General features: G+C 41.8%; 2 protein-coding genes across 2 annotated transcripts; one reads left to right on the top strand and one right to left on the bottom strand.

Moving 5' to 3' along the window:
- Positions 1-54,994: 54,994 nt before the first annotated feature.
- LOC134341088 (male-specific lethal 1 homolog) lies at positions 54,995-81,992 on the top strand. Its single transcript, XM_063038840.1, has 8 exons — positions 54,995-55,423; positions 57,913-58,127; positions 65,837-66,207; positions 67,567-67,631; positions 77,984-78,051; positions 79,876-80,000; positions 81,300-81,372; positions 81,902-81,992. The coding sequence occupies exons 1-8, from the start codon at positions 54,995-54,997 to the stop codon at positions 81,990-81,992; spliced, it is 1,437 nt and encodes a 478-aa protein (XP_062894910.1).
- Positions 81,993-96,796: 14,804 nt separating this feature from the next.
- Positions 96,797-210,495, bottom strand: LOC134341064 (proliferation-associated protein 2G4-like). The gene is made up of 13 exons (XM_063038814.1): positions 210,411-210,495; positions 203,818-203,946; positions 190,574-190,679; positions 153,788-153,857; positions 145,228-145,320; positions 143,230-143,293; positions 135,962-136,040; positions 130,447-130,525; positions 121,628-121,761; positions 121,425-121,519; positions 116,182-116,309; positions 101,444-101,497; positions 96,797-96,862 (listed from the first exon to the last, which is right to left on the bottom strand). The coding sequence occupies exons 1-13, from the start codon at positions 210,493-210,495 to the stop codon at positions 96,797-96,799; spliced, it is 1,182 nt and encodes a 393-aa protein (XP_062894884.1).
- Between the last annotated feature and the right edge of the window lie 26,932 nt (positions 210,496-237,427).

Genomic DNA, 237,427 nt, shown 5'->3' with positions numbered 1-237,427 from the left:
GAAAATCCCGGGAGTCTACCTACAGTGACGGAATGGTGGAAGTCGGAACACAAATGGCGATGGACATGGACCCAAGTTTAGAACGGAGTCAGCATTTCAGTCGTTCCCTGCTGTCAACCCTTCTTCCCTACAAGCAAATTTAAAACAAAATGTTGCGAAGCAAACAACCCTCACCACTTTATTCGAATTGGTAACACCTGCTGGCAGTTCTAAGGGTTCTGTGAGCCTTCCTTCACCCCTCGCTGTGCTTGATATGATCCTGGCGACCACAACCATCCACCTTATCCGTGTAAAGCTGCCCGACACCATAACAACCCGGAGCGAACGCACCTGCCACTGTTGGTGAGTACTGTACACCCCAGGATGTTAACTTTCTATAATTTATTACATTGAATATTACCTTAAATTGATTAAATATAATACAAATGTTGTCTTATAGTACTTCTTTTTGTGTCGTATTGGTATGAAAATGTGAATAAATTACAGATAAAACATACTTAGGAAGCCCTCTGGAACGCATCCCTATTTTCTCCATTTAAATAATTATTCATATTATGTGATTTCACATTATGCGTCGACTATGAGGAACGTATCCCCCGCATATAACGAGGAGAGGGTGTATAAACCTGATTATGATTCTGAATTCATAGTTCCATCAATGATGGCAAGCCGTTCTGGTCCCGAGGCAGCAAAGCAAGTCCAAACGATGACATTGCCACTACACTTTACAGGTGAATGAGAACAAGTTTCCCAGATGGTATGTTGCCTCCTGTATGTCAGAATGTGGGACATCTCAGATGCAGTATTCAGCATGTTAACCGGGAGGGTGAACAGCCAGGGGTCATTGTCCATATAGGTACCAATGATATGAGTAGGATTCTGGAAAGTTAGTTAGGCACTAAGTGAAAGCACTACCTGAACCACATGTTAATGGGTCCAGAAATAGAAATATCATGCAGTGTAATACATGGCTAAGGTGTTGGTGTAGGAATGAGGACATAAGATATTGAGATCATTGGCTCTCTTCAAGGGAAGGCAGGACCTGTACAGAAGAGAAAATTTACACCTAAACTGGGGGGGCATGGTGGGGGGTGGGGGGAGTGGGGTGGGTGAGTATATCCTAGCAGAAAGGAAGAAACCAACAGTACCAGAACAGAGATTTCAGACATTGTACAGAAATGACTTTAGACCTCAAAGTCAGGAATCAAAACGTTGAGCATGCTGCTACTGAACTGTGTATTTTTCAATATAAGAAGTATTTAGGAAAGGCATATGAGTTCAGGACATGGATGAACATATGGAATTATGATATCGTAACCTATAGTGCAAGAGTTGCAGGAGGAGCAGGACTGCAACTCAATATTCAGGGGCTCCTTGGTTTTAGACATAACAGAATAAGAGGGATTAAAGGCAGACAGTGGCATTAAATGTCACGGAAAATGGTCAGTGCAGTGCTCGATCGGGACACACTGAAGAACTTGGGCTAGTGGGTTTCTTTGTGAGGAACTGGGAAATACAAAAGGTATAAGACAAGAGAGAATAGGAGCAATCAAATGTGACAGTGGAAAAGTGTCTATGGAACCAGAGGAGATGGCAGAGGTACTTAATGAATACTCTGCTTCACTAATCCACTACGGAAAAGGATATTGGCGACTGTGGGAATGATTTATAGCGGACTAAAAAACTTGAGCATGTACAGTCTAAAGAAGTGGATGTGCTGGAGCTTTTGTAAAGCATCAAGTTAGATAAGTCACCAGGACCAGATGAGACCAGGCTACTGTGGGAGGCGAGGGACGAGATTGCTGTGCCTCTGTCAATGATCATTAAATCATCAATGGGGATGGGAGAGGTTCCAAAAGATTGGTGAGTTGCGGATATTGGTTCCCTTATTCAAGAAAGGGAGTAGAGACAGCCCAGGAAATTATAGACCAGTGAGACTTACTTCAGTGGTTGGTAACTTCACGGAGAAGATCCTGAGGGGCAGGATTTATGAACATTTGGAGAGGTATAATATGATTAGGAATAGTCAGCATTCCTTGTCAAAGGCAGGTATTCCCTAACGAGCCTGATTGAATTTTTTGAGGATGTGACTAAACACATTGATGAAGATAGAGCAATAGATGCAGTGTATATGGATTTCAGCAAGGCATTTGATAAGGTACCCATGCAAGGCTTATTGAGAAAGTAAGGAAGCATGGGATCCAAGGGGACGTCGCTTTGAGGATCCAGAATTGGATTGCCCACAGAAGGCAAAGAGTGGTTGTAGACAGATCATGTTCTGCATGATGGTTGGTGACCAGTGGTGTTCCTCAGGGATCTGTTCTTGGACCCCTACTCTTTGTGATTTTTATAAATGAGCTGGATGAGGAAGTGGTGGAATGGGTTAATAAATTTGCTGATGACACAAAGGTTAGGGATGTTGTGGATGGTGTGGAGGGCTGTCAGACGTTACAGCGGGACATTGATTGGAGAAGTGGCAGATGGAGTTCAACTCAGGTAAGTATAAAGTGGTTCATTTTGGTAGGTCAAATATGATGGCAGAATATGATATTAATGGTAAGCCTCTTGGCAGTGTAGAGGATCAGAGGTATCTTGGGGTCCAGGTCCATAGGATACTTGAAGCTGCTATGCAATTTTTTTTTAGATTATGAGAACGCTCAGTCCTCTTTTATTGTCATCTAGAAATGCATACATGCATTAAGGAATGATACAATGTTTCTCCTGAGTGATATCACAGAAAACAGGACAAACCAAAGACAAACACTGACGGAACCACATAATTATAACATATAGTTACAGCAGTGCAAAGCGATACTTGTAATTTGATGAAGAACAAACCATGGGCACAGTAAATAAAATCTCAGAAGTTCCCAAGTCGATCGACTCCCAAGTCCCTGATAGCAGGCGGCAAAAGGGAGAAACTCCCTGCCATAAACCTCCAGCCACCGTCAAGCTTGGAAGCAGCCGACACTGAGTCTACCAGTCCGAAAACCTCGAGCCCCCAACCAGCCTCTCCGATACAGCCTCCCGAGCGCCATCCTCTGCCGAGCGCCTTCAACCTGGCCCCAGCTGCTGAAACACGCAAAGCCGAGGATTCAGGGCCTTCTCCTCCGGAGATTCCGGTTATCACACAGTAGCAGCGGCAGAAAAGCAGGCATTTCAGAAGTTTTCCAGATGTTTCTCCGCAATCTCCCATCTGTCTCCATCAAATCAGGATTGTGCATGGTCCCGTACTTGACAGATAACAGATATTCATCACCGAAGTGGCCACTCGCGCTGCCATCGCACTGCCATCTTCTCATCCTTCTCTGTGGTTAAGAGGGCATACGGTGCATTGGCATTCATCAATCGTGGGATTGAGTTTAGGAGCCAAGAGGAAATGTTACAGCTATATAGGACACTGGTCAGACCCCACTTGGAGCACTGTGCTCAGTTCTAGTCACCTCACTAAGGGAAGGACGTGGAAACCATAGAAAATGTGCAGAAGAGATTTACAAGGATGTTGCCTGGGGAGATAGGTTAAGTGAACTTGGCTTTTTCTGCTTGGAGCGACGGAGGATGAGAGGTGACCTGATAGAGGTGTATAAGATGATGAGAGGCACTGATCATGTGGATAGTCAGAGGCTTTTCCCCAGGGCTGAAATGGCTAACACGAGAGGGCACAGTTTTAAGGTGCTTGGATATAGGTACAGAGAAGATATTGTGAGTGTGTGAAATGGGCTGCCAGTGACAGTGGTGGAGACAGGTACGATAGTGTCTTTTAAGAGACTCCTGGATAGATACACGGAGCTTAGAAAAACAAGAGGCCTATGGGTATTCCCAGGAAATTTCTAAGGTAAGCACATGTTTGGCACAGCTTTGTGGGTCAAAGGGCCTGTATTGTGCTGTAGGTTTTTGATGTTTCTATGTATGACCATGTTAATGGGGCTATATTACAGACCACCCAATACTCCTAAGTATTTAGGGGAACAAATATGTAAAGAGATCACAGGCTGTTGTAGGAAACATAAGGTTGTTATAATAGGTGATACTAAAATTCCACATATTGTCTGGGACTCCTAGACTGTAAAAGGAGAAGATGAGATAGAGTTTATCAAACATGTTCAAGAAATTTTCCATATTCATTACATAGAAGTCCCACCAATACTGTGCAGTATTTGATCTGCTATTAGGGAAGTATGGTCCTGGGTATGACTCTAAACCGCAACTGGTGACGGGGTTCTGATTGGGGACTTTCAGAGCTTTGGGGAAGGTGCAGTTAGTCATTCATTGCTCCCAGGGCCACCCTGATCCGGAACGATAGCACCTGCGAGGGTTCCTGCTCAGGATACCAGCCAAGGCGAACGGCAGATCCGGCAGGTTCAGTTACTGAACTTACGACGGAGAAGGCGGATGAACATTTGGGAAGAGAAATGACAATTTCTTTAGTTCGCCCAAAGGAGGCAATAGCAAACCAACGTTGCTAGATACTAGGTTTCCGAGAATCTATTTGCTAAGAAAACCATGGTCAAACTCACAAAATGTATCACACAACAACAGCGTCAAGAGGATCTTCAAGGCAATTCTGAATATGCTTCGCTCAGTAGGGTTGATTCTGGCCAGCAGGGGATCCCTGACAGTCATCAATCTACTGCTCATAAAATTCAAGTATCACAAGAGAAAATTATTGCCAGTTGGAATGCAAGAACCCTTTATCAAGCAGGAAGATTGGACAATGTGATAAATGAAATAGAAAGACTAAAGATTAACATCACGGGAATTAGTGAAGTTCGTTGGATAGCTACTGCAACATGTGAGATTAGAAATAAAACACTAGTTTATTCTTGTGGAACATCCCATACTAATGGAGTAGGAATTCTTAAGGATGAAAACATGGCAAGAAGTGTTTTAGGACATTGGGCAATATCAGAAAGAGTGTTCCTTGTTAGATTAAAAGGACAACTATTTGATTTAGCAATTATACAGGTATATGCACCAACAACAGATGGAACAAATGGGGATATAGATGAACTTTATGAAGAGCTTGAACAAGAATGGATGCAAATAACCGTATAACCATGTAACAATTACAGCATGGAATCAGGCCATATCGGCCCTTCTACTCCGTGCCGAACTCTTACACTCACCTAGTCCCACCGACCTGCACTCAGCCCATAACCCTCTATTCCTTTCCTGTCCACATATCTATCCAATTTAACTTTAAAAGACAACATCGAACCTGCCTCAACCACTTCCGCTGGAAGCTCGTACCACACAGCTACCACTCTCTGAGTAAAGAAGATCCCCCTCATGTTACCCCTAAACCTTTGCCCTTTAACTCTCAACTCATGTCCTCTTGTTTGAATCTCCCCCATTCTCAATGGAAAAAGCCTATCCACGTCAACTCTATCAATCTCCCTCATAATTTTAAACACCTCTATCAAGTCCCCCCTCAACCTTCTACGCTCCAAAGAATAAAGACCCAACTTGTTCAACCTTTCTCTGTAACTTAGGAGATGAAACCCAGGCAACATTTTAGTAAACCTCCTCTGTACTCTCTCAATTTTATTGACATCTTTCCTACAATTCGGTTACCAGAACTGTACACAATACTCCAAACTTAGCCTTACCAATGCCTTATACAATTTCAACATTAAATCCCAACTCCTATAGTCAATGTTCTGACTAATAAAGGCCAGCATACCAAAAGCTTTCTTCACCACCCTATCCACATGAGATTCCACCTTCAGGGAACTATGCACCAGTATTCCTAGATCTCTCTGTTCTACAGCATTCTTCAATGCCCTACCATTTACCATGTATGTCCTATTTTGATTAGTACCACCAAAATATAGCAACTCACATTTATCAGCATTAAACTACACCTGCCATCTTTCAGCCCACTCTTCTAACTGTCCTAAATCTATCTGCAAGCATTGAAAACCTACTTCATTATCCACAACTCCACCTATCTTAGTATCATCTGCATACTTACTAATCCAATTTACCACCCCATCTTCTAGATCATTAATATATATGACAAACAACATTGGACCCGGTACAGATCCCTGAGGCACACCGCTACACACCGTCCTCCAATCTGACACACAGTTATCCACCACTACTCTCTGGCATCTCCCATCCAGCCACTGCTGAATCCATTTTACTACTTCGATATTAATGCCTAACTATTGAACCTTCCTAACTAACCTTCCATGTGGAACCGTGTCAAAGGCCTTACTGAAGTCCATATAGACAACATCGACCGCTTTACCCTCGTCAACTTTCCTAATAACCTCATCAAAAAATTCAATAAGATTTGTCAAACATGACCTTCCATGCACAAATCCATGATGACTGCTCCTAATCAGACCCTGTCTATCCAGATAATTATATATACCATCTCTAAGAATAGTTTCCATCAATTTACCCACCACTGACGTCAAACTCACAGGCCAATAATTGCTAGGTTTACTCTTAGAACCCTTTTTAAATCTCAAGATATTGTTATTGTCACGGGAGATCTAAATGCTAAAGCAGGACAAGGTGCTGATGAAATACCATAGGATAATTTGGACTAGGGGAAAGAAATGAAAGAAGTGAGAAATGGTACAAGATGAATAATCAGATCATTATGAATACCTACTTTAAAAACCATCCTGGAAGCTTATGGACCTGGATAACACTAGAAATCAAATTGACTTTATTACTATAAACCAAAGATTTAGAAACTCAGTGACTCAAGGCAAAACATATCCAGGTGCAGACTGTAATAGTGACCATAACCCAGTAGTATGTCATGTAAAAGTAAAACTTAAAAAACCAAACAAGCAAAAACCTGAACAATACCTTGACTACTTGCAATTAATTGAAGAAGAAAACTTAAAACAAAAATTTACAATTGAAGTAAGGAATAGATTTCAAAGTCTAGAAATAGAATCTGTTGAAGATGACAGCAATCATGTAGAAATGAAATTTAACTCTCTAAAGGATGCTTTGGTAGAATCAGCAAAATCAGTAATTCCTAAAAAAGAAAAAAGCACCAAGAATAAATGGATGACAGATGAAATCAAAAATCTAATGGAAGAAAGGAGACAGAAGAAAGTAAATCCTGTAGAATATAAGTCCTTAGATAAAAAAGTTAAAAGCTTATGTCAAAAAGCCAAAGAAGAATGGTTAAACCAGAAATGTGAGCAAATAGAAAGAATCCCTATTACTGATCCAAAAAAGGTTACATCAACAAATCAAGAATATCACTGGTAAAAAGCTCCTCTGTTCTTCAGGTGGATGTTTGAAAGCAAAGGGCGGTACCATTATCATGGAAAAAGTTGACATTATCAACAGATGCACTGAGTATATTCAGGAATTATTTGAAGACCATTGAGGCAAAAAACCAGAAATTAAGAAAAACATTGAAGGTCCAAGTATTTTAAAATCTGTAGTTCGTAATGCAATAAGATGAAGAAAGGAAAGGTAACAGGTCCTGATGAATTAGTAATAGAACCAATTATCGCCCTTGAAGATTATGGAAAACTTACTGATTTAATTAATGACATTTCTGAGACTGGAATAATACCAGATGAGATGAAAACATCAGTATTTATCACTCTTCCTAAGAAACCTGGAGCAATAGAATGTGAATTACATAGGTCCATAAGTTTAATGAGTTATATCACCAAGATACTTCTAAGAATTTTGATGACAGGAGCTAAAAGTGAGATACAAGCTGAAATAGGTAAAGAGCAATGTGGTTTTGTGAAAGAAACACAATATTGAAATTAAGGATACTATCAGAACGAGCGATTCAAGTGCAAAAAGATTTGTTTGTTTTATTGACTACACAAAAGCATTTGATAAAGTGAAGCACAGTAACTTATTTGAAATATTACAGAAAGCTCTAGATCTAGATTCGAAAGACCTCCACCTAATCAGAAATCTATACTGAGAACTGCCACTGTAAGAATAGTTGGAGAAGTGAGTCAGTTTTAGACAAGGGTGTGTTTTCTCCCCTGATTTATTTAATGTGTACAGTGAAACAACATTACAAAAAATAAGACATCTTGGGAATCAAATTTGGCAGTGAAAACATTAATAATTTCAGATATACAGATGACACTGTGTTAATTGCAAGTACGGAGGAAGAACTAAAAAAATTAACTGATATAGCTCTTGAAGAAAGTGCAAAAATGAGTCTATCTATCAATCACAAAAAGACAGAATGTATGGTGATATCAAAAAGAAGGAGAATCCTATCTCCGGGCTTGAGAGTAAACGGGGGAGACATAAAACAAGTACAGAACTTTTGCTACTTAGGAAGCTGGGTGACATCAGATGGCAGGTGCGACATGGACATCAAAAGAAGAATAGGGATGGCAAAAGACACCTTCACGAGAATGAAGAGTATACTGACCAATACTAAACTAGGCATGACAACCCACCTCAGAGTACTGAAATGTTATGTTTATCCAGTTATGCTATATGGCTCAGAATGTTCCACTATATCTAGTAACATGAGGAAATGAATTGTAGCAGCAAAGATGCGGTTTTTGAGGAGGATGCAAAGAATGTCACGGATGAAACAAATATCTAATGAGGATGTCATGAACAGAGCAAACACAAAAAGAGAAATAAAGTATGAGATCATGAAAAGGCGACGTAACTTCATTGGACATGTGATTAGGAAAGAGGGGTTAGAGTGCACGGTAATTATGGGAAAGATTGAAGGGAAGAAAGCAAGAGGAAGACAAAGACAAATGATGATGGAGACAACAGCCAGAGAACTGGAAATGAATACCAATGAATTGATCCATTTGACCCGAAACAGGAGTGTGTGGGCCACGGCAGTCAAAGCTCAGACTGGGCGCGGCACCTGATGATGATGATGATGATAATGATGATGATCAGGGAAAGAAACAGGGCAGATGACAGAAGTTTGTGTAGGGAAACACTTTGCATCTAGTCATCATAACGTCCATTTTTTCAAAGTACACATGAAAAAAGATAGTTCAGGTATGCCAGATGAGATTGGAAAAAGGGCCTATTTTGATGGTATCAGAAACAATCTGGTAAGTATAGATTGGGACAAGATGGTTTCCAGAAAAGGTGTGCTTGGTAAGTGGGAGACCTTCAAAAGTGAAATTTTGAGAGCGCAAAGCTTATATGTGCCTGTCAGAATAAAAGATAAAAAGTTTAGGGAACCTTGATTTTCAAAAAAAAATTGAGGTCCTGGTTAATAAACAAAAGAGGTGCATATCAGTTATAGATAACTAAGAACAAATAAGGTACTTGAGGAGTACAATATTTTTGCAAGAGAACACTTAAGACTAGAATCATGAGGGCTAAAAGAAGACACAAGTTGTTCTATAAGACAAGCTGAAGGAGAATACTAAGGGATTCTATAGATACGTTATGTGTAAAAAGATTGCAAGTGGCACCCAAAAGAGATGGGGGAAGAACTTAAATCGAATGTTTGCATCTGTATTTTTTGTTTGATGGACACAGAGTCCATGGAAGTGAAGCAAAGTAGCAGCAAAGACCTATACAGATTACAGATAACACACATCAAAGTTGCTGGTGAACGCAGCAGGCCAGGCAACATCTCTAGGAAGAGGTACAGTCGACATTTTGGGCCGAGACTCTTTGTCAGGACTAACTGAAGGAAGAGATAGTAAGAGATTTGAAAGTGGGAGGGGGAGGGGGAGATCCAAAATGATAGGAGAAGACAGGAGGGGGAGGGATGGAGCCAAGAGCTGGACAGGTGATTGGCAAAAGAGATATGAGAGGATCATGGGACAGGAGGTCTGGGGAGAAGGGAAAGTGGGGGGGGAACCCAGCGGATGGGCAAGGGGTATAGTCAGAGGGACAAAGGGAGAAAAAGGAGAGAGAGAAAAAGGATGTGTGTATATAAATAAATGACGGATGGGGTACAAAGGGGAGGTGGGGCATTAGCGGAAGTTAGAGAAGTCGATGTTCATGCCATCAGGTTGGAGGCTACCCAGACGGATATAAGGTGTTGTTCCTCCAACCTGAGTGTGGCTTCATCTTTACAGTAGAGGAGGCCATGGATAGACCTGTCAGAATGGGAATGTGATGTGGAATTAAAATGTGTGGCCACTGGAAGATCCTGATTTCTCTGGCGGACAGAGCGTAGGTGTTCAGCAAAACGATCTCCCAGTTTACGTTGGGTCTTGCCAATATGTAGGTCACATCGGGAGCACCGGACACAATATATCACCCCAGCCGACTCACAGGTGGGGAGGGATGGGGGGACAAATGGACAAGGGAGAGATCCCTGTGGAAAGCAAGGGGGGGAGGGAAAGATGTGCTTGGTGGTCGGATCCTGTTGGAAGTTACGGAGAATAATATGTTGGACCCAGAGGCTGGGGGGTGGTAGGTGAAAACAAGGGGAACTCTATTCCTAGTGGGGTGGCGGGAGGATGGAGTGAGAGCAGATGTGTGTGAAATGGGGGACACGCGTTTGAAAGCAGAGTTGTTGATGCAGGAAGATTACAGATAAGCTGTTTGCATTCTTCAGGAAATTCATAGTGGACAAATCCCCAGCCCTGACAAAGGTGTTCCCTCAGAGCAAGAGCTGAAATTGCAGGAGTCCTAGCAGAGATATTTAAATCTTCCTTAGCGACAGTTGAGGTACCAGAGCATTGGAGCATAGATAATGTTGTTATGCTGTTTATGAAAGAATCTAAAAAAAAAACTAGGAAATCATAGGCCGGTGAGTCTGACTTCATTCGTGGGAAGAAATTTATTGGAAAGTATTCTAAGGGACCAGGTAAAAAAAATTTTGATAGACATTGACTGATTAAAGATAATGAGTAAGACTTCATACATGACAGGTCTGATCTAACCGATGTTACAGTTTTTGAGGAAGTTATCAGGAAAATTGATGAAGGAAAAGTAGTGGATGTTGTCTACATGGACTTTAGCATGCTTCTGACAAGGTAGAGCATGGAAAGTTGGTCAGGTAGGTTCAGTTGCTCAGAATTCAGGATGAGGTAGTAAACTGGATTAGACATTGGCTTTGCAGAAGCCAGAGAGTTGTAGTAGAGGGCTGCCTCTCTGACTGGAGGCTTATGACTAATGCAGTGCTGCTGGGATCGGTGCTGGGTCTGTTGTTGTCTGTCATCTATATCAATGATCTGGACAAAAATATGAAAAACTGCATAAGCAAATTTGCAGAATGTCACAGAGATTGGGGATGTAGTGGGCAGTAAGGAAGACTCTGAAGAGTTTGCTGTGAATCTGGACCAGCAGGAAAAATGGCACATGGAATTCAAACCAGACAAGAAAGAGCTGTTGCACTTCAGTCATACTAGCCAGGGTAGGTCTTATAAAGTGAATGGTGAAATGACTAGTTCAGTAAACAAAGGCACCAGGGAATACAGGTCTGTAATTTATTGAAAGTGATAGCACAGGCAGATAGTGTCATAAAGAAAGCTTTTAGCACACTGGCTTCATAAATTAAAATGTTGAGTACGGGAGATTGAAGGTTATGTTGGAGTATCATGTACAGTTTTGATCACTTACCTACAGGAAAGATGTAAATTAGATTGAAAAAATACATAGAAATATAGAAGGATGTTCTAAAATTTGAGTTATAAGGAAAGCCTAAATGGATTAGGATTTCATTCCTTAGAACGTAGAAGATTGAAGGGAAATGTGATAGAGATATGCAAAATTATGAGGGGTATAGAAAGGGTAAATTTAAGCGCTTGGGTGGGATAATAACTACAATTCATGGGTTAAAAGTGAAAGTGAACGATTGAAGGGGAACATGAGGGCAAACTTCTTCACTCAGGGGTTCGTGGGAGTTGCCAACATGTGTCCCACGCAAGCTTGATTTCAAAATCTAAGAGAAATTTTTGATAAGTGCGTGGGTGGCAGTGGTATGACTGATGCTCTGGTCCCGGTGCAGATGAATAGCCTGTTTTAAATGGTTCGGCGCCCACTATAAGGGCTGAAAAACCTGTTTCTATGTGTAATTTACAACGTCTATATGACTTCCCTAGAAGGGGCACAAATCAGGATCAGTTCCATACTTTGCATGATTTTTCAGGCAAGCACAAAAAGCTTTAAAACGCACAGGCCGCATAAAAACGGTTCAAATAACAACCGTTATTAATCAGTTCGCTGGGTTGCAGCGGAAGTGGGCCAGTAATAGTGAAGGAAGTGGTGAATTCAATATTTGTAATGTGAGGCCTAGCAGAGACTGAGCCCCGATTCGATTTCGTCAGCCAAAAGCGCTTTGAAAAAGAAAAAAAAAGACTATCTTCCTTACCATCTTCGCGATGTCCGTGGGCTATTTTCGGTCGTGAAAATATTAGTCTTATCCGCAACAAAAAAAGCTAACGGTCGTAAACACTCCGGCTCGAGACCACGCAGCAGAATTGAACAGCGTTACCGAACTCCCAGAATACAACAGCGGATGCCACGTCTCCAACCGGAAGCGCAAGTCGCGGAAGCGCAAGTCGGCCAGCAATGTGAAGGCGAGTGAAAGGGGTAGTAGAGGGACAAGCTTATGGGATTTTGTAGTTTTATTTTTTTTAATTGTGCGTTTTCCCAATATAAACAAAGTTTTTTAATAAATACTTTAATAGGAGTTTGCGAAGAGTCAGCGTTTCATCTAAAACTTCAACAAACTTGTATAGATGAGCACTGGAGAGTATAGTGACTGGTAGTATCATAACCCGATATAACAACACCTTACCATTGAAAGGAAAATCCTACGAAAGTAGTGGATACGGCCCAGTACTTACAACGAAAGCCTTCCCCACATTCAGCACATGTGCACGAGCGTTCTTACGGGAAAGCAACATCCGGCATCAGAGGCTCCCACCACCCAGACATGCTCTTTTCTTGCTGCCGCCGTCAGGAAAAAGTACAGAATCACCAGGAACACATCAGCAGTTTCAGCAACAGTAATTATCCTCAACAATCAAACTCTTGAACCAGTATGGATAACTTTATTGAGCTTCACACACCCAGAACTGAACTATTCTCTCATGAACTCACGTTCAAGGAATCTACGACTAATTTTCCTGGTATGTATTCCTTACTGATGTATTATTGTTCTCTCGTTTTGTACTCACACACAGTTTCCTCGTATGTTCAATGTGCTATTTTCATTGACAATTTCAGTTCGCTAAAAACACTGGTTACTTTTCTTTCAAAATAGCTGGAGTTGTTGCTGTGATTGTAATTATTTGAAATCATGAACTCTTTCTGTTAAATCTAGGATGGTATGATTTTGACTATCCGTCCTCCTTCCCTTTATCTTGTGGTCCACTCTGTTCTTTCTGATTACTTAAACTCCTGCCCTGTACCTTTCCCTCCCACTTGGCTTCACCTTTCACCTTCTATCTTCTAGCTTTCCTCCCTCCCATCCTTTCTATTTTGCTGTCTTCCCCCTTCCAAACCCATCTTCCGTTCTCAGACTCACTTTACACTGTAGGCTGTCGGAGCAGTGCTGCCAGGATAATCAAGGCCATGACCCACCCAGCTAACACACTTTTCGTCACTCTTCCCTGCAGGGGAAGACTCAGGAGCTTGAAGACTCATACAGCTAGATTTGGGAACAGTTTCTTTCCAGCTGTGATAAGACAGTTACCGGATCTGGGCCGCAACCTCCAAATATCCGGACCTGCCTCTCGGTTTTTTTGCACTACCTTACTTCCCATTTTTCTATTTTCTATTTATGAATTATAATTTAAATGTGTAATATTTACTATCAATTTGTACTCCAGGGAGCGGGAAGCGCAGAATCAAATATCGCTGTGATGATTGTATGCTCTAGTATCAATTGTTTGGCGATAATAAAGTATAAAGTATAAATAAGTTCCAAAAGGTCTTGGCCTAAAATGTTGACTCAGATGCTTGACCTGCTGAGTTCCTTCAGCATTTAGTGTGCGTTGCTCTGGGTTTCCAGCATCTGTAGATTTTCTCGTGTTTATTCTTAAACCTCAGTCTACTCACAGTCAGTTATGATGTTCTCCTTACGTCATCTATTGATAGGTCCTTTAGGTGGCTCTACAGGTCGATCTGGGATCCACCTATCTGAGATGTTGGGATGGATTTCCCTAATGGAGAATACATATGCCTGACTTTGTTTAACATGGGTAAGCTGATACACAGGCAGCCACACATGGTGGTTGACAGATCGGGGACAGGGTCCGGTGGCATGGAGTGCAAGGCGACTATGGACCCTTCACTGCTGCAGCTTTCCTCTGACTTCACTGTCGTGATGGTGGGTTGTTGTGACAGACTCTAGAGTTTTATTCATTATGGACTATGCCTTTAAGAATCATGGTTTTGAGAGAGAGAGAGAGAGACGGGGAGCAGTGAGCTGTTGCAAAAGTCTATCTGTTTGTGCAGCTACAGAGAAAGAGAGAGAGAGGAGGAGTTACATGATTGATAGCTGGTGTTCAGAGTGAGCATTTAAGCAAGGTCAGCTGTCTTTCCTGCAGACACACAGAGGAGATGCATACAGGCTGGTGACGAAAGAGTCACTGAACTCTTTGAGTGCCCACGAGGGGCGTTGTGGATCGATCAGTGGTCATCGCCGTGCATGTAAGGGTGATGCTGTGGGAGCCACTGGTGTGTTTAACCCTCCCCTGGGTTGGTGTTTCACCACTGCAAGAGGGGACCCCCTTTTTTGTCGTCAAGTTTTGCTAACCTGAAGGATTCGGAGGACAACGAGAAGATCGATGATATTTGTTTGTTTGGATTACAAATACCTCTCTCTCATTTCAAACCCATGAACTGAATTGAATTTGCTTACCACACCATTATAAGACTGTATCATTTTACCACCTGAGCTTAAGTTTGCGAACTTTAACTATACACCTATATATGCCTAACATCTAACTCTTTGGATTATCAGGTTTATGTTTACTGTAATTAGTAGTTACCAATAAAATAATGTTTGTTAATGGCAAAACCAGACTCCAGGTGTGTTTTATTGCTGTTGATGCTTTTGGTGTTACGTGCATGTAATCGGCACTTCCCCCAGGTACTTTCCCCAGGGTTGTGTGTACGTAACAGTCATCTACTGCCATCTCCACTGCTGGAACACTATTTACCTGGAACCAACTTCAGGACCTCACAGCCAGGATGACACTATCAGGAATCAAACCCAGTTGACTAAACTCCAGATGGCATTGGTCTCAGGAACTCACCAGCCTCTCCATGACAACAAGGTGTCACAAGTACACCAAAACATTGAAACATAAAGTGAAATGCATCACTTGAGCCCCTGAAAAACATAGTCCAGGGATATGCTGGGAGTAACCATAATTATTCCAGCATTAATATTGCATATCCACAATTACTCACCGTAGCACATGAGGCATTCTATAATTGGGGGTATATTTTACATAAACAAAGAAGTACAAAAGTAATGTTTTCTCAATAAAACAATCAGTGGTTTAAGTTAAAATATTTCCTCAGTGTAATATCTCCACTAGTTAAAAAGCTTAAGCATTAACAACTTTTTGATATCTTAAGGGAAAGGATATTTTTGCTAGTTAGTCTGTCAACTATGTTATGGACAAACTGTATGCCATTACAGGCTTTGACTAAATGCTTATTTTAGGTAACATACATTTTTAGGAGTTCTCGTATCTATTCCGCCATATGATTTTTTAAAAGTTTTTTAAGAATTTAATATTTTGCAGATATAAATGTGACATGCTCAGCACTGTCATTAAGGTCAGCAGTATTTTTTTTATCATAAATCTGCCTTGCAGGTCATTTTGATAGTTTTAAGAGATGTTATGCAAAACTCCAACCTGTGTGGATGTACCATATACCTTGAAGGATATCAGAAGCAAGATTTTAGTTAGTTTAAATGTTAATATTCGGGTGTAACATAGTTGACAATGACAGTCACAAGAGTTGACACAAGTAACACAGTTGACTGGACATAATTATTAATTATCAGAACAGTGTTTATTTCAAGGCAGAAGTGCCATTAAATTGAAACTTTCAATTCATAGATACAGAATTCAGTGATGATTAATTAAAGGAATACAGAACAAAATACATTTTCATTTACTTAAAACAAACACATAGTAGAGGAACAAGCTTTTGTATAGTTTGAATAAAACAGTCCTATTGACCAATAACTGGGGAAGGGTTCAAACAAGTGCTTTCAATTCACACATTTAATCAGAATTAAATGTTGACTAACAAAATTCATACAGAACAGTCAATATACTGTATTTTACATTGACATTTAGGAAGTTGATAGACATGAGGCAAAAAACAAACACGTAGTAGAGGAACAAGCTTCGGTTTGACTAACTGGTGAATGATAGACAACAGTTCTCCTTGTGTTTGAGTTTTTTTAAGTAATGCTTTTTTAAAGTAATGGGTTCAAACAAATGCAGCAGCAAGGGTCCAAGTGAAGCCTAACCTAAAAATAGTACAGTAAAATCAGTATTTAACAGAACAGTATTAACTGCAGCATTCAGTTGGACCTTTTAGAAACTAGACCAGATATGGGTAGCCTCCAACCTGATGGCATGAACATTGACTTCTCTGACTTCCGATAATGCCCCACCTCCCCCTCGTACCCCATCCGTTATTTATTTATTTATCTATCTATCTATTTATTTATTATTATTCATTTTCTTTCTCTCACTCTCCTTTTTCTCCCTCTGACTGTACCCCTTGCCCATCCTCTGGGTCTCCCCCCCCCCTTGTGTTTCTTCCCGGACCTCCTGTCCCATGATCCTCTCGTATCCCCTTTTGCCTATCACCTGTCCAGCTCTTGGCTCCATCCCTCCCCCTCCTGTCTTCTCCTATCATTTTGCATCTCCCCTTCCCCCTCCAGCTTTCAAATCCCTTACTCACTCTTCCTTCAGTTAGTCCTGATGAAGGGTCTCGGCCTGAAACGTCGACTGTACCTCTTCCTAGATATGCTGCCTGGCCTGCTGCGTTCACCAGCAACTTTGATGTGTGTTGCCAGATATCTTTATTGATTTTGATGTAATGCGATGTCACTGGCTTTGGAGGAGGAATCATTCTCACAATTTTCTCAAACAGGTACCACAGCACATCATCTCTTAGTGGCCAGAAGAAACAGTTGACTCCTATGAGGTGCATGCACTTTACCTGCACTTGTGTCTCAGTGACTTCCTGAATGACCCCTGGGTAAATTTTACCATTGTATTTCACAGCACACCACTGGTCAATCAAATTAGGACCCCACAGGATTTCGTCATCCCGCTTTTGTCTCCTTGAGGCAGCACGGGTTTTTTTGCTGAACTCCAAAACTAAAGTTATTAGTGTTGTCACATTGACATTCAAAACTTACATCTTTCACAGCAGCACATCTCGGTGCATGATTTCTCCTGGTGCCACTGTGACTACCTGGTGGATCCACATAGTCGAGGGCACCACTGGCAGATTACTTGGCATATTCTCAAGCCGGCGCTTTCTTTCTCTGCTTCTCTGCTGTGCTTTCCTCCAATAGGCCCTCTTGCTTCTTTTTTGTCTCTCATTCATCTGTGTCACTGTTTTGACCTTGCCTTGTGCTCTAAGCCTGTGCCATGCCTCTCTCTGCTTCTCTACATATGCCGACCTTCTTGCAGGATCAGCATCCCGCCGAGCCCTGTATCTCTGCTGTTTCTCAGCTGCTGACATCTGGGTAACATCCCTTTAATCCTCTGTCTCCGCTGGCACATACAGGCCTAAACTGTTGTAGCGTGGATGAAATCACCAGAGAGACAGAGTCACTGTTAGATACAAAGCAGCTTCTTTATTCAACACAACAAGGTACAGCAGGCATCTACATACCGAGACACTTTCCGCAGAAAGGTCTGTTAGCTCAATGTGGGCTCAATCTTTATATGCTAAACACAAAGGCAATCGCTATTTAAAAAGGTATAGACAATGCTTCCTTTTGAAACACCACACCTTTAGATTTCATTCTTTTCTTCCAACGTCAACATGTCTGGGTTGGTATCCACAGCCTTTAGTTCAATCCACAATAGGTTTATTTGGCATTTTACGCACTAACATAGAAGACAATTAATATTTATAATGTATAGATAATACTGTCCTTGAAACTACAGCATCAGGCACCAGAAGCATCTGGTATTCACACCTTTTAGGAAGCCCATTGTGGTGGACTCAATCCACAGTCCTTTGTCAAACAGTTAAAATAGAAGTTTGGTGGCCAAAGTCATTTAAGTGTTAACAAATCATCTACCCAAAAGAAATCCACTCTTAACAGTCCCCCCTCTTGGCCCTCCTGGACAAATTATAAATTTGTATCAGGAAAGGCCAACCTAGGAGGATCTGCTCAAATAGGACAGTAAAAATGCCCTGTCTCGAAATTCCCCCCGCCCCCCGCCAATTCTATGTACCTTGATATCTGTCCTAGCGTTACCTAATTGCTACCTACCAAATGTTAAGCAGAGAGGCTGTTCCAAGTCTTTAGAAATGTGGCTCCTTTTGTGTCCCTGCAGGCTGACTGCATCTTAATCACATTCCTTTGTCTTCAGCCCTTTATCCTCTGGTCGCTGAAACTCTCCTTCCAGGAGTACCCACAGGCTCTCTCATCGATGTACAGGAAGGGGTTGGGGTGGCCTCTACGTAAATGTCTGCAGGGACCTCTCCCCAGTGGCACCCCCTTCCGAATTGTCCGGTTGATCACTGGCCCAACTGCTAAAAAGGGCCCAGCTCCTCAGAATCGGGGTGACTGCTTTCAGATGCCGTGTGCGGTCTGAAATGCCATCGAAGTGGTGGAACTTGCCATCTCTGCTTTAACTCAAAAATCCCTCCCCATCTATTTCCCAAACAATTTTCTATACTATGCTATTAAGTTAATCATCTACCTTCAGCAACCAGTTTTCTTTAGAGAGTACCATCATCATCACACTTTAGCAGGCTACTAACAACAGGAATTCTGCAGATGCTGGAAATTCAAGCAACACACATCAAAGTTGCAGTCAGTCCTGACGAAGGATCTCGGCCCGAAACGTCGACTGCACCTCTTCCTAGAGATGCTGCCTGGCCTGCTGCGTTCACCAGCAACTTTGATGTGTGTTGTTAGCAGGCTACTCAGTGTCTTCTGCCACGTTCTCGGTGTTTTCTGCCTTTGCGTGTTCTCCAGGTATGTTTTCATCAGCTGTGGTCAGGTCTGGCATGGCCGGCTGGTGTTCCTCTCTTAGGTTCTCTGTAATTACATGGTTACCGGGTACACTGTTCCCTGCTCTGTCTGTGGGAGCAACAAGAGGGTGAGTTGTTTGCTTTAATCTGAGTCCAGTGTTTCCACTGGCTGCCTCGCTGAGTCTGTACACAGACACACGTATCATTGGTTAAGAGTACTGTCTGTGGTCCTATCCACCTGGGGGCAAACCCTGGCCTTTCTGGCGGCACCCTCACCATAACTTGGTCGCCAGGCTGCAGAAGGACTATCCCCTTTCCCTCTGGCTCTTTCTGATCAGTGATTCGCTGCTGTTGTTTCGCTCGGTCCTTTCATACTTTAAGTTGGTTACAAAGGTCTTTCACATATTGGGTCATTCTATCCCTGTAAGCCCCAGGCTCCCCACAACCCGTAATTACCCTATAAGGGAGTCGCATTGCTCACTCCATCAATAATTCGTAGGGGCTGAGACCCAACGTGCAGTTTGGGGTTGCATGCAATCTCATCAGGATTCCTGGTAATACATCAACCCTTGTCTTTTCTGTCTCAGCTATCTTCGGCTAACGCATTCTTGATTGTTCGGTTCATCCTTTCTACCATCCCTGAACTCTGGGGCTGGTAGGGTACGTGGAACCGCTGTCCAATCTCTAGTAGTTGGCACATTTCCTTCATCACTTTCCCCGTGAAATGTGGTCCCTGATCTGAATCCACCTGAACTGGGGTTCCCCACCTTGGGAGGATTTCCTGAACTAGGATCCATGCAGCGGTGCGGGCGGTGCAGTCCCTTGTTGGGAAAGCCTCTACCCACCGGGTGAAGTGATCCATAATTACTACACAGTAACGTTTCCCCCTGCTTTTCGACAGGGGCCTTGTGAAGTCTATCTGGATGTTTTCCCAGGGTCCCCTCGGCCGAGGCTGATTTGCCAGCTGTAGCCTTCTGCCCTTACCAGGGTTATGCTGGGCACAAATGATACAACGGCGGCAGAATTTCTCAACATCCCCGTCCATCCCTGGCCACCACCAGTCCTGCCGGAGGTTGTGATCATGCTCTGCCTTCCCTGATGCATCGCCCCATGATATAACTTCAGTAGTATCTGTCTAATACAGGGTGGGGCCACCGTGACTCTTTCATCCCCATGTGTCCAGCACCCATCTGGTCTCTCCTTTGCTCCTTTTCTCCTCCACTTTTCCTTCTCTTCTGCCCCGACCTCTTCATATAATTTTACTCAGCTGGCTTCTGTCGTTTCCTCCTGCACACTTGCAATTTCAGTTGCCTCTTGTTCCTCTGCTGCCTTATTCGCAGTAATGTCTGCCCTCGGAGCAACCGGGAAAACTTTATGTTCTGGAATGTCCACAGTCTCTCTGAGTATCCCCTGGTGTTTTTGTTCCTTCACTATATCCTGAACAGCGGTTAGTGTGTCCGTTTGTATAGGGTCCTGCTTAGGGGGTTTATACAGACCCTCCTCTATTTTAACTGGGCCTACTTTACCTGCTCACAATCTTCCTTGTGTATTCTGTTGGTTGTATGCGTTCGCTGCCCCTGACTCATCCATATTATTTCTCCCTTTCCCGAATCTATAACAGCTCCTGCTTCCCATAGGATGTCTATTCCAAGGATCGTGCCCTCATTATTTGGACACACCCAGAAATACACTGGAAGCTGCACTCCCCTGATTTCTAGTATCTGCGATTCGCTTCTTTCTGCTTTTACTGTTTTCCCTCCTACACCCCTGATATAACTGGCCTGTCTGGTTGTTGGTAAGGGTAAGTCTGTTATCAATACCGATGCCCGTGTCCACTAACATATCGCATTGCCGTCCCCCTAACAATGCCGTTGTGTACATCCGCGGGTTACCAGCACTGGCAGTGGAGCCCACTGCCACATCTTTTTCTGCCTTAAGAGGCGCTGTTACTAGCTCTTTGATCTGATCGATGGTCAGACTGGTTGCTGATGGGGTGAGTGACTGGGTGCCTGCTGTGACCTTCGCCTGGGTTTTCCCCCTCCCTTTTGGACACTGTCTCCAGTCATGTCCAATAGGCCACAGCTGTAGCATATCAACTCCTTCACTGTCTTATACCTGGTCCGGCCGTCCTTTGCTAGGTGCCCTGGCTGCCGGCAAGCAAAACAAACTCTCCGGGACATCACAGCAGCTGCATCCACTATACCCACTGTATGATTTCTCTTGCCTTTGGTTTAGCTCACTGGCCCACGAAACTATCGCAGAGTAGGTGGACCCCACCGTTATGCCTAAATCTAAAACGTCCTGGTGGCCTGAGCTCAGGCCTTCCTTCAGCATTCGTCCCTCCCTGGATTATCCAACCCTGAATACTTCTCATATGCTCAATATTTATGCTTTCAATAATCCATGGCTGTCTTCTCAGCTTTTTGAATCACTGCCATTATCATTCCCCAGCTACTCTCGCCTCCCCCCAGCTGCTGCCTCACTTCCTCTTTATAAGAGTGATATCTTTCTTCATTACTTGTGCTCCGGATAGTTGCCCATGTACCATCCCGCATCCCCCTGGGCCATCCTGTCCCACATATTCCTTGGGCGCTTGGCTTTCACTAACACGTGTATATCTTTAGGGTGCATCTGGTGAATTTCAACCATTTCATTGAGTTTACACCAGAATTCTGAATTCCCACAGGCGACTTTAAGTGAGGCCGACTGGGACAAAATGCTCTGTTTCTCCCCGGGGATGAAGGGCTTATGAATAGTCGTAATCAAGGTCAAGGGCTGGCTCGGATCATCAAGGTTCTCCACCTGATGTTGCTTGACTTCATTAGGTACCATTCTGGTGGATCTATCTGGGTAAAACCTCTCCCTGAGATATCCCCACACTATGCAAAATATGATAGACGGGTAGCAGTTAAACAGTACATATTTAAAACCACAGGGTACGTATTCTACAACCTGCCACATTTGAGTACCCGAACTCATGATGGCTGTGTATTCCCTTGCATCACACTTGTAAACGCATACACTAAAATGCAGCTCCCCGAACGAGTACACACGCCCCTGCTCCGGCGTCTCGAACCGTACCATTGGTTACCACCTTTCGCAACTGGTGGACCAAGTCACACCAAGTTAACATGCAAAGATTCCTCACGTACGTAAACACACGTGCACACGCACACACCACTTCTATATCTACCAGTTCAGCTCTACACATTCGTGATACTTTATGTTCCTGTGTACCACCGACTGAACAGATCCAAGTGTGTGTATTTTTAGAAAAATACTCACCAACTTAGACTGCTAGGAACTCTGGCCACACAACGGGTCACGAAGTATCCCCCTCCCGACACCAAATGTTGTAGCGTGGATGAAATCATCGGAGAAACAGAGTCACTGGGATGAACAAAGCAGCTTCTTTATTTGACACAACAAGGTACAACAGGCATCTACATACTGAGACACTTTATGCAGAAAGGTCTGTTAGCTCAATGTGGGCTTGATATTTATATGCTAAACACAAAAGGCAATCGCTACTCAAAAAGTTATAGACAATGCTTCCTTTTGAAGCTACATACAAACATCACACCTTCTGAATTCATTCTTTTCCTTCCAACGCCAACATGTCTGGGTTGGTATCCACAGCCTTTGGTTAAATCCACAATACACTTATTTGGCATTTTATGTGCTAACATAGAAGACAATTAATATTTATAATGACAAGTTTCCACACAGAAGGTTAGTTAGGAAGGTTCAATCATCAGGCATTAATATCGAAGTAGTAAAATGGATTCAGCAGTGGCTGGAAAGGAGATGCCGGAGAGTAGTGGTGGATAACTGTGTGTCAGATTGGAGGACAGTGTGTAGCGGTGTGCCTCAGGGATCTGTACTGGGTCCAATGTTGTTTGTCAGATATATTAATGATCTGGATGATGGGGTGGTAAATTGGATTAGTAAATATGCAGATGATACTAAGATAGGAGGTGTTGTGGATGATGAGGTAGGTTTTCAAAACTTGCAGAGAGATTTAGGACAGTTAGAAGAGTGGGCTGAAAGATGGCAGATGGAGTTTAATGCGGAAAAATGTGAGGTGCTACATTTTAGTAGAACTAATCAAAATAGGACGTACATGGTAAATGGTAGGGCATTGAAGAATGCTGTAGAACAGAGGGATCTAGGAATAATGGTGCATAGTTCCCTGAAGGTGGAATCTCATGTGGATAGGGTAGTGAAGAAAGCTTTTGGTATGCTAGCCTTTATTAATCAGATCATTGAGTATAAGAGTTGGGATGTAATGTTGAAATTGTGTAAGGCATTGGTGAGGCCAAATTTGGAGTATTGTGTACAGTTCTGGTCACTGAATTATAGGAAAGATGTCAATAAAATTGAGAGAGTACAGAGGAGATTTACTAAAATGTTGCCTGGGTTTCATCTGCTAATTACAGAGAAAGGTTGAACAAGTTAGGTCTCTATTCTTTGGAGCGTAGAAGGTTGAGGGGGGGACTTGATAGAGGTGTTTAAAACTATGAGGGTGATAGAGTTGACATGGATAGGCGTTTTCCATTGAGATTTGGGGAAATTCAAAGAAGAGGACATGAGTTGAGAGTTAAAGGGCAAAAGTTTAGGGGTAATATGAGGGGGAACTTCTTTACTCAGAGAGTGGTAGCTGTGTGGAACGAGCTTCCAGCAGAAGTGGTTGAGGCAGGTTCGATGTTGTCATTTAAAGTTAAGTTGGACAGATATATGGACAGGAAAGGAATGGAGGGTTATGGGTTGAGTGCAGGTCGGTGGGTCTAGGTGAGAGTAAGAGTTCAGCATGGACTAGAAGGGCCGAGATGGCCTGTTTCTGTGCTATAATTGTTATTTGGTTATATGGTTATGGTATGCCAGAAATGCCAAATAGATTATCTGTCTGGTCTCCTTCCCCCCACCCCATCCATGCATGCCATCTCTGAAGATGGCCTCCGGACAATACGACTCACTTCATATCATATCAAGAAATGACTGGATTCAACAGACCATAGCACCAGATAACTCAAGACATAGAAACAGAATTAGGCTATTGGGCCCATTGAGTGTACTCTGCCTTTCCATCATGGAGGATTTATCATCCCTGTCAATCCCATTCTCCTGCTGTCTTCCCATAACCTTTCTGATATGCTTATGAATTAACCTTTGCTTTAAAAACCCCAATTGACTTGGCCTTCTCAACTGACTATTGGAATGAATTCCACAGATTCACCTTCCTCTGGCTAAAGAAATTCCTCTTGCAGTAAGTTATATTGGAGACATTTGATATTTGAGACATAACCATTCCCTGGATGTTGAAGGTGAGAAGTCCAGGACAATTTGGGCTATTGTGTCTCAGGGATCTGTACTGGGTCCAAAGTTGTTTGTCATATATATTAATGATCTGGATTAGTAAGTATGCAGATGATACTAAGATAGGTGGCGTTGTGGATAATGAAGTAGGTTTTCGAAGCGTGCCGATTAGAAGAGTGGGCTGAAAGATGGCAGATGGAGTTTAATGCTGAAAAATGTGAGGTGCTACGTTTTAGTAGGACTAATCAAAATAGGACATACATGGTAAATGGTGGGGCATTGAAGAATGCTGTAGAACAGAGGGATCTAGGAATAATGGTGCATAGTTCCCTGAAGGTGGAATCTCATGTGGATAGGGTAGTGAAGAAAGCTTTTGGTATGCTAGCCTTTATTAATCAGATCATTGAGTATAAGAGTTGGGATGTAATGTTGAAATTGTGTAAGGCATTGGTGAGGCCAAATTTGGAGTATTGTGTACAGTTCTGGTCACTGAATTATAGGAAAGATGTCAATAAAATTGAGAGAGTACAGAGGAGATTTACTAAAATGTTGCCTGGGTTTCATCTGCTAATTACAGAGAAAGGTTGAACAAGTTAGGTCTCTATTCTTTGGAGCGTAGAAGGTTGAGGGGGGGACTTGATAGAGGTGTTTAAAACTATGAGGGTGATAGAGTTGACATGGATAGGCGTTTTCCATTGAGATTTGGGGAAATTCAAAGAAGAGGACATGAGTTGAGAGTTAAAGGGCAAAAGTTTAGGGGTAATATGAGGGGGAACTTCTTTACTCAGAGAGTGGTAGCTGTGTGGAACGAGCTTCCAGCAGAAGTGGTTGAGGCAGGTTCGATGTTGTCGTTTAAAGTTAAATTGGATAGATACATAGACAGGAAAGGAATGGAGGGTTATGGGTTGAGTGCAGGTCAGTGGGACTAGGTGAGAGTAATGTTTGGCACGGACTAGAAGGGCCAAGATGGCCTGTTTACAAGCTGTAATTGTTTTAAATCTGAGCAACCACAGGTTGTTTTAAGAAAGTATAAGGGATTGTGAAGTTTGTGGGTAACGCATTTCCACTGCTTTAATCGGTTTCATTTCTGAAAAGCCCTCTAATTTTGAACTAATGTCCCCTTATTCAGTCTCCTTCAACCAGGGGTAGCAACTTTATAATTCTCTAAAGATCCTTTTGATAACTTTAAAGAAATTATCCACATCATCAAATCTATGGAATTTAGCTAAGTGAGCTGACTTTTTAATTTAACTCTTTTCACCCTGGTGAAACATCAGACTTAGTAAATCATGAATGAAGTATACTTAAGAATGAATAAAATACTAGTTATGGTTGCAGAAGTTAAGAGAATTGTGAAACAAAAACACTATTATTTTGAATGATGGAGTAGATTTGAAGAATGAAGTAGTTTCCTACTGCTTTAATGTTATCTAAAACTGAACACAGAATAAAAATGTGTGAAGCATCCTTGAGCTAAAACTTAACATCCTATTTATATTTGCTGACCCTTCAAATAAAGGACAATATTCCACTAGTAGTTGTGTTACTTTTTATACTTTACAACAGTTCTACCTGCTTTTCTTAAATAATCTAATCCATATTTTACTCCATATTTGCTGAACTTTGCTGAACAACACAAATTCATCAGCTGTTTTGAACAGAAATCTTGCTCTAAAAAGACTTTTACTAGTATCCGATTGTTAAATTAGAAAAACATGATAGTGTTTTGCTCAGTTTTGTTCATCTCTTTTTTTTAGGTCGAGAAACACTTTAGAGACTTGGAAAATCAGAAGTTAATGCAACAACGTTCACAGGCACAGCAGGCACTGAAGGAAACTGCTTTGTCATCCTGAGTGGCTTGTATAGACCTCTGCAGAGCCTAATCAGGGAGGGATGGGGAGTTATTTTCCCTGGGCTGGGGATGGAATAGTCCACATGTCCTCCAGGGAGAATATACAGTGAGCTAACATTTCCATTTTGAGAAGAAAATAGACTATACAAGAAAAGCAGACAACACTTATTGTAACCTGAATATTACCTTCTTCCTTTGTTTGCTTTTCAAAAAATAAAGTTACACTTCTTTATTTTTACATGTTCATTTGCTTTTCATATTGACATTACACTTATTTTAGCTAGGGTCTAAATTGTTAGTGACCCACACAGCATGACTTTACAAATATACTTGTTAAAGTAACAATCCAGTTGAGTAATGGTATTCTAAAGAGGAAAACAAAGCAAAGCATAAAGGTAATTTTACTTGATAAGTGATTGTCCCATGTAGGAGAGATTTCCTTTTAAGTTCTTTTGCTCAAGAACCTTATCCTAAAAGAAATGTCCATTAAAAAACATCACTGAAAAGTCTTCCAGAGAGGAATCAAGCATTTGATGATGGAAGATTTAGCTCAAAAGCTTATATCCTCCAACTGTATACTAAATCGTTCTTTTCTTGCTAAGATACTGTTTACGCAGAGTGGCAATTTTAAAGGATGTAACTGTTCATGCAGCTTTACATATGCCATTACTGTACACTTCATTTAGTTGGAAAAAAAGATGTGTAGTCTGGTCTTTTCATAATAAATTTAGAGAAAAAAACAGTAATTTAAAGTCTTTTATAGGCAGGTGAAATTTCTTTGAACATGTATATTTTTATTCACAGTCCCTGTTAGTACAGCACTATAATATAAATTGGAGAAATTTAATGCATTTTAAAACTGAATCTTCTGTTGTCTTATTTTGATGAAAAATATGAAATTAAAGAGTAAGAAGACATGTGTAACCAATTTTTTTTATGCTATACATTTTATTTTCCCTGCACGTACTTTGTTAGATAGAGTTGCTTTGTAAAACTTCCATGGCACATTTATGTGAAAAAAAGGTTTTGGATTTTGTTCAAATTTCATTTACTTTAAGTCATCATTTCTTGTAAAATCAAATTTAAAAATGTTTTGAGAAATCTAGTGGATGAATGAATTTGCCATTTAGAACTGTTAATAATAATTTTCCTATACTTGAGATTCTCTTGTTGACCTTCCCATTCCCAAGTTACTGTTTTACTAAAAGGGTGGCGTTGACGTGTAATATTGCAGTTCTCGATTGAATGATTAAATATGAATTTTAACAATGTAAAAGTAACACAGTAAATAGTCATGGTTACAATCCAGTACGTTTGTTTAATATTTATTAAATATTATTTGGGATGTTATGAGACAAATGATTCTCTTGTGTGTAGTGAAGTCTTAGTTACTTTTATCTTCTTAGTGTGAAGACAATTTTTTTAATACTTCGGGGCCACTTGGTGGACCTGTTAATACATTTCAGGTTTGACTATTAATCCAGCCTCTGATACTCAATGTTTATCTTTTATTGTTAAACTCTTTCTTCAATTAAACGAAGTTTGCTATTTTATAACTATTCTTTGAACAATGAATATCACTGGGTAAATATTCATTGAAGAAATCATTTTATTCCATTCATGAATTTCACTTTTTAAACACTGTGTACTAGTTTCATGAATGGAGCAGTTAAACTTAAAATGTGGTTAAGTGTATGTACTCGTGCTTCAGCCTTGTTTTAGATAATGATAGACCTCTCTTGGAAATACAGAAAGTTGTGGTTTATATGGCAAATTACCGGCAGGAGTGGTACTTCCCTATTAACGGTTAGGTTAATTGAACAAGTTAGGTCTTTATTCTTTGGAGCATAGAAGTTTGAGGGGGGACTTGATAGAGGAATTTAAAATTATGAGGGGATTGATAGAGTTGACATGGATAGGCTTTTTCCATTGAGAGTGGGGGAGATTCATACAGGACATGAGAGTTAAAGGGCAAAAGTTTAGGGGTAACATGAGGGGGAACTTCCTTACTCAGACAGTGGTAGCTGTGTGGAATGAGCTTCCAGCAGAAGTGGTTGAGGCAGGTTCGATGTTATTGTTTAAAGTTAAATTGGATAGATATATGGACAGGAAAGAAATGGAGGGTTATGGGCTGAGTGCAGGTCGATGGGACTAGGTAAGAGTAAGAGTTCGGCACGGACTAGAAGGGCCGAGAGGCCTGTTTTTGTGCTGTAATTGTTACATGGTTATAGATAATACTGTCTTCGAAACTACAGCATCAGGCACCAGAAGCATCTGGTATTCACACCCTTTTAGGAAGTGCATTGTCAAACAGTTAAAATAGAAGTCTGGTGGCCAAAGTCATTTAAGTGTGAACAAATCATCTACCCAAAAGAAATCCACTCTAACATAAACTATGACAAAATATACTGATCTATGGAAACTGGTCCATTATTATCAGTGAACAATGTTACCCAGTAGGGTCATGTCAACTACGTTACTCATGAGTTGGCCCTACGGGATAACTTAGTTGACAGGTAATTTTAGCCCCTAATTTCAATGGTAGGCCCTGCATGACTGACCACATGTCATTTTCTTTATCAGGTTAACCTTAAATTTCAACATATATTTGAATTAAAATCATAAAAGAATTGTAAACCGTAACAATGTACCCAACATAGTTGACAGTCAATTAATATACTACTTGACAATGTGTTATTACAGATAAAATATTTTTAAAAATGAGAGGACACTCACCATAATGGCCACCACTGAGAGAAACAACATCCTGTGATGCTGGTCACATGGTTTTGGGACAAACCATTTTTTAGTTACGGGGGTGTACTGTTAGTAACAAAGTTGACAACTTTTACGGACAATAATAAACTGAGATACTTATTTCATTTAAATTTGAAACTCAATTATAAAAATTGTATTTTTCTGAAGTATTTAGAATTTTTAAATAAATAATAGATAATGCTAATTAATGGTTTTTAACCATTATTTTGAGGCCAAGACCTACTCAATTGAAAAATGGGCATTGCAAAAACTGTCAATTTAGGAACATCATGACAATTTCAAGCTAAATGAAACATAGTGTGAACAAAATATTGGTCTAATTTTATAATATGCTTTCCCTTAATGGGTAAAATATGATAATTTTGAAGAAAATAATTCAGAAAAATATCATTATCATCAATGGACATGAAATATGCCCCCAATTATAGAATAACTCATATATCTTTGGAGTATGGGAAGAAACAGGGGCACCCAGAGGAAATCCATGCAGTCACAGAGAGAATGTACAAACTTCTTACAGGGGCAATGGAATTCAATATAGATCGGTGATAGCTGGTGCTGTAAATTTTTGTGCTATGATGACATTGTTTGTTTATGGAATGTAGAGCAGCAAGGTCTCATATATCACCCATCCCGAATCTTCTCTGGAATGATGAAGGTGACAGAGTCTGTCATCAAAATATAGAATTGTTACTGAAATCTCAAGGTTGTTGTCAGCAACTTGTGATGAATCAGTAAGCTGTGACTGACTGAACTCTCAACAGATTCAGAATGAGAGCAGAAACTTTTGGTAATGACCAAATTCTGAGTTTCAATCTGAGTTCAGCAGTAAGTTAAGAGATGGGTGTTAAAAAGGGGGAAAAGTTACTCTCTTGCTTTCCTTACATTAAAACAGATGTTTAAAGAATGGAATCAAGAGAATCATATAAATTTGATCATCTTTGAAAATTTTCAACTTTGTAGTAATTAGCTCAAGAATACTCTTCCCAAAATTTATTTAAATTACTTATGATTTATTAACGTAGAGCTTATAGCTTAAAGTTTTGTTTTTATCAGTTGTTTAAGTACTTCTACATTTTTTATTTTTGATACATTGATAGTAATATTTTATATAGGCATCCGTTAGTCTCGTGAGACCCTGGATTTGCACCTTGGAAGGTTTCCAGGGCATAGGCTTGGGCAAGGTTGTATGGAAGACAAGCAGCTGCCCATGCTGCAAGTCTCCCCCCTCCACGCACTGTTGTTGTCCAAGGGAAGGGCACTAGGACCAATACAGCTTGGCACCTGTGTCGTCGCAGAGCAATGTGTGGTTAAGTGCCTTGCTCAAGGACACAACACGCTGCCTCAGCCAAGGCTCGAACTAGCGACCTTCAGATCACTAGATGAATGCCTTAACCACTTCGCCACATGCCCAACACCTGTTTTATCCCCCCTTGTTCAATCCCTTCCTACCTATGTTCGTGACACTTCTCACGCTCTTAAACTTTTTGATGATTTTAAGTTCCCTGGCCCCCACTGCTTTATTTTCACCATGGATGTCCAGTCCCTATATACTTCCATCCCCCATCTGGAAGGTCTCAAAGCTCTCCATTTCTTTTTGGATTCTAGACCTGATCAGTTCCCCTCTACCACCTCTCTGCTCCGTCTAGCAGAATTAGTCCTTACTCTTAATAATTTCTCCTTTGGCTCCTCCCACTTCCTCCAAACTAAAGGTGTAGCTATGGGCACCCGCATGGGTCCGAGCTATGCCTGCCTTTTTGTTGGCTTTGTGGAACAGTCTATGTTCTGAACCTATTCTGGTATCTGTCCCCCACTTTTCCTTCGCTACATCGACGACTGCATTGGTGCTGCTTCCTGCACGCATGCTGAGCTCATTGACTTCGTTAACTTTGCCTCCAACTTTCACCCTGCCCTCAAGTTTACCTGGTCCATTTCTGACACCTCCCTCCCCTTTCTTGATCTTTCTGTCTCTATCTCTGGAGACAGTTTATCTACTGATGTCTACTGTAAGCCTACGGACTCTCACAGCTACCTGGACTATTCCTCTTCCCACCCTGTCTCTTGCAAAAATGTCACTCCCTTCTCACAATTCCTCTGTCTCCGCCGCATCTGCTCTCAGGATGAGGCTTTTCATTCCAGGACGAAGGAGATGTCTTCCTTTTTTAAAGAAAGGGGCTTCCCTTCCTCCAGCATCAACTCTGCTCTCAAATGCATCTCTCCCATTTCACGCACATCTGCTCTTACCCCATCCTCCCGCCACCCCACTAGGAATAGGGTTCCCCTTGTCCTCACCTACCACCCCACCAGCCTCCGTGGGTCCAACATATAATTCTCCATAACTTCCGCCACCTCCAGTGGGATCCTACCACAAAGCACATCGTTCCCTCCCCCCTCTCTGCTTTCCGCAGGGATCGCTCCCTACGCGACTCCCTTGTCCATTCGTACCCCCCCCCATCCCTCCCCACCGATCTCTGTCCCGGCACTTATCCTTGTGAGTAGAACAAGTGCTACACATGCCCTTACACCTGTGAGTCGGCTGGGGTGATATACTGTGTCCGGTGCTCCCGATATGGCCTTCTATATATTAGCGAGACCCGACGCAGACTGGGAGACCGTTTTGCTGAACACCTATGCTCTGTCCACCAGAGAAAGCAGGATCTCCCAGTGGCCACACATTTTAATTCCACATCCCATTCCCATTCTGACATGTCTATCCACGGCCTCCTCTACTGTAAAGATGAAGCCACACTCAGGTTGGAGGAACAACATCTTATATTCCGTCTGGGTAGCCTCCAACCTGATGGCATGAACATTGGCTTCTCTAACTTCCATTAATGCCCCTCCTCCCCTTCACAGCCCATCCCTTATTTATTTATTTAATATATCTTAAATTATTTTCCCCCCTTTTCTCTCTCTTTTTTTCTTCCTCTGTCCCTCTCACTACTTGCCCATCCTCTGGGCCTCCCTCCCCCTTTCTCTCTCCCTAGGCCTCCCTTCCCATGATCCTCTCCCTTCTCCAGCCTCATATCCCTTTTGCCAATCACCTGTCCAGCTCTTGGCTGCATCCCTCCCCCTCCTGTCTTCTCCCACCATTTCGGATCTCCCCCTCCCCCTCCCACTTTCACACTTTTTTAATATATAGTATTTCTGTTTTTGCACATTTTTTAATGATCTATTCAATATACGTAATTGATTTAGTTGTTTATTTATTATTATGTTCTTTTTCCCTTTCTGCTAGATTATGTATTACTTTGAACTGCTGCTGCTAAGTTAACAAATATCACGTCACATGTCGGTGATAATAAACCTGATTCTGATTCTGGAAAGGATCACGGTCATTGTAGGGATGACTTGCAGCAGACTGAAAAGCTTGAGCATGTGGATATTATGGAACAGGATGTGCTGGAGCTTTTGGAAAGCATCAAGTTGGATTAAGTCACCGAGACTAGACGAGATGTACCCCAAGCTGCTGAGGGAGGCGAGGGAGAAGATTGCTGAGCCTCTGGCGATGATCTTTATGTCATCAATGTGGACGGGAGAGGTTCCAGAGGATTGGTGGGTTAAACATAGAAAATAGGTGCAGGAGTAGGCCATTCGGCCCTTCGAGCCTGCACCGCCATCTATTATGATCATGGCTGATCATCCAACTCAGAACCCCGCCCCAGCCTTCCCTCCATACCCCCTGACCCCTGTAGCCACAAGATAGCACAGGAAATTATAGACTAGTGAGTCTTACTTCAGTGGTTGGTAAGTTCATGGAGAAGATCCTGAAAGGCAGGATTTATGAACATTTGGAGAGGCATAGTATGATTAGGAATAGTCAGCATGGCTTTGTGAAAGGCAGGTCGAGCCTTACAAGCCTGATTGAATTTTTTGAGGATGTGACTAAATACATTGATAAGGGTAGAGCGGTAGATTGATTTCAGCAAGGTGTTTGACAAGGTACTCCATGCAAAGGGACATTGCTTTATGGATCCAGAACTGGCTTTCCCATAGAAGGCAAAGTGTGGTTGTACACGGGTCATATTCTGCATGGAGGTCGGTCACCAGTGATGGGATCTGCTCTGGGACCCCTGCTCTTTATGATTTTTAATAAATGATCTGGATGAAGAAGTGGAGGGATGGTTGAGTAAGTTTTCAGGTGACACAAAGATTTGGGGTGTTGTGGATAGTGTGGGGGTATGTAAGAGGTTACAACGGGACATTGATAGGATGCAAAACTGGGCTGAGAAGTGGCAGATAGATTTCAACCCAGGTAAGTGTGAGGTGGTTCATTTTGGTAGGTCAAATATGATGGCAGAATATAGAATTAATGGTAAGACTCTTGGCAGTGTGGAAGATCAGTGGGATCTTAAGATTCAAGTCCATAGGACACGCAAAGCAGCTGCACAGGTTGACTCTGTGGTTAAGAAGGCATACGGTGTATTGGCCTTCATCATTCGCGGAATAGGGTTTAGGAGCTGAGAGGTAATGTTGCAGCTATATAGGACCCACTTGGAGTATTGTGCTCAATTCTGGTCACTTCACTATAGGAAGGATGTGGAAACCATTGAAAGGGTGCAGAAGAGATTTACAAGGACGTTGTCTGGATTGGGGAGCATGCCTTATGAAAACAAATTGAGTGAACTTGGCCTTTTCTCCTTGGAGCAACGGAGGTTGAGAGGTAACCTGATAGAGGTGTATAAGATGACGAGAGGCAATGATCATGTGGATAGTCAGAGGCTTTTCCCCAGGGCAAAATTGGCTAGCATGAGAGGGCATAGTTTTAAGGTGCTTGGAAGTAGGTACAGAGGAGATGGCAGGGGTAGGCTTTTCTACGCAGAGAGTGGTGAGTGCATGGAATGCATGGTCTTTTAGGAGACTCCTGGATAGGTACATAGAGCTTAGAAAAATAGAGGACTATGGATAACCCTAGGTAATTTCTAAGGTAAGTACATGTTTGGCACAGCTTTGTGGGCCAAAGGGTCTATATTGTGCTGTAGGTTTGCTATGCTCTATGTTCTAAACCTTAAACATGCTTTCTTTTAGTTTTTTGACTAAATTTGCATAATATGATCTTCCAGGATTCCCAAACCATCCATGCCATTCTTCCTCACAGGAACACATTGATTCAAAATTCTGAGCAGCTAGCCTTTAAAATTCTCAATATCTTCAAAAAGCCATGGCTCTGATAGGTGACATCCATAATTAAGGACGCTCTCCAGCCAGGACATGCTTTCTCATTTCTTCATCAAGGAGGAGGCACAGGAGCCAAAGACACACACTCAACATTTCAGAAACAGCATCTTTCTCTTCACCATTAGATTAATGAAGGTAAAATGAACCAATTTATGACCACTGTCTTACTATTTCTGCACTACTTACTTAACAAGTGTAAACAACAAATTTCACAATCTTGTATAAATGAATGATGGGTGTCCAGGTGATGCAAGTCTTACTTGCAGACACTTGTCAATTCAGACTGGCAACATCTTCTCCACAATCACCATCACAATAAATGTACCACAGGGCTGTGAACTTAGTTTCTTGCTTTATTCACTTTACAATTATATCTGTGTAGCTAAGTACAGATTCAAGTTTGCTGACAACACCACAGTTGTGGGGCTGAATCAAGGATGGTGATGAATCAGCATACAGGAGGAACGCTGAAGGTTTGACTGAATGGTGCCCTAACAAACACTTCTTACTCAATGTCAGCAAGACCAAAGAGCTGTTTATTGACTTCAGGAGGAAGCCGGAGGTCCATGAGCAACATACTCTATAAAATAAAGTACACGGACTGGCTGCATCACAACACCATTGCCCTTGAATGGAAAGGCCTACAAAAATTAGTGAATAGGGCCCAGTCCATCACAGTCCTTCTTCACCATTGAACACATCTGCCTGAAACACTGTTGCAAGCAAGCATCATCCATCACCTAAAACATGCCCCCTTCTTACTGCCATCAACAGAAAGATAGTACTGGAACAGTTATTACTCTTCAACCATCAGGCTCTTGAACCAAAGGTGATGACTTCACTCAACTTCACAAGAACCATCGCTCAAATGTTCCCACAAACTTCGGACTCACTTTCAGGGGCAGGTTCTTGATATTTTCATTATTTATTTATTTTTATTTCCTTTTTTTTGTTTTTGCACAGTTTGTTGCCTTCTGCACACTGGTTGAATGCCCCAATTGGTGGGGTCTTTCATTGATATTAGGTATTTAAAGGACAAAATTGTAGCGATATCACAGACTGTTGCAAGAAACATAAGGTTGTTAAAATACATTAGGACAGATAAGTCCCCGGAGCCTGACGGAAAATACATTAGGACGGATAGGTCCTTGGGGCCAGATGGAATATTCCCCAGGCTACTCCACAAGGCAAGGGAAGAGATTACTGAGCCTCTGACTAGGATCTTTATGTCCTCGTTGTCCACAGGAAAGGTACCGGAGGATTGGAGGGAGGCGAATGTTGTCCCCTTGTTCAAAAAAGGTAGTAGGGATAGTCCAGGTAATTATAGACCAGTGAGCCTTACGTCTGTCGTGGGAAAACTGTTGGAAAAGATTCTTAGAGATAGGATCTATGGGTATCTAGAGAATCATGGTCTGATCAGGGACAGTCAGCATTGCTTTGTGAAGGGCAGATCATGTCTAACAAGCCTGATAGAGTTCTTTGAGGAGGTGACCAGGCATATAGATGAGGGTAGTGCAGTGGATGTGATCTACATGGATTTTAGTAAGGCATTTGACAAGGTTCCACACTGTAGGCTTATTCAGAAAGTCGGAAGGCATGGGATCCAGGGGTGTTTGGCCAGGTGGATTCAGAATTGGCTTGCCTGCAGAAGGCAGAGGGTGGTGGTGGAGGGAGTACATTCAGATTGGAGGGTTGTGACTAGTGGTGTCCCACAAGGATCTGTTCTGGGACCTCTACTTTTCTTGATTTTTATTAACGACCTGGATGTGGGGGTAGAAGGGTGGGCTGGCAGATTTGCAGATGACACAATATTTGGTGGTGTTGTAGATAGTGCAGAGGATTGTCGAAGATTGCAGAGAGACATTGATAGGATGCAGAAGTGGGCTGAGAAGTGGCAGATGGAGTTCAACCAGGAGAAGTGTGAGGTGGTACACTTTGGAAGGACAAACTCCAAGGCAGAGTACAAAGTAAATGGCAGGATACTTGGTAGTGTGGAGGAGCAGAGGGATCTGGGGGTACATGTCCACAGATCCCTGAAAGTTGCCTCACAGGTAGATAGGGTAGTTAAGAAAGCCTATGTGGTGTTAGCTTTCATAAGTCGAGGGATAGAGTTTAAGAGTCGCGATGTAATGATGCAGCTCTATAAAACTCTGGTTAGGGGGGACTTCCGGTAGCGCTCATGGAGTGAAGTCGCGTTCTTGACTCGCTCCATTACCTCTGAGTTTTTTTTCTCTATGGTCAGCTATACTTTAATTAACCATTAAGGCATCAATCTTTACAATACTTTGAATTAAACTGAATTCTCTGACAATTGGATGATACTTAGATCTGCTATGTCTAAGAACGGGAAAGACGGCAAGGATGGTAAACCTCCGGTTAAACCGAAAGCTACGGATCTCCCTCCGACTGAATCACCGGTGACTTTGAAAGCGATATCGGAGTTAATTCAGAGGGAAATTTCAACCTCTGTTAGGGAGATGATTCGTACGGAAATTGCAGGCTTTGTTAAAGACCTGATTCATACGGAAATCTCAACTAATTTCCAGAAAATTGCCGATTTAATTGATAAGATGCAAACATGTATTGCGGAACATCAGTCGGCTATATCTGATCTTCAAAAATTCGCGCAACAAAGTGAGCTTAAGATGGGGAAAATCGAAGAAACAATTAATGTAATGAAGAAGAAACTTGACTTTTTGACTTTTAAAAACTCTGACTTGGAATCTAGAATGCGACGGCAGAATTTACGAATGATTGGCGTGAGGGAAGCCGTTGAAGCTAACAACCCCATGAAATATTTCTCCCAACTTTTAAAAGATGCATTCCCTACTGTATTTCCTGACCAACCACCGCTACTGGATCGTGTTCACAGAATCCCATCATACTCGTCTAGGTCAGATAGACCTAGGCATGTTATCTTACGTTTTCATTACTTTCAAGACAAGGAGAGACTGTTTCGATTCGCTCGATCTAAAGGTTTCATTGATTTTTCGGATCTTAAGTTCCGATTCGTGGAAGATTTCAGTAAACCAATCTGGGACCAACGGGTCCGTTACAGATCCGTGATGTCGGAATTCTATAAGATGGATTTAAGACCAGCGCTGCTGTACCCTGCACGTCTAAGGATTCGCATGTTAGATGGAGCCCTTCGTTTTTTTGATTCTCCATCGGATGCCCAGAGTTATCTGGATCAACTTTCATCTTCAACATCTTAATTGCCTTTTTTTAATTTTCTCCGTTGATCGGAGGCTGTGAATTGGTTGGTTTTAACTTTTCTGTGCCCTATTTGGGCAGAAAAGTTTACTTTCGATTTCTTAATATGGCTGCTAAACTTTCTTTTTAACTGCGTCATTTCTTTCTTTTCCCAGGGGATTCTGGGTGGTTACTTCCCTTTTGTCATCTTACGTATTTCCTGTGCGGCCTTAAATTTTGTAGTTTTTGTTTAAATTTTATTCTGTTTTGCTTTTTATAATCACTTTATGTTAATAATCCTATTTTTTTTTTGTTGCTGTGTCTATTCATGAGTTTGAGGTTTATTGTGGTTTTTTTTTAATATATATTTTCCGGCTTTTGTTCTGTTCTGTGTGTATTCTAATTGAGCTAACTTTTTTTTACTTATTTTTTTACTGTTTTACAATTAGCTGATCCTTTTCATATTTATACCTTTTTTTTAGGGAGCGTATACCGGAAGTCATGGGGGTAGTTTTAGCGCTTGCTTCTTTCTGGCGGGTCTGCTTTAGATTTTGCCTTGGGGTCTTGGGCTGGGGGGTGGCGGGAGGGGCTTCACGTTTTAGTTTGTTTTTCTTTGGGCTATATACATTATTGAAGTACTGGTTGCGTCCTTTTCCCCGGTATCTTTTGTATGTTCTGTTTCCTCTCCGGGTTTGTGGGTCGTGCCTATTGTCAATCCTCCTTGTTGTGGGTTGACTTTAGGATTTATGGAGTCTATTATTAATTTTGTCTCCTGGAATACTAATGGTCTTAATCATCCTATTAAAAGAAAAAAAGTTTTTAAAGTGTTCCGGAGACTTAAAGCACAAATTTTATTTTTACAAGAGACCCATGTACGGAGGGGGGACAGACTACGTTTTTTCAAATTCTGGAAGGGACAACAATTTCATTCGAACTCCAATGCTAAGATTCGAGGCGTCTCTATTTTTATAGATTCCTCAGTTACTTTTATACAACAGGATATTATCTCTGATCCGAATGGTAGATTTTTATTGGTTAGTGGTTTACTATTTAATAAAAAAGTAGTTTTGGTTAATGTTTATGCTCCTAATATGGATTGTCCGGAATTTTATAAATCATTGTTTGATCAGTTTCCGAATTTGAACGAGTTTTCATTGATTTGGGGCGGAGATCTTAATACCTGTTTATCTCCAGCTTTGGACCGTTCGGCTCCTTTACGGACTTTACCTAATAAATCTGCAAATTTGATTAATTTTTTCCTTTCTGATTCTGGGTCGACGGACATTTGGCGTTTTCTGCATCCTCAGGAAAAAGATTTTTCCTTTTTTTCACATGTTCATCATTCCTATTCAAGAATTGATTATTTTTTTATTGATTCTCGTCTCATTCCTTCAGTGATTAAATGTGATTATGATTCTATAACCATTTCGGATCATGCTCCACTTAAGCTTTCTATTAAAATTATGGCCAATATACCAAACAATAGACAATGGCGTTTTAATTCGCTGTTGCTTCAGGACTCGGACTTTGTTAATTTTATGAATGAACAGATTGAGCTTTTTTTTACAATTAACCATACAGAAGATATTTCGGTTAACACTCTTTGGGACACTTTTAAAGCCTATATTCGGGGTCAGATTATTTCGTATTCCGTTGCTTTGAGGAAGAAACAGAAGCAGGAGGAGATGGCAATTGTGGACAAGATTAAAGAAATTGATAAGAAATATGTTATGGCTCCTTCTGAGGAGCTATACAAACAAAGAACTGAACTTCAAATGGAACACAGTTTACTACTCTCGTCCTCGATTGTAAACCAATTAAAGAAAACAAGAAGTGATTTTTATGTTCACAGTGATAAAATTGGCAAGCTGCTGGCTAATCAATTGAAATCTAATTATGTTAAATCTCAAATCAATCAGATTTATAACCAAAATGATCGATTGATATTGGATCATGTGGGGATTAATCAAACCTTTTGTGATTTTTATTCTTCTTTATATCAATCAGAGTCTCCTCGAGATTCTAAATATATGAATGATTTTTTAGATAAGTTAGACTTTCCTCAGATTTCACAGGATATGTCTTCTTTATTAGATACTTCCATTACAATGGATGAGATTAAGAATGTTATTTTTTCTATGAATCTGGGGAAAGCTCCTGGCCCTGATGGGTTTACCGTTGAATTTTATAAATGTTTTGCTTCTTTATTGATTCCTTGGCTCTATAAGGTTTTTGAGGCTTCTTTGAAACTTGGTAAACTTCCGGAATCTTTTAATAGAGCATCAATTTCTTTAATACTAAAGAAGGATAAAGACCCTGCTCAATGTGCATCTTATAGACCAATATCTTTATTAAATGTTGATTCTAAAGTTTTTTCTAAGTTATTAGCAAATAGACTAGAAAAAGTACTTCCTTCTATTATTTTGGAAGACCAAACGGGTTTTATTAAAGGTCGTTACTCTTTTTATAATATTCGTACATTGTTAAATATCGTTTATACTCCCTCACAAAATGTTCCTGAGTGTGTTATTTCTTTAGATGCCGAGAAAGCTTTTGATAAAGTAGAATGGCCTTATTTATTTAAGGTGCTTGAAATGTTTAATTTTAGCTTGAAATTTATATCCTGGATTAAACTGTTATATCACTCCCCTGTAGCCTCGGTTTGTACTAACTCTTTAAACTCACCTTTTTTTCCTCTCTTTCGTGGTACTCGACAAGGCTGTCCTCTTAGTCCCCTATTATTTGATATTGCATTAGAACCTCTTGCAATTGCTATTCGAGAATCTTCAAATATTACTGGGATAACTCGGGGATTAAAGTCCCATAAATTATCACTCTATGCTGATGATTTACTTTTATATATTTCTAATCCTGAGAGATCTATTCCTGCTGTTTTAGAGTTATTAGCACAATTTGGTCTTTTCTCAGGTTATAAATTAAATCTTAGTAAGAGTGAACTTTTTCCGATTAATAAACATCTTCCCTTATATTATAAATTTCCATTTAAATTGATTAATAATTACCTTTCATATCTTGGGATTAAAATTACTTGTAAACATAAAGATTTATTTAAGACTAACTTTTTACCATTAATAGACCATATTACTCAACTTTCATCTAAATGGTTTCCCTTATATTTAACTTTGATTGGTCGTATTAATGCAGTTAAGATGTTTTTTTTGCCAAAATTTTTATATGTGTTTCAGGCATTACCAATTTTCGTTCCTAAATCTTTTTTTGATAAAGTCGACTCTAAAATTTCTTCATTTATTTGGCAGAATAAGAATCCGAGACTGGGTAAAATACATTTACAGAAAGCTAAGAGAGATGGAGGTTTAGCATTACCTAACTTTAGATTTTATTATTGGGCTATTAATATTCGACATATGAAATTTTGGTTACTTGACCGGGATATACTATCTATTCCTAAATGGGTAGCATTGGAATTACAATCTGTTCAGGGTTATACACTTGGTTCTATTTTAGGTTCATCTCTTCCTTTTGATTTGAAACGCCTTAAGCAGGTCTCTAACCCGATTGTTAAATATGCTTTGCGTATTTGGTTTCAATTCAGAAAATTTTTTGATCTTAATCAATTCGGGTTAGCGATTCCTATTTTAGGTAACATATTTTTTCCTCCCTCTTTTACGGATCGCGCTTTTCAAACTTGGAAGACTAAGGGTATTTTACGGTTTTTGGATTTATTTTTAGATGGTTCCCTTATGTCTTTTGAACAATTATCTAATAAATATAACTTATCAAGAATACATTTTTTTAGATATTTACAAGTTAGAAATTTCCTAAGTACTATACTTTCTTCCTTTCCAATGCTTCCTCCTATATATATTTTAGATTCGATAATTAACCTTAATCCATGTCAGAAAGGTGCATCGGCTATGATTTATAATATTATTATGAAACTTAGGAAAGCTCCATTTGATAAGATTAGGGTAGATTGGGAACAGGAATTGGGGCTTACCATTTCTGTGGATGATTGGGGGCAGATTTTACAATTAGTTAATACTTCCTCTATTTGTGCTAAACATTCCCTAATTCAATTTAAAGTGGTGCATAGAGCACATATGTCCAAAGATAAGTTAGCGCGTTTTTACTCGCATATTAATCCTTTCTGTGATAGATGTTCGGGGCAGATAGCCTCTTTAACTCATATGTTTTGGTCTTGCCCTACTTTGGAAACTTTTTGGAGAGATATTTTCAATATTATTTCTAAGGTATTAAATATAGATATCTCTCCTCACCCTATTACTGCTATCTTTGGACTACCTAAAATTTCTAGTAATCTTTCCCCTTCAGCCCGTAGAATGATTGCATTTCTTACTTTAATGGCGAAAAGATGTATTTTACAACATTGGAAAGAGCTTAATGCTCCAACTACCTTTTTTTGGTTTTCTCAGACGATTTTATGTTTGAATCTGGAGAAAATTAGAAGTAACCTTTATGATTCTTCATTTAAATTTGAACAGATTTGGGGACCTTTTATTCGATATTTTCATTTAATGTAATATTTACCCTTCTTGTTTTTTTTTCACTGTTTTAATGGAGGTCGGGATTGAGGACGTGATTTTAAGTTTAACTCTGTTTGGTTTCAAGTTAGCCCATTGCTTTGCTTTGCTTTTAGTTAGTTGCACGGTGGGTTTTTTTTTGGGGGTTTTTTTTTCTTTTTTTTCCATTGATATATATAAAATCTAGTATACTATTATGTTATCTTGGTTTCTTATGCTTAAATTACATTGTTTGTAGTATTATCTTTTTGGTATTGTTATCTTTTGGAATTTTATTATACTTTAACATTGTATTAATGTTTATATGGCTTACCTTTTTTGTATACTTACTCAATAAAAAGATTTAAAAAGAAAGAAAACTCTGGTTAGGCCACACTTGGAGTATTGTGTCCATTTCTGGTCACCTCACTATAGGAAGGATGTGGAAGCATTGGAAAGGGTACAGAGGAGGTTTACCAGGATGCTGCCTGGTTTAGAGAGTATGGATTATGATCAGTGATTACGGGAGCTAGGGCTTTACTCTTTGGAGAGAAGGAGGATGAGAGGAGACATGATAGAGGTGTACAAGATATTAAGAGGAGTAGATAGAGTGGATAGCCAGCATCTCTTCCCCAGGGCACCACTGCTCAATACAAGAGGACATGGCTTTAAGGTAAGGGGTGGGAAGTTCAAGGGGGATATTAGAGGAAGATTTTTTACTCAGAGAGTAGTTGGTGCGTAGAATGCACTGCCTGAGTCAGTGGTGGAGGCAGATACACCTGTGAAGTTTAAAACACTACTAGACAGGTATATGGAGGAATTTAAGGTGGGGCTTATATGGGAGGCAGGGTTTGAGGGTCAGCACAACATTGTGGGCTGAAGGGCCTGTACTGTGCTGTACTATTCTATGTTCTATGTTATAGTAGCTGATTATTAACTTTCCACATATTAACTGGGTAAAAGGACTAGATGGGATAGAGTTTGTCAAACTTAGGAAAGTTTTCTTCATCAGTACGTAGAAGTCCTAATGAGATATTTTGTGACACTGGATCTGCTATTAGGGAATGAGCAGGGCAGATGTCAGAAATTTGTATAGGGGAATGCTTTGCATCCAGTGACTGCAATGCCATTAGTTTCAAAGTAAATATGCAAAATATAGGTCTGGTCTGTGGGTTGAGATCTATATCAGAGAAAGGCCAATTTTGATGTAATCAGAAATGATCTGATAATGAGTCAAGGCAAGGTAGGTTATCTGTGTAGCATACAGAGAGGAAGTATGTGTGCGCGGCTGGTTTTCTGGGCTTGGTGTCAAATGTGGGGGGTCCTGGAGACTCCCAGACTCCCAGACAGCCACATCTACACGAGGTTTGTTGAGCTGCAGCTCCTTAGGGACAGTGTTAGGGAACTGGAGATGCAGCTCGAGGATCTGTTCTGGGACCTCTACATTTCGTGATTTTTATTAACGACCTGGATGTGGGGGTAGAAGGGTGGACTGGCAAATTTGCAGATGACACAAAAGTTGTTGGTGTTGTAGATAGTGCAGAGGATTGTCAAAGATTGCAGAGAGACATTGATAGGATGCAGAAGAGGGCTGAGAAGTGGCAGATGGAGTTCAACCCGGAGAAGTGTGAGGTGGTACACTTTGGAAGGACAAACTCCAAGGCAGAGTACAAAGTAAATGGCAGGATACTTGGTAGTGTGGAGGAGCAGAGGGATCTCGGGGTACATGTCCAACGATCCCTGAAAGTTGCCTCACAGGTGGATAGGGTAGTTAAGAAAGCTTATGGGGTGTTAGCTTTCATAAGTCGAGGGATAGAGTTTAAGAGTCGCGATGTAATGATGCAGCTCTATAAAACTCTGGTTAGGTCACACTTGGAGTACTGTTGGCTTCACAATAGGAAGGATGTGGTAGCATTGGAAAGGGTACAGAAGAGATTTACCAGGATGCTGCCTGGTTTAGAGAGTACGCATTATGATCAGAGATTAAGGCTTTACGCTTTGGAGAGAAGGAGGATGAGAGGAGACATGATAGAGGTGTACAAGATAATAAAAGGAATAGATAGAGTGGATAGCCAGCGCCTCTTCCTCAGGGCACCACAGCCCAATACAAGAGGACATGGCTTTAAGGTAAGGGGTGGGAAGTTCAAGGGGGATATTAGAGGAAGGTTTTTTACTCAGAGAGTAGTTGGTGCGTAGAATGCACTGCCTGAGTCAGTGGTGGAGGCAGATACACCTGTGAAGTTTAAAACACTACTAGACAGGTATATGGAGGAATTTAAGGTGGGGGCTTATATGGGAGGCAGGGTTTGAGGGTCAGCACAACATTGTGGGCTGAAAGGCCTGTACTGTGCTGTACTATTCTATGTTCTATGTTATAGTAGATGATTATTAACTTTCCACATATTAACTGGGTAAAAGGACTAGATGGGATAGAGTTTGTCAAACTTAGGAAAGTTTTCTTCATCAGTACGTAGAAGTCCTAATGAGATATTTTGTGACACTGGATCTGCTATTAGGGAATGAGCAGGGCAGATGTCAGAAATTTGTATAGGGGAATGCTTTGCATCCAGTGACTGCAATGCCATTAGTTTCAAAGTAAATATGCAAAATATAGGTCTGGTCTGTGGGTTGAGATCTATATCAGAGAAAGGCCAATTTTGATGTAATCAGAAATGATCTGATAATGAGTCAAGGCAAGGTAGGTTATCTGTGTAGCATACAGAGAGGAAGTATGTGTGCGCGGCTGGTTTTCTGGGCTTGGTGTCAAATGTGGGGGGTCCTGGAGACTCCCAGACTCCCAGACAGCCACATCTACACGAGGTTTGTTGAGCTGCAGCTCCTTAGGGACAGTGTTAGGGAACTGGAGATGCAGCTCGAGGATCTGTTCTGGGACCTCTACATTTCGTGATTTTTATTAACGACCTGGATGTGGGGGTAGAAGGGTGGACTGGCAAATTTGCAGATGACACAAAAGTTGTTGGTGTTGTAGATAGTGCAGAGGATTGTCAAAGATTGCAGAGAGACATTGATAGGATGCAGAAGAGGGCTGAGAAGTGGCAGATGGAGTTCAACCCGGAGAAGTGTGAGGTGGTACACTTTGGAAGGACAAACTCCAAGGCAGAGTACAAAGTAAATGGCAGGATACTTGGTAGTGTGGAGGAGCAGAGGGATCTCGGGGTACATGTCCAACGATCCCTGAAAGTTGCCTCACAGGTGGATAGGGTAGTTAAGAAAGCTTATGGGGTGTTAGCTTTCATAAGTCGAGGGATAGAGTTTAAGAGTCGCGATGTAATGATGCAGCTCTATAAAACTCTGGTTAGGTCACACTTGGAGTACTGTTGGCTTCACAATAGGAAGGATGTGGTAGCATTGGAAAGGGTACAGAAGAGATTTACCAGGATGCTGCCTGGTTTAGAGAGTACGCATTATGATCAGAGATTAAGGCTTTACGCTTTGGAGAGAAGGAGGATGAGAGGAGACATGATAGAGGTGTACAAGATAATAAAAGGAATAGATAGAGTGGATAGCCAGCGCCTCTTCCTCAGGGCACCACAGCCCAATACAAGAGGACATGGCTTTAAGGTAAGGGGTGGGAAGTTCAAGGGGGATATTAGAGGAAGGTTTTTTACTCAGAGAGTAGTTGGTGCGTAGAATGCACTGCCTGAGTCAGTGGTGGAGGCAGATACACCTGTGAAGTTTAAAACACTACTAGACAGGTATATGGAGGAATTTAAGGTGGGGGCTTATATGGGAGGCAGGGTTTGAGGGTCAGCACAACATTGTGGGCTGAAAGGCCTGTACTGTGCTGTACTATTCTATGTTCTATGTTATAGTAGATGATTATTAACTTTCCACATATTAACTGGGTAAAAGGACTAGATGGGATAGAGTTTGTCAAACTTAGGAAAGTTTTCTTCATCAGTACGTAGAAGTCCTAATGAGATATTTTGTGACACTGGATCTGCTATTAGGGAATGAGCAGGGCAGATGTCAGAAATTTGTATAGGGGAATGCTTTGCATCCAGTGACTGCAATGCCATTAGTTTCAAAGTAAATATGCAAAATATAGGTCTGGTCTGTGGGTTGAGATCTATATCAGAGAAAGGCCAATTTTGATGTAATCAGAAATGATCTGATAATGAGTCAAGGCAAGGTAGGTTATCTGTGTAGCATACAGAGAGGAAGTATGTGTGCGCGGCTGGTTTTCTGGGCTTGGTGTCAAATGTGGGGGGTCCTGGAGACTCCCAGACTCCCGGACAGCCACATCTACACGAGGTTTGTTGAGCTGCAGCTCCTTAGGGACAGTGTTAGGGAACTGGAGATGCAGCTCGATGACCTTTGTGTGGTCAGGGAGAGCGAGGAGGTGATAGAGAGCAGCTATAGGCAGGTGGTCACACCAGGGCCACAGGAGGCAGACAAGTGGGTAACAGTCAGGAGGGGGAAGGGCAAGAAGCAGGTGATAGGGAGTACCTCCTAACAATAAGTAATCCTGTTTGAGTACTGTTGGGGGAGAAAACCTACCTGGGGGAAGCAACAGTGGCCGTGCCTCTGGCATAGAGCCTGGCCTTGTGGCTCGGGAGTGGGTGGTGGGGTTCAGACAGGCGATTCTGTGGATGCAGGGAAGAAACTCGGATGGCAGTTTCCCTTCCCAGGTGCCAGGGTCTGGGATGTTTCTGATCGCGTCCACGACATCCTAAAGTGGGAAGAAGAGACAAAGGTTGTGATACATATTGGTACCAACAACATAGGTAGGAAAAGGGAGGAGGTCCTGAAAACAGACTACAGGGAGTTAAGAGGGAAGTTGAGAAGCAGGATCTCAAAGGTAGTAATCTTGGGATTACTGCCCGTGCCATGTGACAGTGAGTATAGGAATAAAGTGAGGTGCAGGATAAATGCGTGGCTGAAGGATTGGAGCAGGGGGCATGGATTCAGATTTCTGGATCATTGAGACCTCTTTTGGGGCAGGAGTGACCTGTACAAAAAGGACGGGTTGCACTTGAATCCCGGGGGACCAATATCCTGGCGGGAGGTTTGCTAAGGCTATTGGGGAGACTTTAAACTAGAATTGTTGGGGGGTGGGAACCGAACTGAAGAGAATGGGGAGGAGGAAGTTGGTTCACAAATAGAGAAAGCTTGGAGACAGTGCGAGAGGGAGGATAGGCGGGTGATTGAGAAGCGGCTTGCTCAGACTGATGGTTTGAAATGTGTCTATTTTAATGCAAGAGTGTTGTAAACAAAGTGGATAAGCTGACAAGAGGAGAGGCTGTACTGATCTGGTATTGGGAAATGAACCTGGTCATGTGTCAGGTCTCTCAGTGGGAGAGCATTTCGGAGATAGTGATCACAATTCTATCTCCTTTACCATAGCATTAGAGAGGGGTAGGAACAGATGTTAGGAAAGCATTTAATTGGAGTAAGTGGAAATATAAGGCTATCAGGCAGGAACTTAAAGCATAAATTGCAAACGAATGTTTCAAGGAAATGCCCCCACCTCTTTTGCCTCCCTCCCTGTCCTTTCTGAAACATCTAAATCCTGGCACTTGAAGTAGCCGTCCTGCCCCTGAGCCATCCAAATCTCTGTAATGGCCACAACATCGTAGCTCCAAGTACTGATCCACGATCTAAGCTCATCCGCTTTGTTCATAATACTCCTTGCATTAAAACAGCCGCATTTGAGGCTGTTGTAAATCTAGCCTTGAAGAAAAGAAGAGCTTACAAAAGGTTCAAAAAACTAGGTAACGATAGAGATCTAGAAGATTATAAGGCTAGCAGGAAGGAGATTAAGAATGAAGTCAGGAGAGTTAGAAGGGACTATGAGAAGGCTTTGGCGGACAGGATTAAGGAAAATCCCAAGGCATTCTACAAGTGTGTGAAGGGCAAGAGGATAAGATGTGAGAGAATAGGGCCAATCAAGTGTGACAGTGTGTGTGTGGAACCAGAGGAGATAGTAGAGGTTGTTATAAATGATTTGAATAAGGAAGTGGAGGAATGGGTTAGTAAATTTGATGATGATGATGATACCATGTTTGGGGGTGTCGTGGATAGTGTGGAGGGCTGTCAGAGGTTACAACGTGACATCAATAGGACGCAAAACTAGGTTGAGAAGTGGCAGATGGAGTTCAACACAGATAAGTGTGACGTGTTTCATTTTGGTAGGTCAAATATGATGGCAGAATATAGTATTAATTGAAAGACTCTTGGAAGTGTGGAGGATCAGAGGGATCTTGGGGTCCGAGTCCATAGGACACGCAAAGCTGCTGCACAAGTTGACTCTGTGGTTAAGAAGGCATACAGTGCATTGGCCTTCATCAATTGTGGGACTGAGTTTAAGAGCCGAGAGGTACTGTTGCAGCTATATAGGACCCTGGTCAGACCCCACTTGGCGTACTGTGCTCAATTCTGGTCGCTTCACTACAGGAAGGGTATGGAAACCATAGAAAGAATGCAGAGGAGATTGACAAGGATGTTGCCTGGTTGGGGAGCATGTCCCATAAGAATAGGTTGAGTGAACTCGGCCTTTTCTCCTTGGAGCGACAGAGGATGAGAAATGACTTGATAGAGGTGTACAAGATAATGAGAGGCATTGATCGTTTGGATAGTCACAGGCTTTTCTCTCAGGGCTGAAATAGCTAGCATGAGAGGGCATAGTTTTAAGGTGCTTGGAAGTAGGTACAGAGGTGTTATCGGGGCTAAATGTTTTACGCTGAGAGTGGTGAGTGTGTGGAATGATCTGTCCGTGACGGTGGTAGAGGCGGATACGATAGGGTTTTTTAAGAGACTCCTGGATAGGTACATAGAGCTACATGCTCCAGCTTTTCAGTCTGCTGCAAGTCATCCCGACAATCACCAGGATCCTATTCTATAGTGAATACTAAAGCAAAGTATTCATTAAGTACCACTGCTGTCTCATCTGGTTCCATGCACACTTTTCCATTGTCACATTTGATTTGTCCTATTCTCTGAAGTCTTATCCCCTTGCTTGTCACATACTTGTAGAATGCTTTGGGGTTTTTCCTTAATCCTGATCACCAAGGCCTTCTGTCTCCTTCTGTCTCTCCTAATTTCATTCTTAAGCTCCTTCCTGCTAACCATATAATCTTCTAGATCTCTATCATTACCTAGTTTTTCAAACCTTTTGTAAGCTCTTCTATTCTTCAAGACTAGATTTACCACAGCCTTTGTACACCACATTTCCTGTACTCTACCATCCTTTCCCTGTCTCATTGGAATAAAACTATGCAGAACACCACACAAATATCCTCTGAACATTTGCCACATTTTTCCACACATTTCCTTGAAGCATCTGTTTCCAATTTATGCTTTAAGTTCCTGCCTGATAGCCTCGTATTTCCCCTTACTCCAAATAAATGTTTCCCTAACTTGTCTGTTCCTACCCCTCTCCAATGCTGTGGTAAAGGAGATAGAATTGTGATCACTATCTCCAAGATGCTCTCCCACTGAGAGATCTGACACATGACCAGGTTCTTTTCCCAATACCAGATCAAGTACAGCCTCCCTTCTTTTAGGCTTATCTACATATTGTGTCAAGAAACCTTCCTGAACACACCTAACAAACTCTACCACATCTAAACCCCTCACTCTAGGGAGATGCCAATCAATATTTGGGAATTTAAAAACTCCCACCACAACAACCCTGTTATTATTATATCTTTCCAGAATCTGTCTCCCTATCTGCTCTTCAATGTCCCTGTTACTATTGGGTGGTCTATAAAAAACACCCAGTAGAGTTATTGACCTCTTCCTGTTCCTAACCTGCACCGATGCAGACTCTGTAGACAATCCCTCCATGACTTCGTCCTTTTCTGTAGCCTGGCACTTGAAGTAGCCATTCTTGCCCCTGCAACATCCAAGTCTCTGTAATGGCCACAACATCGTAGCTCCAAGTATTGATCCACGCTCGAAGCTCATCCGCTTTGTTCACAATACTCCTTGCATTAAAATAGACACATCTCAAACCATCAGACAGAGCGCGTCCCTATAAATTGGTCTGAGGTTCAATGTGGTAACCCATTTGGGACCACAGTTTGCGCTCTCCTTCAGGGGCACCCCCCTGCAATTTACGTAATTTCCCCCATATCTGGCATACCTGTCCTTAGGTTTTGTCTAATAGGAACTTGTTGGGCTCCCAAGGGGACTAAAAGAGTGGGATCCAAGGCTGAGCATTACCCTTAAATATCTCATCAGGTTCCCCAGTATGGGCTGCACATCTAATAATAGCCAAAACTTGAGGTAGCTATAGAGCGGTGAGTAAGTTGTTTACAAAGGTAGCATTACTAATGGGGTGGGGGGGGGCAGAGGAAGTCAGCAATCCCCAGAGTTCAATAGTCAGGGCATAACTGGAGTCTACGTAAAAGTCCACACGTTAACCTGTTTGAGATTTCTTTTCCACAGGCTTTTTCCATTTTAAAATTCGAAACGTTAATCAAAGAGGATTCCAGCTTAGGCTTGTACTTTTGGCTCCTCCACTGAAGCCCTCGTTCAGGCCCTTTTTATTTTGTTCCAAATAGTTGTGGACTCCCTCTTCAAAGTCATCTTCATTTATGACTTTGTCTGTGTTTTTTAAGATCTTCTACAAAGAATTGGTTCTGTAGTGGATTCTTCAAAATCAGAACTGAGTAGTCTGCTGCTGGGATACAGGCATGAGTCAGAGCAAGTAGCTCAGCTTTCTGGGTGGAGACAGCTGCTGCAAAGGAGGCTTGCTCAATTACTTCACTGTTGTCACTTATCGCGTAGCCAGAACATCGTTTACCTGCTGGATCCACAAAAGAGCTTCCATCCTCATAAAATGTTGCCTCGGGCTTGAGGGGGTATTGCAGAAGGGATGAGAGAGTCTGTCCTTCTTTCACGGTTATCCGGACGGAGGGGTGGTGGGGGGGTGCAGTTGGTGCGACCGACTTCATGGCCTGAAATTGCCCAGAGATGGGGTACAACCTCTTGGGTTCAGTCTTATAAAATATTAAAAGAGTGTCTTACCAGATGTCCTGTCTTCACCTTTGACTCCTTCCTGTATCGGAATTGGCCTGCAGCCAAATCTTGCCAGTCTCTCTCGGTGCTGTAGGTTTGTTTTGTCAGGGTGTAGGCAAGGAACCCTAGGCTTTTTGGCTTAAACCCAGGGCAAAGCCTAACGGTGGTATGGGGAACCACCAGTCCTGTCTGTCGCCAAAGGGAATCCGGAACTTCGGCCAGTAATGCACTGCCCTCTTTTCCTTTAACCTCTCCAAACACTGCGACTGGGAACTTCTGTCCCTCGAGGGGTGCATAATATTGGCTTTCCTCAGTGGCTCACCCCGTAGGGTCATAGTACAGGGTCACATGGGGGTCGACCGCTGGCAGTGGGAGCTCAAATGAAGAGGAGTTCAGATTAAATGCCCCCCACTGGGGGGTCGGTAACTGATGAAGCTGTCGGTTGTTCACTAGTCCCAGGGTGATACCCTTGTCTGTGCTTAGAATCTCGATTTCCAACAGACAGAGCAAGTCTCACTCTGCTAGATTACACCCCATACTGGTGGTGGCTGCAAATGAAGCCTCGCACTGGGTCCCCCTGGAATTCCACGTGTGTTCCGTGCTTCGGTTCTTCTTCTTCTTCGACTTCTATTTCCGGCTGTTTAGACGCATCTCGGCGTATTACCGCCCTCCACAGGATGTACAATTAACCAGCCAGCCACCACACCAGCCATATTCCAACCCATGCTTCGGTTCCCATTTCTGATCCCCAGATATGGCCCGCTGGTGTCCTTCTTCCCGCTGAACATATTCACATTTAATATTAGTTCCCTTCTGGGTTGATCAGGATTCGAAAGCCAGGTCCCAGTTATATGTCAAAGCTCGTCACATTGGATTTCGGTCATTGCCAGGCCAATCCGTATTAATAGTTTTAATCATGTTGGCTAACTTAATTGGTAAGCATTGAAGCAGTAAGGCACTAAACTGGGGGGACGGATTCCCACTATTTAAAGGCTTGGTCTCCTGCGAAAGTGCCGTAGCAGGCCACAAATCGCTCCCGATTTCTCGGGCTTAGGTTTGCATTAAAGTAACCATATATGTATAAGTACTTCAGTGATATTTACAGGTTGTTGGAGAGCCCTCTCCTAGGCTTGAATAATCTGGTCTGTCTGTCCATTCTCATTATGGATTCCCACCTATAACTCCTGATAGGTTTCATATCTTAATTCTGCCTTCATTTCCGCCCCTCATCAGCTGAAAGAATCATGCTGCGGAGACCGAATAAATCTTGCGGGGTCGCATTATACACATTATACATGCATTATACTGCGGACATATTGAGCAAACTGTGCTGGTTGTTCTTTTCTGTCTGGGGCCTGATTTATGATCATTATCAGTTCTTGAGGCTTCCAAGATGCATACACAGGAATTACTGAGAGCTGTCGCTCCTCGGCTGCTCGTGGACTGGGCAGCATTCGGGTGGGCAATTGTCTTTGTGGAGCCGTTAACTCTGGGGTTTTTATTGGATTCTTCCCTCCCTGTCTCAGAATAATCCTCTGTATTCCCTTCCTGAATCTCAGGGTACAAAGAGTCTCCCCTTCCCTGCCGCCGCTGTTTTACCCGAGCGGCCACTGTATCTAAGTACTGGGAGAATTAGGGTTTGGGAGCACTGGGTGCACTTGGCCTCTGGTAAGGTGGGGGATACGGTGGGTGCCCAATCCTCATCGCGGTCACTGTCCTCAAATAGGGTCGGTATGCCAGACATGCGTTCGGGATCCCATATTGGCCCTAGATCTCACGTGCGGCACTGCTGATCTTAAACCTTCCTGTCTGTCCATATCTGCTCTGCCTTTGCCTGTTTTCTTTGTTTCTCATTCTCTCTTTCTTCTCCCTTCTACCCATTCGCACTGCGCCTTTAATGTTTCCCGACTCTTGGGATTTCCTTTTGATATACGTACCGCTACATCCTTTTATCACAGGCATTGTTCCTCCAACTGGCCAGTAAAGTTCCATTCCATTTGGTATCAGCTTTATCTTTTCATTCTTAGATCAATAATTTCCACTTTTTACCGCAATTCTTTTTCAAATTAAATTTACTGCTTGTTCACAAGAGGTTATGTCCTAAGTTCCCCCTAATGGCCACACGGCCTTTCCTAGTTTCTTAGTCAGTGCTGCACTTAACATCCAGAGATCCTTTTCCTCATCTGGCTTTTGTTCACACACAGACTGCGAGGAAGTTCCCTTGCCTGCTGTATCCAAAGTCTGCCCCATCCTGTGCTGATTATACAGCTTAATCGACCAGGCCAGAGACCCATTGCCCAATTAATTAAGTCGACTCAATCGACCAGGCCAAGGACCTGTTGCCCAATTATACAAATAGACTGGGCCCTTTCCCTGCCCGTTACCCAATTAGTTAAGTCGACTCAATTATACAGTTCAATTGACCAGGTCAGAGACCTGTTGCCCAATTCTTCAGCACCTCAGACCTTAACACTTAAAAAACAACTGCTTACCTTATTCTCCTGGTCCGGGTGGTTCGCTGGATCCCGTCAAGGTACAGGTTCCTCGGGGCGAGGGGCAATAGTTTTTCGAATGAGTGGAAGGGACGGTCAGAGGTAAAACACCTCGGGGCGCCCTACTGCCCGTTTACACTCACCTGGAATACCCCGTCACTTATTCAGCCCGTAGGGGCTTTCCCTATGTTGGGATCCGAGTCACGGCACCAAATGTAAACTTAAATTTTGCCGGGCCAATAACCACATCACACGATTATTACTTTAACCTCTTCACCAGTTTATGTGCTCAGTTTAGCCGGCGAGAAAGGCTTGGAACCAGGGACTGTCTCTTAGAGGCTCAGACGAGCCTTTCTGCTTGTAGAACAGAAATGCTACAATATATAGAATGAGCAGACAAAGAACACTCAGTTACAATGGTATGTCAAGGTCAGTTAGAGTGAAACCCAATTACTTTGATAAGAGAATCCACTAAATCACGGGTTTTAATTACAGACCAATTCTTGCTTAGCAGTAAAACTTGAATGGGCAAAGGTGGGAACATAGATCCGTATGTGAACATGATGTATGCAGCATGTGTGAATACAGCTCACAGACCATTCTCAAAGGGACAGCTGTGAGTTGTTTAAAAAAACACTGAAGGCAGTTTTTTCAGTCAAGAACAGTCTCTCCAACTTTTCACAAAAGAGAGCAAACACAAGCTGGCACCTAATTTTAACCCGCTATTTACCAGAATCAGAGAATCATTTCTTACCTCTCCAACACCCTTAAACTCCATCAAACACCCTTAAACTTCATCAGACGCTGCGCAACTCTCCTCACTTAAATGCAAATCACGCGCTAGTCTCGTGTCGAGTTCCTCATCGGCGTCAACGATGGACAAACACAGATAGATAGATAGATAGATAGATAGTAGGTGGGTAGGTAGGTAGGCAGGCAGATGGGTAGTTAGATAGATTGATAGATCGATCTATCTATCTACTATCTAACCATCTATCTCCTATCTATCCGTCTATCTATCCACCTATATATAGACATAAATTCGCCAGTCGATCGGTAGAGACCATGTCTTTATAGTATATGCATTGGACTGAGTGGGTGGAAGTGGCTTGTTTTGCTGCTAGTATCATGTTTTGTTCTTTTTTGTACTCGTGCTAGGTTGGTGTCAAATGTATGGCCCCAGCACAACCTTGGTATGCTGAATGTTAAACGGCACATTTTACTGCGTTTGCATGCACACATTAAACAACAGCGATTCTGAACAGTAGCGTAACTGCTGATTGCCCCCACCGGGCTACATGTAATGACGCATAGCAGCATAACGAGCAGGCAAGAAAAGAAATACGATAGGGAAAGAAAATTTTGGCGTGTGGGTGTTTAGGGAGGTAGGAGCGAGAGTTGGGTATCGCCTAAAGCTGAAATGAATGACTGAATAATAAAACATACAAAACAATTGCGTCGCAGCGCGGGGTGGGGGAGGTGCGGAGCGGGTGTGTCTTCGCCCCGACACAACGATCAATCAACAGCGCCGCCGCCCGCAAGTGCCGGCAGAATAGGTTGGCTTCGAGAGGAGTGTCTGCTGCCCACAGATCATGACAATGAAGCCTGGCCTGTTAAAGCAGCAGGGCGGAGTGACGGGGTCCGAGAGGCAGGCAGCGACGGTAAACGAGTATGATGGTGTAGAGAACCCGACCAAAGACGGTCAGAAGACGAACGGCAAAGCGGCAAAAGGTGTGCGGACGGCCTGGGCTCGAGCAGTGGCCATGCCCTGTCTAGAAGGTGGCGACGGCGGAGCCGGACGGGGACCAGGCGAAATAATGGTTCCGGTCTTAAGCTTGAAAGCCTTGCACTGGGGTAAAGTGAAAAAGCAGCAACAGCCGCCATCTTCGCTGCAGTGCCCGAGACAGAGCGCCCGACTCAAGCAGATCGTCCTGCTGCAGCTTGACCTTATCGAACAGCAGCAGCAACAACTCCATCTCAGGGAACGGGAGATCGATGGTCTGAAGGCGGAAAAAGAGACGGTGAGAAATCTAAAAAGGAGCGGCCGCGTTAAGCGTGCATGCTTAGGACAGTGTACGAGTTGTCGGCGACCATCTTAGTATTTGGTAAAATGGTGGAAACAATCGAGACACTTTTTGCTGCGAGGCACGCCTCGACCTGTCTATCTGCCTTTCCGCTGCCTTCTTTCAAGGTGATATATAAACTAGGCCACTTCTGAACTACTACTCCCACACTGCACTGATATCGGGTAAGCGTCAGGCTGTCCGATTACGCGGCGCGAGGCATTGACGTCATTGCCCTCCAGCTACTCCATGTCTGGCCTGTAATTCAAAGTATGTGGAAGGAAGAGCCGTACTTTCTTTCTCAAATCAGCTAAAGGGCGCCTTCAGATGTTGATTCCTTCTCATAAGCCTTATGATGCTCCAACAGTTTGGCTTTTACAGAGATGCCAGTATGTTTAACAGTAAATATACTAAATGGTTTGTGCTCCAATCACCAATAAATACGAGGACCGTTATTGGTTATAGTACCAATTGTGCCGTGAATTGTTTAATAGAATTGTAAAAATAACCATCAAACTTGACCGATTTGCATCTAACAAATAAAAAGCATAGGAATTAATGTGCAGATAACCCGTGTGATTTGCTGCCATGCTTAATTTTTCAAGGTCGGTTTAAATCAAATTACCATTTTTAGTAAGATAATTGAAAATTATAACCTTTAGATTTGCAGTGACATCCTCCAGTAAAAGTATTTTAGCATAATTTCTGTGTTAGATCCTAGGCTTCTATTGCAAGCAGTGCATTTGAAATCTGAAATAGCAATTGTAGATGCTGGTTACCAAGTTATTAATTGCATTTCCCCAATTATTTTATTTGAACTCAATGGCTAAAATTATTTTGCTGATCTAAAGCTTTGGTGCAGTTTAATCTTTATGTTCTAGATATATTGTGGTGGAATCATATTAGCAATGCTACAAGACTTCAGCATATTTTTATTTATATTCTATCAATGACAGTTAAGATGTATTTGAAGAAAGGAGGATCAATGCAAGAAATATTGTCACAAGAATTGCCAATCAGGGAGGTCAGGTAAAATTTCCATGGGTTCCAGCACATGTAGGGGTAAGGGGAATGAGAGGGTGGATGGTTGACAAAGAGGGCGTTAAAGAAAGAAAATATGGAAATGCACATTAGTATCAGTAAAGCAGAGGTAAGTGTGTAATTTGGGAAAAAAATCAAACAAATGGGGCAAGAAAGATGGGACAGGGAGGGGAAATGGAGACATTTATATCAAATACAAAAAAGTGTTGCAGGTACTAGGGTAGGTAGTGGATACAGAAGAGAGGAAACTAAGTGGACAAGGTTAAGGCTGGGGCACTGTGCATTAAACAAAACATTGAAAATGATAGGGAAACACCAGACAGGATTCTGTGAGGAATGTCAGGAAGAGGAGTCAGTAGAACATGTAGTTCAGAGCTGCAGAAAGTATGGGATACAGAGAGAGATGATGAGAATTAAAATAAGGGAACTGGGAGTACAGGAATTCACATTAAAAGGGTTGCTGGGCATGGGTGAGAGAGCACAGGTTAAGGGGTACAGTGTTTTTTTATAGGCTATGGTGGATAAGCAGGAATAGGGTACTAGGATAGCCAAAGATGGGAGGATGAAGTGTAGGTTAGGGTATGTGTGTGTGTGTGTGTGTGATTGTGTGAAGGGGTTTAGAATCTACGTCTATTGCACATCCGGAGCAGAAGGTGGCGGTAATGTACCATTAAGCTGGGTGCCAACCGCCGTAAAACAAGACGAAAAAGAAGTAAAAGATTGTATTAAAGATACATGTTTTACAAAGATGTTTGTCTTTGCAACTTGAAGGGGTGAATATGCTCTTTTAAATTTAACAGGAGATAAAATGAAAGGAAGCAAGGAATGGCATGGGTAAACAATTATCTTGTTTTCATTAATAAGACAAATACTTTCTATTGTCATTGGTTCTAAATGAAAACTTCTACAATAGTCCCAATGCTGTTTTAGTAATCACAACTACCTTCTGGAAAGATCGGTAAATTTATAACTTTGAGTTGATGTATTGGTAAGTAGATAAGTAACAATTCCTGTAGAAACTTATTAGAACTATTATTTAATCCTGTAGGGTGGCTGGGGGGATTAAATACTTTTTCCCAAAATTTGCTGGGCAGTTGTTCAGTTTCAGGCTCAACAGCAATGTTACAGTGAGTTCATCTTGTTATATGATCTTGGCTTGCACTTTCCTCAAGGAAGGTATACTGAGTCAATGTAACTCACAATTTGTGGTGCTGCTAACAATATCGACTCAGCTATTTACGAAATATGAAGACATTGACTTTTTAAATTGGGGAGTAAATTACATTTCGCGCTGTATAGTGTTTTTCCACTTGAATGAGTTTGTTTTAAAAGATAAAATATCAAATGATTCTACTTGAAGTAGTAAGTGAAAATGGGATACTTAAAGTTTTTAATTTCCTTTATAGCTTTTGGCTCGTCTTGAACGCATGAAAAGGAGAATGCAACTGGTGAAAAAAGAGAATGAGAAAGACAAATGTAGACTCATTCCAACTGTGGAAGGAACTGAGGAGAAGAATGTAACAGAATCAGAGAAAGTTCATCAACAGATGACCCTTGAACAACCCCTGGCAGAGACACACACGGATCAGACAGCAATGTATTCTGGGAAGGGTTACAAAAGGTACTCAGTTCTTTTTAAGCAGAATCACAAATTTAATGTGATACTTTTTTTTGAGGTAGTGTAATAGATTGCTAATTTGGGGAAATGTAAGAAATGTACCTACTCTTTCTTCTTGCCCCAACAAATTTAATGAACTACAGGTTGAGAATTGCAAAGATATGCATAAGTCTTTTTAATTAAAAAATATTAAGGGTAAAACTAACTGAAATAGTAAAACTTGATACATTGCAGTTGATGTTTCATTATTATAAAAATAAAGCATTTATTAATATGACTGCTATAGTCATGGGCAAGTAGGAAAATTTATAGTCAGCTTTTTCTGAGGTAATATGTTATACGCTAATTGGGCCATTTATATCTCTGTACTTATCCCCATAGATTATTTTCAATATAATTTTTATTTTAGTGTGATGGATGGGATGTGAATATGTCTTAACAATTAAAATATAATAGTATGCTAATTTGGTTAATAGAAAGACAACACATTTTAGCAATCTTGCTTTAGTAACCTTGGTTGTCTACAACTCAGCAGGTTGTGGATGGTTTTCATGAAATTTTCTGTTGTATTTCCAGTCTTGTGTAACATGATTTTCTTCTTCAGTGTGTTCTGTCTTTTTAACTTTTTCTCCTTTCTTATTAATGCCAGTCATTGTTCCTGGTGAAAAGCAAAAGGATGGAGAATCTTACTGCTTGCCACAAACCAAAACACAGCATATTTATTCCCTCTTTTATTTATTTAGTAATTCACAGGCATTCCATCACCCCAAGCTCTAACCACTACACTACTGTGGCACCTACTTTTAGGCAGAGTATTAATCAAAAGGAAAGCTAAGGACTACCACAAAATAACAGTAAGGGCCTGATCAGCCATTTTGACTTCACTACTTCTCTCCCCCCCTCAAAGCTGCGAAATGCAGTGCCCTCCACTCGCCACAAACCCATAGTCAAAGTTGGGTGCTGTTGTGGTGTTGTGTATTGACCTCTATCTTGCTAAGGCCAGGTGACAACTCTCAGACACCTCTTCATAACTGAAGAAAACCCCACTCCACACAATGAGAAAGCTGTCTCCGACAGTATCACCGATCTTATCCACTCAGGAGAACTCCCAACCACTGTCATCAAATTCAGTTCCCTTATCCTAAAACTGGTCATTTCTACTTCTTACCCAAGATCCATAAACTGGACTGTTCGGGTATCTATCTGTTCCTACCCTTCTGAATACTTGTCCATGTATATTGATTCTATCTATCCCCCTTGGTTCAGTCCTTTGTCACCTACATCTGCAACATTTCACTTGCTCTCAATCTCCTTAGTAATTTTCAATTCCCTGGCCCTGACTGTCGCATCTTCACCGTGGAAGTCCAATCCCCATACAATTCAACCACCCCATCAGGAAGATCTCAGAGCTTTCCACTTCTTTCTGGATAAATGAACCAATCAGTCCCCTTCCACCTTTTGTCTGGCTGTACTGGTCCTTACGTGAACAGTTTTTACTTCAGCTCTTACTTTCTCCAAACTTGAGGGGTAGCCATGGGCACATGCATGGGACCCAGCTCCGCCTGCATTTTCATCGGTTGTGTAGAATAGTCCATATTTAAAGTCTTTCCTGGTTATACTTCCCAACTCTTCCTCCTGTAGATTAACCCATGCTCAACTCATCAATTTCATCATCTTCCCTTTTCCTTCTCAGTGTTGAAGAAGGATCTCGGCCCAGAACATGGACTGATAATTCTTTTTTATAGATGCTGCTGACCTGATGAGTTCCTCAAGCATTTTGTGTTGTGTAGCTTTGGGTTTCCACCATCTGCAGATTTTCTTGTGTTTGTGTTTGACTACTGTCACAAGTAGCTGTGTGGAGTTATGCATCAGTGATTTTTATAAAAACTCTTTCCTGATACATGGCATGTATTGTTAACATGTTCATTGTTACTGCACTTTGCAGAAAGGAAGCTTTAAGGATGACTATTTTCATAGGAACATAAGAAATAGGAGCAGGAGTAGGCCATCTGGCCCATTGAGCCTGCCCCACCATTCAATAAGATCATGGCTGATCTGTCCATAAACTCAGCTTGCATCTTCCTGCCTTTTCACCATAATCCTTAATTCCCTTACTATGCAAAAATCTATCTAACTGTATCTTAAGTATATTTAGCGAATAAGCCTCAACTGCTTCCCTGGGCAGAGAATTCCACAGATTCACCACTCTCGGGAAAAACAGTTGCTCCTCATCTCCGTCCTAAAACTTCTCCCCTGAATCTTGAGGCAATGTCCCCTAGTTCTAGTCTCACCTACCATTGGAAACAACTTTCCTACTTTTATCTATCCCTTTCAAAATTTTGTATGTTTCTATAAGATCCCCTCTCATTCTTCTGAACTCCAGAGAGTATAGTCCCAGGCGACTCAATCGTTCCTCATAGGTTAACCCCTTCATCTCTGGAATCAATCTGGTGAACCACCACTGCACTGCCTCCAAAGCCAGTATATCCTTCCCCAAGTGTGGAGACCAGAAATGCACACAGTACTCCAGGTGCGGCCTCACCAGTACCCTGTATAGTTGCAGCATGACCTCCCTGCTCTTGAATTCAATCCCTTTAGCAAAGGAGGCCAACATTCAACCCGTTGTACCTGTAAGTCAACTTTTTGCAATTCATGCGCAAGCACTCCCAAGTCCCTCTGCACAGCAGCATGCTGCAATCTTACACCATTTAAATAATAATCTTCTTCTATTATTCCTTCCAAAGTGAATGAACTCACATTTACCAACATTGTATTCCATCTTCCAGACCTTGCCCACTCGCTTAAACTATCTGTATCCCCCTGCAGACTCTCCACATCCTCTGTACAATTTGCTTTTCCACTCAGTTTAGTGTCATCAGCAAATTTTGCTAAGCTACACTCAGTCCCCTCTTCCAAATCATCAATGTAAATGGTAAACAGCTGCAGGCCCAGCACCGACCCCTGCGGCACCCCACTCACCACTGACTGCCAACCGGAGAAACACCCATTTATACCAACTCTCTGCCTTCTATTGGTTAACCAATCCACTGTCCATGCCAATACACTTCCTCCAACTCTATGCATCCGTATCTTATTTATAAGTCTCTTGTGAGGCACCTTAACGAATGCCTTCTGGAAATCCAAGTATATGACATCCACCTGTTCCCCTCTATCCACTTCACTCATTATGTCCTCAAAGAACTCCAGTAAGTTTGTCAAACAGGACCTGCAATTTCTGAATCCATGCTGCATCTGTCTAATGGAACCACGCTTTTCTAAATGTTTCGCTATTTCTTCCTTAATGTCAGCTTCAAACGTTTTCCTGACTACAGATGTTAAGCTAACTAGCCTTTTTAAAAAGTGGTGTGACATTTGTTGTCTTCCATTCTGGCGGGACCTGCCCAGAGTCTAGAGAATTTTGATAAATGATTACCAACGCATCTACTATAACCTCCGCTAATTCCTTCAGCACCCTGGGATGCATCCCATCAGGACCAGGCGACTTGTCTACCTTCAGGCCCTCCAGTTTGCTCATCACTATCTCTTTAGTGACAGTGATTTTATCAAGGTCTTCACCTCCCATTTCATCCATAACATCCTTCTTTGGCATATTAGACGAGTCCCTCACCGTGAAGACAGACACAAAATAGTCGTTCAATGCCTCAGCCATTTCCTTATCACCCAATATCAATTTCCGCTTATTGTATTCCAAGGGACCTACGTTGACTTTAGCCACCCTCTTTTGCGTTATATATTTATAGAAACTTTTGCTATCTGTTTTTATATTTTGTGCTAATTTACTTTCATACTTTGTATTCCGTTTTCTTTATTTCTTGTTTAGTTGCTCTCTGTTGCTTTGCAAAGTTTTCCCAATCCTCCAGTCTCCCACTACTCTTTGCAACTTTGTACTCATGAGTTTTTAATTTGATACTATCTTTTATTTCTTTAGTTATCCAAGGCTGGCTCTCCCCATACTTACTGTCCTTACTTTTGACTGGAATATACTTTTGTTAAGCACTGTGAAAAATCTCTTTGAAAGTATTCCACTGTTCGAGGAACCGACTAGAGAGCATGCCATTCTAGACTGGGTTTTGAGCAATGAGGAAGGGTTAATTAGCGATCTTGTCGTGAGAGGCCCCTTGGGTAAGAATGACCATAATATGGTGGAATTCTTCATTAAGATGGAGAGTGACATAGTTAATTCAGAAACAAAGGTTCTGAACTTAAAGAGGAGTAACTTTGAAGGTATGAGACGTGAATTAGCTACGATAGACTGGCAAATGATACTTAAAGGGTTGATGGTTGATATGCAATGGCAAGCATTTAAAGATCGCATGGATGAACTACAACAATTGTTCATCCCAGTTTGGCAAAAGAATAAACCAGGGAAGGTAGTGCACCCATGGCTGACAAGGGAAATTAGGGATAGTATCAATTCCAAAGAAGAAACATACAAATTAGCCAGAAAAAGCGGCTCACCTGAGGACTGGGAGAAACTCACAGTCCAGCAGAGGAGGACAAAGGGCTTAATTAGGAAAGGAAAAAAAGATTATGAGAGAAAACTGGTAGGGAACATAAAAACTGACTGTAAAAGCTTTTATAGATGTAAGATTGGTTAAGACAAATGTAGGTCCCTTACAGACAGAAACAGGTGAATTGGTTATGGGGAACAAGGACATGGCAGACCAGTTGAATAACCACTTTGGTTCTGTCTTCACTAAGGAGGACATAAATAATCTTCTGGATATAGTAGGGAACAGAGGGTCTAGTGAGATGGAGGAACTGAGAGAAATACATGTTAGTAGGGAAGTGGTGTTAGGTAAATTGAAGGGATTGAAGGCAGATAAATCCCCAGGGCTAGATGGTCTGCATCCCAGAGTGCTTAAGGAAGTAGCCCAAGAAATAGTAGATGCATTAGTGATAATTTTTCAAAACTCTTTAGATTCTGGACTAGTTCCTGAGGATTAGAGGGTGGCTAATGTAACCCCGCTTTTTAAAAACGGAGGGAGAGAGAAACCAGGGAATTATAGACCGATTAGCCTGACATCGGTGGTGGGGAAACTGCTGGAGTCAGTTATCAAGGATGTGATAACAGCACATTTGAAAAGCGGTGAAATCATCGGACAAAGTCAGCATGGATTTGTGAAAGGAAAATCATGTCTGACGAATCTCTTAGAATTTTTTGAGGATGTATCTAGTAGAGTGGATAGGGGAGAACCAATGGATGTGGTATATTTGGATTTTCAAAAGGCTTTTGACAAGGTCCCACACAAGAGATTAGTGTGCAAACTTAAAGCACACGGTATTGGGGGTAAGGTGTTGATGTGGATAGAGAATTGGTTGGCAGACAGAAAACAAAGAGTGGGAATAAACGGGACCTTTTCAGGATGGCAGGCAGTAACTAGTGGGGTACCGCAAGGCTCAGTGCTGGGACCCCAGTTGATTACAATATATATTAATGACTTAGATGAGGGAATTAAATGCAGCATCTCCAAGTTTGCGGATGACACGAAGCTGGGCGGCAGTGTTAGCTGTGAGGAGGATGCTAAAAAGATGCAGGGTGACTTGGATAGGTTGGGTGAGTGGGCAAACTCATGGCAGATGCAATTTAATGTGGATAAATGTGAAGTTATCCACTTTGGTGGCAAAAATAGGAAAACAGATTATTATCTGAATGGTGGCCGAAGGCGGTGAAAAAGGCGAATGGTATGCTGGCATTTATAGCGAGAGGATTCAAGTACAGGAGCAGGGAGGTACTACTGCAGTTGTACAAGGCCTTGGTGAGACCACACCTGGAGTATTGTGTGCGGTTTTGGTCCCGTAATCTGAGGAAAGACATTCTTGCCATACAGGGAGTACAAAGAAGGTTCACCAGATTGATTCCTGGGATGGCAGGACTTTCATATGATGAAAGACTGGATCGACTAGGCTTATACTTGTTGGAATTCAGAAAATTGAGGGGGGGATCTTATTGAAACATATAAAATCCTAAAGGGATTGGACAGGCTAGATGCAGGAAGATTGTTCCCGATGTTGGGGAAGTCCAGAACGAGGGGTCACAGTTTAAGGATAAAGGGGAAGCCTTTTAGGACCGAGATTAGGAAAAACTTCTTCACACAGAGAGTGGTGAATCTGTGGAATTCTCTGCCACAGGAAACAGTTGAGGCCCATTCATTGGCTATATTTAAGAGGGAGTTAGATATGGCCCTTGTGGCTAAAGGGATCAGGGGGTACGGAGAGAAGGCTGGTACAGGGTTCTGAGTTGGATAATCAGCCATGATCATACTGAATGGCAGTGCAGGCTCGAAGGGCCGAATAGCCTACTCCTGCATCTATTTTCTATGTTTCTATGTTTCTTCAACTGTCCTCCCAAAAGCCTATGTTCCCAGTCTACATTAGCCAACTCCTCCCTCATCCCATTTTAGTCTCGCTTGTTCAAGCGTAATACACTAGTTTTAGATTTAACTATTTCATCTTCCATCTGAATGCGAAATTCAATCATAATATTATCACTCTTTCCAAGAGGATTCCTTACTACAAGATTGTTAATCTTACTTGCCTCATTGCACAAGACAAGATCTAAGATAGTATTTTCCCTTGTAGGTTCACTAACATGCTACTCAAGAAAACGGAAGCATTCTATGAAGTCCGTCTCAAGACTTCCTTGACCAACCTGATTCACCCAATCTATGTGGAAGTTAAAATCCCCCATGACAACTGCTGTTCCATTCTTACAAGCCTCAGTTATTTCTTGGTTAATCGCCTCTGCCACTGCAATGTTTTTATTAGGTGGCCTATAGACAACACCCACCAGTGATTTTTTTCCCTTTACTATTATTAATCTCTACCCAGATGGACTCAACATTCTGCTCCGTAGATCTTATATCATCTCTCACAATCGCCCTGATCTCATCCCTAATCAAGAGCGCCACCCCACCTCCTCTGCTTTCCTGCCTATCTTTCCATATTACCTGATACCCTTGGATATTTAATTCCCAGTCATCTCCACCTTGCAACCAGGTTTCTGTAATGGTCACTAAATCATATGTCTTGGTACTGATCTGTGCCACAAGTTCACCAACCTTGTTTCTAATACTCTGGGCGTTTAGATAAAGTGCTCTTATACTTATTGTCCTTTTAGAATCTAGTGACCTATGCGATTTTTGCTTTTTACTTTTATGCACTCTTAACTTTTCTCTTCACTAACTTTCATACTTTTTGAAAGTGATTCTTATTCTGATATTGCTTTTCTCATTTTTGACCTATTTGCTTTTTCTCTCTGCCCAAACCCCAAACCAAAGGATATGCCCTTTGCTTTCTGTGATGATCATTCTTAAATGCTGGGTCAGAATTCTTCAATAGTAGTGCCGTAGGAATGTTCCATGACAAAGTAGCAACAGCTCTGAAAAGCAGTCTTCGTTATCTTATCAAGAATATAGAAGGGTGGGATTAAGTGCTCACCTTGCTAGTAACAGCTACGTTCTGTAAATAACTGAACAAGTATCTAGATTGATATAAAATTGACAACTCTTAAAAGAAAAATCGTTTCACATAATAAGCAGTTGTTTTTTTATCACCTTTGCGGCCTTCAGAATGTAAAACATGAATCTTAGTAACCAATGATTTACTTGGTAAATAGTTGCATTTGATATCTGAGCTTGTGTTCTGGTATGTACTATTGGTAAAGACTAAATGGCATGTGTTCACTTCAGGAAATCTGTGCTAGGAACAACAGAAAGGAAACCACCAGTGAAAAAGCTTGTGGCTGAATTCTCAAGAGTGCAGACAAAGTTGGCTAAATCCCCTCAGTTTCGACAGGCTGCAAGTGGCCCCTTACCTGACAAAGTTTCAAAACGAGAATTGAGAAGTAAAGAAATTCCAGAAAAATACAAATCTCAGACTTGGGAGGGCCATAAATCTTCAATGAGTCCAGGTCTTCCCATCGGTAAAGACCAGTCTGGATTAAATGACATAGAAGAGGAACCATACCTATGTACCACTGAGATGTACCTATGTCAGTGGCACCAGCGACCACACTCTTTTCTTCGAGAAGCTTCACCCAAGAAAGAAGAAACTGTAGCAAGTTAGTATAAAGAGTTTGAAAAATTTGGAAGCACTGATATCTACAGTCATGGTAATGAGGGGATAAATCACAGTCTTAGATATGTGCTGTTATTATTCCAATATTGTCAGTATGATTCCAGACAGAAAGACGAGAAATGATTTTGGTTTGTTTTCTGATGCATTTCAATGTAATTGGCACCTTTGTGATATTTACAGAAGAAACAAAAGGGTGCAGTTAGAGAAATATGACAAATAAAATATTCAACAAATCAGATGGCATCTGTAATGAGAGAAATAGAGCAAATTAATAATCTTTGTCAGAAAAAACTTTTTCTACTTGTGATGTAAGATCAATGACTGAAACATTCATGAACCTTTGCTCCTCAGGCAGAGAATTTTGGAGTATCATGTGAATGAGGCTTTTGCAGAAGCCACCATGAAGGTAAATGTTTATATGTAAGGCATCTACCTTACTAGGGAATGACAACAGAAAGGCATACCAGGCAATGATTTCCACAGCCAGGAAGATGGGCTAGTGTGTTTGTTTGTACTTCTGTACTGCACTGAGAAATGTAGGATTGGTCAAGTTTATAAACAAGAAACCAAGTTATTTCAAGCGTTTGGGAAAGGCAAGAGTATGCAGAATGTTTATGTAGCTGTGTAAATTTATACATAAAGCACCACAGTAGAAGTGTTAGGTTATTTAAATAATTGAGCTGTTATTAGGAACAGCCATTGTTTATTGCAGAACAAGCTCCTGTATAACCTATACTAAAATGACTAGATCAGTGATCTCTTTCAGTGATGTTGATTGAGGTACAAATAATAGCTAAGAATTTTAAAGAAACTTTAAAAAATTACCTTTATTTGTCAGATGTACATTGAAACATATAGTGACATGCATTGTTTTGCTTCAGTGACCAATATAGTTCAATGATATGCTAGAGGAAGCCTGCAACTGTTGTCTTGCTTCCAACGTTAATATAGCAAGCTCACAATTTACTAACTGCAATCTGCAGGCACTCTTTGGAATGTGGGAAGAAATTGGAGCAGCAGTTTTAACATCAAGTAAGCTTCACCTGCACACTTCAAAACAGCATCAAGAGATCTTATGCAGCCACTTGAAAGGAAGGGTGGGGTTTCATCAGAACGACAAAAGGCAAGAATACCAGTAGTCCTGTTTTTCACGGGCTACGTCCTGTATTTTGTGGCTCAGAAGTGCAAACAAAGGCAGGAAATATTGTGCTCTGAAATAGATTAGGAGCCCTATTCAATTTTAATAGCAGTGCTGAATGAATAAACGTCACTAACCGTGTAGTATCTTTTAAAGGGAATACGTAATCTTGCTTTCTTCTAAAAATTTTTTTTTCGCTTTTAGTACCATCATGGAAAGAGCATTCAGTGGAGCCTCTCATAGACCTGCAACACAATGAAATATTTGAGGTAAATGATTTACATGATTACATGACTTATCTTTCATCCAATTGTCCCATCATGGGCACATAATGCATTGTAAGACAATTTCACACCCTATCTTTTGTCTCAGACTCATGTAAGCTGTGCCTTGCTTTGTAACTAGTTGCTTCCGTAGTACTGCCTACTTATTATAAAGCTCAGGTACTTAACCTTAGAAAAGGAGAAATGTAAAATTAGTATAATTATTTGTTAAGTAATGGTTGGCTTATAAAATTAATATTTATCAAATATTAAGATGGACGTGCCTGGCTTTCATAGTTTGGCAATGTTTGTAGATGTACAGGCATAGCAACAGTCATTGATATCTTTTAAAATTTTGTATGATTTGCAATATGCTATTTTAATCTTTTTAGTTGTGGAAACATTGAAAATTCTAACAATAGTTTCTTGTATAATGTACTGAGAAATACTTTTATGATTGCCTTGCCGCCTAACAACCCAAATTCTAAGTCTCCTGGTAACTCCGTCTGTAGATGTGGTCATTTCCAATAATTATTTATTAGATGAAAACTTTAGGACTCTTATGTTCATAATGGTTCTGGTAAGTTTGGTGCTTGCATTAGTTAACAGTGTGATACTTTGAACACTGTTCATTGTTGTATGTGTTTTATTCAATACAAAATATCTATGTGTCTACATCATAAGATGCACCAAGTCACCATACAAAGTTTGATGGGACCTGCCCGGCTTTATCCATAACATTTGTGTATATCTTTTGCTATTTATACTCTGCTGGTTTGATTGTAAACTTTATTGATGAACAATATTTAGACCCATGATGGTGGTTTAATGTTGCAATGTGCTTCGTCAATTAGCTGTAAAAGAATTCCGTGTCTGCAAAGGACTGTCGGCCTCCAGTGGCAGAAATATGTTGCTAGACCATTGCACCATTTGCATTAAGACCATAAGTCGCAGGAGCAGTAATAGGCCATTTGGCTCATCAAGTCTACTCCACCATTCCATTCTGGCTGACTTATTATTATACTCAACCCCACTTTCCTGCCTTCTCCCTGTCGTCTTGACACCCTGCCTAATCAAGAACCTCTCAAACTCTGTTTTAAATGCAGGTGTCCCCCGCTTTTCGAACGTTCGCTTTACAAAACCTCACTGTTAGGAAAGACCTACATTAGTACTGTGTTTTCGCTAACAGAAGGTGTTTTCACTGTTAAGAAAAAAGGCAGCGCACGATAAAAAGCAGCGCGTGCCCCGAGCAGCCGCTCTCCCCAGATTTGGAATGGCATCCTCACCGGCATTGCTTAAACACGTGCCTGTGAGCAGCTGTTAGCAAGATGAGTTCTATGGTATCGGAAAAGCCTAAAAGAGTTTGTAAGGGTCTTACATTTAGCGTAAAACTAGACATAATTAAGCGTTTTGATTGTGGTGAATGAAGTAAGGACAAAGTGAGCTTCGTTTGTGGAAACTGACAAAGATGATGTTGAAGAGGTTTTGGCATCCCATGACCAAGAACTGATAGATGAAGAGCTGATGCAATTGGAAGAAAAAAGGATAACAATCGAAACTGAATGAGTAATGATAAAGTACAACTTTAATTTTGAAAGGGTATGTCGGTTTAGGGTATATTTTCAAGATGGTTTGAGTGCTTACAAAGAACTGTATGATAGAAAAATGCGCGAGGCTCAGCAGTCAAGCAAGCCTTCCGCATCAGCCACAGCAGACGACGAACCTCGACCTTTGACGTCGAGGTGGGCAGAGATAGGAGAAGATGAGCTACCTGCTGTAATGGAAACAGACAACGAGATGACACCCCAGTGTCCCACCACCCCAACACCCGGCCCGCAGACAGATACCGATTCGCGGAGAATGCATCAGTAGCCGGGAGGCACACAGCACATCTTTAAGAAAAAAGCTGAAATAAACGTGCTAATTAATTACGTGCTGCCTGGCAGGTAATTGTTGGCCCAGATCAGAGACGATGCATTCAACAATTGTCTCTGATCTGAGCCGACGTTTATGTGCCGGGCAGCACCTAATTAATTAGCATGTTTATTTCGGCTTTTTTCTTAAAGATGTGCTGTGTGCCTCCCGGCTACTGCTGGACCCCTGAATGCTTCGCGGATCGGTACTGGTTGGCTGCCCGGAGGGTGGGGACCACTGCACCACCCAAACTCCAACGACTCAGTCTAACACACCATCAGTGTGCTCGGTGCTGTCCCGATTCTGGTAAGTGATACTACACTGTACATACATTATTTCTACTTTATATCGGCTGTGTATTTTTACGTGTTATTTGGTATGATTTGCCAGCTTCATAGTTTAAAGGTTACTGGAGAGCGCTTGCCCCGTGTTTTTGCTGACGGCGCTTGCGTGAGATTTTTGCTACGGAGAACAGTGCGGGCAATGATTGTGGAAAAGTATTTCTACTTTATATAAGCTGTGTATTTATCATATCATTCCTACTTTTACTATATGTTACTGTTATTTTAAGTTTTATGTGTTATTTGGTATGATTTGGTAGGTTATTTTTGGGTTTGCGAACGCTCACAAAATTTTCCCATTAAATAAATGGTAATTGCTTCTTCACTTTACGACATCATGTCTTACGAACCATTTCATAGGAACGCTGTACCTTCGGATGGCAGGGGAAACCTGTATAATCAACGACTTGGCCTCTACAGTGCTCTGTGGCAATGAATTCCAAGAATTCACTAACTTGTGGTTAAAGATATGCTCTGTTTGAAAGGGATATCCTTCTATTCTGAGATTGTATCATCTATTCCCAGACTCCCCCACTGTTCTCTTACCACCCATTCCTATCTAGGCCTTTCGGTATTCGATAGGTTTTAATGAAATTGTTCCTCATCCTTCTAAACTCTAGTGAGTACAGGCCCAGAACCATTAACTGTCTCATTCCTAGTGTTACAAGGATCTATCCCTTAATTATAATGATCAGAGCCTGTAATTATCAACAAGTGTCTTTATTTGCAGAGCATGTGAATTCATACAACTGAATACATGTGTACACACCAACTAAGTTTCCTGACCCTTCAGGAACAAAGAATACAAAAAGGTAATACCAGTAAAAGGAATCTTTATTGACCATGTATTGTTCGTGGTCCTGCTCCAATCTCCACACATCTATGAAGTACTCCACATCTGGCTTTTTTGCATTCAAAGCATCTACTTTTATATTTTTTCCTTACCAGTTCGGTGTATTTGGCTATGCATCTTCTGACTTATCTTTAACACCTTCTTATTGGCTCTGCTCCATTTCTTGACCTTCTTTCTTAAGAGGAAAACTGGTATTTTAGGCTGTTTGTTCTAAATCAGTTACCAAACCAGAAACCAACAAGAATCACTCGGGCCAGACACCATTCACAAACCTGCATGTTATTTCTAACCAAAGAACCCACAAGTATCTGCACTTTGTACTTATTTGGAAGTGATCTCTAGTTCAGCAGATTACCTGGAACATCTTCCACTTCAAAGAGATTTAATTCAGCTAAGCAACTCCAGTTTACAAAATAGAGGATGCAGAGCAGCTTCAGAAAGTGGCAGTCTCTGTTCCTTCGATTTCATGGCAAGAACAAAGACAATTGGTCTATCTGCTTCCACTGTCATGCACTGTGAATTCATTTGAATTCACTGATTTGTAGTTCTTTGGCCAAAACTATGATAATTCTCATGCAGCTCCTTTAGACCCTCTTCAATGTCAGCACATCTTTTCTTAGATAACGGGGTCAAAAGCTTGAGTATATAGACATTAAGAAAGAGGATGTGCTGGAGCTTCTGGCAAGCATCAAGTTGGATAAGTCATCGGGACCAGATGGGATGTACCCCAGGCTACTGTGGGAGATGAGGGAGGAGATTGCTGAGCCTCTGGCGATGATCTTTGCATTATCAGTGGGGACGGGAGAAGTTCCAGAAGTAGGCAGGTTATTCAAGAAAGGGAGTAGCGATAGTCCAGGAAATAACAGACGAGTCCTACTTTAGTTGTTGGTAAGTTGATGGAGAAGATCCCTAGAGGCAGGTTTTATGAACATTTGGAGAGGCATAATATGATTTGGAATAGTCAGCATGGTTTTGTCAGAGGCAGGTTGTGCCTATGAGCCTGATTGAATTTTTTGAGGACGTGACTAAACACACCTATGGAGGAAGAGCAGTAGATGTAGTGTATATGGATTTCAGCAAGGCATTTGATAAGGTATCCCATGCAAGGCTTATTGAGAAAGTAAGGAGGCATGGGGTCCAAAGGGACATTGCTTTGTGGATCCAGAACTGGCTTGCCCACAGAAGGCAAAGAGTGGTTGTAGACAAGTCATATTCTGCATGGAGGTCGGTCACCAGTGGTGTACCTCAGGGATCTGTTCTCTTTATGATTTTTTAAATAAATGATCTTGATGATGAAGTGGAGGGGTGGGTTAGTAAATTTGCTGACAACACAGAGGTTGGAGGTGTTGTGGATAGTGTGAAGGGCTGTCAGACGTTACAGTGGGACATTGATAGGATGCAAAACTGGGCTGAGAAGTGGCAGATAGTGTACAACCCAGATAAGTGTGAGGTGGTTCATTTTGGTAGGTCAAATATGATGGCAGAATATAGTATTAATGGTAAGACTCTTGGCAGTGTGGAGGATCAGAGGGATCTTGAGGTCCAAGTCCACAGGACACTCAAAGCAGCTGCGCATATGAAGGCATATGCTGCACTGACCTTCATCAACTGTGGTATTGAGTTTAAGAGCAAAATAGCGATGTTACAGCTATATAGGACCCTGGTCAGACCCCACTTTGAGTACTGTGCTCAGTAATGGTCATCTCACTACAGGAAGGATGTGGAAACCATAGAATGGGTGAAGAGGAGATTTATAGAACATAGTACAACACAGTACAGGCCCTTCAGCCCACAATGTTGTGCCAACCCTCAAACCCTGCCTCCAATATAAGCCCCCACCTTAAATTCCTCCATATACCTGTCTAGTAGTCTCTTAAACTTCACTAGTGTATCTGCCTCCATCACTGACTCAGGCAGTGCATTCCACGCACCAACCACTCTCTGAGTAAAAAACGTTCCTCTAATATCCCCCTTGAACTTCCCACCCCTTACCTTAAAGCCATGTCCTCTTGTATTGAGCAGTGGTGCCCTGGGGAAGAGGCGCTGGCTATCAACTCTATCTATTCCTCTTATTATCTTGTACACCTCTATCATGTCTCCTCTCGTCCTCCTTCTCTCCAAAGAGTAAAGCCCTAGCTCCCTTAATCTCTGATCATAATGCATACTCTCTAAACCGAGCAGCATCCTGGTAAATCTCCTCTGTACCCTTTCCAATGCTTCCACATCCTTCCTATAGTGAGGCGACCAGAACTAGACAGACATAAACACAAACGCACAGACACAAACACATACGCTCAGACACACACACACACACACACACACACACACGGCACAAACACGAGCAAATACACATGCACAGATAAACTAACATACACAAGCATGGACACATAGGGACACACACTGACACAAACATTGTAAGACAGATACATACATAGACATACACAGTCACACACACACACACACACACACACACACACACACACACACACACATCACACTGCACTACCTTTCTCTCAAAAGATGCCCCAACGGGTCACCCGGTTGTCTAGTACTCTCTAAACCAGGCAGCATCCTGGTAAACCTCCTCTGTACCCTTTCCAATGCTTCCACATCCTTCCTATAGTGAGGTGACCAGAACTGGACACAGTACTCCAAGTGTGGCCTAACCAGAGTTTTATAGAGCTGCATCATTACATCGCGACTCTTAAACTCTATCCTTCGACTTATGAAAGCCAACACCCCATAAGCTTTCTAAACTACCCTATCCACCTGTGAGGCAACTTTCAGGGATCTGTGGACATGTACCCCCAGATCCCTCTGCTCCTCCACACTACCAAGTATCTTGCCGTTTACTTTGTACTCTGCCTTGGAGTTTGTCCTTCCAAAGTGTACCACCTCACACTTCTCCGGGTAGAACTCCATCTGCCACTTCTCAGCCCACTTCTGCATCCTATCGATGTCTCTCTGCAATCTTTGACAATCCTCTACACTACCTTCAACACCACCAACCTTTGTGTCATCTGCAAACTTGCCAACCCATCCTTCTACCCCCACATCCAGGTCGTTAATAAAAATCACGAAAAGTAGAGGTCCCAGAACAGATCCTCGAGCTGCATCTCCAGTTCCCTAACACTGTCCCTAAGGAGCTGCAGCTCAACAAACCTCGTGTAGATGTGGCTGTCCGGGAGTCTGGGAGTCTCCAGGACCCCCCACATTTGACACCAAGCCCAGAAAACCAGCCGCGCACACATACTTCCTCTCTGTATGCTACACAGATAACCTACCTTGCCTTGACTCATTATCAGATCATTTCTGATACATCAAAATTGGCCTTTCTCTGATATAGATCTCAACCCACAGACCAGACCTATATTTTGCATATTTACTTTGAAACTAATGGCATTGCAGTCACTGGATGCAAAGCATTCCCCTATACAAATTTCTGACATCTGCCCTGCTCATTCCCTAATAGCAGATCCAGTGTCACAAAATATCTCATTAGGACTTCTACGTACTGATGAAGAAAACTTTCCTAAGTTTGACAAACTCTATCCCATCTAGTCCTTTTACCCAGTTAATATGTGGAAAGTTAATAATCATCTACTATAACATAGAACATAGAATAGTACAGCACAGTACAGGCCCTTCAGCCCACAATGTTGTGCTGACCCTCAAACCCTGCCTCCCATATAAGCCCCCACCTTAAATTCCTCCATATACCTGTCTAGTAGTGTTTTAAACTTCACAGGTGTATCTGCCTCCACCACTGACTCAGGCAGTGCATTCTACGCACCAACTACTCTCTGAGTAAAAAATCTTCCTCTAATATCCCCCTTGAACTTCCCACCCCTTACCTTAAAGCCATGTCCTCTTGTATTGAGCAGTGGTGCCCTGGGGAAGAGATGCTGGCTATCCACTCTATCTACTCCTCTTAATATCTTGTACACCTCTATCATGTCTCCTCTCATCCTCCTTCTCTCCAAAGAGTAAAGCCCTAGCTCCCGTAATCACTGATCATAATCCATACTCTCTAAACCAGGCAGCATCCTGGTAAACCTCCTCTGTACCCTTTCCAATGCTTCCACATCCTTCCTACAGTGACGTGACCAGAACTGGACGCAGTACTCCAAGTGTGGCCTAACCAGAGTTTTATAGAGCAGCATCATTACATCGCGACTCTTAAACTCTATCCCTCGACTTATGAAAGCTAACACCCCATAAGCTTTCTTAACTACCCTATCCACCTGTGAGGCAACTTTCAGGGATCTGTGGACATGTACCCCCAGATCACTCTGCTCCTCCACAATACCAAGTATCCTGCCATTTACTTTGTACCCTGCCTTGGAGTTTGTCCTTCCAAAGTGTACCACCTCACACTTCTCTGGGTTGAACTCCATCTGCCACTTCTCAGCCCACTTCTGCATACTATCAATGTCTCTGTGCAGTCTTCGACAATCCTCTACACTATCTTCAACACCACCAACCTTTGTGTTGTCTGCAAACTTGCCAACCCATCCTTTTACCCCCATATCCAGGTCGTTAATAAAAATCACAAAAAGTAGAGGTCCCAGAACAGATCCTTGTGGGACACCACTAGTCACAATCCTCTGAATGTACTCCCTCCACCACTACCTTCTGCTTTCTGCAGGCAAGCCAATTCTGAATCCACCTGGCCAAACTTCACTGGATCCCATGCCTTCTGACTTTCTGAATAAGCCTACCGTGTGGAACCTTGTCAAATGCCTTACTAAAATCCATGTAGATCACATCCACTGCACTACCCTCATTTATATGCCTGGTCACCTCTTCAAAGAACTCTATCAGGCTTGTTAGACACAATCTGCCTTTCACAAAGCAATGCTGACTGTCCCTGATCAGACCATGATTCTCTAAATGCCCATAGGTCCTATCTCTAAGAATCTTTTCCAACAGCTTTCCCACCACAGACGCAAGGCTCACTGGTCTATAATTACCCGGACTATCCCTACTACCTTTTTTGAACAAGGGGACAACATTTGCCTCCATCCAATCCTCTGGTACCATTCCCGTGGACAACAAGGACATAAAGATCCTAGACAGAGGCTCAGCAATCTCTTCCCTCACCCCATTGAGCAGCCTGGGGAATATTCCATCAGGTCCCGGGGACTTATCTGTCCTAATGTATTTTAACAACTCCAACACTTCCTTTCCCTTAATATCAACATGCTCCAGAACATCAACCTCACTCATATTGTCCTCACCATCATCAAGTTCCCTCTCATTGGTGAATACCGAAGAGAAGTATTCATTGAGGACCTCGCTCACTTCCACAGCCTCCAGGCACATCTTCCCGCCTTTATCTCTAATCGGTCCTACCTTCACTCCTGTCATCCTTTTTTCTTCACATAATTGAAGAATGACTTGGGGTTTTCCTTTACCCTACTCACCAAGGCCTTCTCATGCCCCCTTCTTGCTCTTCTCAGCCCCTTCTTAAGCTCCTTTCCTGCTTCCCTATATTCCTCAATAGACCCATCTGATCCTTGCTTCCTAAACCTCATGTATGCTGCCTTCTTCCACCTGACTAGATTTTCCACCTCACTTGTCACCCACGGTTCCTTCACCCTACCATTCTTTATCTTCCTCACTGGTACAAATTTATCCCTAACATCCTGGAAGAGATCTCTAAACATTGACCACATGTCCATAGTACATTTTCCTGCAAAAACATCATCCCAATTCACACCTGCAAGTTCTAGCCTTATAGCGTCATAATTTGCCTTTCCCCAATTAAAAATTTTCCTGTCCTCTCTGATTCTGTCCTTTTCCATGATAATGCTGAAGGCCAGAGAGCAGTGGTCACTGTCCCCCAGATGCTCACCCACTGAGAGATCTGTGACCTGACCCGGTTCATTACCTAGTACTAGATATAGTATGGCATTCCCCCTGGTTGGCCTGTCCACATACTGTGACAGGAATCCATCCTGGACACACTTAACAAACTCTGCCCCATCTAAACCCTTGGAACTAATCAGGTGCCAATCAATATTAGGGAAGTTAAAGTCACCCATGATAAAACCCTGTTATTTTTGCACCTTTCCAAAATCTGCCTCCCAGTCTGCTCCTCTGTATCCCTTCTGCTACCAGGGGGCCTATAGAATACCCCCAGTAGAGTAACTGCTCCCTTCCTGTTCCTGACTTCCACCCATACTGACTCAAAAGAGGATCCTGCTACATTACCCACCCTTTCTATAGCTGTAATAATATCCCTGACCAGTAATGCTACCCCTCCTCCCCCTTTTCCCCCCTCTCTCTCCCTTTTAAAGCACTGAAATCCAGGAATATTGAGAATCCATTCCTGCTCTGGTGCCAGCCAAATCTCTGTAATGGCCACTACATCATAATTCCATGTATGTATTCAAGCTCTCAGTTCATCACCTTTGTTCCTGATGCTTCTTGCATTGAGGTACACACATTTCAGCCCTTCTACCTTACTATCTTTACACCATTTATTCTGCTTCTCTTTCCTCAAAGCCTCTCTGTATGTTAGATCTGGCTTTACTCCATGCACTTCTTTCACTGCTCTATCGCTCCAGGTCCCATCCCCCTCGCAAATTAGTTTAAACCCTCCCGAACCATGCTAGCAAACCTACCTGCAAGGATATTGCTCCCCCTCGAGTTCAATAGTGGGAATTGAACCCTGATCTTCCAGTTGGCACATGGTAAACTGATATGCTAACCCTTAGTTAATTAGTTTTTCTTCACACTAATATGTATTTTGTCGTAATAATCTTCAAATTTATCAGTTATTTTTAAGATATGCATTGCTTGCATAGGCAACTCCCAATAAAATTACTGTACATCAGCAGAGTGCTTCACTTATGAGTAACTATTCTGTTGGAGTTATTGTCAAGCACAGTGTGTACACTTGCAGTTCTTGTCAGTGAAGTTCTTCAGATGTATACTCATTTAGCCATATTGTTCGCAGCAGATTCTACAGATGGCCACTGATACAAATCAAAAGTGAATTAGTTGTCCACATAAGTAATTTAAATGTGGCTTATAAGAGAACATCATATCTCCCTGAGAAGCCTAGATTCCTGTTTCCTTATTTGTTTTACCTTACCAAGATATACAAAATATAACAAAACTGGCTTGAATTTGGCTCCCCTGTTTGTAAATGATTCAATTGTAAATCTTTGCAGAATTCTATGAATATTAATTGTAGTACCTTAAACCAAAGGTTGCTCACTAATGAACTTTGCTTATTTTAGAATTTAGATGACTGTGTTTTCGCAAAGCGACATGCAAAGCTTGAACTTGATGAGAAGAGAAGGAAAAGGTAAGTATGGTCTTATTTTATCTCAGCATGTCGTATTTTATAAACCATTCCCATCATATTGTTGATCTTGCTACACGCATCACCAATTTACCCATCAAGTCTTAAGCCGGCTCTTGAGCATTTCCAACATTCCGTTTCCTCACTTATGTAAACTGTCTCACATTAATTTCCCACTCAGTGCTCTTGCTACCAATTTACACTGTGGGTGATCACCAACAAGACTAAATAGGCTGACAAATGATTCTGTGATTTAGCATTTTCAATATTCTCTGTGAGAAACTTCGCCAGCAAAGCTTCATTTGTTGCTGTGTGCTCTGCTGCCGGAGTACAGTTGAGACAGAATGGGATTGGCAATTCTATTCACTTTAATGGTTGAACTTAACCTTTGGTGTTGGAAGTAATTTAAAATTTATCTTTTTTTCATTTGAATTTCCTTTTAGTTAGTTTCATTTTAATTGGTATTAAACATCTAAATTGTGATATCTAAGCATTTTTAAATCAAGGAATCAAAGCTCCATTTCCAGGTTTTGCATTTCATGAAAGGTATTTTTGTGCACTATTCCTTGGCAGTGGATATCACAATAGTGCAGTTAATAGAACTACTTCTTCACTGCTCCAGCAGCCCAGGTTTAATACTGACCTCTAGTACTGTATTTGTGGAGGTTGCACATTCTTCCCGTGACCATCTGAGTTCCTTAGAAGTGAGATTAGAGTTGGATTACAATAAAAGGACATTAGAACTTCAGACTTGGAGCCTGAAAGGCTTGTTTTATATCCTATGATTTCTGACTCTGCCTTCTGTCATCAAGACACCCAGATTTTACACAAGTGGTTCACAAAATCAGCCCATGTGTAGCTGGACAAACTTGGCATCAAGAAATCTTGTGGCTGAATTCCATTGCATTTTAAGTGTGTGATTTCTGTTTGTTAATGGGATGTCATCTATTTATTTTTTTTGGAAGGATGAATCTTAAGATTTTCCCTCTTTTTTTCACTTTTCCTCAATCAATTTGAGTTTTCACGGACAGAAATGGGGTCCGCAGATATTTAACATCAAGTCTTATACTCTTGCAGGTTTGCTTTAAGAGTAGTAGTGTAATCTGTTACATGTATTCGATTAATAGAGAATACTTGGTCTGAAGGCTAGGCTGAGAACTAGTACACTTGACCAGTTGGTATTGGGGAAAGTTGTATCTCTTTAGTCTTCTATTTTGACAAATGCAAAAGGCATTTTCATTTTATAGGAGAGGTTATTTCCATACATTTTAAAACCAATTTTTCATCATACACAAGCTGTTTTCAATTTCATGGAAAATATTGATGATAATTCAGATAAGGTTACACATTTTAAATCATGAATTTGTATTCAGTTGTATACAGCCACTGATTGGAGTCAAATAGGTTTTGAAGTTTGCAAGGAAAATTGTGGTTTACCAGCTAGAAAATGCTGTTGATAAGGAGTTTATATTACTCATTTAGCTCTTAGAACTGTTTCAGGTATTTTAATAATCTCAACAATATTCTGATGTGAAATACATTGTTGTGAATACATTGGTAAAAGTAATCTCCTTTTTACTTTTGAAGTATGCTGCTTTCTAGCTTATATTAAATGTAAAAGTAATGTTCTGCTATATTGGTTATAAACATTTCTTCATGTGTATACTAAAAAAAGTCTAAAGATAATTATGCAATTATTTTTTATGCCTGGTGCTAATTGACTGTTGTTTCCTATTTGTGGGAATTAATCACACAAGTTCAGGGCAACTTCAAGTGCAATATGCATTTTGCTGTTTATGTCATAGCTATTGTGCACTTTCTCTTTAGGTGGGATATTCAGCGGATCAGAGAGCAAAGGCTGTTGCAACGATTGCAACTGAGAATGTACAAAAAGAAAGGAATTCAGGAATCAGAGTCAGAAATCCTATCATTTTTCCCTGAAACAGATGACGGTGGGTTAAATATTTAATTTACAGCTATCAAAGGTGATACTAACTTACAAGTTAGTCCTGATGAAGGGTCTCGGCTTGAAACGTCGACTGTACCTCTTCCTAGAGATGCTGCCTGGCCTGCTGCGTTCACCAGCAACTTTGATGTGTGTTGCACCAACTTACAAGTCTTTTTTAAAATTCATTATGACCACTGTGGAGGAGGTATAGGAGCCTGAAAACCCTCATTCATTGCTTTAGAAATGCCTAAACAGTGGTGTTCACTGTGTAGCTAACAATGATGAGACGGCCAACAGATAGGAGCGGGAAGAGCTTAAGGCCTGATGCCAGGCAAATAACCTCTTCTTCAGTGTCAGTAAGACAAAAGAGATGGGAGAATGTACCTTTAGGAGAATGTACCACTCACACCGCTCTGCACATTGGCTTCATCGTTCCAGAACATACCCTACAGAGTAAGAAAATGTTTGCTGATGCCTGAGAAGGCTGAAGGGTGGTGTACTTTGCGCATCTATACTCACGTCCTTCTACAGATACGCAATATTGAGCGTTCTATCAAGCTGTATCACTTAGTATGAAAACTACCCAATATACCATAGGCAATAGTGTACCCACAATTTACAAGTGCCGGAAAAGAGCCACTAACACCATGAAGGATCCCGTACATCCTGCTTATGGATTATCCCAGACCCATCAGGGAGGAATCTACATAGATACCACCCCAGGACCACCAGCAGGAACAGTGTCTTTCCCAAGCAGTAAAGCCAATCAACACCCCCGCCTCACTAACCCAAACCTCCACACTCCCCAGTCACTTTATTATCTATTAATCACCCCGTTTGTGGGCACTTTTGTGCCTAACATCACCTTATGGACAGTCAATTTATGTGTATCTGCTATCTTAATGTATTTATGTTTATTGTGTTTATTATTCTGTTCATTTTCTTTTTTTTGTGCTGCATCAGATCTGGAGTAACAATTTTTTCGTTCTCCTTTACACTGGTGTAATGGAAATGACATTAAACAATCTAGAATATCTTCCTCCCTGCCATCATATTTCTGAAGGGTTCATTAACACTGCTTCACTATTTCTCTTTTTCTCTGTTTATTTATTGTAACTTAAATTTTTATGTCTTCCACTGTACAGCTTGCATAAACCAAAAATCACATATATGTTAGTGATGATAAACCTAACTTGTACCGAATCCTACTAGAGTCACCTTCATCTTAAACAATTTTTTATTTTGAAAGTAGATGCTACATTCTTTTGCACAGAGAAATACATCTTTTTTTCCTATTTTCTAGTGGAATCCCTGGTGATTACCCCGTTTTTACCTGTGGTGGCTTTTGGGAGGCCTCTTCCAAAATTATCACAACAGTAAGTTTCAACTGATGGGCAATAAAGTTATATGACATTGATGCTAGTTGTAGTATAATTTAATATATTGGATGTGTTTCAGGAAAATTAAAATTCTGAAGAATGTGTAATTTCCTTCGCTATCGCCATTTTAATTGCTATGAAATACTGTTGCTCTTTAACTCAACAATTATATATTTTACAGTACTTGCATCATCCATCATATGAATGAATTAGTATGGCAATTAAATGGATTTTCACTTGATTACTTTTCACCTAATTTGTGTAAACGTATGGACAAGAGGAGAAGAATAGTGCCTGGTATTATGGAGTCAAAATAATGGAATAGATAAATACCATTATTGAAATTAAAACTGTATTGGGTATAAAGGTGAGAATTTACTATGTAAATAGAGTGCACTGCAAGCACGTATTAGCATCCCATATATAGTAAGTTATGTGAAACTGAGCATTTTTAATGAGTTTAAAATAAGACTGGTGAAATCCCACTGCAAAACTTTCTGCAATTTTCCTCTCTTCCTCCCTGCAGGAACTTTGGATTACCCTGGTTGGATGAGCGTAGCAGGTGCAGGATAGAAATACAGAAAAGACAGACACCACATCAAACATGCCGCAAATAGATGCTTTGTGCAGAAATCTGACTTGCATAATGCCCAAGTTATAAACTGTACTGCAAGTCAGTATTTTGACTGTTTCTGGCATTCATTTAGAGAACTGTTGGTACTCTAGAGGACCATCTGCCTTAGGACCTTATTTGATGTTAATAACTGATAGTAAAATTGTCAATAGTTTACCAGACTTGTTTCTTGCCTTTCTACTCTGTTTCTCTTAGTGATGTGAAGAATTATTTTCGTGCTTTGTGTGTTGAATTTGGATAGTGAATTCTCGTGTTTTATTTTGCTGATTTTACATTGTAAGAAGAAATTTGAAATCTTGTACATAATCTTGACCTTTTAAAAGGTTACAAATAGCCCTGATTTTATGGAAACAGTTGCTATTTTTCAAGTAATACCTGCCTTGATATGTTGACCGGAACTGTGAGGTGGTTTCTAGCATTAGTTTATTGAACCGTTATTTCAAACCTGGTAATCTGGGGCAGTGTTAACTAATTCAAAATGTTGGATTTCTGTTCTTGCTAAACTCGACATGGGGTTAGAAAAAAAGTGGAAGATGTAATTATATTCCTTATCTTCGGTTAGATACAGTCCTTTCTACATAGATCAGCAGAGGCCGTTAAAAGCAGTGTCTTGATACTGGTGAAAGAAGAATAGAAACTAAGGAAATCATCCCCTTTCAGCAACCAAGAGAGCAGATTTTGGGTTGCTCAAAATCCAGGCACAGGTTTAGAAGTCAACAGTGGGAGGCTACGTTGGGCAGAGGAAGGAAAGGAGCATGGTGAAATACAGTAGATCCATCATAGTAGTACAACGAAGAATGAAAAATCTTGCAGTTTTTGGATTGACTTCACAGAGTCCAGTAAATAAAGCAATCCTATTGGGTGCTTTGATTCATGCCATGCCAAATATATGCTTAATTATGGACCTACCTCTCAGACTGTTATTTCAAAACAACTAATTTAGGAAAATCTAGAAGTAAGCCATGAAGAATCCTGAATAGTTGAAGTTTTGATTACATGTTATAACATATTTTGGTGAATACAGAAAATAAAAATGGCAGGTAACTTGTACACATCTTTGACTTTGCTTCAGTGAAGTTTGTTCAGAACTGTTTCTTATATTGGGAATAGGCATTTGATGTGAGTAGATCAAAACATATGTGGCAACAAGTTAAAGTCATAGGAGCAGCTTAGTTTTTTGATTCTTTTCATTGCCTCATATTCTGAGTTTTCTAAAAGTTATTCAGAAGTCTGGAGCACCCCACAATACTTAACCCATAGTGAATTACGTCAAAAATCAATATTTAGAGCAGTCTGATTAGCTTATCACAGGACATGTCGTTTGGTCCACAATATTTTCCTGAATCAATTAAATTAGTAATTAATGTCCAACTAATCACTTCTACAGTGTCCATATCCTTCCATTTTCTCACATTCATGTTTCTATGTAAACATCTTAAAAGTGCCTAGTTTGGGTTCTGGTGACATTATCGTCCAGAATGGCAGCTTAAGTCAACAGCTCCTCCGGAAAAATGCATGTATTGCCCCGTTAATCCATCAAATATAACATCTTCTGAAAATATCTGAATTGATAAGGGGGGCAAGAATGGGGAAAAAGAATGGAGATTTAAAAAAGCATCACTGTGGAGCCTACGGAAGAGAGAGGTACCACGCGTGGCTCTCCTACACGTGCGTGTGGTGGCGAGACTGACGATGGGCCTCGTGCAGGCGAAGTAGCAGATATGAAGAAGATTTTGGAAGAGGTAAGGGAAGTCCAAAAAGATAAAAAACAGCAAGTCAATAATATAAAGTCAGAGCTCGCCAACGTCAATCAGAAAATAGCAGTGACAGAGACGCCACTTGAGAAGGTGGAAGATGGCGTGGAAAACATGGAACAGACACTAAGTGAGATGATAAAAATATTAAATCAACAGAAAAGTAAATTGCTTGACTAGGAGAGAAGATCGCGATGGAAAAATACGGGATTTATAATGTTCCCGAAGGAGAGGAGGGATGGTCGATCATGGAGTTTGTAAAAAAAGTTACTGTGGGAAGTGCTGGAGATTCCTCAGACTATGGAGATTTGAAATTGAAAGGGCGCATCTTCGCTGGTCCGGCGGCCTCCCGGAGACAGAGAGTAAGCCGCGCTCAATAGTATTTAAATTCCTTCGATTTAACAGCAAGGTGGAGATTCTACAAAGGGCCCGGGGTAAGAAGAGGGTGTTTTGGAAAGTGAAGTTAATATACTTCGATCATGATTACCCCCCGGCGGTCCTACAGAAACGGAAGGAAAATTGTGAAGCGAAACGAATATTAAAGCAAGAAACGATTAAATTTCAAACCCCGTACCCTGCTAAAGTGAGAGTGTTTTACGAAGGAGGGATACAGCTGTATCAGATGGTGGAAGAGGTCAGTCATAGTCATACTTTATCGATCCCGGGGGAAATTGGTTTTCGTTACAATTGCACCATAAATAATTAAATAGTAATAAAACCATAAATAGTTAAATAGTAATATCTAGATTATGCCAGGAAATAAGTCCAGGACCAGCCTATCGGCTCAGGATGTCTGACCCTCCAAGGGAGGAGTTGTAAAGTTTGATGGCCACAGGCAGGAATGACTTCCTATGACGCTCTGTGCTGCATCTCGGTGGAATGAGTCTCTGGCTGAATGTACTCCTGTGCCCACCCAGTACATTATGTAGTGGATGGGAGATATTGACCAAGATGGCATGCAACTTGGACAGCATCCTCTTTTCAGACACCACCGTGAGAGAGTCCAGTTCCATCCCCACAACATCACTGGCCTTACGAATGAGTTTGTTGATTCTGTTGGTGTCTGCTACCCTCAGCCTGCTGCCCCACCACACAACAGCAAACACGATAGCACTGGCCACCACAGACTCATAGAACATCCTCAGCATCGTCCGACAGATGTTAAAGGACCTCAGCCTCTTCAGGAAATAGAGACACTCTGACCCTTCTTGTAGACAGCCTCAGTGTTCTTTGACCAGTCCAGTTTATTGTCAATTTGTATCCCCAGGTATTTGTAATCCTCCACCATGTCCACACTGACCCGCTGGTTGGAAACAGGGATCTCCGGTACCTTAGCTCTCCTCAGGTCTACCACCAGCTCCTTAGCCTTTTTCACATTAAGCTGCAGATAAATCTGCTCACACCATGTGACAAAGTTTCCTACCGTAGCCCTGTACTCAGCCTCATCTCCCCTGCTGATGCATCCACTATGGCAGTCATCCGAAAACTTCTGAAGATGACAAGACTCTGTGCAGTAGTTGAAGTCCGAGGTGTAAATGGTGAAGAGAAAGGGAGACAAGACAGTCCCCTGTGGAGCCCCAGTGCTGCTGATCACTCTGTCGGACACAGTGTTGCAAGCACACGTACTGTGGTCTGCCAGTCAGGTAATCAAGAATCCATGACACCAGGAAAGCATCCACCTGCATCGCTGTCTGTTTCTCCCCCAGCAGAGCAGGGCAGATGGTGTTGAACTGACTGCAGAGATGAACAACAGAGGGTTGCCCGTTAGTGTGGTCAAACCAAGGGAAAATCTGGCTGAGCAGTTACCCTGATCTGCTTGGGAAATAGTAATAGAACTGAGAAAGCAGGGAACAGGATGAGGACGAGAGAAGGATAATAGGAAGAGACTGTGAGTTCTCCGAAGACAGCCCTCACCTCCTCCAGAAGAGCCATAAGGTTTGGCTAACTTTAAAAGTGCTGATAAACTAAATGGAAGCAAAGATAGGTGATATACCTGTCTTGAGAAAATATGTATTATAATATGGATTTTATATTACTCAATTTTTTTTTATTCGTTCATTCTCCTTTTTCCTCACCTAAATGAGAATATATACATGGAAGGAATACATAAGGAAATCATTTCTGTGTAATGGACATAAAATTTTTCTACTTACTTTTATAGGTACTTCAGTGGGGGCCCTCAATTTACATGTAGGAGGGGTTATCCCCCACAGCTAGACTTTTCTTCAGTCCAACCCAGGGTCATCTAGAGACCCCAGCCTTGGAATCACACCTTCGTTACCTTTTTTTTATTATTTGCATTTCTTGGCTCTTATTTGTTCAGAGAGTAGATCGATTAAAGTTATATTCCGCAAATTTCAACGATATACTAACAGATAAGTACACACGACTAAGGACAAATTAAAATTCATTTCTGTTAATGTCAATGGGCTGTCGAACCCAGTCAAACACAGTAAAATTCTATCAAAAATGAAAAAAGAACAAGCCCATATTTACAGGATACTCACTGTGATAATGAGCATGGAAAATTAAAGAGAATGGGCTTCACTAATTTGTTTTTCTCCTCATATAAATCAGGACATAGAAGAGGAGTAGCTATTCTATCTCAAGCAAGCTAAATTTTAAAAAAGTATTCAAAATGGGAGATAAGGAGGGCAGATATATTCTCGTACAGAGGAATATAGACGTAAATCCAGTTACTTTATTGAATATATACGAATCCCCAGGAAGAGATACTACTTTCTTCCAGAAAATAATTATGGTAATGGAAACAAAAGGTCTCTTGATATGTGGGGGAGACTTAAATTTACAATTACAACCAAAATTAGGCTCTTCCAATAGAAAAACTTGTAAAACAAAGTCCTTACATAAGAAAGTTAACAATCGTTTTGGGGATGTAGGTCTAATTGATATATGGAGGGAGCTTTTCCCCGACAGAAGAGATTACTCTCATTATTCTGCCCCCCATTCTGTATATACAAGAATAGACATAACATTTGGAAAAGATAAAGACAAAATAATCACCTGTGGAATTGGGACAATAGATGTAAGTGACCATGCACCTATATATTTATCTGTTCATTTTGACCTATATCCAAAGAATACTATTTGAAACTAAATTCAAGTCTACTCAATGATCCCTATTTTAAGGAATATATTAAAAAAGAAATTGGTCTTTACTTAGAATTCAATGATAATGCAGAGGTTTCACCTCCCATTCTATGGGATACTCTGAAGACCGTCTTAAGAGGGAAAGTTATAGCGATATCTTCATATAAGAAAAAAATAAGGAACAGAACATTAGAGGAATTACAAAATATGCTGAAGGAACTAGAAAAAAACACAAATTGAGTTATGGCACAGGATACACTAGGGGAAATTTTAAAAATGAGGAATGAAATTAATAGTTCGGCTACACAAGAAATTAGAAAAAAAAAATTAATGTTTCTGAAACAGAGACACTATGAAAGTAGATCCAAATCTATGAAAATACTGGCGTGGAAACTGAAAAAAAAAAATAGCAGAAAATACAATTCATAGAATTAGGGATCCAATAACAAAAGTGATAAGAAGTAAGCTAAGTGAAATTCAAGAAGCTTTTGAAATGTTTTACAAAACTCTGTATTTCAAAGTTCCAGTGGGAAGCATAACCCAAATTGACACCTTCCTGAATTTTTAGAGTTACCCACATTAGGCAAAGAACAAAATAGAACGATGACTACTGACATAACTGAAGCTGAACTAAAAATTTCAATTAGTAGGCTTAAATTAAGCAAGTCACCAGAATCAGATGGATTTACGGCAGAGTGATATAAAGAGTTTAGAAGTGAGTTAATTACTGTTTTACTCCCCACACTGAACTGGGCTCTAAGAAACATGCAAATGTCACCCAGCTGGAAGGAGGCGATAATCTCAGCTGTACCAAAAGAAGGCAAGGATAAAATGGAATGTGGGTCATTTAGACCAATATCTGTTCTTAATGTGGATTATAGAATATTTACCTCCATCATGGCCAAACAATTAGAAGAGTTTCTACCCACACTGATACATAATGATCAGACAGGTTTTATACAACAATGCCAAACACAAGACAATATACGAAGGACACTTCACATTATGGATCATATTAAAAAAATGAAATTGAAGCAATAGTGATAACGTGGATGCTGAATAGGCATTTGATTCTGTTAACTGGAATTTTGTTTACAGAGTTTTACATAGATTTGATCTACATGACACAATTACTAAAACTATACAGACACTATACAACAATCCTACTGCTAGGATTAAGATCAATGGATATTTATCTAATAGTTTTACCCTAGAAAGGGGCACGAGACAGGGTTGTGCATGATCACCACTACTATTCGCATCATATCTGGAACCATTAGCTCAATATATCAGACAAAATAAAGTATTGGGAATTACTATTAAAGGGACAGAGCATAAATCGGCCTATTACGCAGACGACGTTTTGATCTATCTAGGGCAACCAACATACTCTTTAACTAAACTGATGCAATCCTTTGAACAATATGGCCAATTATCAGGATACAAGATCAATACAACTACTTACATATAACTATAGCCCACCAAGAGAAATTGAAAGTAGATATCCTTGGGCATGGCAAACAGAGTCTGTCATATATTTGGGTATCATTATGCCAAAAGATTTGGCAAAATTATCAGAATGCAATTATCAGCCAATATATACTATGCACCATTATTCCTAGATCCTCTGTTCTCCTGCATTCTTCAATGCCCTACCATTTACCATGTATGACCTATTTTGATTAGTCCTACCAAAATGTAGCACCTCACATTTGTTAGCATTAAACTCCATCTGCCATCTTTCAGCCCACTCTTCTAAGTGGTCTAAATCTCTGCTGGCTTTGAAAACCTACTTCATTATCCACAACCCCACCTATCATAGTATCATCTGTATACTTACTCATTCAAATTACCACCCCATCATCCAGATCATTAATATATATGACAATATTGGACCCAGTACAGATCCCTGAGGCACACCATCAGACACCGTCCGCCAATCTGACACACAGTTACCCACCACTACTCTCTGGCATCTCCCATCCAGCCACTGCAAAATCCATTTCACTAGTTTGATATTAATACCCAATGATTGAACCTTCCTAACTAACCTTCAGTGTGGAACCTTGTCAAAGGTCTTACTGAAGTCCATATAGACAACATCCACCACTTTACCCTCAACTTTCCTTGTAACCTCATCAACAAAATTCAATAAGATTTGTCAAACATGACCTTCCATGCACAAATCCATGATAACTGTTCCTAATCAGAACTTGTCTATCCAGATAATTATACATGCCATCTCTAAGAATACTTTCCATCAATTTACCCACCATTGACGTCAACCTCACAGACCGATAATTGCTAGGTTTTCTCTTAGAACCCTTTTTAAACAATGGAACCACATGAGCAATACACCAATCCTCCGGCACCATCCCCGTTTCTAATGACATTTGAAATATTTCTGTCACAGAATATTTCTGCTATTTCCACACTAACTTCCCTCAAGGTCCTAGAGAATATCCTGTCCAGACCTGGAGACTTATCCACTTATCCACTTCTATATTCCCTAAAAGCGCCAGTATTTCTTCTTTAATCGTCATACTTTCCATAACTACCCTTCTTGTTTCCTTTACCTTACACAATTCAATATCCTTCTCCATAGTGAATACAGAAGAAAAGAAATTGTTCAAAATCTCCCCCATCTCTTTTGGCTCTGCACATAGCCGTCCACTCTGATTCTCTTAGAGAGACCAATTTTATTCCTCACTATCCTTTTGCTATTAATATAACTGTAGAAATCCTTTGGATTTATTTTCACCTTACTTGCCAAAGCAGCCTCATATCTTTTTAGCTTTTCTAATTTCTTTCTTAACATTCTTTTTACATTCTTTAAATTCCTCGAGCACCTCATTAACTCCAAGCTGCCTATATTTATTGTAGATCTCTCTCTTTTTCCAAACCAAGTTTCCTATATCCCTCCAAAACCATGGCTCTCTCAATATCCTTTCAACCTAACAGTAACATAAAAATCCTGTACCCTCAAAATTTGACCTTTAAATGACCTCAATTTCGATATTACATCCTTCCCATAAAACAAATTGTCCCAATCCAGTCCTAAATCCTTTTACAGCTCCTCAAAGTTAGCCTTTCTCCAATCAAAAACCTCAACTCTGGGTCCAGACCTATCCTTTTCCATAATTATATTGTGAAGAAAGCTTTTGGTATGCTGGCCTTTGTTAATCAGAGCATTGAGTATAGGAGTTGGGATGTAATGTTGAAATTGTATAAGGCATTGGTAAGGCCAAATTTGGAGTATTGTGTACAGTTCTGGTCACCGAATTATAGGAAAGATGTCAATAAAATTGAGAGAGTACAGAGGAGGTTTACTAAAATGTTGCCTGGGTTTCATCTCCTAAGTTACAGAGAAAGGTTGAACAAGTTGGGTCTTTATTACTTGGAATGTAGAAGATTGAGGTGGGGGGGGGGGGACCTGATAGAGGTATTTAAAATTATGAGGGGGATAGATAGAGCTGACGTGGATAGGCTTTTTCCATTGAGAGTGGGGGACATTCACACAAGAGGACATGGAGTTGAGAGTTAAAGGGAAAAAGTTTAGAGGTAACATGAGGGGGAACTTCTTTACTCAGAGAGTGGTAGCCTCCAGCAGAAGTGGTTGAGGCAGGTTCGATGTTGTCATTTAAAGTTAAATTGCATAGATATATGGACAGGAAAGGAATGGAGGGTTAAGGACTGAGTGCAGGTCAGTGGGACTAGGTGAGAGTAAGAGTTCGGCACAGTCTAGAAGGGCTGCGATGGCCTGTTTCTGTGCTGTAATTGTTATATGGTTACAAAAAATTAAGGAAGATATAACAAGATGGAACCTAATTCCTTTTCTTGGTCTCAATTCAAGGATTGAATCTATTAAAATGAATATACTGCCCAGACTACTGAATCTCTTTCAGACCCTACCAAAAGAAATTAACCAAAAGCAATTCAATGAATGGAACAAGATGCTATCAAGTTATATATGATATACGCAGAGCAGACTCGATGGGCCAAATGACCGACTTCTGTTCCTTTGTCTTATGGTCTAAGGTAAAAGGCCTAGGGTTCGTCTCAAAACTTTGCAATTAGCCACGGAAAAGGGGGGAATGGGGCCTACCTTCTCTTAGAGATTATTATTCTGCAGCACAGTTGAGAGCTGTGATATGTTGGTGCAACCCATCATATGACACTCAATGGAAAAACATTGAGGAGAGGATACTTTCCATCCCCATACACGCAATTTTGGCTGATAACAACCTACAAATTTACATAAATACTATTGATAACCCGTGGGTGAAATGGACTCTTAAAATATGGAAAACTATTATAAAATATAAACTAGAGAGTGACATAGCAATTCTTAAATGGTGTGCATATGACTTGGATTTTACACCAAATAAACTGGATGCTAGATTTAAGGACTGGACAGCTAAGGGAATAACAGCTATTTGTAATATAATGAAAGAAGGAACACTGTTCAGTTTTGAAATGCTCAAAGAGACACACTTACTAGAAAAACAAGACTTTTATCGGTATTTACAGATGTGACAGTATGTTAATAGGACGGTCAAAAATGTAACTAAGACAATTACACGTCTAATAGAGCTATTTAGAAAAGCATATAATTTAGACAATGGTAATAGAATCATTTCAAGTATGTATAAGGGTTTGTCAAATATTAAAACACATTCGACTTCATACATTAAAACAAAATGGGAGAAGGAAAAAGAGATAACAATATCTGAGGAAGAATGAACAATAATATGGAGGTATCAATGGAAATGTACCAGTTCACAGAAATGGAGGGTGTTCGGGTGGAAAAACTTGATAAGATATTTTATTACATTCTCTCAGAAATCCCATTATAATAGTAACTCCCCTGTTTGCTGGAGAAATTGTGGAAATCAAAATGCAAACCATTATCATATTTTATGGGAATGCCCTGTTATCAAAGACTACTGGACTGGGATACCCTTAGAGAGTAAGACCATATATTTTGGGTATATACGTCTAGAATGGTTGAAAAGAGATAAATATTTAATGAATGTACTGCTGGTGGCTGGTAAAAAGACCCTTACCAGGAAATGGTTATCACAGGAGAGCCCAACTTTAAATGTATGGATGGAAATTACAATAGACATTTACAAAATGGAGAAGATAACAGCATCCGTTAATCATAAGTTGGAACAATTTTATTCCTACTGGGAAAAATCGTTTAACTACATAACACCTCATAGGCCTGATTTTATTCTCACAAGTCAATGAATATGTTGTAAAAAAAATCATTCCCTACTCTGTACATAGTTTTCTTCTTTCAGTTGTTCTTTCTTTCCTCTTTGTAAGTGTGTATACCTCAGATAAATATTATGTGGAGATTTGTGACAAATGATTATATGATATATATGTAGAGTATCTGAAATACATCTTATGGTAATGTTTGTTTGATGATGAACTTCAATAAAAAATAAATTACAAAAAAGCCTAGTGTATCTGCCTCTACCACCAACCCCAGACACCCACTGCTCACTGTGTAACAAAACCTTGCCTCTCACATGAAAAATAGAGATATTAAAGCTGGAAATAGAGCTGTTTCCGAAGATGCAAGCAAAGGAGTTGCCGTTTGGCACCATCATCACTCCGCTCCACCCCCAAGACGACGTTAAAAATAAAAGAGAAATGAGTGGATGTAAGACTCCTAGAAAATGAGGCAGGAGAAATAATAATGGGAGACAAGGAGATGACTGATGAACTAAATGAGTGTTTTGCATGTCTTTACTGTGGAAGACACCAGCAATATCCCTGATATTGTAATGTGTGAACGAAGAAAAGTGGATTCAGTTCCTATTATAAGAGAGAAGATGCTGAAAAAGTTGAAAGATTAGAGGTACATAAGTCACCTAGACCAGAGAAACTGCATCGTAGGGTTCTGAAATGATCTTTCAGAAATCATTGGACTCTTGCATGGTGCCGAAGGACTGGAAAATTGTAAATTTCACTCCACTCAATGAAAGGAGGAAAGTAACAGAAAGGAAGTTATAGACCAGTTAGCCTGAACTCAGTGGCTGGGAAAATGTTACAGTTAATTGTTAAGGATGAGCTGTTGGAGTACTTCATGACACAGGACAAGGTAGTGCAAAGTCAGCACAGTTTCCTTCAGGAAAAATCATGCCTGATAAACCTGTTGGATTTCTTTGAAGAGGTTACAAGTATAGATAAAAGGGATGCTGTGGATATTGTATACTCTTAGAAGGCTTTTGACAAGGTACAACACAAAGCTGCTTACCAAGTTAAGAACCCATGGTATTACAGGAAAGTTACTAATGTTGTTGAGCATTGGCTGATTAGTAGGAGGCAGTGTGTGGGAACAAGAGGATTCTCTCCCGGCTGGCTGCAGTGTCTAGTTGTTTTCTATCTTGATAGCTAGATAGAAAGACAGTTAGAAAGAGGGATAGATATATGGATATATGACTAAATAAACAGATAGATTGAATGATAGATCAATAGATACATACATAGAAAGGTAGACTGATTGACTTAAAGATTGATAGGAAGGTAGATAGTTGGTTAGATCGACCAATCCATAAATATGTAAATAGATGAACAGATAGAAAGAGAAGTTAAATAGAATGATAGGATAGGTAGGTAGATGGAAAGATAGGGACATAGATAGGCAGTAAAACAGATAGATGGATGGATAGTTAGATAAATAGATAGGTAGATAGACGCATGTATAGATACAGTAAGCTAAGGTACGATAAATACATGGTTAGATTGACAGATCGATAGAAAGAGAAAAATTATATATAGCTAGATAAATGGTAAGAGATATAGTTGGGTGGATAGATAAATATGGAAATAGGAAACTATATAGATAGGTACATTGGTGGATATTTAGATAGATAGATAGTAGATAGATAATAGTCAGAAAGATAGATGGATAGATAAATAGTTGTCTAGATACATAGGTAGCGATATGGTGACTGATTGAAAGACAGATTTGGCTATATAGATAGAAGGATAAGATACATAGATAGGCAGGTAACTTGGTAGATGGATAGAAAAGACAGAATGATAAATAGATATGTAGGTTGACAGATAGATTGAATGATACATTGTTTGATTTAAAGACTGATAGGAAGATAGTTTATTAGATTGATCAATCAATAAATATGTAAATAGATGGATAGATAGTAAGAGATAAACACAGATAGAATAATAGGACAGATAGGTGGATAGTTAGATCAAGAGATAGAGAATGGTATGTACATAGATTGACAGATATCTTGATGAAAGATAGTTGGTTAGATTGATCAATCAATAAATATGCAAATAGATAACAGAAAGAAATACATAGATAAATAGAGTCAGACAGCTAGATAGATGGAAGGATAGTTTGACTGACAGATAGTTACCTACATACATGGATGGAAGGATAGGTGGATAGATAGCTAGTTATCTAGATACATAAACAGATATAGGTAAGTAAATAGATTGATGGAAAGATATTTATTTGATTGAAAAATAGATGAGAGAGATAGTTGGTTATATCGATTGATCGATAAATATAGAGATAGGTAGGTTGAAAGATAGGTAGATGTGTATATATATATATATATATATATATACACATATACACACACACATATACAGACAGACATACAGACATATGAATACACAAATCAAGGAAAGATAAAAAGCTCGATAGATGGGATGAAAATTAAATGAAAGGGACAGGTAAATTGATAAAAATAAATACTGCTAGATAAGTAGATTGTCTGATAGATAAATGGATGGATAACAAGATAGGTAGATACATACATAAGTAGATACTTAGGTATATGGATAGATAGATAGATAGATACCGACAGGTATATGGACAGATCCGACAGATATATAGATACTGATCACTAAATCACTAAATCTATTTATAGGTAGTCAGATATGAAGATGGATTGATATCTAGCTGGATACAGATAGATACATACATATGGAGGAGATATACAAATAAATAAATCGAAGATGCAGAGAATAATAGATTGATAGGTAGACAGCTACTTAGCCTTACAATGCATGCTAGCATTTTCCTGTAGTACCATGGTCTCTTATTATGTTTAGGAAACTCATCTGCATGTATTTATCAGGGGACTTCTGAAAATCCAAGTGAACGTTCTTTATCTATCTTTGACTCCCCTTTGTCTATTCTTTCTTCAAAGAATCAACAGATTTATCAGGTAAGTTTTCCTCTAACCACATGCCTGCTACTACTCTGAAACCTCATCTTAATAGTGGACTCCCAAAATCACCCCCATTACCTTTCATTTAGTAATAGCATCTGAACTCACCTCTGCTTTTGCTCTCAGACTTGTTAAATTTCTGCTGTATTATGTCTTATATAGTACAGGCTGACACAGAACACGTATTGAGTTTGTCCACCATATCCTAGTCCCCCATACTAATGTCTAATGTACATTCTCACTTCTTCTTTACTCTTCATATAACTGAAATATCTCCTTGAATCCTTCTGTATTATAGACTGGCTTCCATATTTCATCTTTTCTCACCACATTGTTTCTCTAGCGGCCTTCTTTCATCTTTTAGTTTCCAAATCCTCTCTCACAAGTTTATATGCTCTCTTTTCCTTTTATGCTGTCTTTGATTTCCTTTGTGCACCACAATTGCCCCACCCTCTCTTTAAACACTCCTTCTTCAAAGGGATATATCTATATTGTGACCTCCAAATTGCTCCCAGAAATTCCAGACATTGCTGTTCTACTTTCTAGTGGCTTTCTCCAATTAATTTTAGCCAGTTGCTCTCTCATGGATATAGTTATTTTTAAGCTTCTCCCTCTCAATGTACAGGGTGAATTGCAACATATTATGATCACTTCCTCCTTATGAATGGAGCTATCTGGGTCAGAGTTTCTCAGTAGGTTCAACCTCCTGTAGGAAACTCTCACATCAGCCTCATAGACTAAAATCATATGATGGGCTTTTCTGTAGAAGTTCATGAACTGTGGAATTTCACAGCTGAAGTTTCAGTTCTAGTAAAACAACTTATTAATCATTCAAGGGAGTTCATCATAATACTTTTATTTAACCCCATATGAACCAAAAGTCAACTAAATTAGAACTTGTTATATCATGGGAACATAAAGCAGTTGATTCATATAAGTAGTACAAACTTTTGGCTCCTGTGTCATACTTATGTACTTCCACTTTTCCATGTTCAAATTCCATTAATAAGTTATTTAAAAATTTATAACAGTATAATCATTGTTGGACAAATTTTGAGCAAGCGACAGAAAAATTCACTGAATTTGAAAATCATCTTCAAATTAGGATTAAAAGATTTTAAAAAAACATTATTACTTCAAGGAACACAATAAACACCAAAGGACTTTAGAATAATGGATGTTGCTTTTCTAACTTTAGTTTGGCCTTTCTTAAATACAAAAAAATAGCAAAATTAGATCTAGTTAAAGAAATTCGATTTTACTTCTGGAAGCAGAAACTCCTCTAAGAATATGTATAAGTGATCTCATTTTGTAAGAACTTAACAAATTAGAACTGTCTTCTAAAAATACTATCTGAAAGTATTAACTAGTAAAATTCTGCAAGCCCTGAGATAATGTATAATATAAAAGCTTCATGAATGGAATTAGCAAATATATGAAATTAACAGATATCTTGAAATTAACTAACAATCTACTTCTTAATGGCCTGTATCTCAAAATAGACTTAAAATATAAACCATAGACGCAGTAAATGTTTCATATTTTTATTATTTTGAAGTAGTCTGAAGTCATTACTGTGAATACTTGTATCTTCTCTGCAATGAAACAGAATTGTATTAAAAATTGCTGGGAAGTGATCTTGTCATCAGATACATGAATCATGTCAAACGTATAGTCGTTTGGGCTAATTATTAGATAGGTCAGTTTCCAGCCTCATTTTTCATGTTCATATCATCTGTATTACAATTGACTTCCGATCTGAAATTCTGGAGATAAAAAGATGTTTTAAATTTCTGAATATGATTAACACATTCTATAAAAAATTTAATTTTGGAATATAAAATAATTGAAGAAATCAAATCCATATTCAACTGTCAGCAGTAAATAAGGACCTCAGTGGACTATAACAATGTATGACATTTTCTCAGAACAATAAAAATCTCTATTTACATAGGGTTGCATGTTACTTAACATCTTAACAGTATGCATCATACAATGGAAACAATATACTTATTCAGCCAAGGACTTTGATTGGATCGTTCAAACCCATCAAAGTATATCATTGGATACAAAGCCAATGAAATCATTCCCAGAACATTTTTTTGGTACTCCTGGGTTATCAAGTGAAATTCTATTACATAACTGACTTGTTAATAATGAAGCATTTGAATAGCTCTTCTTGAGAGGAAGAATGGATCAGCCAAAATGAAATGGCAGACCAGACCTGATGAGCCGTATGACCTAATTCTGTTCCTAAGAATTATGATATTATAATTATGTTATTTGTCCATTAAAAAAACAGAATAGTTGTAGCCTATATGAAAACTTACTCATTTTTTCTGCCTAAATTTATTATCTAAAACAGGAGTTTCTCAACCTTTTTTTTGCCATAGTCCAATACCATTGAGCAAAGTGTCCAAGGGCTCCAGGCTGGGAAACCCTGATCTAAATCATTAATGCAGCTAACAAACAACAGACCCAGTATTGTACCCAGCGTCACATTGCTGCTCACAGGCACCAATCTAAGTATAATTACTCCACTACTGCTGTCAAACTACAAACCCTACAAATTCTACATTTATGTATATTTACAAAATACAATTAAGTTGGTCAGTAAGACTATTAAAATTTCTTTGTACTTTTGTCAGTTAAATAAAGGTTCACGTGAATTAACATCTCACAGATTTTTGTTTTTATTGCATTTTGGAAAATATCCCAACTTTTCTGGAAATGGAGTTTGTAGTTTTATATCCCATTAACTAGCTCATTTCATATCCCATGTCATCTAATCTTCCAGATCAGCCTATGATGAAGGACCTTATTTCATTATTCGCCATAATGTATATTAGCTATCTCTATCCTTCTGCATTTGACCTTTTAATCACCTCTTCTTAAAGATTGACAAGGGTGGGATAAGTAGACTTTGATGTACAAAATGCACTTTGATGCAGTTTACAGAACAGACAGGCTGGTAAAGAGGCCTACATTTCCTGAGAAGCACATGCAAGATGCAAGAGGAACTCATCATCATCAACACAAAATACTCTGCAGATGCTGGGGTCAAAGCAACACTAACACACTGGAGGAACTGAGCAGGTCGGGCAGCATCCGTGGAAAAGATCAGTTGACGTTTCGGGCCGGAACCCTTCATCGGTGCTCGACGAAGTGGTCCCCTAATCTGCGTCGGGTTTCACCGATGTAGAGGAGGCCGCACCGGGAGCAGAGGGGTGGAGAGGGAAAGATGTGTTTAGTGGTGGGTCTTGTTGAAGGTGGCGGAAGTTGCGGAGGATAATGTGCTGGATCTGGAGGCTGGTGGGGTGGTAGGTGAGGACAACAGGAATTCTGTCCCTGTTGTGGTGGCGGGAGGATGGTGTGAGGGCCAAAGTGTGGGAAATGGAGGAGATGAAGGTGAGGGCATCATCATTAATCCTGCCCTAAAATGTCAACTGTTTTCATTGCTGCATGACCTGCCGAATTCCTCCAGTATTTTGTATGTGTTACTCCGGATTTCCAGCATCTGCTGAATATCTTGTATTTACAGTATTTCCTATCTTGCTTGAGTATTGTTGTCAAGAAGTTAGCTATATTGGAAATGTATAAAAGTTGAATATTGGAATGGTATAAATCTTTGGCTAGGTTCCAGGCACACATGTACAGTTCTGGTGGGCATCACAGAAATTCTGTAACAATTTTGCAAAGGTGCAGAAGAGGATTCTCCCTGGATTATGAGCTTTAAGGAGAGGTTGGACAAACTTGCATGATTTTCTCAGGAGCGGCAATTAGAGGAGAAGTTTCCAAGATTATAAGAGGGAAGAAATACGAAATACAAGAGTCATACAGAATACAGTATGGAAACAGGTTCTTTGATCTAACACGAGGACTGTGTTGCTCAGTGAACAAGTTTCAATGGCTCACATTAGCTCCAAGTTTCTCCAAGCCTCTCCTAAAAATCTACTTAGAAACATAGAAAACCGGCAGCATAATACAGGCCCTTTGGCCCACAAAGGTGTGCTGAACATGTCCTTACCTTACAAATTACCTAGCGTTACCCATAGCACTCTATTTTTCTGAGTTCCATGTACCTGTCCAGCAGTCTCTTAAAAGACCCTATCGTATCCACCACCACCACTGTCGCTGGCAGCCCATTCCATGCACTCACCATCCTCTGCATAAAAAACTTACCATATAACCATATAACAATTACAGCATGGAAACAGGCCATCTCGAACCTTCTAGTCCAGTTCTGGTCACCTCACTATGGGAAGGATGTGGAAGCACTCGAAAGGCTTCAATGCCTCTCATCATCTTATACACCTCTATCAGGTCACCTCTCATCCTCCGTCGCTCCAAAGAGAAAAGGCCGAGTTCACTCAACGTATTCTCATAAGGCATGCTCCCCAATCCAGGCAACATCCTTGTAAATCTCCTCTGCACACTTTCTATGGTTTCCACATCCTTCCTGAGGCAAACAGAACTGAGCACAGTACTCCAAGTGGTGTCTGACCAGGGTCCTATGTAGCTGCAACATTACCTCTCGGCACCAGAACTCAATCCCACGGTTGATGAAGGCCAATACACCATATACCTTCCTAACCACAGAGTCAACCTGCGCAGCAGCTTTGAGTGTCCAATGGACTCAGATCCCAAGATCCTTCTGATCCTCCACACTGCCAAGAGTCTTACCATTAATACTATATTCTGCCATCATATGTGACCTACCAATATGAACCACTTCACACTAATCTGGGTTGAACTCCATCTGCCACTTCTCAGCCCAGTTTTGCATCCTATCAATGTCCCACTGTAACCTCTGACAGCCCTCCACACTATCCACAACACCCCCAACCTTTGTGTCGTCAGCAAATTTACTAACCCATCCCTCCACTTCCTCATCCAGGTCATTTATAAAAATAACGAAGAGTAAGGGTCCCAGAACAGATCCCTGAGGCACTCCACTGGTGACTGACCTCCATGTAGAATATGACCTGTCTACAAACACTCTTTGCCTTCTGTGGGCAAGCCATTTCTGGATCCACAAAGCAATGTCCCCTTGGATCCAATGCCTCCTTACTTTCTCAATAAGCTTTGCACTGGGTACCTTAATCAAATGCTTTGTTGAAATCCATATACACTACTTCCATTTACTGCTCTACTTTCACCAATTTGTTTAGTCACATCCTCAAAAAATTCAATCAGTCTTGTAAGGCACGATCTGCCCTTGACAAAGCCACGCTGACTATTCCTAATCATATTATGCCTCTCCAAATGTTCATAAGTCCTGCCTCTCAGGATCTTCTCCATCAACTTACCAACCAGTGAAGTAAGACTCACCAGTCCATAAATTCCTGGGCTATCTCTATTCCCTTTCTTGAATAAGGGAACAATATCTGCAACCCGCCAATCCTCCGGAACCTCTCATTGATGATTCAAAGATAATTGTCAGAAGCTCAACAATCTCCTCCCTTGCCTCCCACAGTAGCCTGGAGTACATTTCGTCTGGTCCTGGTGACTTATCCAAATTGATGCTTTCCAAAAGCTCCAGCACATCCTTTCTTAATATCTACATGCTCAAGCTCTTCAGTCTGAAGGATCAGTTCTTGTGCTGTGATGTAGTTTAAATCAAAATCTTGGATAGCGACATGTAAATCAAGTTTATATAGTCTTCTTGATTTATCTTTGGATAAAAACATGGATAGTAGGGGATATGGAGGGTATGGTTGTAGGTCAAGGGGAATAGACAATTTAAATGGTCCAGCACTTGGATTGCAACATGTAAATCAAGTTTATATAGTCTTCTTGAAATATCTTTGTCTATTTTTCCACACATCTGAATTCCACATCATATCCTTGAGTTAGCGCTAAGTTACCCTCTCTTAAGTGTCATAGAGAAAACTCAAACACGTGTGTTTGTGTGTGTGTGTGTGTGTGTGTGTAGATGCTGCACATTCTCCCTGTGACCCTGAGAGTATCGACAGGACATTCCACTTTCCTTCTTCCTACTGATGTGCAGGATAGCGGGTTAACGGACTATTGCATGTCCTTTGCAAGTGTAAGTTCTTGGAGCACAGTGGTATCAGTAGGAATGGAATGTCATTACTGTAGATGGTCAGGATGACCTCAATTGGCAGAAGGACACATTTCTTCTAACATCATAAGACCATAAGACATAGGAGCAGAATTTAGCCATTTGGCCCATCGTCTGCTCTACCATTTCTTCATGGCTGATCCATTTTCCTCTTCATTCTTCCACAGGGTCATAAGACATAGGAACAAAATTATGCAAATTGGCCTATTTAAGACACTAAAGCCAATTTTTTTTTGAAAATGGAAGAAAATAAGGTACTTGCCTTTTTTTTCTTCTTTTTATGGGACTTTCTACTAATAGAGCTTTGGAGTAGGACCTAAAAATATTTTACAAAACAGACAGAAACAGAAGTTTTATCATTAATGCAACCAATTTATTTTTTATGCCTTTCTGACATTTTTAAAATCAAAATAGAATTTCAATATATTTCAACATGAATTCATTATGAAAAAGTTGATTAATATTAGGTGTATTAATTACATAAGAAATAGAATAAAATAATGAAGGTAAAAAACAATAAACTCCTAAACAACCTCACTGTACCTATGTGAGAAAGACTAAGAAGAATTCTTTCACAAAAAGATATACAAGTTGATATTGCTGAGAAATTCTCTCTCAGTTTTAAGGAGAAGAGCTCCTGTTCATGAAATAGAGAATTTAAAAAAAGACTGCAAATTATAATCATATAACCATATAACAATTACAACACAGAAACAGGCCATCTCGGCCCTTCTACACCGTGCCGAACTCTCACTCTAACCTAGTCCCACCGACCTGCCCTCAGCCCATAACCCTCCATTCCTTGCCTGTCCATATATCCATCCAATTTAACTTCAAACAACAACATCAAACCTGCCTCAACCACTTCTGCTGGAAGCTCGTTCCACACAGCTACCACTCTCTGAGTGAAGTTCCCCCTCATGTTACCCCTAAACTTTCGCCCTTTAACTCTCAACTCATGTCCTCTTGTTTGAATCTCTCCCATTCTCAATGGAAAAAGCCTATCCACATCAACTCTATCTATCCCCCTCATAATTTTAAACACCTCTGTCAAGACCCCCCTCAACCTTCTATGGTCCAAAGAATAAAGACCTAACGTTCAATTTTTCTCTATAATCTAGGAGGTGAAACCCAGGCAACATTTTAGTAAATCTCCTCTGTACTCTCTCAACTTAATTGACATCTTTCCTATAATTCACTGTACACAATACTCCAAATTTGGCCTTACCAATGCCTTATACAATTTCAACATTACATCCCAACTCCTATACTCAATGCTCTGATTAATAAAGGCTAGCATACCAAAAGCTTTCTTCACCACCCTATCCACATGAGATTCCACCTTCAGGGAACTATGCACCATTATTCCTAGATCCCTCTGTTCTACAGCATTCTTCAATGCCCTACCATTTACCATATATGTCCTATTTTGATTAGTCCTACTAAAACGTAGCACCTCACATTTTTCAGCATTAAACTCCATCTGCCATCCTTCAGCCCACTCTTCTAATGGCCTAAATCTCTCTGCAAGCTTTGAAAACCTACTTCATTATCAACAATGTCACCTATCTTAGTATCATCTGCATATTTACTAATCCAATTTACCACCCCATCATCCAGATCATTAATATATATGACAAACAACACTGGACCCAGTACAGATCCCTGAGGCACACCGCTACACACTGTCCTCCAATCTGACATACAGTTATCCACCACTACTCTCTGGCGTCTCCCATCCAGCCACTGCTGAATCCATTTAACTACTTCGATATTAATGCCTAACGATTGAACCTTCCTAACTAACCTTCCATGTGGAACCTTGTCAAAGGCCTTACTGAAGTCCATATAGACAACATCCATTGCTTTACCCTCATCAACCTTTTTAGTAACCTCATCAAAAAATTCAATAGGATTTATCAAACTTGCCCTTCCATGCACAAATCCATGTTGGCTGTTCCTAATCAGACCCTGTCTATCCAGATAATTATATATACCATCTCTAAGAATATTTTCCATCAATTTACCCACCACTGACGTCAAACTCACAGGCCGATAATTGTTAGGTTTACTCTTAGAACCCTTTTTAAACAACGGAACCACATGAGAAATACGCCAATCCTCCGGCACCATCCCCGTTTCTAATGACATTTGAAATATTTCTGTCACAGCCCCTGCTATTTCCACACTAACTTCCCTCAAGGTCCTAGGGAATATCTTGTCCGAACCCAGAGACTTATCCACTTTTATATAAAGCCCCAGTACTTCCTCTTCTTTAATTGTCATACTTTCCATAACTTCCCTTCTTGTTTCCTTTACCTTACACTATTCAATATCCTTCTCCTTAGTGAATACCGAAGAAATTGTTCAAAATCTCCCCCATTTCTTTTCGCTCCGCACATAGTCGTCCACTCTGATTCTCTAAGGGACCAATTTTATCTCTTACTATCCTTTTGCTATTAACATAACTGTAGAAACCCTTCGGATTTATTTTCACCTTACTTGTCAAAGCAGCCTCGTATCCTCTTTTAGCTTTTCTAATTTCTTTCTTATGATTCTTTATATTCCTTGAGCAACTCATTAACTCCAAGCTGCCTATATTTATTGAAGATCCCTGTCTTCTTCTGAACCAAGTTTCCAATATCCCTTGAAAACCATGGCTCCCTCAAACTTTCAACATTTCCTTTCAACCTAACAGGCACATAAAGATCCTGCACCCTCAAAATTTCACCTTTAAATGACCTCCATTTCTCTATTACATCCTTCCCATGAAACAGATTATCCCAATCCAATCCTTCTAAATCCTTTCGCATCTCCTCAAAGTTAGCCTTTCTCCAATCAAAAATCTCAACCCTAGGTCCAGTCCTATCCTTCTCCATAATTATACTGAAACTACTGGTATTGTGATCACTGGACCCGAAGTGCTCCCCAACGCATACCTCCGTCACCTGCCCTATCTCATTCCCTAACAGGAGATCCAATATTGCCCCTTCTTTAGTTGGCACCTCTATGTATTGCTGCAAAAAACTATCTTGCACACATTTGACGAACTCCAAACCATCCAGCCCTTTTACAGAATGGGTTGAAGTATACGTTTTAAAGCTAAGAGCATCAAATCTTAGGATGATGACACAGAGATGTAGCAGAATAAGACTAAGTCATTGTGGCCATTTCAGAGACCTGATAGACACTGTCCACGTATTTCAGCATGAGGACATGGTATAGGTTAATAATCTGATTTTCTCGTTAAAGAATTAATCACAACACTTTGTTTAAATGACAACAGATAGTATAAGTTGGAGTGAAATAAACTATGACAGGAATTAGGGAGTGTTAATTGGGAATTCCTTTTTCAAAGAAGACGTTTCTCTTCCTCCACCCTGCAATACTGCCCTCAACTGCATCCCTTCCATTTTATGCACCTCTGCTCTCACCTCATTCTCCCATCAGCCGACTAGGGATAGGTTTCTTCGTCCTAAGATACCACCCCACCAGCCTCTGCATCCAGAACATAATTCTCAGGAACTTCCGCGATCTCCAACAGGATCCCACCATGAAACACATTTTTTCCACCTCCCTCCCCCCCCCCACTTTCTACTTTCTGCAGGGATCGATCCCTATGCTACTTCTTTAATCATTAATCCCTCCCCACTGATTTCCCTCCTGGCACTGTTCCTTGCAAGCAGAACAAGAGCTACACCTGCCCCTACATCTCTTCCCTGACTACCATTCAAGATTCCAAACAGTCCCAGAGGAGACGACACTTCACCTGAATCTGTTGGAGTTGTATACTGTTTCCAGTGCCCCTGCTGTGGCCTCCTGTATATCAGTGAGACCTGATGTAGATTGAGAGATTGCTTCGCTGAGCACCTACGCTCTGTCCACCAGAAGGAAGAAGGATCTCCCAGTGGCGACCCACTTTAATTTCACTTCCCATTCCCATTCCAATATGTCAATCCATGGCCACATTCCAGTTGGAGGAAGAACACATATTACATCTTGAGTAGACTCCAACTTGATGGCATGAACAGTGAACATCAATTTACTGAACTTCTGGTAATTCCTCCCCCCCATTTCCCATCCCACTTTCCGTCTCTCATCGTCTTCCTACTGGCCCATCTCCTCCATCTGGTGCTCCTCCCACCTTTTCTTTCTTCCTTGGCCTTCTGCCTTCTCTTATTAGATTTACCCTCTCCGGCCCTGTATATCTCTCACCCCTCATCCCTCCTCCTCATGGTTTCAACTATTAACTTGCGTTTCTCTCTCCCCCCCCACCCCCCGCACCTTTTAAATCTCAATACTTTTTCCCCCCCATACTGGTGGGACCTGTACAAGAGAGACGGGTTACACCTGAACTACAAGGGGACCAGTATCCTTTCAGGGAGGTTTGTTAGTGCTGTTGGGGAGGCTTTAAACTAGATCTGCAGGGGAATGGGAACCAGAGTGCCAGAGCTGACAGCGTGGCTGGGGTGAAAATAAATGTTGAAAGTTTAAGCAAATCCGCTGATAGAAAGGTTGTGAGTGGTGGTAAAAATCTTCTGAAGTGTACATATTTCAATGCTAGGAGTATTGCGGGGAAGGCGGATGAGTTGAGGGCATGGATTGACACGTGGAATTATGATGTTGTAGCGGAATTATGACGTTATAGCAATTAGTGAAACTTGGCTACAGGAGGGGCAGGACTGGCAGCTTAATATTCCAGGGTTCCGATGTTTCAGTTGTGATCGAGGCAGAGGAATGAAAGGTGGGGGAGTAGCACTGCTTGTTAGGGAAAATATTACAGCAGTGCTCAGGCAGGACAGATTAGAGGGCTTGTCTACTGAGTCCTTATGGGTGGAGCTGAGAAACAGGAAAGGTATGGCCACATTAGTGGGATTGTATTATAGACCACACAATAGTCAGTGAGACTTGGAAGAGCAAATCTGCAGAGAGATAGCAGGCAACTGCAGGAAACATAAAGTTGTGGTGGTAGGGGATTTTAATTTTCCATACATTGATTGGGACTCCCATACTGTTAGGGGTCTAGATGGTTTAGAGTTTGTAAAATGTGTTCAGGGAAGTTTTCTAAATCAATATATAGAGGGACCAACTAGAGGGGATGCAATATTGGATCTCCTGTTAGGAAACGAGTTAGGACAAGTGACGGAAGTCTGTGTAGGGGAGCACTTTGGTTCCAGTGATCATAATGTCATTAGTTTCAATTTGATCATGGACAAGGATAGATCTGGTCCTAGGGTTGAGGTTCTGAACTGGAAGAAGGCCAAATTTGAAGAAATGAGAAAGGATCTAAAAAGCGTGGATTGGGACAGGTTGTTTTCTGGCAATGATGTGATTGGTAGGTGGGAAGCCTTCAAAGGGGAAATATTGAGAGTGCAGAGTTTGTATGTTCCTGTCAGGATTAAAGGCAAATTGAATAAGAATAAGGAACCTTGGTTCTCAAGGGATATTGCAACTCTGATAAAGAAGAAGAGGGAGTTGTATGAAATGTATAGGAAACAGGGAGTAAATCAGGTGCTTGAGGAGTATAAGAAGTGCAAGAAAATACTTAAGAAAGTAATCAGGAGGGCTAAAAGAAGACAATGAGGTTGCCTTGGCAGTCAAAGTGAAGGATAATCCAAAGAGCTTTTACAGGTATATTAAGAGCAAAAGGATTGTAAGGGATAAAATTGGTCCTCTTGAAGATCAGAGTGGTCGGCTATGTGCGGAACCAAAGGAAATGGGGGAGATCTTAAATAGGTTTTTTGAGTCTGTATTTACTAAGGAAACTGGCATGAAGTCTATGGAATTGAGGGAATCAAGCAGTGAGATCATGGAAACTGTACAGATTAAAAAGGAGGAGGTGCTTGCTGTCTTGAGGAAAATTAAAGTGGTTAAATCCCCGGGACCTGACAGAGTGTTCCCTCGGACCTTGAAGGAGACTAGTATTGAAATTGTGGGGGCCCTGGCAGAAATATTTAAAATGTCGCTGTCTACGGGTGAGGTGCCGGAGGATTGGAGAGTGGCTCATGTTGTTCCGTTGTTTAAAAACGGATCGAAAAGTAATACAGGAAATTATAGGCTGGTGAGTTTAACATCGGTAGTGGGTAAGTTATTGGAGGGAGTACTAAGAGACAGAATCTACAAGCATTTGGATAGACAGGGACTTATTAGGGAGAGTCAACATGGCTTTGTGCGTGGTAGGTCATGTTTGACCAATCTATTGGCGTTTTTCGAGGAGGTTACCAGGAAAGTGGATGAAGGGAAGGCAGTGGATGTTGTCTACATGGACTTCAGTAAGGCCTTTGACAAGGTCCCGCATCGGAGGTTAGTTAGGAAAATTCAGTCGCCAGGTATACATGGAGAGGTGGTAAATTGGATTAGACATTGGCTCAATGGAAGAAGCCAAAGAGTGGTGGTAGAGAATTGCTTCTCTGTGTGGAGGCCTGTGACTAGTGGTGTGCCACAGGGATCAGTGCTGGGTCCATTGTTATTTGTCATCTATATCAATGATCTGGATGATAACGTGGTAAATTGGATCAGCAAATTTGCTGATGATACAAAGATTGGAGATATAGTAGACAGTGAGGAAGGTTTTCAGAGCCTGCAGAGAGACTTGGACCAGCTGGAAAAATGGGCTGAAAAATGGCAGATGGAATTTAATACAGACAACTGTGAGGTATTGTACGTTGGAAGGACAAACCAATGTAGAACATACAGGGTTAATGGTAAGGCACTGAGGAGTGCAGTCGAACAGAGGGATCTGGCGTCACAAGTAAATGGGTCGTAAAGAGAGCTTTTGGTACATTGGCCTTTATTAATCAAAGTATTGAGTATAAGAGCTGGAATGTTATGATGAGGTTGTACAAGGCATTGGTGAGGCTGAATCTGGAGTATTGTGTTCAGTTTTGGTCACCAAATTATAGGAAGGATATAAATAAGATTGAAAGAGTCCAGGACTTGAGAAACTCAGTTACAGAGAAAGGGTGAATAAGTTAGGACTTTATTCCCTGGAGCATAGAAGAATGAGGGGAGATTTGATAGAGGTATAAAAAATTATGATGGGTATAGATAGAGTGAATGCAAGCAGGCTTTTTCCACTGAGGCAAGGGGGGGAAAAACCAGAGGACATGGGTTAAGGGTGAGGGGGGAAAGTTTAAAGGGAACATTAGGTGGGGCTTCTTCACACAGAGAGTGGTGGAGTATGGAATGAGCTGCCAGACGAGGTGGTAAATGCAGGTTCTTTTTTAACATTTAAGAATAAATTGGACAGATACATGGATGGGAGGTGTATGGAGGGATATGGTCTGTGTGCAGGTCAGTGGGACTAGGCAGAAAATGGTTCGGCACAGCCAAGAAAGCCTGTTTCTGTGCTGTAGTTTCTATGGTTTACTTTTAAAAAGTATTGGCCTGGAACATCGACCGTATGCTGCTTTCTGCTGAGTTCTTCCAGCTTTTGTGTGTGTTGCTTGGATTTGCAGTATCTGCAGATTTTCTTGTTTGTTAATTGGGAAAAGTTTTTTGAACAAGTCTATATCTAACATGTGGAAGGTGTTTAAAGACTAACTGCCTAAGTGCAAAGTAGATATGTTTCAATAAGAAGGTAGATTTGAAGCAAGAAGACTGCGAGTGGTACAGCTAAGGATTTACACAGCGAAGGCATTTTTACCACTTGGGGTAAAGAGAGGCAAGACTGCGCAGTGAGAGGGTTTAGGTGCTAACGGGACGAGGAAAGGTAAGTTTACCTGTGTTAATTGTGGAAAGGAAGTATGTGTGTGAGGCCAGTTTCTTGTGCTCGGTGTCAGATGTGGGAGGTCCTAGAATCTCCCAGCCTCCCAGCTGGCCATATCAACAACCGGTGTGTCGAGCTGCAGCTCCTAAGGGGAGCTGGGGATGCAGCTCGATGACCTTCGTCTGGTCAGGGACAGTGAGGAGGTGATAGAAAGGAGTGTTAGGCAGGTGGTCACACCAGGGGCACAGGAGACAGACAAGTAGGTCACAGTCAGAAGGGGGAAGGGGAAGTGTCAGGTACTAGAGAGTACCCCTGTGGTTGTATCCCTTGACAATAAGTACTCCTGTTTGAGTACTGTTGTGGGGGATAGCCTACCTGGGGGAAGCGACAGCGGCCGTGCCTGTGGAACAGAGTCTGGCCCTCTGGCTTAGAAGGACAGGGAAAGGAAGAGGATGGCAGTAGTAATTGGGGACTCTATAGTTAGGGGATCAGACAGGTGATTTTGTGGACACAGGAAAGAAACTCGGATGGTGGTTTACCATCCAGGTGCCAGGGTCTGGGATGTTTCTGATCGCATCCAAGATATCCTGCAATGGGAGGGAAAACAGCCAGAGGTCGTGGTACATATAGGTACCAATGACAAAGGTAGGAAAAGGGAAGAGGTCCTGAAAAAAAGACTACAGGGAGTTAGGAAGGAAGTTCAGAAGCAGGACCGCAGAGGAGAGGGAGTCATCTCGGGATTACTGCCTGTGCCACGTGACAGTGAGCATAGGAATAGAGTGAGGTGGAGGATAAATGTGTGGCTGAGGGATTGGAGCTGGGGCCAGGGATTCAGATTTCTGGATCATCGAGATCTTTTTTGGGGCAGGTGTGACCTGTACAAAAAGGACTGGTTGCACTTGAATCCCAGGGGGACCAAAATCCAGGCGGGGAGGTTTGCTAAGGTTATTGGGAAGAGTTTAAACTAGAATTTTTGGAGGGTGGGAACCGAACTGAAGAGACTGGGGAAGAGGCGGTTGGCTCACAAACAGAGAAAGCTTGGGGACAGTGCGAGAGGGAGGATAGGCAGGTGATAGAGAAGGGACGCACTCAGACCGATGATTTGAGATGTGTCTATTTTAACGCAAGGAGTATTGTGAACAAAGCAGATGAGCTCAGAGAGTGGATCAGTACTTGGAGCTATCATGTGGTAGCCATGACAGAGACTTGGATGGCTCAGGGACAGGAATGTGTTTATATGTTTCAGAAAGGACAGTGAAGGAGGCAAAAGAGCACTGTTGATCAGAGATAATGTCACGGCTGTAAAAAGGTGGACGCCATGGAGGGATTGTCTACGAAGTCTCTGCGGGTGGAGTTTAAGAACAAGAAGGGGTCAATAATTTTACTGGGTGTTTTTTATAGGCCTCCATATAGTAACAGGGATATCGAGGAGCAGATAGGGAAACAGATCCTGGAAAAGTGTAATAATAACACTTGCTGTGGTGGGAGATTTTAATTTCTCAAATAACGACTGGCATCTTTCTACAACAAGGGGTTTAGATGGGGTGGAGTTTGTTAGGTGTGTTCAAAAGGTTTCTTGACACAATAAGTAGATAAGCCTACAAGAGCAGAGACTGTACTTGATTTGGTATTGGGAAATGAACCTGGTCGGCTGTCAGATCTCTCAGTGGGAGGCATGTTCTCAGTGAAAGGTACAGAAGAAATGTGGCAAATATTCGGGGATATTTGTGTGGAATTCTGCATAGGTATGTTCCAATGAGACAGGGAAGTTACAGTTGGGTACAGGGACCGTGGTGTACAAAGGCTGTAGTAAATCTAGTGAAGAAGGAAAGGAAAGCTTGCAAAAGGTTCAGAGAGCTGGGTAATGTTAAAGATCTAGAAGATTATAAGGCTAACAGGAAGGAGTTTAAGAATTAAATTAGGTGAGCCAGAGGGGCCATGAGAAGGTCTTGGCAAGCACGATTAAGGAAAACCCCAAGGCATTCTACAAGTATGTGAAGAGCAAGAGGATAAGATGTGAAAGAATAGAACCTATCAAGTGTGACAGTGGAAAAGTGTGTATGGAACCAGAGGAAATAGCAGAGGTACTTAATGAATACTTTACTTCAGTATTCATTACAGAAAAGGATCCTGGTGATTGTAGTGATGACTTACAGTAGACTGAAAAGCTTGAGAACGTCCTCATGGCTTGGCTTTGAGAACGAAGATTTAGGAAGGGGCTGCCCCCGTCTGCTACAGGCTCGCTGGTGGCTGATTTGGCCAATACGGGACAGGCAGGTCCGGCCACAGCAGCTGCAAGGGAAACTCTGTTCTGGGTTTGGTGCTGCTGTGTCATGGTTCTTCCTCCTTCTCTTTTTGTCCTCAATGCCAGCCCTGCGTGTGTTCTTGAAGGAGGAGACAGACTGGTGAATGGTGTGTTGCCAGGCCTCACAATCAGAGTCTAGATTAGACCACTGGCAATGGTTAATGTGACAAGCACCAAGGGATTTCTTCAGTGAGTCCTTGTACCTCTTCTTCAGTGCCCCTCTGTCACGGTGGCCAGTGGGAAGTTCGCCATACAGCACAATCTTGGGCAGGCGATGATCCTCCATCCTGGAGACGTGCTCTGTCCAGCGCAGCTGTATCTTCAACAACATGGCCTTGATGCTGGTGATCTTCGCCTGTTCGAGGGCTTCGATGTTGGTGACGAAGTCACTCCAGTGGATGTTGAGGGTGGTGTGGAGACAACGCTGGTGGAAACGCTCAAGAAGTTGTAGGTGGTGACAGTAGGTGACCCACGACTCGGAGCCATACAGGAGGGTGGTCAGTACAATGGCTCTGTACACGCTGATCTTTGTGCCTTTCTTCAAATGCTTGTTGTTCCAGACTCTCTTGTACAGCCTGCCGAATGTGCTGTTTGCCTTTGTCAGTCTGTTGTCAATCTCTTTGTTGATCTTGGCATCTGACGAGATGGTGCACCCCAGGTAGCTGAACTGGTGGACTGTCTTCAGCTCTACCTCACCGATGGTGATGCAGGGAGGGTGGTAATCTTCCTGAGGTGCGGGCTGATGGAAAACTTCTGTCTTCTTCAAGCTGACTTCCAGTCCGAAGAGCTCGGCAGCCTCTGCGAAACAGGATGTTATACGCTGCAGGGCTGTCTCTGTGTGGACAACAAGGGCAGCATCGTTGGCGAAGAGTAGCTCTCGGATGAGTTGCTCCAATATCTTGGTGTGGGACTGTCGTCGCCTCAGGTTGAACAGGCTGCCATCGGTGCGGTATCGGATGTAGACACTATCCTCGTCATCAAGGTCTTCTGTGGCCCTTTCGAGCATCATGCTGAAGAAGATGGTGAAGAGAGTTGGCGCGAGGACGCAGCCTTGCTTTACTCCATTGCCTATTGGGAAGGGTTCTGAGAGGCCATTGTTGTGTCTGACTTGGCCACTCTGATCTTCATGTAGCTGGATGACCATGCTGAGGAATTCTGGGGGGCATCCCAGTCATTCCATGATTTTAAACAGACCTTCCCTGCTCGTAGTGTCAAACGCTTTGGTAAGGTCCACAAACCTCACGTACAAACCCTTGTTCTGTTCCCTACATTTCTCTTGGAGCTGCCTGAGAACAAATACCATGTCGGTGGTGCTCCTGTTGGCTCTGAAGCCACACTGGCTCTCTGGGAGGTGTTCTTCTGCAATGATGGGCACCAATCTGTTTAGGAGTACTCTTGTGAGGATTTTTCGTGCGATAGAGAGAAGAGTTATCCCCCGGTAGTTGGAGCAGTCGGACTTTTCCCCCTTGTTCTTATACAGGACGATGATGACTGCATCACGGAGGTCCTGTGGTCGTTTATCTTGTTCCCAGCAGCAGACAAAGAACTGCAGGAGTTTGGTGTGTAACGCTGGGCCCCCATGCTACCAATTCTCAGATAGGAATCTATCAACTCCCACTGCCTTGCCACTTTTCAGCTGCTCTATGGCCTTGATTGTCTCTTCTAGGGTTGGAATCTTGTCCAGTTCTGTTTTATCTGGCTGTTGTGGGATGCGATGAATTGCTGAGTCTTGGACCATGCGGTTGGCATTGAAGAGAGTCTGGAAATGTTCCGACCACTGGTTCGGGATGGACGCCTTGTCTGTGAAGAGTGCCTGACCATCTGCACTGTGCAAGGGACTCTGGACCTGGTGCCAAGGGCCGTACACCACTCTCAGGGCTTCATAAAACCCTCTGTAGTCACTGGTGTCGGTGCAAAGCTGAGTTCTCTTTGCGAGGTTGATCCACCACACTTTCTGAATCTCTCTAAACTTGCGCTGGAGGTTGCTGCATACAAGGCAGAAGGCTGCTTTCTTATCAGGACAAGATGGCTGAGCAAGGTGCACCTGGTGGGCAGATCTCGTCTTCGCCACGTTTGAGAACGTAGATATTAAGAAAGAAGATGTGCTGGAAAGCATCAACTTGGATAAGTCGTGGGGACCGGATGAGATATACCCCAGGCTATTGTGGGAGGCGAGGGAGGAGATTGCTGAGCCTCTGACAATGATCTCTGAATTATCAATGGGGACAGGAGAGGTTCTGAAGGATTGGAGGATTCAGGATGTTGCTCCCTTATTCAAGAAAGGGGGTAGAGATAGCCCAGGAAGCTACAGACCAGTGAGTCTCACTTCAGCGGTTGGTAAGTTGATGGAGAAGATCCAGAGGGGCAGGATTTATGAACATTTGGAAAGGTATAATATGATTAGTAATAGTCAGCATGGGCTTTGTCAAGCGCTGGTTGTGCCTTACGAGCCTGATTGAATTTTTTCAAGATGTGACTGAACACATTGATGAAGGAAGAGCAGTAGATGTAGTGCATATGGATTTCAACAAGGCATTTCATAAGGTATCCCATGCAAGGCCTATTGAGAAAGTAGAGGTATGGGGGACACTGCTTTGTGAATCCAGAACTAGCTTGCCCACAGAAGGCAAAGAGTGGTTGTAGACTGGTCATATTCTGCATGGAGGTCGGTGACCAGTGGTGTGCCTCAGGGATCTGTTCTGGGACCCCTACTCTTTGTGATATTTATAAATGACCTGGATGAGGAAGTGGAAGGGTGGGTTAGTAAGTTTTTTGCTGATGACACAAAGGTTGGGGGTGTTGTGGATAGTGTGCAAGGCTGTCAGAGGTTACAGCGGGACACTGATAGGATGCAAAACTGGTCTGAGAAGTAGCAGATGGAGTTCAGCCCAGATAAGTGTGAAGTGGTTCAGTTTGGTAGGTCAAGTATAATGGCAGATTATAATATTAATGGTAAGACTCTTGGCAGTGTGGAGAATCAGAGGGATCTTGGGGTTCGTCCATAGGACACTCAAAGCAGCTGCGCAGGTTGACTCTGTGGTTAAGAAGGCATACGGTGTATTGGCCTTCATCAATCGTGGAAGTGAATTTAGGACCTAAGAGGTAATGTTGAAGCTATATAGGACCCCAGTCAGACCCCACTTGGAGTCCAGGTGTCCCCTCGTTTTCGAATGTTCATTTATGAAACCTTGCTGTTACGAAAGACCTACATTAGTTACCTGTTTTTGCTAACAGAAGGTGTTTTCACTGTTACGAAAAAAGGCAGCGCACGGAAAAAGCCGCTCTCCCTCAGAACTGCATTCTCGCCGGCACTGCTTAAACATGTGCCTGTGAGCAGCTGTTAGCAAGATGAGTTCTATGGTATCAGAAAAGCCTAAAAGAGCTCTTAAGGGTGTTACACTTAGCGTAAAACTAGACGAAATTAAGCATTTCAATCATGGTGAACGAAGTAAGGACAACGTGAGTTTGGCTTGTGGAAGCTGACGAAGATGATGTTGAAGAGGTTTTGGCATCTCATGACCAAGAACTGATAGATGAAGAGCTGATGCAATTGGAACAGGAAAGGATAACAATCGAAACTGAATGCAGTAGAAAATGGACCGAAAGTGAAGTCGTCCAGGAACTGAATGTGAAAAATAGAGGGCTATCGGTAACCCTAAGGTAGGGACATACTCGGCACAACTTTGAGGGCCAAAGGGCCTGTAGTATGTTGTAGGTTTTCTATGTTTCTAACAAAAATGGTATGCTAAAGGAATTTTTGCATGTTGAGAGGTGATGAACTTGTCCTATAGGAAAGGGAAGTAAGCTTTATAAATATGAAATTAAGAAGAGCCGTCGAAGATTATAAATAAGTCAGAAAGGAATTCAAGGGAATTAGGAGAGCCAGAAAGGGCCCTGAAATGTTATTTACAAGTAGGATTAAAGAGAATCTCAAAGTATTTTACACAATGTTACAGGTAAATGGAAAACAACAGTGTCTACGATCACTTCAGGATAAAGGAGGGAGTTGATGAGACAATAAATGAATATTTTGCATGTACATTTCATGATGTTTAAGGCAAGAATGATAGGATGATCAACGCAGTGTGCACTAATATGCAAGAAGATTTTGAGATAAAGATGGAAGCAATTTTAGGTCCCTTAAAGACCATTAAATAAATCTCCTGCCCCTCAAGTTACTGTCCTCTCTAACAAAAGGTGTATTTCAGGAGGAATGGCAAGTAGCTAATGTTAATCCATTTTTCAAGAGGGAATTAGGGTTAATCTTGGAAACTATAAATTACTGATATAGAATGATCAGAAACAGAATGTTTTAACATTACTAGCATATTTTGTAAAATTTGTTTTAACCAATGATACATTTCAAAACATAATATAGAAACAATAAATTACAATAAATATTATATAAATAAGAAAATAAATTAATTAGTGCAAAAATAAATGAAAAAATATATACTTAAGTAGTGCCTCACATATTTTCTTTGAAGCAAACCTCAAAAGCAAGGTTTCTATTATTGAGTATTTCAACTCTGGATTAAAGGCATTGACTATAACTATGCCTCTGTGACTATACCTATATCTTAGAAACTTCATTCAGGTCTTTCCTCAATCTCTGCTGCTCCAGAAGAAAACAATGCAAGTATTTGCCCCTCACCTCTTAACTCCATGCCCTCTATCCAGGCAGCATATTGGTGAACCTCTTCTGCACTTTCCCTCAAGATTTAACATTCGGTTCAAATATGTTAATATCATTTTGTTAACTAATACATCTTTTACCTTTTCATCTAGCATAAATATGCAATTAATTTTGCAATGTGTCAAAACATAACAGTAAGGAAAAAATAATCAATAATTAGCACAAAATTGCAATGCATTATTGAGAATAATTTAAAAAAATTTAATTGATCAATTTTAAATCAATTTGAAATTGGAGAAATTTAGGGAGCATATAGGATACTTATCAAACAGATTATTTTCAGTGACTTGCCTTGATGTCAGGGTCCTTCACATCAAATTCTGACTTATAATTTTCACTATTGAACATTCCACTGGTAATTCGCAGAGGACCATTTGGCATGAGGAGAACTGTAAACTTAAACTGAGCAACAAACTCACCTAGAGAAGCACAAATAACAGTATAATTACTAACAGTAAACAGTTATCCTATTGCAACAACATTCAAGACTACAAACACCACCATGGCGAAATTATCTTATATAATGAGAAAATATTAATGTTGCTAGCACTTCAAATTTTGAAAGATACATTAGCTCAAAGCGAGTCATGGAACATTCTGTAGTTTGACATTGTGATATAGTTATTTGCAGAAAGAAGCAAGCAGAGATGGTGAGCTTAAGATCGTTTGGGAAATTAGATACTTTGCAAGTGGCAATAAAAAGAAGTTAAATTTAAGCAGAGCAGTCATTATAGGAGCAGTCATGGTGGGAGTGAAGTGGAGTGGGGAATTCTGGGTTTGGTTTAACGAGATATACTGAGGAGGTTACTGGTCAAGTTTCTTTCTTTCTTTATTAGTGCCTAGGTAGAGCAGTGAGAATGGATCCCCAGTTAGTGATGCGTGCTCCTCTTGCAAGATGTGGAAGATCCGAGAGATCTCCGAACTCCCTAACTGCTACATCTGTACACCTGGATACAGCATTAGGGAACTGGAGTTACAGATAGATGATCTTTGATTCACTTAGGAGATGAGGTGGTAACAAATTAAGAGAACAACACTTGGAAAGAAAATGAACTGTAACTTTCTAAAAACAGTAGGATAAGAAAGTCCTTGGTGACTTGGTTACTATGGGGAACAAGGAAGAGACAGCTTGTCCTTTGGCGATGAACTTTGTGCCATCAATGGCCACAAAAGTAGCAAAAGATTGGGGAGTGACAATTGTTAATCTTTTGTTCGAGCAAGGTAACAGATATCCTGAGAGTGACATCAGTGGTGGGCAAATTGTTGGGCAGGATTCTTAAAGACAGAATTTGTGAACATTTGAAGAAGCATAGTCTGATTGTGACTGTCAGCATGGCTTAGTCAGAAACAGGTTACACTTCATAAGCTTAAATTAATTAATTTAGGAAGTGACAAAGCAAACAGATGAAGGTAGAGCAGTGGACGTGGTGCATATGGTTTGTAATATGGTGGTTGAAAAACATTTCCCATGGTAAGCCCATTCAAAAAGTCAAAAGGAATGGGATCTACAGAAACGTGGCTGTATGCATTCAGAATTCAGTTGTCTACAGAATGCAGAGTATGGATCATATTCTGCCTGTAAGTTGATGACCACTGGTATTCTACAAGATTTGTTCTGGGACTCCTACTTTACGTGGTTTTTATAAATGACTTGGATGAGGAAGTAAAACACAGGGCTAGTATATTACAAATGGCACAAACATTGGTGATTTTGTTGTTGGTGCTGAAGTTGCAGGTGACATCTGGACTGACAATGCAGAGCTGGGCTGAGAAGTGGCAAATGAAGCTTAGAATGAAAACATATGAACAGTCTGGAAGGTCAAACTTGAAGGCAGAAAACAAGGTTAACAGAAGTATTCTTAGCAGTGTGGAGGAACAGAGGGATCTCAGGGTCTATGCCTACTGACTGCTCTGTAATTTGTTTGCATGGTTAAATAGATATATGGGGTGTTAGCCTTCATTAGTCAGGGCACGGAAATTGCAGTTCTATAAAACACTAGTTAGACCACACTTTGACCATTGTGTTCAGCTCTGCTTGCTTGGTTAGCCTGGTGATTAAGTTTACAGCAAGCATTAAAATAGGTAGTGTAGTAGACAGTGAGAAAAATTATGTGAAGTTACAATAGGATCTACATCAACTAGGAAAGTAGACAAAGTTTGGAATTTAACTGAACACATATAAGTTAACTTACTTCAACAAGTTAGCCCAGGATATCATCTATGAGAGTATTTTAGAACAGAGCAAATTATGGCTATAAGTACATGGTTCTCTGAAAAATGTTAATGTGAAGAAATTGCTTGGTAAACTTGCATTCATCGGACAGGGTTTTGAGTACACAGCTGGTACATCACAGCAGTACAAGATGTTGGTGAGACCACTCTTGGAGTACTGTGTAGAGAGTTACCTCTCAAATCTCATTTAAATCTTTGACACCTTATTATGAATCTGCACCCTCTAATTTTGGGCAGCCCAAACCTGACGAAAAGATTATGACTATTGGCTCTTATCTACAGTACTCAGAACCTGAGAGAAAACAAGTGACATCCAACAAATAAGCCATATATGGAACATGCTTCAGAGAAGTGATGGCGCCAAGTACCTTAACATTTGAAATATACATGGACTTCTACAAGCAACACACATCAAAGTTGCTGATGAACGCAGCAGGCCAGGCAGCATCTCTAGGAAGAGGCGCAGTCGACGTTTCAGGCCGAGACCCTTCGTCAGGACTAACTGAAGTTAGAGTGAGTAAGGGATTTGAAAGCTGGAGGGGGAGCGGGAGATCCAAAATGATAGAAGACAGGAGGGGGAGGGATAGAGCCAAGAGCTGGACAGGTGATAGGCAAAAGGGGATACGAGAGGATCATGGGACAGGAGGTCCGGGAAGAAAGATGGGGGGGGGGGTGACCCAGAGGATGGGCAAGAGGTATATTCAGAGGGACAGAGGGAGAAAAAGGAGAGTGAGAGAAAGAATGTGTGCATAAAAATGAGTAACAGATGGGGTACGATGGGGAGGTGGGGCCTTAGCGGAAGTTAGAGAAGTCGATGTTCATGCCATCAGGTTGGAGGCTACCCAGACGGAATATAAGGTGTTGTTCCTCCAACCTGAGTGTGGCTTCATCTTTACAGTAGAGGAGGCCGTGGATAGACATGTCAGAATGGGAATGGGATGTGGAATTAAAATGTGTGGCCACTGGGAGATCCTGCTTTCTCTGGCGGACAGAGCGTAGATGTTCAGCAAAGCGGTCTCCCAGTCTGCGTCGGGTCTCACCAATATATAAAAGTCCACATCGGGAGCACCGGACGCAGTATATCACCCCAGTCGACTCACAGGTGAAGTGATGCCTCACCTGGAAGGATTGTTTGGGGCCCTGAATGGTGGTAAGGGAGGAAGTGTAAGGGCATGTGTAGCACTTGTTCCGCTTACACGGATAAGTGCCAGGAGGGAGATCAGTGGGGAGGGATGGGGGGGACGAATGGACAAGGGAGTTGTGTAGGGAGCGATCCCTGCGGAATGCGGGGGGGGGGGAGGGAAAGATATGCTTAGTGGTGGGATCCCATTTCACGTACATCTGCTCTCACTCCATCCTCCCACCACCCCACTAGGAATAGGGTTCCCCTGGTCCTCACCTACCACCCCACCAGCCTCCGGGTCCAACATATTATTCTCCGTAACTTCCGCCACCTCCAACGGGATCCCACCACTAAGCACATCTTTCCCTCCCCCCCCCTCTGCTTTCCGCAGGGATCGCTCCCTACACAACTCCCTTGTCCATTCATCCCCCCCATCCCTCCCCACTGATCTCCCTCCTGGCACTTATCCGTGTAAGCGGAACAAGTGCTACACATGCCTTTACACTTCCTCCCTTACCACCATTCAGGGCCCCGAACAGTCCTTCCAGGTGAGGCATCACTTCACCTGTGAGTCGACTGGGGTGATATACTACGTCTGGTGCTCCCGATGTGGCCTTTTATATATTGGTAAGACCCGACGCAGACTGGGAGACCGCTTTGCTGAACATCTACGCTCTGTCCGCCAGAGAAAGCAGGATCTCCCAGTGGCCACACATTTTAATTCCACATCCCATTCCCATTCTGACATGTCTATCCACGGCCTCCTCTACTGTAAAGATGAAGCCACACTCAGGTTGGAGGAACAACACCTTATATTCCGTCTGGGTAGCATCCTGATGGCATGAACATCGACTTCTCTAACTTCCGCTAAGGCCCCACCTCCCCCTCGTACCCCATCTGTTACTCATTTTTATGCACACATTCTTTCTCTCACTCTCCTTTTTCTCCCTCTTGCCCATCCTCTGGGTAACCCCCCCCTTGTCTTTCTTCCCGGACCTCCTGTCCCATGATCCTCTCGTATCCCCTTTTGCCTATCACCTGTCCAGCTCTTGGCTCTATCCCTCCCCCTCCTGTCTTCTCCTATCATTTTGCATCTCCCCCTCCCCCTCCAGCTTTCAAATCCCTTACTCACTCTTCCTTCAGTTAGTCCTGACGAAGGGTCTCGGCCTGAAACGTCGACTGCGCCTCTTCCTAGAGATGCTGCCTGGCCTGCTGCGTTCACCAGCAACTTTTATGTGTGTTGCTTGAATTTCCAGCATCTGCAGAATTCCTGTTGTGGACATGGATAAGAAAGGTTTAGAGGAATATGGGCTGAACGCAGGCAAACGGAACAACCATAAATGATAAATTAGCAGTCAAGTGGGCTGGTGTAACTCAGATTCAGATGTCTGTTGGAATCAGTTGCTTTATTATATTCTTTTTATAAGATATTAGTTCAATTAATGCAAGACTAAAATGAATTGTTGTTTACTGACTTAATTTGTATCTTTAACAAACTGAATTATGTTTCATAGTGGCTCTTTCCCACACTGGCAGAAGGTAATTTAAGAGTTACATGTATCTTTTCATTTTTAATTGGTAAGTATTAGCACATATGTAATAATTGTATAGCCTATTAACTGATTTATCTCTATCTGAACAACTTCTGTTAGAATATAAAGCTGATAAATTTTTCAAAGGTGCTTCCTTTTTATACTGAATCGCTTTAATTTCTTGTTTCATCGGCCTTGTTACTTTGTCTGTATAAACAAAAAGTCCTGAAGAATCAAAGTTTCTCTCTCATTTCTGAACTCCCAATAGAACAGAGAGATCAAAAATAAATGGCATCCGACATGTCCTAACTCATACCCTGTAAACATAATCTTTTAACTTGCTCACTATACTTGCACTCTCTAACTTCTCTCAGATCTACTTTGTTATTATTACAGTTACAATATTAATACAGTATGACTTCCAGTGACTTCATTTTTACTTTGTTAGTTATTCCCTGATATCCTGAGTATAGAAGCAGTTAAATGTTTTGGTTAATACAATTCAGTCGATAGATGCTATTTATGTCATGCTCCTTGTTAAGTCTCTATTATATATTACTCTTGGTCAATAAACTTATATTGACTTCAACATTGAGAGATATTTACTTTCACTTTAAATCACAGAATAGAGAATAAGCATATCTCACCCTCCTTCTCATAAAGTACTTTGAATGGTTGAAGAAGTTCATGCTTAGTACATTCCATTACACCCATCTTGGCCTTTTTTTCATCTTGAAATGCTCTATAAAAATAGAAAAAAGTCAGACATATTTTAAAGGCACAATAAAAATAAATATGGGAAATTACTGTTATGATTAGGTAATTTTCACCTTCAAAATAATAATCATACCTTAAAGTAAAGGGCATTGTATCAAATCGTCTTTCAACTTCACTAAAAAATGCACGAGATGTTTTCATTTTCAAACCATATTGTTGTGTCGGGTCCCTCTTATAAACTGTTGTTCTTTGTCCAGCATCTTTTGCCTGGAGATACCAGAGATTCAGAGTGACACCTCTGTATAACGAGTATATTCCAAAGTCTTAACTGCTACAGAAACTAATATCCCAACAAACCTTAGATTTGCTTTTCTTGAGAATATTAAAATATATTATGCATGAAATCTTGGAATTTCCAGATGCCAGAACAGAAACTGATGGATAAGAGTATGGGACAAATAGTGTGCAGTAAGGTAATCAAAAGTGGAGAGAATGGGGGTTGTGATGAAACGGCCTATTCCACACCATAAAATTCCACTTCAAATTCTTAAGAAGCTGGCAGAAGTTGTCATCGAGACATCATCACAGTACATTTTTCCAGTGGTAGTCAGAAAGGTTTAAACTGTCTAAGCCTGGGATTCAAGGTTGGACACCAATAAAGGGGCTGGAAGGCTGCTCACGAAACAAGCTTTTTGATTTGGAGCAAGAAGGCTGCAAGTGAACAGCTGACTTCCGGAGCAAAGCCAGTTTTTTACTACTCAGGCTAAAAGAGAGGCGAGACTGTGCAGTCCCATGACGTCAGCCAGTAGAAGGAAAAAGGTTTAAAAAGAAGACTGCCATATCCAGCAGGCAGTAGAGTGATAAGGCTTTGACTCAATGGGCTTAGGCAGTAACGGGACAAGGCGAAGTAGGTTTATCGGTGTTCTTTGCAGAAAGGAGGAAGTATGTGTATGAGGCCAGTTGTCTGTGTTTGGTGTCAGATGCAGGAGGTCCTGGAGTCTCCCAGCCTCCCAGATGGTCATATCTGCATCAGGTGTGTTGAGCTACAGCTCCTAAGGGACTGAGTTAGGGAACTGGAGAAGAAGCTCGATAACCTTCGCCTGGTCAGGGAGAGCAAGAGGTGATAGAAAGGAGTTATAGGCAGGTGGTCACACCAGGGCCACCGGAGACAGACAGGTCGGTAACAGTCAGGAGAGGGAAGGGGAAGAGTCAGGTACTAGAGAGTACCCCTCTGGCTGTGACAATAAGTAATCATGATTGTGTATAGTTGGGGGGCGGGGAACAGCCGATCTGGGGGAAGCAACAGCGGCCTTGCCCCTGACACAGAGTCTGGCCCTGTGGCTCAGAAGGGTAAGGAAAGGAAGAAGGATGGCAGCAGTGAAAGGGGACTCTATAGTTAGGGGGTCTCACAGTTGATTCTGTGGAAACAGGAAAGAACTTAGATGGTAGTTTGCCTTCCAGGTGCCAGGGTCCGGGATATTTCAGATTGTGTCCACAATATCCTGCAATGGGAGGGAGAACAGCCAGAGGTCGCGGTACATATGGGTGCCAATGACGTAGGTAGGAAAAGGGAAGAGGTCCTGAAAAAAAGACTACAGGGAGTTAGGAAGGAAGTTCAGAAGCAGGACCGCAGAGGAGAGGGAGTCATCTCGGGATTACTGCCTGTGCCACGTGACAGTGAGCATAGGAATAGAGTGAGGTGGAGGATGAATGCGTGGCTGAGGGATTGGAGCAGGGGGCAGGGATTCAGATTTCTGGATCATTGAGAACTTTTTTGGGGCAGGAGTGACCTGTACAAAAAGAACGGGTTGCACTTGAATCCCAGGGGGACCAATATCCTGGCGGGGAGGTTTGCTAAGGCTACTGGGGAGAGTTTAAACCAGAATTGTTGGGAGGTGGGAACCAAACTGAAGAGACTGGGGAAGAGGAAGTTGGCTCACAAATAGAGAAAGGTTGTAGACAGTGTGAGAGGGAGGATAGGCAGGTGATAGAGAAGGGACGTTCTCAGACTGAAGGTCCATTTTAACGCAAGGAGTGTTATAAACAAAGCAGATGAGCTTAGAGCGTAGAACACACATAAAAGTTGCTGGTGAATGCAGCAGGCCAGGCAGCATCTCTAGGAAGAGGTACAGTTGACATTTCAGGCCGAGACCCTTTGTCAGGACTAACTGAAAGAGCTAGTAAGAGATCTGAAAGGGGGGGCGGGGGAGATCCAAAGTGATAGGAGAAGACAGGAGGGGGAGGGATGGAACCAAGAGCTGGACAGGTGATAGGCAAAAGGGATATGAGAGGATCATGGGACAGGAGGCCTAGGGAGAAGGAAAAGGGGGAGGGGGAAGCCCAGAGGATGGGCAAGGGGTATATGCAGAGGGACAGAGGGAGAAAAAGGAGAGTGAGAGAAAGAATGTGTGCATAAAAATGAGTAACAGATGGGGTACGAGGGGGAGGTGGGGCCTTAGCGGAAGTTAGAGAAGTCAATGTTCATGCCATCAGGTTGGAGGCTACCCAGACGGAATATAAAGTGTTGTTGCTCCAACCTGAGTGTGGCTTCATCTTTATAGTAGAGGAGGCCGTGGATAGACATATCGGAATGGGAATGAGACGTGGAATTAAAATGTGTGGCCACTGGGAGATCCTGCTTTCTCTGGCGGACAGAGCATAGGTGTTCAGCTAAACAGTCTCCCAGTCTGCGTCGGGTCTCACCAATATATAGAAGGCCACATCGGGAGCACCGGACGCAGTACATCACCCCAGCCGACTCACAGGTGAAGTGTCGCCTCACCTGGAAGGAGTGTCTGGGGCCCTGAATGGTGGTAAGGGAGGAAGTGTAAGGGCATGTGTAGCACTTGTTCCGCTTACACGGATAAGTGCCAGGAGGGAGATCAGTGGGGAGGGATGGGAGGGATGAATGGACAAGGGAGTCACGTAGGGAGCAGTCTCTGCAGAAAGCGGGGGGGGTGGGGGGAAGGGGAGATGAACTTAGTTGGAGGTGGCAGAAGTTACGGAGAATAATATGTTGGACCCGGAGGCTGGTACGGTGGTAGGTGAGGACCAGGGGAACCCTATTCCTAGTGGGGTGGTGGGAGGATGGAGTGAGAGCAGATGTACGTGAAATGGGGGAGATGCATTTAAGAGCAGAGTTGATAGTGGAGAAAGGGAAGCCCCTTTCTTTAAAAAATGAAGACATCTCCCTCGTCCTAGAATGAAAAGCCTCATCCTGAGAGCAGATGCTGCGGAGATGGAGGAATTGCAAGAAGGGGATGGCGTTTTTGCAAGAGACAGGGTGAGAAGAGGAATAGTCCAGATAGCTGTGAGAGTCAGTAGGCTTATAGTAGACATCAGTGGATAAGCTGTCTCCAGAGATAGAGACAGAAAGATCTAGAAAGGGGAGGGAGGTGTCAGAAGTGGACCAGGTAAACTTGAGGGCAGGGTGAAAGTTGGAGGCAAAGTTAATGAAGTCAACGAGCTCAGCATGCGTGCAGGAAGCAGCGCCAATGCAGTCGTCGATGTAGCGAAGGAAAAGTGGGGGACAGATACCAGAATAGTTTTGGAACATAGATTGTTCCACAAAGCCAACAAAAAGGCAGGCATAGCTAGGACCCACATGGGTGCCCATAGCTACATCTTTAGTTTGGAGGAAGTGGGAGGAGCCAAAGGAGAAATTATTAAGAGTAAGGACTAATTCCGCTAGACGGAGGAGAGTGGTGGTAGAAGGGAACTGATTAGGTCTAGAATCCAAATAGAAGCGGAGAGCTTTGAGACCTTCCTGGTGGGGGATGGAAGTATACAGGGACCGGACATCCATGGTGAAAATAAAGCGGTGGGGGCCAGGGAACTTAAAATCATCGAAAAGTTTAAGAGCGTGAGAAGTGTCATGAACATAGGTAGGAAGGGATTGAACAAGGAGGGAATAAAACAGTGTCGCAGTATGCAGAAATGAGTTGGGTGGGGCAAGAGCAAGCTGAGACAATGGGTCTACCAGGACAGGCAGGTTTGTGGATCTTGGGTAGGAGATAGAAACGGGAAGTGCAGGGTGTGGGAACTATAATGTTGGTAGCAGTGCCTGTTAAGGCAGGTGACAGAGAAGGGACGCGCTCAGTCTGATGGTTTGAGATGTGTCTATTTTAATGTAAGGAGTATTGTGAACAAAGCAGATGAGCTCAGAGCCTGGATCAGTACTTGAAGCTATCATGTGGTGGCCATTACAGAGACTTGGATGGCTCAGGGACAGGAATGGTTACTGCAAGTGCCGGGTTTTATATGTTTCAGAAAGGACAGTGAAGGAGGCAAAAGAGCAGTGTTGATCAGAGATAATGTCACGGCTGAAGAAAAGGTGGATGCCATGGAGGGATTGTCTACGAAGTCTCTGTGGGTGGAGTTTAAGAACAGGAGGGGGTCAATAACTTTACTGGGTGTTTTTTACAGGCCTCCATATAGTAACAGGGATATTGAGGAGCAGCTACGGAAACAGATCCTAGAAAGGTGTAATAATAACAGAGTTGTTGTGACAGGAGATTTTAATTTCCCAAATATCGACTGGCATCTCCCTAGAGCAAGGGGTTCAGATGGGGTAGAGTTTGTTAGGTGTGTTCAGGAAGGTTTCTTGACATAATACGTAGATAAGCCTAAAAGAGGAGAGGCTGTACCTGATTTGGTACTGGGAAATGAACCTGGTCAGGTATCAGATCTCTCAGTAGGAGAGCATTTTGGAGTTAGTGATCATAATTCTATCTCCTTTACAATAACATTGGAGAGAGATAGGAAAAGACAAGTTAGAAAAGCACTTAATTGGAGTAAGGGGAATTATGAGGCTATCAGGCAGGAAATTGAAAGCTTAAATTGGAAACAAATGATCTCAGGGAAAAGTACGGAAGAAATGTGGCAAATGTTCAGGGGGTATTTGTGTGGAGTTCTGCATAGGTACGTTCCAATGAGACAGGGAAGTTATGGTAGGGTACAGGATATACAAAGGCTGTAATAAATCTAGTCAAGAAGTAAAGCTTACAAAAGGTTCAGAGAGCTGAGTAATGTTAGAGATCTATAAGATTACAAGGTTAATAGGAAGGAGCTTAAGAAGGAAATTAGGAGAGCCAGAGGGGCCAAGAGAAGGCCTTGGCGGGCAGGATTAAGGAAAACCCCAAGGCTTTCTACAAGTATGTGAACAGCAAGAGGATGAGATGTGAAAGAATAGAATATATCAAGTGTGACAGTGGGAAAGTGTGTATGGAACTTGAGGAAATAGCAGAGGTACTTAATGAATACTTTGCTTCAGTATTCACTGTGCAAAAGGATCCTGGTGATTGTAGGGATGACTTGCAGCAGACTGAAAAGCTTGAGCATGTAGATATTAAGAAAGAGGATGTGCTGGAGCTTTTGGAAAGTATCAAATTGAGTAAGTCGCCGGGACCTGATAAGACGCATCCCAGGCTACTGAGGGAGGTGAGGGAGGAGATTGCCGAGCCTCTGGCGATGATTTTTGTATCATCAATGGGGACGGGAGAAGTTCCAGAGGATTGGAGGGTTGAGGATGTTGTTCCCTTATTCAAGAAAGGGAGTAGAGATAGCACAGGAAATTATAGACCAGTGAGTCTTATCTCAGTGGTTGTTAAATTGATGGAGAAGATCCTGAGAGGCAGGATTTATGAACACTTGGAGAGGTATAATAAGATTAGGAATAGTCAGCATGGCTTTGTTAAGGGCAGGTTGTGCCTTACAAACCTGATTGAATTTTTTGAGGATGTGACTAAACACATTGATGAAGGAAGAGCAGTAGATGTAATGTATATAGATTTCAGCGAGGCATCTGATAAGACACCCCATGCAAGGCTTATTGAGAAAGTAAGGAGGCATGGGATCCAAAGTGACATTGGTTTGTGGATCCATTGCCCACAGAAGGGAAAGAGTGGTTGTAGATGGGTCATATTCCGCATGGAGGTCGGTCACCAGTGAAGTGCCTCAGGGATCAGTTCTGGGATCCCTTGTCTTCGTGATTTTTATAAATGACCTGGATAGGAAGTGGAGGAATGGATTAGTAAGTTTGCTGATGACACAAAGGTTGGAGGTGTGGTGGATAGTGTGGAGGTTACAGCAGGACATTGACTGGATGTAAAACTGGGCTGAGAAGTGGCAGATGGAGTTCAACCCATCTGTGAAGTGTGAGGTGGTTCATTTTGGTAGGTCAAATACAATGGCAGAATATAGTATTAATGGTAAGACTCTTGGCAGTGTGGAGGATCAGAGGAATCTTGGGGTCTGAATCCATAGGATACTCAAAGCAGCTGCACTGGTTGACTCTGTGATTAAGAAGGTGTATGGTGTATTGGCCTTCGTCAATGGTGGAATTAAATTTAGGGGTGGAGGGGTAATGTTACAGCTATATAGGACCCTGGTCAGACCCCATTTGTAGTATGGTGCTCAGTTCTGGTCGCCTCACTACAGGAAGGATGTGGAAGCCATAGAAAGGGTGCCAAGGAGATATATAAGGATGTTGCCTGGATCAGGGAGCATGCCTTATGAGAATAGGTTGAGTGAACTTTTTTCTCCTTTTCTCCTTTGAGTGATGGAGGATGAGAGGTGACCTGATAGAGGTGTGTAAGATGATGAGAGGCATTGATCATGTGGAAAGTCAGAGGTATTCTCCCAGGGCTGAAATGGTGGCCGCAAGAGGACCCAGGTTTAAGGTGCTGGGGAGTAGGTACACAGGAGATGTCAGGTGTAAGTTTTTTACTCAAGAGAGTTGTGAGTGCGTGGAATGGGCTGCCAGCAAAGGTAGTGGAGGTGGATACGATAGGGTCTTTTAAAAGACTTTTGGATAGTTACATGGACCCTTAGAAAAATAGAGGGCTATAGGTAAGCCTTGTAATTTCTAAGGTAGGGGCATGTTCGGCACAACTTTGTGGGCCGAAGGGCCTGTATTGTGCTGTAGGTTTTCTGTTTCTATGTTCTGTAAGGAAAGGGTGTCAAGATCAGCTTAATAAACACAAAAGCTTGAGAGGTCAGTATACTACTTCTATTAATATAAAGAGCATCATAGATAAGACAAATTAAATTAGTGCCTGCAACACACATAAAAGTTGCTGGTGAACGCAGCAGGCCAGGTAGCATCTCTAGGAAGAGGCGCAGTCGACGTTTCAGGCCGAGACCCTTCGTCAGGACTAACTGAAGGAAGAGTGAGTAAGGGATCCCTTACTCACTCTTCCTTCAGTTAGTCCTGACGAAGGGTCTCGGCCTGAAACGTCGACTGCGCCTCTTCCTATAGATGCTGCCTGGCCTGCTGCGTTCACCAGCAACTTTGATGTGTGTTGCTTGAATTTCCAGCATCTGCAGAATTCCTGTTGTTTGCGGAATATAAGGTGTTGTTCCTCCAACCTGAGTGTGGCTTCATCTTTACAGTAGAGGAGGCCGTGGATAGACATGTCAGAATGGGAAATATAGCGAGTTTGAGTCAAAGTCTGGTCGAAAAGTTGAAGAGCCGAAGAAATCACAGATGGGGAGCAGTGAGAGATGGTTTCACTGAACTCCCGTCGAAGAGAGGATCTAAACTTCTTCGGTGTAGGCATCACCGGAAGAGGCTTCGCAGTAGTGAATTTAAACGCAAACAACAGGAATTCTGCAGATGCTGGAAATTCAAGCCACACACATAAAAGTTGCTGCGTTCACCAGCAACTTTTATGTGTGTTGCTTGAATTTCCAGCATCTGCAGAATTCCTGTTGTTTAAATTAGTGCCTGAATCACTTTATGGAAACAGATGTTGAGGTCATTACAGAGACTTGTTTGAGAGAGGGACAGAACTGACAAAGCAACATTCCAGGATTTAGACATTTTGAACATGTTGAGGTAGTGGGTGAGGGTGGTGGAATGTAAAACAAGTACAGGAGCTGGAAATGCCACAGCATCATTCTCAAGCAAGAATGTTCTGGAGGAAGCATCTACTGAGGAATTATGGGTAGGGCTTAGAAATAAGAAAGGTGTCCTCATTATTATAATGACATAAGCCTCCTAACTACCAGAAGACAGAGAAACAAATCTGTAGACAAGAGTTGAAGCAGGCTGTATAATTGCTACTTTTTTTGTAATTTAACTTTCTTACGGTTGTATTTTTATATAATCACCCATATGCATGATATTATTCAGTGAGTTTTTCAGTGGTTACAGTGCGTTTATATTTTCCTTGAAACTTCAGTGATGGGTGTCATTTGACTTGAATCTGCCCATTAACTGTTATCTGCCAAATCATAACTAGTGGAATACCAAGAAACCTTCTGATTGTAATCCAGTGCTTTAAAAATTCTTTCCAATTACAATCAAATGATTAAAAATTCAATTATTTGCAACCAACAATATTCCTTTTCCAATCCAACAAAATTCCATTTGCAAACTAACAATATTTTGTTTACAATCTAACAATATTCTGTTTGTAAACTAACAAAAATTTTTTGCAGTCCTCAAAACATTCTGACACAATTGAACTATTGTAGTTTTAAGTGATATATGTACGAATTAAGTGATACATGAGATAAAGTAAAAACAATCTTACTACAGAAAAAGGGGAGTTGAATTTCTATTTGTTACATGTGAATACATGACTGAAACTTCGAGTTCCTAACTAAATAAAATATTTCAACTTGAATAGATTAACAAGAATGCAGGTAATTACCCAGCTGGACCCAAGCTTGCATACAAGCTTGACTTCAACATTTATGAGAATTTGGGTAGGTACATGGATGGCAGGGCCATGGTCTAGATGCAGGTCAAACGGAGCAGATGAGAAGAAAGGCTATAAATGGCCTGGATGAAAATGTACATTGGTTAAATCAGGAAATTTTATGTTCTATGTTCAAGTATATGTATGGGATATGGAAGAGGGGTTAATTAGTTTGGTACAATATTGTAGACCAAAAGGCCTATCATGTGCTATACCATTCGATATTAACATCATCTGAGTATTTTACCTTGCCTTCGCCAGTACTTAGAAGAACATCAACAGCATACACTTCATGCAATCTGAATTCAATAATTTCATGATCTTTCCTGCAAAGAAATAAACAAATAGTTCCTTTCATTCACAAATCTGAAATCTGACATTAATATAACCTTTGTAGTATATTATCTTGATTAACAATTAAATTCTATTATCATGAACGAAAGATGGCGCCAGTAACCGGTGACTTTGCACGTGCTCTCCCGAGCAAACTGCCCTGTCCACTACCCTATACCCAAGAAACCCTTCTAAACCTCCAATCTAGCAAAATTAAGATCAACAACACTCTGGCAAAGCTACTGACCCAGCTGGAGACCACCGCGCCAGAACTGCTTATTAAACTCTGGACCGCACCTGGACCCGACCAACGAGGCCCACCACGTTCCTGGAGACCTGCGGTCTGCTACCGTGCCGGAGTGCTTGAAGACACGGCCCACTCTGACCAGCACCTCTCCGGAGCAGACGACCACACAGAAGTGACATTGGAGACCTCAAGATGCCCCAGACGCTCCCCCGGAGCAACCACCGTAAAGCCCCGTTGGTGGCCAACCACAGTTGCCGGAAGTGAGGCCTCAGCCGCCGACCTCGGAAATCGAGCCCGAGGCTCGGCTGGAGCAGAGGCCTTTGCAACCGTGACTCGGTTTACGGATTTGTTTCAGCCAGGAGCCCAGCCATCTGGGATTAAGTGTCGGCTTCGGGGCCCGACCCAATCGACAGCCCAGGCCCCAGGCAGCTGGAAGTGGCAGCGGAGCCTCCTCCTTCACTCGGCCCGACCGGGTGAGCCCAACGACACGACCCGCCAATCGATCCCTGTGGGATGCGTCCACCAACCTCAAAGAGCTGACAACAACACACTGCATCGATGGAAACCTGGAAAGATGCACTATTTACCGAGGAAGCGTGGGAAAAGAGATGGGCTGCTGGTCAGATTGAAGCAGAGGGGCTTCAGGGTCCCTGTGCCCACCATCCTACTAGCTAATGTGCAAGCTATAGAGAACAAGGTGGATGATCTTAAAGGGAGACTCACCTACTGCAGGGAGATGCAGAACTACTGTGTATTCTGTTTCACCGAGACATGGCTCTCCCCTGCCACCCCCGACTGTGCCATCTGACCGGAGGGATTTTTGATCCATCAGATGGACCACACACGGTGTCTTCGGGCAAGATGAGGGGAGGTGGTGTCTGCCTACTGATCAACACTGGGTGGTGCTCGGACACAGTGGCACTGACAAGCTCCTGCAGCCCGGACCTGGAACACCTGTTGGTGAAGTGTTGTCCCTACTATCTGCCACGGGAATTCACCTCGGTCATACTGACAGTGGTCTACATTCCCCCCCAGGCAGACGTGGAGTGTGCTCTGAACATACTGTATGCCAACATCAGTGAACTAGAGACCAGGTATCCAGAGGCTTTGCTCATTACAGCCGGGGACTTTAACCAGGCCAACCTCAGAAAGGCGCTGCCAAAGTTATACCAGCATATCTCCTGCCCCACTAAAGGCCCGAATATACTTGACCACTGCTACACAGCAGTCAAGGATGCCTGCCGTTCCATCCCACGACCTCACTTCGGAAAATCGGACCATCAGGCTGTACTCCTCCTCCCGGCTTACAAACAGCAACTGAAGCGGGAGGTCACCGTGTCAAAAGTAGTGTCACATTGGACGGAGGAAATGGATGAGGCCCTCCGTGACTGCTTTGAATCGGTGGACTGGTTAGTATTCAAGGACTCGGCAGCTAACCTCGATGAGTATGCCTCAGCTGTCATGGACTTATTTGGAAATGCACGGAGGACTGTGTGTCTCACAAGACGATCCGGGTATTCCCTAACCGGAAACCTTGAATGAATTATGAGGTCAAGTCCCTTTTGAAGGCTAGAGCTGCAGCTTTTAGGTCCGGAGATACCAGTCGCTACATGGAATCCAGGCGTGAACTCCGGAAAACCATTAACGTCGCCAAGAGGCAATATCGAACCAAGTTGGAAACCCAGGCTAACCAGAGGGATGCCAGTAGACTATGGCAGGGTCTAAATGAGATCACTGGGCGCAAGTAAAAGGCTGGGAATATCAATAACTGTGGCGCTTCTCTTCCTAACAAACTTAACGTATTCTACGCAAGATTCCAACAGAAGAAGAGCGTTCCACTCCCTCCGGATGAACCAGACCTGGTGGCATCGAGATTCACCATCACCGAGGAGGACATTAGAAGGGCCTTCCTGAAGATAAATCCAAGGAAGGCGACGGGCCCAGATGGTGTCCCAGGACAGGTTCTCCGGGCCCGTGCAAGCGAGCTAGCTGGAGTGTTTGCTGACATCTTCAACTGCTCCTTGCTTCAGTCTAAGATCCCCTCGTGTTTTAAGAAGGCAACGATAATCCCAGTACCGAAGAAGAGCAAGGTGGCATGCCTGAATGACTATCGACCTGTGGCTCTGACATCAATTGCTATGAAGTGCTTCAAGAGATTGGTTATGGCACACATCAACCACAGCCTACTGGTCAACCTCAATGCTTTGCAATTCGCCTACCGGAGCAACAGGTCAACGGCAGATGCCATCTCTCTGGCCCTACATTCCTCCTTATAACACCTGGAGAATAAAGATGCATACGTAAGGCTCCTTTTCATTGACTACAGCTCTGCCTTTAATACCATCATTCCAAATAAACTGATTCCTAAGCTCTGGAACCTGGGCCTCAGCACTCAGATCTGCAGCTGGATCTTCAACTTCCTCACAGACAGGACCCAGGCTGTAAAAATAGGGGACAAACTCTCCTCTACAATCACTCTGAGCACCGGTGCCCCACAAGGCTGTGTACTCAGCCCCCTGCTGTACTCTCTGTACACCCACGATTGTGTAGCCAAGTTTCCATCAAACTCAATATATAAGTTTGCTGCTGACACAACAATTGTAGGCCGTATCTCGGGTAATGATGAGTTTGAATACACAGAGGAAATTAAGAACCTGGTGGCATGGTGTGAAGACAATAACCTATCCCTCAACGTCAGCAAGACGAAGGAATTGATCATTGACATCAGAAGGAGTAGCGGACCGCACGATCCAATTTACATCAGTGGTGCACAAGTGGAACAGGTCAAAAGCTTTAAGTTTCTTGGGGTCAATATCACAAATGACCTGACTTGGTCCAACCAAACAGAGTTCACTGCAAAGAAGGCCCACCAGCACCTTCACCTCCTGAGAAAACAAAGAAATTTGGCCTGTCCCCTAAAACTCTCACTAATTTTTATAGATGCACCGTAGAAAGCATTCTTCTAGGGTGCATCACAACCTGGTATGGAAGTTGTCCTGTCCAAGACCGAAAGAAGCTGCAGAAGATCGTGAACACAGCACAGCACATCACACAAACCAATCTTCCGTCCTTGGGCTCACTTTACACCGCACGCTGTCAGAGCAGTGCTGCCAGGATAATCAAGGACACAACCTACCCAGCCAACACACTTTTTGTCCCTCTTCCCTCCAGGAGAAGGCTCAGGAACTTGAAGACTCATACAGCCAGATTTGGGAACAGCTTCTTTCCAACTGTGATAAGACTAGTGAACAGATCCTGACCCGGATCTGGGCCGTACCCTCCAAATATCCGGACATGCCTCTCGGTTTTTTTGCACTACCTTACTTTCCATTTTTCTATTTTCTATTTATGATTTATAACCTAAATTTTTAATATTTACTAATTTTCACTATATTTAATATTTAATATTTGTAATCCAGGGAGTGAGAAGCGCAGAATCAAATATCATTGTGATGATTGTACGTTCTAGTACCAATTGTTTGGCGACAATAAAGTATAAATTACAGCAGAAAATAAGCTGGTTCTCACCCATTCAAGAAAGATAGCTATGGAAATAGACCTTCATTAATCTTAACATTTTATATTAATAAACTCTCTCCAAAGATTTTATATTAATAAACTCTCTCCATTTGATTATTTGTTTATTTTCCACACAGCTCCATTTAGGTAATTCACTAGAAACTTCCCCCTCCATGCTCAATGTTTCATGGTATTATACTTAGCCACACATTATCTTACCCATGTCCTCATACTTATTAATGCAACTAACTTGTTAAAGCTGGGTAAGAAAAGAAGTTTTCCCAGAAAGACTTTGAATTTCTAGATTTGTTTTATTAAGTTACATCTTCATCTCTGAAATTAAATTTAATGGAATATATAGAAAAAGTTGAGGGTCAGGCAATGTTGAGGAAGTAGGCAGTCTACAGAAGAAAGACTTATTAGAAGAATGGGCAAAGGAGTGGCAAATGTACTAGTGTAAGGAATTGTATGGACATGTACTTAGGAAGGAGGAATAAAGGCAGAATATTTTCTAAACAGTCTGCAAATTCAGAAATCAGATGTGTAGAGACTTGGAGTCCTTGTGCAGGATTCTCTAAAGGTTAACTTGCAGTTTCAGTCAGTAGTGAGGATGGCAAATGCAATGATAGCATTTATTTCCAGGGAACTAGAATATAAAGGTGGAATTTGTTGCCAATTTGAAGCCAAGTCATTGGGTATATTTAAGACAGAGCTTAATAGGTTCTTGATTAGTCAAGACATGAAGGATTACAGGGGAAGACAGGAAATTAGAGATGAGAGGGAAACGGATCAATCATGATGAAATGGTAGAGTAGGCTCAATTTACCAAATGGCTTAATTCTGCTCCGATGTCTTATAAAAGCAAGGATGTGATGATGGGGCTTTATAAGGCACTGCTCATTTCACATTTGTGGTATAGTAAGCAGTTTTGGGCCCCTTATCTAAGAAAGAATCCACTGGCATTGGAGAGGGTCCAGAGGAGATTCACAAGAGTGATTACAGGAATGAAAGGGGTATCATGTGAGGAGTGTTTGATGGCTCTGGCCTGTACTTACTGGAGTTTAAATAAATGAGACGGTATCTCATTAGAACCTATCAAATATTGAAAGGCCAAGAATGTGTGGAGGTGGAGAGAATATTACTATGAGGGTAAGTCTAGGATCAGAGTGCACAATCTCAGAATCAAGGATATCCCTTTTAGAACAGAACTGAGGAGGAATTTCTTTAGTGGTGAATCTGTGGAATTCACTGCCACAGGTGGCTTTGGAGGCTGTCATGGGATATACTTAAAGCGGAGGGTGAAAGGTGCTTGATTGGTAAGGGCTTCAGAGGATATAGGAAGGCAGGAAATGGGGTTGAGAGATGATGAATCAGCTATGATCGAATGGTGAAGACTCAGTGGACCAAACAGCCTAATTCTGCTTATATGCCTTATGATTCTATGTCCGTGACTGACTCCTGAAAAGTATGCAACTTTCCTATTCCCCCGAATTGTTGCAATGCTTCGTGGAAGAAAAATGGAATATAAAATTGGAGTTCAAATTTGCATACAGATATTTGCTCTCTCCACATTAAAAAAATTGACGGATAATAATGTCAGAAGACAATTAAACTAAGTAAAAATTTATTGCAACTGTTAAAAGGATAATCCAATTTAGTATACCTCTGTTGGTCTGTAGGGTTTTGAATTATAGTTTTATCCCCATCAATAACATGCTGCTTCAATTGATGTGACAACATACCTGAAAAATAATCAAAACAGCAAAACTAAAACACAAGTATAATAATTGTAATAATACAATGCTAATATAACTATAAAATAAAACTTGTAAAGATTAGAATCAGAATGTTAAAGCAGGCATAACACAGTGAATGAAAGGGGCTGGGTGGTGTTATAGGACAGAGACTGAGGCTACGTCCACACAAGATCGGATAATTTTGAAAACGTCAGTGTTGTGTAAAAATGACAGGCGTCCACACTAGGCATTTTTTTAAATGGCTCTGTCCACATTAGAACGGATATTTTGGCGAATCTCCTCTCACTGGGTATGAGCAGAATACACAGAAAACAAGCAAAGAGGAAACGGTATACACCCTCTCCTCGTTATATGCAGGGGATACACTCCTTGAAGTTGACGCATAATGTGAAATCACATAATATGAATAATTATTTAAATGGAGAAAATAGGGATGCGTTCCAGAGGGCTTCCTAAGTATGTTTTATCTGTAATTTATTCACATTTTCATACCAATACGACACAAAAAGAAGTACTATAAGACAACATTTGTATTATATTTAATCAATTTAAGGTAATATTCAATGTAATAAATTATAGAAAGTTAACATCCTGGGGTGTACAGTACTCACCAACAGTGGCAGGTGCGTTCGCTCCGGGTTGTTATGGTGTCGGGCAGCTTTACACGGATAAGGTGGATGGTTGTGGTCGCCAGGATCATATCAAGCACAGCGAGGGGTGAAGGAAGGCTCACAGAACCCTTAGAACTGCCAGCAGGTGTTACCAATTCGAATAAAGTGGTGAGGGTTGTTTGCTTCGCAACATTTTGTTTTAAATTTGCTTGTAGGGAAGAAGGGTTGACAGCAGGGAACGACTGAAATGCTGACTCCGTTCTAAACTTGGGTCCATGTCCATCGCCATTTGTGTTCCGACTTCCACCATTCCGTCACTGTAGGTAGACTCCCGGGATTTTCAAAATTGTCTGTTGCTTGCAGCATCTGAGAGATAGCTCGCGGTAAAAAAAAAATACGCAAGCCTTGAATGTGGATTACACCTTGGTCGAGTGATTGAATCAGTGATGTTGTGTTAAGCGGCGGGAAACGCACTGTTATGTTAGGATGAATGCTGTCCAAATGTTTAGGATTGAGCAACAAAAGAACTTTAAAGGCAAGATTCTGTTCCCAGCTGTGTTACCTTCAGCTGATGCCGCGCTATTTATAATTTCCAACTTTTTTTCAAGTGTTAAAGCGGTTCTCTGCTGCTCGGCTGACAGCCCAGGACATGACATCGGATGCTTAGGAGGCATAGTTAAATATTTCAAGCGCAAAATCACTGCACCATAGGTAAAACCAACAATAGTTTAAGATCGCGCATGCACACCTTGCCAAAGCCAATGCTAGAGTGGCGGGAGTGAGACCGTGAGGCGCGCGCACCTGACTTGTATTGGCTGGAAAGCGGTGCTTCTCGTCCCAACAGTGAGACTGTGAGGTGTGCACACGTGACTTGTATTCGCAGGAAGGCAGCGCTCCTCGCATAACTGTGAATTTTGGACGCATATAATGAGACGGTAGAAATAGGTTCCTTGCATAACTGTGAATCCACATTGTCTGAAGACGCATATAACGAGGATAAGGTGTACTTGGTGCCCGTCTGTCCAGTTAGACTAGAAAAAATTAAAAGGAAATTGGCAAACGAAAGACTTGGTGTGTGTTTGTCCTGAAACATTTCCTACAGCCATAGTCTCTTCACCAATGAAAGGGACGACAGCTACAACTAAATGCAATAAGGCTTGTTACCGGGTAAAAGTGAAATTTGCTGCTACCTCATTTGTTCGACTTTACTTTTGCTATGTCTTTGTGTATTATTTTGCTGTATTTAACATGTGCAATAAAACGAGTTACTGGGCAAGGTGACAATTGCATCTATTGAATGTTTGCACAAGCAATACATTAATAAAGCACCTTGTTAAGTGTATAAAACATGTCTGCATCAGTGTTATCTTGTATTTCCACACATGTTACATTAGACTGTTACACATCTATTGTCAGATATTGTTGTGGTGCTGGAGGGTGCGTTCAAGAAAACAATGAAATGCCGCACTACCGCCACCATTTGTTCAGGCACATCATGCCAGCGGTTTTTAAAATAGCTGGTTACCCCGTACACGCTACGCTGAATATTAGGCGTTTTCAGATTTATTCACTCTGCAGAACGTTTCTGAAAATCTCTGTTTTCTGGGGAGGGAAACACCATTTCAGTGTGGACGGAGGGTCAAAACAAAGAGAAAAAGCTTCGGTTACGGATTTATCTGGTCTAGTGTGGACATAGCCTGAGAGGTGCAAGTGTGTAATTCCTTGAAAGTAGTGACACAGGTAGATGAACAGTACAGTATAGATGAGGAGCAGCTCTTCAGCCCCTATCATATTGAACTCATTAGGTTAATGACACTCAATTAAGCTAATGCCTTCTGTCTTAACATGGTCCATAGCCCTTAATTCTCTGCATGCTTTGAAAAGGCTCTTAAATACTTCTACCATATTTGCCACCACCCTCAACAGTACATTCCGGGATCCGACTTCCATACTCCTTCTCACTTCAAAAGCATGCCTCTACCATTGACATTTTGCTCTGGGAAAAAGATACTGGCAGTTAATCTTAATTGATAGAAGTTTAAGGGAATGGGGGATTCCCAAATCCCTGTAAAGAATAGATTCAGTACTGACTGTGTCTGTGACTGCAATGTGTTTGAATACTGTCTCACAGTGCTGGAGCAAGATAAGGTTTAAAGTTCGCCCAGATCCACATAAGATGTCTCTGGCTTTTCATACCTTTTGATTGTGACAAAAAGCAGTACCTGATGGAAATTAGACAGAACATTCTTTTCTAAATTAAAGCATAAATTTGACGGATGTTTTAATCTTTGTCATTAAGTTGTGGCTCCAGCAAACCAGGTAGGACATTCCTTTCTTTAATTAAGGTGGCTGGACTGTCTAATAAATTGATTGTATCAACAGTCCATTGACTTGACCGGAATGGTTATCAAACTGATTGTCCTTTGTATCGGTGGCCTTATAACTTCTGACAATTCTGACATCGGGCAGTGAACTTGTTGAACCGCTGGGGAGATGAGAACGCTCCTCTCTCTGATGTCGGGTCCAAGTTCACTCGCTGGCTGAGCTCAAAGAAATAAACAGGAGAAAAGACAAATAACAATCTTTTTGTGCTGTCGTTATTTGATCCAGCAAAGTTACCTTTACATTATCTTTCACAATTTTTTAAACCAGACCTCCTTTCAGACTCTTGACACTTCAGATAAAGCAAAGCAACTTTGTCCACATTCTCTTTACTTTCAGTAAAGGTGATTACTGAAGGTAGAATGGAGCTTAATGAAGACTTTTTTTATCAAAGTGTGGTTATACTGCATATGGCATGTTGTATTCAATTCTGGGAGGATTGGAAAGGGTACAGAAGAGATTCACTAGGATACTACCTTGATTATACAGCACATGCTATAAAGAAAAGTTGGATAAAGTTGGTGGAAGATATGGGGAGATCTGATAGATGTTGTTAAGATTATGACAGGCACTGATAAGAGTAGGTAACCTGTATTATTTTCCTAGGGGTGAAATATCTACTGCCTGAGATGAGAAGGCAGTAGATCCAAAATGTTCTGCCTGTTCAAGGGGCGGGGAGGGGGGGAATGCAAAGGGTTCTGGTTTACACAGAGAATGGTAGAATATGCTACCAAGGGAAGACAATGGAAACAGATACGATGGAAATGTTTAACACGACCTTAGAAATGCATATCGACATGCAGAGTATCAAGGCATATGGACTATGTCGAAACAGAGGACATTAGTTTAGTGAGACACTTAGTTTGGCAGATCTGTGGGAGAAGGGAGTGCTTCCTATCCTGTACGTTACCCGAGTGAAGGAGATTTATAAAGTCATATGGGATATATATTGTGTATGCTGACAATCAAGAGTCTAAACTAGAGGGACAAGATTTCATGTGTAAGGAAAAAGATATAATGGGCACTTAAAAGGCAAGATTTTCAGACATAAGATAATGGGTATATGGAATAAGCTATGAAGGAAGTAGTAATGTTACATACTTTAACACACTTAAAAAATTCTTTGCACTGTAGATGGATAAGAAAAGCTTAGAGCAAGAGTGTCAAACTCATTTTAGTTCATGGGCAGATTGGGCAAAATGCGACATCATGCAGGCCAGACAGCTGTGCACGCACGCGTGCTCCCACAGCTTCTGTTGCCTTTGTTTTTTCAACCTGCTTTCATGTGTCTCAGTCTCTGCTATAACTACAAAGTGTTTCACTTTACAAATGTCATTTCTTATGAAGAAGATTGCCTAGCAATTATTTTTATGATTGGTATTAACTCACAGTCATAGGCTACAAGAAAGTTGTGCTGAGAACAAGAAAAAAAAAGTACTTTGGCTAAGATTGTTTTGGGAGCCATACCCTTTCCATTAATAAACCATTTGAAATTAAATATTAGCAGACACAAATGTAGACCTAACGAAACAAATTGTAAATGCAGGCTACACAACTGCACCTAATTTTTATTAGCCTGCTTCCAGCAATCAAACTCAGACAATGAATAATTAGCCTCTAATTTTTATTAAAGTGATCTGTCTGTCTGTCTAGGTACCATATCCGATGCAGACTTTGGTGACCATGGTTTTCCATATAGATCTATCCTTCGGTTTTTGGATGACTTCCTTTTCCTCGATATTGAAATGATCACATTTACAACAGAATAGGCAGAGAATGAATGAATCACAATATTATGATGCTCAATATTTCATAATGCATTTTGCTTACATGTTACAGTGCATCCAACAGTGTCACTCATTTTTCACTTGCTGCTTCCAGACATTTGACATCTCTTGACTTTAACCAGTCTGTCAACATCAGGGACCAGTTTCTGGGCAGTTGTGATTTTCATAATGTCATTTAGATGTCTGTGTGTCAGCTACGAGCGCAGTTTGGACTTGTTAATGATCATTATGGAGAACGCCCGCTCACAGAGATATGTTGTCCCAAACGTGCAAAGGATCTTTGAGGCAAAGTCTGTCATCTTGGGGTACATCGGTCCCAGGTATTGATAGAATGAGTCCAGACCCACCGTCTCAAATTTATATATAAAAGCCGAGTTTCAATTAGTTCCATTTGGAGTTCCTCTGATGCTGCGTTGACAGCAAACGGTGAGCAAAATAGTGAGAATTCCTTCTCGAGCTGAGTGAAGACTTGGAAACGATTCTGATACCCACTTTTCATCCGTGATATTTTGTCCTTGTACCTGTTCATGTTGTCACTTTTCCCATGAGCAACACGCACAGACTGCAAAGAGGGGAAGTGAGCTGGGTTGCTCTGGGATAGTTGCATCTCCCACAGGCCTAATTTAATTTGAAAGGCACGAATGCTGTCGTAGTATTCCGTCACAAGTTTATTGTGGCCTTGCATGTTAACATTAAGCACATTTAAGTGCTCTGTTATATCCACCAAAAATGCAAGATAATGAAGCCTGTCTGGGTCATCCAACTCTGCCACTGGCTTCCTTTTCTCGTTCATGAATAGTCCAATTTCTGCACATAATTGGAAAAAATGCTTGAGCACAACCCCTCTGTTCAACCAGCAGACTTCAGTGTGGTAGGGTAGGCCGCGTCCAATATTACTTTCAGATAAGAGAGTGTCAAATTGCCAATGGTCGAGTCCCTTGGCTCTAATAAAATTAACCATTTTGATTACTATATCCATGACAGTGTCCATTTTCAGGCTCCTGCTACATAATGCCTCTTGGTGTATAATACAATGAAAATTCCAGAATTCCTGCTCTGGATTCTCCGTCTGAACTTTCTCTCTGAGTTTCACAACAACACCTGCCTTTTTCCTGAGCATGGACGGTGCACCATCAATTACCACGCTGACAGCGTGACTCCAGTCAACCCCCAGTCTGTCCAAGGCCTCGACGAGGCGGGAGGGAATGTCATTTGCTGTTGTAGTGTCTGTCATAGAGAAGGCAATAAATGACTTCACTTTGTCTTTTAGTTGACTGTTCAAATCTCCGGCAAGGTCCCCGATTCTCTCTGCCACGGTATTTCTTGACAAACTGATATTACCAAAAGCCTGTCTCTTCTCAGGGCACACCAGCTCAGCCACCCTCAGCATGCATGCTTTGATGAATTCCCCCTCTGAATATGGCTTCAACGCAGCAGCTATTTTGTTGGCAATAATATAGCAGGCCTTGACAGCTCCACCATGAGTCTCTCAATTTTTGGTGAACACTGATTGCTGTTTTTTTCAGAGCTGCTTCAAGCTCATTTACCTTTTGTGCTCTGAGTCATCCTGCGTACTTTAATATTTTTCTCTGTGTGACGTCTCATAGTGATATTTGATATTGTACTCTTTTGCCACAGCCACTTGCTGCAACCATATCAGACACACAGGTTTGTCGTTGATCTCACAGAAGGAAAAACGATCTTTCCAATTATCGTTGAATATCTGACCTTCGATGTCAACTTTTCTTTTCTTGGAAAGCATTCTGAACCACAGCAGCAAACAGTCTCAGCCTTGCTACAGGCGTTACTTACCTGAGTAGTTTGTGTGTTTATACTGTGTCTGACGACATAAGTGGGGCCCTAGTGGTCTTCAGTGCAGGGTGGTAGGTGCTTAGGCACAGCGGGTGGTTAACTGCCACCTATTGTACACACAACAAGCTGCCGGCGCAGCAGGCGGCACAGACAGCGGCAAGGGAGAGAGAGAGGTGAGGGAAGAGAGTGGCTGCCGTCCAGATACGTATTAAATGGTCGTGAATGTACTTGTTATCCCCCCCGTCCACCCCCCCCCCCACAAATCATCCCGTGGGCCGGATGCGATTCCTTTGTGGGCTGGTAGTTTGACACCCCTGGTTTAGAGGGATATGACCTAAACAACGGCAAATGGGATTAGCTGAATCGCCATGGATGAATTTGGCCAACAGGTCAATTTTCATGATACTGATGTAATATAAAGACAACGACAGATTGAGTACAACTTACAACTATTCCTTCAGATGAATTCGGGTGCAATATAAAGTAAAGGCAGAATCTTACTTTCGCTTTCTTCTCCTGTTCCTCAATAACATAAATATATACTTCCACTTTATTAAATGAGCTATTGTTGTTTCTTCATACCTTCTACTGGTGTACAATTAAAGGCTTGAGCAATCTTGTTCCATGCTTCCGTCACTTTTATATTCTGAAGGTAAAATGACAAGGTATTTTAAAAAGGTAAAATATTCCTGTTGCTTTAGAAAAGAATCAAGTTAAAATTTGTGAACTATTGGAAACACTCAATTTTACAAAGTATATTAATAACTCATACATAGATAGCCAACATTTACTGCAGACCTATTCATGAACAATAATGCAATGAATTTCAGAAAATTTAAATGATGCACCATCAAAATAGTTGAAGCAAGGTATTGTGTAATGCCATATTTTTTATCCTATCCACCTAAAATGTCAAGAACTGATACATTTCCTCAAGAAAAGGCAATAAATATAACATTTACCAAGATAAAAATTAACAAAATATTAATCACAATTGCCTTATCACAAACAAGAGAAAATTGCAGATGCTGGAAATCCAAGCAACACACACAAAATGCTGGAGGAACTAAGCAGGCTAAGCAGCATCTATAGAAAAGAGTACAGTTGATATTTTGGGTTGAGACCAGCAGGACTGGAGAAAAAAGATGAACAATCAGTTAGAAGGTGGAGGAAAGTGAGAGAAACACAAGGTGATAGGCGAAACCAGGAAGGGAAGGGGTAAAGTAGCTAGCTGGGAAGTCAATTGGTGAAAGAGATACAGAGCCAGGGAAGGGGGAAGTTTGATAGGAGAGGCCAAATGACCATGTAAGAAAGAAAAGGGGATAGGAGCACCTGAGGGGGGCATTGGCAGACAAGGAGATAAGGTATGAGAGGGAAAAGGGGCTGGGAATGTTGGGGGGGGGGGCATTACCAGAACTTCGAAAAATCGATGTTCATGCCATGAGGTTGAAGGATACCCAGATGGAGGCCCTACTGGGAGCACAACAGACTCACACGTGAAGTGTCACCTCACCTAGAAGGGCCGTTTGGGGCCCTCAATAGTGGTAAGGAAGGAGGTATACAGTCCTGGATCACCAGACTTGAATGCCATAGATCTAGCCTGCAGCAAACAATGAACCTTCTACTTTGTGACAGGGTCCTAAATTATTTCCTATATTACGAACTATGCTTTTGAAAAGAGAGAGAGAGAGAGAGAGAGAGGCGAAGACTGCCTGGAGATGGTGTTATGGTTTCTCTGCAGCATGTTTACACTTTGCAAGGACACTGGCAGCTTCTAAGTTCTTACAGAGAGAGGTGGGGGGAGCTGCTTGATGGACAGCTGGTGTTCAGCAGAGTGAGTTAAATAGAAAGTCAGCTGTTAGACCTGGAGAGACACATGGTTTTGGACAATGAATGTGCTTTGTTGTGCCCACAGAAAAAGTGGGTTTTGGAGGATCAATCAGTGACTCTCGCAGTGTGAAAAGGGTGTGACTGGTGGGGAGCTATTCGTGTGTCCGACCCTTGCCTGGGTTGATAATTCCACCACAGAAGAATGGTCAGTCGGTGACTTCTAAAGGATTTTGGAGGACAACAGGAAGATCAACAGCGTCAGCTCACCTGAGCACTCAACTCTCTCCCTCACCACTCAATACCACAAACTGAACTTTACTCATCATCGTAAGCCTATCTATTTACCCCCAGACTTGAAGAAGTCTGGTTTCATATATTTCCACACTTTATATATATATAAAAAATCATTGCTAACCTGTTTGATATATCTGCATTTTTATTACTGTATGGCATAGTTACTAATAAATATCATCAGTTAATAGCAATACCGGACTCCAAGGTGTTTTCCATTCCTGCTTTCTCTTTAACCCGTCACAGGGTACATGACAACTTCATCAACTGATTTGATTCAGGTAACTAATTCAAGTTGTTGGTTTTTAATATTATCTCCTACTAGCAGATACTGGAGGACAATCCAAGTTAGGACAAAATTCGGACATTTCAGACTGTTTCTATATATTCTACACTTTCCTGCTTACATCCTTGAATAACTGATAACCTTTTTTAACTGTACTCTTTTGAGTCACCTACCTCATTGCCAGGTTTAATTAATCTTAAAGCCACTTCAGCACAGTAATGTGCAGCTTTGATGACATCAGCTTTGCGACCAGACACTGGAATATCCTGCAGGATAAAACATTTCAATTCCGAAAAATAAGAAATTACAATTTAACAAAACATATATTAACATACATACATAAAATAATATAGAAAATTATGCTATGACGAACAGTAGTGGTGGTCATTTCTTGGATTAAGAAATCTGAAGACTGGACTAAAAAGAGTCGTTGAATTTGCTTCACTTTAGCAAATTAAATTAAATTGTTAATTAAATAATTTAATCTCTATATCTGTGACCATTAACTTCTTAGTTGATGCATTTACCTAGATAAAATAAATACAGAAAATGTTGGAAAAGTTTTTTTCTCTCTTTTATAAATATAAGAAAGGTCTTGACTTGATTTCAGTTCTATTTATCCCTGCATGCAGATGCTCCATGACCAGTGTGTTTCTCGTATTTTCCATTTTTATTTATTTCTAGAATTTGCAATTGTTTATTATTTCTTGATACTGAAAATAGCCTAGTGAGATCAAACTATGGTATTCTTGTTTCTTCTCACATCTCAAAAATGTATTCCTTGATAGATTAACTGACCATTGTAAATCATCCCTAGTTTAGATTCAAAGTGAAAAATCAAGATAAGGGGATGCACTTAGCAAGATAAAATTGCTCTGAGTGCCAGCAGAGAACAGAATTGGAAATGGAATATTAGAATAATCAGGTTTAATATCACCACATTTGTTGTTAAATCTATTGTTCTGTGGAAGCAAAACAGTATAAGACATAATAAGAAAAAGGCTGTAATTCACAATACGTCTATTTATATATATATAAAAAACTATTTTAAATAATTAAACTAAATAAACAGTGCAAAATACTGAGTAAGTTTGGAGGAAACTGTTCCTGAATTGTTGAGTGTGTATCTTCAGGCTCCTATACCTCTGCCAAATGGTAACAAACAGAAGACGCCATGTCCTGGGTGATAGGGGTCCTTAATGACAGATACTGCCTTTTTAAGGCTTTGATCCTTGAAGATGTCCTGGTTACTGGGAGGCTAGTACCCAACATGGAGCCAACTAAATTCACAATCCTCTGCAGCTTGACGCCTCTCACCCACCCCCATACCAGATGATGATGCAGGCAATTAGAAAGCTCTCCACAGTACATCCGGGGATACTTGTGAGTGTCTTTGGTGACATACCAAATTTCATCCAACTCCTACTGAAATATAACCGTTGCCATGCCTTCTTTGAAACTGCATTGAAATGCTGGGCCCAGGATAGATCCTTGGAGATGTTGATGTCCTAGAACTTGAAACTGCGCCCCCTTTCCACTACTGATTCCTCAATGAGGACTGGTATGACTGGTATCTTACTCTTTTAGAAGTCTTCAATCAATTCATTGGTCTTACTGACATTGAGTGTAAGGTTGTTGCTGCAATACCACTCAAACTACTGACATATCTCAATCCTGTAAACCCTTTCATCACCATCTGAAATTCTGCCAACGATAGTTGTGGTCGTCAGCAAATTTATAGATGGTATTTGAGCTGTGCCTATCCTCACTGTCATATAAAAAGAGCAGAGCAGTAGGCTAAGCACATATCCTTCAGGTGCGCTAGTGCTGGTTGTCAGTAAGGTAGAGATGTGACTTCTGATTCAGACTGTTGAAAAAGTCAAGGATTCAGCAGCAGAAAGATGTACAGAGGCACAGGTTTTGAGCTTTTTGATCAGAACTGTAAGAACGACAGTGTTAAATGTTGAGCTGTAGTCAATGAACAGAAGCTTAATGTAAGTGTTAGTTTTGTCTAGGTGATCCAGGGCCACATGGAGAGCCAATGAGATTGCATCTGCTGTAGACCTTTTGTGGCAATAAGCAACAGTGGGTCCAGGTACTTGCTTAGACAGAAGTTGAATCTAGCCATAAGCACTTTCTCAGCACAGATATGAGTTCCACTGCGTGATAATCATTGAGGCAGCTCACTCTGCTCTTCTTGTACTCATGTACAACTGTTACCCTTCCGAAGCAGGTGGAAGTTTCCAACTAGCAATCAGAGATTGACTTACTGCCATGCATTTTGTTAGGTTTCACTTTGTAAGAAGTAATGGTCTGCAAACCCCGCCAGAATTGAAGAGCATCTAATTCTGCGTCTAACCAGGTGAAATCAGCCTTGAGAAGGCCCTCTGTAAGTCAAAATTGGACATGTATAGTCCTGGATCACCAGACTTGAATGCCACAGATCTAGCCTGCAGCAAACAACTAATCTTCTACTTCAAATACCTCAAGGATATGAGCTTAGCTCTCTGCTCTACTCTCTTTATACGACAGTGAGGCATGAAGTGTAACAGCTACAGAGAAAGTACAGTTCAAGACCAAGATCAATAAGCCATTTTAACTTACTAGGACGCCAATACTTTCAGAACAGCAGTGTAAAATCTATAGCGGAAGATGTGGGTTTGGTGAGATCTGGGAATTTGCCTAGCTGAAGAGTGAATTCACATGTAGTGATGCATGCACTAGACAGTCACTGTTGAGAACTTACTGGAGGTATAGGGTAACAATCCAGTCCTTTGCATCCAGAGCTGGCAATTCTTAAAATCTATTAACTGTCCTTTAACACATAGGATATATTTGCTCTGAGCAAATTCCAGCAACTTTGGTCAAGACAAAATCCCATGTGCAGCTTCATCCACTGAAGAAACGCCTCAATGACAGAGTTTGTGAATTATGTATAAGTTTCTAATAAACACTGTGCATCATCTATCACTGATTACATTACCCTGCAAACCTACTTACAATAATATTTTAGTCTTGGTATGTGTTGTGTGAGTGCACCATGGTGCAAATAAATTTTCTTTCGTTTGGTTGTACCTGTACTGTTAGATGACAATAAACTTTCACTTGAACTTAATCAGAAAGGTCAAGGAAATATTGGCCTTAATCACATGAAGAAATGTTGATACATTTTTAGTGCATATAGTGTTAGTCTTGATATTTAAAGAACACGTGAAGATATGAATTGTTGAGAAGGTTCACTGATAATTCCTATGATAATTTAATTTTCTTAGGAAATTCATCTCTCTCAGGATCACTGTTTTAGAATTTTCTACCCATTCAGCAACGGAAATAGAGTTACTGAAATAATGCATGTGTCATGATTATATTGAATATGGTAGGTAACAAAGATTTTGCTTCCTGAATACCCGTTATTGTATCTTTTGGACTTTGAGCTATTAATCATGAAAATTACTATGATATTTCCGAACCACACACCTACATTGAAATCACTTATATTTGTTATTTCAATTCAAAATTCAAGACAATTAAAATCTTACCAACAATGTAAGCTGGAAAGTTTGTTATCTTGTCCATGCAGCTAGGTAAGGCAGATGTTGGGCGGGTTTTAGAAAGGCTATGAAAGCGACGCACAAACTCAAAAACACACACACACACACACACACACACACACACACACACACACAGCTTTATGCATTGCGTTTGCGATCACATTGATGTGCATGCTCTACACGTATAGCATATTGTTTGTACTCATTATAATGAAGTAACTGTAGTTTTAGGAGATTTGTGACAGCAAAATGTCTCACCAATGTTACAATGGCCACAATACTTTCTGTTATATTTGTGGTGAATATACACTTAAATCTCAAAAAAATAGAGCAGGACTTTTCTTATTAAGGAAGTTTATAAGCTCTATTGTGGATGTAAAATTGGGGACCAAGACAAACACTGGGCTCCTCACATTTGTTGCTAACATGCACTGTCAACCTTAATGCTTGGCTCAGAGGTATTCAGAAATCAGTACAGTTCACTGTGCCAATGAGAGCAAAGCATCATATTACAGACTGTCACTTTTGTCTAACCAGTGTTTCTGGTTTCTCTGTTAAAAACAAAAAAAGCCACTGAATACCCCAAACTCCTTTCAGCCATGAAACCTAAGCTGCGTGACGATAGTCTTCCATACCTGAGTCCTGGAATCTGGAGGAGGCAGGTGAAGGAGCCATGTTGCACAAGCCAGTAATGGAAAACAACACTGATACTGATAAAACATTTTAGCCCTTTATGTCAAGTAAGCCTTTGCTGCTAACTCAATCTAAATTAAATCTAAATTACTCTGCTCTCAAAACGCATCTCCCCCATTTCACGTACATCTGCTCTCACTCCATCCTCCCACCATCCCAATAGGAATAGGGTTCCCCTGGTCCTCACCTACCACACCACCAGCCTCCGGGTCCAACATATAATTCTCCATAACTTCCGCTACCTCCAACGGGATCCCACCACAAAGCACATCTTTCCCTCCCCCCCACTCTGCTTTACGCAGGGATCGCTCCCTACGCGACTCCCTTGTCCATTCGTTCCCCCCCATCCCTCCCCACCGATCTTCCTCCTGGCACTTATCCATGTAAGTGGAACAAGTGCTACACATGCCCTTACACTTCCTTCCTTACTACCATTCAGGACCCCAAACAATCCTTCCAGGTGAGGCAACACTTCACCTGTGAGTCGGCTGGGGTGATATACTGCATCCGGTGCTCCCAATGTGGCCTTCTATATATTGGCGAGACCCGACGCAGACTGGGAGACCGATTTGCTGAACATCTACGCTCTGTCCGCCAGAGAAAGCAGGATCTCCCAGTGGCCACACATTTTAATTCCACATCCCATTCCCATTCTGACATGTCTATCCTACAGATGAAGCCACACTCAGGTTGGAGGAACAACACCTTATATTCCGCCTGGGTAGCCTCCAACCTGATGGCATGAACATCGACTTCTCTAACTTCCGCTAATGCCCCACCTCCCCCCCCTACCCCATCTGTTACTTATTTTTATACACACATTCTTTCTCTCAGTCTCCTTTTTCTCCCTCTGTCCCTCTGAATATACCTCTTGCCCTTCCTCTGGGTCACCCCCCCCTGTCTTTCTTCCCAGACCTCCTGTCCCATGATCCTCTCGTATCCCCTTTTGCCTATCACCTGTCCAGCTCTTGGCTCTATCCCTCCCCCTCCTGTCTTCTCCTATCATTTTGCATCTCCCCCTCGCCCTCCCACTTTCAAATCCCTTACTCACTCTTCCTTCAGTTAGTCCTGACAAAGAGTCTCGGCCCGAAACGTCGACTGCACCTCTTCCTAGAGATGCTGCCTGGCCTGCTGTGTTCACCAGCAACTTTGATGTGTGTTGCCTAACCTAAATCACCTGGTCAGAGATTCGAATTTGTCAAGGCAAAGGCAGATTTACTGAGTTCAAAACTGCCGTCACTAGGTACAAAAGTTTCCATGAAGATTTCTATATCGGAGGCAGATGTTTTCCAAAGTAACTGACACTCAAGATTAAGGGATGTATTTTTGTTGGTCCATAAATCAAAGATGTTATCAATGACAGGCAATTTGAAGAACTTCAGGGAAAATCACATGAAAGACAGTCAAGGATGCTGTTAAGAATTTTCTTGACAGCTACAAAGCACCTAATTGCACGTAGCTGTTTGACAGTATGCTTCAAGCATGCAAAACCATGAAATGCAACATGTCACTAAAGATTCATTAACTGCATTCCCTTTAAGATTTCTTCCCTGCAAAATCTTGGTGCTGTCAGTGACGAACATGGTGAAAATTTTCACCATAACACTGCAGTCATGGAGAAATGGGATCAAGGCAATAGGAGTCCATCAATGCTATAAGATTATTGTTGGACACTTAAGTGAGAAGCTCAAGCACTTATCAAATAAATATAATCAACATAACATTTTTAACTTAGTTGAACCATTGCAAAAATTCAGCACCATTTTGTAAATAAACTCATTACATTCAATAAAAGTTAATTTCTTGTTTCTCCAAATTTCTATGTGACACAAGTACTCTGAAATTATATTTGTGTTCAGCTTCAAGGGTTTATCACAAATAAAAATAATGTCTGAAAAAGCAATACTTCCAACAAAATTTGTTGTTCAGTGATATTACAGCATGGTTAGAGAGCTAATTGATCAACAACCTACTTTCTTACGTATTTAGTCTATATTATTTTAGTAACAGAAGAAAATGGAAAATAGTAGCAGCTAATTTCAGTGAAAGATGTAGATGAGATCCAATTTTATAATGGATCAATTTTTGCACACACAACCCATCAGGCACACAGCAAAATTGGACCTAATTCTAAGGAAAAAACACAGACCTTAAAAAAAATGTAATTTAAGTATAAATAGTCAAGTGAATAATCTTAACTCTGATTTCCAATGATGTGTGTAATCTGAATTTTCTTTTTCCCAGGTGCTCTGGCTCCCACTCATATCCCAATGATATGGGTTAATCAGTTAAGCTTTTAAATCTCAGGGCATCAGCATTCACAGTTCAATTCTGGTAATGTCAGTAAGGAGTCTGTATACCCTCTCTGCAGATGTGTGGGTTTCCTCTGGGTTCTACACTTTCCTCCCACCCCCACATTCCAAAGACATATTAGTTAGAACATTATTTCACCATTAATAAATTATCCTGTGATTAGGGTAGGCTGTTTGATGGTAAACCATAGAAACCATAGAAAAACTACAGCACAGAAACAGGCCTTTTGGCCCTTCTTGGCTGTGCCGAACCATTTTCTGCCTAGACCCACTGACCTGCACACGGACCATATCCCTCCATACAGCTCCCATCTATGTATCAGTCCAATTTATTCTTAAATGTTAAAAAAGAACCCACATTTACCACCTCGTCTGGCAGCTCATTCCACACTCCCACCACTGTGTGTGTGAAGAAGCCCCCCCTAATGTTCCCTTTAAACTTTTCCCCCTTCACCCTTAACCCATGTCCTCTGGTTTTTTTTCTCCTCTTGCCTCAGTGGAAATAGCCTGTTTGCATTCACCCTACCTATACCCATCATAATTTTATATACCTCTATCAAATCTCCTCTCATTCTTCTACGCTCCAGGGAATAGAGTCCTAACCCATTCAACCTTCCGTTGTAACTGAGTTTCTCAAGTCCCAGCAACATCCTTGTAAACCTTCTCTGCACTCTTTCAACCTTATTAATATCCTTCCTGTAATTTGGTGACCAAAACTGAACACAATACTCCAGATTCAGCCTCACCAATGCTTCATCATAATATTCCAGCTCTTACACTCAATACTTTGATTGATAAAGGCCAATGTACCAAAAGCTCTCTTTACAACCCTATCTACCTGTGATGCTACTTTAAGGGAATTTTCTATCTGTATTCCCAGATATTCCCTCTGTTCTACTGCACTCCTCAGTGCCTTACCATTTATCCTGTATGTTCTACCTTGGTTTGTCCTTCCAACGTGCAATACCTCACACTTGTCTGTATTAAACTCCATCTGCCATTTTTCAGCCCATTTTTCCAGCTGGTCCAAATCCCTCTGCAAACTTTGAAAACCTTCCTCACTGTCCACTACACCTCCAATCTTTGTATCATCAGCAAATTTGCTGATCCAATTTACTCCATTATCATCCAGATCATTGATATAGATGACAAATAACAATGGATCCAGCACTGATCCTGCGGCACACCACTAGTCACAGGCCTCCACTCGGAGAAGCAATTCTCTACTACTACTCTTTGGCTTCTTCGATTGAGCCAATGTCTAATCCAGTTTACCACCTCTCCATGTATACCTAGCGACTGAATTTTCCTAACCTCCCATGGGGGACCTTGTCAAAGGCCTTACTGAAGTCCATGTAGACAATATCCACTGCCTTCCCTTCATCCACTTTCCTGGTAACCTCCTCGAAAAACTCCAATAGATTAGTCAAACATGACCTACCATGCACAAAGCCATGTTGACGCTCCCTAACAAGTCCCTGTCTATCCAAATGCTTGTAGATTCTGTCTCTTAAGTACTTCTTCCAATAACTTATCTACTACCGACATTAAACTCACCGGCCTATAATTTCCCGGATTACTTTTCGATCCTTTTTTAAACAACGGAACAACATGAGCCACTCTCCAATACTCCGGCACCTCACCCATAGACACCGACATTTTAAATATATCTGCCAGGGCCCCTGCAATTTCAACACTAGTCTCTTTCAAAGTCCGAGGGAATACCCTGTCAGGTCCTGGTGATTTATCCACTTTAATTTGCATCAAGATAGCAAGCACCTCCTCCTTTCAACCTGTACAGTTTCCATGATCTCACTACTTGTTTCCCTTAATTCCATAGACTTCATGCCAGTTTCCTGTAAATACAGGCGCAAAAAACCCCATTTAAGATCTCCCCCATTTCTTCTGGTTCCGCACATAGCCGACCACTCTGATCTTCAAGAGGGCCAATTTTATCCCTTACAATCCTTTTACTCTTAATATACCTGTAAAAACTCTTTGGATTATCCTTCACTTTGACTAAACACAGGCTCTTTTCTATTTTTTATTCAGATTTCCAAACAAACTCCATGTAAACAATAAAGAACTCCCTGTTTTTAGTATATGTTCTTCGTTCTTTTCTTCAGTATAATTATTTCACAAATATATGCAATATATTGAAAAACTTCATTTCTTACCTGTTTACTACCAACAACAAAACTATGTGCTACGTTTGCAATGAATCCATCCACATGAATACCCAAGTCACTGTAAAAGAATTCATGCGAATTTAAGATCTACTGAAGCAGAAAAATACAAAAAATTGTGCTGTCAAACGAACTGCACTACAACAATATAACTGTATGAAAGTTAGTACAAATAATTAGAATGACTGATGTAAAACAGCAGAAATTGGCAATTATAATATAAAAATAGTATAGAGGCTACCTAAAAAAGATGAGTAACAAAAGAAAACAATGTTATTACAAATTTCATACAATGCCTTTTACTAATTACAATGTTTTTATAACAGCGAAAGATTGAAAATTGTACACAATACTCAAGAATATGGTCTTAACAGTAACACACAGAAAATTCTGGAGAAACTCAGGTCAGGCAGCATCTAAGGAAGGAAATAAACAGTCAACGTTTCAGGCCAAGACTCTGATTGCGTCTGCAGAATCTCCTGCATTTATGGTCTCAACGTACCTTGTAAAGTGCCTTATAAAACCATGAAATCTCCCTTTCACGACCTCCTCTGCTACTGTAGATCAGATTCACAGCTGAAAAAACTCTTCTGCTGCCCAATAAGCCACACCATCACCAATGCCCCAAACCCTCTGATGTCAAGGAAGAGGTGAAAAAGTTGTCCAATATATACAAAATATCCAAAATACTGCTGGAGCTGTGTTTGATTCCCCTGTCATCTTTAAACAATGCACAAACCAGCTATTTAGTCTCCACAAACTGAACTTTCCAAAAAAATTAAAGATCTCTTGATTTAAGGACTACAGGCCACGAATGACCACATTGATTCTTGTAGGCCAGTGTTTCTCTTTTTTTTAGGCCAACACCTCCAAAGCATTTTCATATGCCAATATGCCCCCCCACCTTCATATCTGCCAACACCCTTCTTAGGCACACTATACTTTCTGTCACCCCCATCGAGTAAAAACATGTCGACCATATGCTAACAAAAGAAAAATGATTCTCCTTTAAATGTTTATCTATCTTTAAACCTAGCTCAAACAGTGCCTGTGCGATGTACAGCAACTTCAATGTCAATGTAATCCTTGAACTTGATGGTTTTTTAGCAAGAGTTGAAATATCTAGACTCTCTGACGGTGGTGTCTGAAAAGAGGATGCTGTCCAAGTTGCATGCCATCTTGGCCAACGTCTCCCTTCCACTACATAATGTACTGAATGGGCACAGGAGTACATTCAGCCAGAAACTCATTCCACCGAGATGCAACACAGAGCGTCATAGGAAGTCAGTGGCCATCAAACTTTACAACTCCTCACTTGGAGGGTCAGACACCTTGAGCCAATAGGTTGGTTCTGGACTTATTTCCTGGCATAATTTATATATTACTATTTAATTATTTATGGTTTTATTACTATTTAGTTATTTATGGTGCAACTGTAACGAAAACCAATTTCCCCCGGGATCAATAAAGTATGACCTATGACTATGACTATGGTTCAAGTTGTGACAGCCAAAAGCCTAAGACCACAAGTGTAAAATACTCTCCAAGCAGTTTCTGTTTTTTGAGTACAGGTAGTCCCCGAGTTATGAACGTCCGACTTACGAACAACTCGAACTTATGTACAGAGGAAGGAGAATGCCGTCCAAAATTTTAAGTCGTTGCCATTAATACTGTGTTGAGTGTGTAACTTTGTATTTGACTTAAATATTTCTTAGCAAGTTTCACCCTGATAGCCCCCCCAATGCAGTGGTTTAATTATTGAAATACATACATTTCATAATTGTTTTATATGCATAGAAAAGTAAAATATATACTATATACTAGGACTCTTTCAATATTTTTATTAATATTGTATAAATTGCATGAATGCAAATACAAAATTCATAAGGATACAAGTAATACGAATTACATTTAAATCACAGTAATATGATCACAGTATCCAATATTCCAAATCAATCATGTAGAAAAAAGACTGAATTATGAAATGAAATAAAATAAAATAATTATTTTTTTTTTTTTTAAATCTACCCCCACTACCAAAATGAGCTGGTTGGTAAAAGAAAAGGAAGAAAAAAAAATCTTACCATATAATATTATAATAATAATTGCTGAGATCCATACTTTAATAACAGTTTAAAGATCATGAATATAACTCAGAAAGGGTCCCCTGGACTATCTGGTGGCGCAATTACATCAGCACTGGACTCTGGAACAGAGGATCCCGGGTTTGAACCCGGTCGGGGCCGCTCCCAAGTATGCTTTCCATCCATGCCAGGTTGAGTGTCGAGATCGCAACTCGACCTCGTAAAATAAAAGGAAAAAGAAGTGCGAAATGGCTGAGTGAGGAGTGGCGCACCACACACTTTCTCTCTCGCTCTGCGCCTTGTAAAGCATGAAAAAGACATCGTCCCGCCAACATCGCACAGACGCATGCATGCACACGCAGACACACATGCACGCACACACCAAAAAAGAAATTTTTAAAAGTTGTAGAAAGAGAAAGGGTCCCCATTACATTAGAAAATGTTTAGAATCAGAAAGCGAACAACGAATCTTCTCTAGATCAAGGCACAACATAATATCAGATAGGCATTGAACATGACGGGGCGGGGTGGCCTCCTTCCACTTGAGCAAGACCTGGCCATAAGAGACATAAAGGCCAATACCTGCAAATTAGATGGATTCAGTTTTGTAACACTACCCCCAACAATACCAAACATGACAGTCAAAGGACTGGGCTTAAAACTAACATTGAAAAGTACAGAAAAAGTTTGAAATACACTGTTCCAAAATTTTTCAAGACTCGGACATGTCCAAAACATATGAATTAGTGTGACCACTCCATTAGTACATCTATCATAGTAAGGGGAAATATCTGCGTAGAAACAGGAGAGCTTGTCTTTAGACATTTAAACTCGATGTACCACTTTGAATTGTAATAAAGAATGATGAGCTCATAATGATGAAGAATTAACCAATTTTAAAATAATCTTCAGCTCACTTCAGATATGAAAATTTGTAAATCCTTTTCCCAGTCTCCTTTAATTTTGTCTAAACAGGCCTTTTTCAGTCCCAACAGCAGACCGTAAATGTAAGATATTGAACCGTTGTCAGATCAAAAAATTGTATTTATTATATTCTTATCTGGTTTTGTAGGAAATGTATGTAATTTAAAAAACAATTAGAAAAGATGGGACTCGAGAGGGAGAACCTCAATAAACGAAAATATTTTCTAAACTGTTACCAAATTCTCAAAGTATGCTTGACCACCACATTGTCAGTTAGTTTATTTAAAGATAAAGGAAGCAAGGATTCAAGTAAACAAATAATGGAAAATTTCATAACAGAGTTGACTTCCAAAGAAACCCATATAGGACAATTCTCATGGTTAATGTAATATATCCAGAACGTAATATTTTGCATAATAATTGCCTGTGGCGACCCACTTTCTGACACCCACCAACCGGCTCACGAAACAGCGCGCGCAGGCAGAGGGCGGGCAGCAAAAAGGGCGGGAACAGAAAGGTTATAAAGCAGGCTGCGAAGTTTGAATAAATCTCTTTCATCGCAACTCTAACTCACCGACTCCGTGTGGTTATTCTAGCGCTGTGTGTAGCACACCGCTACAATTGGTGACCCCGACAGCCCAAACGATATTTGGACCAGAGATGACCGACGCTGCATCTGTTCACGCAGTTTCGTTAGAACTGCCAGGCTTCTGGACGCTGCGACCCCATTTATGGTTCGAACAAGCAGAAGCACAATTCCACATTCGGCAGATAACCTCGGAGTCCACTCGCTACTACTACGTGCTGAGCTCCCTCGACCAGGAGACTGCTGCACAAGTTGAGGAGTTTATACAGTCGCCCCCGGAGGACAGCAAATACACAGCATTCAAAGCCCTGCTCATAAGGACTTTCGGACTCTCACGGCGCGAACGAGCACGCCACTTAATGCACCTGGATGGTTTGGGAGACAGGCCGCTGTTAGCATTAATGAACGAGATGCTGGCCCTGGCTGAAGGACACAAACCCTGCCTCATGTTTGAGCAGGCATTCCTAGAGCAACTGCCCAAGGACATATGCCTGCTGCTGTCCAACACAGATTTCAGCGACCCCCGGGGGGTGGCGGCCCGAGCAGATGTGCTGTGGAATGCCAGGAAAGAGAGAGGGGCGTCCGTCGCACAGATCACCAAGCCGCGTGCCCAACATCAGACCAGACCAGGCCCGGCAGCAGAGCCTACAAAACCCGGCGACGGGAGTGAGGAGCCCAACGAACTATGGTGTTTCTACCACCAGCGGTGGGGCACAGAGGACCGCTGGGGCAGACCGCCCTGCAAATTCCCAGGAAACGCCAAGGCCAGCCGCCGCTGATGGCTACGGCGGCTGGCCATCAGGACAGCCTCCTGTACGTCTGGGACAAGCAGTCGGGACGCCGCTTTTTGGTCGACACCGGAGCGGAGATCAGCGTCTTACCTCCAACGAGTTACGACATCCGCAACAGAGAACCGGGACCCACCCTGAGGGCCGCTAATGGCAGCACAATACGAACCTACGGCACCCGCACGGTGCATGGACTTCGTAAACAGGTCAGTGAATGGGCCAAAACGTGCATGCAGTGCCAAACGGCCAAGGTGCAGCGGCACACCAAGGCTCCACCGCAGCGGTTCGAACCCACCCGCCGGAGGTTCGACCACATTCATGTGGATATCGTGGGGCCCCTGCCAGTGTCACGAGGAGCGCGGTACCTCCTAACTATGATAGACCGGTTCACCAGATGGCCAGAGGCAGTTCCGCTCAGCGACACCACCTCCGAATCCTGCGCCCGAGCACTGATCGCAACCTGGGTAGCACGCTTCGGGGTACCGGCCCACATTACCTCCCACAGGGGCGCCCAGTCCACCTCCAGCCTGTGGTCGGCTATGGCCAGCCTTTTAGGAACACAGCTACACCACACAACTGCCTACCACCCACAGTCGAACGGACTAGTGGAGCGTTTCCACTGTCACCTGAAGTCGGCTCTCATGGCCCGCCTGGAGGGGCCTAACTGGGTGGACGAGCTTCCCTGGGTCCTGCTTGGAATCCGCACGGTGCCCAAAGAGGATCTACACACCTCGTCGGCCGAGTTGGTGTACGGCGAGCCCCTGGTCGTCCCAGGAGAGTTCATACCAGCCCCAAGGGGGCAAGAGGAAGAACCCACAGCAGTCCTGGACAGACTACGGGAGAGGCTCGGTAACCTGGCCCCCATACCCACTTCACAGCACGGACAGAGCCCGACCTGCGTACCCAAAGACCTGCAGAACTGTAAGTTTCTTTTTGTACGACGGGGCGGAGACTGGGCACCGCTACAGCGGCCCTACGAGGGGCCGTTTAAGGTGATCAGGAACAACGGGTCCACGTTCGTGCTGGACATTGGGGGAAGAGAGGAGGTTTTCACAGTGGACCGACTCAAACCGGCCCATGTGGACTTGGCGCAACCGGTCCAGGCTCAGGCACCGCAGCGCAGGGACAGACCTCCCAAACAGAGGCCGATCCAGACTGTGGACATTGGGGGAGGTATCGCCGGTTCTGGGGGGGGGGGGGGTTATGTGGCGACCCACTTTCTGGCACACACGAACCGGCTCACGAAACAGCGCGCGCAGGCAGCAAAAAGGGCGGGAACGGAAAGGCTATAAAGCGGGCCGCGAAGTTTGAATAAATCTCTTTCATTGCAACTCCAACTCACCGACTCCGTGTGGTTATTCTAGCACTGTGTGTAGCACATCGCTACATGCCCAATAATATAACCTAAAATTAGGTAAAGCAAAGCCTCCATTCTGTTTCGTTTTTTTGAAGGTGAGCTTTATTTATTCGAGATTTTTTATTCTTCCATATATAGGAAGAAAGAATTGAATCCAAAGAGTCAAAAAAGAGATTTAGGAACAAAAACAGGCACAGCTTGAAAAAGGTATATAAATTTAGGTAAGATATTTATTTTAATAGAATTAATTCGGCCAATCAGTGATAAAGAGGGAGGCAACCAATTAAAAAGTTTTTTTTAACATAATTCATTAAAATTAAAACATTGTCCTCAAATAAATCTTTATAATTCTTAGTAATTGTTACTCCTAAATACATAAATTGCTTTCTTAAAATTTTAAAAGGAACTGTAACGCTCAGTTATATTTGCTCGTATCTGTCTAGGGGAAATCCCACCCAGCACCTGCCTGATCGCGTCCCACCGAGTCGGTTGCTGCACCACTGCCACCAGAATCAATCCCGAACATCAATCATCAGCCAGCACACACAGTACGTGTGTACAGTACAAGTACATTTTACAGATATTACTAAGTCTATGAAATTAACAAAAATTAGATACAGAAAAGAAAGTAATGGAAAAAAAAGGCGCCAGACTTATCAAAGTCCAAGTTCTTCGTGCACAACCATTGGAGCTCAATCAATTCCTGACGACCACCGGAATCCTGTCAACTCACAGCTCGGGACCACCCGAAGTGATTGACCGGAGCTTTTCGCACGTCCACTGTCCTCTTCATCTCTACACCGACTCCCCGCCAAACCCCGTCCCCACTCATATGAGACAGCATTATCACCCGAAGAACGATAACATGAACACCCGTTGGCTAATAGCACCCTGCTGTCTGTATTAACCCAAGCAAGCGTCTAGCTAGAGGCTTTCTCAGCATTTAACATAACAAAGGAGCCATTTTAAATTTAACAAAAAAAACAGAACCCGTACAGAAGGTTAATATCAGTTGGTATTAAATTGTTTAAACGAAACAGTTCACTCTTATGTAAATTTATATCCTGAGAACTAAAATTAGTCAATAAATGGAACACAAACGGTAAAGAGGTTGTAACATTAGCTATAAAAAGCAATAAGTCATCAGCATAGAGCGACACTACGTTGGAGTTTAAAGGGTTCAGAATTCTGAAAATTAGTAAGAATCCGAGCAGAAGGAAATAAACAAAGTAATTTAATCCAATGAATAAATTTAGGACCAAAATTAAATTTTTCTAAGGATGCGAAAAGATAATTCCATTCAACTCTGTCAAAGGCCTTCTCTGCATCCAAAGATATCACACATTCCGATATTTCCTTAGATGGAGAATGCATAACATTTAACGAACACTGTATATTAAAATGGAAATATCAATTTTTAATAAATCCTGATATCCAAAACTATGGAAGATACAATATTTTCAAGTCTGCGAGCCAACACTTTAGATAAAATTTTAGTATCAAAATTGAGTAAAGAGATAGGTCTATACGAAAAACATTCAGTAGAATTCTTATTCTTTTTCAGAATAAGTGAAATGGAAGCTTCCTCAAAATATTGCGGTAATCTTCCTACCTTAAAGGAATCTGTAAGGGTAGAACATAAATGTGGTATAAGCAAGGAGGAAAAAGCCTTATAAAGCTCTCCAGAGAATCCATCTGGTCCTGGGGATTTCCCAGAATCCAATTCTCGTACAGCCTGAGCAATTTCCTCCTGGGAAATAGGTTGATCCAATTGCCTATGATCGGCTATCGAAATAGGAATATTTAATTGATCTAAAATATTATTCACTGCAATATTATCATTAACTGAGTCAGAACTATACAATTTGGAATAAAATTCTCTAAAAGTGTCATTAATTTCAAAGTGGTCAGTTGTCATGTCCCCATTAATTTTATATATTTCTTTAATTTGCCGCTTGGCTATAAATGGCTTCAACTGATTAGCCAGTAGCTTACCAGTTCTATCTCCATGAATATAAAATTGACTTCTATCTTTTAAAAGCTGGCTTTCAATTGGATACGTTAAAAGAAGATCATATTTAGTTTTGGTTTCAATACCTCTCTTATATGTTTCAGGATCGGGTACCGAAGCATATTTATGGTCCAGTTGTTTTAATTGATTAGCTAGTTCGTTTCTCTCTTCGTTAACTTTTTAAATGATATTTGCAGTATAAGAAATAATTTGACCCCAGATATATGCTTTAGAAGTATCCTATATAATAAGACTAGACATCTCTTCCAACGAACTTTCTTCAAAAAAAAGAGTAACTTGATTCTCCATAAATTTTTAAATCATCGGATAACAGAGTGAAATTAAATCGCCAAAATCTATTCACAGGGATAGGACCAGAAAGATTTAAAGACAGAAGTGCAGGAGGGTGGGCAGAAATAGCAATCTCTTTATATTTAATCTATCAAACCAATGGAATCATTTTGACTGCCAATAAAATAATAATCAATCCTGGTATAAGAATGACGGACATGAGAAAAAAAAGAATATTCCCTGTCCATCGGATGAAGAAAATGCCAAGCATCAACTATACTACATTTAGTTAGAAAGGACTGGATAAACAAAGCTGATTTATTAAGTGTGGCTGGTTTGACAGACAAGCGATCTAATACTGGATCTAACCAATGATATCCTCCTATCACAAGAGAGTAAGCACACAAATCTGGCAAAAACAAAAATAGACGTTCAAAAAATCCTGGACTGACTACGTTGGGGGCATATACATCAGCAGAAACAATCAATTTACTGTCTAGACTCCCAGATACAATAATAAATCGACCATTAGGATCCAAAACAAAGAATGGAGTTGCATATCCTTCCACCGAATAAAAAAACTAAAGCTATCACTGCTGCCTATGTGCGTTTCTTGTAAGAAAATAATGGGTGCTTTTAATTTTTTAATATAAGCAAACACTTTGTTCCTTCTAATGGGGTGATTCAGCCCTTTTACATTCAAGTCAATATTTCAAATCATTTTAAATACAAATCATCATGTAATTAAAAGATCTGGCCATAAGTTATTAAAACTAGAAAGCACACTGTAAGACAAGGTAGTCAAACAGGTAATCAACCCAACCCAAGAGAAAAATAGGCCCTAGCCCCTTCCCCACAAAAAGTATCCAAAAAAAGCCTCCAACCTGATAGCATGAACATCGACTTCTCTAACTTCTGCTAAGGCCCCACCTCCCCCTCGTACCCCATCTGTTACTCATTTTTATGCACACATTCTTTCTCTCACTCTCCTTTTTCTCCCTCTGTCCCTCTGAATATACCCCTTGCCCATCCTCTGGGTCACCCCCCCCCAGCTTTTCTTTCTTCCCGGACCTCCTGTCCCATGATCCTCTCGTATCCCTTTTGCCTATCACCTGTCCAGCTCTCGGCTCTATCCCTCCCCCTCCTGTCTTCTCCTATCATTTTGCATCTCCCCCTCCCCCTCCAGCTTTCAAATCCCTTACTCACTCTTCCTTCAGTTAGTCCTGACGAAGGGTCTCGGCCTGAAACGTCGACTGTACCTCTTCCTACAGATGCTGCTTGGCCTGCTGCGTTCACCAGCAACTTTGATGTATGTTGCATTAATCACTACTCTTTGTTTTGTGTCAGCCAGCCAATTTTCAACCCATGTCAGTACTCTGCCCCCAATACCATGTGCCCTAATTTTGCCCACTAATCTCCTATGTGGGACTTTATCAAAGGCTGTCTGAAAGTCAGGTACACTACATCCACTGGCTCTCCCTTGTCCATTTTCATAGTTACATCTTCAATAAATTCCAGAAGATTAGTCAAGCACGATTTCCCCTTCGTAAATCCATGCTAACTCGGACCGATCCTGTTACTACTATCCAGATGTGTTGTAATTTCATCTTTTGACTCCAGCATCTTTCCCACCACCGACATCGGCTAACCAGTCTATAATTCCCTGTTTTCTCTCTTCCTCCCTTCTTGAAGAGAGGGACAACATTAGCCACCCTCCAATCCACAGGAACTGATCCTGAATCTATAGAACATTGGAAAATGATTACCAATGCTTCCACGATTTCTAAAGCCACCTCCTTAAGTACGCTGGGATGCAGACCATCAGGTCCCGGGGACTTACCAGCCTTCAGACCCAACAGCCTATCCAACACCATTTCCTGCCTAATATAAATTTCCTTCAGTTCATCCATTACCCTAGATCCTTTGGCCACTATTACATCTGGAAGATTGTTTGTGTCTTCCCTAGTGAAGACAGATCCAAAGTACCTGTTCAACTCGTCTGCCATTTTCTTGATCCCCATAATAAATTCACCTGCTTCTGTCTTCAAGGGCCCAGTTTTGGTCTTAACTATTTTTTTTCCTTTTCATATACCTAAAGAAGCTTTTACTATCCTCCTTTATATTCTTGGCTAGTTTACCTTCGTACCTCATTTTTTCTCCGCGTATTGCCTTTTTAAGTTACCTTCTGTTGTTCTTTAAAAGTTTCCCAATCCTCCCACTTACCACTCATCTTTGCTATGTTATACTTCTTCTCTTTTATCTTTATACTGTCCTTTACTTCCCTTGTCAGCCACGGCCTCCCCTTACTCCCCTTAGGATCTTTCTTCCTCTTTGAAATGAACTGATCCTGCATCTTCCACATTATTCCCAGAAACACTTGCCATTGCTGTTCCACTGTCATCCCTGCTAGGGTATTGTTCCATTGAACTTTGGCCAACTCCTCCCTCATAGCTCCATAGTTCCCTTTGTTCAACTGTAATACTGACACTTCTGAGTTTCCCTTCTCCCTCTCAAATTGTAGATTAAAACTTGTCATATTATGGTCACTACCTCCTAATGGCTCCTTTACCTCGAGGTCCCTGATCGAATCCGGTTCATTGCACAACACTAGATCCAGAATTGCCTTCTCTCTGGTAGGCTCCAGTACAAGCTGTTCTAAGAATCCATCTCGGAGGCACTCCACGAACTCCCTTTCTTGGGGTCCAGTGCCAACCTGATTCCTCCAGTCTACCTGCATGTTGAAGTCCCCCATAACAACTGTAGCATTACCTTTGCGACATGCCAATTTTAACTCTTGATTCAACTTACACCCTACATCCAGACTACTGTTTGGGGGCCTGTAGATAACTTCCATTAGGGTCTTTCTACCCTTAGAATTTCTCAGTTCCATCCACACTGACTCTACGTCTCCTGATTCTATGTCCCCACTCGCAAGGGACTGAATATCATTCCTCACCAACAGAGCCACCCCACCCCCTCTGCCCATCAGTCTGTCCTTTCAATAGCATGTATATCCTTGAATATTCATTTCCCAGGCCCTGTCCACTTGAAGCCATGTCTCTGTTATTCCCACAACATCATACTTACCAATTTCCAACTGTGTCTCAAGCTCATCCACTTTATTTCTTATACTCCGTGCATGCATATACAATACTTTTAATTCATTACTCCCCTCACCTCCCATATCAATTCCTATTTCACTTGGCCATACTGTACGATCCCTTCTTGAGCTTTCTGCTCTGTTGATTCTGCTGTCTTTCTTAACTTTTCTTATTCTCACTTTCCCTTTATCTCCATCCTTATGTTTCCGGATTGTCCACTCCCCGCACTACTTAGTTTAAACACACCCATGTTGCAGTGGCAAACCTGCCTGCCAGAATGCTGGTGCCCCGCTTATTAAGGTGCAACCCGTCCCTTTTGTACAATTCATCCTTACCCAGAAACAGTGGTCCAAATCCAAGAAAGTAAATCCTTGCTTCCTGCACCAGTTCCTCAGCCACACATTCAGATCCATTTATCTCCCTGTTCCTGCCCTTTCCAGCATGAGGAACTGGAAGCAAACCAGAGATAACCACCCTGGAAGTCCTGCTTTTCGGCCTTCCGAGTTCTCTGAAGTCACTCTGTAGAATGTCTTTCCTCTTCTTCCCCACATCATTTGTGCCATGGGGAAAGTTTGTTGGATTGTATTCAATTTGCCATTAAGTTGTTGAAACTCCTCAGAAAATTCCGATTTATGCCGTTTAAGGAAGTCACTGATAAAATCCAAAGTGACTGGGGATTCATCTTCTGTCTCTCTTTCTTTTGCAGAAGCTTTTGTTCTTTTCCAAGCCATAGTACAGCAGTATTTTTTTTACAGGCATCCGTTAGCCTTGTGAGACCACGGATTTGTGTTTTGGAAGGTTTCCAGGACGCAAGCCTAGGCAAGGTTGTATGGAAGACTGGCAGCTGCCCATGCTGCAAGTCTCCCCTCTCCACGCCACCGATGTTGTCCAAGGGAAGGGAACTAGGACCTATACAGCTTGGCACCGGTGTCGTCGCACAGCAATGTGTGATTAACTGCCTTGCTCAAGGAGCAGTAGTAAAGTATTATAATAAGGTTTCAAAAAAAACTGGTAGGAGACAATAAATAGGGTAGGAGCAATCAAAATGATGTTACTCATCAGCTGCCAACAGGGTTCTGACTATATACTAAGACAAACATTTGACTAACTGACACTAAATAATACCAGACTTACATGCAAATCCGACTTAAAGACGGACTCAGGAAAGGAACACTTTTGTAAACTGGGGAGTGCCTGTATATGGTTCACTGTACTGAAGCCTCTCTCAACAAGGTAGGTGGATGGAAGTGAAGAACAGTATGGCTCTTCTCCAAAACCAGTAAATTTCATATGACAGTGTAGACACATACCACAAAAGCCAGCATTTCGAAAAGCGTTTTTGCTTCTTCATTGTTCTGAATTTCAATTATTTCTTCTCACCTTGCAAAGAAATGGGCTACTTACCCAGTCTGAAATTTCCAGATCATTCAAATCCTTGAATCAATTCTGAAAATCCTTCTTCAGTGACTACAGCTGTTAACCAATACCTTTTACTAATTGCTGTCAGTGAAACAGAGTGCCATATTTTCCATGCAAGAAATACATGAGGACATTTTTCTCCCATGTTTTGCTTAAATATCTCCAATTATCTGATAAAAGTGAACATTGCCCTTTTTACCTGGATTAAATTGAAATTCTCACCTTGCAGTTTCATATTTAGAATATTCATTTTGTCATACAGATTGGCTAAGTATACCACATCGCATGCCAGATTGTTCAGATGGTGGCACATATGATCGAGGAACAGTCGCAGCAAGAGGAGGAGCGAGGGGCTCGGGAGAGTGCTGAGTGCTGTGAAGCAGCTCAGGTGAGTGTGCTTTAAAAAGGAGCGTGGAGGGCAACTGAAGGGTTAAACAGAGTGTTAATTAGTTGATTAGAGACTTGAGATAATTGGCAGGGCCAAATAAAAGGAGGGGTAACTGAAAAGGAGCAGCCAGTGTGTGAGTGGAACTTTGAGGCTTTGGCTCAAGAGGCTTCGGCAAGCAGACGCTGAGGATGAGCTTGCCCCAGTGAGGTAAGGCCGGGTAAGTTCCTTTAATTAATTTAATTAACTTAGGAGTAGGTAATGGACGCAGCAGTTAGGGTAGTTGAGTGCTCCATATCCAGTATGTGGGAAGTCAGGGACAGCACAATTGCCCTGATGACTACACCTATAAAACAACTGCAGGCTACGATCCAAGAAAAGGAAAACCTGAAAAAGCAGCAGGCCATGCAGCATCTCTAGGAAGAAGTCCAGTCGACAGGCACTGCTACCAACCTTATAGTTCCCACACCCCGCACTTCCCGTTTCTACCTCCTACCCAAGATCCACAAACCTGCCTGTCCTGGCCGACCCATTGTCTCAGCTTGCTCCTGCCTCACCAAACTCGTTTCTGCATAACTCGACGTGGTTTTATTCCCCCTTGTTCAATCCCTTCCTACCTATGTTCATGACACTTCTCACGCTCTTAAACATTTCGATGATTTTAAGTTCCCTGGCCCCCACCGCTTTATTTTCACCATGGATGTCCGGTCCCTGTATACTTCCATCCCCCATCAGGAAGGTCTCAAAGCTCTACGTTTCTTTTTGGATTCCAGACCTAATCAGTTCCCCTCTACCACCACTCTCCTCCGTCTAGCGGAATTAGTCCTTACTCTTAATAATTTCTCCTTTGGCTCCTCCCACTTCCTCCAAACTAAAGATGTAGCTATGGGCACCCGTATGGGTCCTAGCTATGCCTGCCTTTTTGTTGGATTTGTGGAACAATCTATGTTCTGTGCCTATTCTGGTATCTGTCCCCCACTTTTCCTTCGCTACATCGACGACTGCATTGGCACTGCTTCCTGCGCGCATGCAGAACTCGTTGACTTTATTAACTTTGCCTCCAACTTTCACCCTGCCCTCAAGTTTACCTGGTCCACTTCTGACACCTCCCGCCCCTTTCTAGATCTTTCTGTCTCTGTCTCTGGAGACAGCTTATCCTCTGATGTCTACTATAAGCCTACTGACTCTCACAGCTATCTGGACTATTCCTCTTCTCACCCTGTCTCTTGCAAAAACGCCATCCCCTTCTCGCAATTCCTCCGTCTCCGCCGCATCTGCTCTCAGGATGAGGTTTTTCATTCTAGGACGAGGGAGATGTCTTCATTTTTTAAAGAAAGGGGCTTCCCTTCCTCCACCATCTGCTCTCAAATGCACCTCTCCCATTTCACGTACATCTGCTCTCACTCCATCCTCTCGCCACCCCACTAGGAATAGGGTTTCCCTTGTCCTCACCTACCACTCCGGGTCCAACACATAATTCTCTGTAACTTCCGCCACCTCCAACGGGATCCCACCACTAAGCACATCTTTCCTTCCCCACCTCTCTCTGCTTTCCACAGGGATCGCTCCCTACGCGACTCCCTTGTCCATTCGTTCCCCCCATCCCTCCCCACCGATCTCCCTCCTGGCACTTATTCTTGTAAGCAGAACAAGTGCTATATGTGCCCTTACACTTCCTCCCTCACTACCATTCAGGGCCCCAGACAGTCCTTCCAGGTGAGGCAACACTTCACCTGTCGGCTGGGGTGATATACTGTGTCCGGTGCTCCCGATGTGGCCTTTTTATATATTGGCGAGACCCGACGCAGACTGGAAGACCGCTTTGCTGAACACCTACGCTCTGTCTGCCAGAGAAAGCAGGATCTCCCAGTGGCCACACATTTTAATTTCACATCCCATTCCCATTCTGATATGTCTATCCACGGCCTCCTCTACTGTAAAGACGAAGCCACACTCAGGTTGGAGGGTAACTTCCAACATGATGGCATGAACATTGACTTCTCAAACTTCCGCTAATGACCCACCTCCCCCTCGTACCCCATCCGTTATTTATTTAAATACACACATTCTTCTTCTCTCTCTCCTTTTTCTCCCTCTGTCCCTTTGACTATACCCCTTGCCCATACTCTGGGGTTTTTCCCCCTCCCCTTTTTCTTTCTCCCTGGGCCTCCATGATCCCATGATCCTCTCCTATCCCTTTTGCCAATCACCTGTCCAGCTCTTGGCTCCATCCCTCGCCCTCCTGTCTTCTCCTATATTTTGGATCTCCCCTTCCCCCTCCCACTTTCAAATCTCTTACTAGCTCTTCTTTCAATGAGTCCTGATGAAGGGTCTCGGCCCAATACATCGACTACCTCTTCCTATAGATGCTACCTGGCCTGCTGCGTTCACCAGCAACTTTGATGTGTGTTGCTTGAAATTCCAGCATCTGCAGATTTCCTTGTGTTTGCCTGAAAAAGCAGATAGACTTGGAAAAACAGAAATTTTAAAAGTATAACGTGTGATAATTACTATTCTTTAACAAGACGATTCTAGTCTTACAAGTGATGTAGATGAAATCAATGTAATTGAGGTAATGCAACTACATGAAAACATGTGACAAAATTAGGGAAGAATAGCAGTTTGCAGCATTACATAATGAGCACATTAAGCATTCACGAGGAATTGCAACTACAGAGTGATGCTAATAGAGAACTGCAGGTTGAACTAGATTGTCTAAAGTTGAGAACTCCAGGACATATTTGGTTGGAAAACCACAAGTCTAGCAGGTGGCGGTAATGCACTGAAAACTGGTTGCCAACTGCCATAAAACAAAAAAGAAGAAGGAGAAGAGAATTTAGGGAGTTAGGTACGAAGTTGAAGGACAGGACCTTTTAGAATTGCAAACTTATGATTGCTACCCGTGCTAGTGAGGCTAGAAATAGGAAGATAATGCAGCTGAATATGTGGCTAAGGAGATGGTGCAGGATGGAGAGCTTCACGTTTCTGGACAATTGGGCCTTGTTCCAGGGAAGGTGGGACCTGTTCCAATGGGACAATTTGCACCTGAACTGCAGGGAGACTAACATCCTTGTGGGTAGGTTTGCTGATGCTGCTCAGGGGGGTTTAATCTAGATTTTCAGGGGGAGAGGAACCAGAGTGTTAGAGCAGATAGTGAGATGGAGGAGGATCATGGGAGGACTGCATGTATAGACAGTAATCAAAGGTTTGTACGTGATAGGAATGTTCTTAGGTGCATCTATTTCAATGCAAGGAGTATTGTAGGTAAGGCAGATGAGCTTAGGGCATGGATTGGCACGTGGGATTACAACATAATTGCTATTAGTGAGACTTGGTTGCAGGAAGAGCAGGACTGGCAGCTTAATGTTCCGGGGTTCCGTAGTTTCAGACGTGACAGAGGGGGGAGGGATAGAAGGGGGAGGAGTGGCATTACTAGTCAGGGAAAATATCACAGCTGTGCATACACAGGACAGCCCAGAGGGCTTCTCTACAGAGGCCATATGGGTGGAGCTGAGGAACGGGAAAGGTGTGACCATACTAATAGGGTTGTATTATAGACTGCCCAATAGTCAGAGAGAATACATTAGGACGCATAAATCCCCGGGGCCTGACTGAATATTCCCCAGGCTGCTCCATGAGGCGAGGGGAGAGATTGCTCAGCCTTTGGCTAGGATCTTTATTTCCTCGTTGTCCATAGGAATGGTACTGAAGGACTGGAGGGAAACAAATGGGTGTCCCCTTGTTCAAAAAAGGCAGAAGGGATAGTCCGGGTAATTATAGATCAGCGAGCCTTACGTCTTTATTGGGAAAGCTGTTGGAAAAGATTCTTAGAGATAGGATTTATGGGCATTTAGAGAATCATGGTCTGATCAGGGACAGTCAGCATGGTTTTGTGAAGGGCAGATCGTGTCTACCAAGCCTGTTAGAGTTCTTTGAGCAGGCATATAGATGTGCTGTACTATTCTATGTTCTATCTTCTATCTAATTGGAGGAGCAAATCTTAGAGAGATAGCAGACTGATGGAAGAAACAGAAAGTTATAATAGTAGGGGATTTTAACTTTCCACATATTGACTGGGACTCCCCCACTGTGAAAGGGTTAGATGATAAGTTTGTCAAATGTGCTCAGGAAATTTTTCTAAATCAATATACAGAGGTACCAACCAGAGAGGATGCAACACTTGATCTCCTATTAGGGAACCAGGCAGGTCAGGTGACAGAAGTATGTGTAGGCAAACATTTTGGGTCCAGTGACCATAATGTCAATCGCTTCAAGTTAATTATGGATAAGGATAGGTCTGGTTCTCGAGTTAAGGTTCTAAATCGGAGAAGGGTCAATTTTGAGGAAATGAGAAAGGATATAGGAAGAGTGGATTGGGAGAAGTTGTTTTCTGGCAAGCATGTGTTCAGTATGTGGAAGGCTTTCAAAGGTGAAATTTTGAGAGTGCAGAGTTTGCATAAAGACACAGTTAACAGGCATAGGTAACCTTGGTTTTCAAGGGAAATTTGTGACCTGGTTAACAAAGAACATAGAACATAGAATAGTACAGCACAGTACAGGCCCTTCGGCCCACATTGTTGTGCCAACCCTCAATCCCTGCCTCCCATATCACCCCCCCACCTTAAATTCCTCCATATACCTGTCTAGTAGTCTCTTAAACTTCACTAGTGTATCTGCCTCCACTACTGACTCAGGCAGTGCATTCCATGCACCAACTACTCTCTGAGTAAAACACTTTCCTCTAATATCCCCCCTATCCCACCCCTTACCTTAAAACCATGTCCCCTTGTATTAAGCAGTGGCGCCCTGGGAAAGAGGAGCTGGCTATCCATTCTATCTATTCCTCTTATTATCTTACACACCTCTATCATGTCTCCTCTCATCCTCCTTCTTTCCAAAGAGTAAAGCCCTAGCTCCCTTAATCTCTGATCATAATTCATACTCTCTAAACCAGGCAGCATTCTGGTAAATCTCCTTCTTATAGTGAGGTGACCAGAAATGGACACAGCACTCCAAGTGTGGCCTAACCAAAGTTTTATAGATCTCAACATTACCTCACGACTCTTAAACTCTATCCCTTGACTTATGAAAGCTATCACTCCATAAGCTTTCTCTCATAACTACCCTCTCTACCTGCAAGGCAACTTTCAGGGATCTGTGGACATGTACCCCCAGATCCTTCTGCTCCTCCACACTACCAAGTATCCTGCCATTTACTTTGTACTCTGCCTTGGAGTTTGTCCTTCCAAAGTGTACCACCTCACACTTCTCCGGGTTGAACTCCATCTGCCACTTCTCAACCCACTTCTGCATCCCATCGATGTCTCTCTGCAATCTTTGACAATCTTCTACACTATCTACAACACTACCAACTTTTGCGTCGTCTGCAAACTTGCAAGCCCACCCTTCTACTCCCACATCCAGGTCGTTAATAAAAATCACAAAAAGTAGAGGTCCCAGAACCGATCCTTGTGGGACACCACTAGTCACAATCCTCCAATCCGAATGTACTCCCTCCACCACCACCCTCTGCCTTCTGCAGGCAAGCCAATTCTGAATCCACCTGGCCAAACTTCCCTGGATCCCATGCCTTCTGACTTTCAGAATAAGTCTACCGTGTGGACCCTTGTCAAATGCCTTATTAAAATCTATATAGATCACATCCACTGCACTACCCTCATCTATATGCCTGGTCACCTCTTCAAAGAACTCTATCAGGCTTGTTAGACACGATCTGCCCTTCACAAAGCAATGCTGAATGTCCCTGATCAGACCATAATTCTCTAAATGCCCAGAGATCCTATTTCTAAAAATCTTTTCCAACAGCTTTCCCACTACAGATGAAAGGCTCACTGGTCTATAATTACCCAGACTATCCCTACTACCTTTTTTGAAAAAGGGGACAACATTCGCCTCCCTCCAGTCCTCCGGTACCATTCCCGTGGACAACAAGGACATAAAGATCCTAGCCAGAGTCTCAGCAAACTCTCTCCTCGCCTCATGAAGCAGCCTGGGGAACATTCCGTCCAGCCCCGGGGACTTAATTAAGAAAAAGAGGGCGAGGTATAGCAGGTATAGGCAACAAGGAACAAATGAGGTACTTGAATAGAAAATGTAAGAAAATACTAAAGACGGAAATCAGGAAGGCAAAAAGACATGAGGTTGCTTTGGTAGATAATGTGAAGGTAAACCCGAAGGATTTCTACAGGTATATTAAGAGTAAAAGGATAGTAAGGGACAAAATGGGTTCCCTAGAAGATCAAAATGGTCGTCTATGTGTGGAGCCTCAGGAGATGGGGGAGACATTAAACAGTTTTTTTTCATCAGTATTTACTCAGGAAACTGGCAGAGTGTATATGGAAGGAAGGGAAACAAGCAGTAGTGTCATGGAACATATAGAGATTAAAGAGGAGGAGGTGCTTGCTGCCTTACAGCGAATAAAGGTAGATAAATCCCCCGGGCCTGACATGTTATTTCCTCGGACCTTGAGAAAGACTAGTGTAGAAATTGCAGAGGCCTTGGCAAAAATATTTAAAATATCCTTAGCCACTGGTGCAGTGCCGGAGGGCTGGAGGGTGGCTCATGTTGTTGTTGTTTAAAAAAGGCTCCAAAAGTAAACCAGGTAATTACAGACCGGTAAGCCTGACATCAGTAGTAGGTAAATTATTGTAAGGTGTTCTGAGAGTTCGGATTTACAAGTATTTGGACAGCCAAGGGCTGACTAAGGATAGTCAGCATGGCTTTGTGCATGGTAGATCGTGTTTAACGAATCTTGTAGAGTTTTTTGAGGTTAAAAAGAAAGTAGATGAGGGGAAGGTTGTGGATGTTGTCTACATGGACTTTAGTAAGGCCTTTGACAAGGTGCCACATGAGAACTTAGTTCAGAAGGTTCAGACACTAGGTGTCCATGGAGAGGTTGTAAACTGGATTCGAAATTGGCTGTGTGGGAGAAGACAGAGAGTGGTAGTGGATGATTGCTTACCAGACTGGAGGCCTGTGACTAGTGGTGTGCCTCAGGGATCTGTGCTGGGACCATTGTTGTTTGTTGTCTATATCAATAATCTAGATGATAATGAGGTAAATGGGATCAGCAAATTTGCTACAATTGCAGGTGTTGTGGACAGCATAGAAGGCTTTCAAAGCTTGCAGAGGGATCTGGACCAACTGGAAAAAAAGCCGGAAAATGGCAGATGGAATTTAATGCAGACAAGTGTGAGGCGTTGCATTTTGGAAGGACAAATCTAGGTAGGACATACACAGTAAATGGTAGGGCACTGAGGAGTGTGGAGGAACAAAGAGATCTGGGAGTTCAGATACATAATTCCCTGTTAGTGGCATCACAGGTAGACAGGGTTGAAAAGAAGGCTTTTGGCATCCTGGCATTCAAAAATCAAAGTACTGAGTATAGGAATTGGGATGTTATGGGGAGATTGTATAAGACATTGGTGAGGCCAAATTTTAAATATTGTGTGCCGTTCTGGTCATCTAACTATAGGAATGATATCAGTAAGATTGAAAGAGTGCAGAGAAGATTTACTAGGATGCTGCCAGGTCTTCAGGAGTTGAGTTACATGGAAAGTTTAAACAGGTTAGGACTTTATTCCTTGCAGCATTGAAGAATGAGCAGAGATTTGACAGAGGTTTACAAAGTTATGAGGGGTATAGACAGAGTAAATGTGAACAGGCTCTTACCAGTTAGATTAAGAGAGAAAAGTACGAGAGGACATGGCTTTAGTGTGAAAGGGGACAGGTTTAGGGGGAACATTAGGGGGAACTTCTTCACTCAAGAGTGGTGGGAGTGTGGAACAAGCTGCCATCTGATGTAGTAAAAGCAGGCTCACTCTTAAGTTTTAGGAATAAATTGGATAGGTACATGGATGGGAGAGGTCTGGAGGGTTATGGGCTGGATGCAGGTCAATGGGACTGGTGGAATAATATTTCGGCACAGACTAGAAGGGCCGAATGGCCTGTTTTCTGTGCTGTAGTGTTCTATGGTTCTATATGGTAGCTGTGTTGCGAGCTCTGTACCAACTTTACAATGTACTGCTAATTTCTTCGCATTTCTTATTCAAGTAGCTGATAGTCACATCAGATACGATAGACACATCTGAACACTGGGAAGACGGCATATAACCACAACATGTTGCCTTTTCTACACTGGGAACCCCTGCTTACACATTTCATGGCAGGCTCAATTACTACGCCAATTATTTACCTCGGAAGCAGCGCCAGAAGCAAGGGAGAAGGGCCATCGTCCTTGTGAGGTTGTGACGGCCTGCTAATTGGCTGCCATTCCCTAGCATACTCCTGACTAACATTCAGTCCCAGGACAACAAACAGTGCAAACTAGGAGGCAGAATCTCCTATCAGAGGGAAACAAAGGAATGTAATGTTTTGTGCTTTGTGGAAACCTGGCTGACAGAAAAGACACCGGATCACGCCTTCAAGCCCTCTGGGTTCTCCCTTAAACTCTTTGGGAAGCGTAAAGAGCGAGGAATATGTTTCACGGTCAATAATGCTAAGTGCAAACCCAGGAATGTGCATGTCCTCAAATCCTCTTGCTTCCTGGATCTAGAGTACCTTGTACTGCTGTGTAGACCTTTCTGGCTACCTAGGTAATTCACCACTGTTTTTATCACAGTAGTATATATTCTGCCGCAGGCTGATACTGATCTGGGTTGCAAGGATTGTACGAGACCATCAGCATCCAGGAGACTTTATATCCGGAGTCTGCTTTCATCGTCGCCGGAGCCTTTAATAGTGTCGCTGTCTAAAGTCTCTCAGAAGTTTTGTCTACACATCCAGGTGAGCACAGGTAAGATAGTATACTCGATCACTGCTACTCTCCCTTCCACGACGCTTACAAAGCACTCCTTCATCCACTGCTTGGGAAATCTGATCACTTCTCTAGCCTGCTTCTGCCATGTACAGGCAGAAGCTGATACAAGAGAAGGCCATAGTTAAAACCATCCACTGTTGGTTTGACCAATTGGGTCTCCATGCTACAGGACTGCATTGATTACATCAGCTGAAATGTCTTTAGCGATGTAGGTGTCTCTGAGTTCACAGAAGGAATCACGAGCTTCATTCAGAAGAATATCGAGGATACTGTCCCCGAAAATTCTGTCAGGTTCCATCCAAACGAGAAACCCCGGATCAACAGTTCTATGCGAGACAGAGCTTTCACCACCAGGGACTCAAGAAATGCAACTATGATCTATGCAAAGTCATCAAGGTAGAGAAATGACAATACAGCAACAAGATCCAGACACAAATATCAACCACGAACACACACAGCTTATGACAAGGTCTGCACACCATCGCAAACTTCAAAGCTAAACTCAGTGGTGTTTTCAATATAGTCATAGTCATAGCCATACTTTATTAATCCCGGGGAAATTGGTTTTCGTTACAGTTGCTCCATAAATAATAAATAGTAATAGAACCATAAGTAGTTAAATAGTACTATGTAAATTATGCCAGTAAATTATGAAATAAGTCCAGGACCAGCCTATTGGCTCAGGATGTCTGACCCTCCAAAGGAGTTGTAAAGTTTGATGGCCACAGGCAGGAATGACTTCCTATGACGCTCAGTGTTGCATCTCGGTGGAATGAGTCTCTGGCTGAATGTACTCCTGTGCCCACCCAGTACATTATGTAGTGGATGGGAGACATTGACCAAGATGGCATGCAACTTGGACAGCATCCTCTTTTCAGACACCACCGTCAGAGAGTCCAGTTCCATCCCCACAACATCACTGGCCTTACGAATGAGTTTGTTGATTCTGTTGGTGTCTGCTACCCTCAGCCTGCTGCCCAGCACACAACAGCAAACATGATAGCACTGGCCACCGCAGACTCGTAGAACATCCTCAGCATCGTCCGGCAGATGTTAAAGGACCTCAGTCTCCTCAGGAATTAAGAGACGGCTCTGACCCTTCTTGTAGACAGCCTCAGTGTTCTTTGACCAGTCCAGTTTATTGTCAATTCGTATCCCCAGATATTTGTAATCCACCATGTCCACAGACCCCCTGGATGGAAACAGGGGTCACCGTTACCTTAGCTCTCCTCAGGTCTACCACCAGCTCCTTAGCCTTTTTCACATTAAGCTGCAGATAATTCTGCTCACATCATGTGACAAAGTATCCTACCGTAGCCCTGTACTCAGCCTCATCTCCGCGGCTGATGCATCCAACTATGGCAGAGTCATCCGAAAACTTCTGAAGATGACAAGACTCCGTGCAGTAGTTGAATTCTGAGGTGTAAATGGTGAAGAGAAAGGGAGACAAGACAGTCCCGTGTGGAGCCCCAGTGCTGCTGATCACTCTGTCGGACACACAGACATGTACTGTGGTCTGCCAGTCAGGTAATCAAGAATCCATGATCAGCTTCTTCCCCAGCAGAGCAGGGCGGATGGTGTTGAACGCACTGGAGAAGTCAAAAAACATGACCCTCACCGTGTTCGCTGGCTTGTCCAGGTGGGCGTAGACACGGTTCAGCAGGTAGACGATGGCATCCTCAACTCCTAATCGGGGCTGGTAGGCGAACTGGAGGGGATCTAAGTGTGGCCTGACCATAGACCAGAGCAGCTCCAGAACAAGTCTCTCCAGGGTCTTCATGATGAAGGAGGTCAATGCCACCAGTCTGTAGTCATTGAGGCCGCTGGGGCACGGCGTCTTTGGCACAGGGACGAGGCAGGACGTCTTCCACAACACAGGAAACCTCTGGAGCCTCAGGCTCAGGTTGAAGACATGGTGAAGTACTCCACATAGCTGAGGGGCACCCAGGCTTTGAGCACTCTGGTACTGACACCATCCGGTCCTGCAGCCTTGCTTGGGTTGAGACGTTTCAGCTGTCTTCTCACCTGTTCCGCTATGAAGCCCACCGTGGTGGTTTCGTGTGGGGAAGGGGTACAGTCATGAGAGCAGGGTGGGGGACTGTGAGGAGGGGTAGGAGGGGAGAGTGAAATACGTGTTGGTTGGGGGCTGACAACAGATGACTCATGTGTGGGATGGGCAGGGGCCACACTGTCAAATCTGTTAAAGAACAGGTTAAGTTCATTGGCCCTGTCCACACTGCCTTCAGCTCCTCTGTTTGCAGTTTGCAGTTGCTAGTTTGCAGGAACCCAGTGATGGTCCTCATCCCCCTCCAGACCTCTCTCATGTTGTTCTGCTGGAGTTTCCACTCAAGCTTCCTCCTGTACCTGTCTTTAGCCTCCCTGATCCTGGCTTTCAGGACACTCTGTATTGCCCTCAGCTCTTCCCTATTTCCATCTCTAAACACCCTCTTTTTAGCGTTCAGGATGTCCTTAATGTCCTTTGTCACCCATGGCTTGTTATTTGAATAACAAAGGACAGTTCTTGTCGGACCATTGCAGTCCACACAGAAGTTAATGTAATCAGTGATGCACTCTGTGAGCCCATCAATATCCTCTCCATGTGGCTCACAGAGTGCCTGCCAGTCTGTCACCTCAAAACAACCCTGGAGCGCCTCATAAGCCTCCTCCAACCATTTTCTCACTGTCCTTGAGGTTGCAGGTTTACTCTTCACCAGAGGTACGTAGCAGGGTTTTAGATGCACCAGGTTGTGATCTGACCTTCCCAATATGGGGAGGGGAGAGGAGCTGTATGCATCCTTAACATCAGTGTACATTAAATCTAGAGTCCTCTCCCCTATGGTTGTACAGCTCACATACTGCGTGAAGTTGGGCAGTGTTCTAGTCATGGTAACATGGTTGAAGTCACCCGAGATGGTAATGAAGGCACTCGGGTGCTGGGTTTATAGTCTGGCTATGACGGTGTAAATGATGTTACACGCCGACGTCGGGTTGGCAGAGGGAGGGATGTACACAACAACCACAGTTGCATGCGAGATTTCCCTTGGCAAATACTATGGCTGGAGTCCAACAGCAAAAAGTTCAATATCCGGGCTACAGACCTGTTCCTTGATCATAATATGCCCAGGATTGCACCATCTGTTATTTACCAGAACTGCAAGCCCCCCTCCTTTATGCTTACTGCTCTCAGTGCAATTCCGGTCAGCTCAAACGGTCTGGAAGCCCTCTATGGAAACGATTTGATCGGGTATGTCCTCGTTTAGCCACGTCTCAGTGAAGCACATGACACTGCTCTCCCGAAATGTTCCCTGACCCCTGACAAGCGCAGTCAGTTCGTCCATTTTATTCCCCAGTGATCTCACATTTCCCATGATGAGAGAGAGGAGACATGGCTTATAACTTCTCTTCTCCATAAGCCTCTGTTGTCTCGACCCGGCCCTCTTCCCTCACCTTTTTGATCCCCCTCTGCATCCTCTGTGTTTTCCTCCAGATTTCAGCCGGTATGTCCACTGCTCTGTTCACTAAACTGGCAGGCATGAGCGCAATCAATTGGTCCCTGGAATACACAATGCGGCCATCCTGCTGCCACGCTAACGAGACGTGTCCGAATGTAACTAATTCCAGCGCTAAAAAAACAAGTAAAACTCTCTCCACCAGCATGTTAGAGAGGGTGCAGCTTCAACGTGTTACCGTGAGAAAAAAAATACAACAAATAACTAAGTTAAAATGTTTAGAAGTAAGAAACTAAGGAGCAACTGCAACCGGCTGCATGCACGACCGACGCATGTACCACAACCACAATATCACTGCCTTTCCCCCAGATGAGCTAAATATTTTTCACACTGGGTTCGGTGTCACCAACACTGAGCCCCCGAGGAGAGCCACTGATGCAACCTGCTTCTTGGTCATCTCTGTGGCTGGAGAAAAAGTATCTCCAACAAATGGACAGCCACAAGGTTGCGAGAGCGTGGCACAAATGGCTGGTGTGTTTACAGACATTTTTAATCTCTCCCTCTCCCAACATAGAGTGCCCTCCTGCTTGAAAACCTCCACCACTGACCCTGTACTACTTCTGCAACATGCTACTACCCACAATGGACCCCTATGATTCACCTACGAACATAATTGATCGACAGATGACGCAATAGCCACAGCTCTAGACACCATGCTTACACTCTGAAAAGGAGAAATGTTGTTCTTGCACTACAGTTCAGCATTCCCTCCAGGCTTCAGAAGAAGCTCAGAGAATTCGGCCTTTATCCTGCTTGGTGCAGCTAGATCCTGGACTTCCTGTCAGGTTGCTAGCAGGTTGTAAGAGAGGGCTCCCGCACCCTTACCCCTCTGACCCTCAGCAGAGGAGCCCTCCCCAGGGCTGTGTCCTAAGCCCTTAATCTGTGTACACAGTAGTATACGCATCACTGGGAACCTCACTTGATCTGCACGTATTGCCTGTGTGGTGAGAAAAACACAACAGCACCTCTTTCACATCAGACGTCTGAAGAAATTTGGCAGAAGTCCCTAAATCCTAAGGACTTTCTACAGGGGCACAATTGAGAGCATCCTGACTGGCTACGTCACTGCCTGATATGAGAACTATACTTCCCTCAATTGCAAGACTCTGCAGAGAGTGGTGTGGACAGCCCATCGCATCTGTGGACGTGAACTATTGAGGACATTTACAAAGACACGTGCGTGCCCGAAGGTCTGCCCAACCAGAAACTGTTCCAGCTACTATCATTTGGGAAATGGTACCGCAGCATAAATACCAGGACCAACAGGCTCCAGGTCACTTTCGTCCTTCAGGCCATCAGACTGATAAGGTCACTGTGACATTGTATTTCTAAGCTAATTGACTGTTCTGTCGTATATCTTACTGTACAAACTATTTATTGCAAATTACTATAATTTGTACATTCAGAGATGTAACATGAAGATTTTTACTCCTCATGTATGTGAAGAGAAACTTGCTCCTAAGCTCTTGTCAACTTCAAAAATTCAACCAGGGTCAAAAAGTTTAAAGAAACGTTTTTAGCACCAGCCTTTTGACAGACAGTGCACTTCAGAGTGAAGTTGCAAGCGTTTAAACACTTCATCTTTATCCTGACATAAGTGGCAAAATATTCTGCTAATTGATGAGTTTTAATTGTATTAATAGCAAATAATACAGGTCATGCATCAAAAAAGTCGCTGGCTGTTTCAGGCTATGAGATGCTGATGATGAACTATACAATGCATTGCAAACAGGCTTGGAATTTCTTTTTCGTAAGTACCACTAAACCATCATGGCAACCTGTCAATAGACAATAGGTGCAGTAGATCTTTCGGCCCTTCGAGCCAGCACCGCCATTCACTGTGATCATGGTTGATCATCCACAATCAGTACCCCATTCCTGCCTTCTTCCCATATCACTTGACTCCACTATCTTTAAGAGTTCTATCTAAATCTTTCTTGAAAGCATCCAGAGAATTGGCCTCCACTGCCTTCTGGGGCAGAGCATTCCACAGATCCACAACTCCCTAGGTGAAAAAGTTTATCCTCAACTCCGTTCTACATGGCCTACCCCTTATCCTTAAACCGTGGCCTCTGGATCTGGACTCCCCCAACGTCGGGAACATGTTTCCTGCCTCTAGCGTGTCCAATCCCTTAAGAATCTTATATGTTTCAATCAGATCCCCTCTCATCCTTCTAAATTCCAGTATATACAAGCCCAGTTGCTCATATCTTTCAACATATGGCAGTCCCAACATCCCGGGAATTAACCTTGTGAACCTGCACTGCACTCCCTCAATAGCAAGAATGTCCTTCCTCAAATCTGGAGACCAAAACTGCATACAATACTCCAGCTGTGGTCTCACCAGGGCTCTGTACAACTGCAGAAGGACCTCTTTGCTCCTATACTCAACTCCCCTTGTTATGAAGGGCAACATGCCATTAGCTTTCTTCACTGCCTGCTGTACCTGCATGCTTACTTTCAGTGACTGATGAACAAGGAAATCTAGATCTCATTGTATTCCCTTTTCCTAACTTGACATCATTCAGATAGAAATCTGCCTTCCCGTTCTTGCCAGCAAAGTGGATAACCTCACTTTTATCCACATTAAACTGCATCTGCCCACCTTACCTGTCCAAGTCACCCTGCATTCTCATAACATCCTCCTCACATTTCACACTGTCACCCAACTTTGTGTAATCTGCGAATTTGCTAATGTCACTTTTAATCCCTTCATCTAAATCATTAATGTATATTGTAAATATCTGCGGTCCAAGCACGGAGCCTTGCGGTACCCCACTAGTCACTGCCTGCCATTCTGAAAATGACCTGTTAATCCCTACTCTTTATGTTTCCTGTCTGCCAACCAATTTACGACCCATGTCGGTACCCTACCCCTAATACCATGAGCTCCAATTCTGCCCACTAATCTCCTATGTGGGACCTTATCAAAGGCTTTCTGAAAGTCCAGGTACACTACATCCACAGGCTCTCCGTTGTCTACTTTCATAGTTACATCCTCAAAAAATTCCAGAAGATTAGTCAAGCATGATTTCCCCTTTGTAAATCCATGCTGACTCGGACCAATCCTGTTACTACTATCCAGATGTGCCGCTATTTCATCTTTTATAATTGACTCCCAGCATCTTCCCCACCACTGATGTCAGGCTAACTGGTCTATAAAACATAGAACATAGAATGCTACAACACAGTACAGGCCCTTCGGCCCACAATGTTGTGCCGTCCCTCAGACCCTGACTCCCATATAACCCCCCACCTTAAATTCCTCCATGTACCTGTCTAGTAGTCTCTTAAACTTCACTAGTGTATCTGCCTCCACCACTGACCCAGGCAGTACATTCCACACACCAACCACTCTCTGAGTAAAAAACCTTCCTCTAATATCCCCCTTAAACTTCCCACCCCTTACCTTAAAGCCATGTCCTCTTGTATTGAGCAGTGGTGCCCTGGGGAAGAGGCGCTGGCTGTCCACTCTATTATCTTGTACACCTCTATCATGTCTCCTCTCATCCTCCTTCTCTCCAAAGAGTAAAGCCCTAGTTGCCTTAATCTCTGATCATAATACATACTTTCTAAACCAGGCAGCATCCTGATAAATCTCCTCTGTACCCTTTCCAATGCTTCCACATCCTTCCTATAGTGAGGTGACCAGAACTGGACACAGTACTCCAAATGTGGCCTAGCCAGAGTTTTACAGAGCTGCATCATTACATCGCGACTCTTAAACTCTATCCCTCCACTTATGAAAGCTAACACCCCATAAGCTTTCTTAACTACACTATCTACCTGTGAGGCAACTTTCAGGGATCTGTGGACATGTAACCCCAGATCACTCTGCTCCTCCACACTACCAAGTATCCTGCCATTTGCTTTGTACTCTGCCTTGGAGTTTGTCCTTCCAAAGTGTACCACCTCACACTTCTCCGGGTAGAACTCCATCTGCCACTTCTCAGCCCACTTCTGCATCCTATCAATGTCTCTCTGCAATCTTTGTCAATCCTCTACACTACCTACAACACCACCAACCTTTGTGTCGTCAGCAAACTTGCCAACCCACCCTTCTACCCCCACATCCATATCGTTAATAAAAATCACGAAAAGTAGAGGTCCCAGAACAGATCCTTGTGGGACACCACTAGTCACAATCCTCCAATCTGAATGTACTCCCTCCACCACCACCCTCTGCCTTCTGCAGGCAAGCCAATTCTGAATCCACCTGGCCAAACTTCCCTGGATCCCATGCCTTCTGACTTTCTGAATAAGCCTACCGTGTGGAACCTGGTCATAAGCCTTACTAAAATCCATATAGATCACATCCACTGCACTACCCTCATCTATATGCCTGGTCTCCTCCTCGAAGAACTCTATCAGGCTTGAAGGACACGATCTGCCCTTCACAAAGCCATGCTGACTGTCCCTGATCAGACCATGATTCTCTAAATGCCTATAGATCCTATCTCTAAGAATCTTTTCCAACAGTTTTCCCACCACAGACGTAAGGCTCACTGGTCTATAATTACCCGGACTATCCCTACTACCTTTTTTGAACAAGGGGACAACATTCGCCTCCCTCCAATCCTCTGGTACCATTCCCGTAGACAACGAGGACATAAAGATCCTAGCCAGAGGCTCAGCAATCTCTTCCCTCGCCTGATATTCTGTCAGGTCCCGGGGAATTATCCGTCCTAATGTATTTTAACAACTCCAACACCTCCTCTCCCTTAATATCAATATGCTCCAGAACATCAACCTCACTCATATTGTCCTCACCATCAATTTCCCTCTCATTGGCGAATACCGAAGAGAAGTATTCATTGAGGATCTCGCTCACTTCCACAGCCTCCAGGCACATCTTCCCACCTTTATCTCTAATCGGTCCTACCTTCACTCCTGTCATCCTTTTTTTCTTCACATATTTGAAGAATGCCTTGGGGTTTTCCTTATCCTACTCACCCCAAGGTTTTCCTTATCCTACTCACCAAGGCCTTCTCATGCCCCCTTCTTAAGCTCCTTTCTTGCTACCCTATATTCCTCAATAGACCGATCCTAAACCTTGCTTCCTAAACCTCATGTATGCTACCTTCTTCCACCTGACTAGATTTTCCACCTCACTTGTCACCCATGGTTCCTTCACCCTACCATTCTTTATCCTCCTCACCGGGACAAATTTATTACAAACATCCTGCAAGAGATCCCTAAACATGTCCACAGTACATTTCCCTGCAAAAACATCATCCCAATTCACACCTGCAAATTCTAGCCTTATAGCCTCATAATTTGCCCTTTCCCAATTAAACATTCTCCTGTCCTCTTTGATTCTATCCTTTTCCATGAAAATGCTAAAGGCCAGGGAGTGGTGGTCACTGTCCCCCAGATGCTCACCCACTGAGAGATCTGTGACCTGACCCGGTTCATTACCCAGTACTAGATCTAGTATGGCATTCCCCCTAGTCGGCCTGTCCACCTACTGTGACAGGAATCCATCCTGGACACACTTAACAAACTCTGCCCCATCTAAACCCTTGGAACTAATCAGGTGCCAATCAATATTAGGGAAATTAAAGTCACCCATGATAACAACCCTGTAACCCTGTTATTTTTGCACCTTTCCAAAATCTGCCTCCCAATCTACTCCTCTGTATTTCTGCTGCTTATAGAATACCCCCAATAGAGTAACTGCTCCCTTCCTGTTCCTGACTTCCACCCATACTGACTCAAAAGAGGATCCTGCTACATTACCCACCCTTTCTGTAGCTGTAATAGTATCCCTGACCAGTAATGCCACCCCTGCTTCCCTTTTCCGCCCTCTCTATCCCTTTTAAAGCACTGAAATCCAGGAATATTGAGAATCCATTCCTGCCCTGGTGCCAGCCAAGTCTCTGTAATGGCCACTACATCATAATTCCATGTATGTATCCAAGCTCTCAGTTCATCACCTTTGTTCCTGATGCTTCTTGCATTGAGGTACACACACATCAGCCCTTCTACCTTACTACCTTTACACCGTTTATTCTGCTTCTCTTTCCTCAAAGCCTCTCTATATGTTAGATCTAGCTTTACTCCATGTACTTCTTTCACTGCTTTATCGCTCCAGGTCCCATCCCCCTTGCAAATTATTTTAAACCCTCTAGAACCGTGCTAGCAAACCTACGTACAAGGATATTGCCCCCCCTCGAGCTCAGGTGCAAGCCATCCAAACTGTACAGGTCCCACCTTCCCCAGAAGAGATCCCAATGATCCAGAAATCTAAAACCCTGCCCTCTGCAGCAACTTCTCAGCCACGTATTCAACTGCCATCTCCTCTAATTCTTACCATCACTGTCACGTAGCACTGGCAGCAATCCTGAGAACGCCACCCTTGAGGTCCTGTTCTTCAGCCTTCTGCCTAGTTCCCGAAACTCACACTTCAGGACCTCCTCCCTCTTCCTGCCTATGTCGTTGGTCCCAACATGTATCACGACTTCTGGTTGCTTTCCCTCTCGTACCAGGATGTTATGCACCCAGTCAGAGACATCCTGGACCCTGGCACCTGGGAGGTAACAAATCATGCAGGTGTCCTCACGTCCACAAAATCTCCTCTCTGCTCCCCTGACTATAGAGTCTCCAATGACAACAGCTCTCCTCTTCTCCGTCCCACCCTTCTGCACCACTGGGTCAGACTCAGTGCCGGAGGCCCTGCTACTGTGGATCACACCTGGTCGGTCATCCCTGTCAACAGTATCCAGGATGGTAAACTTATTATTCAGGGGAATGACTACAGGCGTGCTCTGCACTACCTGTCTGCTCACCTTCGCTTTCCCCCCTCTGACTGTCACCCAATGACCTGCTTCCGACAGCCTAGGTGTGACTACCTCCCTGTAGCTCTCATCTATGACTGCCTCATTCTCCCTTATGAGTCGAAGGTCATCCAGCTGCCGCTCCAGATTCCTCACACGGTCTTCCAGATCACCCAGCCGTATGAATTTCTGGCAGATGTGACTCTGCGGGAGAGGGGCGTTCCCTCAAGGCTGCCACATCTCACATGAGAGGCACATCACTGTCTCAGGAGTCATTGTAAAGGCTAACTGCAAGCTAGCTTGACCTCCGCCTCTTCTCGTCGAAGCCTCTCGAGTCAAAGCCTCAAAGCTCCACTCCTTCACTGGCCCACTCCTTCACAGGCCGCTTTGCTTGAGCTATCCCTCTATTTATCTGTTTGAGCTTTTCAAAATGCTTGGTCACCTGACCTCGATTGCCCAATCAGCTGCTTTCTGCTGAGTCTGAGCTATTCAAATCTTGATTGTCTAATTACCGGCTTCCTGCTGATCTGTTCAAATCTTGATTGACTTGATTGCACAGAAACTGCCAAAACTGCCAGAATCTCTCGAGTCAGAGCCTCCAAGCTCCACTCCTTCACTGGCCCACTCACCCACTGGCCACTTTCCATATGATAGGGAGTCTGTAACTCCCTGTTTTCTCTCTCCCTCCTTTCTTAAAAAGTGGGATAACATTAGCTACCCTCCAATCCACAGGAACTGATCCTGAATCTATAGAACATTGGAAAATGATTACCAATGCGTCCACGATTTCTAGAGCCACCTTCTTAAGTACCCTGGGGTGCAGACCATCAGGCTCTGGGGATTTATCAGCCTTCAATCCCATCAATCTATCCAACACCACTTTCTGCCTAATGTGAATCTCCTTCAGTTCCTCTGTTACCCTAGGTCCTCAGGCCACTATTACATCTGGGAGATTGTTTTTGTCTTTCCTAGTGAAGACAGATCCAAAGTGCCTGTTCAGCTCGTCTGCCATTTCTTTGTTCCCCATAATAAATTCACCCACTTCTGTCTTCAAGGGCCCAACTTTGGTCTTAACTAATTTTTTCCTCTTCATATACCTAAAGAAACTTTTACTATCCTCCTTCATATTCTTGGCCAGCTTACCTTCATAACCTATCTTCTCTCCTCGTATTGCCTTTTTAGTTATCTTCTGCTGCTCTTTAAAAGTTTCCCAATCCTCTGACTTCCCACTCACCTTTGCTATGTAATAGATGATGCTCCATATGTTACACAAGAAATCATGCTCCTAATCCCAATACGTTCATCCTCAATATACATTTTGAGCTCATCCTAGATTGATTCTCTGTGATAATTGTTTCTAGCTTTTTAAGAGAATCTCTTCATAAACTTTTTCATTTGTGATAAACCATTCATGTGTGTTTAGCAACGTCTCATTGTCTTGCATGCCGACTCATCCATCTGAACTCCAAATTCTATTTTTTGTATCTCTGTGCATAGTTGATACTCAATGTCTTCACTCGTTTCATCAGTAAGACGAGCTAGTTATTATTCAGCAGAATGATATTAAAATATTAAAATATTGGTATCCATTTTGAGAACAGTGGTCAACACTTCTGGTAGGCAGGCATTATTAATCTTTCAATTGTATGAGTTTTTTTTTACAGTTTGCTATCATTTTGCAAATGTTATAAGAAACAATGAGACCACTACCAAGGTCATTTTCAGCTTTCTTGGTAAATGTATTGAGTGTGCAACATTTTTCAAATGCTTCTTTCATCTTCTGGAACTAGGTAATACCATTAAGTAGCTCTTTCAGGGTGTGTTTTATAGAAGCGTTCCTGCAATCTTGATCATTTCATACAGTATTACTATTAAGACACATGGGACATCGCAGATCTGCTGGGAATGGAATTTAATTATGTTCCAGGTATGTAATATCGTACTGATGACTTTCTGTAGTTTCTGTTTTTTAACAGGATTAGAATTCAAGACTTCACCTCTTTCAGACTCACAGAGATCACAATGTACATATTTATTCAACATTAACAGGGTTAAATTAAAATTATCACAAACCACAAATTGGGAATGAGTATCAGATGTTGAAGAGAGCAGCGAGTGACAGAGTCAGTCATTTGCGCCTCAAATTAGGGTGCTGCTTACTGCACCCCCCCTCCAAAAGAATCGTGAATACCACCTGATGACTTTTATTTCCCCTAACACCACATTACGATATGTAACCACCCTCTTGGGGTAGTATGACCCCAGCTGAGAACCGCTGTACGACCTATTCTCTCACTAGCTACCATTTTGACCTTAATGTACTAATTCTCCTTTACCAAAACTGTCCCCTCTTTTGCTGGCCTGATTACTTTAAGTGAATTCCTACATCCAATTTACAGCAAGTGCATGTAGGGCTTAAGAAGCCAAAATGAACAGAGACCTTGAAGCTTTAAGTAAGCTAGAAACAAACTCAGGAAAAGAATTAAAAGACACAGTTTGTAGCCATAAACAGTTCTTGGCAAGAAGGATTCAAGAGAACCCCAAGATACTCTTTACATAAACTACAACCAAGAGTATAACTTGGTGTCACATTTCAAGTTCCTAGATGCCAACATCTCTGAAGTTCTATCTAGGGCTCAACTATTGTTGCATTTACAAATAAGGCACAAAAGTGGCTATATTTCATTAGGAGTTTGAGGAGATCAGCTATGTCACAAGAAGCTCACAAATTTCTACAGATGTACCATGGTGCATATTCTAACAGGTTGCAACACCATATGATATGGGGTGGGGGGGGGTCACTGGACTGGACTGAAAAAAGCTGCGAAGTTGTAAGCTCAGCCATTATGGGCGTTACCCTCCCCAGCATCGAGAAACCTTCCAAAGTGACGCCGCAAAAATATGACATCCATCAGAAGACACACACTCAACATTCTAGGAAGTTTGTTTCCTCTACTATCAGATTACTGAATGAACAATGAATCCAAGTACACAACTTCATTATTTCTTGTTTTTCACCACCCAAAGGCACTGTTTATTTAATTATTTAACTATTTATTTAATTATATACAATTACTTCCTATCGTACGTTAAGTTTATTTTTAATGTATTGGTGCCGCAAAACTAGAACTTTGATGAAGTATGCAGTGAACCTGATTCTGATTCTAAACTACTACTTCTGGAAACTTGTTTCTGTTACATGTCACCAATTGGCTGAAGAAGCTGATGTCCCTTTTCGGTCCACCTATAATGTTAAACCTGTGCTCTCTTGTTTTAGCAACACCTTCCCTGGGAAAAAGACTATGCACTTTCATTAAGTCTATGCTAGAATAAGTGTAGGAGAGGTTAAGGCTTGTCTGGCATGCAGGAAATATATGTTGGGATATGTGCTCCAAGAAAACAGTACAAGACAGATTTTCTATTGCACAGTCATTTTTTCAGCATGTTATCACATGATAGGTTGAAAAAAAATTCCACAATATCAAAATTTTATATGACATCTTGTTTTTGTGCAGTGACATGTAAATCCTGAAAGAACAAATTATCAGAAAGGAAAACTCTAGTGTTACCAGTAGATAATTGGGTTGCAGAATGTAGGTGGTGACCAAGTGAGTAACTGTTTAGTTTTGTTCTTAAGGAAAATGAGAACACAGTCAGAAGGGGGCATGTCCTGATGTTGTAATGAAGGTCTAATAACAGATAGTTTTACTCGAAATATAGTTCGCTATTCACTGTACTCATAATCAGCAAGCCTGTTAATTAGGCAGGTAAGTAAAACATAATGTTTTGATTCATAGGATCCATGAAGCCTTGCAGCATTCAGAAGTACGCCTTAAGAAATGTGGTAATTTGTCTCCTGGAGATGAGTGAATCCATTTCGGCCAATGAAGGGAAGCTTGAACTAATATGATTTTTCGTACAGCTAAGAGTAGATCAATGGAACCCCCCCCCCTTTATAAATGTCTCAGTTAGAAGTTATTAAATTTAGAATTGTAACTGACTGGAATGCATAGATTAAAACTGAACCATGGGTTTTCTTAATTATGTAAATGTGAGCAGTGAGAGAGCTTATCAGATCAATACCAAGGATCTCTAAGATGCCCCAGGCCAATCATCATAAATTGGAATCAATCCTTGCAGAAGAGTATGAGAATATCGATTATTCTGTAAACTGTTTTAAATTTGATGTCTTGTTAATCTTTCTATCATTTAGAAGGCCTTTGAAGCATTTTTGTTAATTATTTTGCACATTTACTTAGAGTTAGTGTTTTGTATATCCTCATGTTTTTATCGCTTAATATGCTTTAAAATAGCATTCAGCAACTTTGAAGTATGCCTTCTCTCTCATTGATCCATATCCTCAAAGACTACTTAACTTTCCATCTTTCGCTAACAATGCTGGAGCAGTTTCCTGCCTCTGTTACACTGAAAAACGCTAACAATGCCCAATCAGTGTCAAGCTATTTATATAAAATGTGTTGTAGTTTTGTTTTTATGTATTATGAAATAAGGTACATGTTTAATGTAGGATAGGAAATCATGGTTAAAAATATAAAAGCTACAGTGAAAAATCACCTTGCCAGGATTTATGTTTAACTCCCCTCAATTCTGAAATCCGTCCTTTGATATTCCCTTACCTAGCTAATAAAAGTCATAAACATTTTTTGAAATCTTCAAAAATATGCATTAGGTGGGTTCACCACTTACATTTTAGTAAGATCTCCATCCTTTAGGAGGTAGTCTGGATCACTCTTGAGAGGAGAATAGTGACAAATACAATTGTTCACGGATACACAGGTGGGAAAAGCAATGCCTTTGAACAAAAAGATAGCAGAAATAAGTAGTATGCTAATTAATAACATTCTTAAAACATTTTTAATTTGTTTCAGTTAATATACTGAATTTACTCATACAAAAGACCAAGGATCTTAAAGTTCAATGCACCTTTATTGTCAAAGTATATATGCAGTTTACAACCCTGAGATTTGTCATCCCACAGAAAGCCACAATAGAAACACCTTGGAACTGATTCAACAAAAACATAATAAACACCAGCACAAAAAAAATTGCACAAACAGCAAAAAACAAGCAAAAAAGCTAAATATAAAATCAGATTTATTGAAATAGTGTATGTTCAATTTAATTTAGTGCTGTGCCCTTCATTGACCAGAGGTTGACTGGAGATCAAAATCACATAAAATAGCAATAAAAAAGGAGTAACCAGAAACGCTTTTAACATGAACTGCAGAATCCAACCATAAGCTCTATCAACTAAATCTTGCAAGACCATCAGCACCCATCAGGCAAATGGGAGAGAGAGGTTCATGTTGCATGTGCTTCTAGATTCATGCTACTCCCTCGTTTTTTGCTATTTCTGAGTAGTTTGAGTGGGGCGATCATGCAGACTGGGGCCTTTGAAGAAGACTGTCTGCAGCCTGCATTCAGCTGGCAGAGCCGAACTTAATGCTACTGGTTTGATGCTGATATTTTACGTGCTGTTTGGATTCACTCATCTCCAAGACACAAATTATCACATTTCTTAAGGTTTACTTCCTTTTTGCCATTTGCACAATTTGTTCCTTTTTCACCTGTTGGATGTTTGATCTCTTTCTAGGAACGTGTTCCACGGTGTTTCTCTGTTTCATGGCTGCCTGGGGGAGGAGGATTTTCAGAGTTGTACATTGAATTTTTGAACTTTGAAGCAGAATTTGATAGAACAGTGGATTATGGAAGAAAGAGGAAGAGGAGAGGCATCAGAAGATGTGACAGGCAAGTGAGAAGAAAAGGGGTACTGCGAAACAGGAAATTTTTAACAAGTTGCAGAAATCTATGTTCATGTTATCCGTTTGCTGGCTACCTAGATGGCATGTGAGGAGTCCCTCTAACCTGAGAGTTGCCTCATTAAGGCAAAAGAGGAGGGCATGGCCTGACATGTCAGAATAGAAATGGGTTTGGAATTAAAATGGTTGGCCCCCAGGATACCCTGCTTTTTGTTGATGAAGCAAAGATGTTCAACAAAACAGTTGACAGCATCACATCTCACCAATGTAGATGCCACACTGGGAATACCATGTACAGCAAGTGACCCTAAATGATTCACAGGTCAAATGTTACCCAGGGGCGTATCTACGGAAAATAGCGCCTACGGCAAGCACTGAAACTGCGCCCCTGTTCAAACATCTGACACCCATCTTTTAGATATCTTTACCGTAATATCAGCTCAAAATTACAAGTCAGGCTCGTTAATCTTTTAATTAACAAATTATGGCACTACATGAAAATTATAACTGCACCTTCCTTGCTTTCGCTGATGCAAATTGGTCTATCATGTAATCAAAGTTAATTTTTTTGTCTGTTTCTTCTCTTTCTACACTCAGTAGAGCAAGATCACAGAGTCTGCCTTGTCCCATGGAGGCTCTCAAATACGGAAGTATTAGTTTTAACTCGCTGAATGATATCTCACAGCTAGAGATGGAAACTGCAATGGTTAGCATTATCTGAATAGCAACGCGAAGATTGGGGAAGACTCCATACTGAACAATAAATTCAAGAAGCTCTTCAGGTCTTTATATTTTCATGTTGACCCACCTTGATAGCAACATTCTGCAATCCAGAATTCCTTCATATAGCTACTGTCCATCGACATCAGAGCTGTACAACTCGCCCAAATTTTCACACTTCTTTAGGTCGATACTGTCGGCGCCGTAACACAGTCCCTCGACATTGAGAAGGAACCCAAACTCGGCGTCAGTGTCTGCAAACGAGTGAATCTTTCGTCCATTTCTCTGTGAAGACGGTCGAGTGTTCCCTTCATGACTCTTTCCATTTCCTCCTTAGCTGTTAACCCAGCGTCTCTGGAGTTCTCATCAGCCATTCGTTTCTTTCATCTCACATGTCTTTCAACTTCAATATTCCATTCTTGACAGAGATCGACTCCTTCTTCGAGTGACTCACTGACCAACACTTCTCTTTCATCATAAAAATCATCTTGGAGGACTTTCATACTCAGGGTAGCATCGTGGAAGTTCATGCTAGGATCCTGCAGCTTATTTCAAATATGGTCAACGCGAATGAGTACTTCGTTCAAAAATCCTAGCAAAATCAGAAAATCATAACTCAACATGCGGTTGTACAGCTGCCTTGCGTCACTTCTTGTTTCACTGGTCTTGTTTTCATTGTCTATCATGTCCTGCAGAACTTGAGGTATCTCCTCGAGGTACTTGTTGACGAGCTTCACTGCTTCTGTCCTTGCACTCCACCTGGTTTCAGACTCCGACTTAACAACCACAGGCACGGCGTTTTTGAGTTTTTCCCAGCGCTGTGTTGCATGAGAGAAAAACAAATAGAGAGCTTCAATGGTTCCAAAAAACGTGACCATCATTCTATCCTGTATGGCTCATGTACACCCACCAAGTTGAGTGAGTGATTGTCACAATTCACAAACACTGCCAGGTTGTTTTTCCCACTTATTCTTTGATGAACACCACTTCTGTGTCACCATCACGGCAGCATTGTCATAGCACTGTGACTGACGATCTTGTAGCTCCATTTTGTCCTTCTCTAGCTGTTTCAAGATGTCTGGCTTATCTGGATAAAACCAAGGACTCTCTAACACGGACTGTTTTCCTCTGAAAATCAACTTCCACATACCTCACTACTTCTGACATCTGCTCACGGTGTGCCTGATCAGGAGTCGAGTCGAACATGACACCATAGTACTTGGCTTTACGAATGCTTCTCAGTAAACCCTGGCGAACAGTGGTTGCCACCATGTGGATGAATTCATTCTGGACACCCAGTGAAAGATAAGACGTGGATCCAGGATGACTTTCCAAACGAGTGAGGTCTACTTTTATGACAGGGTCAAAGATGGCCAGTAGTTTCCGTAAGCCAAGGAAATTTCCCACATTGGAGTCATCATCTAGCTGAAGTGACTCCCTGTGTCCTTGCAAAGCCAGGTTCTGAGTTGCATGGAATTTTATGCAGTGAAGGATTCTCGTCAAGATATCACACCACTTCTGCTTTTCCTTCTCAATCTGTGGCTGAAATACCGCATCAATAACTCCTCTGTTTCCAGCTAAATTTCTCTCCATTTCTTTCCACTGTATGAAGCATTCCTGATGATTCTTGCATTTTCATGAACACTAATCCTTTCAGGTGCTTTCCACTGGTTAAATCCACTTTCCTGCTCCAATGAGGATTGATGGTCTGACCGGGAACAGAGAAGACAACAGATACAAAATGTAGACTTTTTAGAAGAGAAATAGACCAGTCATGAGCGAGTCACTTCCTCACCATGACCATTTCCCAATTTCGTCAGGCAGAATTGCTTTTCCAGTATCATTGTCGAACTTCAGAAGTCCAATGTCATGCTGTTCAGTCACTTCTGGTATGACAGTTCGAGGCTCTTTGACACCATCCAGTTCACTGGGTTCAGTGTCATCAGGTTCAATCTCGTCAGGTAAAACCTCGTCAATAAACTCAACATCACCACCACCACCATCATCTTCCCCGCCTGTCATGTCCACGTTCTCTGTGGCAGCCTCACTCTTAATTTCATCATACTTGGATTTATCTGAATTGACTTCTTCCTCGGCTTGTGACACATTTGTACTTGATCCACCTTCAGATTCTGACAAACTGTAGCAGGTGCAGGCCACTCCATGGAACGTGTCCAACTACTTGTTTTTCAAGGGCATGAAGAACTTGCTCGACTTCTTGGCTTCCTCCGCCTCCAACTTTCGTCTCTTCCGTCCTTCAGCTCTACTTTCCTTCTTCTTCGTGAAGAAACGTTTCATGGTCTTCTTACACAATGCTCTGAAATAAGGCCATCCTAGTGATTCTCACCCATGATAATCAAAGACAGATCATACATCTGAAGAAAATTCTTTTTTCACTATCCGAAGATGGCTTGTCTGACTTTAACGGGAACTGCTCAGTGGCGCCCCCCCTCCCCCCTTCAAGTGCCATACCTGCTGTACCTTAGATACACCACTGGTGTTACCTCACTTGTAAGGACTGCCTGGTGCCCCAAATGGAGGTGAGGGAGGAGGTGAATGGGCAGGTGTGGTACTTTTTCTGTGCACAGATAAATGCCAAGAGGGAGATTATTAGGATGGAACAAATGGACAAAGGAATCAAGTAGAGACTGAACACTGCAGAAAACAGAGTGAGAGAGAGGTACAGATGTGTTTGGTGGTGGGGTCCTGAAAGTCCCATTGAAGATAGTAGAAGTTACATTGAATTATGTACTGGGTGTGGAGGCTCATGAAACAGCAGCTGAAGACAACAGGAACTCTATGCCTGTTAAGATGACGGCAAGCTGGGTGCTGGCGGATGTCCAGGAAATGGAGATGTGGGTGAGGGCAGCATCAATGTTGGAAAAAAGTAAATCCCATTCTTTGAAGAAGGACATCTCTCTGATGTCCTGCAAAGAAAAGCCTCATCCTGTGAAACATTCAAAATTCAAAGTAAATCTATTATCGAAATAGATATATGTCACCCTATATGTAGGGTGAGATTCATTTTCTGTTGGGCATACTCAATAAATGCAATAACCATAATAGAATCAAAGAAAGACTGCATCAACAAAGCGACTATCAAGTGTGCAAAAGAAATTAAACTCTGCAAAATACAAAATACTCAAGCAATTAAAACTGAGAACATGAGGTAAAGAGTCCTTGAAAATGAGTCCATAGACTGTGATAACTGCAGTGATGGGGCAAGCAAAGTTGAGTGAAATTATCCCCTTTAGTTCAAGAGCATGATGGTTGAGGGGCATTAATGTTCCTGAACCTGATAGTGTGAGTTCTGAGGCTGCTGTACCTTTTCTCCTGATGCCAGCAGTGAGAAGAAAGCATGACCTGGTGGTAGGGGTCCCTGATGTTAGATGTTGTTTTCCTGTGACAATACATCAAGTAGATGTGCTCAATGGTGAAGAGGGCTTTACCCATGAAGGACTGGGCCATATCCACTACATTTTATAGGATTTTACTTTCAAATGAAAATGCAGATGAAGGAACTAAAATATGGATTACCAGTTTTACAGGGCACACTTTGTCTCCAGTGTCGATGACAGAGAAATCAAGAAAGGGGAGAAGGTGTCAGAAATGAATGGTGAACTTAAGGGCAAGGTGGAGGCTGAGTTACAATGATAACTTTAACATGGTGCATGTAGAAGCATCAATGCAGTCATCAATATAGCACAGAAAGAGTTGCGGAGTTTTACCAGGGTAGGATTGGAACATGGACTGCTGCACGTAGTCAACAAAAGGGCAGTCATAGATGGGGCTGTGCAAGTGTCCATAACTACAGCTTTCAGAAGCAGACTATCAAACGGAAGGAGAGTGGTGGTGGAGTAGAACTGGTCAGGTCTGTTGTCAAGAAAGAAGTGGAGAGCTTAAAGCATTCTTGATGAGGGATAGAAAAGGTACTGGACATTCATGGTGAAAATGTAGCGATCTAAGCGAGGGAACTTAAAAGTTGTAGAGGAGATCAAGTGCATGTGAAGTGTCATAGATGTAGGTGGGAAGGGACTGAACCAAGAGGAATAAAATTAAGGTGAGGTATACCGACACAAATTCAATGACACCAGAGCAGGTGAAAACAATGGGCCTACCCAGACAGTTTATGGATGAAATGAGACACAATGTATGTTACACTTGTGAGTATTCCACACAATTATTATCATCCTGTGGTAAGAAATAAGTGGTTAAACTGGGAAAATTTTACATAGAAGATTGCCAGAAGTGGAAACCCTAAGTCCTAGGAAGATGCTGACAGGCTTGTTTTTTATTCTTTTGAAAGTAGGGGAATGAAAAGCAACCTTACAGAAATGTTTAAAAATATGAGAGGCACTGGTAACAGTCTTTTCCACAAGAGTAGTTCAAAACTAATGGGCATGGATGTAGGGTGAGATAAGAAAGAGACCCAAAAGAGATCCTACGGGCATTTTTTCTTCCTGCAAGACAGGGGTGAGTAAATGGCCAAAGTTGACGGGAAAGAGACACTGGCGGGAAAGACGGCAGAGCAGCAGTGGCTGGAGTTTATGTGAGAAGTGAGGAAGGTGCAAGACAGGTATATTCCAAAAAAGAAGAAATTTTCGAATGGAAAAAGGATGCAACTGTGATTGACAAGAGAGGTCAAAGCCAAAGTTAAAGCAAAGGAGAGGGCATACCAGGAAGCAAAAATTAGTTGGAAGACAGAGGATTGGGAAGTTTTTAAAACCTTACAAAAGGAAACCAAAGAAGATCATTAAGAAAGAAAAGATTAACTATGAAAGGAAGCTAGCAAATAATATCAAAGAGGATGCTAAAAGCTTTTTCAAGTATATAAAGAGTAAAACAAAGGTGAGAGTAGATATAGGACTGATAGAAAATGATGCTGGAGAAATTGTAATGGGAGATGAGGAGATGACAGAGGAACTGAACAAGTATTTTGCATCAGTCTTCACTGAGGAAGACAGCAGTATACCGGACACTCAAGGGTGGCAGGGAAGAGAAGTGTGTGCAGTCACAATTATGACAAAGTACTCAGGAAGCTGAATAGTCTAAAGGTAGATAAATCTCCTGGACCAGATGGAATGCACCCTCGTGTTCTGAAGGAAGTAGCTGTGGAGATTGCGGAGGCATTAGCGATGATCTTTCAAAAGTCGATAGATTCTGGCATGGTTCCGGAGGACTGGAAGATTGCAAATGTCACTCCGCTATTTAAGAAGGGGGCAAGGAAGCAAAAAGGAAATTATAGACCTGTTAGCTTGACATCGGTGGTTGGGAAGTTGTTGGAGTTGATTGTCAAGGATGAGGTTACAGAGTACCTGGAGGCATATGACAAGATAAGGCAGAACTCAGCATGGATTCCTTAAAGGAAAATCCTGCCTGACAAACCTATTACAACTTTTTGAGGAAATTACAAGTAGGCTAGACAAGGGAAATGCAGTAGATGTTGTATATTTGGATTTTCAGAAGACCTTTGACAATGTGCCACACGAGGCTACTTAACAAGATGAGAGCCCATGGAATTACGGGAAAGTTACATACATGGATAGAGCATTGGCTGATTGGCAGGAAACAGAGAGAGGGAATAAAGGGATCCTATTCTGGTTGGCTGCCAGTTACCAGTGGTATTTCATAGGGGTCCGTGTTGGGGCCGCTTCTTTTTACATTGTACATCAACGATTTAGATTATGGAATAGATGGCTTTGTGGCTAAGTTTGCTGATGATACGAAGATAGGTGGAGGGGCGGTCGGTAGTGCTGAGGAAACGGAGAATCTGCAGAGAGACTTGGATAGATTGGAAGAATGGGCAGAGAAGTGGCAAATGAAGTACAATGTTGCAAAGTGTATGGTTATGCACTTTGGCAGAAACAATAAACGGGCAGACTATTATTTAAATGGGGAAAGAATTCAAAGTTCTGAGATGCAACAGGACTTGGGAGTCCTCGTACAGGATACCCTTAAAGTTAACCTCCAGGTTGAGTCAGTAGTGAAGAAGGCGAATGCAATGCTGGCATTCATTTCTAGAGGAATAGAGTATAGGAGCAGGGGTGTGATGTTGAGGCTCTATAAGGTGCTGGTGAGACCTCACTTGGAGTACTGTGGGCAGTTTTGGTCTCCTTATTTAAGAAAGGATGTGCTGACGTTGGAGAGGGTACAGAGAAGATTCACTAGAATGATTCCGGGAATGAGTGGGTTAACATATGAGGAACGTTTGTCCGCTCTTGGACTGTATTCCTTGGAGTTTAGAAGAATGAGGGGAGACCTCATAGAAACATTTTGAATGTTAAAAGGCATGGACAGAGTGGATGTGGCAAGGTTGCTTCCCATGATGGGGGAGTCTAGTACGAGAGGGCATGACTTAAGGATTGAAGGGCGCCCTTTCAGAACAGAAATGCGAAGAAATATTTTTAGTCAGGGGGTGGTGAATCTATGGAATTTGTTGCCACGGGCAGCAGTGGAGGCCAAGTCATTGGGTGTATTTAAGGCAGAGATTAAAAGGTATCTGAGTAGCCAGGGCATCAAAGGTTATGGTGAGAAGGCTGGGGAGTGGGACTAAATGGGGGAATGGATCAGCTCATGATAAAATGGCGGAGCAGACTCGATGGGCCGAATGGCCTACCTCTGCTCCTTTGTCTTATGGTCTATGGTCTAAAATGCCAGAAGTGGTTGAGGCAGTAACAAAAGCGTAATTTAAGAAGCACTTGGAGAACAATGACAAAGCTGGGCTTAGAGGGATATGGGTCAATTGCAGGTAACTGGAACTAGCACAAAAGTCGGCAAGACCTTGTGCCAAAGAACCTGATAGCTCACTCAATGTGGTTGATTGCTCTTTACTACCAATACAGAAAATGTTTAGTTAACTACCTGAGAATATATAGTCCGAAAGTAACATATCAAAGTTTATTATTTGATACAATATTATTCCTGTGAATTTGAGGTAATTATTCTGGCACTACACTGTTCTGCTCTTTGTTTTTTTCTTTGGATCAAACACTTTGAAATAAAGCTAGAGAAGTCAATATACTTTAAAAAGGAACAACCCGTTAAATATAATCTACTCAAGGTTGCTCAGTAATTTCCCTGGTCACTTTTGTCAACTTCTGATAAGGAAATAATATGGCAATAAAACATGCATTGCTATCCACACCAATGAATGGATGAGAATGTATAAGACATTGTTAGTAAACATACAGATAATGTATTGAGCACACTGAAGATGATCACCGATACTTACAAAGGAAGTTTTATAAACTGGATAGGTGGACCAAAGGAATGGAAATAAAGTTTAATTCAGTTAAATTCAAGGTGTTGCATATTAAGAAAATGAAAGTAAGATTTACATAGTGAACAGTAGTGTCCTAGGTTTGTTCTGGAACACACTGATCTAGGTTACATGGTTTCCTGGAAGTGGGTTCACAGTGAAGAAAATCTTTGGCAAGCAGGCCCTCAGCAGCAAGGGTACTGAATAAATAAGTTGGAAGGTTATATTGCAGTTGTACAATATATTACTTAAGATGGCGCTGGTGAAATTCTGCAATTTCTGGCAACTAAACAGGGATAACAACAACATCCTTTGTTAACCATACATTTTCTGGCAAATGATCATCATGATAGTTTGCGACTATCCTTTGGATTTGGAGACAACTCAAAGTGGCAGAACTGAGGTAAGGCAGAGCACCCTTTGCCAAGAACATGAAAGCGCATGAAAGATCAGGCACAGGCCAAATCAAAGCTGTAAGGCCCAGGCAACAGATGAAACTAAATACAATAGGTGGATGGAGATTTTCAGGCTGAATCTAGGTGGTAAAGTTCAGCATATCCAAATGTTAGAAGCCATTATCCAGACAGAGAAATAAATGCTGGACCAGGCTAAAAAGGTCACGATGTCGAGGCCCGAGGCAAGGCTTGGGCCAGTTTTGATTGCTGTTAATGCAGCTCTGCGATGAACTATGGAACTCTCTTGTGGACTTCAGGTGTAAAACGTTATTTTGCTTGTTTGTTTTTTTCAGTGCACATTGGGTGTTTGATGGTCTTTTTCTCTGGGTTATTTTATTTATCTTTTTTTTATGTGTTTTTTTAATGGGCATGATACAGTTTTTATTCTCTTGCACATTTGGTTTTAGACAAATAGAAGATGAAGCTCAAGATCGTATAATGTAGGCAAACTAGATCAGCAAATTCGTGGATGACACCGGCACTGACTATGCACTGCGGATGAAAAGCTAGCAAAGCATGTGGCGAGATCTGAACCAGCTAGTAGGGTTGGTAGCAGACAGTAAAAGTATATAACAAACTCAAAGACCTGATCCATAAACTGTAGGCTAAAATAAAGTAGGCTCATGCCTGGTTACCAGCCTAGCAATAACTAGGCTTGAGAATAAAGAAAGAAGAATGAAAACTTTGGATTAACAAGCATTCATGCTAGGATGAATTTTACTCTTTCTGATGTCCAATTGTAATAAAACTAAAGATTGTTCTGAAGTTAAAGACGAGACTCTATGTGAATCATTTCCATCTACACCAAAGTTCACCAGTTCCAGCACACTCCCTAATGCCCTACCATTCATATTACATAAATCCTGCAGTGATCTGACTTTCTCAAATGAATCCCCTCACACTTAATTGTTTTGAAATCCATTTGCCATTCCTCAGCCCACTTTCCTGACTGACCAAGAACACTCTGTAATCTACAATAACCTTCTTCACTATCAACCCTTCCTACTCATTTCACATCATCCATTAACTTACTGTTAAGCCTTGTACATTGGCATGCAAATCATTTCTATAATAAAAAAACAAGAATCACAACGCTGACTGTGGCACACCACTAGTCATCATCCTCAACTCTGAGAAATAAACTCAGAAATAAACCCCGTCTCTTGCACTGAACTATTCCTCTTCTCACCCTATCTCTTTCACCCTGCCCTCAAGTTTACTTGGTTCATTTCCAACACCTCCCTCCCCTTTCTAGATCTTTCTGTCTATATCTCTGGAGACAGCTTATCTACTGATGTCTACTATAAGCCTACTGACTCTCACAGCTATCTGGACTATTCCTCTTCTCACCCTGTCTCTTGCAAAAACGCCATCCCCTTCTCGCAATTCCTCCATCTCCGCCGCATCTGCTCTCAGGATGAGGCTTTCATTCTAGGACGAGGGAGATGTCTTCGTTTTTTAAAGAAAGGGCCTTCCCTTCCTCCACTATCAACTCTGCTCTTAAACGCATCTCCCCCATTTCACGTACATCTGCTCTCACTCCATCCTTCCACCACCCCACTAGGAATAGGGTTTCCCTGCCACCTACCACCCCACCAGCCTCCGGGTCCAACATATTATTCTCCGTAACTTCCGCCACCTCCAACGGGATCCCACCACTAAGCATATCTTTCCCTCCCCCCCTCTCTCTGCATTCCGCAGGGATCGCTCCCTACACAACTTCCTTGTCCATTCGTCCCCCCCATCCCTCCCCACTGATCTCCCTCCTGGCACATCTTCCCACCTTTATCTCTAATCGGTCCTACCTTCACTCCTGTCAGAATAAAGCCCCCACCGCTTTATTTTCACCATGGATGTCCAGTCCTTATATACTTCCATCTCCCATCAGGAAGGTCTCAAAGCTCTACGCTTCTTTTTGGATTCCAGACCTAATCAATTCCCCTCTACCACCACTCTGCTCCGTCTAGTGGAATTAGTCCTTACTCTTAATAATTTCTCCTTTTGCTCCTCCCATTTCCTCCAAACTAAAGGTGTAGCTATGGGCACCCGTATGGGTCCTAGCTATGCCTGCCTTTTTGTTGGGTTTGTGGAACAATCTATGTTCCATGCCTATTCTGGTATCTGTCCCCCACTTTTCCTTCGCTACATCGACGACTGCATTGGCACTGCTTCCTGCACGCATGCAGTACTCGTTGACTTTATTAACTTTGCCTCCAACTTTCATCCTGCCCTCAAGTTTACCTGGTCCATTTCCGACACCTCCCTCCCCTTTCTAGATCTTTCTGTCTCTGTCTCTGGAGACAGCTTATCCTCTGATGTCTACTATAAGCCTACTGACTCTCACAGCTATCTGGACTATTCCTCTTCTCACCCTGTCTCTTGCAAAAACGCCATCCCCTTCTCGCAATTCCTCCGTCTCTGCCGCATCTGCTCTCAGGATGAGGCTTTTCATTCCAGGATGAGGGAGATGTCCTCCTTTTTTAAAGACAGGGGCTTCCCTTCCTCCACCATCAACTCTGCTCTCAAATGCATCTCCCCCATTTCACACACATCTGCTCTCACTCCATCCTCCCGCCACCCCACTAGGAATAGGGTTCCCCGGTCCTCACCTACCCCCCCACCAGCCTCCGGGTCCAACATGTAATTCTCCATAACTTCCGCCACCTCCAATGGGATCCCACCACTAAGCACATCTTTCCCTCTCCGCTCTCCTCTGCTTTCCACAGGGATCACTCCCTAAGTGACTCCCTTGTCCATTCGTGTCCCTCCCATCCCTGCCCACCAATCTCCCTCCCGGCACTTATCCTTGTAAGCGGAACAAGTGCTACACATGCCCTTACACTTCCTCCCTCATTACCATTCAGGGCCCCAGATATTCCTTCCAGGTGAGGCGACACTTCACCTGTGAGCCAGGTGGGGTGATATACTACCTCCAGTGCTCCTGATGTGGCCTTCTATATATTGGCGAGACCCGACGCAGACTGGGAGATCGTTTCGCTGAACACCTACGCCCTGTCCGCCAGAGAAAGCAGGATCTCCCAGTGGCCACACATTTTAATTCCACATCCCATTCCCATTCCGATATGTCTATCTCTTCTGTAATGATGAAGCCACACTCAGGTTGGAGGAACAACACCTTATATTCCGTCTGGATAGCCTCCAACCTGATGGCATAAACATTGACTTCTCAAACTTCCGCTAATGCCCTACCTCCCCTTCGTACCCCATCCGTTATTTATTTATATACACACATTCTTTCTCTCTCTCCTTTTTCTCCCTCTGTCCCTCTGAAAATACCCCTTGCCCATCCTCTGCGTTCCCCCTCCCACTTTTCCTTCTCCCTAGGCCTCCTGTCCCATGATCCTCTCGTATCCCCTTTTGCCTATCACCTGTCCAGCTCTCGGCTCTATCCCTCCCCCTCCTGTCTTCTCCTATCATTTTGGATCTCCCCCTCCCCCTCCAACTTTCAAATCCCTTACTAACTCTTCCTTCAGTTAGTCCTGACGAAGGGTCTCGGCCTGAAATGGCAACTGGACCTCTTCCTAGAGATGCTGCCTGGCCTGCTGCGTTCACCAGCAACTTTGATATGTGTTGCTTAAAACACCACCCTCTGCTTCCTACCTTAGATCCAACTTTGCATACTCAGAGAACATGACCTTTAGGCATTGTACTCTCTCTCTCTCTCTCTCTCTCTCCTTCAGTGTTTGCATTATATTTTCCAGTGCTTCAAGAACAAACCTTTTTTCATTTCTTTCTCTTTTTTGAAAATCTTTCCTGTTTCTTCCATGATTAAGGTGTCGCCTTTTTCACAAAGGAACATCACAGATACTCCCACGTTGGCTGCTTCAACCAAGGACTTCAACACACCTTAAAGAGATCCGGAAATAACAATAAGAAATAAAAGCACACAGATCTATTGATTATACATAAACAGATCTAAATGAAAAGATACCTCAGAGAAATTCCGACAAAAAATTTTGATATAACTAAATTAGGCAACTACAACTACAATCATTGGAAATTATTGACGAGATTTTTTCTTCTTTGTTTCTCTATACCTATCATTCTTTTATTCTTAGTGAACAGTTAGAGCAGTGGGAATACTCGCAGTATAGTGTACTGCTCCTCTTCTGGGATGAGTGAAGGCAAGGAGTCCTCCAATGCCCCTGATGACTAAAGCTGCAGGTAGTGCATCCATTGCATCCAGCTACAGCTTCCTACAAACCATTAAGGAATTGGAGCTAAAGGTGGATGAATCCTAGATCATTCTGAAGAGCTGACTGACAGATGTTACCTAAGGTGCAGGACATAGTTCTAATGGGTGATGGTCAGGAGGGCGAAAGGGATTAGACAGCCAGTGCAGGGTACCCTGTGAATGTTCCCCTCAATAACACATACACACTTTGGATACTAGTCAAGTCTCTGGCACTGAATCTGGCTTTGTACCGCAGAAGGGAAGGAGGGAGAAGTGATGATCTGTAGTGAAAGGGGATTCATTAATTAGAACAGACAAGAGGCTAATTGGATGAGTATGTGATTCCAGGATGAAGCGTTGCCTCCCAGGTACCAGGTTCAGGAACCTCTTAGATCAAGTCCATGGAATTCTTAAGTGGGAGGGTGTGCAGCCTGAGGTCATGGTCCATGTCAATACGGATGACAAGGGGGAGAAAAGGGGAGAAGGTCCTGCAAAGGGTTCTTGGAAGTCAGGCTAAGTTAAAGGACAGCATCTCTAAGATTATAATCTCAGGACTGCTACCTGCGCAAAGTGCTAATGAGGCCAGATATAGAAAGATAATTGCTTAAAATTTGGCTAAGGAGATGGTGCAGCAGGAAGGATTTCAAACAATTAGATCATTGGACTCTCTTCCAGGGAAGTGGGACAAGTAGATAGAATGGTTTGCACTTGAAATGGACGGAGAGTAACCTACCTGGGGAAGGTTTATTTATTGAGATTACATCACAGAACAGGCCCTTCTGGCCTTTTGAGCTGAACCACCCAGCGAACCCCCAATTTAACCCTAGTCTAATCATAAGACCATTTACAATGACCATTTAACCGAAGAACAAGTACATCTTTGGACTGTGGGAGGAAAACCGGAGCGCCCAGATGAAACTCATACTCCCACACATTGCACATACACACTCCTCACAGAGTCAGTGGCAGGAATTTAATCTGAGATGCTAGTGTTGTGCTACGCTTCCATAGACTTTAAACCAGAGATGCAGGTAATGGGAACCAGAGCACCGAACCGATAATGGGAGTGATCATGGGAAAATATGTTGTTTAGCCTACATACCAACACAGGAGTCAAAAGGTTGAGCATGGTGAAAATAATATTCTGAGTTGTGTCTCTTTCAATGCCTGGGATTTTGTAGGAAAGGTGAATGAGCTTAGAGCATGGATCAGCTTGTAGAATTACGACACTGTAGACATTAGTGAGAGGTGGTTGCATAACTGCCAGCTCAATGTCCAGGGTCCTTCGCTTTACACATGGCGGATTGGGAAGGACTAAACAGGATGATATTACTAATCAGGCAAAATGTCATGGCAGTGCTCAGATCGGATGGACTGCAAATGTGTCTACATCAGAAATATGAGTGGAACTGAGAAATAAGAAAGGGATGGCTACATTAATAGGATTATATTATAAACCACCCAATAGGCAGTAACAAATTTGTAAAAATACAGGAACAAATTTGTAAAAAAAATTGCAGACTGTTGCAAGAAAACTAAGGCTGTGATAGTAGGTGATTTTAGCTTTTCAGATATTGACTGGAACTCTCATACTGTAAAAGGGTTGGATGAGATATAGCTTGTAAAATACATTCAGCTAAGTTTCCTTAATCAATATACAGAAGTTCCGATTGAACAATGAGGTATGGGTTCTAGTAGGGAACAAGACAAGGCAGGTGACAGAAGTGTGCATAGGGTAACACTTTGAATAGAGTGATCATAATGCCATTAGTTCCAAGATAATTATGGAGGGTAGGTCTGGTCCTCAGGTTGAGGTACTAAATTGCACACAGACCATTTTTCACGGTAAGAGAACGGGCCTTGCAAGTGTAGATTGGGCCAAGCTGTTTTCTAGTGAAGATGTGCTTAGTACGTGGAAAACCATTAAAAGTGAAATACAGTGAGCGCAAAGATTGTATGTTTCTATCAGAATAAAAGATGAGGTTAACAGGTTTAGGGAACCTTGATTAGATATTGAGGCCCTACTTCAGAAAAAGAAGGAACATCCCCCTATTATTCCCACAACTCACCCTAAAGTTACAGTCTCATATCATCTATTTCTGCCCCGTGAAACATATCTCTGACTATTGACACAATCTATGCCTTTCATCATTCTACAGGTTTATATCAAATCACTTTTCATTCTCTCTAGAGAAAACCCACAACCTGCAATTTTAGTTCAAAATTCAAAGTAAATTTATTATCAAAGAACAGATATTACAATATACTATGCTGAGATTGATTTTCTTGCAGAATTACACAGTAAATACGAAGAAAAACAATGGTATTAATGAAAAAATTCTGCACATAACATAGATGGGCAAATTAAAAAACTGTACAAAAAGCTGTGCAAAAAAAAACTAATAAATAAATAAATAATGTTGTGAACTTCAGTTATACGCTTCAGTGTTGGTGTGAGCAGAGCCTGAAGTTGATGGCAATAATCATTCTTGAACCTAGCGGTGAATGCCAAGGCTCCTGCACTTCCTACCTGATGACTGCAGCAAGAAGAGAACATGGCCTAGATTCTGAGGTCTTTGATATATGTTGCTCTGCATCAGTAATAAAGTATAATACATAATTTAAAAACTAGAAATTACAAGAAATATTAATGTAAATTAAGTAGATTGTGCAAAAAGAGAGCAAAAAAAAAGGGGGAGGGAAATACTGAGGTGGTGTACATCAGAAATCTGATGGAAGAGCAGAAGTTGTTCCTAAAATGGTGAATGTGTGAGTTTAAGCTCCTGCACCTCTTCCTTGATAGAAGCAGTAAGAAAAGGGCATATCATGGATAATATGAATGCCTAAAGATAAATGCCACCTTTCTGATCCATATGGAACTGGCTCAGTTTTACAACTTCCTGCAGCTTTTTATAATCCTGTGCAGTGTCTCTTCACAACAAATGGTGAGGTAACCAGTTAGAATGCTCTCCACCTCCTATCTGTAGAAATCTGCCAGTCTTTCGTGATATACCAAGTCTCCTCAAAGTCTTAAAGCAATATAGTCACTGTCTTCCATTCCTTGAAATTGCATCAATACTTCAGTTTCAGGATAGATCCTCAGAGATGTTGACACCTAGGAACTTGAAAACGCTCACTCTTTCCCCTTCTGATCCTTCATGTGTGTTCCCTAAACTTCCCCTTCCTAAAGTCTGCAGTCATATTCTTAGTCTTACTGATGTTGACTGCAAGGCTGTTGTTACATTACTCCAACACATGATTTGTCTTACTCAAGCACACCTCCTTCTGACTATCTGAAATGCTGCCAACAATAATACATGGGGTTTGTGCTATGCCTAGGATGTAGGGAAAGTAGCTAAGCACACATCCTTGAGGTGTGCCTGTGTTGAGTGTCAGTGAAGAGGAGAAGTTAATTCTGATTTCTACAGACTGTGGTCTCCTCTTGAGGATATCAAGGATCCATTGCAGAGGAAGATACAGAAAACCAGGTTTTGGAGCTTGTTGATTAGTATTAAGGCATTGAACACTGAGCTATAATAGATAAATAGCAGCCAGATATAAAGAAAGTAAAGTCTGATGTGGCAGTATTTCATGAGTAAGATAAATTACAGAGATATGAGAGAGGAGTTGGCCAAAGTAAATTAGAAGGCGCTGCTGGCAGGGATGTCAGCAGAGCAGCAAATGTGTGCATTTCTGGGAAAAATGAGGACGATGCAGAACATGTGTATTCCAAAAATGAAAAAAAAAACTCAAATGGTAAAATGGTACAACAGTGGCTGATAAAGGAAGTCAAAGCTATGGTAGAAGCCCAAAAAAGGGCATACAACAAAAGAAAAATTAGTGGGAAGTTAGAGAATTGGGAAGTTTTTAAAAACCTACAGAGAGCTACTAAAAAAATCATTAGAAGGGAAAAGATGAAATATGAAAGCAAGCTAGCTGGTTAGTAAAAGTTTTTTCAAGTATATTAAAAATAAAAGAGAAATGAGAATGGACATAGAACACTAGAAAATGAGGCAGGAGAAATAACGAGGGACAAGGAGATAGTTGCTAAGTTAAATGAGTATTTTGCATCAGCCCACTGTAGAAGGCACTAGCAGTATGCCTGATGTTGTAAGGTGCAAAGGAAGAGAAGTGGGTATGGTTGCCATTACAAGAGAGCAGGTGCTGAAAAAGCTGGAAGACCTAAATTACATAAGACACCCGGACAGGATGAATTGCACCCTAGGGTTCTGAAAGAGGTAGTGTTAGAGAACCCTAGCAACATTAGAAATGATCTTTAAAAATTAACTGGTGCCAGAGGTCTGGAAAATTGCCAACAATACACCACCTTTTTAAGAAAGGAGGAAGGGAGCAGAAAGGAAATTATAGACCAATTAACCTGATCTCAGTGGCTGTGAAGATGCTATAGAGTCAATTGTTAAGGATGAGATGGAGTACCTGGTGACATAGGATAAGATAGTTCAAAGTCATCATGGTTTCCTTCAGGGAATATCCCTCCTGACAAACCTGTTAGAATTCTTTGAAGAGATCACAAGTAGAATAGATAAAGGGGATGCACTGGATGTTGTATATTTGGACTTGCATTAGACCTTTCACAAGATGCTGCTGTTTACAAAGTTAAGATTGGTGGAGGGGCTGGTAATGTTGAGGAAACAGGTAGGATGCAGAGAAGGACTTAGACAGACTAGGAAAATGGGCAAGAAAGTGGCAAATAAAATACAATGTTGGAAAATACACTGCCATGCACTTTGGTAGTAGAAATAAATGTGCAGACTATTTTCTAAACGGGGAGAAAATCCAGGAATCTGAGATGCAGAGGGACTTGGGAGTCCTTGTGCAGAACACCCTAAAGGTTAACTTGCAGGTTGAGTTGCAGGGTGAGGAAGGCACCATCTTAGAGGTCTAGAATAAGAGAGTAAGGATGTGATGCTGAAGGTTTATAAGACACTGGTGAGGCCTCACTTTGAGTATTGTGAACAGTTTTGGGCTCCTCATCTTGGAAAATATGTACTGGCATTGGAGAGGGTCCAGGGAGGTTCACAAGGATGATTGCAGGAATGAAAGGATTATCATACAAGGAATGTTTGATGGCTCTGGGTTCACTGGAATTCAGAAGGATGGAGGGGATTTCATTGAAACCCTTCGAATGCTGAAAGGCCTAGACAGAGTAGATGTGAAAAATATGTTTCCCACAGTGAGAGAGTCTAGGACAAGCAGGCACAACCTCAGGATAGAAGGGTGCCCTTTCAAAACAGAGATGTAGAGAAATTTCTTTAGCCAAAGTGTGGTGAAATTGTGGAATTTGTTGCCACATGCAGTTGAGGAGGCAAGGTTGATGGGTATATTTAAGGCAGAGATTGATAGGTTCTTGATTGGACACCTCACCAAGGAATACGGGGAGAACGCTGGGAACCGGGGTTGAGGAGGCATAAAAAAAAGGATCAGCTATGATTGAATGGCAGAGCCGATTCGATGGGCCAGATAGCCTAATCCTGCTTCTATGTCTTATGGTCTTATGAATTCGGAGATGGCTCGACAGTATGAGGCCGCAAGTGAAAGTCGATTCTGTAAAGAGAGACCTGACTACTGGGGTGCCTTGGGATCAACGCTGGATCACATATTTGACCCCTACAGTACCACTTTGACTTGCTGAGCAACATACGGTGACGAAGATTGAACAGAGAAAGCAAATGATATAAGTATGCGTTACAGCCAACTGTAACCCACCATTACACAACCGACATGAAGATGCCCACCAGCGTCTTTCCCCCATATTCTAGTGTTATCTACTAATTACGAAATATAGATGTGCGATGATTAAATACTGCAGTTTTAAGCATTTATCGGTTGTGGGAAGAGATCAGCTGCGCTGAAGGCTGCTGGCAGTAAGACTGAGGCTCTTTAGCCAATCCCCTCGTGGTCAAATATCGTCTTTGTTACAGTGCCATACAAGACCGAATGAGGGCCAAGCGAATACAAACTGGCTTGGCGAGTGAGGTGCCTCCGCTGTCGAGGCCTGTTCTGTCCCCACATGGTAGCACCGTGAGATAACACATCCGAAGGCAGCACCTGTTGTTTCATTCCCGCCTGCTCTCCCGATAGTCGTTTTAATACCCAACACAAACTCCAGACTCACGATTCGCGATGTCACCGCCCATTTTGTACTTGGTGACCACCAGGTCCTCAGCGATCGTCTGCTCCTGCACATCTTCGTCCGACATCTTTCCCTTCTGTTACCCACCTTCCTTTGCGGTTGCCACGTCTTCTCCGTCAAAATCCAGCCCTTGTGACGCGGGTTGCCCTGGAGACTGTAGTTTTACAGTGGTAAAGTCTCATTAGTGTTTACTTTACCTATGGCCAGTGCACAACACCATGTGAAAACATTCCCTTTGTTATACATCCATTTCCTTTTACGTATATCCGTACTTTTTCTACCCATATTTAAATAATCAGAAGCAACTTTACCAAAATAGTTAAAAAACTCAACTACCCCATATCAGATGTGTTTTTTTCCCAATGTTAATATGGGAAATAAACCGGAATGTACACTGAAAAAAATTATTTGTATTGTTAACGTCTAAACGTTCTCGTTCACAGTGTTGAATTGTTTTAACATACTGCTAAAAAAATTCGCTGTTTATTCCTTTACATCAAATAAGATTAGAATTAGAGTGGTGTAACACAGGAAAAGGGTACGTCTGCTCACAGTTTCATGCTGGACTAATTCACTAAAGATATCATCCCTTCTGCCTGTACACGGACTTTCACACCATTTGCGTATTCTCAGAATCTCTTAAACCCTCTAGTATTTGCCTCCACCACCGCACCTGGCAGCACATTCCAGGCATCCACCGCTGTTTAAAAGATGCCCTGCACATCTCCTTTGAACTCCCTTCACACCTTAAATGGGTCTGGGCATTTTTAACCCGAAAAAAAATCTTTCAGCCATCATAACTATGCCTCACAAACTCCCAAAAACCTCTAAATTCTCCCCAAGGATCAACAACTTATACCATAACACAGCAGTTAGAAGAATGTCAGAAAGTAAATGTGCAGAAAATTTTATAACAATAGACTAAAAATGCTGGAAGAAACCAGCGGGCCAGGAAGCATCTGTGCAAAAGAGACTTACGGCTAACTCCGTCACACCCAAAATTTAAAATAATTAAAGTTTCTCGTAAAAATATTTTATCCATATTGAGAAATACAGTTAAAATGTCTCAAAACAAAACATTAACTGCTCCTGTCCCTGCACAGATACATCAGGTGTCTTGGTGCAGATTTTCAGCATTTGCAGAATTCTCTCAATGATTATACAAAGTTCATGTGTCTAATAATTTATTCTAGGCAATACATACATTAGCTCAGAAAATTTTTGTTCTAAACCAAAACAGCCTATTTCTCGCCTCGGTGTTTTTCCCTAATCTGCATTATTTCCATTTGTTTCTGTCCTCAGTGCTGGCTCCCCAACACAAGTTCAGTGAGATTCTCATCACTAGCGTGTTTCAGTATAATATTCTCCTCTATATAATCCCACTGAAATTATAGACGAATTCACCTCCATATTTATTTCTGGGAATGTCTTAACTCTATATTTTGTATGTTTCTCTACTTTATAACGGATGATTGGGTTTCCTTCCATTACAATCTATTCAGTTGTTTTCTGTATATACATATTTCAATATCACTCCCTGCTCTAAACAAGTTTATGTCTCTTAATCTTTTAAACAAGTTCAGAATTTTCCATTACTCTAAATGAACTTATATGCTTTAGACTAGTATATGTTCATCCTTCTCATGCATTCAGTGTTTTCTCATCTATGCAAAAGTTTAGTTTATTGCTCTTCTATACTACTTTAGTGTTTTCCTCTCCTCCACAATAGTCCAGTATTTTTCTCTCTTTCGCATTAATTCAGTTGTTTGCCTCATCATTGCTGATTCAGGTACATTTTGTATCCAAGTAGAATCTGATTATTTATTTATTTAATTAATTCCCATTCTCTATATGGTTTCAGCAGGTTCACACAATTAAACTATTTCTGTCCTCTCTAATAGATTCCTTCAAGCTGCTGAACTATTTCAGTGTGTTTCTCTCCTCTACACAAATACAGTGTGTTTATTAATTCCACATTAGATCAGTGTATTTCTTATGTTTCTAAGTAAGTATGTATTTATTTATCAATCAATCAATGTAACTATATAGCTAACGATCTACATAACTATATACATATGTATGTATGTATCTATCTATATATCAATCTATCTATCTAAACATATAGTAATCAATCTAGCTATCTAACAATCTAACTAGCTATATAGGTATCTACCTATCTATCTATCTATCTATCTAACATGGGTAGACTTGCAGGAGACACCACCACTGTGACTCTCCCCTGCTAAGTCAATCCCTCCCTCCAACAGTATCCAAAGTGGTAGATCTACTGGCAACACACATCAAAGTTGCTGGTGAACACAGCAGGCCAGGCAGCATCTCTAGGAAGAGGCACAGTCGACGTTTCAGGCTGAGACCCTTCGTCCTGCTGCCTGGCATGCTGCGTTCACCAGCAACGCTGATGTGTGTTACTTATCCAACCTGATGCTTTCCAAAAGCTCCAGCCCATCCTCTTTCTTACTATCTACCTGCTCAAGCTTTTCAGTCTGCTGCAAGTCATCCCTACAATCGCCAAGATCCTTTTCCACAGTGAATACTGAAGTTAAAGTATTCATTAAGTATTTCTGATATTTCCTCTAATTGACAGCTTGCCAGTCTTACACAAACTACCATTCATCTGGCCTGCCCAGTTTTGGAATTTACAACATTGTGCATTGCCCACAAGGATGGGTCCACTTCTTTCAGTCAACTGGAGAATCATACTAAGGAGAAAAGAGATGGTCTTTCCCATCTAAAGGTTCTTCTTCTACTTCATGTGCCTTGCGCATTACACACTTGGGTGATCATGGCTTTCCACATCAAACGATCTCTCGCAGCATCAATGATATCTCACAATGATATCTATTCGTTCTTTCACAGTGTCCGTATATTTTCTTCTTTGCCTTCCTCTTCCACGTTTCCCAGGTTTATGACTTTGTAATGTAAAGCATTCTATTTCTTCCCTTTTGATGACATGGCCCAGGAATTTAAGTTTCCTCTCATTTAATGTTCTCATCAAAGATCTTTCTGTATGGGCAAATTGAAGTACTGTCTCATTAGTTACCCTATCTCTAGATGATATTTTCAGCATTCTTCTAAGAAACCACATTTCTGTTGCCTCTAAGTTTCTTTGAAGTTCTGGTGTTATAGTAAATGTTTCGGAAGCATACAGCAAGATTAACCAGATGTAACATCTAAAGGTACAAAGGATCCTAAAAGGAAGAGTCTTAAGAGGATTTGTCACTATCACAACAGTATTGAGACCAAAATAGGTTACGCCAATCAGAACATAGAACATAGAACATAGAAATCTACAGCACAATGCAGGCCCACAAGTTCTGCCGATCATGTAACCTACTATAGAAACTGCCTAAAATTTCCCTAGTGCATGGCTGTCCATTTTTCTGAGCTCCAAGTACCTATTTAAGAGTCTCTTGTAAGATCCTGTTGTATCTACCTCCATCACCATTGCCAGCAGTGCATTCCATGCCCCCAACACTCTCTGTGTGATAAACTTACCCCTGACATCTCCACAGTACCACTTGCAGACACGTTAAAACTATGCCCCCTCATGTTAGCCATTTCAGCCCTGGGAAAAAGCCTCTGGTTATCCACACATCAATGCCTCTCATGCCTCTAATCATCATATACACTTCTATAAAGTAACCTCTCATTTTCATTCACTCTACAGAGAAAAGACCATTCTCATAAGGTACACCCTCCAATCCTTGTCAGTCTCCTTTGCACTTTTTCTATGATTTCCACATCCTTCCTGTTGTGAGGTGACTAGAACTGAGCACAGTACTCCAAGTGGGGTCTGACCAGGGTCCTATATAGCTGTAACATTACCTCTCGGCTCCTAAACTCAAACCTACAGATGATGAAGGCCAATGCACCATATGTTTTCTCAACCACAGAGTCAACCTGTGCAGCAGCTTTGTGTGTCCAATCGATACAGACCCCAAGGTCTCTCAGATCCTCCACACTAACAGGAGCCTTACCATTTATATTATATTCTGTCTTCAAATCTGACTCACCAAACTGAACTATTTCACACTTACCTGGGTTGAACTCAAGGGTGCCCTGAAGTTGCACTCTTAACTATTTCACCATTAGACCCAGATCTTTGGGTTTAGAGGGGGCTTTGTTCCCAGGGATACTTGAGGTATAGAGTGGTTCCCTTCCAGAAAGTAATTTCTCTGAGAAGGGTATAGATGTATTTCGTCAGCCATCTCTTCAGGGCTAAGAAATATTTAGACCTTGAAGCACATGTTATAACATTCTCTGTCATGAGCCTCTATGTCACTTTTTCTTATATCCATCATCAATTTGAATGAGTGTTCTACTTTGGGTCACAGACTATTTAAAAAGATTTTCACTGTTAAGGGTCCATTTTGTTCTAACTGTACCCCTGCTCTATTTGGTATCATCAAATGCCCTGGTTATGTCTGCTGACCAGTGAAGCATGTGATTATGGATATTGCTTTTAAGTGTGTAAGAAAGCATAAGATCAACAGCTCGTAGAATGACGTGGTGATAGATATTCACCATCCTGTGGTTTTTTAGTAGTGCAGGGCCATGGGAAATCCATTATAGCTGATTTAGGATCTGCTAAAGGGTCTTGGCCCAAACTGTCCACTGTACTCTTTTGCATGGATACTGTCTGGACTGTGGGTTCTTCCAGCAGTTTGTGAGTGTTGCATGGATTTCTAACATTTGCAGATTTTCTTTTGTTGGAGATGTGATTCACGATTGGATTTGGACACACTGGCAACAATTATGTCATCCAGGTAAACAAAAAGAAAATCCAAATCTTTTGATAGACAGTCCATCACCTATTGGAAAATGTAAACAGCATGTGCAGCAACTCAAATGAGGTTATCACCGTTGTTTTGAGAATGTCCTCAGATTGCACAGGCACCTGATGTTTTTCGTACATAAAAATAGTGCTGCCATTTATATGTATGAAAAACTGTAACAACTCAATTTCTGAACTCCAGACATTGAATACGAAGAGTTGTACAAATACTTTATACAATTATGCCAACACATCAATTCAGTCTCTTAAAGTGAACCACAATTCAGTGTTGGTACATTGACCTACAGGGTCAGCAACTTCAAATCCCTCAGTGTTATTATTTCAGTGGACTAGTCTGGGCCCAGCATGTAAGTGCAATTACAAAGAAAGAACAACAGTGCCTCTACTTCCTTAGGAGTTTACAAAGCTTCAACACAACAACTAAAACTTTAACAAGCTTCTATAGATGTATATTGGAGAGTATACTGGATGCATCATACCCTGGTATGAAAACACCAATGCCCTTAAATGGAAAATCTTATAAAAAGTAGTGAATACAACCCAGTCCATCATGAGTAGACCCCTGTCTACCACTGAGCACAGAAAAAGTTGCTGCAAGAAATCAATATCCATCATTAGGGACCACCCTCAACCAGGACGTGCTCTCCTCTCACTGCTGTCATCAGGAAGAAGATCCAGGAGTATCAGGACTCACAGAAACAAGTTCAAGAACAGTCATTATCGCTTAACCATTAGGCTTTTAAACCAAAGGGATTAACTTCATTCAACCTCACTTGCCCCATCACTGAAATGTTCCCTGAACCAATTGACTTACTTTCAAGGAATATTCATCTCATGTTCTCAATATTCGTTGGTTATTTATTTATTATTTTTATTTATTTCTTTTACTATTTGCAGAATGTTGTCTTTTGCACATTGGTTGAACATTTCTTGATTTTATTATAGTTGTTATTCTATTATAGATTTATTGCCTTTCAGTTTAAGCTTGGTAAGTGTTCCTCTTGTCTCTAGTACAAGGTGCAAAATGTAGAACATAAATATCTCAGTATGTTGTCCAGGTTTCTGATGCATACAGGAGGGTTGGGATCACCACTGCTTTGTACACTAATATTTTGTCTGCTTGGATGTTACGATCATGAGAGACTCTTGTTCGGAGATGTCCAAAAGCTGTTCGCATTTAAGACAATGTTGGATCTCGTCATTAAGGTCGCCATAAGGTATTTGGTATATATATATATAGATATAGAGAGAGAGAGCGAGTGAGAGAGAGAGAGAGAGTGAGGAGAGAGAGAGAGTGAGAGAGGGCACGCGAGAGCGAGGAGTGCTTAGTAAATAGATAATTAGTTTCAGTTTTTTTTATCGGGCAGTAAATCAAAGGGATAATGGCGCTTCTTTTCTTCATTAGAGATTACATCGTTTAGGTTTAATTTTATTGTTTTGATGTATTTGGAGATTGTTTTTTGCAGTCCCCATTTTATTTTTAATGATTAAGCATAAACATCTTTTTTTCCTCTGCAGGGCTTTCTTATTTTAGGGCCGTGTGTTTTTTTTTGTAAAGTTGGCCGGTGGGATTAAGAAAAACTTATAAAATCACTATTTAAATTGAGCAGCTCACGGAGTTCTGTTCCTTTTTTCTTTTTTAAAGGGGACACATTCTGGCCTATTTGCCGGATTTCTAGCTTTTAGGATGGTGGGAGGATTGGGAGTAGTTTCGAACTATAGGTTTCATTGTAAGATTAATTCCATTTTGTTCAATTTATTTTTCTGTTAGTAGGGTTTTTTTGTTTTAGTTAGTCGGGGTTCTTTTTTCCTTCTTTCTTTTTTCCCAAAAAAAACAGTTCTAACATTTGATATTTTTCTTATTATTATTGATATATTGTTTAGCTTTGTTAATGTTATTCGATAATTTAATTCCTATTGTACATATTGACATGTTGACTTGATTACTTTAATATTTTTTGATGATTTTCAATAATACTTAATAAAAAAGATTTAAAAATGAAATGAGACTGTCAATCTGTAATCTTTCCTTTGATATCCAAAGCAAAGTAGTAAATTTATCCATACTATTGAGACATCTAGGGCTCCTGTTTCTAACATCATGTCAACGGAGCAAAAAGCACTAAATGAGCTGAGGAGCACAACAATATCTCAGTTTTGTTGGAAAACAAGGGAAAATCATTAGTAGTGTTAGATATAGTGGAGAATGAGCAAAAGCTGGCAGCTTTAATATCTGTTGGAATATCCTTCAAAAGTGGAGTGGAAAATTAAGATTCTGGCCAGTCTTCTAATTCCTTTCAATAACTCACAACTACACACATAGAACTCTAATATGAGCAATCATCCACTTCTCTCTCCTGAAATAGTCGGTGTGCATGTGGCAAAATCTGCAAGAACGATCGTGGCTTGAAGATCCACCAAGCGAGGATGAAGTGTTTGGCGGGAGCAGGAGCAGCACAACGCGCAGGTGTCCAACCTGGTGAGACGAAGGAGGGGCCAGGCTGGAGTCACCCCATAGTGCCCGGAACCTCCAAGTGTTGCAAACTAATCCCTCGAACATCAAGTCTAACAGGAGGCGGATCAAATGGCCTGCAGCCAACATGACTTCACTGCGGAAGCAGTTTGATGAACATGTTAACCAAATTCTGGAGGCAATGGTGAAGGGAGGGGTTGATAGGAAGCTGTAAGCCATGCCCAGTGGAGGTTGGTTGTAGGGGATTTGTAGCCTTAGCTAGAGCCTTCAGCATTTTGGGCATCGAGGGAGAGAGGAAGAGGAGAGCCATCCACAGTACCACCGATGCGATAGAGAGGGTCTCAAGATGGCTGTGGTTCAAAAGAGGGGAGCCATGGAGTCATAAGTAGCTGGCCATCTGGACACAAGCTGGGGTCTGATCAGCCCCAGCTGGGTCACCTGGAGGAAGGCTGTATGATGTTGAAAGACCCAAAACACCCGATGATTCCAGGAACACCACTGAATATGTGTCCAGAAGCATCAATAGATGTATGTACACAGCCACAAACATCAAAAACAATTAAAAACAAAATTGGAGGACTTCCATCTGCAGCTCGATGGAGTAACACACAAATTCTGTGGCTGCCTTAAATTCCTCCTTTTCCCCAATTTAAACTTTGAATTTTTAACTTTTATTTGTCGGATCTTAGAGGGGAATAGTTGTCATTATGTCACAATCTTTGGAAGTGGAAAGCAGATCTCTGAATTCAGCAATGGAAAGGGAAAATCTTCGAAAGGAAAATCAGAAGATATGCCTGTATGGGCTGAACATTTACAACATGTGTTCTTGACAAGAAAATAGATAATAACGCTTCTGAGACAAAGTCGTTCGGACAGAGTTTTCGGTTCGTAGAGAAAAATATTATTCCCTTGAATACTGAGCTTAAAGAGTCGAAGCGTCAGATAACGGATATTTCAGCTCTCTTGGAACAGACTGTACGCAAGATTATTGATTTGGAAGCAAAGTCTTGTTGGAATAACATTCGAATTGTTGGACTGGAAGACGGATCTGAGAGTGGGAATTTACTGGACTATTTTGCTAATTTGTTTCAATCTCTGTTACCAGATATTCTACCTCAGCCTCCCGATATTGAAAAAACACGTAGAATTTTCACTTCAATATCTCAAGATCCGGGTAAACCAAGGTCAATTTTGGTCAGTTTTCTTCATTTTAAAGTTAAAGACCAAATCATAAAGTGTGCAAGGAAACAGAGAGTTTTTAAATTTAAGGGTTCTGAGATTCGTTTTTATGAAGACTATCTATGGGAAGTTATGGAACAGTGGATCAAATTCGTTCCAGCTATGAAGATATAGGGGATTATTCCCATCACTTCACTATCGAGCCGATTAAAATTATTTCCTAAAGATTCAACTCCATGTGTTTTTTTGGATCCCCAGCAGCGTGGGACAATGTTAATTCTATTTTGGAGTGGCCGAGTTCCGAATGGTATTAGGTCTGCTGAATAACTTTCTGAAAGAAAACAGGCTTTGAAGATTTCTGATATGTTGAAGATATCCTTTGATCAATGGACTATTTAAAGAAGATATGAACTTCTTGATTTGACTGATGAATGACTTCTCCGAAGTCTGTTTGGTATACTGAGTGAATTAACACAGCGGACAGATTGTTAACCAGTTTGATTATCTGTTTTATTCTTCCTTTTCTTCATGAATTAAATGATAGTTTTCATAGTTTACATAGATTTTAAAAATATATATCTATCTATATGTGTGTGTGTGTGTGTGTGTGTGTGTGTGTGTATATACATAGAGAGAGAGAGAGAGAGAGGAGTGCTTAGTAGATAGATAATTAGTTTTAATTTTTTGTTAAAAATAGTGTTATTTCATTTGGGAATGAAGTCAAAGGAATAATTGTGCCGATTTTGTTTGTTAGAGATTACATCGTTTAGGCTTAATTTTATTATTTTGACATCTCTGGAGATTGTTTTTGTATGCCCTAGTTTATTTTTAATGATTAAGTATAAACATCTTTTTTTTCTCTGTAGGGTTTTCTTATCTTAGGGCCATGTGTTTTTTTTGTAAAGGGAGGGGGGAATTAAGAAAAACTTTAAACATCACTATTTAAATTGAGCAGCTCGCGGAGTTCTGTTTCTTTTTCGTTTTCTATGGGGACGTATTCCAGCTTATTTCTTCTTTTTGCCAGATTTCTACCTTTTGGTATGGTGGGAGGATTGGGGGTAGTTCTGAATTATAGGTTTTATTGTAGGATTAATTTCATATTTCTGGTTTTTTTCTCTTCTTGTATTTTTTCCCATTACGGAGTTCCCGAGCATGCATATTTTCTATATGGTTATACTCATCACCACCATTTTTGATTAGCTCGCGTTGGTATGCGTGTATTTCTGTGTTTAAAAAAATTGTTATGGTAGTTAAACAGATAAATGTGACTACTTGGAATGTACATGGCTGGAATCACCCTATTAAGCGAAAGAAGACTTTTAAAATTATTGATCGATTCCAGCCAGTAGAATTTTGCTCAAGAAACGCATATCAGAACGGGTGATCAAAATAAATTTTTTAAAACATGGAAAGGCCTTCAATTTCATGCCACATGTCAAAATAAAACAAAGGGAGTATATATTTGTATTAAATCTAGTGTTTTATTTATCCAAGAAGACATCATGTCAGATATTAATGGTAGATTTTTAATTGTTAAAGGAAGAACTTGTAATAGAAATTGCTCTGGTTAATCTATATGGACCTAATGTAGATAATCCTTTTCTTAAAAATATATTTGGTTTATTGCCAGATTTAAATGAACATATGTTGTTAATAGGTGGTGATTTTAACTGTTGTTTAAATCCTTTGATTGACATGAGTTCAACCAATCAGCGGCTTCCGAGTTTAGCATGACTTATTAACCCTTTTTTAATTGATTATGGGTTGATAGAAATCTGGAGAAATTTACATCCTAATGATAGAGATTATTCTTTTTATTCACATGTTCATAAAAAATTTGAGAATTGGTTATTTTATAGCTGATTTCCGATTTTTGTCAAAAGTCCAGAAATGTGAATATGACGTTACTGCTGTTTTGGATCATGTGCCTTTAAGCCTAACTTTTGAATTGAATGAGGTCGGTATTGTAAACTTGCCTTGGTGTTTTCCAGAAAATTTATTACAAAGTTTGGACTTTGTTAAATTTATTGAGACTCAGATAAAAGATTTTTTTCTTTTTAGTAATAGGGCAGATATGTCGAAATTGATTATGTGGGATACATTTAAAGCATAGTTGCGAGGTCACATTATCTCCTATATGGCTAAGCTTAAGAAACAGACAAAATTAGAGTTAGATAAGATTTCAAAACAAATTAAAGACTTGAATAATACTTATGCAGTCTCTCCTAACATTGATTTATATAAACAAAGGGTTGAACTTCAATCACAATATAATTTACGATTAACTTATCCTATTGAAAGAAATCTGCTTAAATTAAATACTTAGTTTAATTTATCAAAACTATTTATTTAAACCTTCACTTAGTGATCCTACCTCTTTTCTTTGGAGGAATAAAGGAGTTTATTCCTTCATGGCTGTTTCAAGAAGGCTGATTGATGTCTTTTGAGAAATTAGTAACTAAATATTCTCTCTCCTACTCACATTTCTTGCAATATCTTCAGGTCAGACATTTCTTCCAAGAACATTTAAGTAATTTTCCATATATACAAGATTCTGACCCGTTAGACATTATTTTAAAAATGAATCCTTTAGTGAAAGGTTTTATTGGGAAAATTTATAATTTACTATTACAACAGTACAATCATCTTTTACTTAAGATTAAGCAAGATTGGGAAAGAAAGCTTAACATGACCTTGATAACAGAAGATTGGTTGCGAATTTTGAAGTTGGTTAACTCTTCTTCAATTTGTGCCAGTCACTCTCTAATTCAATTTAAAATTGTACATTGGAACTATTTGACAAAGGAGAGACTGTCTAAAATACTTACTAATGTTGATAGTCAGTGTGATAGATGTAAAACTGAGACAGCTACATTGACACATATGTTTTGGTCGTGTTCTGTATTGAAACAGTTTCAGAAATCTAGTTTCTCTACAATTTCTAAAGCTTTAAAAATTAATTTACAACCTAATAAATTGACAGTTTTGTTTGTTATAATCCCTCAATATAGTCACTGTATTTCTATATCAGACCAACATGTACTTGCATTTGTTACGTTATTGGCCAGAAGGACTATTTTATTAAAATGGAAAGATGCCTCTGCTCCCACTTTGATACAGTGGTTCTCTCAGGTGATGTTATGTCTTAGTTTGGAGAAAATCAGAAGTCGAACTTTTGATCCTCGATTTGACTTTGAGAAAAGGTGGGGCTCTTTTGCCCACTACTATCATTTGATTTGAGTTAATTAAGATGGTTCCCTTCTGATCCTTGTTTAAATGGATTTGAGTTGGCAGATTGATGTTTTTCTTTCATGGAAGCTTGTACGGCGTATAGCTCCGGGGTTGTGCTCCCAATGGGGTTTCTTTTGGGTTTTTTTGTTAGTAGGGTTTTTTTTTGTCTTAGTTAGCAGGGGTTCTTTTTTTCTTCTTTCTGTTTTTCAAAAAGAAGTTTTGTTTTTCTCTTATTGATATATTGTTTAGCTTTGTTGATCAGTTATTTGATAATTTAATTCTTTTGTACATATTGATATGTTGACTTGATTACTTTAATGTATTTTTGTTGATTTTCTATAATAATTAATAAGAAGATTTTAAAATGAAATGAAAAACACAATTGAAACTGAGCTGCAACCTCAATGGATGTCTCAGCTCAGTGCTATTTCAATCCATTGTCTCAAATGGTTTTTAACTTGAAAGTGGCAGCTCCTATGGATACTGAGCAATAAGCTTCTCTCAGAAAAGAGTTATTAATAACACCGTGTTAAATTATAGGACGTAGACTACATAGTAAAGGCATTTAACCTATGATTTTATGCTATTCTTTTAATTCCATGATTAATCTGATGCTTCCCTCCCATAAGTATATCTAAAAGCCTTTCTTAATTATTTCTTATTTAAGCATATATTGCAACTTATTTCCTCTATTTAAAAATCCTTTATTGTTATATCAGCTATACTTCATTTCCAATAACTTTAAAATTAGTAACATTAATACCACAAAACAGAAACACATTCATAAAGTACTGGATAGAGCCCAGTCCATCACAGGAAAAGCTATCCCCACCATAGACCACCTCTACAAGTATTCTGTCACAATAAAACAGCATCCATCTTCAAAGCACCTCCACTATCCAAACCATGCTCTCTTCTCATTGACACCTTTGGGAAAAATATATAGAAGCCTACACCACCAGGTTCGGGCACCTGAACTAGCATGAATAACTTCAATCACTTCAACTCTCAATTTCTGAATTGCAAGGAACTTTCAGACTATTCAATTGGTGTTTAGTATTCTGACTCTCTAGAGATTTACATAAACATTGCCATGTGGGCCCAATTGATTAATGTTAATGTGTACTGAACTTGCAACGATACCAGTTGTAGATAATATTTTTGGAACTATGTATACCCTGTTCATGTTCCAAAGTCTTTCAGTTTTTCTTTTAATTCGACATATTTCTGGCATTTTTCACTTACTGATTTCTGTAAGTTATGTGGTTAGAATCTCTACATCTATTGGATAAGTTGTCCTTGCTTGCTTATCCTGTATTGTTCTTTCCGGTCAGTTATTATGGATTGTCCTATCTATAATAAAGTATTAGTCATAATATAATTTGTAAGACTATGATTCTAAAACTAGATCTGGTTCTTGGATTTGTATGCCTGAAAGAAAACAAATCTCAGGGCTGTATATGGTGATATATAAATGTACCTTGATAATACTTTGCTTGCCTACGTACATGTAATTGTTCAGTGACATTTTCACTAATTATGGTACAGTTGCTTCTTTTTTTTTAAAGTAATTTCTTAGTTTTCACTAACAGCTATCACAATATTTTATTCTGATATTCTGTTATCTCCAGACTGTGTGTGAGATGCCCATGATTGTTTTTCACTTTATTCTCTCAGCTTTTCTTTCTTGTTTTCTTTCACTTTTGCATCACTTAAAAATGAGCTGAAGAACCTTTGGATCAAAAAGTTTCAGGATCCAACAGTATGGCACAGTCGACAGAATGATTGTGAAGATTTAAAGACATGGGAGGAGAAGCTAAAGTCACATGTATCAGTATTATAGTGGAGTAAAGGGAATTATAGAGGCATGAGAGAGGAGTTACCCAAAATTGTTTGGAAAAGAGCACCAGCAGAGATGACGGCAGAACAGTAATGGCTGCAATTTCTGGAAGCAATTTGGAAGGCACAGAATATATATATCCTGAAGGGGAAGAAATATTCTAAAAGCAAAGTGACACAACAGTGGTAACAAGAGAAGTCAAAACCAAAATAAAAGCCAGAGAGAGAGCACATAGAGAAAATTGACATTGAACATTGACTTCTCTAACTTCCGCTAATGCCCCACCTCCCCCTCATATCCCATCCGTTATTTATTTATGCACACACATTCTTTCTCTCACTCTCCCTTTTCTCCCTCTGTCCCTCTCACTATACCCCTTGCCCATCCTCTGGGTCCCCCCCCCTTGTGTTTCTTCGTGGACCTCCTGTCCCATGATCCTCTCGTATCCCTTTTGCCAATCACCTGTCCAGCTCTTGGCTCTATCCCCCCCCCCTCCTGTCTTCTCCTATCATTTTGGATCTCCCCCTCCCCCTCCAACTTTCAAATCTCTTACTCACTCTTCCTTCAGTTAGTCCTGACGAAGGGTCTCGGCCTGAAACGTCGACTGCACCTCTTCCTAGAGATGCTGCCTGGCCTGCTGCGTTCACCAGCAACTTTGATGTGAGCTTCTCCTCTGAGAATGGTCTCAGATTTAGCAGTCATTACCTGAAGTTTCTTGTGTCCACTTTCATATGCTCTGATTAGAGTCCACACCCTTTACATAGCAAATGGCTACTTGTTTCAAATGATCTCAGGTTTAGCAGATCACATCAGTTGCTCTGATTAGATTATCTCAAAGCAAGAATCATCCACACTACGCCGGATAATTTTGAAAACGCTGGTTTTGAGTGAAAACAACACGCGTCCACACTACGCATTTTTCAAAATATCTCTGTCCACACCAAAACGGATATTTGGGTGAATCTACTCCTACTGGGCATACACAGACTCATCTACAGAAAACAAGCGAAGAGGAAATGGTATAATATTTATGTTTTCGCAGCAGCCTTGCACTCCTCAATCACCAGTCTTGAATGCCACTGGTATAGCACTCAGGAGATTATAGACTTCTTGGTTCATTCAGGCATCTGGATGGGGAAGCCTCTGGCTGATTTAATGGGACAGATTTACCTTCAAGTGTCATTATAAAATCCATGATAATTGTAGGGCATTCATTGTTCTCTGAAGAGCCCTTGACCAAGTCCAACTCAAAGCAATCCCATTGTTGCTAGTCTGCTCCCATGTTGTCCTTGCCTTTGCTTGCTCTTTGGCTTCTTCATGTATGCAGACAGAAGCAGGACGGGCAGAAGGTCATATCTCCAAAATCCGTTCTAGAAATGGAATGGTAGACATTCTTGATATTAGTGTAGCAGAGGTTGAATGTGTCTGATGCTACAGGTGATGTGCTGATGGTAATTAAAACATAGAACATAGAAAACCCACAGCACAATACAGGTCTTTCGTCCCACAAAGCTGTGCCAAATATGTCTGTACTTCAGAAATTACCTAGGGCTACCCATAGCCCTCTATTTTTCTAAGCTCGATGTACCTATCCGGGAATCTCTTAAAAGACCCTATTGTATCCACTTCCACCATTGCCGGCAGCCCATTCCACATATTCACCACTCTGCATAAAAAACTTACTCCGACATCTCCTCTGTACCTATTTCCAAGCACCTTAAAACTGTGCCTACTCATGTTAGCCATTTCAGCCCTGGGAAAAAGCCTTTGTCTTTCCACACGATCAATGCCTCTCATCATTTTATACACCTCTATCTGATCACTTTTTATCCTCAGTCGCTCCAAGGAGAAAAGGCGGAGTTAACTCAATTTGTTTTCATAAGACATGCTCCCCAATCCATGCAACATCCTTGTAAATCTCCTCTGCACCCTTTCTATGGTTTCCACATCCTTCCTATACTGAGGCAACCAGAAATGAGCACAGTACTCCAAATGGGGTCTGACCAGGGTCCTATATAGCTGCAATGTTACCTCTCAGCTCTTAAACTCAATCCCATGGTTGATGAAGGATAGTGCACCATATGCCTTCTTAACCACAGAGTCTACCTGCACAGCATCTTTAAGTGTTCGATGGAATTGAACACCAAGATCCCCTTGATCCTCCACACTGTCAAGAGTCTTGCCATTAATACTGTATTCTGCCATTATAGTTGACCTATCAAAATGAACAGCCTCACACTTATCTGGGTTGAACTCCATCTGCCACTTCTCAGCCCAGTTTTGCATCCTATCAATATCCCGCTGTAACCTCTGACAGCCCTCCACACTATCCACAACACCCCCAACCTTTGTGTCATCAGCAAATTTACTAACCTAACCCTCCACTTCCTCATCCAGGTCATTTATAAAAATCATGAAGAGTAAGGTCAAAGATTAGACCATATTAGTTAAAATTATGTCAATCACAGTAATAATTTAAATTTAGATTGCTCTTATATACTTGTTGAATATGTATTTTTGTTAGAGATCTTTAATGAGCCACAGAATTCACATTCAAACTGGACAAGCAAAAGTGAATGTGTAACTAGTTTTCCATTAAATGAAAGCCCTTGGTATGTCAACTGGACAAAGTGTAGTCATTCCAAGCAGCGCAAAGAAATACCTCACTAAATTATTATGGAATATCTAATACAGAACATCAAATATATTAAAATCATAAAGCTGTACAGCACAGAAATAGGCCCTAATATGTCCATGTTGACCTTTCTCTTGGATAAACCCCAATCAACACCACTAGAAGGGATGATGGCAGAGCAGCAATAGCTGGTGTTTCTGGGGACATTTCAGAAGGTGCACTTACATACATCCTAAAGCTGAAGAAGTACATTCTTAAGGTAGGATAAGGCAACTGTGGCTGACAAGGAAAGTCAAAGACAGCATAAAAGGAAATGGAAGGGCATATATGATAGCAAAAATAAGAAGGAATTTAGAGGATTTGGAGGCTTTTAAAAACCAACAGGTAATTGAAAAAAGCTTAGGGAAAGACAAGACAAAATATTAATGTGTTAGCCAATAATATCAATGGATACCAACAGTTTTTTCATATATATAAACAGAAAAAGAGAGGTGAGATTGGATAGTGGCCTGCTGGAGAATGATGCTAGAGAGGTAATAATGGGGGACAGAGAAGTGGCAAATGAACTTAAGTATTTTGCGTCAGTCTTCATGATGGAAGACAGTAGCAGTATGCTAGAAATGCAAGGTGTTGGGGAAGAAGTCATTTCTGTTATTATTAAAGTGAGGTGCTTGGGAAGCTGAAAGATCTGAAGGTAGATTGGAGACCTGGACCAAACTGACTACACCCCAGGGTTCAGAAAGAGGTAGCTGAATCCTTGTGCAGGATTCCCTAAAGGTTAACTTTCAGGCTGAGTTGCTGCGGAGGAAACTAATGCAATGTTAGCATTCATTTCAAGAGGACTAGAATACAAGAGCAAGGATGTGATACTGAGCTTTTATAAAGCATTGGTCAGACTGCACCTGGAGTATTGTGAGCAATTTTGGCCCCTTATCTGAGAAAATATGGGCTGGGATTGGGTCCAAATAATGATTCTGGGAACGTGCAGGTCGAAATATGAGATGCAATTGATGGCGCTGGGCCTGTACTCGCTGGGGCTTAGATGAAAGAGGGGGAATGTCATTGAACTCTACCGAATATTGAAAGGTCCAGAGAGCCATCAATTCTGCTATCCAGATCATTGACATATAACATGAAAAAATGCGTCCCAACAGTGACCACTCATTGGAGCTTTCTTCAAGTTAGCCTAATAGATGTCCCTAGTAAGGATATGAAAGGCATCAGTATAGCTGTAACTTATCTGGCAATCAACGCATCGAGTACCTGTTTGACCATAAAGGCATGTAATAGACGATCAGAATTTGGCCCTTTGAGTCTGCTCTGCCATTTCATCATGGCTGATCCACTTTCCCACTCGGTCGCAATCTCCTGCCTTCTCACTGATCCCTTCAAAAACAAGAGAAAATTTCAGATGCTGGAAATCAAAGCAACACACAAAATGTTAAGGAAGCATCTATGGAAAAATCCTGCTGAAGGGTCTTGTCCTGAAACATCAACTGTATTCTTTTACATAGATGCTGCCTGTCCTTCTGAGTTCTTCCAGTGTTTTGTGTGTGTCCTCTGTCTCTTCCTGCCTTGACTAATCAATAATCTAGCCATCTCTGCCTTAAATATATCCAAAGACTTGGTCTCCACAGTACCCGGTGGCAATAAATTCATTCTAAAATGATGTCCCTCTATTCTGAGGCTGTTTTCTCTGATCCTAGACTCTTCCCAATTAGAAACATTCTCTCCACAGCCACTCTAATGAGGTCTTTCAGTACTTGATAGCATTCAATTAGGTCACCCCTCATTCTTCTGAATTTCAGTGACTTGATGCTGTAATTTTGACCAAGTTTCTGGAAAATGAAGATAGGTGGAGTGGCAGGTATTAATGAGGAAGCAATGAGGCTGCAGAAGGACAAGCAGGATAAGAGAATGGGCAAAGAAATGGCAGATGGAATAGAGAGTACCTTTGTACTTTGGTTATAAACGTTGGTAAAAAAAAAATAAAAGCTTACACTATTTTCTAAATGCAGAGGAATTTTACAAATCCAAGTTGCAAAAGATACTTGGAGCTCCTCATGCAGGATTCCCTAGAGGTTAACTTGCAGGTTGAGTTTATAGTGAGGAAGGAAAATGTGATGTTAGCATTCATTTCAAGAGGACTAGAATCTAAAAGCAAAGATGTAATATTAAGGCTTTTTAAACCAGTAGTGAAGCCTCACTTGTGAAGACCATTGTGAACAGTTCTGATTTTCCTGAACTATCTTCATTTGAAGTCTCCCATAACTATTGTATCAATTCCCTTTGGAAGACATTTTCTACCTCCCATTGTAATTTGGCCCATTAAGTCTGCCCTGCAATTGCATCATGGCTGATCCATTTTCTATTTTCTCTTAAAATTTTCTTCATTTTTCTTTATGAATTTATTGCTCTCTTATTATATAATTTTGGTACTTTTGGGTGTAAACCATCTGTTCCTGTATTGCCACATGGAACCCCTGTGTTTCTAAGAAGAGGTCTCCAACTCTGAGACATGTCTTTGTCAACAGCTAGATCGAGGGGATGTCTTCCATGGGCAAGTGCCATGCTCTTCCATTGTTTAACATTTTCTTCAATAGTGATAATGTCTTCATTTTTCTGATTTGTGCTTTCCTTTAAATTAGTGCTGTAATTCTAATCAGAATTGTATACGTTCATCCTGGAGTGTTGAATCCTGTTTAATGTTAATGAAAATATATCCTCAGAAGTTTCACCTACGTCTGTTATTCCTCTTCCTCCTTCTGTCTAAGTAGTGTTCATCTAAGTATATTCGACTGTATAGTGCTGTCTGAAATTTGTCATTTCAGCTCTTACTTTTTCTGTAAATTTTCAAAATCAGTTTTGGACCAAGATATTATGCCAAAAGAATACATTAATATGGCTATAGCAAAAGTGTCTGTCGCCTTTGTTGTATTTTTAATGTTGAATCCTATTGGCAGATTTTCTTAAGCCTTGAAGTAGATTGCGCCAGATATTTTCCCTTTATCACACCCTAATCAATTTTCTTCACTTGTTGATATGCCAGATACTTGTTTCATGTTCATCCATTGGTTGTATTGTATCGTGCTGCTTTGTTTTGTGTTCTAGTAGCTCCATTGCACCTTACTTTATGTTGAATGTTCTGCACCTATGCAGTTCAAAGTTCATATTTATATCTTTTGAGTTCAGTTTTAGTGTTTGAAATAATTTTTTGTTTTTAGCTTTACTGTGTTACATAACCCATAACTGGGTTGCCAAACCAGCAGAAATGGAACACGTGTTGGAGTCTGTGATTACTAGGAATTAATAAAGTTTTATTAAAGAAATAAGTAATACAGTACACTAACCGCAAGGATATAAATGTAACAGGTTAGTAATGATAATACACACATATACACGGAAATAGGGTAATAGAAATCAACCAAGCTCCATCCCAGTCTAGGAGTAAAATGATCAGTCTTAAGGTGAAGCAGAGTTCAGTTCAGTTTAGTGCAGTTTGAAGTAATCACTGTTGTACCGTTGGGTGGGGGGGGGAGCGAGACAGAGAGAGGGGGGGAGAGAGAGAGAGAGAGAGAGATGCAGTTGGTTTCAGGCAAACCTTTCGATGCCTTCTGATCCCACTGTGGTCACTGACTGTGACCCCTCCATTCTGGATACGATTGTTCTTCCGTGGTGAACCCGGCATCCAGGCAAGGGCAGACACACACCAGGTTCCCACTGATGGTACCTTTACACCCTGTGAGCCTCTGACCGATTCCTGCGAACCGGTCCTCTGAACTCCCACCAACGCGTGGGGCACACTGCTCTTTCCAGGGTCTCGTGGCTTGTATGTCGTGCCTTAGCAAACCCGCTATTTTTATCCCCTGATGGGGTATCACCTGTCCATCAAACTTCAAACAGTTCAGGTTCAAAGCAAATGGTCTGTGGCAGACGCCAACATCTGAACAGTGTCTCTTTCTCGTTAATCTCTCTCTTCTCTCTCATTAGCATTTTGAATGTTTCTCCATTGTCTTTCGTTATCTCTCTCATTAGCATCATCCGTTCTGCAGCTCTGCTTGGCTTCACACATGACACCTGATCAAGGCGCGACTGTACAGGTGTGTGAATGTCGCTGAGTTAGACCAGCAGGAAGAATTTAAAAGGAGATAATCTTTTCTTCAGCGATTTGGTCAAGGCACAACGTGCAAGCACGTGGACATCAGCGAGTTAGGCCAGTGGGAAGAATTTTAAAAGAAGACAGCTTTGTAGAGAGGCTGTTAGAGTAGAGGGAGTCACAGTTGACTCAATGGGGCTTCGGCAATATCGGGTCAAGGTCAGGTAAGTTACTTGAGAAGAATAGAAAGAGGAGGTATGTCTGTGAGGCCGATGTTCCATACTGGGTGTCAGATGTGGGAAATCCGGTAAACTCCCAGCCTTCCGGACAGCCACATCTGTACCAGGTGCTGTTTCAGTTACTGTGGGTGTCACTTTAAAAATGACTAAATGATGCGGGACTTTGACATCAGTATAACAAGCTGTAACGGACCATTGGGATTTTTCTGGAGAAGGAGAGAGAGAAAGAGTCAGGACTTCAGCTCATTATGATATGGGTAAAGTCTAATACTTTCCCATGCCCAAAGAACTGGGTTGAGTAACGGCACACAGTGCATATTGGATGTGTGACTGTCACTTCGTATAATCCATACGTGGATTTTTCTTGGAGTATCCTGTGGAAACCACTTTCGTTAACCCTTACCTAGATTCAGGTGTGCTCTGAGGCAACCGCTTGTGTGAAGGGATATTCTGTGATTGTTAACTTGTGATGTTTCTAAGTGGATTTTGGAACGACTCAATGGACAAGAACTTTGGCAACTGTTACTTTGTTTTCCCAGGGTGGAACCTGTGGAATTCTTCATAATTGCTTTCCCTGTACATTTTTAACATGTATTTACAAATCTCTCCCCTCATTTATTCTGTGGATTACTGGACCTTTCTACTTTGCCATCTTAAGACTTTAAGAACTGTTACTAAGCTTGACAGTTTGGGAGCCATACACGCACATAATACTGTTAACTCCTGTTTATTTCATTTAATCTTTTATATTTTGAGTAGATGCTAATAAAGATAGAGGTTTTGACATTAAAACCTGACTAAATTTGTAATCTATTGCTGCTGGTACATACCACTCCTTAAGGAACTGGAGATGCAGCTTGATGACCCTCGTCTGGTCAGGGAAAGTGAGGAGGTGACAGAGAGGAGCTATAGGCAGGTAGTCACACCGGGGCCTCGGGAGACAAATTAGTAGGTAACAGTCAGGAGAGGGAAGGTCAAAAATCCGATACTAGAGAGTACCCCAGTGGCTGAACCCCTTAACAATATGTACTCCTATTTGAGTACTGTTAGGGGGGCGCGGTTGGTCTGTCTGGGGGAAGCAACAGTGGGAACGTCTCTGGCATAGAGTTTGGCCCTGTGGCTCAGAAAGGTAGGGAAAGGGAGAAGATGACAGCAGTGATAGGGAACTCTATAGTTAAGGGGTCAGACAGGCAATTCTGTGGACGCAGGAAAGAAACGCGGATGGATCCCAGACGCGGTGCCAGCGTCTGGGATGTTTCTAATCACATCCATGATATCCTGAAGTGGGAAAGAGAACAGCCAGAGGTCGTGGTAGATATTGATACCAATGACATAGGCAGGATAAGGGAAGAGGTCCTGAAAACAGACTACAGAGAGTTAGGAAGGAAGTTGAACATAGAAAAGTACAGCACAGTACAGGCCCTTCGGCCCACAAAGTTATGCCAACCCTTAAACCCTGCCTCCCATATAACTCCCAACCTTAAATTCCTCCATATACCTGTCTAGTAGTCTCTTAAACTTCACTAGTGTATCTGCCTCCACCACTGACTCTGGCAGTGCATTCCACGCACCAACAACTCTCTGAGTAAAAAACCTTCCTCTAATATCCCCTTTGAACTTCCCACCCCTGACCTTAAAGCCATGTCCTCTTGTATTGAGCAGTGGTGCCCTGGAGAAGAGGCACTGGCTGTCCACTCTATCTATTCCTCTTAATATCTTGTACACCTCTATCATGTCTCCTCTCATCCTCTTTCTCACCAGACAGTAAAGCCCTAACTCCCTTAATCTCTGATCATAATGTATACTCTCTAAACTAGGCAGCATCCTGATAAATCTCCTCTGTACCCTTTCCAGTGCTTCCACATCCTTCCTATAATGAGGTGACCAGAACTGGACACAGTACTCTAAGTGTGGCCTCACGAAAGTTTTATAGAGCTGCATCATTCCTCGCGACTCTTAAACTCTTATCCCTCAACTTATGAAAGCTATCACTCCATAAGCTTTCTTAACTACCCCATCCACCTGTGAGGCAACTTTCTGGGATCTGTGGACATGTACCCCCAGATCACTCTGCTCCTCCACACTACCAAGTATCCTGCCATTTACTTTGTATTCTGCCTTGGAGTTTGTCCTTCCAAAGTGTACCACCTCACACTTCTCCGGGTTGAACTCCATCTGCCATTTCTCAGCCCACTTCTGCATCCTATCAATGTCTCTCTGCAATCTTTGACAATCCTCTACACTATCTACAACACCACCAACCTTTGTGTCATCTGCAAACTTACCAACGCACCCTTCTACTCCCACATCCAGGTCGTTAATAAAAATCACAAAAAGTAGAGGTCCCAGAATAGATTCTTGTGGAACACCACTAGTCACAATCCTCCAATCTGAGTGTACTCCCTCCACCACGACCCTCTGCCTTCTGCAGGCAAGCCAATTCTGAATCCACCTGGCCAAACTTCCCTGGATCCCATGCCTTCTGACTTTCTGAATAAGCCCACCATGTGGAACCTTGTCAAATATCTTACTAAAATCCATATAGTTCACATCCACTGCACTACCGTCATCTATATGCCTAGTCACCTCCTCAAAGAACTCTATCAGGCTTGTTAGACAGGATCCGCCTTTCACAAAGCCCTGATCAGACCATGATTCTCTAAATGCCTATAGATCCTACCTCTAAGAATCTTTTCCAACAGCTTTCCCATCACAGACGTAAGGCTCGCTGGTCTATAATTACCTGGACTATCCCTACTGCCTTTTTTGAACAAGGGGACAACATTCGCCTCGCTCCAATCCTCCAGTACCACTCCCGTGGTCAACGAGGACATAAAGATCCTAGACAGAGGCTCAACAATCTCTTCCCTCGCCTCGTAGAGCAGCCTGGGGAATATTCCGTTAGGCCCCGGGGACTTATCCGTCCTAATGTAATTTAACAACTCCAACACCTCCTCTCCCTTAATATCAACATGCTCCAGAACATCAACCTCACTCATATTGTCCTCACCGTCATCAAGTCCCCTCTCATTGGTGAATACCGAAGAGAAGTACTCATTAAGGACCTCGCTCACTTCCACAGCCTCCAGGTACATCTTCCCACTTTTATCTCTAATCGGTCCTACCTTCACTCCTGTCATCCTTTTGGTCTTCACATAATTGAAGAATGCCTTGGAGTTTTCCTTTACCCTACTCACCAAGGCCTTCTCATGCCCCCTTCTTGCTCTTCTCAGCCCCTTCTTAAGCTCCTTTCTTGCTTCCCTATATTCCTCAATAGACCCATCTGTTCCTTGCTTCCTAAACCTCATATATGCTGCCTTCTTCCACCTGACTAGATTTTCCACCTCACTTGTCACCCATGGTTCCTTCACCCTACCATTCTTTATCCTCCTCACCGGGACAAATTTATTACAAACATCCTGCAAGAGATCCCTAAACATGTCCACAGTACATTTCCCTGCAAAAACATCATCCCAATTCACACCTGCAAATTCTAGCCTTATAGCCTCATAATTTGCCCTTTCCCAATTAAACATTCTCCTGTCCTCTTTGATTCTATCCTTTTCCATGAAAATGCTAAAGGCCAGGGAGTGGTGGTCACTGTCCCCCAGATGCTCACCCACTGAGATCTGTGACCTGACCCGGTTCATTACCTAGTTCTAGTATGGCATTCCCCCTAGTTGGCCTATCCACATACTGTGACGGGAATCCATCCTGGACACACTTAACAGACTCTGCCCCATCTAAACCCTTGGAACTAATCAGGTGCCAATCAATATTAGGGAAGTTAAAGTCACCCATGATAACAACCGTGTTATTTTTTCACCTTTCCAAAATCTGCCTCCCAATCTGCTCCTCTGTATCTCTGCTGCTATTAGGGGGCCTATAGAATATCCCCAGTAGAGTAACTGCTCCCTTCCTGTTCCTGACTTCCACCCATACTGACTCAAAAGAGGATCCTGCTACATTACCCACCCTTTCGTAGCTGTAATAGTATCCCTGACCAGTAATGCCACCCCTCCTCCCCTTTTTCAGCCTTCTCTAACCCTTTTAAAGCACTGAAATCCAGGAATATTGAGAATCCATTCCTGCCCTGGTGCCAGCCAAGTCTCTGTAATGGCCACTACATCATAATTCCATGTATGTATCCAAGCTCTCAGTTCATCACCTTTGTTCCTGATGCTACTTGCATTGAGGTACACACATTTCAGCCCTTATACCTTACTGCCTTTACACCGTTTATTCTGCTTCTCTCTCCTCAAAGCCTCTCTATATGTTAGATCTGGCTTTACTCCATGCACTATACTTGCAGTTCTCTCATGACCTTTATCCTCCTCCACCTCACTATCTGCTCTAACACTCTGGTTGTTCCCCTCCCCCTGCAAATCTAGTTTAACCCCCTACCCCCCCCGCCCCCGGAGCAGCATTAGCAAACCTTCCCACAAGGATGTTAGTCCACCTCCAGTCCAGGTGCAACCAATCCCGTTGGAACAGGTCCCACCTTCCCTGGAACAAGGCCCAATTGCCCATGAAGCCCTCCCTCCTGCACCAACCCCTTAGCCATGTATTCAGCTGCATTATCTTCCTATTTCTAGCCTCACTAGCATGTGGCACAGGTAGCAATCTGAAGATTGCAACCCTGGAGGTCCTGTCCTTCAAGTTTGCACCCGACTTCCTAAATTCTCTTTGCAGGACGTCCTCCTTCTTCCTTTTCATGTCATTGGTCCCTACATGGATCATAACATCTGGCTGCTCACCCTCCCTCTTGAGAATACCGGGAGAATACTGAGAACTCGATCCAAGATATTGCGGACCCTGGCACCAGCGAGGCAACAGACCATCTGGGATTCTCGATCTCTTCTACAGAACCTCTTATCTGTCCCCCTAACTATCAAATCCCCTATCACTACTGCTCTCCTCTTTTCCCTCCTTCCTTTCTGAGCTGAGGGTCCAGTTTCGGTGCCAGAGATGCAACCACTGAAACTTGTCCCTGGTAGGTCATCCACACCAACAGTATTTCCAAGACGGTATACTTATTATTGATGGGAACGGCCACAGGGGTGCTCTGTTCTTTCTGTCTGTTCCCCTTCCCTCTCCTGACAGTCACCCAGCTACCTGTCTCCTGACTCTTAGGGGTGACTGTCTCCCTGTAACTCCTTTTTATTTCTGCCTCTGCCTCACGAATGATCCGAAGTTCATCCAGCTCCAGCTCCACTTCCCTAACTCAGTTTGTCAGGAGCTGCAGCTGGATGCATCTTTTACATGTGTAGTCACAGTGTTTACAGGTTGAGAAGCAGGACAACAAAAGTAGTCATCTATATGAATCCAAGGTCATCGAGTTATATCTGTAATTCTTTAACACTCTCTCTGAGAGCTGCATCTCAGTGCTGGAGGTCTCCCAGAAATCCCACAACACACACACTGAACAAAGCATAACCCCTGGAACCATTTTCACCATTCAGCAGATGTGTATCTACACATTTTGTGAGCTGCCTGCTCTCTAATGCCATCTTCAGTTTCAATAGTGATTCCTAGTAACCTCACATTTCAGTTTTAAATAAGCTACATAATTTAAATACAGTGGATCCCAGTTAATTGGGACACATTAGGACCAGTATATTTTGACCCAAGTAAGGGCCTGCCCCAGTTAGCTGGTTTTATTGAAATAGTTAAAAGGTCATTAAAACGTACAAAATGATTAATGAATATTATATCTACGTGAAATATAATACAAATTAGAACACTACAATACTACTGCAATACTATGAAATTGCGTATGTTCATTCTTAACAGAGGAATCCACCTCTGTCACATTCTTTTGACTATAAATGAACAAAAATGAACTGAATGCAGATAATGGGGTGCCTTCATAAAAGACTGCCAACCAATTCTTTCTCCAAATCTTCATTTTTATTGTACATCAAAGATGATTGTCAATACCTTTCAGATTCTTTGTTGTTTCTAACTTGTTGAAGTAGAGAAATTATTCAATTTTCAATTCCAGCTATATAGGCATCATTGCTTGGAACTGCAATGAGTAAAGCAGTTCTGAATTGTTTCACTGCTCATTTGTCTCAACTGTTGAAGACAAAAAGCACTGCTTTTTGAATACAAACACTGACACTATATAAAAACTGTTTGCTCTAGGTTTGTTGTATCTAATGGGTACACAAATGCTCAAAACTGATTAGAAATTATTGGGGAACAATTTCCTGTCACAATTAAACATTAGAAGTACAATTATCAACAAAGTATGTAGCAGAATACAACTCTGAGATTCAAGCTCCTGCATACCAAGTGTCCCAAATAAATGAAGGGAATCCCAGCTATTTCAAAGGTTCAAAGGTACAATTTAATGTCAGAGAAATGTATATAATATACATCCTGAAATGCTTTTTCTTTGCAAACAGCCATGAAAACAGAGAAGTGCCCAAAGAATAAATGACAGTTAACTGTCTAAAGCTCCCCCCAACCCCAGCTCCCCCGCTTC

The sequence above is a fragment of the Mobula hypostoma genome, chromosome Y, assembly GCF_963921235.1.
Source record: "Mobula hypostoma chromosome Y, sMobHyp1.1, whole genome shotgun sequence".
Taxonomy (NCBI): domain Eukaryota; kingdom Metazoa; phylum Chordata; class Chondrichthyes; order Myliobatiformes; family Myliobatidae; genus Mobula; species Mobula hypostoma.
The sequence above is the reverse complement of the archived record's forward strand: the minus strand, read 5'-3'. Positions and strand labels throughout refer to the sequence as shown.

Coding starts and splice junctions, on each gene's coding strand:
- LOC134341064 (XM_063038814.1), bottom strand. CDS start 210,495: ATGTCGGACGAAGATGTGCAGGAGCAGACGATCGCTGAGGACCTGGTG. Junction 190,680..203,817: donor AGAGAAAGAAATGAAAAAAG/GTTTGTTCTTGA, acceptor TTTTGTTCAAAG/GCATTGCTTTTCCCACCTGT. Junction 136,041..143,229: donor TAATTGTACACCAGTAGAAG/GTATGAAGAAAC, acceptor ATTATTTTTCAG/GTATGTTGTCACATCAATTG.
- LOC134341088 (XM_063038840.1), top strand. CDS start 54,995: ATGACAATGAAGCCTGGCCTGTTAAAGCAGCAGGGCGGAGTGACGGGG. Junction 66,208..67,566: donor GAAAGAAGAAACTGTAGCAA/GTTAGTATAAAG, acceptor TTTCGCTTTTAG/TACCATCATGGAAAGAGCAT. Junction 78,052..79,875: donor GATGAGAAGAGAAGGAAAAG/GTAAGTATGGTC, acceptor CTTTCTCTTTAG/GTGGGATATTCAGCGGATCA.